This window comes from Prionailurus bengalensis, chromosome C1 (genome assembly GCF_016509475.1).
Source record: "Prionailurus bengalensis isolate Pbe53 chromosome C1, Fcat_Pben_1.1_paternal_pri, whole genome shotgun sequence".
Lineage (NCBI taxonomy): Eukaryota > Metazoa > Chordata > Mammalia > Carnivora > Felidae > Prionailurus > Prionailurus bengalensis.
In genome coordinates this window covers 214,387,777-214,637,956 of record NC_057345.1, presented here as the reverse complement: position 1 = coordinate 214,637,956, position 250,180 = coordinate 214,387,777, and the positions used below count along the sequence as shown (strand labels likewise).

Here is a 250,180-nt window from a genome sequence, read left to right as displayed (position 1 = left end):
CTAAAGTTGCTTATTTGAGTTGTCCCCGTGTCCTCAGGGTTATTATTCATTTGTAGTACACTTGGGGTCATTTGTTCCTGTTTATATTTCACTTCGTGTCATCTCCACCCCTCCTCTTCCCCAATTGCTTGTTGATTAAAAAATGTTTTCAATAGTAATGATTCTAAAAGTCAGAACCATACAGCCATGTCCCGAGAAGCGTCACTTTCCCGTGCCTTCCACCCATCCCACTCTCCCACCTTCACACCCTATGACCAGCCAGGTAACCAGCCTCAGTTAGTTTCTGCTCTATCCCTACAGTATTTCTTTTCACACGTTCCCCTTCTTTACATGACAGGAAGCCTACTATAGATCGCTTTTGCACTTGGCTTTTTATACTTAACAGTTTCTTGGAAATTGCTAAGAGACCTTGTGAGCTATTATGTTATGGTGCTGCTTACTCACCTACAGTTCCGTTTCATCAAGTTCACCAGCAGCTTTTGTGAAGTTGTTGAATAGTCTTGCCTCTTGTGCATGAAAAACAGCATGGACTATTTGGGGGAAGTGAAAGGTGGACATCTGGCCAATGCAAGGCTCTGAGGAGGGGAGGTGACGGGATTATGCTGATCAGTGTGGGCCTGGGCCACCTGCCCGAGCCCTAGGCCCAGGTGTGTCAGCACTTAGGCCAGTGGGTACCCTCAAAAATTATTAAGGACTAAGCAGAGAAGGGTTATGGGAGGCAACCACAGTAGTCGAAAACTCGAATTCTTCCTTTCATTTACTCATCTGTGCAGGGTATCATCTCTCTGTTGTGGGGTTGAAAGGAACAGAGAAGACAGGAGAGAATGGAGAGACAGGCAGAGGCCAGATGAGGGCGAGGGCCCTGGCTTGCTACACTTGGGAGCTGATACCCGCAGACCGGACTGGGCCAGGGCCAGGGTGAGAAGGCAGGGAGATCAGCAAGGGTGTGGGCAGGGCCTGAACAGAGGCAGTGCCAGAGGGGACTGTCGGGAGGGTGACATCTGGATATGGAGGGACACCAGAAAAAGTCAATGATGCCTCCCAGGCTTCTTGCTTGGTGACCAACGGAGAGAACGAAGGCAGAGGAGCTGGTTTGAGGGAAGCTGAGGGTCTGCAGTGGTAGGCCGTGGGCGTCCTCAGCAGGGAGTGGTGCTTTAAGCTGTGGCTGTGCCTGGAACACCAAAAAATAAGATTCAAAAGTGGGAGTGGCCTGATGGTAAGTGAAAGAAGCCGGGCCCCAAAGGCTACCTGCTGTAGGATTCCATTTCCATTACCTTCCTGAAAAGGCAAAACCATAGAGACAGCAAGTGGATCAGGGGTTGTGGGGGCTGGGACCGACTACGAGAGGGCGTGAGGGAAACTTAAGGGGGGCTGGCAGCATTCTTTCTCCATGATACCATGACTGTACATGTTTACTAAAACTCATTGAACTGTCACCCAAAAAGGTTGAGTTTTACTGTATGTAAATTACACCTTAGTAGGTGACTTCTTAAAAAATGGAAGGAGGGTAACCTGGGTGGCTCAGTCAGTTAAGGGTCCGGCTCTTGATATCAGCTCAGGTCATGATCTCACAGCTCAGGGCGGAGCCTGCTTAAGATTCTCTCCCTCTCTGTCCCTCCGTCCCTCTCCTGTTTGTACGTGTCCTCTCTCAAACAATAAAAAAAAATTTAAAAAAAAATTAAAAATAGAAGGAAGCCCAGGGGACACTGATGGCTGTGAAGCAGTGAGGAGAGAGCCCAGAGGAGAATGAGGGGAGTCCTGAGACTGCATAGAATAGAGACCTTGAGTGTCAGATACCAAAGGGGTCAAGTTAAGATAAGACCCAGGTTTCCAGCAGATGTAACAACCAGGAGGCCACTGATGACCTCACTGGAGAGATTTATTTTTCCCCCAATGTAGGGTCCCTGTCTTTCCCCTGTAGGGTCCCCGTTCTCCCCATGTAGGATCGCCATCCTTCCCCTGTAGGGTCCCCATTCTCCCCATGTACGGTCTCCATCTTCCCCCTTAACAATTGTTAAGATTTCAAGATAGCGACAGTGAAGCACTAAACCAGTCCCAGGCCGCTCCAAAGTATGTATCACACACCCGTGAAGCTGGCCCTGCTGCCACCTGAAAGTCAGGACCCCCAAGAAGTCGCAGCTGCTTCAGGATCTGTCTGGAGAAGCCAGCAGGGTCTGTATGGAGAACAGGCTCACAGGCTTGGCGGGAACCAGAAATTGCCTTGGCGCTGCCACCTGCTGGCCATGTCATGCCACTGCACATCCCTTCCGAGAACAGGACCTTGGATAGAGTGAGAAACTCAGCTCCGTAGGACCAAGTGACCAAGGCTGCCCTTCCTTCACTGAAGAGAAACAGTCCCCTGGGGCATTCTGCTGATGTCACACCAGCCACAGCACCCCAATGATGATGGCAGCACCTCACTGTCACGTTTAAACTTCTCTGTTCTTACAACCCCACAAAAGAGAGATGATACCCTGCACAGATGAGTAAATGAAAGGAAGAATTCGAGTTTTTGACTACTGTGTTTGCCTCCCATAACCCTTCTCTGTTGTCTTAGTCCCTAATAATGTTTGAGGGTACCCACTGGCCTAAGTGCTGACTCACTTGGGCCTGGGGCTCGGGCAGGTGGCCCAGGCCCACACTGACCAGCATAATCCCATTACTGGGCCACAGGGTGGGCCTCTAACCCAAGGCCAGTGGAGAAGACTTTTTTTTAGCTGGGGCTGCTGGAAAAAATGTTTTTTAGCTCCCTCTAGACTCTAGGATGTATACACATGAGGTTCTTTTTTTGACCGCAGCAAAAGACACTGACACCATGATGAAAGCTAGTCTAAGCATGAAGCTGACACAGAACAGTGGGGAAAGAAAGATGAAAAAAAACTGGTACAGGACGACACCTTTGAGCTGCCGGATCAAGCCAGCCCTGAAGTGCTATGAGACGGGGCACCCAGAACCTTGTGGTGCTGAGAGCCAATGAACCCCTTGGGTATTTAAACAGTTTGAGCAGCTGCTTACAATGAAAGGTATCTAATCTTTAATCTGCATCTCTAGCCCCATCTGCTCTAGCTTTTCTTCCCGTCCTCTTGATCGTGAGTCTTCAAGCCCCTCAGTCTCCCTTGAGTCCTCAGCATGGCACCAGCCCTCTCTCTCCAGGCTTTTGCACATTCCGTTGTGCCTGCCCAGGGCACTCTCCCCTTGCCCACCAGGCTGACAGATCCCACAGACCCTTATGGTCTCAGCCTAGATGACATCTCCTCAACGAGGCTCTTCCTCACTGCAGTTCCCTCCAGAAACATTTGCTGAGCTCCTGCTCTGCCAGACAGCAGGCTAGGGCCCCACACCCCATGGGGGCTCTGGAGATGCCGGTGATCTCAGGGGAGGCAACCTGAGTCAAAGACTCACACTTATGTCCTCAGACAGCAGAATGTGGCTGGGTGAATCTGGAGATTTCAGAGAAAACCGGCAGGGCTGGAAAGCAGAGTCAGGGAGCTGGGAATAGATCTTACTCTCATGGGAGTGCCGACATGGTGAGGAGGGTTAGGATTCTAGATCTATTGTGAAGGTGGTCAGCTGGCCTTCCATGTCTGCCAAGCTACCTTCCGACTTAGCTTCCGTTGTCAGTTTATGAATAATATAGTCCTGGTCCAGTGAGGGCTGTATTTCTCCTTGAAGGTTCATATACATACATTTTTAATTTAAAAAAAATTTTTTTTAACGTTTATTCATTTTTGAGACAGGGAGAGGCAGAGCATGAATGGGGGAGGGTCAGAGAGAGAGGGAGACACAGAATCTGAAACAGGCTCCAGGCTCTGAGCTGTCAGCACAGAGCCCGACGTGGGGCTCGAACTCACGGACCGTGAGATCATGACCTGAGCCGGAGTCGGACGCGTAACCGACTGAGCCACCCAGGTGCCCCTAATTTTTTAACATTTATTTATTTTTGAGAGACAGAGAGAGACAGAGTGCGAGCAGGGGAGGGGCAGAGGGAGAAGGAGACACAGAATCCCCAAACGGGCTCCAGCCTCTGAGCTGTCGGCACAGAGCCCAATGCGGGGCTCCAACCCATGAACTGTGAGAACCTGACCTGAGCTGAAGTTGGGCACTCAACCAACTGAGCCACCCAAAGGCGCCCCGAAGGAATTTTTTTATCATGATATAATTCACATACCCTAATATTCCCCCTTTTATAGTATACAATTCACTGTTTGTTTTTTGTATATTCACAGCACAGCTATCCAATTGTAGGACATTTTCATGACCTCAAAAAGAGACTCCATACTCCGTTACTCCCCATTTCCTCCTTCCCCTAGTCCTTGGAAACCACTAATCCCCTTTCTGTCTCTAAAGATTTGCTGATTTGGGATATTTCATATAAATGGAATCATGAAATATGTGGTGTTTTGCATCAGGGTTCTTTGACTTACCATAATGTTTTCAAAGGTCACCCATATTGTAGCATAGTACTTTTTTTTTTTTTCCAGTAATCTCTATTTCCAACATGGAGCTTGAACTCATGACCCAGAGATCAAGAGTCACATGCTCTTCTGACTGAGCCAGCCAGGCGCCCCACTTCATTTCTTTTTATCACTGAAAAATATTCTGTGATATGGATATTTTGTGTATCCATTCATTAGTTGTTAGACATTTAGGTTATTTTACTTTTTGTCTGTGATAAATAATGCTACTATGAATGTTCATGTACAAGTTTTTGCATGGACGTAGTTTTCATTTCTCTTGGCCATATATACCTAGAAGTGGATTTGCTGTGTTATATGGTAACTCTATGTTTAGCCACTAGAGGAGCCGCCAGACTATTTTCCAAAGCAACTGCACTATTTTCCATTCCCCTCGGCAGTGTTTGAGGGCTCCAGTTTCTCCGTATCCTCATCAACACTTGTTAGGATCTGACTTTTTTTTAATTTTTTTTTTAATGTTTATTCAGTATTGAGAGATAGAGACAGAACATGAGCAGGGGAGGGGCAGAGAGAGGGGGAGACACAGAATCCGAAGCAGGCTCCAGGCTCTGAGCTGTCAGCACAGAGCCCGACGTGGGGCTCAAACTCACAAACCGTGAGATCATGACCTGAGCCAAAGTCAGACACCCAACCGACTGAGCCACCCAGGCGTCGTAGGATCTGACTTTTTGATTGTAGCTGTCCTAGTGGGTATGAAGATGTATCTCTTTGTGGTTTTAATTTGTGTTTCCCTGGTGGTTAATGATGTTGAGCATCTTTTCATGTGCTCACTCACTATTTGTGTATCTTTGGAGAAATGTCTATTCAAATCCTTTGCCTTCTGCACCCCTCCCCATCCTTTGCCATTTTTTTAAAGATTTTATTTCATTTTTTTAATTTTTAAAAAATGTTTATTTATTTTTGAGAGAGGCAGAGACAGAGTGCAAGTGAGGGAGGGACAGAGAGAAAGAGAGAGAGAGAGAGAGAGAGAGAGAGAGAGAGAGAGAGAGAGAATCCCAAGCAGACTCCATCCTGTCAGCGTAGAACTCACAGAACCTGACTTGGGGCTTGATCTCACGAACCATGAGATCATGACCTGAGCCGAAATCAAGAGTCAGACGCTTAACTGCCTGAGTCACCCAAGCACTCTGCCTTTGCCACTTTTGTGGTTATCATTAAATTGCAGGAATTCTTTATATATTCTGGATGTTAACCCTGATCAGATATATGATTAGCAAATATTTTCTCCCATTGTGTGGATTGTCTTCAACTTTCTTGATCATGTCCTTTGCAACACAAAAGTTGTGTAGCAGTGGTTTGTATTCTTTTTTTTTTTTCTTCCCCTGAAGTCCAGTGTATCCACTTCTTCTTTCGTTGCTTATCCTTTTGGTGTTCTATCTAGGAAACCATCGCTTCCTCTAAGATCAGGAAGACACACACCTATGTTTTCTTCTAAAAGTTTGGCATTTTAGCTCATTTAGGTCATTGATCCATTCTGAGTTAATTTTTATAAACGGTGTGAGACAGGGGTCCAGTCTCACTCTTTTGCATGTGGTTATCCAGCTGTCCCTGCACCATTTGTCGAAGAGACTATTTCTCCGCTGAGTTGTCTTGGCACCTTTGTCAAGATCAATTGACCATAAATGTATGGGTTTATTTCTGGACTTTCCAATCTATTCCATTGATCTATATGTCTATCTTTAAAAATGTTTTTTAATGTTTATTTATTTTTGAGAGAGAGAGAGAGACAGAGAGACAGAGAGAGAGACAGAGAATGAGTGGGGGAGGAGCAGAGAGAGAGAGGAAGACCCAGAATCCGAAGCAGGCTCCAGGCTCTGAGCTGCCAGCACAGAGCCCGACACGGGGCTCAAACTCAACAGACCACAAGATCATGACCTGAGCAAAAGTCAGACACTCAACCAACTGAGCCACCCAGGTGCCCCTGATCTATATGTCTATCTTGATGTCAGTACCACATAGCCTTGGTTACCACAGCTTTGGGGTAAGTTTTGAGGTCAAAGAGTGTGTCCTCCAACTTTGTTCTTTTCCAAAACTTTTGTGGCTATTCTGGGTCTCTTGCATGTTCACATGTGTTTTGGGATCAGCTTATCAATTTCTGCAAAAATTGTTGGAATTTTTACTGGGATTGTATTGAATCTGTATATCAATTTGGGAAGTATTGCCATCTTAATGAAATTAAGTCTTCTAATCCATGAACCTAGGATTTCCTTTAATGGTGCTTTGTGGTTTTCAGTGTACAATCTTTTGTTAAACTTACTCCTAAGTGTTTGATTTTGATTCCAGCGTAAACAGAATTGATTTCTTTTTTTTCTTTTTTTTTTTTTTTTTTTAATTTTTTTTTTCAACGTTTATTTATTTTGGGGACAGAGAGAGACAGAGCATGAACGGGGGAGGGGCAGAGAGAGAGGGAGACACAGAATCGGAAACAGGCTCCAGGCTCTGAGCCATCAGCCCAGAGCCCGACGCGGGGCTCGAACTCACGGACCGCGAGATCGTGACCTGGCTGAAGTCGGACGCCTAACCGACTGCTCCACCCAGGCGCCCCTGATTTCTTAATCCCATTTTTTAAAACGTTTTTTTCAATGTTTATTTATTTTTGAGACAGAGAGAGAGAGACAGAGACAGAGACAGAGCACAAGCGGGGGAGGGGCATAGAGAAAGGGAGACACAGAATCCGAAGCAGGCTCCAGGCTCTGAGCCGTCAGCACAGAGCCCGACGCGGGTCTTGAACCCACGAACTGTGAGACTGTGACCTGAGCCGAAGTCAGACACTTAACCCACTGAGCCACCCAGGCGCCCCTAATCCCATTTTTGATTGTTTATTGCTATTTTATAGAAATAAAATTGATTTTTGCCCGCTGATCTTATACAGTCTTGCTGAACTTTTCATTATCTCTAACAGGTTTTTTTTTTTGGGGGGGGGGGGGAATCCTGGTGGATTTCCTACATATAAGATAATCTCATGTGCAAGTAGAGATAGTTTTACTTCTTCCTTTTCAAACCAGATGCCTTCCCCACCCCATTACCCTGGATAGAACCTCCAATCCAATGTTGAACAGAAGTGGCAAGAGTAGACATCTTTGTCTCGTTTCTGATCTTAAGGGGAAAAGCTGTCAGTCGTTCACCATCGAGTGTGTTGTTAGCTATTTTGTCGATGCCCTTTAGCAGATTGGGGAAGGACCCTTCTATTTCTGAGTGCTTTTATCACGAAAGAGTGTTGGATTTTGTAAAATGCATTTTCTGCATCTGTTGAGATGCGTGTGTGGTTCTTGTTCTTTATGGTTGACACTTTTTAAAAAGCAGTTGCCTGTGCAGGGTAGAGGAATAGGAACAAGGAAAATGGGAGACGGGAGGGCGAGAGACACTCTCTACTGTCTATCCTTTTATATTGTCTGGTTTCTTGAATGTATTTCTTATCAAAAACTTAAATTATCTTTTTAAAAATCATGGTAAAATAAACATAAAATAGAATTTACCATTTTAACATTAAGTTACAGTTCAGGGGCGCCTGGGGGCTCAGTCCATTGAGCGTCCGACTTCCACTCAGGCCGTGATCTCCTGGTCTGTGAGTCTGAGCCCCACATCGGGCTCTGTGCCTTCGGCAGCTGAGCCCGCTTGGATCCTCTGTCTTTCTCTCTCTGCCCCTCCTCTGCTTGCACCCTCTCTCTCTTTCTCTCTCTCAAAAATGAATAAACCCTTAAAAAAAAAAAAGCAACGTCTTAAAAAAAAGTTCAGCTACGTTAAGTATATTCACATTGTTGTACAACCAAGCTCCAGAACTTTTTCTTTTTTTTCTGTTTTTTTCCAAAGATTTTATTTTATGTTATTTTTTATTTATTTTTATTTTTTTCTGATGGTTATTTATTTTTGGGAGAGAGACAGAGCATGAGCAGGTGAGGGGCGGAGAGAGAGAGAGGGAGACAGAATCCGAAGCAGGCTCCAGGCTCTGAGCTGTTAGCACAGAGCCCGACGCAGGGCTCGAGCTCACGAGCCGTGAGATGATGACCTGAGCCGAAGCTGAGTGCTCAACCAACCGAGCCACCCAGGCGCCCCATCAGAGATTTTATTTTTAAGTAATCTCTCCACCCAACATGGGGCTTGGACTTACAACCCTGAGATTGAGAGTCCCATGCTCCACTGACCGAGCCAGCCAGGCCCCCCTGGAACTCTTTTTATCTTGCAAAACTGAAACTCCGCACTCATTAATCAATAACCCTTCATTCCCTCTGCCCCCCAGCCTCTGGAAACTACCATCCTGTTTTCTGTTTCTGTGATTTTACTCTGGCTGGCTCGTGTAAGTGAAAGCATACTCTCTTTGTGACTCTTGTATTTCACTTACCATAACGTCTCCGCGGCTCATCATGGTGTAGCACGCGTCAGAATTTCCATTCTTCTTCAAGCCTCAGTAATTTTCCATTGTGTGAATGGGTATGTCCGCGTATACAAAATGTGGCGCATGTATATATTTCTTTGTCTTTTGTTTGTTTACCCACATTTTATTTATTTATCTATTCACTTACTGATGCACATTTGTGACCTTTCGGCTGTTGTGAATAATAGCCAGACGTGGCTATTGAAGATGAGTGTGCAAATGTCTCCGAGGCCCTGCTTTCACTTCTTTTGGATATATACACAGAAGTGGGATCGCCGGCTCAAATGGCAATTCCGTCTTCAAGTTTTTGAGGAATCTCACGCTGGTGTCCATAGCAGCTGCACCATTTTACATTTCCACCCACGGTGTACAAGGGCTCCACTTTCGCCACATCCTTACTAGCACTTTTTGTTTCTTAAGTGTGAGGGATAAATTATCTTTTTCAAGTTCAGGTTTCTGAACCTACAAAGCTAAGGTCCAGACCCTCGTCTATTTTCAACCTCACCTTCTTTCAGTCCTTTGCACAGGGCACAGTGCCCTAGACCTGGGAGGACAACCGGAGGACTGGGTGGGAACAGAGGCTGAGGCCAGGTGGGGGCTGGAGATTCGGGAAAGACAGTGCCTGTCTGGGAAGGGTGCCCCAGGTCCGATGAGGTGGCCGTGGGCTGGGGTTAGGCTGTGGGACCTGGAGGCAGCTGCCTTATTCTCTGGAGTTCCTGGGATCTCCACAGTCTCCTGGAATACCTGTTGGAATTCTGGGGATCTTCATCAATAATCCTGAAGTTCCTCCGGTGGCTCTAAGGCACGTGGGCATCGTCCATGGAATCAGCAGTTATTGAGCACCAATAACAGGATGAATCCTTTTAGGATGAATTCTACATAGCCTCAAAAACTCATTGCTGAGTGGAGGGACAGAAATGCAAGCATACTCACCCATATGTGTTGTGACAGCTGGTGTTTTGGGGGCAAAGAGGAGCCCTCAGCTCAGTCTGGGGGTAACAGGAGGACTCCTGGAAGAAATGGTCGAATCCTGAGAGCTGACCAGGAGGCTGGACATGGGACAGGTCATTTCAGGTGGGAGAGGGGCACAGGAGAAGGTGCCAATGGGACAGAGACCAGAGGGCCCACTAAGAAAAGGATAGTAGTCCAGTTGGCTGAATCCTGGAGGCCATAGCAAGGCACAGGACCAGGACTAGGTTGAAACAAGTGAGGGAGTTGGGTGCAAAATTTAAGCCTGAAACCTCAGTAATCAATATGATATTTTTATTTTTTATTTTAAAGAGAGAGAGAATGTGAGCAGGGGAGGGGTCAGAGGGAGAGAGAGAGAATCTTAAGCAGGCTCCATGCTCAGTGAAGAGCCGGATGCGGTGCTCGATCCCACAACCCTGGGAACATGATGTGAGCCGAAATCAAGAGTTGGATGCTTAAAAACAAAAAAAAGAGTTGGACGCTTAACTGACTGAGCCACCCAGGCACCTCCAGTATGATATTGTAATGCAAGACTTAAAAACCAAAATTAGGGGCACCCGGGTGTCTCAGTCGGTTAAGCATCCCACTTCGGTTCAGGTCATGATCTCATAGTCCATGGGTTTCAGCCCCGAGTTGGGCTCTGTGCTGACAGCTCAGAGCCTGGAGCCTGTTTTAGATTCTGTGTCTCCCTCACTCTGTCCCTCTCCCGCTCATGCAGTGTCTCATTTTCTCTCAAAAATAAATAAACATTTAAAAAACTAATAATAAAATAAAAATAAATAAAATAAAAACCAAAATTAGGGGTGCTTGGGTGGTCAGTCAGTTCAGCATCCGACTTTGGCTCAGGTCATGATCTCACAGTTGGTGAGTTTGAGCCCCCGCATTGGGCTCGCTGCTGTCACCCTGTCAGCGGCACAGCCCGCTTCAGATCCGCTGTCCCCTTCCCTGCCCCTCCCCCACTCGCGCGCGCGCTCTCTCTCTCTCTCCAAAAAAACCCTAAATAAAACATTTAAAAGTTTTATATAAATAAATAAATAAATAAGAACCAAAATTAGGGGCGCCTGGGTGGCTCAGTCAGTTGAGAGTCCCACTCTTGATTTTGGCTCAGGTCATGTCTCACCGGGTCATGTGTTGGAGCCCTGTGTCCAGCTCTGTGCTAACAGTGCAGAGCCTGCTTGTGGTCCTCTGTCTCCCTCTCTCGCTGCCCTCCCCTGCTTGCGCTCTCTCTTTCTCAAAAATAAATAAATAAACATTTTTTAAAAAATAAAAATGAAAACCAAAATTAATGCAAGAAAATACATGATGAACAAAACGTTAAATTTTAAGTAAAGACAGGATCAGTAACAGTGTTACACCAGTCACAGTGGAGCCTAAGGCAAAAGTAACCCCAGTATTATTGATCCTGTGTTTTCAGTCGTGGGCTAAGGCACTCGATTTTATCCTGCCCACTCGCTATGAGAAGTCATTGGAATCTTTTTTTTTTTAAGCTTATTTATTTATTATTTGAGGGGGGAGGTCAGAGAGGGAGAGGGAAAGAGAGAATCCCAGGCAGGCTCTGTGCTGTCAGTGCAAGCCTGACTCTGGGCTCAATCTCAGGAACCATGAGATCATGACCTGAGCTGAAATCAAGAGTCAGATGCTTAACCAACTGAGCCACCCAGGTGCCCCAGAAGTCATTGTTTGTATCTGTTGATTTAAAAACCGAGGTGCGGGGCTCCTGGGTGGCTCAGTAAGTTAAGCGTCCAACTCTTGATTTCAGCTGAGGTCATAATCTCACGGTTTGTGAGATCGAGCCTCACTTGGGCTCTGCACTGTCAGCGTGGAGCCTGCTTAGGCTTCTCTCTCACTCTCTCTCTGCCCCTTCTCAGCTTGCATGTGCATGTTCTCTGTCTCTCAAAAATAAATAAACGTTAGAAAAAATTTTTTAAATTTTTTTTAACGTTTATTTATTTTTGAGAGACAGAGCACAAGCAGGGGAGGGGCAGAGAGTGAGAGGAGACACAGAATGTGAAGCAGGCTCCAGGCTCTGAGCTGTCAGCACAGAGCCTGATGCGGGGCTCGAATTCATAAACCGTGAGATCATGACCTGAGCTGAAGTTGGATGCTTAACCGACTGAGCCACCCAGGTGCCCCGAAAAACATTTTTTTAAAACCAAGGTGGCTACTGTATGGGTAGATCAAGATACAGGGCAAGACTGGTGTCGGGGAGGTGTTAATCCAGGCAGGAAATGATGAAGACTTGAAGAGAGAGAGGCTGTGGGAAGGGTATGGACGATTCCTAAGTCACTGGAAGGCCAGGCTTTGGGAAGCCTTGGCTGCTGGAGCTGAGGGAGAGAGTAGGATTTACCACACATCTGGCTCTTGGCTGGGAGGGTTAGGAGGGCTGCTGGCTGTGTTTCATTTACTGAGGTTTGAAAGATGGCAGTCCAGCATGGAGGAAGAAGCTGAGTTCAGTTTGTGGTGCTCTGCTTTTTGAGATTTATAGGACACCAAAGGGAGATGTCTGGCAGGCAAAGGGTTAATGAGCCTGGAGCCCAGGAGGAAGTTGCTTCTGAAGAGCACCCTCCCCCATTTGCACACCGTTGGGTGACAGTCCTCCACCGGGATTCGGGCGGCTGCCACCAGAGAAGGTGCCCCAAGCAGAGGGGCCGGAGGTGAGGGCTATACACATGTGGACATGGAGGTGATCTCGGGAGAGAATGGAATGGAGGCAGGAGGCCAGAGGAACTTGTGGGCAAGAGAAAGAAGCCACAGAAAGGTTCAGAAAGTTAAGGTCTAAAGTGTCCTTTGGGCTAGCAAGCAAGAGGGTGTGTGGGGTCCCCCCAGAGCACGGGGCTGGAGGCCCCTGCGGAGTCTGAAAGGGCCTGGCAGCATCTTTTCTCAATGATTCCAGAGGCTTTCTCCAGTGAAGGACAGCAGGGCAGAGGAGAGGAGGTGTTGAAATGGAAGGTGTGGCTGAGGAGATCACCACAGTGGCCCCCAGGAGGAAGGCGGGGAGGGACTTGGGAGAAAGGATGTTGTTTTAGAAAAGATTCCGGTCCCTGGAGCCTTGGAGGGGAGCTAAGGACTTGGCTGGATGTAAATCAAGCTGTGGGAGTGCCCTGGGGAGGTCTGTTTTTCTCTGTGAAGTGGAGGGTAGGGTAACAGTCCAGAGTGAGAGGAGGGAGGTGGGGGGCCCGGGAGAGACGAGGCATGGGTAGGTGCTAGGGAGGTGGGAATGAGAGCCCATGAGCCCTGGGAGCTCCAGGAAGACTTTCTGGGCCCTGCTGGGAACAAGATGGTTGTCATACAGGATCCCTCCTGGGGGCGGGCTGGCCACCGGTGAGGTGGGAGCTGAGGCCTGGCTCCGGGCTGTGAGAGAAGACAAAGGCTAGGTGGCTTCCTTGCACAGGTCGCCTCACACATGGGGACACTGGCCTAAACACCATGCAAGGCCTAGCGAGGAAGGAAGAGTTCTGGACAGCATCTGAAGGCCCCACGAAACAGAAAAAGGCAGAAGCAGGGTTTGGGTTGCTAAAGGGAAGTTGGCTCTGCTCGTCTTCCGCTCTTCACAGCAAGCTTGGAGCCCTGGAGTTGAGGCTGCGAATTCCTCTCAAGGCCAGTAGGGCGCCCTCTGCTGCCTTGCACCCTTCCCTCCCCTCCCCCTACTCAGAGCGCTGACCCTCTGGTTTGGGCATCTGCCCTGATCACTCCACCGTGGCCTTCCCTTCAGTGGCCTAGCCGTCCACGGGCCCCTGGGCTGAGGGTGGCAGCAGTTTCCTGCTTGTGCCTCACACCCCCATTTGCCTTCTCGGCAATTCAGTCAACCAGTTCCCTGCTTTAAACTCTGTTTTAAAACACACCACACCACACAGGCACACACACACACCTCCCTCTGTTTTAAATATCTGAGGCAATTTTTCTTTGCTGGTTGGAGCCTGACTGAGGCATTGGGTTCCTGGAGGCCGCATCTGGGAATTGGAGTTCATCCTTCTGAAGATGCATAGACTTCCTCCGCTGCGCTGTGGGACCCCTGTGCTGATGTGAGGCTCACTGTGGCCGACTGGGCCTCGGGGTGCAGAAGTGCCCGTGGATGCTCAGAGTGGGCACCTCAGTGCAGACAGGTGCAGTGGGAGTGGGGGTTGGTAACGGGGCTGTGCCAGGCAGTGGGTAGAAGAGGTGGCCACTGGCTGTTCAAGGCAGTACCCCAGGCCCTAGGCTGTTGTCAGAAGTTGGTCAGACGCCTAGTATTAAAATTCAAGGAGGGGTGCCTGGGTGTCTCAGTTAAGCGTTCCAACTTCTGCTTAGGTCACGATCTCAAAGTTTGTGCGTTCGAGCCCCGCATCCAGCTCTCTGTTGGAGAGAGCTCTCACCGCGGAGCCAGCTTCGGATCCTCTATCCCACTCCCCCTCAATAATAAATAAACATTAAAAAAAAGAAAATATTTAAAAAAAGAAAATTCAAGGTAAAGAATTAGAGTGATACCCCAGTGGAAGTGGTGACCTCACACCTCTCTCCCATCTCATCCCTCCTCTGCAAAAATGTACAGTGCTGTCTCAGCCCTGGAGCTCCGGGGGCAGCAGATAACCCCAGCCAGCCAGACAGGGGGGATCACCCCTGGCTGGAGCTGCCTCCAAGAACTCCAACCAAAGGCCACACTTGGGAGAGCACCTACCAAAATGTGAAAGGCTGTCCTCTTTGACCCCACTGTTCTACATTTAATTATTCTACAGATACAACTGTATATGTGCAAAATAAAGTACGTAAAAAGTTTATTTACTGTGGCGGCCTTGTTGTGGAAACATACAGCAAACAACCCCAAATGTCCAGCAATAAGGACAAATGGTTAAATAAAGGATCCTCCCACAGGAGGCACACCCTGTAGCTCTTGAAAAGAATGAGGCCGCTCTGCGTGCACCGATGCGAGTTACAAGAGAGGGCTAGTTAATAAAAAAGAAGGCCAAGTTCAGATGAGTGTATAGTATGCACATAGCGTTTGTGTGAAATATAATAAATACGTGTCTATTTGTAAATGCATTGGTCGAATCTGGAAGGATATGCAAGAGGCTACTGCTGGCACTTGTGTTGGAACAGGGTGGCCGGGGGACAGGGAGGGAGGAGACCATTTACTGTGTATCTTTTTGAACTTTATACCATGTGTGTGCTTTGCAATACAACAAATAAAGAAGTCATTTTTAGAAAACTAAAAAAAAAAAAAAAAAAAAGGCAGCACTTGGAAACAAAACCCCTGTGCTGCTGTTACTCTACTCTGGGTAGGTCCTGTGGTTCCAGTTACAGGTTAGGGATAGATGGAGAGGTTAGGGAGCATTGGGATTCCAGCAGCAAGAGAATAAAACTGGAGTTAGCCTTACTTAAGTTTCTGGGTATTTGGGTAGCTAAGGTTTCCTTTCCAGAATTTCAGATTTAGAATCCCCAAGGACATGGATCTGAGCTGCCTTTGCTTTACTTTTAATAATTAGCCATATTGGGGTGCCTGGGTGACTCAGTCGGTTAAGCGTCCGACTTAGGCTCAGGTCACCATTTCGTGGTTTGTGAGTTCGAGCCCCACATCGGGCTCTGTGCTAATAGCTCAGAACCTGGAGCCTGCTTCAGATTCTGTGACTTCCTCTCTGCCGCACCCCCGCTCATGCTCGCACGTGCTCTCTCGCTCTCAAAAATAAATAAACATTAAAAACATACTTAGCCGTATCCTTGGAAAAGGGAAAAATAATCCCTGCCTTCGTTTAATAGATGAAAAACACAGAGGCAGAAGATCAGAGTGAAGAGGCAATATTTCATATTTCATATCTGCCACCAGGTTCAGGTTGCAGGTTCCGACTACAGTTTCCCCTCATCCAAGGTCCAGTGTATTTGGGCCTTGCTAGGGAGGTCCACCCTGAAGGGCATCATCCTGTGTTCAAAGCAATGGTCTGCTCTGCCTCGTGCTGGCTATAAGCAATTTATTTCACGTGGCGTTTACTCACCTTTTATTTTTTAATTTATTTTCAGATGCTCTGTGTTTCTTTTTAATTTCAGTGTTGACATTTAAAATTGTAAGATATTTAAAGTGTATGCATTGTGGTGATTCCATGTACATAGACATCGTGAAAGGATTCCCCCAATTGGTTAATTGATGACATGCGTCATCTCACATACTTGTCTTTCCTGTTTTGGTGAGACCATGAAAGTTCTGTTCTTAGCAAATTTCAGTTATACAATACAATATTATCAATACAGTATTACCAACTATAGTCACTATGTTTTACATTAGATCCTCAGACCTTCATCTTCTAGCTGAAAGCATACACCCCTTTACCAACCTCTCCCTATTTCCTCAAACCCCCACCCCCTGGCAACCACTTTTCTACTCTGTTTCTAGGAGGGTTTTTTTGTTTTTGTTTTTGTTTGTTTGTTTTTTGTAGATTCCACATACAAATGATAACATGCATTATTTGTTTTTGTCTGGTTTACTTTACTTAGCATAATGACCTCAGGGTCCATCCATGTTGTCCTAAATGGCAGGATTTCCTTGTTTCCTATGGCTGAATAATATTCCATTGTATATAAATATATATGTATGTATATATATGTATATGTATGTATATGTATGTATACATATATGTGTATATGTATGTATGTATATACATATATATGTATATGTATGTATGTATATACATACATACATATATATATATATCGCATCTTCTTTATCCATTCATCCATTGACAGACACTTAGGTTGTTTCCGTATCTTGGCTATTGTGAATAATGCTGCAATGAACATGGGTGTGCAGACATTTCTTTGAGATCCTGTTTTCATTTCCTTTGGAAATATACCCAGAAATGGGATTGCTAGATCATATGATAGTTCTATTTTTTTTTAATGTTTATTTATTTATTTATTTATTTATTTATTTATTTATTTATTTATTTTGAGAGGGGGCGTGGAGACAGAATCCCAGGCAGGCTCCACACTGTCAGCGTAGAGCCCACGCAGGGCTTGATCTCACAAACTGTGAGATCACAACCTGAGTGAAAATCAAGAGTCGGACGTTTAACTGAGCCACCCGGGCACCCCAGTAGTTCTACTTTTTAATTTTTTGAGAAGCCTCTATATTGTTTTCCATAGTGGCTGCGCCAATTTACATTCCCTTGCATATCTTTTGTTTTTAAAGATTTTATTTTGGGGGCACCTGGGTGGCTCCTTTTCTGCTACTACTCTCTGCTCTATAAACTCCCATCCCACCCCCTCCCTCTCCTTTAGAAGACAACAGACACGAGCTACCATGATTCTCACATCCACACTCCATTCATTGAGTGGATATTTACCAAGCACCTTTTTTTTAAGAAAATTTATTTTTGTTAGCATTTGTTTGTTTTTGAGAAAGAGAGAGACAGAGTGCGTGCAGGGGAGGGACAGAGAGAAAGAGAGACACAGAATCGGAAGCAGGCTCCAGGCTCTGAGCTGTCAGCACAGAGCCCGACAGGGGGCCCAAACTCACAAACTGCAAGATTATGACCTGAGCCGGAAGGTGGATGCTTAACCGACTGAGCCACCCAGATGCCCTTTTACTAAGCATCTTTTATGCACCAGGCACTGTCTGGGCACTCAGGAGGCACTCACTGCACCAGACGGACAGTTAAGCCTTGCTGCCCCCGCCCCTCAGCCTACATTTTGGTTTACACTTACTGGGTAGCTACATAGGTGCTCTTACCTTTACTCTCAAACTGGTCTATATCAAGGGGTGACCAGCCCCTTTATTCAAGAATTCTTCCTCACCGAATCTTGTCCTCTCATTTCCTTTCTGACCTATCATCTCTCCCTCTACCGGCTCTTCCCCACAGGCTGTACAGATACGTTCATTTCCCTCTTCCAGCAGCATCAGTAGAGGGAACACTTCTCTCCCCCGGGAGTGTTTCCTACACAGGCACCCTGCACTTAGCGCTGCCAGTTCTCTGTCCAGGGCGGTGTGGCTTCTCCCCCAGCACACTGAAACAAGTCTTGCCAAGATCTCCATCATTTCTCAGTCCCAAATCCAGCAGACTCCTTCAGACCTCACCTCATTTGACCCTTTTATGGCACTGGGCACTGTTCTTTCTTTCTTCTTGAAACCCGCTGATCCCTTGGCTTCTAAAACTCCCCTCTTAGCTCTGCTTCTGCCTCTGGGGCTTCTCCCACTCCGAGATGTCTCTCATCACCGGGCCTGGGCTGCCCAGCCTTCCCCTCTCCTTGTTCTAGCTGCTATTCCGGGCATGTTCCTCATACCACCTGTGTCTGTGGCTACGTGACCATTCCTGCAGAGCCAGCTGTCTGAAACAACGGGGATCCCTCATGCACGCAACATGTCCCACACTGAACTCATTAGCTTCCTCCAAAACCTATGGCCCTGTTTGTATCACTCCACTTACACACACACACACTCAACAGATAATGGGTAAATTATCCTCCCTTCCTCTATTTGGGTCACCAAATCTGTCCATAATAACAATAGCTAATATTAGTTGAGGGCTGAGGGCTTAGTATGTGCTCTCGAAAAGTACAAGCAGCATCTCACTTAATACACATTATGACCCAAGAGGCTGGTACTATTATTATCCCCATTTCATAGGTAAAGCACCTGGGATGACAGAGTAGGGTCCCAGCTGCTCTACTTACTAGCTGTGTGACCCTGGACAAGTTAATTTACCTCTCTATGCCCTAGTTCTGTAAAACAGAGACACCTTTCTTGTAAAAGTAAATGAATCAATATGCAAAGAACTGGAATAGTGTTTGGAGCTCGGGGAACACTATATAAATACTAAGCATTACTATTTTTCTATCCCAGACTGATTCCAAAGCAAGGCACTTGAACACTAAACAACACTGAATCGTCCCATTACTTCTTTTACCCGAATCATTCACTCATTCACTTAGCAAATAATTTTCACCTCTACTGTGTCTGGCAATGCTTTAGGTGCCAGGAATACAGCAGACAACAAAGTCTATGTTCTCATGGCCAGGGAGGGAGCAAACAGACAATTAACGGCCAAGAAAAATGCCAGTAATAAGTACTTGCAGATGACTCAATTAGGGGGATGTGATAGGGAGTCCCCAAGTGATACCTTTCATTGGAGGGTCAAGGATGATCACCTCTTAAGAGGTGATATAAACTGAGATCTGAATGACAAGAAGCCAGCCACACCAATAGTTGTAGAATATTGTCACTTGATCATGCCCACCTCTCATCTCTCATCTCTCCAGGCTCTTCCTCTGAGTCCCCTAATCTTGCTCTGTGCCAAACTGCTTGAAAACACCAGAGTCTTCTTATTCCACCATGTCTGGGCCCATGCTGTTCTTTTTGTCCCCCATAACCCAGTAAGTGTCCCCTTGGTCCCCATCCCAGAGTTCAAAATATGAACTTCCTCAGGGGGTCTCCATAGGTCAGAAAAGCAGGGTGCTGACCCCAGAACTGGCCCCAACCTCCTCCCTAATCAGAGCCCCAGTGGCTAGCTGTGGGTTTCCTACACACTCAGTCCCAGGAGTATGCTAGTTAAGCATTGCAAAATAACTTGATTGCTCCCTAAGAATCCCCATGGGCCCTTGTTAAAATACAAAATCCTGGTCCCCAATTCAAACCTCTTTAATTAGGATCTCCAGAGGCAACTCTGGACATCAGTTCAATTGTGGAAATATCATCATAGCTGAAGGTATCCTGGTTTTGCAGAAACGTTTATTTTTATTAAAAAAATTTTTTTTAGTGTTTATTTATTTGAGGGGGGAAGGGTGGAGAGAGAGAGAGAGACGGAGAGACAGAATCTGAAGCAGGATCCAGGCTCGGAGGTGTCAGCACAGAACCCGATGCGGGGCTAGAACCCATGAACCGTGAGATCATGACCTGAGCCTGAGCAGAAGTTGGAAGCTTAACCGAATGAGCCACCCAGGCAACCCTGCAGAGACATTTAGATACCAGACGCCCAGGATATATCCTAGGCAGGCTCTATACTGAAGGAAGTGCTCTGGGTCAAGTTTGGCACCAACTAAATTTGCCCGCAGTGACCCATCAGAACTGGCAAAAGCACCACCCAAAGAACCTCCTGTGCCTCTGCCATTGAGGAAACCTTTCCTTGCCTCTTTTGACTAACTCCTGGACCATTTGGTGAGACTGACTTCTAAGTCACATTTTAATTTATGTTTTAGTCCCAAATAACAAAAAGGGGAACTTGTGAGTGGTCAAAGGGTTGGCCTGTGGTTGGCCTCACCAAGTTCCTCTCCCCACCCCAGTTATAATGCCCGGTGACCACCAGAAAGTTATCTCTCCGGTCTTGTTTCTCGTTGGGAGAAATACCCAGCTCATGAGGCTACTTGACACTAAATGTAATGTTTGTGCACTGTTCACAGACATAGGCGACTGTCTTTATTAACAGCTCTTAGGAGGCAGCTTCAGGCACGTGGCCTGGGAGAGAATCACCTGCAGACGGGGATTTTCTGGCTCGGGTTCATTGGCGGGCCAGGCTGAAGTGCGCCTCCTACGCGGGCGCTGTGAACCTGGCGGTCCCTTTATTTCGGGAGGTCTCGGGCTCATCAGCAGGGAAATGGGGACGAACTACTCTCTCCACGGCCGCCGGGCGGCTCAGCGTGGAGAGCGGGCTGCAGCCGCTCGTGGGGTCGCCCAAGATCTCCACGGACCCCTCCCCCGAGGAGACAGGACACCGACACGGTCAAGTACCTGAGACTACCCATATGCAGCCGCCCGCGTCTCGGGAACTAGCGGCGCCAAAAGCGTCAGTCCCACGGCGCAAGCGCCGCGAGCGCGGGCAGCGAAGAGGCTCTTCAGGAACCGCGCGCCTACCACCCAATCAGAGCCGGCCTTGCACAAAGCGAATCCCGCCCCCAGGGCGCCGCCACCGAATCCCCTCCCCCTCCCGTGCCCGCCTCGGCCCGCCCACTCCTGCCTGCGCCCCGCCTCGCGCCGTTCTTGGGTAGAGGCTCGCGATTGGTCCATAGGATGGACGCAACCTCTGGTTGGCCGAGACGGAGTCACGAGGACGCCGTCGTCGCCTTTCCAGAGGCGATTACTGGGCAGGCTCAGTCTTTCGCCTCAGTCTCGAGCTCTAGCTGGCAGCCAAGCATACGTGCTCCGGGATATTCTGTACCAGCGGCCGCCATCGCCGTCGCTTGGGTTCCTCTGGACTCGTCTGCGCCACTCGCCCGCCACACACTCCGCCGGTCTACGCCGCCATCATGGTGAAGCTCGCAAAAGTAAGAAGCCTGCTTGCGCAAGCATGGACGTCGAGGCCTGCTTTCTGAGGAGGGCGCGCGCGGCGCCGCGAGGAGGAGGGCCTGCGCGCCGTCCCGGGCGCGTTCGAGGGCGCCATGCTGCGGGAAATCTCGCGCGGTTAGCGGGGAGGTCTCGCGTTTTTTGGCTAATCGGTGGCGAGGTGAAGGGCTTCGGCAGGTTCCGCGGGTGGTTGTGGTGGGGCGGAAAGACTTCGAGACTGAGTGGGGAGGGGGCGCCGGGCCTTGGGGTGGAGGGATGATGCCAAACTCCTGCGACGGGCCGAAGCGGGGCCCCGCCTCCTGACGCACGTGCCCCAGCGCGCGGCCCGCCACGTGGGCCGCGCCGCGTGTGTCCCGGCGTCTGCGGAGGGGACCTGGCCGTGAGTTGGGGAGAGGCGGGACTGCTTTAAACGGAGGGCCTGCGGCCTACAGGATGTCGGCTCCGGCCAGACGGGCGGGTACGAGGTGGGCTCCAGGAGGATGCCCTGCCTCGTGCTTTTTATGCTGTGCTGCGCGCACATGGTGACCTGCGCGGTATCTTCACGTGGCTCCGCCGGGTCTGGAAGGGGCGGGGTTTCCACGGGAAAGAACTTCGGAAGAGCGAAGGTTGTAAGGGCGAGCGTGGTTTTTTGAAAACTTGTCTTAAAGACCCTCACCACCCCGACTTTGGATTCAGGCGAGAGTGTAGGTTGTGGTGCCAGAATTAACCAAAGGCTTTTTTAAGGTAGTTCCCCCCACGCGGTAAAGAGCTGTGGGTTGTTGGCCGTTAAAATGGGCCAGTTGTCTGTACTGTTAAAACCATTCGTGATGTTTGTAAATCACAGGGAAAATGGGGGAGCGGGGCTCAAGAGTCTTACCGCTTTAACGTTGACCTCAGTACTAGTTTACCTAGTAGTTCACGTGTCAGTATTTTTATCCAGCAGTCTGAAAAGCGGATTTAAAAAAAGGAGGTGGCTTACTACGCTTAAGAATGATGGGAAAATATGGTCTGAGATGTTGGAGGTGTGATGTGCTAATTGTTTGTTTTAGGCTGGTAAAAATCAAAGTGACCCCAAGAAAATGGCTCCTCCCCCTAAGGAGGTAGAAGAAGACAGTGAAGATGAGGAAATGTCAGAAGATGAAGATGATGATAGCAGTGGAGAAGAGGTAATTATATATAGCTTCATGCCGAGTTGTGTTAAACTACGAAATGGAGAGTTAAAACAGGTGGTATCAAATGTCTGAAAATACTGGCAAAAATAAGATTATATTCATTCATCCATGGTCTGCGGAGATTGTTTCCCAAGCTCTTCATTGGCATGTTGAGATACAGGGTAAGTATTTGAATGAATTTGACAGAAAAGATTTAGAGTCTCCTTTTCCTGTGCTCTATGTAGGGCTTGGTGCCATATGTTGTATTAAATCGTGACATTTTTCTAGTTTTAGTATGTTAGGCCAACACACTGGATGAATAAACAGCCTGGACTGTTAAGTGTCTAGTAAGTGGCATTGCTGAGCATTGTTTTCAGGTCTCGGTTAGCCTTACCAGATCCTTTCCTAGCCTCCAAGCAGGATTGATTATGAGCTGTGTGATACTAGTTACTGTTAACGTCTTGGTGTGGGTTGAGGGTGGCCACCTCTCTGTGTTAACCTGGTAACATGCCTGGCTACTGTTTGCTCACTGTAAAGACCACTAATCCCTATATTTTTGCCTAGATTTGTTGAGGATTTGATAAAGGTTTTACTGTTAATTCATTACCTGATGAAACTAGCAGCAAAAAGTGGCTTTGAGTGTAAAATTAAGGTAGACGAATGGAAGTTTTTATCAAGCTTAAGATGCTCACTCTTTATTAATTTTGCAAGGGTTGACTGTCCAGTCTATTTGTTACTCATTTTATTTTCTAGTTCTAAGAATGAGCTTTTTATACCAGCACCCACTGTAAGAATCCTAAATGATTAAGTAGTACTTAACAAGTAGCGCTTTCTGCGTGCAAGACTCCTAATAGATATGCCAACTCATAATCTCTCTAACAGTATGAGAGGTTGATGTTATTATCCTTTACAGACGAGGAAAAAAAAGTTGAGGCTTAAAAGTTATTTTAAGCTTTTCCTAAGGCTGTTAAAGTGGCAGGTAGGATCCAAACTGACTGTTGTCAGAGTCCATATTAAGCTGTGCCACTTTAAATGCAGTTAGAATGTATGAAGTACAGGAATTCAGAGGTATTTTAACTGTTAAGAGCAGTTTCTTATGCTTCAGTATTGTATTTTATCTGAAGAAGAAGGCTGTGACTTCGGGCACATGGGAGGACCCAATGTCATGGCCCTGTAGTTTAACACACTAACATACATCTAATGCGTGTGGTCTTGAGCCAGAACCAGTGTGAGAATTTAGTACTTGCTCATGGGACCAAGGCACTCTTCGGGATTGGAAACAGATTTATGTTTGGTTTTATTTATTCTTCAGGTTATCATTCCTCAGAAAAAAGGCAAGAAGGCTGCCGCAACTCCAGCAAAGAAGGTGATGGTTTCCCCAACAAAAAAGGTTGCAGTCGCCACACCAGCCAAGAAAGCAGTTGTCACCCCTGGCAAAAAGGCAGCAGCCACACCAGCCAAAAAAACCGTTGCACCAGCCAAAGCAGTAGCAACACCTGGCAAGAAGGGAGCCACCCCGGGCAAGGCATTGGTAGCAACTCCTGGTAAGAAAGGAGCAGCCACCCCAGCCAAGGGAGCAAAGAATGGGAAGAATGCCAAGAAGGAAGACAGTGATGAGGAAGATGACGAGGACAGTGACGAGGAGGATGAGGAAGAGGAGGAAGAAGAGGAGGATGAATTCGAGCCGGCAGTGATGAAAGCCGCCGCTGCTGCCCCTGCCTCAGATGATGAGGACGACGACGACGAGGAGGAAGATGATGAGGATGAGGAAGAGGATGAGGATGAGGATGACGATGGTAAGGAGTTCTTTTGTTTCCGGACTAGTTTTTAGAAGGTGCATTAGAGGTGAGGTTTTGGCAGTAATGCTACACATTCCAGGACGGTCTAGGAGTTAAATGAAAATCCTCCCAGGGATTTTCTGGGTTGTCTGTGGTACAGAAGTCTTAAGTCACCCAAAATGATTGCCTGCCCCTGAGAAAATGTTTAAAATGGCCTATTTTGTGAGTATTTTTCATAAGGTGGGATTTGCTTCCAACAGATCTGTTTACTCCTTTCTGTAACTGCTAAGCACGGTGGCGTTGATAGGATTGCATTTCTTTTCCTTTAGATTTTCCAAGAACTAAAGTTGGTTTGGGGAGAATTCTCTTGAGTTTTTGAGTAAGTTGCATCTCTTTCAGACTCTGAAGAAGAAGCTATGGAGACCACACCAGCCAAAGGAAAGAAAATCCCTGCAAAAGCCGTTCCTGTGAAGGCCAAGAGTGCAGCTGAAGATGAAGATGAGGAGGAGGATGATGAGGATGAAGATGAGGAGGATGATGAGGAAGAGGAGGATGATGATGAGGAAGAAGAGGAGGAGGAGGAGGAGGAAGAAGAAGAAGAAGAAGGTAATCAAGTTAGATTCTGAAGTACAGTGATAAAACTTACAGAGGTTACTTGGGGGAAAGAAAAGGCACTTCAGTGTGTGTGACTACTCACTGGTAACAGAGTGTTGAAAATCTTGTGTACAGAGCCTGTTAAAGAAGCACCTGGAAAGCGAAAGAAGGAAATGGCCAAACAGAAAGCGGCTCCTGAAGCCAAGAAACAGAAAGTAGAAGGTAACTTGCAGAATGGGGGGTAGGGGAAGGGTGTGGCACCTCATTGCACAAGTGATGAACAGCAGAGGGACTTAATACTGAAGCCTGATGTGATATTGTGATGTCTGATGTGCTCTGTGTAGAAATTTCACACTGGAAATTTAAGTTCATGCCATACTTTATAAATAGACTAATTTGAATTCCTGCTTTGTACAGGTACAGAACCAACTACATCATTCAATCTTTTTGTTGGAAACCTGAATTTCAGCAAATCTGCTCCTGAATTAAAAACAGGCATTAGTGATATTTTTGCTAAAAATGATCTTGCTGTTGTGGATGTCAGAATTGGTGTGTCTAGGTGAGTATGGAGGAATTCTGCACATTACTCCTGGATTTGTAAGTTCTCAAATATTAGACATTAATGAGTTAAGTTACTAAATTATCAAAACATACAATCCCAAATTGAAGTTTCTAAAATCTCCCTTACATTTTGTTACAGCGTTAATTTTTAGTAAGTTACAAGATTTGAATCTTAGGTTTCTAGAAAGATCTGAAACTACTGGATTTGAAGAGATATAATGGTTCTAACTTCCATTTATTTTGAGAGAGAGCACAAGTGGGGGAGGGGCAGCAAGAGAGGGAGAGAGAGAATCCCAAGCAGGCTCCGAGCTGCCAGCACAGAGCCCAGTGTGGGGTTCGAGCACAGGAAGCTGTGAGATCATGGCCTGAGCCGAAACCAAGGGTCAGACGCTTAACCAACTGAGCCACCCAGGAGCCCCTAAACCAGGTTCTTTTGATTGCTGTTAGTATCAATTGTTAGGAGCAGTATGGCTAATACAGACCTCAAAGGTGAACTTGCATCAGTTCCCTGATACCTTGCTCTATAGCAGCAGTTTAATAGAGCCTTGACTTCTGTTAAGACCATAGGTTTTTCTTTGCTTAATTCTTGTTTGCATCATCACATCGTCACATTTTGCTTGCCCGGAAGGGATTGTGTAGTCATGTTTTCATGGGGTTTTTTTCCCCTCATTCGTAATTTTGCATTTTTCATCTTACTGTCTTAAAGGAAGTTTGGCTATGTGGATTTTGAATCTGCTGAAGATCTGGAAAAAGCTTTGGAACTCACTGGTTTAAAAGTCTTTGGCAATGAAATTAAACTAGAAAAACCAAAGGGAAAAGACAGTAAGAAAGGTATGTAAGACTGGGTAATTGTGATAACTGACCTCTAACTTCTTAATGGTTATATATCTAGTCGGGAGCTAGTTGGCCAGGGTAAATAGTTTAACTTTTATTGGTTTCCTTATAATGTGAGGGTTTAAATGAGTTCAAGTGATAAATGTACTGCTTGCCGGTTTTCTAAATTCCCGAGCAAGAATACACTTCTTTAAAAAAGAATTGGTTAATAGAGGTCTTTCCTCAATAGAACTAGATTAGATCCTAACTATTCTTTTTGTGTTCTTTATCTTTTCTCTCTTTGTCATGTTTCAAAATGTATGTTCGTAATCTTAATTCAAAAAGTATTTAGCACCTGTTTTAGTTTGAGCACTGCTGTGAGTATCCAACACGCAATTTGATTTCACTGGTGACAGCAGCTTGTGTTTTTGCCATTTGCTGCATCTCTATACTTCCGTGCCGTGTATAAGTGGGTGTACGTATATGTACATGCCTTGTATATTGTAGGATCTCAAATTATTTGTTGAACAGAACTTTTCCATTAGTTCTTCGGGGAGGGGAGAGTATGTCTTTCAAGCAATACACTTCATTTGTTTGGTTTTTTTTTTTTAACCTAGATCGAGACGCAAGAACACTTTTGGCTAAAAATCTGCCTTACAAAGTTACTCAGGATGAATTAAAAGAAGTATTTGAAGATGCTGTGGAAATCAGATTAGTCAGCAAGGATGGAAAGAGTAAAGGGTATGTTTTGTGTGTAAGGAATGTCGACTTCCATTAAAATTAATGTACTTCTGATTTTATAAAAGAAATTTTGATCTCACTTTCCTGGGTGTGTGATTGGTGCAAACTAGTCTTTAACCAGTGCCTTAACTTCCTACCTGGGCAGTGGGAAAACATACTTTAGGGTCATTGTAAAAGACTCCAAATATATACAAAGTATTGTGAAATGTACCTAGCTCTGTAAGTAATAGCAGTTGTGCAGTGAGATGGGGTTACCATGAACAAGTTTTCTAGGTGTGCTTGGCAACCTGTAGTGGAAGGAAAATTTTAATGGACAAGTGAAACATGGCAGGAAACCAGAACGAACATTTCAGTTCTTTAAGAACATTTTTACTGTACTCATTTGAAACAAGGTTCTGTTGGTGAGATTAGAACATTTGTGTTAACATGGTTTTTTTTTTTTTAATCCGTGTTTTTTAAAGTTCTTAATGTCTTTTTTTTCTACTGTTGCAGGATTGCTTATATTGAATTTAAGACAGAAGCTGATGCAGAAAAAACCTTGGAAGAAAAGCAGGGAACAGAGATAGATGGGCGATCTATTTCCCTGTACTATACTGGAGAGAAGGGTCAAAATCAAGACTATAGAGGTGGAAAGAATAGCACTTGGAGTGGTAAGAATTTACAGAATTCCAGGATTGATGGAGGGACATCTTTGCATTTTTACTTTTTTTTTTTTAAGTTCACTAGTAAATCAGATGTAGCTCTAGATCGGTCAAGTTCTGTATCTCTATGGTAGTAATTCAGTGTCTTGAGTGAGGTGTATGAAGTCGTTTTGCATTGGAACATAGACAATCTCCCTGTGTGTTTGACCCTTTAAAGGACTTCGATGATATGCGCCTTTAAATTAGAATATTTGTTCTAGGAACATATAAACAAATAGCTTTTACATATTTAGGTAATGGGAATATAATAGTGCATGGTAAGTACTCAGTATGAGTAACAAGTGGAAGTCCACCTGCATGTCCATTGACATGTTAATTCTTCCCAGTCGTAGAAGTTCTCGAATAAGGTATAGCTGTGACTGAACTTAGGAACCATTGTTTCAGAGTCTTCATTTGGCTTTTTTTTTTCTTTGTAGGTGAATCAAAAACTCTGGTTTTAAGCAATCTCTCCTACAATGCAACAGAAGAAACTCTTCAAGAAGTATTTGAGAAGGCGACTTTTATTAAAGTGCCCCAGAACCAAAATGGCAAATCTAAAGGGTAAAATAATTAGTATGGTTAGGATATTAATTATGGGCTTTAAGAGGCTGAATCATTTTAGCTCACAAATTGGGTATAAAGAGCATCATTTAAGTATCTCTTTGGTGGCATTAGATGTCTGCAGCCCAGCAACTTATGTGCTTGGTAACTAACTCTAAGTATTGATGATTATTCTCAGGTATGCATTTATAGAATTTGCTTCATTTGAAGATGCTAAAGAAGCTTTAAATTCCTGTAATAAAAGGGAAATTGAGGGCAGAGCAATCAGGCTGGAGTTGCAAGGACCCAGGGGATCACCTAATGCAAGAAGCCGTAAGTTACGTTTAACATGGTGTTATGTTGAGGGTCGGCACTCCTCGGTGCTATGCTGCGTCATTGTCTAGTTTAGAGGTGAACGTTTGTGTTTCCTGTTGCTGCTGAGTGAAGGATACTGGATATGATGATTGATTATCTGAGAACATAACTGATGAAATCCCAAGAAAATTCCTCTAGATAGTCAAGTTCTGATCCAGTGAGGTCTTCCAGCAGCACATTCGCCCACAGTTACTGCCCTATGTGGTGATTGTAACAGCTGCCAGCTTGTTTAGGGATTGCTGTCTTTGCATTGCTTTTCCTTCTTTCCATAAAGGATCTGAGACAGGACCTCAGCCGCTCTGGTGATATAAACTTGAGATGATTGATCTATGCCTTTTGCTTTAATTGAGCACTAGTTTGCTAAGTTGCTTTTATGTGCCTTTTTTCCAGAGATTTTTAAGTGAAAGGCTAGCTTCTGCTAAGCCGAGCATTCTCGGCCAGTAGTCCCATACTGGACGTTATTAAAAGCTACCATCTGGTTATTGTGGCTTTAGGTAAAATGTGCAATTTTTCTTCCGTAGAGCCGTCCAAAACTTTGTTTGTCAAAGGTCTGTCTGAGGATACCACAGAAGAAACATTAAAGGAATCGTTCGACGGCTCTGTTCGGGCAAGGATAGTCACTGACCGGGAGACTGGGTCCTCCAAAGGGTAAGATGAAAGGAAATACTTGTCCACGCAGCGGAGACCTCCTTTCTAGTATACCTTCTCACTGAGCTCCTTTCTGTCGATCGGTGGCAGTTTATGGATTCGCACGAGAAGAAGAGACAATTCACAGTTAGCGTTATTTTGCCCTCTGTCTTCACAGAGGTATATTCTGCTGATCTGTGAGACATTTCTGGGGGTCGATAAAATGAGTTTCAGCCTTCCACAGGAAGTCTTTCACTCTGTCACTTGGGTCTTTCCTCCACTGAGCAAATCTACTTCCTGTGGAATCAGTGTCCCAACATGTGAGGTTAATCTTGGCACTTGAGGTATGTGTTCTTTCTATAACGAGTAATCTCATTTGGCATTTCAGGTTTGGTTTTGTAGACTTCAACAGTGAGGAAGATGCCAAAGCTGCCAAGGAGGCCATGGAAGATGGTGAAATTGATGGAAACAAAGTTACTTTGGACTGGGCCAAACCGAAGGGTGAAGGTGGCTTTGGAGGTCGCGGTGGAGGCAGAGGTGGCTTTGGAGGCCGAGGTGGTGGCAGAGGAGGCCGAGGTGGATTTGGTGGCAGAGGCCGGGGAGGCTTTGGAGGTAAGGAGGCTGGGGCTTCCTCTGTGTGTGCACTGGACACTGGCACGTGTCCTTCACAATGTGTCCAGAGCCCAGGGCAGGGTTCCTGCATCAACCTCCAGGTTGTCACTGATCACTGTGGGGAGGGGAGGGCTCCTGGCTGCTTTGTACTCATTCTTCAATGTCTTGGCTTCCTTTAGGGCGAGGAGGCTTCCGAGGAGGCAGAGGAGGAGGGGGAGACCACAAGCCACAAGGAAAGAAGACGAAGTTTGAATAGTTTCTTCCATCCCTCTGTCTTTACCCTCTTCTGTTTGAAAGAAAAGGACTCTGGGGTTTTTACTCTGTTACCTGATCAATGACAGAGCCTTCTGAGGACATTCCGAGACAGTATACAGTCCTGTGGTCTACTTGGAAGTTCGTATAGATAACATTTCAAGGGAGATACCCTGTTGGTTTTGACTGGATATTCATATAAACTTTTTAAAGAGATGAGTGATAGAGCTAATCCTTATCTGTAAGTTTTGAATTTATATTGTTTCTTCCCATGTACAAAACCATTTTTTTCCTACGAATAGTTTTGTTTTTGTTTTTTTGCGTTGGGGGGGTGTAAAGGAAAGCAGAATGTTTTATCATGATTTTTGCTTCAGCAACTTTGGGACAAATTAAAAGTCCTAAACTCTGGTGCCAGACTTGTACTTCCTAGAGTGTCTCCTGGAATACCACTGCAGGTGGAGCGTGGCAGAGCCAGCTCTGTGGCTCCAGATCACCCCACCCCACCCCACCCCACCCCCTGCCATGGAAATGCTTGTTACATTGGGTTCAAGTATCCTGGCTACAAGTTTTGGTGAGATGGTTGGTAAAGTGACTTGAAAGGCTTATTGGAAATCTGCTGTGGCTTATCCTGTTTGTTGCAGGCCTGAGGATCAGGTGTTCTGAAGAAGTACTCTGGAGAGGGGCTAGGAGCACATTGGTCAGGCCTCCTGAAACCTGCAGCTGAGAGCATGGATTCTGGAATTGACGATAATTCAATAGAATTTGTGCTAGATGAATGCACCAGTGGGGGCTTGGGGATTATGGTGAGCCTGGGGAAGAAAACCAAGTCCAGTAGGTGGACCCTTGTGTTTTGTAAATCTTCCAACAACCTCTGGTTCAACCAACCAAGTAAGGGCTCTGATATTACACGATATTCAGTATTCACTAATTTACTCCTTATTCCCTCTAGCACTACTAGTAATCAAGGGCCCCAAGGTCTATGCCAGCAGATTAACAGGATTACTGAATGATGCCCCCTAGATGCTGTGGAGCAGAGATGTTAAAACAGCCATCCAAAAAGCCCATGGACTCTAACCACCTGTTTTAGACTAGTCAAAGTGCCAAATCAAAATGTAGGTGGGTGTCTGGCTGGTAGAACATGTGACTTTTTAGTTTCAACACTTATTTTGAGAGTGCAAGAACCCCAAGCAGGCTCTGAGCTGTCAGCGCAGAGCCTGACCTGGGACTTGATCCCACAAACTGTGAGATCATGACCTGAACTGAAATTGAGTGGGATGCTCAACTGAGAGAGCCACCCAGGTGCCCCGTTAAAAACCATTAAAAAAAAAAATCTTGATTTGGCTCAGGTCATGGTCTCCGGGGTTTGTGGGATTGCCTGCTTGGGGTTCTCGGTCCTCTCTGTCTCTCCCCTGCTTGTGCTTGCTCTCAAATATTTAAAAAACCAACTCTTTTGCATTTTAGCAAAATAAAATATTTTTGAGAGCAGGGGAGGGGCAGAGAGAGGAGGACAGGATGGAAGTGGCCTCTGCGGACCGCTTGTGACACGTAACCAATGGAGTCACCCAGGTGTCTCTTATAATACATTTTTAATGTTGAGCGTACAAAGAAAAGGGGCTCCAGGGTGGTTCAGTTAAGTATTCGACTTCTGCTCCGGTCATGATTGCAGGGTTCATGAGTTCAAGCCCCACGTCAGGCTCTGCTGACAGCTCAGAGCCTGGAGCTCTCTTTCTGCCCCTCCCCTGCTCATGTTCTCTCTTAAAAATAAACATCAAAAAAGTGTTTTTGTAAGTAAATGTCCGTTTTAGGCCTGGTTGAGTTTCACTGTGGGTGAAGGAAATCTCAACTGTATGCATATTTTTTGCAGCTTAAGCTAGTCTTGTGGATATGGGGGATAGCTATGATGGCCTGCTTTGAGGGTGAGCGCACCAGTGGAAGCTTGTTGCTGCTATGAAGGTCAAGCCAGCAAGCAGATATTCTTGGATAAACTTAAAAAAAAGCTTGGCAGCCTGTGTTTCTCTGGATTCAAAAGTTGCTGTTCACTCAGTGGAGTTCAGACTGCCTAATGTCAAAATTTGCATCCGGGCAAAACAGTGTCCCAAAACTGGGCTAGCAAGGGCTGTGAGGTTGGTGTTTGCATCTCCTGAGACCTAGTAAAGGAGGATTCTAGGGTTGTCGTGACCCTACAGCCTTCTCTCGTGTAGGTGCTTGCCCTGGTTGGCTACTCTACCTGGCAGGCCTAGAGGTTTAAATAAACCTGAAAAGTTATTTGGCCATTAGGAACAGAGACCAGGGTTGCTATGAGTCCAGGCCCAGCACAGCCAGTGCCTAAGTACCTGTTACTAAATAGGACTTTACAGCCTTAGAGGTGTGGGGTGTCTGTGGGTTCCCTTGCTGAAGGAAGAGAAACGTATTCCACCATTAGAATTGCTCTTGGGGTGTCTGGCTGGTGCAGTCAAACATCTGACTTGGGCTCAGGTCATGATATGGTTTGTGAGTTCAAGCCCCAAATCGGGCTCTGCTGTCGGTCCTGAGCCCACTTGGGATCTTCTGTTCCCCTGTCTGCTCTTCCTTTCCTGTCTCAAACATAAAAATCTAGAATCACTGTACACATGTACTTTAATAAGCGAATGCTGCTGATGGTGTGCCTTCCCTCAGGCACTTCCCTCAGCCCCACCATACGCCTGATGTGGGTGGAAAAGTAAGGTTCGTTCTCCCTTTCTGCTGTTCAGTTCCTCACCATTAAATTGGGGACAGTCCAGTCCTGTTATTACTGGTTGTTCCAGGGGTGGTGTGCTGACTTGTGTGGAATGGAGAGGAGGTTGGAGGGTAGTCCGTCACCCTGGAAGGCCAAGGAGGAGCATTAACGCTTACCTTTAACTAGAGGTACCTAGACTAGAACCCTGCAAACGTCTTAATTCTTGCCTCCCGGACACCGGTCTGGTCTCCTGGTTGGTGGGCCGGGTGAAGGTTTTGCAGCCATTTTAGAAAAGCAGCTCCCGTTGGCAAATGGTTGTCACCACTTCTGTCATTCTTCCAGCAGGTGGCAGCACATCCACAAGGATGTGGAAACCTAAGGCTGCGTTTCAGGGCAATGTGTTTTTTTTTCTTTTATTTATTTTTTTAATTGTTTCATTTTATATTAGAGACTCTGAAGCACGCTCCAGGCTCCGAGCTGTCAATGCAGAGCCTGAAGTGGGGCTCGAACTCACCAGCAGTGAGATCATGACCTGAGCCAAAGTCGACGGAGCCTCCCAGGTGCCCCGTGGTGTTTTTTTGTTTTGTTTTTTTAATGTTTATTTAACACATTAAAGAGAGCGCACAAGCGAGTGAAGGGCAGAGAGAAAAAAATCCCAAGCAGGCTCTGTGCTGTGCTGTCTCTGCCCACGAACTGGAAGATCATGACCTGAGCTGAGATCAAGAGTTGGACACTTAACTGAGCCACCCAGGTGCTCCTAGGCCAATGTGTCTTTAACTTCAAATTTACACTTGGATTACGTGATGGGGCTTGGGAGTCTGCAGGAAGTCCACTCAGCACACTAAGAGATGCTGTGGAATGCACAGAGAACTCAATTTCATGGAATGGTTGGCCTGTGCCCTTTCCCAGAGGTATCCCATTTTTGTATGCTTGGTTCACTGTCTCTTTGTATCTCAATCTGTTTCCCCTCAGCCTAAAAAAGTGCCAAAAGTTTTCTCGTCAAAAGAATTGTCCCCTGACCCGACCTCCCCACCCAGCTGTTGCCACTTGCCTTCATTGCCAAACTTTGAGAAGGACCACACTCCTGAGTCCCACTCCTTGTCCCTAGCATTGTGACTTATGTCCCTTTGCTTCCTTGCAGCATTTGACAGATGAGCCCTCCTTCCTGCCTGAAACTTCCTTCCCCGCCCTTAGAAAACCTGGGCAGACAGTAGAGCGGTGTGCGCTGTGACCCTCAGCTGAGGTGGAGAGGGGAAGAGCAAGCAGCCCTTGGCTTAGAGCCTTTCAACAGGCTCATTCTCTCCAATTTCTAGATAGGAGCCAGTGGCTATCCCCCGCAGATCAGGTAACCCAGCGGCGCCGGGAAAAGGCCTGGAGAGTTCCTCTACTGCTGGGCCCTCCACGTGGAAACCTGAAAAGCACACATGTATCCCTGCTAACCTCTGAGTAGAGGGGCTTGATGTCATTGTTCTGTCCCGTGGGCCTAGGACAGTGCCTGACATGCAGTAGGTACTCAGTAAGTGATGAACAAAGGAACCCTGGAGAAAGTCCTTCCCCCAAATGCAGGGAAAGCTGTGATAGCAGCAGGAGAGAATCTAGGCCAGGAGTTCTTAACATTTGCACGTAGGGGGTCCTGGTAAAGACTTTGAACCTCTCAGAATAACGTTCTCAAGATTATTTGCTTTAAAAGAAAGGATTACAAAGGAAACCAATTATATTGAAGTAAATTTATTAAAGTATTTATGCACAACTTTTGTGATAGAATTATGTGTTCACTAATGCATTAGATAAGATGTATTTGCATTTAAAATACAGTTAGGGAGTTTGGTTCTGGTAATGATGGAGTGTCTGAAAACAGACCGTTCTGTTAACAATTATAAACTGTACAAAATATAAATCAGCTTTTAAAGTTGGACAGATAATACCAGATAGAAACTGAAACAGAAGTCTATCACCCTTAAAAAAGAAGATAAGGGTACTGGGTGAGATCCATGTTTAACCACTTTTCTCCTGTTGGGTACCCATGAGTTAGCATGGATCCCCAGACACAGAGTTTAATCAGAAAGGGGGCCTGTCTTATTGCGCTGAGGAGTCTGTTTGGAGTTTAAGTCTGGAAATTTTCCTGAAAATAAAAGAGACACTGAGCCATAAGATCTGCACACTTAACTGCCTTCAAATTCTCAGCCAAGTCCTACATTGTGTATGCACAGGGCAAGATTCTAACGAGCCCGGGGGAAAACAACTGGAAAGTTAACAGAGCTGGCTATAGATGCCAGCAGCTGCCGAGTGCTGGGGAGGCAGAGTTTGGAGTTCAAATTCTGCCCAGTTAGAGGCTTTTAATAAGCACTTCAAGCTTTTCTCTGAGACTTAGAAAGGCCATATTTCAGAAGTAACAGCCACATCCCACACCTAAGGACTGAGCCTAGGACGCGGGGCAAAATGCAAAACCAAAATAGGCTCACCCTAACAAAGCCTCAAGCCTGAAACTGAGCCCCCGCCTCATGCTCAAGATGACGTGTTGGGAATTTAATTGCCTACAAAACTCAACAGTGTTCAGAGAAGGATAATAGAAATCAGACTCTCTACAGTGCATCATCCACAATGTCCAGTAAGCAAAAAATTGCTAGGGGCACCTGGCTGGCTCAGTCTGTAGGGCATGTGACTCTTCATCTTGGAGTCATGAGGTTGAGCCCCACCTTGGGCATAGAGCTGACTTTTTAAAAAAAATTACTACAGGGGCGCCTGGGTGGCTCGGTCAGTTAAGCATCCGACTTTGGCCCGGGTCATGATCTCAGCTCATGAGTTTGAGCCCCGCGTTGGGCTCTGTGCTGATGGCTCTGAGTCTGGAGCCTGCTTCGGATTCTGTGTCTCCCTCTCTCTCTCTGCCCCTCGCCCACTCTCTGTCTCTCTCTCTCTCAAACATTAAAAAAAAAATAAAAAATTACTAGACATGCAATGAAGTATGAAAATGTAGTCTGCAATCATAAAGTCGATAAACACATAACTCACATATTGAAATATGAAGGCAAAGACTTCAATCATAAACATGTTAAATAATTTTCAGAAGAGGAGTATGTATAATACAGAAATGGAGGTGTTTCTGGAGAGCTATGAAAACTCTAAGAAGGGAACCAAATGGAAAGCCTAGAACCGAAAAACAAAATATCTCAAAAAATTCACTAGAAGGGCTTAACAGCAGAAGAAAGGATCAGTTAACCAGAGGACAGTTCAATAGAAATTATTGACAGAGTTTGGGACACGCTACCCCGAAATACAGCAGCAGCTTGGCATATTGAGTATTTCAAGCGGAAGGAATGTGAGAGCAGATTCCGGAAGGACTCTGTGACCTTCCCTGAGGCGGGTCATAGGCCCTTCGGTGAAAGGAGCACCCTTATCTCTGAAGACAGAGACACCCAGAGGAGAGGAAGGAATGGGATTTGCCCCCGTTGCATGAACTCAGGTCATACCTTCTCTTTCTTTGGTCCTGTCACGTGTTCCCACAACCCTCCACTCTTTCTTTTTTTTTATTTTTTGAGAGAGAATGAGCAGGGGAGGGGCAGACAGAGAGGGACAGAGAGAATTCCAAGCAGGCTCTGCCCTGTCAGCACAGAGCCCGATGTGGGGCTCGAACCCACGAACCGTGAGATCATGACCCCAGCAGAAAGCAAGAGTCGGATACCAGGCGTGCCCACAGCTCTCCACTCTTTGTCAAACTTAACGACAGTTAGGCTTCACTGCTTAGGTCTTCATTTCCTTGGGAAGGCTCCCGTGGCACGTAAAACTTACATTAAAGAAAGTTGTGTGATTTTTCTCTTCTTAACTTATCTGTTGTTACAGGGGCTCCAAGCCCAGAACTTCCCCTACACTATCCAAACTGAAGCTCAAAGAGAAAAAAGATTGGGGAAAAAACTGAAGAGAGCCTCAGTGACCATATCAAATTGCCTCATGTACGTGTAATTGAGTCCACGGAGGACGGGAGAGAATGAACGGAGCTGAAAAATATCTCTTTGAAAAATAACGATTGGAATTTTCTAAATTTGATGAGAAACAACCCCCAGAGCCAAGAAGAAAGCCACACCTCTGCACATCATAACTGAATTGTTCAAAAGCAAAGACTAAAACAGCCACTCAATAAAGACCTATTACCTGCAAAGGAACATGGGTAAGAATAATGGCTACATTCTTATCAGAAAAATATGAGACAGTGGATGATATCTTTAAAAACTTTTAAGTTTATTTATTTTGAGAGAGAGAGAGAGTGCACAAACATGGGAGGGACAGAGAGAAGGAGAGAGAGAATCCCAAGCAGGCTCTGCACCATCAGCACAGAGCCGGATGCGGGGCTTGAACTCACGAACGGTGAGATCATGACCTGAGCTGAAGTTGGACACTTAACCAACTAAGCCACCCAGGCACCCCTGTGCAATTTTCACTTTTAACACTGAGCATCAGCTTTCCAGGGACACAAAATACAAATTTTAAATAAACAGTCCACAATGGAGCAGGTCAATTCCAGATAAAATCCTACAGGTTCTGCTGATTGTCTCACCAAGAGGCAGGGCTCAAGTCATTATTAGGAGAAAATTTTATTTCTAAAGTGTCATTTTACATGCAGAGATATCTATTAAACATCACGATCATACCAGGGAGGAGGTGGGGGGAGGGAGATGGGTTAAATAAGTGATGGGGATTAAAAAGTGCACTTGTGATGGCCACTGGCTGTTGTACGTGCATTTTGAATCACTAAATTCTACACCTGAAACTAATTTGATACTGTATGTGAACGAACAAATTTAAAGTCAAAACCCGTAAAAGTAAAACACATCACAAGTAAACGTGCCAAAGGAGAAGCCAAATGTCAAAATGCCTCCTTAATCCACCCAAACATCTCAAATCCACCCTTTGCTGACCTTTCATAACCCCATTTTTTAAAGTTTGAAAAAAACTTTCATGTTTATTTTATTTATTTTGAGGGGGCGGGAGGGGCACAGAGGGAGAGAGAGAATCCCAAGAGGGCTCTGTGCTGTCGGTGCAGGGCCCAATGCGGGGCTCAATCTCACGAGCTGTGAGATCATGACCTGAGCTGAAATCGAGTCAGACGCTCTTAACCAACCGAGCCACCAGGGTGCCCCTAAAAAAAAATTTTCTTACACAAGAGAAGGTGGACTGATACACGTTGGTAAATGCCAACCGTCTATACGCACATGGAGACGCAGTGTAATCTCTTAGCCCACAGACGGAGATAGGAGGGGAAAAGCTAGACTTCTATGCCCTGCTACACAGGGGCCTAGCGCCCTCCAGCGGCCAGCGAATTAAGGGAGCAGAAGGTGGTTTGGTTTTGTTCCCCGCTCCCCGGTGGTGTTGATTCCATAAAGTTTTTGTTGAGACAGGAAGGGATGAAAACGAATTTGGAACAGAAAGGAGTAGAGATTTTTCCCCCCAATGTATTCTGCTCAAGGTTTTTTCCTCCCCAGATAGTTGAGAGCCTTTGCTGGTGTAAAAGAGAGAATCGGGACCTCAAAAAACAGGGCGACAGAGCACAAGAGGAGAGGGGGGGAAAAAAGGCTGCAAGTTGCTCCCAGGAACTGGGGACGATTTAGGAAGGCTGGAATCCATCCCTGTTCCATGAGTCGGCTTCTCTCTCCTCGTCCTTCCCCTTCCTCCTGCTCAACATCATCTTCATCCTCACTTTGTCAATATCTTCCATTCCTCCTCCTCCATCATCATCTTCTCCTTCCTCTTCTTCATCCATGTCGGGAGCCAAGGAGTGCTGCCATGGATTTGCCACCTGTCATCTCTGATCGCCCCGCCCCACTCACCCGCACCCGCGCAGACTGGTCAGTAAACCAGAGGAGGACACCCTCTGGCTCCCACGCTCTCTCCTCCTGCTGGCTTGATTCTGAGTCTGACTTGAACGTTTTGCCAAATCCTTTCCAGATTTCCACTTGACTTCCGTGAGCCCTGGGGGTGGATCAACACTCCGAGGAACTTCTTTGGAAAGCACTTTGTTTTCGAAGTGAGGTTTTTCACCAAGATAAAAATCTATTCTGTCACCTGATTTAATACCTTGAAGTTCTGTCGCTTCCACTCTTGGCGAACAATGCTCACATCTTCATCCCCCTCCCCAAGCGGTGCAGATAACTTGAGGATGGCTGACAAATGTTCCCCCCAGATGTGGAATTTGGGCCACCAGCTCCGACCCCTCCTGAAAAAATGGTTGGCGGGGTTTGTTATGTTTCTGTTGTCTTTGCAAAGTCTCCTTACTGGCTTGGCCATTAAGTCTGACCATTGCATTTTGTACTTCATCCATATGTTCAGTTGCTTCTTGCTGTTCTTTTTCTGAGGACTCGTGCGCCCCCTTGTGGTTAGTGTCGGGCACCCTTTCATGGATTTTGGCCCAAGGTGCTGCTCGGGGTCTCGCGTGCGGACCGGAAGAGAAGGGCAGGCAGAGCGGGGCCCACTCGGCTCTCCAGTCCCCGCACCACCCCGCTCTCGGGCGCCGCCCTGGCGGCAGCTACTCGCCGCTCCCTCCCTCGCCGCACGCACGGCTGCTGTCCCTGCGGGAGCCTCCTCCCAGGCATCTTCCTCACCACCAAAATAACTGCAGCAAAAGATGAGAAGACATTGCGAGAACTGAAATAACTAGGGAACTGGAGAGATATACTCCGTTTGTGGATGAGAAGACACACTATTGTTAAGACGTCATCCTCTCCAAATTTATTTATAGATTCAATCCAATCATCATAGTCTCGGCAACCTTTTTAGTGGAGGTTGACAAGATGACTTAAAAACTTATATGGAAATGCAAAGGACTAGAATAGCTAAAATGGCCTTCAAAAATAAAAGAAAAAAGAAAAAAAAAAAAAAGAAAGCTGTAGGACTCACACTAAATGATTTCAAGATTTATTAGAAAGCTGCAGAAACCAAGGCAGTGCCTTATTGTTGTGAGGATAAATATATCAATGAAATAGAGAAGGTATTCTGGAAGTAATTCCTCATATATTGATTTGATTGATTTTTTAAAATGGCATGGCATTCAATGGGGGAAAAGACAGTCTTCTCAACAAATAGTGTTTAGAAAACTAGATTATTTATATTTTAAAAAAATGAACCTCAACTTTTACTCCACCCTATATATAAAAATTAATGCACGGTGGTCACAGACCTGAATACAAAACATAGAACTATAAAACTTCTAGAAGAAAACAAAGGAGAATATCTTTATGGCTTAGGGTAGGAAAAGATTTCTTAGGATACAAAAGGCATTAACTATAAATGGGGAAAAATGTTAAATGGGACTTCATCAAAATTAAAATGTCTGCTCATCGGAAGATACTTTTTGTTTGTTTTGTGTTTTATTTATTTTTAAGATTTTATTTTTTAAAGCAATCTCTACACCCATCGTGGGATTCTAACTCACAACCCAGAGATCAAGAGTCGCACGCTCCACTGACTGAGTCAGCCAGGTGCCCCTCCTCAGGAGACACTGTTAAGAAAAATGAAAGGACAACCATAAGTTGGGAGAAAATATTCACAAATGAATTCCCGATAAAGGATTTGTACCCATGAACTATAAAGGATGACAAGTCCTCAAGAAAAAGATAGCCCAATAAAAAGACTAGTCTTAAGCAGACACTTTATAAAAGAAGACATCTGAATTTGCAAAAAAAAAAAGCACATGAAAAAGTGCTCAACATCATTAGCCGTCAGAGAAATACAAATCAAAACCACAAAGAGATACCACTGTCTACCCCCCAGCATGGCTAAAGTTAAAACTGACAGGGCAAACGTTGTCGAGGCTATAGAGCCAAATCTCTTACTCATTGCCAGTAAAATGTCAAATGGTACAGCCATTTTGGAAAGTGGCCGTTTATTATAAAATTCAACATACAGCTACACCGACAGTTTATAATACTGTAAAGTTAAACATATACCTACGCTATGACTCCAGTTCTGTTTCTAAGTATTTACTCAGGAGAAATTAAAACGTGTCCACACACAAAAAAATTGTATGAAAATGTTTGTAACAGCTTTCTTTTTTTCTGGTATAAGTCCAGAAAATCTTGATTTGCATAGATCTATATCTAAGCGTCCAGGGCTTGCTTTACTAGGTGAAGACAGGGTTTTCTCAAAGAATAGTAACATTCTGGGGTGCCTGGGTGGCTCAGTCGGTTAAGCCCCCGACTTCAGCTCAGGTCCTGATCTCATATAGTTCATGGGTTTGAGCCCTACATTGGGCTCTGTGCCGACAGCTCAGAGCCTGAAGCCTGCTTGGGATTCTGTTCTCTCTCTCTCTGCCCCTCCCCTGCTCACTCTGTCTCTGTCTCTGTCTCTGTCTCTCTCAAAAATAAATATTTAAAAACATTAAAAAATAAAAAAGAACTTGTCCTTTAAAAGCCAGTGAGAAGCCCTCTATAAACTGTTTTCCCATTTCCTTGCAAACTTTTTCAAATGCAGTGATGGAGGGACCTGCTTCCGACAGAGTTGACGACTTTGATGAATGTTGACAAGACATCTTGCAGAGATATTGGGCAAGTCTCTACTGCCTGTGCCGGTCTGCGTAAAAAGCATCGAGCGATGACGACGTGCAGAGCTCTCTTTATCACTCGAGTTGGCAAAATAAGCTTTGCGGGAGGTCCATCTGGCCAGAGAATGAAGCGTTTCTTTCCAGGCTCAACCGACTTGGCAAAAAACGTGTTTAGCGCTTCCAAAACGTCGACAGCCTTTGTAGTTTGCACGGGCGACTCACAAAGTAAGAAAGCGGCAGCGCGTCCCTCTGACCAAAAGCAAGGAGATGCCCCCCCCCCCCCTCCGTTGAGAGGGGTCTGCGGGGTCTGCGGTTTCGTCCATTTGCCTGCTGGAGGGGAAAGCGAGGCTGTTTCCTCAACGACCTGCTTTCACTGGTAAAAGAAAGGTCTATTCTAGAACATATCACACCGCTGGACAAGGAACTGCTTCCACTGTTGTCCTCTGATCCAACCCATAAAGTAGCTCGTTAATTTCCTCGCGCATGCCCTTGCCTTCCACACGTCTCTCGAACAGTGTGGGAGATTTGTCTTTGAGCAGTTTCAGAGCCCGCGGCAGTAAAAGCTTATTGTGAGATAGCCCATCCAGTGTCGGGAGTGTTCCAACTTTTCCCGAGTTGAGCTCTCCTTAAACAAACCCCCCTGCATCTTTCAATGCATTTTTTTGGAGGGCCAGACGTGCCATGCCCTTTCAGTGTCGCCGCTTTTATTCTCCCATTCATTCGCGAGATTTTTCCAGCACAAAAACACTGGCTGTTGTGTTCTGTCATGTTCATTATTAAACGTGAAGCGGGATAATACGTAGCTTTTATCATACTCCTCTGTCTTCAGTATTGCAGCTACAGCGTGGTTTCGTCCAGTGACTGTGATGGTCTTTTGATGTCTCAACCTGGCTAGGCCACAGCCCCCAGTTCTGGAGTCAGAACTAGCCTAGGTGTTGCCAGGAAGGTGTTTTGTGAGGTGATGAAAGTTTATAGGCAATTGATGTTAAGAGAGATGATCCTACATAATCTAAGGGGACCTAATTCAAACAGTTGAAAGGCTTTAAAGAGCAGGGTGGAAGATTCCCGAAAGAAGAAATTCTGCCTGTGTAGTTCAACTCTTGTGGGCATGGAGTTCTAGCCAGCCCTTCCTGACGGGTTGCCCTTGTGGATTCTGGGCTTGCCAGCCCCCTCTGTCAGCCCCCACAGTCGTGAAAGGCAGTTCCTTGTAATGCATTTCAGTACATACAGCTGACCTTCATTATTCTTAGATTTAATATTTGCAAGTTCAACTACTGATTACAATTTAGTATATCCATGGGGCGCCTGGGTGGCTCAGTCGGTTAAAGCATCCGACTTTGGCTCCGGTCATGATCTCATGGTTCGTGGGTTCGGGTCCCGGGTTGGGCTCTGTGCTGACAGCTCAGAGCCTGGAGCCTGCTTCAGATTCTGTGTCTCCCTCTCTCTCTACCCCTCCCCACTTGTCCTCTTTCTCTAAGATTAATAAAAAATAAAAAAAGATATAAAATTTAGTATATCCATACAATGAAATACCACTCAACAATGAAAAGGAGCTGTTGAGGGGCGCCTGGCTGGCTCAGTCCATACAGCATGCGACTCTTGATATCGTGGTTGTGAGTTCAAGGCCCACATTCAATGTAGAGCTTACTTAGAAAAGAAAAAAAACAAGACTGAAAAGGAGCTATTGATACGCACAACAGGGTGGGTGGATTTGTAAATAATTATGCTAGGTAAAAGCAATTCGATGAAAAAGAGTAGGTGCTATATAGATGATTGCACATCTATAAAATTCCAGAAAATGCAAACTGATCCATGATGGTAGGAAGCAGATCAGTGGTTGCCTGAAGACCAGGGAAGGGAGAGGGGGAGGCAAAGAAGGAAAGAAGGGAGAGAGTGCCTAGGGGCACAAGTGATCGGTGGCCCGCTCTCTTGACTGTGGTCACGGTTTGACATGAGTATGCATGTCAGACTTATTACGTTATCCACTTTCAATACGTGAAATTATTGTATGTCCGTATATTTCAATAACGGCATAAAAGACTCCCCACATTTTGGTTAGAATTGTATTAAAACACTAACATTAATTTGGAAAGACCGACATTCTTACAACCGTCAGTTTTCCACCCTGGAACAGGTGACTTATATCACTAAGAAAAAAATTTACCTTTCTTCACACATCTCTTACATTTATTAGTAAGGCTACTCCAAATAATGTTTTTTTTTTATATCCTAATAATTTTTTAAAGAAGAATTGCATGTTTCTCCTCTTATTTTATTAACAAACATTTTTTTAAGTTTTAAGATTTCTTTTGAGAGAGAGAGATAGCGGGGGAGGACCAAAGAGAGAGGGAGAGAGAAAAAATCCCAGGCAGGTTCTGCACTGTCAGCACAGAGCTCAACTCGGGGCTCGAACTCAAACCACGAGATCATGACCTGAGCCGAAATCAATAGACACTTAACCAACTGAGCCACCCAGGCGCCCCCTAGTAATTTTTTTCCTGGTTATTTTGATAGAGTCTTTCCCACCATTATGTAATCTAATTGAATGTTATTAACATATAAGAAAACATGTCTTAGGGCACCTGGGTGGCTCAGTGGTTAAGTGTCTGACTCTTGGTTTCCCCTCAGGTCATGGTCTTGAAGTTGGTGGGTTCGAGCCCCGCGCTGGGCTCTGTGCTGACAGCTGAGAGCCTGGAGCCTGCTTCGGATTCTGTGTCTCCCTCTCCCTTTGTCCCTCCCCGCTTGTGCTCTCTCAAAAATAAATAAACATTAAAAAAGAACAAAAAAAAACCCCACATGTCTATTCTTCTCGCATTTAGTCTCTTTGCTACATTGTCATAAGTGTGACGTATTTCACTTGATTTGGTTTTTCTGTAGTAGTCAACTGTGTCATCTGCAAATCACATAACTTCCTTTTCACTAGTCCTATTTCTCATGTCCGTTTTCTTTTTTTTTTAAATGTTTTTTTTCAACGTTTATTTATTTTTGGGACAGAGAGAGACAGAGCCTGAACGGGGGAGGGGCAGAGAGAGAGGGAGACACAGAATCGGAAACAGGCTCCAGGCTCTGAGCCATCAGCCCAGAGCCTGACGCGGGGCTCGAACTCACGGACCGCGAGATCGTGACCTGGCTGAAGTCAGACGCTCAACCGACTGTGCCACCCAGGCGCCCCTCTCATGTCCGTTTTCTTGTTTCACATCTTTTTGCTTTGTGACTTCCAGACCTAGTTAGCTCATGATTGTGGCCTCGAGGGAACACGTTTGATCATGCTGAGAACCACCCAAGTGTTTTACCATTACATAGGATGCCAACTTTTATGTTCAAATTGATGTTTTAAAAAAATCTTTTGGGGCGCCTGGGTGGCTCAGTCAGTTAAGTGTGCGAATCTTGATTTTGCTCAGGTCATGATCTCACCGTCATGAGATCCAGCCCTGAGTTGGGCCATAAGCCAGGCATGGAGTCTGCTTGAGATTCTCTCTCTCAATCTCTCTCTCTCTCTCCTGCCTCTCCCCTGCTTGCTTACCTGCATGATCTCTCTCAAAAAATTCAAAAAATAAAAATAAAAATAAATTTATTAGAGACATTGTCAAGCACATATTAAAGTAGAAAGACCAGAAAAAAGAACCTGCTACCCGACGGCCCCCAGCTTTGTCCAAATTTGTTTCATTTGTCCCTCATCCTTCCCACAACCCTCAGAAATTTTTGAAATATATTTTCAATATTATATAATTTCATCCGTATTTCCAATTTTCCCAATATTTTGTCCACATATTTCCAACATTATATTAATTTGTTTAAGATATTTCAATATGTATCTTTAAAGGTTAATGATTCTTTTAATAAAACAATTTCATTATCACATCTTACAAGTTAAACATTAATTCCTTGCTGTCATCAAATATTCAGTGTTCAGATTTCCTTGATTAGCTCATCATTTTGTATTTTTTTTTCACTTCCCTTATCAAACCTGCATTCAAAGGAGGCGCACATGGCTTTGGAGTCTCTTTCTTTCTTTCTTTCTTTCTTTCTTTCTTTCTTTCTTTCTTTGAGTTTATTTATTTTGAGAGAGAGAGAGAGAGAACGGAGGAGGGGCAGAGAGAGAATCCCAAGCAGACTCTGTGTTGTCGGCTCAGAGCCCATCTTGGGGCTCGATCCCATGAACTGTGAGACCATGATCTGAGCTGAAATCAAGAATCAGACGCTCAACTGACTGAGCCCCCCAGGAGCCCCTGGAGTCTCTTTCAGTCTGTGAATTTTCCTTCCCTCTTTTCATTTTTCTTGCTGTTTGTTCATCGATGACATCAAGTAATTTGCCCTGCAGAATGGGCCTCCTCTTGGGTTTGCTGATTACGTCCCTGTGGGTGGTGTTTACCATGTTCTCTGCCCCCTCGTATTTCTAGACAATAGATCAGATTGAGGTTCAGTTTTTTGGAGCAAGTATAGGTGGTGTCACTGGGCAGGTCTCCGGGACCCAGACTCTGAGAGGGAAATTTGCAAAAGGAGGTTTACTGGGCAGGGCTCTCAGGCTCAGCGCCTGGGGGTGGGGGGAGGAGGGGTGGGAGGAGGAGGGGAGAGGGGGGACGAGGGGGGAGAGAGGAAGATGGGGGACAGGAACAGCTGGGCTGGGATGCAGCCGAAATGGAGGTCTCAGTTCCCATGGGAGCTCTGGAGCTGGGACTATCCCTCAGATTGTTCCGGATGGAGGCAGGGGTAGGGCTTTTGTACCCTCTCATTGGCCTGTCTCTGGGGCGGTGGGAGTACAACCTGTGGCCAGCCTCCAGGAAGGGACCCAGCACTGGGCTCTGTGCTGACAGTTCAGAGCCTGGAGCCTGCTTGGGATTCTGTCTCCCTCTCTCTCTGCCCCTCCCTGGCTCACGCTCTGTCTCTGTCCCTCAAAAATAAACATAAAAAAAAATTTTTTTTTAATTATCTATCATCTATCTACTATTGTGGTAAAATATACATTACACAAAATTTGTCATTTTAATCTTTTTAAAATGTACAGTTCAGTGGCATTAAATACATTTACAGAGCCGTGCAACCATCGCCAGCATCAACTTCAGAACTTTTTCATCATCCGCAACATAAATTCTGTGCCCTTTAAACACTCCCTCCCTCCTCTCCTCACTTCCCTTGGTAACCTCGACTCCACTCTCTGTCTCTATGAATTTGGCTACTCTAGGTACCTCATGTAAGTGGAATCATACGGTATTTGTCTTTTTGTGTCTGTTCTATTTCAGTTAGCGTGATGTTTTCATCCGTGTTGCAGCGTGTATGTACCATGTTGTGGCAATTTCATTCAGTTATTCCACTGTATGGATAGACCATGTTTTCTTTATCAATTCGTCTACTGATGGACTTTGATGCCTGCTTCCACCTTTTGGTTATTGTGAATAATGCTGCATGAGCACCGATGTACAAGTATCTGTTCGAGTCCCTGCTTTCAGTTCTTTTGGGTATATACCTGGAATTAAAATTGCTGCATCAAGTGGTTTCTGAGGAACCACCACACTGTTTTCCGTGGTGGCTACATCGTTTTACATTCCCACCAATCAACGCACGAGGGTTCCAAGTGCTCCGTATCCTTGCCGACACTTGTTATTCCCTCCCCCTCCCCTTTTTTCCCCACAGATGGGCTCCATGACCAATGCGGGGCTTGAACTCATGACCCTGAGATCAAGAGTCACATGTTCTACCAACTGAGCCAGCCAGGCCCACCCCCCTTTCTTTTTTTATTAACCATCCTCATGGATAAGAGCCATCCTAATGAGATACCTAAGTGATACCTCATGGTGGGTTTGATTTGCTTCCCTAATGACTAGTGATGTTAAATATCTTTTCGTGTGCTTATTGGCTGTTTATCCTCTTTGAGAAATATCTATTCAGATCCTTTGCCCTATTGAAATTTTAATATGCTACTAACTGTATTGTATAATCTTTCATTTAGAACTTTTGTGTTTGGTGAATCCACTTAATTTGCTCCCAAGTTCCAGAGATGTTTTTTGTTGTTTTGGGTTGTTAAAGTTTGGTATAATTTGTTAGGTACCAATAGCTCACTACCCAGGTTCAGTTCTGGAAAGCAGGCCCCCTTCTTGTGCAAAGAGAATGGAAATTCCTGTTCTTTCTGCTCTGGGTTCCTCTTTCCTTCACTCAGAATCTGATGTCCAAGCTGCAATTCCAGATTTGCATAGACCTGAAAGCCCCATGGGGAGATCCATGAACCTGTTTAAATTGGAGGTCAGTCACAAATGAACAATCCTGATGGGGTTCGGTGGGCAGAGAATGGAAGCCAGATTGTAAGAAGGATCAGTGGTGCCCAAGAGAGGGACACCTGGCTGGCTCAGTCTGTGGAGCGCGCGACTGTTGATCTCGGGGTCATGAGTTCAAGCCCCACCTTGGGCACAGAGATTACTTTAAAAAAAAAAAAAAGTGCCCAAGAGGAAAACAATCTCTTGAGAAAAGGGTTTGGTGGAGGGTCCAGGCTCATCTGGGGGCCAAGGGTGTGAAGCATCAGATCCTGAGCAGAGTGTGAGGGTCAACTGTAATCTGTCCCAGCCTGGGGCGCTGCAGGCTGAGTTTGTCATTTTTGTTTCCTCTTAACCCCTTCCTTGGGGAATCCATCCTTCCTTGACAGCCCCCTTTCATTGTAATCCTGCTTGGGCCCTGTGGATTGGATGGGCCTAACCCTGTCCCGGGCCTTAGTGATATCCTGGTTAGTGGACTCTGTTCTCCTCGCCATAAACACTGGTCTGGCTTGGATATATGATACACGCCGGCCTAATGAGAATCTCTCCTTGAGTTTTTGCCAGAAATATCGGAAAGATACTCATTTCAGAACTGAATGAATGTGAGTTTGCTCCTTGGTGAGGTACAGATAGAGATTACATCGGGCAGAGCTGTTACACAGAAAGGAAAATTTATTTGCAGCGAATAAGGAGATGAGGGGGGAATAAATTCCAAAGCCATGTGACTCCCTGAGCAGGGGTGAGGGGGTTTCTTTTCTTTAGGCTTAGGATGAACATTCAGAAAGGAGATCTTTGTCATCGTACGTAGAGACGGGCATAAGGTCATGCCTGTGTCTTAAGGAAACATTCCTACACATTGTATGTTATGTTAATGAGGTTTGTGCTCCTTCTTGGGTAGAGGTTTTAAATTATAAAGAGGCAGAGATAACTGGACAAGGAGAAGGGTCATGGGGATGCTCCAAGAGCCTAGAGCTGGAATAAACTGGATGCGGTCTCGGGATCCTTATCCTGGGTAAGGAATGCAGGGCCTTGCTTACCTTTGAAACAGCACTGGGAGTTTGACCACCGATTTATTGTCTCTGTTATGGTTAGACTATTTCCTGGCCTGGTAGAGACTATTCATCTTTGCATTCCCTTTAAATCCTTAAGTATCGAGGTCTTTGCATTTTTCCCCCGTTCTGACACCTCGTAGAAAGTTCTGCAAGAAGTGTGCATGGGCAAATAGGGCATAAATCACAGTAGGGCATAAATAGCTGGAGGTCTAAAATGACTTCTCTGGTATCACAAAAGCTGTATCTCCTTTTTTTTTTTTCTTCTAACTCTGCTTACTTTTTTTTTTCTTTTGGGAGTGTGATCTGTAAAGACCACCTAAGTCTGAAGCTGCCTGCTAGAGAATCAAGTCAACTCAGAGAAAAAAAGAGCTAACAGATGAAAGGCAATCATTTAGGCACCTGGATCCAGCCATACCCGAAGCCCTAGAGATTTGTTACATCCACTTAAAAGTTCTTTTTTTTCTTGACCAAGTTTGGAGTTGGGTTTCTGTCAGTTACCAGTGACTGCAACCAGAATAGGGGAAAGCTTTGTGGCAAAACTGAAAGAACCATATTTCCCCCAGGGACTTGAGCCATTTTACTGTGGGACCCACATCCCTTGTAAGAGAACAAGGCATGAGAAGGGGAGATGTGTCTCAGGGAGGTGCAGATGCAGAGGTGCTGGTGAGACAGCTGTGGGGTGGATACAGAGGTGGGGGGTGGGGAGGGCATCGGCAATGTCCAGGAGGGGAGGATGGTCACTGTCTAGTCTGCTGTCTCTAGCAGAGACCTAACAGAGGCAGCCTTGGCATGCAATAGGCCCCCAAGGGGGCTTTCTGCTCTGCAGCTGGTCAGCAATGCCCATGGGTTGCTAGAGGGTCAGAGGCACTCAGCGGCAGTGTGGGCACAGGGTGTTGGGTGAGTAGGTTAACCGGGTCTAAGTCACTAAGTGTGATGAGGAAGGCAGCGAGCAAAACCCAGCTTTGGTGAGAATGATCCAGCACGCAAGCCCCTTGGGGGGATTAAAGTGAAGGCTGGGTCTGCCCTGGAAAAAGGGGACTATTGATCAAAAGGATTTAGGGACAAATGGGAGGGCAAGAACCCGGGAGCTCAAGACCAGGAAATGGAAGGGGGTTCTGGATGTGTGTCAGGAGTCTGGCATCGTGCAGCTGGGCTCGCTCTGCTGGGTTTCGCATCCGGGTTGTACTGACTTCATACAAGGGGTTGGACAGTTTGTCCTTTTCCACATCAGCAGTGGCTTACATAGGCTGGAGTGAGTTGTTTCTTTGGAATCTGAAAGAACTTACTGACCAAATGATCTACAGGGACTCTGGGAAGGTGATTTTTTTTTAAGCTTATTTATTTATCTCGTGAGAGAGAGAGAGAGAGAGAGGGAGGGAGCTCAACACAGAGCTTGATCCCACAAACGATGGGATCATGACCTGAGCCAAAATCAAGAGCTGGCTGCTCAACCAACTAAGCCACAAAGGCGCCCCTGGGAAGATGATCCTCTGATAATGCTTTGAGCTTCTTCCTCACTTAGGGGAACATAAGGATTTTCTTTTCTTTGTGAGTCTGTTTCTTGTATTAATTTGAACCATACTTTCCAATAAGATTTAAAAACCTATTCACATGTTCATGTGGGAATTGTCATTCTTATAATTTTACATTATAAACTGTGTTAATTACATCAACTTGCTAATTGCATTTGTCTTTTCTCTCCTTTTATTCAATTTGGCAGAAACTGTAACTATTGAAGTGCTTAATTTTTTGTTTAAGAATCTACTTTTGGGGGCGCCTGGCTGGCTCAGTCGGTGGAGCATGCGACTTGATCTCAGAACTGTGGGTTCAAGCTCCATGTTGAGTGTAGAGATTACATAAAAATAAAATCTTAAGGAGTACCTGACTGGCTCAGTCAGTTGAGCGTCCGACTTTGGCTCAGGTCATCATCTCATGGCTCATGAGTTCGAGCCCCACGTCGGGCTCTGTGCTGACAGCTCAGAGCCTGGAGCCTGCTTCAGATTCTGTCTCAGTCTCTCTGTCTGCCCCTCCCCTGCTCGTGCACTGTCTCTCTCTTTCTCAAATGGAAACAAACAAAAAAATTTTTTTTAAGATATTAAAAAAATAAAATCTTAAAAAAAATCGACTTTTGAATTTCTTTATCAATTCTACTGCTTTCACATTTATTAAAGTTAACTTTCCTCTTTCTTATTTCTTATTTCTTTTTCCTGGCTTTGTTTTAAAGTTCTTTCCCTGAAATTTTGAGTTGAAATATTAGGTCAGTTATTTATAGTAATTTTTCTTACAAAAAATGAATGCATTTAAAGTTGGTAAATTTTACAATGTTCAAATAGTCACGACCTTAGGGCTAAGGCCTGACATATAACACCTTTGAAGTCATAATGACGTAAATTGGCATTATCTCATAATTATGTGGTATTCCTAATTCAAAACAATCAACCATTATAGTTTCTATTTTCTCTTTGACTCGACAGTTACTTAAGAAGGAGGCTAGGATTGTTGTTTGCTTTACTTTTGTGATTAATCTCTGGTTTATTGTATCCTGGACATAGTGTTTGGCCTGTCAGATTTCTGCTTTGGAGGATACTTGATGTTTTCTTTCTTCTTAATACACACATGTGGTAAACGTTTCATGTGCAAAAGGAAGTATACGCTGTGTGTGGTACAGAGTTTGACATGGATTTTTTTTTTATAATTTAATGTGTTTTGAATTTTATTTTTAAGAGAGAGACAGCATGAGCAGGGGAGGGTCAGAGAGAGAGGGAGACACAGAATCCAAAACAGCTCCAGGCTCTGATCTGTCAACACAGAGCCCGATGCAGGGCTCAAACTCATGAACCGCGAGGTCATGACCTGAGCTGAAGTGGACACCAACTGAGCCACCTAATGCAGGGCTCGAACTCACAAACTGTGGGATCATGACCTGAGCCGAAAGCAAGAATCAGACACTTAACTGACACTTAACTGGCCACCCAAGAGCCCCAAGGAACTTTCTATTTAAAAAACTTAACATTTATTCATTTTTGAGAGACAGAGGCAGAGCTTGAGCAGGGGAGGGGCAGAGAGAGAGGGAGACAGATTCCGAAGCAGGCTCCAGGCTCGGAGCTGTCAGCACAGAGCCCAATGCGGGGCTCGAACTCACAAACTGTGAGATCATGACCTGATCTCACGTGCATGGCTTCAGCGTGGTGGGTAATTTTCAGCTTCCGCGCCCCAGCTGCCTGAGCACAGATCTCCATCGCTTAGGGCAGCCTGCTTCAGCAGGTGGGACCACTGACCTATGTGTCTCTCCTGGATGATTAGTGGACTCAGACCAATCATGCTGCAGGTGGCCCTTGGTCTTTTACTTGAGCTGAGTTTTATGTCACTTGCAACCAAACATATCCTAACCAATGTTGGCTATATTCAATGTTAGCTTTATATAAAAATTAGAGTGTTGCATCATGTGTCTGAGAGCTCAGACACTAAACAAGTACGGTGATAGCAAACTATTCCCTGATATCTAAGGCCTTCATTCTAACGTCAGAAGGCCTGGGAGGGTGGGCGGGCTAGTGGCTGGTGCTTTCTCCCGGCAGGCTGGAGAGAGAGGGCAAGTTGGCTAGAGGGGCTGATCGAGAGAGAGAGAGAGAGAGAGAGGATTCCAAGCAAGCTCCATGCTCAAAGCGGAGCCCTACTCGGGTCTCCATCCCAGAGACCATCTGAGCCAGATAGATGCTCAACCTACTGAGCCACCCAGGTGCCCCTTTTCATCTTATTTTTTTATTAAAATTTTTTTAATGTTTATTTATTTTTGAGAGAGAGAGAGTGAGCAGGGGAGGAACAGAGAGAGAGGAGACACAGAATCCGAAGCGGTCTCCGGGCTCTGAGCTGTCAGCACAGAGCCGGACGTGGGGCTGGAACTCACGAACTGAGAGATCATGACCTGAGCTGAAGTCAGATGCTTAACCCACCGAGCCACCCAGGAGCCCCTACTTTATTTTTTAAAGTAGGCTCTAGGCCCAACGTGGGGCTGAAACTCACAACCCAGAGGTCAAGAGTCGCCTGCTACCACGGAGCCAGCCAGGCGCCCTGGCCTGTGATTTCTGTCAACTGTAAGGGGCTGCAATTCATCTCCTTGGTGGGTAAAATAATAAGTCCTCCTTCCCCTGAAATAGCGACCCTAAGGTGGCCCAGAAGACCTCACAGCCATCTCACTCCCTCCAAAGCCACCACGTCCGTCCGGATGCTGGCACGTTTCTACCTCCTAAACTTTACCTCTCAACTCAGTGCTACGTGCTAGAAAGCCTCACACAGAGAAGCCAAAGGAAAAGGATGAAACCTCGAAACAATTCCTGTTACACAGTTTGGTGTGGGGCTTTCCAGCGTTTGCGGGGCACACATGCCCTCAGGTAACGCCGGGGATTTGGGGTACAAATAACGCAAATTACAGATTTCACAAAACCGGCGCAAATCGTCCCTCCCGTCCCTTGCTCACGATACCCTACGTGGGCAGTTGGGGGCGCTCCCCGCCCTCTCCTGGGATTGCCCGGGAGCCGAGGACTCCGCCGGCCTCCCGCCGCACCGCGCCCTCGGTCCTCGCGGGGCCCCGCGCCCGGTCCGCCGCTGCCGAGCCGGCTCCGGGGGTAAGTGCGCCGCCCCCACCGCGGAGCCGCGGGCCGGCAGGTGCGTCCCGCCCGGACACGCCTCTCTGGGGGAGCGGAGCGCCGCGCTCTCCGTCCCCTGCCCGCACCCCCGGGATTCTGCGGCTTCCACCACCATTCACCGCCCTCCTCTCCGCCCCCAGCCCGATGGCAAAGCGCGATTGTCCCCACTAAAGCCCGGGGCGGTTCTGGGATGGCCTCTGGGTCGCCGGCTGGCCTGACCGCCCTGGGACGCCCGCGCCCTCCAGCACCGCTTTTCTGCACCGAGATTACAAGCCCCGGGGCGGGGGGGGGGGGGGGGGGGGACGGCTGCCCAGCCTAGGGGCGGGGGCAAGAATTCTGGGCATTCCTGGTAGATTCGGCCGCACCGGATTAAAATAAATTCCTAACAGGTCACCTGCTGCACTGCAGGGTCAGTAAATGCTCGTCCGGCCACTAGTTCCCCCTGGGGTGCTTGTCCGAGTGACCTGGGCGGCTGTTTAAAACACCTAGACTCTCGTCCACTCTCGAGGTTCGCAAGGAACCGCTCGGGTTGGGGTCTGGACGCCAGCATTTTTCAAAGCTCCCTGGGGAGCTTCTCAGACAAGCCTGGGGGCTTGAGTCCTGTCGAAAAGGATTGAGCTGTGTGCCTGGGTTCACCTGGGAGGTGTAAAATTTGTTCCAAGATGTAAATTTTGTACTAGAAGTACATGCAAAAATTGCATTCCGCTCCATAATATGTGTCGTTTTATTTTTTTATTAACAAAATCGTTTTTCAGTGTTTGTTTTTGAGAGACAGTGAGCGGGAGAGGGGCAGAGAGTGAGGGCGAGGGCGAGAGCGAGAGCGAGAGAGAGAGAGAGAGAGAGAGAGAGAGAGAGGGAGTCACAGAATCTGAAGCAGGCTCCAGGCTCTGAACTGTCAGCACAGGGCTGGCCACCGCCTCCAACTCATGAACCAAGAGATGGTGACCTGAGCCACCCAGGGGCCCCGAGTTTGTGTTCGTTTTAATATAAAAACTTAAGAGAATTTTCTGAGAAAGATAAATTTATAATTTGTACAGATATAAAAATGACCCCCGAGGTAAAGTTTTATTTTATTCACATGAGAACAATCAGATGATACAGCTGGCACACAGGAGACATTGACGAGCACAAATTTATATGGAGTGACAGAATTGAATTGCAAACGGAGGCAAAACTGGTTTTTCCACAGGGGGGATAGAAGTCAATGGAAGCTCTTCCGGACAAGTGTTTCCATAGCCATCAGTACCTGCAATTTTTAAAAGGGTGCAAGATAGCTCAAGGACAATGAACTGGGCTAGAAGGAGATAGCTTGGGGTTGTGCTTTAAAGCATATATATATTTTTAAGTTTATTTATTTATCTTGAGAAAGAGAGAGAGGGAGGGTGAGAGCAGGGGAAGGGCCGATGGAGAGGGAGAGAGAGAATCCCCAGCAGGCTCTTACAGTGCACCGACTCGGGGCTCGAACCCACGCCCCGTGAGATCATGACCTGAGCCAAAAATCAAGAGTTGAAGGCTTACCCGACTGAACCACCCAGGTGCCCCAAGCATAATGTATTTTTGAAACAAGATTTTCTTCACAGTATTTTAAGTAACTATCTGGATTTTTTTTTCTTATAGTGCTAATACTCCTGGCCTCCTCCACACATCAAAATATCAGATTTCAAACTACTCATTGGCTATAACATTTTTCTACTCTCTGGGCTTTGGGGCAAAAATCCACAAATACACCTGGAAGTTACCACTAAGGGAAAAAGGAAGGGTTGAATGAAGGTCTTGGGAGACAGCAGGTTGAGGGCTTTAGGGGCACAGACCTAAATTCAAGTTGTGTCCTGTCACACAGTAGCTCTGGGGCCCTTCTCCTGGGAGTGGTTTCTTCACTTGACTGTGGTGTGTAATGGGGCTCCAGAAGCTTCCCTCCCCACTCCTTCTCAGTCTAAGTGGACAGCGTAAGTCTTGTGGGAACAGGCTTTCTTTGTTAAGGCTGGGGTTCTTTCAGTGATCTCCTATAGTTCTGTAAACATGGCTGAGTGGCCGTGGGGACCCCTTTTCAAGCGGCCTTGAAGCTGACAGCATGGGAGGGAAGGAAGCAGGTTGTATTCAAGTCCAGGGCCTTTGGGGAGGAAAGAATTTGAGACCCATCCCCCTGTCAGCCTGCTCCAGGATCAGGTTGAGGACTAAAATCTATTGTCAGGAGAGGCCTGGAAATTTCCTTGCCAGGGACAGAGAGCCTGAGAGCAGATTGTGTAAGGGACTGAGAGCCACAGGACTCAGTACCCCTAACTTGCTACTGCTCTTTGGGGAAGGAGGGCTGCACTAGGGAGGATGATTAAGAGAAGGGTCACTTTGGGGCACCTGGGTGGCTCAGTCGATTAAGCGTCCGACTTTGGCTCAGGTCATGATCTCGTGGTTTGTGAGTTCGAGCCCCGGCGTCGGGCTCTGTGCTGATAGGCCTGGAGCCTGCCTCAGAATCTGTGTTTCCCTCTCTCTCTGCCCCTCCCCCTGCTTGTACTCTGTCTGTCTCTCTCAAAAGTACATAAAATTTTTTTAAAAAAAGAGAGGAGAATCACTTTGTGTGAAGCATGGGCCTTGCTACAGCTTGTGCCCCGGGGCAGGCTGCGCCCCACGGCACGACCGACCGTGTGGAGGGGCAGGCAACAGACTTTCCAAAGTCTTTGGACTTTCCACTGAGGAAGACTTTGGAGTTCTGTACAATTTGGGAGTAAGTGGGCTCCGAGAGGGAGAAAAAATAATTTTTCTTTTTTTTTTAAATGTTTAATGTTTATTTATTTATTTTTGAGAGAGAGAGAGCGAGAGAGCGAGCGAGAGTAGGGGAGGGGCAGAGAGAGAGGGAGACACAGGATCCGAAGCAGGCTCCAGGCTCCGAGCTGTCAGCACAGAGCCCCACATGGGGCTCGAACTCACAAACTGTGGGATCATGACCTGAGCCGAAGTCAGAGGCCTAACCAACTGAGCCACCCAGGCGCCCCCCAAAATAATTTTTCTTAGACTTCCGGTAATAAAGGACAGATAAACAGAAGTTGAGCACCATGGGTGCCTCCTGTATGCATGGGAGATAACCCAGGAAAACTGAGTTAAAACTCTACGAAATGGCCGAAGCCGCCACTCTAAATACCATCTTCAGCCCAAGATTAGAGAAAGATGTCGGGACAGGTGGGGGTGGGCGGGAGGGGGAGGGAGAGTGGGGAGTTGTGAGAAGTTGCCTGGAAAAGCACAGCAAACAAGGGGCAGGTTGTCAGGCAGATTTAAGCCCCCGCCCTCTGCCCTGGTAATGCTAGCCCTTTCCAGCCACCTTCCTCTCCCTGGTACAGAGAGGGAGACCGAAGTGCCGATTTCTTTCACAAGATGAAACGTCCCCTTACAAAAGAGTAACGTCCACTCATTCTTCAGAGCTGCTCCTGTGTCGCTGTTTCTGAAGAATAACCGGCTCCAGATAATTCTTACGCCAAAGGGGCGTATTTTGGAATGTCCTCCTCTGCTTCAGTTTTCTGCCAGTGGGGGCACAGGAGGAGCTGGCGCTCCATCCCTCAACGAGAAACGCTGAAGTGTTTCCGTATCTGTACCCTGAGTTAAGGTCATACGCATTATACCTGTGAAATGCCAGGCATATTGACTAAGCCCCATAAAATGGCAGTTGTCGTCACTGTTACCTGCAAAGCTTCCCCGAGTGGCCTTTGTGCCTGTTTCCCCAAGTGATCAGCATCAGACCAAGGTCACACTCCCAGGCAGACCGAGGAAACCAGGGCCGGCTGAGTGGAAGGGGCAGAGCCAGGCCAGGAGCTGGCTGAGGGCTGGTCAGCTGGGGTGCCCTCTGGGCTGGAGCCGTGCTTCTGGGCAGCCGGCGTAGGGTGGGCATGGTCTCAGCAATGTCCCCAGTCACCAACGCCTTCTTTCCTGGAGTCCTGTTCCTGCTGAGGGGACAGAGGAGCCAGGGACAGTGGTGGGGCGGCCTTGGGGCCGTGTCAGCCTGATGTTCTTGGGACCTGGGACTGGCTGCCTCTCCATGCCCCAGACGGGACCGGGGTCATGGACCTGTTTCGAGGGTTCCACCCGATCTTGTTTGTTCCCGGCTCTGGAAGGTGCCTGCGGAACCTCCATGCCTGCGGAAAACACCCTCACCCCCAGCAGATGCGCCTTTCTCACCAGGACACTGCCACCCCCGTCTCTCCCATCTCCAGCCCTGTCCGCCAGGCCGCTGGCCGCTGTCCCTGATGCCCTGCATGTTCCCAGCCAGGACTGACTTCCTTCCCCTTCTTGTGCAGGAATGCCACCCCTCCTTCAGGACGCAGAGGCACTGGCACCCCCAGGGCTGAAGGCTGCTCCCCATCCTGTGTCGGGCGGGGTCCTGACATACTGGCCCCCTTCGGTGGGCAACCTGACCTTCCTCCCTTCCTCCTGCCATGCAGCACAGAAGCCCCACTCCTTTGCCAGTTCTGCCAGCTCAGGCCTGGGCCCTTGAAGTCTGAAATGGGGTCAGCAGCAAGGCTGCCCTGGGGGCCCACGGCTGAGCGAATTCCCATGCTGGGAAGTGCAGTCTCCGCTTAAAGCCTCAGGTCCACGGGGCCCACAGGAAGGGGGTGCACACCCAGGGCCCCTGCACCTTGTCCCTTTGCTCTCAAGATCAAGTCTGAACATCTTCCTGCAATGCAGGCCTGAGACTAGGCCCTACCTCCCTCGCAGGCTCCTGTCCGTTTTTCTTTTCTTTCTTTTTTAAAGTTTATTTATTTTGAGAGAAAGTGTGAGTGGGGGAGGGGCAGAAAGATAAGGAGAGAAAGAATCCCAAGCAGGTTCTGCGCTGTCAGGGCGAAGCGTGACTTGGGGCTCCAACCCACGAACTGTGAGATCATGACCTGAGCCAAAACCAAGAGTCTGGACACTTAAAACAGACTGAGCCAGCCAGGCGCCCCTCCTGTCCCTTCTCACACCCCACCCTAGCACCCCCGGAGAGGAGCTCTTTTCTGCTTCAGGTACAACGGCCTCCTCTAGCTCTAAACTTCATTCTTCAGTCCTAGCTGAACACAGTGCTGTCCCTGGAACCCCGCCCAGGGCTAGTCGCTTCCACCTTCCATCTCCCAGTCTCCTGGGTGTCCCTCCCTGATGCCCCTGTCCTCTGTGGACTGAGCTCGGGTTAGACAGAGGACCTACTGCCCCCCTCTACTTTCTGGAGCCCCTGGCTTCACAGGGTGTGAGGGACACAGGGCGCTGACAACTTGGGGGTGTGACCTGTGCTCAGCAGGCTGTGTGCTTGGTTTAACCCTCTGTTGTGGCAAACTGGAAATTCTTAACTTTTAAAACCAGGGGCCCTGCATTTTCATTTTGCACTGGGCCCTTCAAATTATGCAGCTGGTCGTCTGAGACATGGGAAAATCTGGGCTGAGGAGGAAGAGCTGCCGTGTCCCTTCTCCCTCTGGGGCTTGGACCCAGGCAGCCGGGGCCGCGAGGGACAGCCGTTTAGTCCCGTGCCCCCTTCTGCACTCCTAGATGTTGTGTTACGTTAGGACCCAGCCATTCCTTCCACTTCCCTGGAGGAGAGGCCCAGTGTAGACAGCCGGGGGCATCTGACCTACTCCGTGATGCCTGGAGCTGGGCCCAGGCAGGGAGCGGCTGGTTTGCTCACTAGGGCCCCAGCGACTCTTCTGGGGACAGCTGCTCTCCCCAACCTAGAGGTAAGCAACTTAGGCCAAGGTTCCCCATACCCTGCAGTCCCCTGTACCACCAACCCCGGACCCCACGGAGCCACTGTTTCAGTGCTTCTCGTCAACCGTATCAATGCTTCCAGGTTGACCCAAGGCACATCAGGGAGCCCGCGAGCTCGTGCACACCCCCACCCGACCCCGCTCACGGGCGCATCAGCCTCCACGGGAATGCACCATTCTCCCCTCCGGCGCCCCGTCCAGGGGGCGTCTCTCTGTGGTCCCTGCTTTAATCCTGGCACCCACATCCCTCTAAAGCCCTTCAAGCGGTCCTGTGTACCCACCAGCAAGAGGGAGGAACAAGCCGTGTCTTCAGAAATCTCTGGCAACCTGGGCCCCGGACGCTCTCTGATGGAAATGGTGACAGGAAGTTTCACACCAGAAAACAACCACCTCCTTTTATTGAGAAAACAGAGTTGATCCCGCAGTCGCTTCCCAGGTGACTCCACCCTGAGAAATGAGGTGGCATCCTTCTGCACCCATCCACAAGGACCCCCGGCCCCGGGCGAGGTGGAACACAAGGGTCCCTCCATCCCCTCCCAGAGGCACACGCTGGTCTGCTCAGGCCCTGGAGACGTAGGCGTGCAGGGAGGGCAGGGTTTTGGGTGGGGGTGGGGGGTCGCTGTGACGGGCATGGGGGTGCTCTGGGGGGAGGCGCGTGGCCGAGGGAGGTGGACTCTTGCTGGAATGAGGGAAGGGGAGGGAAGACTACCACCATCTCCTGAGGCCTGGCACTCTCTCCTTCCAGATTCTTCATAAATAAAACTTCACAGTAATAGAGGAACGTCCATCTCCAGGGCCAAACCAGCTGGTTTCCGGCCGGGGAGCCAGGCCTCAGTGGGACTGCACGAGGGCCCTGGGCCGGTGGGGCAGCACCGTGACCGCGGGGGGCTGGAGCACTGCTCTCTGGCCCTGTGTCAGGGGTGGGGTTGGGGGGGCTGCGGCCCGCCCGGAGGTTCTGAGGATCGCTGAGGTAGTCGGAGCGGCCAGCCGCGCGTCCAGACAGGGGCGGATGGAGCATCACAGGCCACGGCCAGGAGTCAGGCCACCTGGGAGCAGACACTGAGCAGCAACTCCAGGCGGGTCTGGGGGGCGGGGGCGGCGCTGAGGGCCTTCTGAGGTTCTGTCTCCTGGAGACCCAGGGGCGGGGACTGTGGGGGAAGGGGGGGGCCTGTGAGCCTGCACAGGGCTGAGCTTCTCCTGAAAGGGCTGCTTGGGCCCAGCGGGGGGGAGACTGAGGCATTTCATGGGAGAACGAGAATCTTCTCTGTGAAGAAGAGAGGGCCGCCACAGACCCGTCCGGGGTCAGGCCTAACCCGGGTACCTGAGCACCGGCTTCCTTCAGAGACCGCCAGGGCCTCCACCAGGTCACGGGGAGCCAAGCAGGGCACCCAGGTTAGGAGGGCGACCAGTGGCCGGTGGCCTGGTTCCCAAGATGATCCTCCCGCGGTCCGGGCAGTTCCCAACGGTCCTGGGCCTCAGCTCCACTTTCTGGGGAGTGTCCGCGCAGGGAGGCCTCCTTCCGGCTAACTGCACCCCATCACACCCAGGGGCGCACACGGCCCAAACCCTCCAGCTCCCTGCAGGGGACCACAGACCGCGTCCTGGCTTTGCGGCCCCGGCCCCATGATTTCTGGGGCTCAGGAACACCTGCCCTCGCCCGGCCCGGTGGTCGGGCCGGGGTCAGAGCACCTGCAGCTTGCGGGAGCAGGTGAGGTTGCCGTGCACCAGCCCCCACATAGCCAGCAGCTCGGCGGGCAGCAACTTGTGCACCACAAGCATGGAGCGGAAAAAGCAGGGTTCCTTGTTCATGCGGCTGTTGTGGTTCCGAGAGATGCCGAAAGTCTTGAAGCCCTCGTGGGCCGTGGGCTGCACGCCCAGCACCTCCAGACACATGCCCAGGAAGACGTCGTCGATGGGGTACAGCTCCAGGGTGTCGCAGGCGTGATGCAGGCGCCGGGCCAGGCTGCCGGCCATGAGGAAGCCCCCTCCGCCCGCGTACGGCGGGTAGCTGGCCTTGCTGTACAGAACCCCCGGGATGTAGTATTTGTTGTCCTTCTTGCGGATCGGCCTGGCGTGCTGCAGGACGTCGCCCACAAACAGGTCTTCCTGTGGCTGCCGGTCCGCCAGAAATTCGAGCAGGTTGGGGGGATTGACGAAGACATCGTCGTCGCCCTTGAAGATGAAGTGAACTTTGGGGCAGTAGATGTCAAACCACTTGAGGAAGTGGATCTCCTTGAGGGTCAGGTTGAAGAAGCTGTCGAGGAAGTCCCACTGCAGGATGTCGCCGTAGAGGCGGTCTTCGTAGGCCAGCAGCTGCTGGTAGTGGGCCCGCTCCTCCTGCTTGGAGGCCGTTCCCAGCAGGAAGAGGGTGCGCACGGCGCCGCGGCCCCTGCCCACCGTCTCCTGCTCACGGCCCCAGGTCTGGCGGATGGCCTCGCGGCGGTCGTGCTGCGTGATGACCGACTTGACCACCACCAGCAGGTAGACGTCACCGTGGCACTTCTCCGGGTGGTTCAGCAGCATGGGGAAGTATCGGCAGTGGCGATAGGACAGAAACTGCCGGAAGTGTGGCTCCAGGCCCTGGAACCAGGGCTGGTGGGTCAAGTTGACATTGACCGAGCAGTTAGTGATGTTGATGTCCCAAGCCTGGGGCCCTCGTGAGGCCATGGGCGTGGGGGCTACCGCATCCTTCGGGTTCTTCCAGAAACTGTTGGGGTTCACCAGGTGTCCGCTTGGCTTCTGAGCCTTCTGTGGCTCTAGAGTGGGGGGCGGGGGTGCCTGCAGAAACTGGTTGGGAGTCAGACTGCGCTGGAATACCGTTACGGCCACCAGCAGGGCCAGGGACAGGCACACACTCTTGTAGACGGTTTTCTTCCTAGGGGTGAGGGGATGGAGGGTGGCTCAGAGGAGAGAGGAAGGGGTGAGTCCCCTGTGACTCTCCAGCAGCCTTGTTCGGAGCTGCAGTCCCAGATGGGCATGTGGAGCCTGGACACAGACTCAGGCCCTGCGGCCCGAGTGGTCAGAGGAGGGTCCTGCCTTCTCCCCCACCCTGACTTCCCTGTTCCAGGACCAGGGCGACCTCGCTGCACGAAGTTTAAGTACAAGCACTGTGGAGTCAGGCTGCAGGGGTTTAAATCTTGGCTCTGCCCCTTACAAGCTTAGCGACTCTGAGTGGGTCCCCTTAACCTCTCCAAACTGTCATTTCTTTTTCCCCGGCATGAGGATAACAACAAGGAAGTGGAGTGCTCTCTAATGTGCCTGGCACACAGTGGGTATGCAGTCCGGGGATGCTGTGCGTCTACAAGGACGACCTCTGGTGGAGACTTCTGCCTATTCCCCGACCCCGGCAAGGCACCCGGTTTGCTTTCATTTCTCTGTGCAAACCTCATGACCCATTGGGGTGAACCATCCTGGGGGGCAGAGACAGCACCCGCTCTACAGCTTGGGAGCTCAGGAACCTCTGGGGGGACATCAGGGAGAGTCTCTAACGTGGGACCTGAAGAAGCCTGTCCCTTCCCCTTCCACCCCATCCATCTGATCCAACGCACAATAGCTGCCCTCATGGCTGAGCGAGGCCCGAGAATGGGACAGGGGTCTCCTGCCCTCTTACTGGCTCTGCTCAGCTTGGGCCCCACTCTCCCGCTAGGAGAGATGGCGTTCCCCCAGCTCTGCCTCCCCGGGGAAGGGAACACATTCAGACCTCCACTCTCCAGGGACCCTCTTTGTCCACAGAGCTCCTACCACACCCATTTCGGAAGCAGAAATTATAAAGCTTTTTGCTAGAGGTGCTGGCAGGCCCAAGGCAGGGGGCCTGAGCCCTGGGGCCCCAGGACCCTCTCTCCTCAGCTCACACTCTGGAGGTGGCTAGGCCTCCTGGCCTGGTCTCTCTCGTGGAGACACAGGGGCTGGGGGCTTTGGGGACACAGGCAGTCCAGAAGTGTGGCGTCGCAGGGCCAGTCCAAGAGGGAGGCAGCCCCAACCTCCAGAGGGGGAGCCGCAGGGCAAATGGAAGAAATAGACTGCAATGTGGCATTACAGGGACGCTGGAGAAGTTGGGGGTGGCCCTCATGCCTGGCTAGTTGAAGGTTCAGGCACGCAGGGCTGGTAAATGCTGAGCCCCCTGGAGCGATGTTTTCCCATGGAGTCCCAAGGGTTCCCGTTTACGGGGTAGGAGGAAGACTGGGTCACCCCAGGTGCTGGAGTGGGGGGTGTGACCCAAGACTCGACCCTCCCACGGGGGACAGCAGAATGTTCTGGGTCAGGGTCTCTTGCCCCAGGCGTTTCAGAGAAACACCCCTTCTCCTGAGTGGGGGAGGTCGGGACTGGAGGAAGTCCGGCGGGGGTCACCCCAGGGGAAGGGGATGCGGCGAGGCCCCTCTGCCCAGGCCTATCCACCTGCACCGCCCCACTCCATTTGTAGGACTAAAGTCCCTCAGGGGAGTAAAGAGAAGGGGACAGGGGGAGTGGGGCTGGAGGCCCGAGCTCCCCGGAGGAAGGAAAGCCCCTCGGGGCGGGGGAAGCGGGGAGAGGACGGCGGTCGCCCAGGACGCAGGAGGCCCTCAGAACGGGAGACGCGACCGGGTTGCCGGAGAGCCCTTGAGTCCCCAAAGCCCGGGGTCCCGAGGTGGGCTCAGGGTGCCGCGGGGCCCGGGCCGGGCAGAGCCGAGGGGCCGCCGGCGACGGCAGCGCGCACGGGCTCCGCGGGGCCCGGCCGCGTCCGGCTGGTGCGGGCGCCGCGCGCCCCCGGGCATCCCGGCCGCCGCCGCCGCCGCCGAGCCCGTCCGTCCCGGGAAACTGAGGCCAGCCCCGGGGCACCCGGCGCGGCATCCTCCCATCCCCGAGAGCCGCCCGGCTCCCCCCCACCCCCGTGCATCCCGGACCTCGGGGGAGGGAGCCCAGGGTCCCCGCGCCCCCCGGCCCGGCCCCCCGCCCGACGGCCCGGCCGGGTCCCCCACTCACCACAGAGACATGGCGGCCCGGGCCGGGGCGGCGGCGGAGCGGGGCGCGCGGGTCGCAGCTCTGGGCGCCGCGGCTCGGGGACGGCGGGCGGGGACGAGGACGGGGCGGGCGGGAGCGAAGGCCGGGCCGCGCCCCCGCCGCGACTTTCCACTTCCCCGCGGCCGGAGGAGGGACCGGGAGGGGCGGTGGCGGCCCAGGTGCGTTAACCCCTTCGGCGCCCCCGGCCCTCCAGCCCCTCGGCCGCCGGGCCAGCCCTCCGCACTGCGGCGAGCGCCCGTGGCCCATTTCCCAGAGGCGGAACCGGGAGTGGGGACCTCGGAGCCCACGAGGATCGCTCCCGTCACCTCTGTCCCCGGGTACTCGGTTTCCCCCGCGGAGCTTCCATGGGGTCGTCGGCCCTTCTGGAAGACTGTGAACCAGGACACCACCCACCTGCAACCTTCCTGGCGCCCCGCGGTCCCCACCGGCTCCCTCTGGCCCTATTAGGACTTTTTTTTCCGTGGTAGGGGAGGCAGAGGAAGACAAAGCTTCCTTTTCCCCCTCCGATTCCCTCTGCCTTCTCCCCATTCCCCCTTCCCAGGCAGGCCTCCCTGCACCCTGCTGTTGGGGCCCCTGGGCCAGCCGCCTAGGGCTTGTCTGCAGGGGAGAGGGGCTGCAGGGGGCGGGGGGGGGGGGGGGCAATGTCTGTGAGATAAGACGCCCCAGGAGGCTAGGCCGCCCGTGTCAGGGGCCACCGCTCCGGAAACCTTTTTCTGTGCCCCAGAGTGGAGGCCCTCTCCCCCTCTGGGGTCCCTCCTGCCTCAGAGGGCTCCCCTCACTACCAAGGGAAGGCCTGCTTGCCTGGCCCCAACCATCTCTCTTTTCATCCATCAACAAATATTTCACTCGAACCCCTTTTTTGTCCCCAGCCTTTATTAATCTGCTTGTGTGTGTGCCAGACCCAGCGATTCCTAGGGAGTGGGCTCAAGTGACAGAAGACACAGAAGGGAATTCTTGGCTCAGCAGGGTCTGGGGAGATGGGTGTTTCCATCCGGGTGACTTCCAGAATCGTCTAGCAGGTAAAAACCTCTGCTGGTTTGGCCGTTGCATACCGGTCTGTTCTAGTCTTGCTCCATGATGAGGTTCCATGGCTGAGCTGACAGCAGGACCTCAGAAAAGGCCCATAGAATTGAAATGGAAGCATTTAACAGTGCAATAAATAGTAGCTAACATTCATCAAGCAGTTACAATATGCCAAGCATGATTCTAGGCTCACACATGAATCATTTAATCCTAGAGGCATGTACTATTTTATTCCCAGTTACAAAGGAGGAAATAGAGGTGCCCAGAGGGGGAAAAACCCAGTGGGTCAGGTCTCATAGTAAACAAAGCCAGAAGGCTTGGCTGGCTTGAGAAGCAGGCCCCTGAGCCCTTCTCCAGGGGACAGCAGTGGCAGGGAGTTATTTTCGTGCCAAGGGGTTCCCTAGGGAGGCCGGGAAGTCCCTGAGTATAGAGGCTGGAGGTAGGAACTCTGATAAGGCCGTGCCTGCCAAGCTGGGCCCTAAACCTAGGACCCTGAGCCTGGGGTGAGGAGCCTCTTTATTTATTTTTTAAGATTTTATTTTTAAGTAATCGCTACACTCAACATGGGGCTCAAACTCACAACCCTGAGATCCAGAATCACATGCTCTACTGACAGAACCAGCCAGGAGCCCCCAGCTCTTTCTTTAAGGCTCCAGAGGCCCTTGGAGGAGGAGGAAAAACCCAAGATTTGATAGAATTTGCCGGCATGTTGCAAGTTCCAATCAGGGAATGTGAAGGGCCTTCCAGGCAAAATTCCAGTCAAGAACCCTGGGGCCAGTGCTGTTTCTCATGGCCCCTCCCAAGTAGGGAAGGAGCAGAGGAGGGTCTGACCTGCAGCCCGGAGCCCCTCCTTGGCTTGGCTGCCTGCCCCTGCCCCACTGGCCACCTGTCCCACAGGTCACCCGGCGCTGCACTCCACTGCCCAGGCTTCTGGGTTCTGCCCCTTCACCTTGCAAGTGTGGCCTGGAGGGAGGGCCAGGGAAGCCTGGCCAAGGACATTCCATCCAGGGTCAGCACTGACCTCTCACCCAGAAGCTATGGGGTTTCCTCAGGTGCCTGGGAGGGGCAGACACAGCCGCCCCTGGGAAGGGGCTTGGAGCCCAGGTTCTGAGACTGGAGGGGTAGGGGTGGGGGTGGGGTCAGGGCTCTACACTTCCGGGCTGTCAGTAGGGGCAGGTGGCTTATCCCCGTGAGACCTCAATTTCCTGCCAGCACAGGGTTACGCGAGATGACGCATGCGAAGTGCGTAGATTAGTGTCTCCTACACGGTGGCATTATGACAGGTTGGCTGCTGTCGATCGTGTTGTTAATATTTGGCCTGACCCAAAGGCCCCAGAACCCACCGGGGCTCAAGGGGGTGGTGATGGCTGGAGACGCAAAAGGCCAACTGAGTGTTTGCCAGTGGAATTTGGTTCATTGAGAGGAACAGTTTGTCATCGTGGATTCATTTGATCTGTGCGTACCTACGTGGAACTAGGATGGGGGGAAACGGATGAAAGTTAAATAGTCCCTGACTGCCCGGGGTGGGGTGGGGGGATGGGGATGCGGGAGCCAGGCCCGCCCCTGGTCAGTTCTCACCCTGCAGGCTGCTTGGGCCTGTCCCTATCAGGAAGCGCTCGGAGGCTCACCCAGCCTGGCTCAGACCACCTGTCCCAGCCCCTGTGGGCAGAACCCCAGCGGATTCCTGCTGATTATCTCAAACCACAGTTGAGGTGGTTGAGCAAGGCCCTGAGGAGGGGGAGGTCAGTCTGCAGATGGAATCTTCTCCGGGGCCCACAGCCCTGGCCAAAGGCTATGGAAGCTGCAGAACCCAGGTCCCAGGAGGTGGGGGGGGGCTGGGCATGGGGAGGTGGTCTGTCTGTAGCCTGGAGGGATGGTGGGGGAATGGGAAAGGTAGTTGGGTAGGCAGAGGGGGTCCCATGCAGCAGCGGTGGGTTAGATGTCCCGGTCACCGTCCCCTCTTTCAGGCTGAGGCGCTGCCCTGGAAGAGGGAGCTCAGAGAGCCCCTGATGTGGGAGAAGCTCCCCTTCCCTCAGTCCCTCTTCCTTCCCCACACCTCCTGTGTACCTTCCCTCTCCTTTCCTCCCCATCCCTGCTCCTTTTTCCTCTGCCATTTCCCTTTCTCCATCCCTATTCCCACTTTCTGTTGTATCTGCTCCACCAACACTCTAGAATTGGTGGGAATCCAGATCCTGCTGGTTTGACGCAAGAGCATTGTGGCCGTTGACGGGGGAAGGGGTGGGGGGGGGGTGGAGGGGAGGCTAAGGGCCTGCAGACATTCTGGTGTGGGGAGACATCTGAAAGGCCAGAGGTTGTCCTGGGTCCGCCTTTGACTGGACAAAGTGGGGCTGACTTGGGCCCCAGAGAACCTGAATGCCGGGTGTAGGGAGCCCTGGGCTCCTTACGTAGACTGCCGTGAACAGAGGCTGCGTTGCCCTGGCTTTAATCACATCAGTGCGGCAGTGGGATGTGTGTGAGTGTGTGATGGAATTCATTTTCGTGGTCAAAGACTCTGAGGAGCTACCCTCCACTGGCAGCCATGGCCAGTGCTTCGAGTGTGGCCGTCTACACTTGCAGAGGGCCTGCTGATTAGCAGTGGTGTATCAGAATTAGAAGTCATCCCTCTGTAGTGAAAAGAATGTCCCTGAAGATGTGTGCTCGGCAAGAAATACAGCACAGACCCCTCTCCCCATGACTGAACGAGTCCAGCAACCCAGCAGAGCAGTGCCCTGGGTCCAGAACTTTCTCTAATTGGTCCTGGGTGCCCCACACAATGATCTCACTGGAGTGTTAGCCAACCTTCGGCCATCATGTCCTTGGATCTACCCAGAGAGAAGCTTTCCTGCACAGGATGGAGAGTGGGGCTCCCCCAGGCTCCCAGGCAAAGATGGGGTGGCACTGATTTCATTGTAACTTACCGTCCTGTGAGGAGGTGTGGGGTGAGGCCTACCACCTTCACCTGCCTCTGTCCCTGGTGGCCACCCACATCTACTGTAGAGGATGACCACCCTGCAGGGCATCCTGGGAAGAACTGCCCAGTCAGGAGGACATAGCACAGAGGAGGAAGAGAAAGACCGAGAAGAAGCTGGCAGAGAGGTGGGGAGGTGGAGGAAGGGAGGAAGAGTTCAGGGGGGCAGGGAGGACAAGGTTTTCCAAGCAGGGGGGATCTGGTCTGGAGTCTGGGAAGTCCCCGCACCCAAAGGAAGATCGGGCCAGAGAGAAGCTCAGATCACAAGGCCTTCAGAGAAGATGGGCGGGGGAGTTAAAAGGGGCTCCATCTGAGCAACACAGTGAACAGCATCCTGTTCCTGGGGACCCCCGGATGTCCTTCGATGGCCAAATGCTGCTCAAGCCAAGACTGAATGAACAACCAAGAAGGTAACATGGCCATGACCAGTGAAGATGTTTTTAAATTATAATTTCAGGGCCTGCCTGCAGAGAATCTGGTGGAACCTGGGAAATTGTATTTTTTTTTTTTTCAGTTTCCCAGATGATTCTGAGGTACAGGCAGGTTTGGGATCCACTGGGATTGAGCCCTCCACTTCCAGCTCTCTTAGGTGTGAGCAGGGGCAGAGGAGGGACACTGTCTCCTGTGACCCTGAATAGAAGGAGGCCAGGATGGGGAGGCAGCTGTTGAGGAAAGTGGGGGTAGAGGTGGGGAGAGCTGAGGAATTCACTTTTCCCAGCCCAGCAGGTGGCAGTTAAGGAAGCTCGGGTTGTTTTGTGAGCTGGAGGAGAGTGGGAAGGGGTGGCCGCGGCCTCTGTGTGGGGTCTGACGGAGCCAGGGAGAGACAGCAAGGAGTGTTCATGCCAGGCAAGGGTGTTACTGTTCACCAGGATACCCAGGCCCATGGCTGAGACATAGATCGTTTAGGGCTCCTCTGGGTGTGAGAGACAGAAGCCCAACTCAAACTAGCTCAAGCAAAAGGAATGTATTTACTCCTGTGGGGGGAAACCACTCTCTCTTGCTCTCTCTTGTTGTGTCCTCACAACCCACACCCCTGGATAGTCCGCCCATCTCCTGGCTCTTCTACATCCTCAGGCTCCTTCCATGAGGAGTAGGAGAGAGGTAGGTGTGCAGATGGCCTCAGGCCTTTATCGCTCTATCTTGATGATCCCAGAGGAAAGAGGTGTTTTTTTTGTTTTTTGTTTTTTGTTTTTTTCCCCTCCCAACCTCCATGTATAACATTCCAGGGAAGGACTCTCGTTGGTTTGGCCTCAGTCACACGCCCAAACCTGGGTCAGCGATCGTGTCTGGGGGCCTGGATACTGTCACCGGCTAGACCTGGCTCATGTGTCCCCTGTGGTGGTTGGGGCAGGGGCTTGGGACCAGCAGCCCCACAGGAACAACCTGGAGGGGCAGGTCCCTCAAAGGAAGCTGCCGTTATCAAGAAAGCAGGGGCAGGGGTGCCGGCCCGTCTTCTCACTCGTGCCGAATCCCCTTGGACTCTCAGATCGCCCTCCCAAACACACCTGTAAGACTGGGGGGCCCAGGAGGAAGAAGAGAGGGGTGGGCGGCTGTGTGGGCAATGTTCCCACGTGGTTTCCTGCCAAATCCTTCTCTCCTGGGAGGGAGGAGCTCCCAGGCTGGCCGGTGGAGGGTGGACGCAGCTCCTTGGAGGGCTGGCCGCTCTCTGGCCCTTTTCCCTTGCCTGCGCCCCCACTGGCTGGTCTGGGGGTCAGCCAAGGCCACCCGGGGCTCGGGGTGGGGGGTGGGTGGGAGCCAGTCAGTTGAGGGCGGGGCTGGGCAGCTGCAAGAGAAGCCAGGGTTCACAAGGGCTCGGAACCGGGATCTGGGCAGGCTTGGGAGAAGTGGGGTGGAGCGGCTGCACAGGAACGGAGGAAGCGCTCCTACACGCGGCCAGACAGACGCACGGACACGTTCACACACAAGCACGCGCATTCGGAGAGACGCACGCATAACGCTCATATTCGTACACACAGGAGACGCGTGTGCACCTAGTGAGAAAGGCACATACACCCCCTACAGGGGGATGCACATTTCTGGAGAGATGCGCACACACACACACACACACCTGGACATAACCGCAGACACACATACACAGATACTCATCACACAGGGACACGCCTAGAGAGACACGTACCTTCACACACGTACACTCACACGCCCGAGGTTTTTCCCGGGAGGGAGGGGCCTCCCCTCACCACCTCACCTGCTACCGGTGAAACCCCACCTGGCAGGCCCACGGGCACCACCTCAGGATGAGGCAGGTCCCTACTGTATCCACGAGTAATGGTCTCTTTTGATCCGCCCCCAGGTCCTCGAGTCTGTGCCCGTCCCTGCCTCCAGGAACCTCTGGGCACTGCCCACAGGCCCTTAATACCACCCACATCTACCCCCAGCCCCTCTTCCAGCCACCCTGGCCTTGTCCCATTTACCAAGATCCCAGCTTTCTTCTGCTCAAATGCATTCCCCACTTCTGAATCGAGTGAATTCCTGTTCATCTTTCAAACCCCAGCTCAAATGTCCCCTCCCTTGGGGTGGATGCTTGCTCCCTTGGCCGGCATCACGTCTGTCTGTCCTTCCTCCATCGATCGCACCAAACCGGACACAGGGGAGTACCGGGGAGCGGAGGGGAGGCACGGACGCCTATCGGTTGAATAGCCAGGGAATGGGTTGCCAGCACCGGCCACCCGGAGGACACCCTGGCAGGGAGAAGCGCCGTCTTGCCTTGGGCACATTCAGGGGATGACGGGGTGTGCCTAGCCCGGGGAGGCTTGGGCGGCCCAGACAGTTTTGCAGAACCCAGTCCCACCCCCCAGCACACACGTTCAAATTCACACTGACGCGCATTCACACGCGGGTGGGCATTGTGCCCCCTCGTCCTGGGCAGCTGGGCTGCCCCTCCCCCCAGGCCACCAATGACTCACATCCCCACCCGCCACGGTCTGCTTGGGCACACACAGCCTCCTTTCAGCCCCTCAGCCTCAAACACTAGCTTACTCTTCCCTCCCCGGCGCCTCTCCTTCCCCAGAGCCGGCCTGCCCTCCCAGCCTGGCAGCTGAGCCCCACGGGGAGGCCATGCAGAGGCCTCCTTCCTCTCCGGAGCACAGGGCTCCCTGTCTCTCGTCACCCGGCTCCTGTCCAAGCCAGCCTTGAATGGCTGCCTTTTCATGGCTCAGAGCCTGGCCAGGTGCATTCTGGGCAGCCCTGCTCCCGCCAGTGTCTGCCAGGAAGCTGTCGGCCCTGGTGCTGCTACCACTGAGGCGCGAGAGCCAGAGGGGCCGGTGAGACTCAGCTTCGGAGATCCCTCCCAGGCTCTGGTCAAAGGCCTCCTCACGCCTACAGACGCTTCACACACACCTTCCCGTCTGTCTCCTCACCAGGCCTAAATAGTCTGGCCAGGCATAGATTATTATTATCATTCCCGTTTTCTAAGGGAACAACTGAGGCCCAGAGAAAGGTCAACCTGCTGGTGAGTGGTGGAGCTGGGACCCAGTCCTGGTACAGAAGGGTTAATAACACAATGCACGTCGCGGGATTGCGCTGAACGCGATGAGGTGGCCAGGCCAGGCACCCTGAGGGTTCCTCAAATTGCCACCGCATTATGATGGTCAGGGAAGCAGTTGTAGGTTTTATATTTAGCACCCTTCCTTTTTTTGTTAACAGACCTCCCCCTCTGGTTTGCGGCTGGGCTCTCAACCAGGGCGGGCCAGTCACAGTCCCTTACACCTTCTCTTGCCTCAAGAGTGTTCTCAGTCCAGGGGAGAGGCCTGTGACCTGCACTGGGCCAGTTAGGGCTCTGCCCTCGGGAGTTTCAAAGTAAACTAGGAGAGGGACACCCCTTTTCTCTCTGATCATGGGGGTTTTGAGGGTGTGACTCAACATATTGGGAGAGAAAGTGTGTCACATGCACCCCACGCCCCCTTCACTCAGCAGTGGGAGAGAACAGAACAACACAGAGCAAAACAGAAGCAGAGTCTGCATGGGGCCAGCATCGCGGTTCTAGAGGCCTTGTGGTCAGCAAAACAGAGTCCCTCGCTCAAAGATATCTATGCCCTAGTCCCCAGAACCCGTGCCTATGTTGGGTTATAGGCAAAAAGGATGCAAATGTAACTAAGGTTACAGACCTTGAAATAGGGTGGCTAGTCTGTGTTACCCAGGGGGGCCCAATCTAATCACAGGAGCCCGTGGAAGTAGAGAACCTTCCCTGTCCCAAAGCCGAGGAAATGCAGCAGAAAGGAAAATCAGGAAGATTCCAGGAGTGAGGGGGATTTGGTGTGCCTTTACTGGTTCTGAAATATAGGGAGCCGCCTGCAGCCCCGAGACCGGAGAGAGGTCTCTGTGAGCCCCAGCTGGCAGCCAGCAAGGATACGAGGACATCCGTCCTGCAACCACAAGGAACTGCGTTCTGCCCACGGTCTGAATGAGCTTGGAAGCAGATTGCCCCAGAGCCTCCGAATAAGAGCCCAGCTGGCCAACACCTTGATTTTGACCTTGTAAGATGCTGAGCAGAGAAACTAGCTGAGCCAATCCACACTTCTGATCTACAGTGTGTGAGAGAATAAATTCGAATTGTTTTAAGTCACTAAGTTTGTGGTACTTTGTTACAGCAGCATTAGGAAGATAATATACACCCTAAGTGTGTATTGTATTATATTATATTATATTATATTATATTATATTATATTATATTATTAGTAGTATGTTATATATAATACGCTGCCTTCCCTGATTTGGTTACAGGTGCCAATAATTTTTTGTTGCTGTTTTTTTGTCACCCCCAACTAAAGACTTTTAACTCATGCCATTCATTATTGTTATCTCCTTCAAAGCTTCCCCCCACGGCCTGCTGTCACAGGCATGTAGGAGACAGGACACCTAGAACTTGAGACGAACGCACAAGCTTGAGGAGAGCCAAGAGTGTGGGAGGGACAGGTCCTCTCAGATCTCACAGTCTTTACAGGCTTGAGGCGGTTCTTCCAGAAGGCGCAGGTGGCCTGGCTCTGCCCCTTCCTCACCAAGCTGGATCCTTCCCTTCCCCACAGCAAGGCTGAGGTCAATGGGGAGAAAGCCAGTGCGTGCGAGCCAGGGAGGAATGACTTGTGAAAACTTTCTATGGTGGCCTGGTCAAAGCTTGTAAAGGCTGGCAGGGTCAAAAGACATAGAGGTTCTGGTCCAAGATGGCAGCGAAGGCACTCCTGAACTCACCTTCTCCCACGGACACCCTGACTCTACAGCTACACACGAGCAACTGCCTCTGAAGGAAGTTCAGAAACTAGCTGGGCAACAACTACACATCAGGAGAACGACAAAATATCTACATTGAAAAGTCTGAGATACACTCTCATTACGTACATCACTCCTGGCACAGTGACACGCAATTGCGAAGGATTCACAACTCCACCTTCTCCCCAAGGAGCCAAGTGTTGATCCAACATCCAGCACCCCGACTTTTAAGACTTCCACCTAAAGGATGGGCCCCCCAGACACCTAGCTCTGAAAGCCTACACAGGGCTTGTGTCCCTGAGACCGACCAGACTAGAGCAAACAAAGAAAGAGTTCTTAACTGGCTACCCATCCCCCCCACCCCAAGGGCTCTACTATCAAAATTCCAGTGGCATTTTTCAAAGAAATAGGAAAAACCAACACCAAAATTTGTATGGAACTATAAAAGACCCTGAAATGTCAAAGTAATCTCGAGAAAGAACAAAGATGGAGGCATCACCCTTCCTGATCTCAAACTATACTACAAAGTGATAGTAGTCAAAACAGTGTGGTATTGGCATAAAGACCGACACCTACATCAATGGAACAGAACAGAGAGCCCAGAAATAAACCCACATATGTATGGTGAATTAACTTACAATAAAAGAACCAAGAATATACAATGGGGAAAGGATAATCTTGTCAATAAATGGCGCTGGGGAAACTGAATATCCACATGCAAAAGAATGAAACTTGACCCTCATCTTACACTACACCCAAAGTCAACCCAAAATGGATTAAAGGCTTGAATGAAGTGTAACCTGAAACCATAAAACTTCTAGAAGAAAACATCAGAAGTAAGTTCCTCAATGTTAGTCTTGGCAATTTTTTGGAATTTTTTTGAATTTAACACCAAAGGAAAGGCAACAACAAAAAATTAAAGTTGGGCTACATCAAACCAAAAAGCTTCTGCAGAGCAAAGGAAACCATCAAAAATTGAAAAGGCAACCTACAGAATTGGAGAAAATACTTGCAAATCATGCATCTGATGAGAGGTTAACACCCAAAATATATAAAGAACTCATACAACTCAATAGCAAAAAATCTGATTAGAAAGCAGGCAAAGGAACTGAATAGACATATTCTCAAAGAAGACATCCAAATGGCCAACAGGTATGTGAAAGGGTGGTCAACATTACTAATCATCAGGGAAGGGAAAAGCAAAGCCACAAAAGACAAGAGATAACAAGTATTGGTGAAGATTTGGAGAGAAGGGAACCTTTCCTTGTGCATGTTTGGCAGGAATGTCAATTGGAGTAGCTGCTATAAAAATAATACGGGGCACCTGGCTGGCTCAGTTGGTAGAGGATGCGACTCTTGATCTAGGGGCTGTGAGTTGAGCCCCACATAGGGCACAGAGGTTACAAAGAAAGAAAGAAAGAAAGAAAGAAAGAAAGAAAAAAGAAAATGGAGGTTTAAAAAAAAAAGTGAAACTACCATATGATTTAGCATTCCCACTTCTGGTTATACATTCAGAGGAAATGAAAACAGGATACCAAAGAGATAGATGCACGCCCATGTTCTTTGCAGCATTGTTCACAATAGCCAAGTTATGGAAACAACCTAAGTGTCCATCAATGGATAGGTGGACAAGAAATATGTTCTATATATACATATATACACACACGTATATGTGTATACACACTCACACACACACACAGGAATATTATTCAGACATGAGAAAGAAATTGTGCCATTGTGACAGCATGGATGGAACTTGAGGGCACGACACTAAGTGAAATAAGCCAGACAGAGAAAGACAAATACTACATGGTATCGCTTATATGTGGATTCTTTTAAAAAAATTTTAAAAATGTTTGTTTTTGAGGAAGAGAGAGAGAGAGAAAGCATGAGTGGGGGAGGGACAGAGAGAGAGGGAGACACAGAATCCGAAGCAGGCTCCAGGCTCTGAGCTGTCAGCACAGAGCCCGACGTGGGGCTCAAACCCACGAACCGTGAGATCATGACCTGAGCCAACGTCAAACGCTTAACTGACTGAGCCACCCAGGCACCCCACTTACATGTGGATTCTTAAAGAAAGAAAAAGTCCAACTCAGAAACAGATAGAAAACAGAGCCAGGGGCTCCATGGAGCAGAGGAAGTAGGGAGGGGTTGGTGAAAGGGTACAAACTTGCAGCTATAAGATGAATAAGTTCTGAGGATCTAATGGCGAGGATAGTAGAAAACACTGTATTGTATAATTGAAATTTACCAAGACAGTAGAACTTAAATTTTCTCACCAAAAAAAAAAAAAAAGACAAATATGTGAGGTGATGGATATGCTAATTAACTAGATGGAGGGCAGCCTTTCACAATGTCTACTATATGAAATCGCCGTGATGTACACTTTAAATATCTTACAATTTTATATTGTCAATTATACCTTAATAAAGCTGAAAAAAAAAAACCATGGGAAATCATGATTCAGAGGAAGATTTGTAGCAACAGGACAGGAAAGGCTGGTGTTTTACTATATGCAGGGATCACCCAGATAGAAAAAACAGGAAGGCCCAAGGAAAGAAATGACACAAAGGGAATGAGGAAGCCATTCTCAAAGGAGATATAAAGCTAACTCATAGACAGATGGGAAAGAAATAAAGAGGAGGTAGAAGGAAAGAAAGGAGGAAGGAGGAAAAGAAGAAAAGAAGGAGGGAAGGAGGGAAGGAAGGATGGAAGGAAGGAAGGAAGGGAGGAAGGGAGGAAGGAAGGAAGGAGAGAAGAAAGGAGAGAAGGAGGGAAGGAGGGAAGGTGGGAAGGAAGGAAAGAGGGAGGGAAAGAGGGAAGGAAGTAAGGAAGGAGGGAGGGAGGAAAGAAGGAGAGAAGAAAGGAGAGAAGAGAGGAGGGAAGGTGGGAAGGAAGGAAAGAGGGAGGGAAAGAGAGAAGGAAGAAAGGAAGGAGGGAGGAAAGAAGGAAGGAAGGAAGGAAGGAAGGAAGGGAGAGAAATGCCATTTTCTCTTGAAAATGCCTGGAGATAATGGCATCTGATCTCCTAAGTTGCCCACCTCGCCCTCCTGCAGCTGTAACCTGGTCCCCCCTCAGTTTCTTCTGGAAAATCTCAAGGCACCATCAGCATTTTTTGTTGTTCCCAGTGGGTCTTTAATCAGCTCTCTGGAGCCATGTTTTCCAGAACCTACATCTAGGGCCAAAGTTCCTCAACGTGCTGTTCACCTTGCCCTGACCTGCCCCCCCCCCCCCCCCCCGATGCTCACAAACATTGATTGAGCAATGAGGGCACACAGGCTGCCAGGTGCTGGAACAGGAATGAACATTTCTTAGATACAACACCAAAAGCATGATTCATAAAAGAAAAAAAATTGATAAACCATACTTCATCAACCTAATTTTTGCTCTTTGAAAGACATTTGGAAAAGAATCAGCAGACAAGACAGAGACTCGGAGAAATTATTTGCAAAGCAAGTTTCTGATAAAGAACTTGCGTGGTGAGTACAGAAAGTACTCTCAAATGGAAAGTTAGAAAACAAACAACTCTATGAAAAAAAAAATGAAAGATTTGAATGGACTTCTCACCAGAGGAGATCTACAGATGGCAAGGAATCACATGAAAGACGTTCAACACCATTAGTCATTAGGGGAGTGTGAATTAAGATCACAATGAGAGACAGATCTATCAGAATGTGTTAGTTAGCAAGACTGACCATGTCAAGTGTTGATGAGGACACGGAGCACCTAGAACTCTCGTGCGATCATGGTGGGAATGTACATTGGTGTGTCAACTTTGGACAACAGTTGGACAGTTTCTTAATCAGTTAAACATACCTACCCATAACCCGGCCATTCCACTCCTAAGTATTTACCAAAGAGAAACATGTCCATACCAAGACTTGTACATGAATGCTCACAGCAGCTTTATTTTTAGTAGCTAAATATACCAAAGGTGGTATATCTGGACAATGCAATTCTCCATAATAAAAAGAACTGAATTACCAGCACATACCATAGCAGGGATAATTTCAAACTAATTATGCCAACTGAAAGAAGCCAGACAAAAAAGAATACATACTGTATGATTATAAGTAAAAAATTCTAGAAAATACAAACAAATCTACAGTGACAGAAAAATAAGTTGCCTAATGATGGGGGAGAGGTTGGGGGGAGAGATTACAAGAGAGCACGAGGAAATTGTTGAAGGTGATGGTTTCTCACTCTCTTGCTCATGGTGATGGTTTCATGGATGCTCCCATCTATCAGAGTTTATCACCGTGTACGCTTTAGACACATACAGTTGATTGTACGTCAGTGATACCTCAGTAAAGCTGCTATTTATTTCTTTAATTAAAAAATTATTTTATTTTATTTTAGAGAGAGAGTGCCAGCAGGGGAGAGGCAGAGAGTGTGCATGAAAGAGAGTGAGAGAGAGAGAGTGAGGGAGAGAGAGAATGAGAGTGGGGGAGGGGCAGAGAGAGAGGGAGGGAGAGAGAGAGAGAGAATGAGAGTGGGGGAGGGGCAGAGAGAGGGAGAGAGAGAATGAGAGTGGGGGAGGGGCAGAGAGAGGGAGAGAGAGAATGAGAGTGGGGGAGGGGCAGAGAGAGAGGGAGAGAGAGAGAGAATGAGAGTGGGGGAGGGGCAGAGAGAGGGAGAGAGAGAATGAGAGTGGGGGAGGGGCAGAGAGAGAGGGAGAGAATTCCAAGTAGGCTTTGTGCAGCACCAAGCCTGAGGAGGGGCTCGAACTCAACAGCAGAACCGAAATCAAGAGTTGGACCCTCAACCGACTGAGCCACCCAGGCACCCCTGTTTATTTATTTTTAAGTAGGCTCCATGCCCAATGTGGGACTTGAACTCATGACCCGGAGATGAAGAGTCGCATGCTCTACCGACTGAACCAGCCAGGAGCCCTGAGCGATTCCTCAGTAGAACTGTTAAAAGGAACCAGAGACCAGCTACGCACAGGCTCTCCCTGAGGGAACCTGTAGTTTGAGGGGAAGGCAGGCAGTGGACACCCAGGGGCGGCCACAGCCGGGAGTAACCTCAGAGTGTGGGGAGCTCAGGACGGGGCCCTGAATTGAGACCTACAGCCCTGGTACCCAGGAGACTCCCGCAATTCAGGTTTGACCCCCACCTGGCCCAGACAGGACACTGCGGGGAGCAGCCCGGGCCCTCCCTACCCCCGCGGAGTTCACGGGCAGGGACCCCACAGTGTGCCTGTAGATGACGGGGCGTCAAAGGATCTTGGGAAGCAGGGACAGAGAGGGGTCAGGAAAGTCCTCCTGGGGCCTAGGCAGGTAAGGGAGGCGGAGGCTGGAGCAGAAAGGTCAGGCAGAAACCTGACCCCGTGTCCCCTGGGGGTGACCTTCTCCCCAGGGGCCTGCAGAGTCTTCCTTCCTTGAAGGCGCGGGCCCTCCCCCATCTCAGCCTGGGGTCTGCGCAGCCTGCGCGGCCCCCACCCCCTCCAGTGCCCGGCTGCGGGTCTCACTTCACCCCGCCCCCCTCAGGGCGGGGTCTCAGAACCCAGGGCTCTGCCCGGAAAGTGGTAACGCAGAGGAGGTGGGATGCACATCTCGAGGGCTGTGCCCCTGCCTCACCAGAGGCCCCAGGCCGCTCTGGTCACTGTGGAAGGCCATCCCTCAGCCAGGGACAAGGGACTGGTATGATCCTGTCCGCGGCCGGGAGGTGAGAAGTGTGGACGGTTGAACGGCACCAGGTGACAGGCAGTGAGGAAAGAGTGGGCCAGACGGACCCTGGGGGGCCTCTCCACCGCGCCGGCGTCGCCAAGAGAGCTGGGTGCAGACACAGGAGTGCCACACGCCAGAAAGGTGTCTGGGCTCTGGGCAACTGCCTCCCTGTGGGGCCCCTTGGCCGTCTTCGGGGCGCAAGCTTCGGACATTGGAAGGGACGAGGCCGTAAGGGCAGCCTCTGTGGAACAGGCCACCAAGAGTGTGGTGCTGACTTCCCCGGACCCCTCTGAGGTAAGCCCGCTTGGGAAGGTGACACCCCACATCCACACCTGCTTGACCCAGGGCGCTTTCAGCAGGGTAGGGAGGGCTTTTCACCCCATCCTCACGGGTGGACCTCCCTCTGAACAGCCTTGGGTTCCCTGCAGGAGACTGAGCTGGTCTACTCCAGGGCCCAGGGAGGCCACATCTTCAGGGGTCCTCCTACCCCCTCCTGCCCTCCCCATCAAAACGAGGAAAGGATACCCTGATGGAATCATTTTTCCTTTGACCGGAAGCTTCTCTCTGGATCTGTGGCTCAAGCCGCTTTTGCCCAATCGTGGACTCTAGTTCTGAATCTCAGCTTGGTCTCAGGCTGGGTTTAGACACAGGATGCCATCTGTCTGCCAAGACTTCATGGAGCCAGAGACACCCGGGGAGAAGGAAGAGTACAGGCCAGGAGGCGCCCGCCCCTCCCCTCTACTTGGATCCTCCCGTCTCGGTGTGGAGTCCCCGGTGCCCTCCTTTCCCGAACTGTCACCAGACTGGAGCGGAGCCCTGGGTGATGAGAGGAAGGCCCAGAGGACCCATGGTCCTGGGGACCATGATCCTGGAGGCTGGGACCCGGGATCTTTAACATGGGACCGCCATGTCAGGTGTGAGGAGTCACTGGTTCTGACGTCAGAGAACCAACAACGGAGAAAAGAAAACCCAGTCGTGGGTTCGATGCTGCAGAAGTCGACCAAATGGAGCTTGAGTGAGGGCAGAGTGAGCCCCGAGCCACCTGCTCCAGGGCACAGAGGGGAGAGGCCAGAGTTGTCCCAGGCGGGGCATATTTCAGTGCCTGCCTGTCCCCACCCTAGCCAGCAGTCACAGAACCTCACATCCTGCCGGTAAACTTTTTTATCAGCCACACCATCGTGCAGGAAAAAGAAGGAGGTATGTTTCATGCCCGGGCCAATGTCTGAGGAGTTGCATTTAACGGTTAACTATGACCTTGAACTTTTTGGTCCGGTTTGGTCTGCAGGTACTCCTGCCTTATGGTGACCTCAGAATCCTGGCGGGAACCCTGACCCTCATGGCAGAGGCTGTGGGGTGAGTCTAGTCCCCCAGCAGAGCCCAGGGCTGATCTGACCACCAGTTTGGCACTGTGACGTCGCCGTCTGTCCCGCCTTTACTCCCATTGCTGATTTCCCCTCCACCTGGCCTCAAGGTCACCTCACTTGTCCCTTCCGAGGCTTGTAGTTACACATATCACAGAGGGGACTCTCACCACGTTGAAGTAACAATGAAGGTGGAAACTTGTTCTCACAAGAGTGACGGATGGAAGGGTCTGGAGCTTTGCTGCTAAAGAATCAGAAGGGACCCAGCTACATGACGTTTCCCTAGAAGGACCAGAGGCAGAGCCGCTGGCGTTGAGACACTTCCCGCCGGCAGCCAGGGTAAGCAGCATGTGTGCGTGTGTGTGGGGGGGTGACTGCACCACACACGCTTTCAGAGTTGCTCAGCCACTAACCGAAGGTGGGTTTGGAAGGAATACTGGGGACCGTGTGGCAGAGCAGCCAAAGTGGAAGCGACGAGGGCCACTGTTTCACTCTCAAATCTTTTGGTTGCTAGTGACACCCTCAACCTTGAGAGTCATTAGGGGGAAAAGGCAGGATTTATTGGGCCAGATAAGCGGAAAAGGTCAAGGTGTGGCTGGAGACAACTGCTACCAGGGAGCCCGCCTGGCCAGCGTCACCTCCGCCCCTTCCTGTGGTGCCTCCTTCTCTCGTCCTGCAGATGGGGACATGGCCACTGGCATCAGCTTTGCGGCCTCACCAGATAGGGGTTCGGGGCTCCGAGTGGCGCGTCAGTCCATCTCCCACCCTGTAAGAACCTGGAGAGGCGGGTCCGGGCAGTGAATGGGAGTTGCCCTTCGGACCATGTGGCGGGGGGACCCGCCTCCCGCTGGGAGGGAGTCATCCCAGGCCGCCCAGGGCAGCACCCCAGGGATGGCCTGGAATCAGAGGCCCCCACAGATGGGGCCTGCAGGGTGCCGCGGTGCCTTCAAGCCCATCTCCGGGTGTGGGTGTCGGGTGTCCCGCCATGCAGCCCCCAGAGCCCCTGGGTCGCGCCCTCGGACCAGCTGCGGCCCTGCACATTCTTAGTAGTTGATTTTCCCCGAAGCCTCGTGATGAAAATGCCACTCCCGCCATTTCTTCTGGGGGGGTGGGTAGGGGGGGTCAGGGGGTGCTCTCCACAGCCACCTGAACATCATCCATTTGCCTGGGTGCTGCCTCACTCTGCCGCTCAGAGGAGGGGCTGGCCCAGCCCGGCTCAGCCCCCTTTCCCTCGCTGTTTCCATGTGCTCCTTTGGGGATCCCACAAAATCTCAGAAATCTCCTCCTCTTTTGCCTGGTTTTTGTGTTTTTCCGCCTGCCGGCCGCTCCACACCTTTAGTAGAAGGGGGTTTCTGGCCACTGATGCCTTCCTTGTCCAGGGTTTGCTCCCCACTGTCCCCTGGCCCCACTGCCTTGGGCCCCCTGGCGTCCTGTCTGTGATGCTCTGGGCACAGAAACAGGCGTCCCCCAAAGTGGCCCAGCAGGAGACTCTCAATGGCGGCTCCAGCTGGGTCCCCACACCAGGTCATTAATGGACCCTCAAGCCGCAGGGCCAGGGGGCTCCCCTGAGGCCCTGCAAGCCCTCTGATCACGCGGCTCCCCGGGTGGGCCGTTGAAGACTGGCCTTGGGAATGGTGCTAGCGTTCCTCACCTCACACCCCAGCCTGAATCTAGGCTCTATGCCCTGCCTTCTGCCCGTAAGCCCAGTGTCCCCAGGAAACCCTGGGTGCGGCCCCTCCGGACCTATAAAGTCCCTGAGGCCCTCTGCCTGGCTTCTCCCTAGAAGATGCTGCTGCCCGAGTTCAAGCCTGGCCTGGGCAGCATCCAGGGACCTGCCAGTGTGACGAGGGCCCCTTATCTCTTCTCAGACCTGTCGGTGCCCCGCCCTGACCACAACACCAAGTCCTAGGAGTCCGACTGTGTATCTAGTGAGTTCTCACTCCCGGGGAGTGGTGACTGCTACCCGTCACTGGCAGGCAGAGCAGCGCCCTGTCGTTAAACAGGTGGGGCAGGTGCGTCTCTGGGCAGCGTAGGTATTGGAAGTGTGAGCGGCAGGAGCGTGCCAAGCGGCAAGGTCCAGGCAAGGCACACCCAGGGTAACCCGGTGTCGTCCCTCACTTAGCGCGTAATCCACCAGGAGCAAAGGCTCCGGGCTGGCTCCCGTAAGGCGAAGGCCTGGGTGCGAGGCGATGTTAGCACTTTGGGCCGACGCCAGAGACCTGAGGTGGTGTAGACATGGGTGTGGACGGAGGCTTTCGGAGCGGCTGCTGCTCGCCCAGCACGCATGCCGCCATTCGGGCTTGTCTTTGTCGGGGGCACCCGCCCTGCACCTGACACTCTGCCTCTGACTGCCCTTCTTTGCACACCCCTGCCGGCCGTCTTTCACAAGCAGGGGGGCGGGGTGGGGGAGGGGAGAAGCCCCGGTCTGTAGGGTTTCCCAGCTTCTGCGGTGTGTTTGTTCCCAACACGGCCAATTCCAGGCTGTGGAAATGATATCCGTGAACAGTCAGGGAGAGACGCATAGCGGCTGTCATGTCCTATTTCCCCCAAACGGATACAACAGATGTAAGTAACCGCCAGGACATAGACGATGGTAAATACAGTAAAACAATTAGGAAGGGATGAGTTTTGAGTATTTGTTACTTTATTTAATTTGAGAGAGAGAAAGCAAGCATCAGCCAGGGAGAGGGGCAGAGAAAGAGAGAGAGAGGGAGGAGGAGGGAGGGGGAGACAGAGAGAGAGAGAGAGAGAGAGAGAGAGAGAGAATCTCAAGCAGTCTCCATGTTCAATGCGGAGCCCAACTTAGGGCTGGATCCCAGGACTCTGGGATCATGACCTGAGCTAAAATTAAGAGTTGGGCGCTTAACCGACCGAGCCACCCAGGTGCCCCTTACCGTTTATCAAATCGAATTTATTGAATTGTAAGTTTAGATAATTTAAAATTTTCTGTTAGCCGTTATGTTTGACAGCAGCTCATAGAACCCATGAAAATTTAGGGAGCGGCCCCTGTGAGCTGACACAGGCTGCCGCGGGCCCGGGTGCCAGAGGAGGGCCTGGTGGACCCCTTGCCCCCCCCCCCCCCCCGCTGGCGCCCCTCAAGATCACTGCCCCGAGGCCTTCGCTCCGTCTCCCCTCTCTGAGCTCATGCTGTGCCCTGCCCCCTCTTCCCTCTCCAGGACGTCTCCCGCTGACCTCAGTGCCTTCGGCAGCCTTTCTTGGTGCCAGGCCGACCTCCTCCGGCCCATCGCTCTGGGGCTCCTGTTCCCCGGAAGGTGGTCTCGGCAGCCCTGTCCTGCCAGTGACAACTGCCCAGCGTGCCCTGCTTTCCTCCGGGGTCCCTGTCCTCCTCCCCTGAGGGCGTCTCCTGCACCAGCCCCTCTTCTTTCTCTCAACCCCCCTTCTGCCCTCAGTTTCTTATTTCTCTAGTCCCCTCCTCTGAAAGCCCGTCCGCTCCGGGTCCTCAACTGTCCCCTTAGACCGGGGACTCTGTGTAGGTCGCTCGAGGGGGCACTTTCAGCCCCACAACCTCCTCCAGAAAGTCTGCCCCTCACTTCCCTGCGGCGCTGGTGCTCCGCCCTGGACTGTGGCAAAGGTTGGGAATTCTCCGTAGAAGATGGGTAGCGACTCGGGGGGCAGGGGAGCCGGGTCTCCACAGTGTTGCCCCCGCGGTATCCATGCGGCCTGCGGGGCCTGGGGCTGACACTAGGCCTTCCTCGAGTGCACACCTGAGGTCATAGCCGGCAGAGGCAGAAGTAAGACAGGACCTCCCCGCGGCCCCTGGTGACTGTCTCCCCTGCCTCTCAGCTCCTTCCCCCATGTGCCCCTTAGACAAGACCCCGGCAGCGCTTACTAGAACCCCTGCTCCTCTTGTTTGGATTGACCAGCCGGGCCTTAATCCAGGAACCCTAGAGACACTCCGCCCGCCCAACCGTAGGAAAGGCACACGTCCCGGGCTTGCTCTCTCGTTCGGCTGGCACCCCACCACGACCTCCCTGCCTGACCTCCCCAGGGTCAGGACCTGTAACAACTTCTCTATTTCACTTTCTCTTGCTGTTGCCCCATTTAACAGTTTTTTAAAAACTTAAAAATTTTATTTTAGAGAAAGGGAGAGAGTGTGAGCGGGGGGGGGGGGGGGGGAAGGGACAGAGGGAGAGAGAGAGAGACAGAGAGAGAATCTTCAGCAGGCTCTATGCTCAGTGCAGAGCCCAAGTGGGGCTTGATCCCACAACCCTGGGATCATGACCTGAGCCGAAATCAAGAGTCAGACGCCAGGCTGAGCCACCCAGGCGCCCCAACAAATGTTAACAAAATCACCACATTCCACGTCCGGCCACAGAGTAGCGCCCCAGGATGTTTGTTGCGCTGAATCTAAATGTTACTCCCCAGCGGAAAAACAACCTTGAAAGATTTGGCCCTGAGGAGGGAGGTAAGTTCCGAACGCCTTCAGTGTGGCTGATTGTTCGGCCCATGCCCTGGGTCTGTTCACTTTCCCCGTATCCCCATCTGTCCACGTGACCTTCTGGCCATGGCTGTGCGGCCTGCTTTGGCCAACGGGTGAAGAGTAAGCACGAGGCAGGTAGAAACCTGGGCAGCACGTGGGCCTCATCTTACGGCAGTTCGAGCCCTGAGACCGCCCGTGAACGAGCCCAGGGCTAGCTTGCTGCGGGAGGACAGGCCTCATGGAGGAGAACTCAGGACCCAGCCAACGGCCAGCTGTCGGACACGAGCGAGGCCCTTGACTGCCCTCTGGCCACAGACACACACACCTGGGTCCAGCCAAGTGCAACAGAACTGCCCAGTTGCGGCCCAGCCCCCGTCAATGAGCCACAGAATTGTAAAGTTGACAAACTGTTGGTTTTAAGTCACTCCGGGGTGGGTGGGTGGGGGGGTAGTTTGTTATGCGCAAAGGGAACCACTCCTTAGCACAAGGTACCACAAACAGCGTCTGGAGAGATGAAGACAGGCAGGCAGGCAGGAAGGCCGGCCGGCCGGCTATGAAGCTGTGCTACTGGCACACTGGGAGGGCCCAGGAGGATCCCCCAGATCTCGGGCCAGGATAAGGGGGAGGCAGTGAGGCATTCGCTTCACACACAAAATGTAAGGCGGTAGCCCAAGACTTAGTAATCAAGATAAATAATATTTTTAATGCAGTATTTAAAAAAATCAAATCAGCAAACTCTGGCTCATGGGCTGGCTGCCCTTTTCGCTAAAAAAAGCTTTATTGGAATTGGGGCCAGGGTCAGATCTTGTTTTTATTACAAAGTTTGGCTTTTTTGGTCATGGAATTTTTGCATTAGTCTTATTTGTGTATTTGTTTTTTATTTAGTTCTTTAGATTTGGGCTAAATCCTTCCCAACCTACTGACTGCTGGTATCTGACTGGATTTCAAACTTCTACCTATTATATTCCCACCCAAGGTCAAAATTTAAGCTGTTGTCAGATAGTTGCACCTTACTGTGAATGAAACAAAATGAGATCAAGTTCTGCTCAGGAGATGGGGCGCCTGGGGGGCTCAGTCGGTTGAGCGTCCGACTTCGGCTCAGGTCGTGATCTCGCGGTCCGTGGGTTCGAGCCCCGCGTCGGGCTCTGTGCTGACGGCGCAGAGCCTGGAGCCTGCTTTGGATTCTGGGTCTCCCTCTCTCTCTGCCCCAACCCATTCATATTTGTTTCTCTCAAAAATAAATCAACATTAGGGGCGCCTGGGTGGCGCAGTCGGTGAAGCGTCCGACTTCAGCCAGGTCACGATCTCGCGGTCCGGGAGTTCGAGCCCCGCGTCAGGCTCTGGGCTGATGGCTCGGAGCCTGGAGCCTGTTTCCGATTCTGTGTCTCCCTCTCTCTCTGCCCCTCCCCCGTTCATGCTCTGTCTCTCTCTGTCCCAAAAATAAATAAATGTTGAAAAAAAAAATTAAAAAAAAAATAAATCAACATTAAAAAAAATTTTAATTTCTGCTCAGGAGAAATTAGGAGGCCAGGTAACTGGAGAGGTGGGGTCAGCTTCCAGGGGAAGAAGTGATCTTTCTGCAGGCCTACCATTCTCGAAATTTCCACAGGCTCTCCACCATGGCTCCCTGGGTAGGTGTCATGGGCCAATCCTAGTGGCTCTATGACTAAATGTCCAGATGACCTTTGAAACCATTTGGGTTCATTCATCTACTCGGTTCTTTCCCCCATAGGTCGGTCGCGTTCACGTGTGACCCCGGCAAACTCAGTGAGGCTAGCGGATAGCTGGGATATTTGGGAAGAGGTTGCTGGTATTTTACCAAGCCTCTTGCTAGCCATCAGCCGTGGCATGTGGACATGTGTTGCAGAGAGAGGAGTCTCCCAGGGCATGGTGCAGAGGCTGGACAGTATTTACTTTCCCCAAAGAACCACCCCAACCACACCTGATGACTTCAGTGCAGTTTGATCCAGAACTGGATACTCCCTGAATCGCTAAAAGATTGTCTTTTTTTTCCCCTTAAAGTCACCAGACGTTTACAAACCAGACTCGAGCTCATCTGCAGGTTTGAGGGAAAAACAGCAGTTGCCTTTTCACTGTGGAGAAGGGGGGGAAACTGAGGACTCTTCCATTCCCTCTGGATTTCTGGAGACGGGGCTGTTCCCACACGAAGGCAGGGGAAAGGCCGCGCCAGTCAGCGGCATCCGAGGAATCTGAAGGGAGTGGATTTACTGGGGAGAACAGGAGAGACTTTTCCATTACGTTCCTCCGCAACCACTTTTCAAAGTGTCACCGTGGAGTGATCCCATTTCAGGGACCCGGTCTCTGTCCACATCGATAGTACCTGTGATACGTGTGGGTGTTTTCTCTTCATACCTCCACGTCAGGAGTCGCCGAGCGCCTGGAGTGCCTTCCCAAGAAGAAGGTAGGGCCTTGTTCTCCACAGCTTTCTTGCCCAGGAACAAAGAGGGGCTCACACGTTTCCAGAGAATCCAGATGCGGCTTCCGGGCCAGTCACGTGACCACAGAGTTCTAACGTGCCCGGCCTTGTGCCACTGCCAAAAACAAGATTAACCCGGGATCCTGGCCCGTGACAAGTTTACGGATGTCGTGGGGACAACCTGGTGACTGGCCTGCTCTACCACTCTTCTGCTTCCCTCCTCTGCTCGCTCTCTTGAGGAGCTAGGAGGCCGTCGAAAAATGAAACCTTCTCTATTTACATCCAGTGGGACCACAGGGAGGTCTTCTCTAAAGGGCACAGCCATGGCAGGTGGAGGGCTCAGGGTAGAGTACATAACTTCACACACACGCACGCACACGCACACACACGCCCTACCACACGCAAGGACCGTCTAAATATTCAGTTTAGTTCAGTATTTATACTTGAGGAGAGGTCAGATTCTGCTACTGGTTTGGGGGACCTCGCTGGCTCGGCGGGCAAAGTTCTTTCCTTTATCCTAAGGCGTGGGCTCTGACGTCACCCACTGCAAGGGGCGAGCCTCCCCCGTTCATTTTGCCAGGGGAGTTGTTTGTGTTTACGGTCTTAAAGGAGGCAGGGGAGGGGGAAATGGCGTCAACCCTACGAGGCCTTTAAAACACGCGTGCAGAAGATCGGAAACAGCGATATAGTCCAAGCTACGTACGGGAATATATCCTATTCGTCCCAGATTTTAAAAAGGGAAGAGTATCAAATCTGCTGCTCAGGAATATGGCTTCAGGATGCGTCTCCCTTATTCTATAATTTTTTTTTTTCAACGTTTATTTATTTTTGGGACAGAGAGAGACAGAGCATGAACGGGGGAGGGGCAGAGAGAGAGGGAGACACAGGATCGGAAACAGGCTCCAGGCTCTGAGCCATCAGCCCAGAGCCTGACGCGGGGCTCGAACTCCCGGACCGCGAGATCGTGACCTGGCTGAAGTCGGACGCTCAACCGACTGCGCCACCCAGGCGCCCCAATGTCTCCCTTATTCTAAATCCCTTCAGTCTCCTTCTGGCTGGACCGAGAGGAGCGACGGTTTCCATTGAGGCCAAGGCCCCGTCTCGGGCCGAGTCTCCAGTCCCTGCTCCCCCCCACAGGCTCCTGACGTGAGCAGCTCGCACCGTCTACCCAGGTCTGTTCCTGTGTGTGAGGGGGCGGCCGAGGACGGGCAGGGACAGGACCCGGTGTCCCGGGGGCTGTGGGGGGCCTGCTCCTGGGCTGCCCGGAGAGCTAGCCTCGCCTGGCCGCTGGCAGACAACCGTCTCCTCCACATCTGTCACCTGCAGCTGCTGGCCGGCCGAGGAAGGGAAGCTGGCTGGTCCTCGGGCAACGGGACGGTGACACCGGCGAAGAGACCATCCTCACTTCCTGTAAGATTGGCCGCCTGGAGAAGAAAGGCGAGAGCAAGCTGCCAGCACCAAGGCGGTAACTGCACAGAGTCCCCTCTGTCCCATACAAGTCTTCTTTCAACCGGCTCTGTGCAAACCGAATACTGAAACCTTCCCTTCCCCCAGGTCACCTGCTCCGCGGCCGGGGCGTGACTCACGTGGCCACGCTCTTTCCTCTCAGGAAGGAGGCTGCTTGGCGTGGGGCTCCCAGTGAATTTTGCTGGCAATAGTTTTGCTGTTTGTCGAGGCCACAGGACATAAATCTGCTGCTAGCTGAGCAATCTACGTGCAGGCAGGGCCCTGTGGAGCCTGTCGGGTACTGGCCGTGGCTGCCTCGATTATGACCCACGGGGGCTCCGGCCCGGTGCTGCCCGGTGTGGCCTGGAGCCCGGCAGGGGTCAAACGGGTCTGTCTGCTTCTCTCGGGCCAGTGTTCCTGGTATTTGCCGGTGCTTCCTTTGGGCCCGTGTGAGGAAACAGCTTGGCCTGCACCGCTGGTGGGGACACGGGGCTGGGGCTTCACCGTGTGTTTCCCAGCAGATGGGCACTGGCGAAGAGGGAGGGCGGCCCTGCTTTCCAGCCACGGCCCATTAGCCACACGGCCAGCCCAGCGGGTCCCCGTTGGCCGGGGCGCCCGGGGCTCTGGCAGGAAGCGATTGGGGCAGCAGGGGACAGCACAGCTGCAAAATGCATATATCCTGAGTGTGACAGACCTTCTGCTGATTGACATTCTTTTGTCTGGCTTCTCTTTTGTTTTCCTTTATTTTTATTTAATTTATTTATGTACTTAAAAAATTATTATTTTATTTTATTTTTTTTTATTTCGAAGCGACCTCTACAACCAACATGGGCTCAAAGCTACAGCCCTGAGATCGAGAGTCACACACTCCAGCCAGGCGACCTTCCCTTATCTTTAGATTCTTTGGAAAGGCCCAGGCTCTGGTGTGGTCAACCAGCTGAGGCTAGGAGGGGAGGGGAGAGAGGAAGTGGTCTTCACAGTGGGCAACAGGGCAGGAAGGAGGCCCCTTGGGCCCACCGCACCCTCAGTCCCTCTGGTGGCCCTCCCGCCAAGGCACCTGCTTCTGTTGGATTTTGAGGCTGCCTGCTTCCCACCAGGAAGCAGGTCCAGGTTTTCAGGGCCGATCACACAAGTCCCACAGACGGGGGTGGGGGTGGGAGGATGTTAACTCCGAGAGGCACTGCCTGGACAGTCTCAGTTTACCAGCTTGTGTATGAGGCACCAGGGCCAATGGCAATTTCATAAATAGAAAGGCTAGTGAAGAACGGATCTGTCCCTAGGGCACAAGAAGCCACTGCCTGGGGTCCTGGTCCTGTGCCTGCTGGGCACAGAGGAGCTCAGTGCCCTTCCCTCCAGTCTGACTTACTCTGTGGTCCTCTCGTGGAAGAGGTCATGGAGCTGGGGCGGCTGGCCTGCTGGGGGCCACACGAGGAGAACTGAGGGGCCAGAGTGGATGCCTTGGCCTTGGGTGGGTTCAGGTCCAGGATCTCAGGGGTCCGGGGGGTCCGGGGCTTGCAGGTGAAGGCCGATGTAAATTCCCTGGAACAAAATGTGTAGTCTAGAGTCACAGCCACTGCATGGCTGGGAGTCACAGGAGGAAGGAAGGACTTGCCATTGTGAGCACAAAGATGCCAGGCAGGCACTGTCCTGGGCATGGGGTAGGGGTGGGGTAGAGCCGGGCACCCGGAGGCATACATCCCTGCCCCCATGGAGCTCATATTCTAGGGGAGGAGGGAGATAATAAGAAAAAGGAATAAATGCTGGGGCGCCTGGGTGGCTCAGTCGGTTGGTCATCCGTCTTCAGCTCAGGTCACGATCTCACGATCCGTGAGTTCGATCCCCGCGTCGGGCTCTGTGCTGACGGATCAGAGCCTGGAGCCTGCTTCCGATTCTGTGTCTCCCTCTCTTTCTGCCCCTCCCCCCCTCACACTTTGTCTCTCTCTCACTCTCAAAAATAAATAAACGTTAAAAAAATTAAAAAAAAAAAGGAATAAATGCTAAGGAGGGGATGAAGCAGAGAAGGGGGACAGAGAGCTTGAGAGTGTTGAAGTGAGAGGGTGGCCAGGGAAGGTGTGGCCAGCAGGGTAATGGCCCCCCATTCTGTCCACGTCCTCCTCCCTGGAGCCTTTCCTGACAAAGGGGAATTAAGGCTGCAGTGGAATCGAGGTTGCTAATCTGCTGACTTTAAACTAGGGAGATTATCCTAGATTATCAGGGCGAGCCCCGGGAAACCGCAGCGTCCTTAAAAGTGGGAGAGGGAGGCAGAAGAACACAGAGAAATAGGTATGACCACGGAAGAAAGACAGAGATGCAAGGCTGCCGGCTTTGAAGATGGTGTAAGGGGCCGCCAGCCAAGGAGGGCAGGAGGGCTCTAGAAGCCAGAAAAGGCAGAAAAGAGATTCTCCCATAGAACTCGGGGAAACAGTGTATCCTGTGTATGTCTCGATTCCAGCCCAGTGAGAGCCCTGTCGGACTTCTAACCCACTGAACTGTAAGGTGGTACATTTGTGGTGTTCAGGTCACTAACTCTGTGGTCACCTGTTACAGCAGCAATAGGAAACTAATTTTAGACGTGGTGGCCAGGGAAGGCCGTGCTGGGAAGGTGACATTGAGCCCCCAAATGATCCTGTGGGGCAGGCAGTACTGCCCTGGTTTTCAGACGTAGAAACTGAGGCCCAAGTTTGTGAACTTTCCAAGGTCACACACATAACAAGCAGGTTGTGAGGCCAAGACTTGAGCCCAGTGGGATCTTACAGCCAGCTGTTCTCCAGATGCTATCTGCCTCCCAGCCCCAGGGAGCAGCCTCACAGAGACGGTGGACCTGACTTGGAACCAGGGCCTTCCTTTCCTCCAGCACCTGCAGCCACTGAAACTCGGTGCTGTTGGACGAGAAATCCTGGGAGTGAGATCGTGGCTCTGTGACCTCCCAGTCACCCAGCTGGAGTTGGGGACTCCCCCGCCCAGTGCTTTGCTGTCTGGCTGTCACTGAGCTGGATCCACGCTGCTCCCTCCTTGACTTCTGGGGCCCTTGCTGCCTATGTGCCCATTTTCCTGACTATAACTCTGAAGACCGGAGTCCCAGGCTGTCACCCAGGGTTGTCAGAGCCACCGAATGAGCTAATGTGAGCATCAGCCCAGCTGCCAGCCTGGCGCATGCTCCGTAAATGGCAGGTCCGTGTTCCTTCCCTAAGTGGGTGCCTTAGTCTACAGGCTTCACAGAGTTGGTGCACAGTTTGCTGTGCATTGCCATGTAAGCAAGTTTGCTGACATCTGGGGAGCCTCAGTTTCCCCACCTGTAACATGGAGGGCAGCTGTGATGATTCTGCAAGGGAGGTTGTGTCCTGAGCCCCATCGTGGGCCCCATAACTTGGGGTTCTGGCTCTTGGGGAGTGAGCCTTGGGAGGAAACTGGAATTTTTAGATTCACTTCTATATTTCTATATGCCCCTCTTTTTTTTCTTTCTTTTTTCTTTCCTTTTTTTTTTTTTTTCTACATTGAGACTATTTTACTCTAATCATTAGAAAAATAAAACTTATACATCTGGAAAATTTCCAAATTCAAATTTAGGACAGGTCTGGCATAAAAACTGCCCATACTTTGGGGAATACATCTCTGATACCAGATTGGAAAGGATAGGGAGGTTTAGCCCTACAGTATTTTATTAAAGTTTAAAATGATTTTTTCTTTGTTTAAAAAAATGTATGTATATGTATGTGTGTACATACGTCTGTGAAGTAAGCTCCGTGCCCCAGCACGGGGCTGGAACTCCCGACCCTGAGACGAAGAGTGTTCTACTGACTGAGCCAGCCATGTGCCCCCATGACTTTTTTTTCTTTAAGAAGAAATTATATTTTTATATCACTTATAATAGTATTTCCCTGAATATTTTCCACGTTGTACCTTTTACACGCATGTGCATTTTCACATACTTGTAGTCATACTTACTTGCTGCTCTATGTTCTTCTAATTTTTTTTTTATGTTTATTCATTTTTGAGACAGAGACAGAGCATGAACGGGGGAGGGGCAGAGAGAGAGGGAGACACAGAATCCGAAGTAGGCTCCAGGCTCTGAGCCGTCAGCCCAGAGCCCGACGCGGGGCTCGAACTCACGGACCGTGAGATCGTGACCTGGCTGAAGTCGGACGCTTAACTGACTGAGCCACCCAGGCGCCCCTATTTTTCTAATTTTTAAAAATGTTTATTTTTATTTATTTTGAGGGAGAGAACATGCATGAGTGGGGGAGGGGCAGAGAGAGGGAGGGAGAGAATCCCAAGCAGGCTCCAGGCTCTGAGCTGTCGGCACGGAGCCCGATGTGAAGCTCCATCTCACAAACTGCGAGATCATGACCTGAGCTGAAATTAAGAGTTGGAAGTTTACCGACACCCAGGGCCCCGATACTTCCCTGTTCTTATGACCCTCATTCCACCTGCTCTCTAGACTTCTGAGTAGCCTCCACTATTATTTATAATGGAGGATTTTTATATAAATATTTTATGTTTATAATATACATATATATTTCATCCGATGGATCTACTGGAATATATCATGCCTTTCCCTAACATTTTGCTTTTCTTTCATTCATTGATAATGCACACGTATGCAAAAAACTGTTCCAGGCCCTGGAGATCAAAGATCAACGAGACCAAATTTCTGCTCTTAGGAAGTTCACAGAGAAGTGAGCACAAAGATAAAATAATGAAATGAGTCACACTGATGATGCTTTTCTCGCACATATAAAGACGATTTTTATGTGGTTTAGTGAGGTGGTTTACTTTTTTTTTTTTTTTAAGTGAGCTCTATGCCCACCGTGGGGCTTGAACCCATGACTCCGAGATCACGAGTCGCGCGCTCTACTGACTAAGCTACCCTGGTACCCTGAGGTGTGTGTTTGTTGTTTTTTGAAAATATTATTTGGTTCAAATGATTTTTTTCCTATTTTGCTATTCTAATTTTGATATCTTCGGTACTGTTATAGCAGTTAATTATTTTTAAATTGTGATAACATATACATAACATAAAAAGGACCATCTTGACCATTTAAAACTGTAGCCCTACTACATTTTAAGAAGGAGCGACTAAGAGAAACTAGTAAAAATGACTCGGCGAACACTGGCAGCTCTTCCTGGCACAGGGTTAGCTGTGGGTTACCTGGGGATGTCCATCACGTGGTCATGGGACAGGGAGGCCAGATTTGAAGGAGCGAGCTGTGGAAGCCCAGGAGGGCTGGCCAGCTTCACTGCATGGGGCCTCAGAGCCAATGGGCGGCAAGGTCAGGTGGCAGGGATGGGGGGACGCTGAGATGAGTTGGCAAGAAGTGAAGGGAGAGAAAGGTGTGCGTAACAGGGCTAGAGGTCTATATATAACCTCCCAACCCCAGAGCAACCAGAAAAGGGTCCTGTCCCTTTGGAGAACAATTTGGCGATGTGTATGAAAAAACTCTTATGTATAGGTTGACTGTATGTGCCAACTTTGCTGGGCCATGGTGCCTAAATATTTGGCCAAACATTATTCTGGATATTTCTGTGCGGGTGTTTTTTTTTGGGTGAGATTAACACTTAAATAGGCAGACTTTGAGCAGATTGCTCTCCCTAGTGGGGAGTGGGCCTCATCCAATCAGTTGAAGGCACAAATAGACAAAGTCTGAGCTCCCCTGAGCGGGAAGGAACTGTGCCGGCAGACTGCCTTTGCACTCCAACTGCAACTCTTCCCTGGGTCTCCAGCCTGCTGGCCTACCCTGTGGATTTTGGATTTGCCAAGCCTCTGCAATCATGCGAGCCAACTCCTTAAAATAACTGACCCCCCACCCCACACACACATCCTGTTGGTTCTCTTTCTCTGGAAAACCCTGACTAATACACCGTCAAAGCCAGCCCTCCTGTCTGCCCTAGGACACAACCTTTGTTTGGCCACGGTAGTGTTGTTGTTTGGGAAAAGAGCACCCGCAGACAAGGGGCTCCTTCTGGCTCCTTCTCCAGCATTGGAGAAGGTGGCCCCCAGCAGAGCCCAAACCACGGTGCGGGCTGCTGCAGGGGGTGGTGGTGTTGACTGAGGATGCTGGCCACCGTCCCCGACCTCGGCACGGGGGATGGCATCAAGGCCCTCTGGGAAGGACACCGAGGGAGGCAGAGGTAGAGGTCAGCTTGGCCTCCAGGCGCCCAGCACCCCTGAACGGTGACCTGAGCACTCTGAGCAGTGAGGAGCCAGAGCTGGGAAATGGTGATGGTTTGGTAGGAGATGAGGCCAGATTAGGGTAGAGCAGGAAAAGCACGCGGAAAGGAAATTCAGGACGGCAGTCACCTATGACTTAGGAAAAGTAAGTTGCTGCAGGGATAATGGTGCTGGGTAGTAGAGGGAAAAGGAAAACCTCACTACATAAGTAAATTGGCAGGTGTCCCGCAAGACAGGCAATTACTCAAGAGGCCATTAAGGCACAAACGACGGTGCTTGGGGGTCCCCTTAGCGGACCCTGCCCATCAGGATTCAGGATATTTCATCTGTGCGCTAACAGAACCCAGAGAGGGGTGCGGGGTGGGTGACGGGGGGAGGACACAGCAGATGAAGGCAGGTCCAGAAGGTCGCCCACCATGTCTGCACATGGACACGCGGGGCTCCTGTCCCCATTCCCCTGACTTCCTGGTTCCTAGTTTCTAGTTTCTTTTAGCTGGATGCATCGTAGTGCTGTCATGAGCTACCCCATATGCCACATCTGGGGACACACGTGAGGGGGATAAAGCATGTATGTAAACATATGCAGAATTTCTTTCTTCTTTCTTTTCTAAAAGCCATAATACTTGCAGAAGAGTCGTTTCCTGTCTGTGGCGGGACGGGAACTTTGACACTGTTGTCTTTGGATCTTGGCCTGGGCGGGGGGTAGCGGGCATCTGTGCAGGAGCGAGCGCTCTGACCTGAGGAGCCTGTTCCCTCCGCCCATCATTGGGCCACAGGGAGGCACCGTCCAGGCAAATGCCTCCCGATCGGTCCAGCTGGGCTCCTCTCTGCATGGACCATATGCCGGCTTGGTTAACAGTATCTTCCCCAACTACTCAATACTAGGGATTCTATGGAGCAGACAGAAAACAGAACAGGAACCCCTTGGCACGGGGGAGGGGGAGGGAGACGGATCACAAGGTCTGAACCGTTGACTCCCTGGCTTCCAGGAAGCCAGTTTCATGGTCAGACTAGTGGCTGGAAGCCACTAGAATGGAACTGGAGCCTCAATGATCTTTAAACCGCCTCCAATCTGGGGCTAAGCCATGAGAGTATGGTTTAATCTACCGTTTGCCCCAAACCGCAGCTCCGGAGCCTTCCAGGGATACCAGCAGCCAAGCGGGGCCCACCCCGCGGCCTGTCTTCTGGGCAAGGGGCTGTCCTCACTCTAAGGAGTAAGAGAGAGGGGCTGGGGGAAGCAGAGGGACAAATGTCCCCCATCAAGCCATGCAGAGAGCCACTCGCTCTCCCTTTTAGCTGATTCATCCAACAAATATTGTGAGAGCCTGCTCCGGGCCAGGTGCAAACACAGGGGCAGACCCCCTAGAGCCATGGACCAAGTGACCGCAGTGCTCTGTGCCCCTGTACGAGGGAACACGGCTGCGTGACTGGACTTTGGGGTCAGGAAGGAGGATGGGGTGCTTAGCTGAGACCTGGGGCAGCCGGTGAAGTGGAGGCCAGGGGTGGGGGAGAATGTTGCTGGCAGGGGTCACATAGCCAGTGGAGAGGGAGGTGGGTGGCCCAACTGTATCCTTCTCCCTCTTTCCTTCCTCCTCTTCCTCAGACAGAATACTCCCTTTCCCCGGGCTTAAAGTAAGAGCAGGATTCACACGGCTGACGTTAAGGCGGGAGCACCCATGGATTTAACCCCAACGGGGCATCTGTGCCCAAGAGGAGCTTGCAGGGCCAACTGGGTCAGCCCACTTAGTGTAACCAGGGGGAAGGTTTCTTAGGAGAGCCTGTGGGGTCCCCTGCCAACGATGAAAACACTTTTTCTGGGCGTGCCTGGGTGGCTCAGTCGGTTAAGCGTCAGACTCTTGATTTCAGCTCAGGTCCTGATCTCAGGGTGCATGGGTTCGAGCCCCATGTTGGGCTCTGCGCTGACAGCATGGAGCCTGCTTGGGATTCTCTCTCTCCCCCTCCCCCCACTTGTGCGTGCGCGCTCTCTCTCAAAATAAATAAATAAACATTAAAAAGAAAAAAAGAAAACACTTATTCTGGAGAGAGAGGATTATCCCCACTGGTAAGTCTCAGCAATGAATTCTGCCTTCACAGGAAGGGAGGAGAAACGGCTCTAGCCCCAGGAGAGCAGGTTTGGTCTGGCCGAGATGTGGGATCTGGTCCGGGCCTGAGAGCAGGGGGCTGGCACGGCAGGGGGCCCCGCCAGCCTCTGGCTTACCCCTCTGAGCTTTCTCATTCGGGGGCCCCCACCTCGCGGAGGTGCCAAGAGCCAGAGAATCCCTGAGCTGTGGACCAGCCTGCGGGAGCACGCCTTCAGCCACTCTGAGAGAGGGGAGGAGCCCCAGATCGGGGAGGTGGGTCCCTGGGTCCCCGGCTGGTCATGGGCTGAGCTGGAGGAGACCAGATGCTTGGCCCCCAAGGCCCCCCGCCGCCCCCAGCCTCTGCCATCTTTTGCAGCCTTTGACAGGACTGGCCCCCACCCCAGTACAGGCCCCAAACTCCTCTGGCTCCACCCCATGCAGCCCTGCTGCCTCTGGAAAGCCTGACTTCCTTCTACCCCGTGCCTGGCCGCAATCTCTGCCGCAGTGGTGGGAAAGGAAGGTGCCGGGGTGCCGCCTACCCAGAAAGGGGGATGGGCCGCAGCACCCTCTCGCTGCCCGCCTTCTCAGACCGTGTGCGTGGTTCTGCTAGGCCGTCTGCCTGCTCTGGGGGCAGAGGCCGCTCCAGGTGTCCCTGCAGCCTCGAGAGCTCAGCGGGGACTCCTGTGTGTGTGTGACTTCCATCTGCGGGAGCCTGCAGGAAGGGCAGCGGGGGCCTGGGTATGGGGAGGGCAGCCAGCAGGCTGGTTCCTCTGACCCTCTACACTGCCAGGGGGAAGCGTCTGCAGGGCGTGGGGGAGGCTTCGCGCCTCAGGGGTCTGGAGTCTGTGGCTCCGCAAGGCTCTGCGGCTTAAGGAACTCCAGACCGGGCCAAGGTCAGCCGTGACCACAGCTGGGGTGCAGGCCTGCCCGCTGCTGACGCAGTCGTGGAAATACTTCCCAATTCTATAGAAAGGTGGGGGCACAGAAGGCCTGACCGGTCACCATGGCAAAGTTCCTCTAAATCAGAGACTCCAAGGGTGTAGTCATGTTAAACACGGTTCTAGGCCAGTGTTTTAGTGCAGAAGGCTGGCTTCTCCATCCTGAAATTACACAGGCTGCAGGGCACCGCATGGCCGGGCGGACGCGGTGGGGGCAGCCGGGGTGCCGGGCGGATAGGCTGAGACCAGGGCTAGGCCCCTCTCCCTGAGCAAGCTCCCTGAGATCTGAAAGAAGGGGCCTAGAGCCCCAGACTTTCTCCATTCTAAAGAACCCCAAGTGACGCATCAAAGGCCAGTCTGTACTCATTTGGTGCAGAGGAAGAGAAAACACCTTTGTATTCTGTGTGGGATCCTGTGTCTATTTTAGGAAGGTCCGGAGGGCACCTGGGAGGCTCAGTCGGTTAAGCGTCCGACTTTGGCTCAGGTCATGATCTCACGGTTCGTGGGTTCGAGCCCCGCGTCAGGCTCTGTGCTGACAGCTCGGAGCCTGAAGCCTGCTTCGGATTCTGTGTCTCCCTCTCTCTCTGCCCCTCCCCTGCTCGTGCCCTCTCTCTCTGTCTCTCAAAAATAAACATTAAAAAAAAAACTTTATAGGAAGGCGACATCTGAGCGAAACCATTTCACTAACCTCGTTCTCCATCTTTCTCCCATCCATCCTATCTTCTCCAAAAGCAAACCGCTAAGATAGGACACTGTTCACAAGTTACCCCAAATCACACATCCACACAAACACGTTCAGCTTGCAGTTCTTACAACCAGTCCCTTGGGTAGGTTAATGAGTTTCCTTTCCTTCCGATCTGACAACCGATAATTCTCAGGTGGCAGGTCCCTCCCCGTGGGCTCTGAGGTTAACAGGTGTGGTGGCCACAGCCCCTGGGTATCTCCGTAGGGTGCTTCGGGCCCCAGTGAAACGCTCCTGTGCTGTCAGAGTCAGAGCCTGGACCACAGAGGAGCCCTCCCAGGACACCTCCCCGTCCCTACCTGGTGGTGTCTCCACCGCCTAGGGTCTGGCTGGGGTCCCCCGCCGAGGGCAGACGAACCTCTCCCTGATGTCCCGCTGGCAACCATTCTCCCGGTTTGATGTCCACCGTGGAGGCTGGGGAGGAGAGAGAGTTCAGTGGACTCTTTGAGGATGCTCCTTACTGGGCTGGGCCCCAAAGCCAAGAACAGCACATGCCCACGCGAGCCCCTGACAGCTCCCTGGAGCCCACCGGGGAGGACTTGTTCGCTTGTGTGCAGCCCGAGAAGTCTCCAGGCGGCCGCTCGGCGCGCTGACAACCTGGGGGCGCAGCGCGAGCCCTCTGGCTGGATACACACGCAGCACAGGGAACCACAGACCTTGGGCCCCGTTGCTTCTCCTGGCCCCCCCTCTGCCTCTCAGGGAAAAGCCGACAAACGTGGAACTGTCTCCCTCGGTCGCTGCTTGGTGCCAATGCAGAGGAGCATGGAGGCACGGTAAAAAACTATTTGTTGTTTGTCTGAAATTCCGATTCAGCTGGGTGTCCTGTGTTTTTATTTGCCGGATTCGGCAACCCCAGAGGTGGGGCCCTCTTCCCCCTGAGCTACCCCAGGACCCTTCAGGCCCGAATCCCCCAGTCCACCCACAGGGGCAGGCACTGCCCTAATTCCCAGCCAGCAGTGTTCGTGCTGACATCATGGACCAGGAGCAGGCTACCCGGGTCACCCTGGAGACCTTCACAGGGAAATGACCGAGAAGTCCCAGACGACACTGCCAGGGAGCTCTCCTGAGGGCCCGGGGAGGGACCTACTCTGTGTTTCAAATGATATGAACCCCTTCTTCTCCGGCCCCACTTTTCTTCTTGTTCTACAGCCAAAGGGCTTCACGCCACCGTCAAAGCAATTCTGTGACAGAGTCCAGATTTTCTATGTCCTTAGTCCAAGCTCCTTCCGGCCCTTTCATTTAAAGTTTTATCCATTTTGAGAGAGACACAGAGAGAGCGAGCGAAAGTGAGCACACACAAGTGGGGGAGGGGCAGAGAGAAGGAAAAACAGAATCCCAAGCAGCCTCTGCACCATCAGCACGGAGCCCCAGGTGGAGGCCGAACTCACGAACTGTGAGATCATGACCTGAGCCGAGATCAAGAGCTGGATGCTTAACCGACTGAGCCACCCAGGAGCCCCATAGCCCTTTCGTTTAAAAATGTCCCTGGTACCTTTGCAACGTGGCCTCTACTTTATCTTCAATATAAACAATCTTCTTTTTGCAGGTTTCCTCAAACGCATAGCAAGGGACACAGCTTTGACTTTCAGGTCACTATCTTTTGACCCAAACAGGGAATCTGTTTCTGGTGTGGAGCCCAATGCGTGGCATTATTTACAGCCCACCAGGACAGTCTCCACTTAAAGCTGGGACTGGACCTGGAAATTCAGCCTTCTCTGATCTGTTCTCCGGTGGACAACTGGCCTGTCTGTGCTCTCTGCTCTACAAGCTTGTAATATAGCCCGGGACACAGACTTTAGGTGTATGAAGAAATAACTGAGTGGAACCGCATACAGCTGTGTGCTGGGCTACACGGAAAATCCCATCCCAGTTAATGGTGCCACCAAGATGGCGCCCAAGGGTGGGTGGGTAGTCCTCCAGGATCAGGAGCTTTCCCAGGTGGGAGTGGGTGGAGGGACAGGTTGGGGGGTGGGTGGGAAAGCCCCCTGGCAGGAGGGAGGAGGAACTAAGCTGAGCTGTCCTGAGACCCTCTGAGGTCTTTTGGGTCCTGTCACCAAATAGTAGGCATCCCCTACACCCCTTCCCGCTCCCTCCACTGAATGTCACCACGTAGGCGTTCAGAGCTCCCACCACAGAAGGACAGATCCACTGCAAGCTGGGGACGGGGGGGACACCGGCAGCTGTGTGCGCGCACCAGAGGCTTCCTGGGATGAAGTACTGTTTTCCCGCCTGTGGATCCATTTCAGACCAGGCTGGGCATTCTCACTTGAGGCCACTGACGAGGTATGTGACTTTGATATCTGAGATAGCCTTGGTTGAGGGGGAATGAGAATAAATTCCCCCCGGGCCAATGTCATAACAAAATTCTAAGTCACATTCTTGGCTTTTTCCTTTGGGAACTATTTCCTGTTGGCTCTGTGGAGCCAGTCCCTTTGCCTAAAAAGAATGTACTTTCTGGCCCTGCGGTCAGCTGATCAAGCGGTTGGAGGATTCCACAGGTTCCCCATCATGAGTTTTCACCTTTAGCATCGACTGAATGCAGAGGTGTGAAGGGGCTTCCTGGGCTAACGCGCTCGAGGCCACCGTGGCGGGTTCCCGCTGGGTCTGAGGTGTGGCATGAATTCCCAGTATGAGTGAAGGCCAGGAGGCCAGGCTTAGCAGCAAGTCATGTGCGAGGGGCCTCTGAGGAGTAGCTGGGCGAGGCCAGATCGGGCTGGGGGCGTCGGTGGGGGGGGGGGTGGTGGTGGACAAAGTGAGCCAGAGCACGGAAGCAGGAGAAAGGGCCGGAGAAGCAGGACTATATGGACGGAGGGGTCCAGAGGAAGTCAAATCAGGCTTCTGACAGGAAAGGAGTTACACAGAAGACAACGAGGGCCAGGGTGGCCACCCAGCCCACCAGTGTTGTCTCCCTCTCCAGCCCTCTGATCCGCTGGCCCAGATGCAGCCTCAGAACCAGTCTCAACACTGCTTATGTGCGTTCTTGCTTTTGGCTTTTGTTTTTGTTTTCACTTAAGCAGGCTTCATGCTCAGTGTGGAGCCCAACATGGGGCTTGAACTCACAACCCTGAGATCAAGACCTGCACTGAGATCAGAGTCAGATGCTTATCTGACTGAGTCACCCAGGGGCCCCTGGTTATGTGCATTCTAAGCACATAAACCCAAGGCTGCTTGCCAGTCGTCCTCACACAGAGGCTGGGTGAGAAGAGGGAGGGACGGTGGCGACAAGACCAACCGAGGGAGCGGACCAGTGGTCCCGGGACATCGGTCCTGGGGTGGCTGCAGCTGGGCAAGCCCGGAAGACGGCAGAAGGAAGAACAGAATCTACACCACAAATGCTCCCTCAAGGCTCCCTAAATGACCCAGGGAGAGCCACTAACCCGGCGGAGGCTTGGCTTCCCACGGGAGACCCTCGGTCAAGGAAAAGGATTGTAAGAGAGATTTAGGGGTGCTGCCCTGAGGCTGACAGCAGGCCGTGCAGGGCAGGGGAGAATGGTTCCTGTGGCCGGTTTCTGGCCCATGGAGTGAGGGTGCTCAGTTCTGGAGCCCACTGAGGCGGGAGGGGAGTTGATGAGCAGGGTGGGGGTCCTGGGTCCCAGCCAGGCCTAAGCAGAGAGGAGCAGGTAGGAGAAAGGGGCACGTGGAACATGGGGGACATGGTCTCAGCGATCAGAGCTAACTCCGGCCAAGCGGCTGTCCTGGCTCCAGGTGGCCCATGTGGAGGGGCTGCCGCCTCCCCAGGGGGAGGCACTGGGGGCCGTGCTGATGAGCCAGGCTGGGTCCCCTGGTGGCTGCCCACTGTTTTCATGTGAGGAACCGGGATTTGCCAGGGCCTCGACTTCGTCAGGGCTAAAAGCAATTGTGTTTGAAAATCACAATGACATCAACATCTCCAGCAGTATCACCAGCGGCCACGCAGCTACTCCATCCACGGCGGCCTCAAACGCCTCCATCCTACACGGAACAACACATGCTGAATCCTTCCAAAATCCAGGACCATACTGATAATCAGTGCAAGACAGAGGGCCACCCTGGTGGTCACTTCGGCAAAACAAGGACGTACCTGATAAATAAACGGCCCTAAATGCAACTTTTCAGAAGTCCAGGCTGAACTTGAAATCGTTTTTAACTCAAAGGGCATGAGGTGAAATTGGCAAAAGTGGTTAGACCACCTAAAACCTCCACCCTGGCACAGAAATCTCTGGACAAATGGTGGAGCTAATCAGCTTTCAGCGAGGGCATATTAACGTTTACAGCTCTAACAAAACATGTAAAATAACACATGATCTAAGGTGGCAAAACCTCTAAAACTGTCCCTAACCAGGAGACCCTGCCCCAGACTCTCCAACCACCTGGCTCTCCTCCGGCTCTGTGACCAGCCTACCGCTCTGAACCGGGGCTTAGCAGCGTTCGAATCCAATTGTGAGCAGATTATAAAAGTTCTCAGATGTTTCTCATACTGGAATCTGACCTGCTCCTCTGTTGTTTTTCCCGTTTGAATGGAGATTACAGTCTTATCTGGCCTGCTCATATCCTTTTAATTTCCTCTTGAAAATTAAAAAAACAAAACAAAACCAAACCTTTCGTACATATCCGATTATTCAAAGCATATATATTTTTTCTGGCATCGAAAAAAAAAATACTTTTTATCCACGCGTGTGCCCCTGCTCACACATTTCTGTCTCAGGCCAGCCTTCGAACGCGCGGCCGCGCGCCTCGTCCAAAGTCTGAGGTGCCAAAGCCTCGGTCATAAATCGACATCGCCTTCTGAGACGTGACTACTCGGAAAGCTCGCATCAAACGCAGCTTTCCCCAGCACAAGTGCGCTCCTCGCTTGCAGACGTGGGCAGTGCTCACTATGCTGCGATAGAAGGGGGTCTGGAGGAACAGGCCACGGGCAGGTGTGGCCGCGTGGCTGCGGGTCAGCGGGCCTCGGGAACGAGGGGCAGTGGCCGAGACCAGGCTGTGAGCACGAGGCCTCTCCGGGTGTGTGGCTGCTGCTGCCCGGTCCCCACGCCACCGGCGTTCCGTTCTTACGTGAAGGCCCCGAAGCACCAGCCTCACCCCCCTGGTGCACTGGACGGGGGGCGCTTGTCAGGGACGGGAGGCCGCCGTTTCCCGCGTGTTGGGCCATCTGGGGAGGGACGGGATGGTCTTCCGGCCTGGAGGGAAGAATGAAACACAGCAGTAAATACAGGTAGCCAGGAGGAATTTGCTGCCTACCGTGAGACGCCAGAAACAAAGACAGGGAGCGGGAGCCCCCGAAGTTCCTTTGTTAAATGGATGTCTAATACATATGGTAGCTATCAGATATGATATGCGTAACACATAGTTAAGCAGATGTGAGGTTTTTTTTAAGGTATTGGCAGAAACTAGGATGTACCCTCTTAGCTCCTATAAATGCACGGTGATAAATAGTATCTGTCTGACACACAGTTGCATCTTTTGGCTTTGGGGGACGTGGGAGCACGGCATTTCCACCAAACCGTTGAAGGCACCCGGCTTCTGGTTTTTCCTCAGAGGATGAAGCAGATTAGCAAACGGACGGATGCCGTCAGAAGAGACATGATGTGTCACGTCAGCCATGACAAGAGCTGGACAGGCCCGGGACCGGGGAGAGCTCGCTCTATGTCAACACCTAAGTGTGCCTACATCGCCTGACGGCACCCGGGGCGGTGGAGCCGGCCCAGGCAGACGCATTCACCCGGCAGACACCTGTCGGGTGCCTCATCGTGCGGGACCCCCAGCCAGGCGTGGGAGCCAGGGATCCCCCCGCCAGAGAGGTGGTGGGAAGTAGGCCGGCTCTCCGTTCAGACTTGACAACAGATCCCAGGGGAGGCTCTCCAGGTGGGCACGGCCCTCAACAAGGAACCGCTAGCCACCTGCCCAGCAAGGGCTTGGTGGGAGGCACACCATGGCAAGTACAAGGCGTTTTTCCTAGGGGTGGGCCTTGTGAGATGGCTGTTCTCGAATGTCAGTTCCAGTAGCAAAGACAAGTAGACGTTAAGCCGCCCGGAGGGGCAGGAAAGGCTGTGTGTGTGTGTGTGTGTGTGTGTGTGTGTGGCATTCAGCCAGTCCCGAACTCTGAGTCAGGACTGCCTGGGGCCAAAGGGGGGAAATTTTTCCACCGGGGAAGTAACACCAGGAGGCAGATGGAGAGGCAAAAAAAAAAAAGTATATATTTATGCTGCATTGTTACAGAAATATTTAAGGCACCACCAAAGTGAAAAAAAATGCAGGCTGGAGGGGACAGGGTGTCCTGGGGAAGAGCTTCAAGGCCCAGGGTCAAGGTGGGGGGTCAACCGAGAAGGACCCTGTCAGCCAGGGTTTGATTAGATTTGATCCCTAAGGGACACAGGAGTCACAGAAATGACATCCCATGATGACGTGCTAGAAACCTCATTCTGGGGTGACGGACGGTGGACCCTGGCAGGGAGAACCACTGGGGGGGAAGAGATGGCTCAGGAGGGCAGAGGGGAAGGGCCAGGGCTGGGAGAGGGAAGGCTGGCTCAGGTGTTTGGGGGTGTTAACGCCATTCCCTGAAGCAGGGGGCTGAGGGGACGGTGGTGTTCCCCTAGGAAGCGCAGACTCAGGGTGCTGCGGGGACATACCTAGCAGCTGGGGCAAGTCTACAATGGAATGGGATTTTGTGTCTGCAGTATGTAATGGAGACCCCAGCACAAGCAGGATGGGTGGGGACCGGAAACGGGGCATTTTAGGAGGAAGAGGGGTGATTTGGGGACCAAGCCGACAAGGCAGTGGGATGTGGGGGTGGGTGAGTGACCAGGAATGTGGTCAGCAGGCCCGTGGCAGCAGTAACCTGAAGTCACTGGCAGACCCTGTGGTCTATGAAAGGAGGGGTGGGGGTGGGGAGGCAGCCAGAGAGGACCTGGGGGAGGGCACTTGGGGACCAGAAAGGCCTGGGGGAAGGAAAGCAGCAGGAAGGGAGGTTGAAGGTGGAGCAAAGGAGGTGTTAAATGGTGACGCTGAGTCTGGACAGTGACAGGAGGAGAGGGATCCATAATCCATGGAGGGGTGAGGCTGGGGGGGGCGGGGGTGCTGAGGGAGGGCTGGGGGGCACACATCTGATGCTGGGGTGACAGAGGGTCTTGAATTGTGCAGGGTGACTGTCTTTTTGTTTTCAGTCTTTCTTTTCTTGATTAAAAAACCAGCTAATCATGGTTTGCCCTCCCAGTACCTAGACACAACCACTATTAACATTTGATATCTTAAATTCAAAGATAGGGGCACCTGGGTGGCTCAGTCGGGGCCAACTCTTGATTTTGGCTCAGGTCATGATCTCACGGTTCGTGAGATTGAGCTCTGTGTCGCTTGGGATTTTTTCTCTCTCTCCGCCTCAGCCCCACTTGTGCGTGTGTGTGTGTGTGTGTGCGCGCACACACACACGCGCACACACACTCTCTCTCAAAATGAATAAAAACAAACAAATTGCAAATATATACTTTAAAAAATACAACCTGTGATCACTGTAAGTGGCTGGTGGGCTGGATCCACCCAGTTTTAGGATTTGCTTTTTCACTTAGCAATATATTGTGAGGCTCTCCCCATGTATTAAATATTCTGCTAAAACATTATTTTCAATACCATTTTGTGTGGATATATAATTTATGTAAACAGCCTCCCGCTTTGGGCATTTAGATTTTTCCTCATGAATAACACTGCAATGGATACCTGGTACACAGAGCTGTGAATAGCTGATTACTCCTCAGCATAAAATCCTAGCAGTGCGATTGCTGACTCCAGAGGGAGTTGTATCCCCAGTGTGTGCAGTACATATTGTCAGGGGTCCCCAAGATCATTGAGATTCTCGACACACGCTCTTTGCCATACTAGGTTATCAGAGCCGACTGGCTGGACGGAGTCACGTAATCTTTGACTAAAGATCCTGAGAGTTTACCGGAGGGAGCACCCTGCATCTGCCACCACCGACGGACCCAGTACATCGGGATTATGTACATTGGGACCCCGGGCTCACGACCTTGAGCTGAAATCAAGAGTCGGATGCTCAACCGACGGAGCCACCCAGGTGCCCCAAAGATAATCTTAAAAATTTTAAAGATGATCATTTGGTGTCCTCTCTCCCACGTTAAAAGCACGATGAAATTTCCTTAGTTCCCACCACCACTTCCGTTCAAAAATATATTATAAGCCAGATTTACTGGTAGCTGACCCTTGGCTACATTCCAGATCCCAAAAGCAAACACCAAAGCTCTTAGATATCAATGACATTCTTGGGACAATCAGGGAATACTGATACACTACACGATATCATGCGAATGTGGGCTTTCTTAGGTGTGATAGATAATGTGGTTAAGCACAGGGATGCTCTTATTCTTAGGGGACGTGTTGCAAGTCTGCAGCCTTCTTTCAAACAGTTCAGCCAAGCGAGTATGCGTGTGTAAGTTACATTACTATGCACATGGAAGGTATGCACACGAGAGAAGATGTCAAGGTGGCGATACGTTAATAGTTGGAAGCTGAGTTGAAAAATACTGATAGTTAAGTTTAAGAGAAAGAAAGCATGGTGCTAGTAACTTAAAATAACCCTGAAATGTGAAGCGCATGGCGGCTAGTTTTGAGATCAAATCACACGGATCACCGATCCACAGGGTGGGCCTGGAAATTCTAGGCTGAGTCCCGCACGAGCGGGGTCTGGCTGCGGGGCTCCGGCATGCCAGCATCCACCCACGGAGCTCCGAGAGGGCAGGCCTTTCCGCATTGTGCGTGTGGCTGCATCCCCAGGGCTTGGTGGTTAGTTACAAATTACTACAGAGTAAAACTGGAAACAGCCAAACTGCCCAGCTACAGGGAATAACTAAGTAAAATGTGTCATGTTCCCTTGAACTATTTTATGGCCGGTGTTTGTTTGTTTGTTTTAATTTTTTTTAACGTTTTTATTTATTTTTGGGACAGAGAGAGACAGAGCATGAACGGGGGAGGGGCAGAGAGAAAGGGAGACACAGAATCAGAAACAGTCTCCAGGCTCCGAGCCATCAGCCCAGAGCCTGACGCGGGGCTCGAACTCACGGACCGCGAGATCGTGACCTGGCTGAAGTCGGACGCTCAACCGACTGCGCCACCCAGGCGCCCCTTTTTTTTTTTTTTTTTAATTTTTTTTAACGTTTTTAGGCCGGTGTTTGTTGAAGGAATCAAGAAATGCCAGTTTTCTGCCTGCTCTCTGTAACCCCCTGGTTTGTACCTGTTTCTCTGCACCTGTTTCTCTAGACAGCTGGACTGCTTGGGCTGCGGTTCCCCCAGAGCCCACAGGGCTCCCAGGGAGATCAGAGGCTCTTGGGTAACCACACTGTAGTTTTGTTGACATAAACGGGGTAGGAGCAAGGCTCTGAAGAATGAAGAAAGCTGGGCCGCTAAACACACATAGGGTTGCTTTAAAAAGTGAGCGTGTTTATTTAAGCCAAGCTGATTTGGTGTCTGAACCTGTGATGCTCCACCCGAACAAAAGAACAAAAGGCCTGGGGTGGCGGCTGAGAAAAGGACTAGAGTCGCGTCTGGGTGGACCCACTGCTCCTTCTGGTCCTTTCCTTTGAAATTACATTTGGCCAACACTTGGCTTCTTCAGGGCAAAGTGCCTGGAGGTCCTGCAATCCTACCACTTCATTTTCTGGAAGAAGAAACCTCAAGTGAAGGAGACAACATCTTTCCCCTCAAAAATTCCCAAGAGATAAATAACGAAGAGGTAAGTGCTTTCCAACGTGAACGTTTTATTTCGGATTTTTCAATACACGCATCTGACACTGCAGGTAAAACAAAGCTTAAGAAATCCCCGCCTCCTTTAGCCCGGACTTACACTGGGTACCCCGTCCTGTGGCCGCCAGGGGTGACGGGCCGGCACAGGGGCTCGTCGGCGCTGCGCTGCACACCGGCCAGGCCCTTCCGCCTCATCTTCCCCGTGTTGGTCATGATCTGGTGGAAGGAAAGGGGAGATGGGCTGGAGAAATCACCTACTTGAAAGCTGACCTAGAGGTAGCAGATACTACACGCAATAAAGTAACCTATAGGAGTAAGAGGCTTTGCAAATAAGTGAAGAAGGATCACACAGTATTCAGATACACAGAAATTGGGGGAAAAATTCCTTTAGGTTTGCGTATTATGCCATTTAGCAGTATAAATTAAAAAAAAAAAAACCAGACCATGGAAAAGAGAAGAAAACAGTTGAATACAGTAACAATTACATCTCTGGGAAGACTGAGTTTTGAAAGTGAGAAGAAAAAAAAGATGGGCAGATTTGGTTTCATCAAAAGGTAAACTTTCCAGTGGTGCCTGGGTGGCTCAGTCCATTAAATGTCCAATTCTTGATCCTGGCTCAGGTCATAATCTCATGGTTCGTGTTGGGCTTTGCGCTCATAGTGTGGAGCCGGCTTGGGACTCTGTCTCCCCCTCTCTCTCTGCCCCTCCCCTGCTCACACTCTCTCTCTCAAGAAATGAAAAAGCTTTAAAACAATTAAATTTTTTTTTTAATGTTTTATTTTTGAGAGAGAGAGCAATAGAGAGATAGAGCACACAAGTGGGGGAGGGGTAGTGAGAGAGGGGGACACAGAATCCAAAGCAGGTTCCAGGCTCTGAGCTGTCAGCACAGGGCCTGATGTGGGGTTCGAACCCACAAACCGTGAGATCCTGACCGGAGCCGAAGTTGGACGCTTAACTGACTGAGCCACCCAGGTGCCCTTAAAAATTTTTTTTTTAATTAAAAAAAAGCCACCTTTCCACCTATATATTAGAGATAAGCCAAATGAATGGGTAAACAACACACTGGGAAGAAATATTTGCACATATTTAACAGATGAAAGGTTAAGACTTTCATTAGGTCAGTAGCTCGTACAAATCGGTAGGTGAAACAGTCCATTAGCGATCAAAGAATTCAAATAGTCAAGTCACAAAATAGAATAGATCGCCAGTAAAGGAAGGAAAAAAATGATCAACTTTACAAGTAATTAGAAATACAATTTCACACAAAAAAGTATCATTTTTCATCTATTAAATGAGTGACAATTAAAGAAAGGATCCCACCCGCTGCTGGCAGGAATCAAAAGCCTTAGTGGCAGGGAAAGCTGAGTAATGTTCAATTACTTTGGGAAGTAATTTGGTGTTTTAAGTAGTCGTAACGATGTTCACATCTTTGGGTGTAAACCCTAGTGGAAGAACCCCAAATACGGGAAACATCAAATAAACAAAGTTGTTTGCTACAAAACTGTCATAGAGTAAAACTGGAATAATCTAGGTGTCCAGTAATAGGGGAAGAATTAAGTGAAATACAACATATTCATCCGAAATAGTAAGTGGCCTTTTACAATGATAAAGACTAGGTTATGAAAAATATGCTTATTTAAAACATTTACTAAAAGATTATAAAGCTGTCCATAAATGATGCCTTCAATTATGCTAAAATTACACAAAAGGCTGGAAGGAAATATACACGAAAATGAATACAGTGATAGGATAGTAGAACCAAGAGGAATTTTTCTCTTTATTTTCCAAGTGTTCTCTAATATGATTATATTAACACTTCAGAAAATTTGTTTAAAAGAGAAATTACTGTAAAGCTAGTGAAATCTGAATAAAGTCTGTGGATTGTGCCAGTGTGGATTGCCCGTATGATATGGTGCTACAGTCCTATAAGATGGGATCCCTGGGAAAACTGGGGGGAAGGGCACACGGGACCTCTCTACACTTTTTCAAATTCCTGCGAACCTAGAATTATTTGAAAATAAAAAGTAAAAACAACAACAACAAAGCAGACACTTTTTTAAAAATTGGAATTACATCTTTGATTTCTTGATTTTTGCTGAGAAGTTATTAAGGTCTATCTCGTGTTTGAGGTAGGGAGAAAAAAAGGGCCTCACTGTGCTGTGGGGCCAGCACCAGCGAGGGAGGGTGGGCAGGGTGGGCCGCACCTGGGCTGGTGAAGATAGGGGCGGACAGGTGGGAGTGTGAAGGGGAGCAGGACAAGAGGAAAGAGAAAGTGTGAGCTTCTGGGGAGGAAATGGAACATAATTAGTTTTTTTTTAATGTTTATTTTTGAGAGACAGAGAGAGAGAGAGAGAGAGTGAGCAAGTATAAGTGGGGGAGGAGCAGAGAGAGGGAGACACAGAATCGGAAGCAGGCTCCAGGCTCCGAGCTGTCCGCACAGAGCCTGATGTGGGGCTCGAACTCACAGACCGCGAGATCATGACCTGAGCCACCAGGCACCCCGGAAACGGAACATAATTAAGCTTTCCCAGTAAGAACTAGCAGGCGGTACCCTTTGTATCTCCTGTGTGATCTGCAAAGAGAGGCTATTTTAACCGCAGTCACTTCACTCCGCCGGCTGCTTTTACTGGGACTTCCCTTCGGCTCACGGTCGTGCTGCCCCATCTAGTAGGCGGGGCAACTTTACAGGCTGCACGACCCATCAGGGAAGCAGGCCCCTCAGGTCCGATTCTCAAAGGCACCCCAGGAACACTCGCGTTTCTCTTTCCCTCTCCATACTTCCCGACAGAACGCCTGGGTCTTTCCAAAGAAGGCTCAGAAGGTGAAGTCCTTAGCTACTGGAAAAGGGGAGACGGTGAATCGGTGCCTTCCAGCCCCACCCTCCCCCTGCCCCTCCACTCCACGGTCCTTCTGGGCTCACCCTCCCAACTCCTTCCTAGAGGAGCGGGAACGTATCACGTACATTGGAGAGTGTTTCAGCCTTTGGAAAACCGTCGGCCATACCATCTCCCCCCACCCTTTTTTTTAAAGATTTTATTTTCAAGTACTCTCTACACCCAACAGGGGGCCTCAAACTCACAACCCTGAGATCAAGAGGCGCTCGCTCTACGGACTGCGCCAGCCAGGCTCCCCAGCCATACCATCTCTTCAAAGGCACACAGGCCTAAGAAATAACTTGAGGTGGATGGTATCTGTCTTGGTTTCCAGGGGATGAAGAAACGGAGTCTGGCCTGTGGGCCAGAACTGTCTGGGCTGTTCCTCAAACGCCTGAGGAAAGGCCCTTGGGCAAGAGGGTTAAGTGCGCAGGACCCAGCGTGTCAGGGCAGCTGCCTTGCAGAAGGGTCCGTTTCCTTCTCACTCGACAACGTGCTGTGCTTGTAGCGTGAGCCACCCGGTAGCCCACAGGTCCCCAGGCCCCTCTCTGGGCCCCTCACTTTCAGTGCGGCCCTTTTAGGCCGGGAAGATCTGAAACGATCCCTAGTCCAACAACCTGTGGACGATACCGAGTTCTGCAGAAATGCTCCGGCGGCTGTTGGGAGAGAGAATGGAACGAACGGGTCCCTGGCAGCCACCTTATTCGTCCAGAGGACTCAGCCTTCATCTGTGTGACAGATGGAGATTTCACTTGAAAGAAGGTTCTGCTCCTAAAAAAATGCAGCTTATTGAACCACAATAAAAAAATGCCGCATATGATTTAGCCAAATGTAATTTATTTAATAGCAAAAGATGGTCAACACATGTCAATCGAGGTAAAAAATGTTATTTGCCATTGACTAATTTTCGAGAATCGGCGAATCACGTAAGTTGTGACATGTTAATAAAGCAGTACGAATTTTTGTAAGGAAACACAAGTTCTCTCTCTCTCTCTCTATCCACCCATCAATCCACCCACCGCGCAGAAGATGACATGGAGGCTGAAGCAGACACTCTTTGCGGTCCACCCAATATTCATTCTCTCCTGACCAACGGTACTCTGATTCTACTGGCACGCAAATGCTTCTACTTAAAAATACTCCCCCCTGGGGCGCCTGGGTGGCTCAGTCGGTCGAGTGCCCGACTCCGGCTCAGGTCACGATCTCCCGGTTTGTGAGTCGGAGCCCCATGTCAAGCTCCGTGCTGACAGCTCAGAGCCTGGAGCCTGCTTCCGATTCTGTCTCCCCCTCTCTCTCTGACTCTCCCCTCGTTCACACTCTTTCTCTCAAAAATAAATGAACATCAAAAAAAATTTTTTTTTAAATAAAAACATACTCCCTTTTGCAGACTCCCTTGCAGCTAGGGGTCACGTGACCCAGTTCTGACCAGTAAGAATCCAGTGGAGGTCGCCAGCTGGAACCCTGGGAAGGAGCACCATAGAAGGGGTAGATTTGGCTGGTCTGCCCGTTGGGCCTTCTTCCTGACTTTATCATGGGTTTGTGCCGGGAGCTCCCTCTGCCATCTCGTGACCAAGAGGCCACAAGCGTGTGAATGAGGGGCTCCCTCACTGAGGCAGAACTACCATGGAGTGGATGAAACTGAAGCTTCAAGACCCAGAAGAAGCCCTAGCGATGTGTTCACATGGCCCAGTGTTTTTGTAACATTTGCAAAAGTATTTTAACTGCAAGCACTTAATACTGCTGTTTCTTTCTCCTCTGACTTCCCTTCTGCTGTTTCTTCCTCCTCTGACTTCCCTTGCCATACTTCCCTTCATGTTGGTGGCGTGGTGTTGGGATTTAGCTAAGGGGGGACAATCTGGGACTTGGCTAAGGGCGCGCTGAGTCTCGATGACACTTAATTCAGGTTTCGAATAGATTCATATGATTCCCAATCATGGTGCACAGTCAAACCTTCGCTAGCTGTCCGGGGGTAGGAATGGCTTCTAGAAATTCCCTGCGTTGTCAGGCTATTTATGACTAATCAGTGTGCAAGAAAACTTGAAATATCCCCAAATCTTACAGCTTATTTGTGGAAGACATTTGAGGAGGGAGTTCTCAAATTTAGCGACAATCCTAAAGATGTATACAACAGCATTACCAAAAACTAAATGTGAGGCCAAAAGATTTTTCCAGTCTATCAATAATGAGAAACAAAATTTGATCAAATATGTTACAGGAAGGACAAATTTCCTTTTCTCTCCGTGGAAAACATTACAGACTCATTATTATATGGGTAGAGGCAATTAAAAGGCATAAAACAAAAACCAACAAACAAAAACCCCTATAAGGTATGCAAGGCAGCTAATTAATAAAAACATCACTTTTCTGTCAATTCTTAAAATTTGAATTTTACTGTGATTTATTTTCTCATTCCCATTCGGATTAAGTATCCACTTCATAACTAACTCTGTATTCCTTTATTGAAAGAAGCCTTCCCAAGCCCTGTAAACCAGAGGTCCCACAAAACCTGGGTCTTCCCTTCATACTGACAGGCAGAGTGTAGAAAGACATGCAAAGAGCCTGGAGTCCACATCCTTCAGTATTTATCAGCGGGATGGATAGATTCTCCGCGTTTTGCAGCTGGGCCAGTCCTAACTAATAAAGGAAAGAGAAGGTGCAGAGAGAAATGGAAGAATAACAGAAGGAACAGTGGTATTGCCTCTGGGTGGGTGGAGTTTTATTATGGTTGTTTAGACTGTTTATTTGGACTTTCCCATAATAAGCATGTATTTCTTTCTTTTTTATTGTTTTATTTTATTTATTTTTTTTATTTTGGAAAAGGCTTTAGAGGGACTTTTTTTTTTTAATATGAAATTTATTGTCAAATTGGTTTCCATATAACGCCCAGTGCTCATCCCAACAGGTGCCCTTCTCAATGCCCATCACCCATCCTCCCCTCCCTCCCACCCCTCATCTTTTTTTTTTTAATGTTTTAAATTTATTCTTTTTAACGTGTTATTTATTTTTGAGAGAGTACAAGCAGGGAAGGGGAACAGAGAGGGACAAAGGATCCGAAGCAGGCTGTGTGCCGACAGCAGCGAGCCCGATGTGGGGCTTGAACTCACGAACCGCGAGATCGTGACCTGAGCTGAAGTCGGAGCCTCAACTGAGCCATCCAGGTGCCCCTATTTCTTTTATAATTAGAAGGAAGCATACACAGGGCACCTGGCTGGCTCAGTAGCAGGAGCATGCGACTCTTAATCTTGGGGTTGTGAGTTCAGGCCCCACATTTGGTATAGGGATTAGTTAAAAACAAACAAACAAACTTAAAAAAAAAATACAAGAAACAAACTGAAAAAGAAATGGATTTGGAATATTTGCGGCTTGGGATTTTCTCGCCTGCTTGTTTGGTTGTGTTTTCACACACAAGAATGTGGACTTTTGGTTGCACCTCATCTCCCAATATGTAGAGAGCACTGAGACTTCAACTATCAGTCAGGGCAGGAATAACTGGAAAGTGATCAGAATAAGCTCCAAAGTGGAGACACATTTGAAAAAAGAAACCTAAAAGCAAAAACTGCAAACCGAGGCCCTTCCGTGTGCTTCCACGGCGGGCAGTGGGATGGCAGGGGCCCGGGGCCCTGCCCTGTCTCCGACGGGCTCGGCCCTGCACCCTGGCCAGCTGTGCCCGCCGCCCAAGTGGCAAAGTTTCCGTGGCCCAGACTCGGGCTTCAGGACCACTGGGGCGGGGTGGGGGGTGGTGGCAGTAATAAAGATGTGGATTCCCAGGCCCGCCTCCATACACACATTCTTCGGAGGCAGGGCTAACCCGTCCTTCAGGCAATCTCTGGAAAACTAAACGAATTTGGGTCTCCATTTGACAGAGGGAGGAAACGGTGGGAAGGGAGTGATCAGCTTTTACAGCAGGCATCCCCCGCAAAATGAGTTTATGCAGGAAACTTAGACCAGACAGAAAACTGTGACTAGGCCACAGCTGGAGTTCTCTGAATTTTCAGACGCAGCAGGCAATTCACTGGAAAGTCGACAGCTCTTCCAGAAGGTGGCACAGCTTAGTGGCAACGGGCAAGGGCAAGCAGCTTCAAATCAACCTGAGAGTGTCCCTTACCCTTTCTCAGCCTCAGCTCTCCTGTCTAGAAAATGCGACACTAGCAGGATTTCCCCCGTAGTTTGTGGACCAAATTAAATGGAGTCAGATGTACGAAGTGGTCTGCACAGGGCTTGGCTCATGACGTGTGCTGAACTGACTTAAGATGTGCCCATTACTGTGGTTAAAGGTAATTCATAATAGGTTTAAACTGTGAAATAAAAACAAAAAGCTGAGATTCTGTGATACGTATCCACACCCCTTTTAACCGAGGCGACACAGCTATTTAGATCAGGGCATTCTTTTCAGGAAGGATTAAATGATTGTTCAGCATAGTATGGATGATACAAAAAAAAAAAAAAAAAAATTCAGAAATAAGCAAGGAGAAGTTGGCAAATCATCAGTCTTGACCTGCTGACAGTCACGGCCTAAAGAAGAAACAAGGCGTGCTGCTTTCTACCAGAATTACGAGTAAGCAGCACATTTCTCGTGACCATGGCCACGCTCAGGCAAGCTTAGGAAGTGACTTGTTCTCTCGTCCCAGCTTTCTGAGTTCTCAGTGGTTGGCGGCACTGTTTGTGGCCTGGGCTCTGCTGTGCACAGGAGCTGTTTGCTTGCACTCGGGAGGGTCAGGATGGCAGCGGGGCCCTTCTGGGAAGGACGTGGCTCCAAATGCCTAGCAGGGGGTGAGCCACTGGGTCCAGGAATCCTGGGAATGGTTTCCTTCCATCCCCCAATACCGATGGGCTGCCCCTGCCATACCTCCACCCTCACCCCCAAGCCAGTAGTTTCTAAATCATTGGTGTGTCCCATACCCGGTTCCTGGGATTATGGAAAGGAGGCCTGAGGAGGGTCCTAGGCTCTATCGTTAAGCCACGTTGAGGGTCTGGGGCTTTGAGAGAGCCTGGGCTAGTTCTGTCCTGCACGACAGTATCTGCTGCCCCACTTGCCACCCCTTGCTGTTACCTGCATCCCTACCAAGAGCACAGTTTCGTCTGCTCTGTGTCTTTCATAAACTTCTCAAAGGTGACAGCTAGGTCTTAAACTTTTTGGCATTCTGCTATGTGTTAGGCAAATGGCATGAATTCGGTGAAAACTTTTTGAATAGAATATTCTGATACAATGTTTCAAAAAGTCAGTATCTTTCAAGTGATCTTGAAAAATCTACAGTCTACCTCGTACATCAGAAGAGGAGGCGTGAATGCTTTTGGGCACACAGTCCCTGGTGAAATGTCTTCTGTTTTTAGCGGGTTCCCTCGTTGGGCACGAGCAGTTGTGGAGATACGAACTCAAAGCCTTGTGGGTACCGGAGCCAAAGGCACGGCTCTTTGAAATCAATGAGCCCCACACAGAGGCTGGCAGGCTGTCGATTTCAAATCAAGATCGGGGGACTGAGGGCAGCTTAGCAAGACTGATGGGCAGAGACGGCAAAACTGGGAGTGTCCAGTAACCCAGTGGCTGCCCCACATGGTTTTCTAACTTTAAAACTGCCTCCATGACGAGATCCTACGGTGACCTGGTGTGGAGGGTTGAAAGGTGGCCCCAAGTAGACACGCTCATGTTCTAACCCCACGAACCTGTGAATGTGGTGAATGTGACATTTGGCAAAAAGCAGTCTCTGCAGATGTAATTAAGTTAGTGATCTCGAGATGAAGCCATCATCCTAGATTATCCTAGATTCACGACAAGCGTCCCTATGAGACACAAAAGAGAGAAGGGGAGAAGGCCCTGTGGAGATAGAGGCAGAGTCTGGAGGGGCGCAGCCACCAGCCAGGGAACCCCCGGAGCCACCGGAAGCTGGAGGAGCATGGGGGCCTCTCCCCCAAGGCCTTCAGAGGGGGCGTGGCTGTGTGGGCCTCTTGATTTTGGACTTCTGGCCTCCAGAACTGTGAGAGGATAAACTTCCGGTGTTTTATACTAATTTGTCCTTCCGGCACCAGGAAGCTAAGACACTGGGTCTTCACGTTTATATAATGAATTCTTTCTGTACTTTGTACTCGTGTTACTCATGTCTCCACCAAAAAGTAACTGACAAACGTGCAGGGAACTTTTCTGCTGGATTCAAAGATGTCCTCCTGGTAAAAGGATAGTGAAGATACGTGAGGGAGATTTAGAACTGCACGCTAGGGTAGGATGACGCCATTTCCAGATGCCATTGCCCTGGGTTACCGGGTTACTGGTTGGTCTGAGAGCTCTGCCCTTTGTGCCCCACCAAGCGGCACGGTTAAGCTGGGAGTCCCAGACGTTCTGTGCCTTGGTTTTTGTTGCTGTTTAAAAACCTTCACCATCCTCAACCTAAGATCGCATAAGCATTTACTTCACCTGGGAGAGGGGCTGTAAATCGCTCTGCATTCACACTTGGTTTCGGTTCGCCAAGTTCTGTGAATGTCCTTGCTGACCATCGCATGCCTGCGTGGTTGTGTCTGTGGGAAAGTCCCAACACTGCAGGGCTGGGTTCCTGGCCGTGGCTTCCACCTCTGAAGATGCCCCACCCACTTGCCTGTTCCATTCTCATCTCCTGCCTATGTAGCAAAAGAGTCTTGCATTCATTCATTCAATATTTTATTTATTTTTGAGAGAGAGAGAGAGAGAGAGAGAAAGAGAGAGAGAGAGAGAGACAGGGCAAGTGCGTGAGCAGGGGAGGGGCAGAAAGAGGAGACACAGAATTCAAAGTAGGTTCCAAGCTCCGAGCTGTCAGCACAGAGCCTGATGTGGGGCTCGAATCCAGGAACCATGAGATCATGACCTGAGCCAAAGTCAGACCCTTAACCGACTGAGCCACCCAGGTGCCCCAGGAGAGCCTTGCTTTCAAAAACGCACATCTTATCAAATGGAGTCCAGTCCCTCCCTGCCAAAGTCAGTGCTCTTCCGAAGGGAAACAAAGCCTAGTTAGGGCTTCAGACTTCCATCAACAACTTGGAACCCAACTGCCTCATTTCCAACGTTTCTGGAGCACCTCCCCACTTGACTGAAAGTAAACAGAGCCTCCACAGTCAGTTAGATTCCTTTGATCCTTGAGACATTCAAAGGGCTGTGATGGGCTATAGGCCTTGACCATGACCAGAGGCAAGGTGGTGGGTAGTGGTGGTACGGGGGGTGAGGGTGGAACCCCGGCCGAGCCTCCTCGGGTCATCTCCCTTCACTCCTGCCCCCTATAGTCCATTTTCCATCATGCAACCAGAATGAAAATACAACTTCATACATTATGGCACAAAAACAGACACATAGACCAATGGAATAGAATAGAAACCCCAGAACTAGACCCACAAACGTATGGCCAACTCATCTTTGACAAAGCAGGAAAGAACATCCAATGGAAGAAAGACAGCCTCTTTAACAAATGGTGCTGGGAGAACTGGACAGCAACATGCAGAAGGTTGAAACTAGACCACTTTCTCACACCATTCACAAAAATAAACTCAAAATGGATAAAGGACCTAAATGTGAGACAGGAAACCATCAAAACCTTAGAGGAGAAAGCAGGAAAAGACCTCTCTGACCTCTGCCGTAGCAATCTCTTACTCGACACATCCCCAAAGGCAAGGCAATTAAAAGCAAAAGTGAATTACTGGGACCTTATGAAGATAAAAAGCTTTTGCACAGCAAAGGAAACAACCAACAAAACTAAAAGGCAACCAACGGAATGGGGAAAAGATATTCGCAAATGACATATCGGACAAAGGGCTAGTATCCAAAATCTACAAAGAGCTCACCAAATTCCACACCCAAAAAACAAATAACCCAGTGAAGAAATGGGCAGAAAACATGAATAGACACTTCTCTAAAGAAGACATCTGGATGGCCAACAGGCACATGAAAAGATGTTCAACGTCGCTCCTTATCAGGGAAATACAAATCAAAACCACACTCAGGTATCACCTCACGCCAGTCAGAGTGGCCAAAATGAACAAATCAGGAGACTATAGATGCTGGAGAGGATGTGGAGAAACGGGAACCCTCTTGCCCTGTTGGTGGGAATGCAAATTGGTGCGGCCGCTCTGGAAAGCAGTGTGGAGGTTCCTCAGAAAATTAAAAATAGACCTACCCTATGACCCAGCAATAGCACTGCTAGGAATTTATCCAAGGGATACAGGAGTACTGATGCATAGGGCCACTTGTACCCCAATGTTCATAGCAGCACTCTCAACAATAGCCAAATTATGGAAAGAGCCTAAATGTCCATCAACTGATGAATGGATAAAGAAATTGTGGTTTATATACACAATGGAGTACTACGTGGCCACGAGAAAGAATGAAATATGGCCCTTTGTAGCAACGTGGATGGAACTGGAGAGTGTGATGCTAAGTGAAATAAGCCATACAGAGAAAGACAGATACCATATGGTTTCACTCTTATATGGATCCTGAGAAACTTAACAGGAACCCATGGGGGAGGGGAAGGAAAAAAAAAAAAAAAGAGGTTAGAATGGGAGGGAGCCAAAGCATAAGAGACTGTTAAAAACTGAGAACAAACTGAGGGTTGATGGGGGGTGGGAGGGAGGAGAGGGTGGGTGATGGGTATTGAGGAGGGCACCTTTTGGGATGAGCACTGGGTGTTGTATGGAAACCAATTTGTCAATAAATTTCATAAAAAAAAAACAAAAAACAAAAAAAAAAAACCAACCAACCAACCAAAAAAACCCAAGTTAATACATTAAAACAAGTCAAACTGAGTCACTCCCCTGCTCCCGTACTCTCCCAGCTCAGGCTGGGAGAAAATCCAAAACCCTTGCCTACAAAGCTCCTACAGATGGGCTTCTGGCTGTCCTCTAACGTCAAGTTCCACCAGCAGATTCTGTACCCCAGCCTGGGGCCCCGGAAATTCCTTGACAGGTGAGGAAAACTGGGGCAGGTGTCCAGGGAGAACAGTACCCAGGGTGAGATGAGGAGGGCCAGGATGGGGGCAGTGATGGGAAGGCACTTTCTGCTTCTGTCTACTCCTACAAGGCTCATGCCACCTGCACCCACATTCTTTTCCTTCTCAAGTCACTGTCCTTGACTTGTTTGTTGAGCAAGTTGTTCAAAGATTGTTGAAAGACTGGCTCCTGGCCTTCTGCTCCAGCAGTTACTTGACTAATACGAGATGTCAGAGCCCACGGGACTGACCCAGTCAAACACCAGCTTCAAAATTCCAGGAGCTCCTTTTAATGCCAATGGCCTTCATTCCTGTGTGCTCTCCTGTCTGTCCCAGGAGAGCGGACAGGCCCCCATCTCTTGTTCCTCCCTTCAGAAACCTCACACTCCAACATTCCACCTGTTCATTGATGTGCTTTCTGATCAAGGTTTCGTGAGACACCTGCGGGCGGGCCCCCGACACTGCCATCCTCTCCTGGCCAATCGGCAGCTCCCTCCTCACGCCCTCCCCTGTTTAGCTGGTGGGTGGTAACCAGGGGCTCCTAGAGCTGGATGGGCATCAGAGTCAGTGGGGAGCTCTCTGAGCTCAGATGATGGCCCCATCTCAGATGTGTGACTCCACAGGCCTCTTGGATGCCTGGACTGGCCACCTAATCCATCCTGAAATACTCCTCCGTTCCGATTCCCATGGCGCTACATTATCCTGGTTCTCCTCAAGCCTCTCTGGTCACTTTCTGTCCTTCTCAGAGGCCCCGCTTCTTGCTCCCACTCCTGACATGCTGGTCTGCCCCTCTGTCCTCAGCCCCTCACTCTCTCTCTCTCTCTCTTTCCACCCTTTGCTTCGTTAGGCATCTCTTCGCCTGCTCTGATGGCTTCAGCCATCACCGGTGTGCCGATGACTTGCAAACCCGCCAGTCTTCCCTCCTACTAGATAAGGCACACGAAAATTAAGAAGCTGGACAGGTGGGTGATTACTACTGAGGCGGGCACACCTTTGGACGTTAGGAAGGCTCCTGACATGTGCCCTCGTGTTATATCCTGATCTCTTTTCTGTTCACCGACAGCTCTATCTGTGACAGGTAGCTAGGGCCACAGTGCTCTTCAGGACCGCTGGAAGCAGACTGGCCAACACTCTCATAAACATAGTATCGTAGTATCGTAGTATCGTAGTATCGACCAAACCACGCAGTCATGTGTCATTGCAAAGGCTAAGTGCATCAGTGGCCCATCTCTCCTTTCTACTTCTCCCCCACCCCCTCATGTGGTACTTACTCCCAAGTACTCCGTGGTCAGAAGCTTCTCGCCTGAGAGCTCTCCAAGCTGGGGCTGGATCAGCTCGTCTTTGTCCAGATCAGCTTCCATAGTGTCATGGTCCTCCTGTTTCAAAGGACACACGGGGGTCAGTGCTCTGGATCCCCCTGCTGCACATTCCCAGACAGCTGGGTCCCCAAGTGGGCATCTGCCAACGGAACGAGAAGGCGTCTGCCCAACCACAGCAACTGGTGGGTTTGCATTTCAAACGGCTTCAGGGGCAGTCTGTCCTCTGCTCATAGCCTGAACCATGAAGCCAAAAGGGAAAATACCAGCCCACCTCTTTCGGAAGCTGGGCACCTATGGACACCTCCACGGCCACAGGTGTGAAGGGGTTCAATGAGACACTTGACAGTCTCCCTCAGTCACAGCTCTCAGAATTTCTCTGGGAGGTCAAGGGACCATATGAATAGCCAGGCCAGTCCACCAAGAACTATGAAGCACCTTCACAGGCACAGGCCTTCAGCAACTGTACGTTATAGGCTTGTTGTGCTCAAGCAGTTTACAGTCAATAAGTAAGAAGACTCATCAAAAAGAGAAGAGCTGTTTTGCTTTTGGGAAGATGGAGTGGATATACTTTTCCCTATTCCTCCTACCAAATACGGCCTCAAAACACTGGACGTTAAACATAAAATAAACACAAGACACCCTGAAAGACAGAGAGAAGGAGGCAGACTGGCTGGGTCCCCAAAGACACAAGGAGTGAAAGGTGCTGAGTTCCCTGGGGTTCCTTGGTTCCTTACAGATTCCACACTCGGGAGCTGAAGAAGCCAGCAGCCCAGCAACGTTTGAGTGGCGGAGACAAAAAAGTCTCCCCAGAGCCTGCTCCTCTAGCTGAAGGACCGGGAAAGGGAGGGCCTAGCAATGACAGAAGTTTTAGAAAATAACCAAACACCACAGAAAATATTGTGGCCCTGTCCCAACCACACCTGCCAGGGCCTTCGGGAGTCCAGGCTTCTGCCCTCACTGGGCTGTCATCAGGCACCCCCACATCCTCAGCTGGGGTGACACGAGTAAGGAGGGGGAATTTCATCCCTCCTGGGCAGTAATGAGGTTCTCCCATCCCCAGGAGAGAGTGGAGACCACGTGGAGAGCCCAGCCTCCCAGCCGACAGTGACGAGCTACCCCCTCTCCATGCTCTGATGCCGTCGGAGGAGGCCTGGTGGAGATTCATGCTTTTACCACTGCCCACATGTTTCTGTGGTGCCAGGGGAGGCTCTGTGGGCAGCACTAATGAGGCACTCCTTCCTGTTCTAGTTAGAGAGATACTAGTCGAGGCTGCGTAGGGATCTGGAACTCCCACCCCTGTCTTGCAGTAACAAGGAGTCTCCTCCCATCCCCTACCACCCCTGGGTGTCAACAGAGGCTGAGTGTAAATCCTGGTCTTCTATTCACACCTGGCGGCAATGAGGAGGAGACTCACCGCCACCTCCCACCCCCCAACCCCGCCGCCAGAGCAGTATCAGAAGCAGCCAGCTAAAACAGAAGGTTTCAATTAGATCAAAAGTCTTATAATCCTCAAAATATCTGGGCTTAAATAAAAAATCACTCATCATACCGGGAACCAGGAAGCTCTCTCAAACTGAACAAAAAGAGACGATCAATAGATGCCAACATCAAGGTAACGGAGATGCTACTAGAATGATCTGACATAGATTTTAAAGCAGTTATCACAAAAATGCTTCAGTGAGCAATTACATTCTTGAGGCAAATGAAAAATTAGGAAGTCCCAAGAACATAGAAAAAGAATAAAATAAACCCAAAGCAAGCACAAGCAAGAAAATAATATAAAGAACAGATATCAATGAAGAGGAAGAGAGAATAACAAGGGAGAAAATGAGTCAAAGAAAAAAGCTGGTTCTTGGAAAAGATTAATAAAATTATCCTGACCAATGTCAGGAACGAAACAGAAGATATTACTACAGATCCGGGAGATATCAAAAGGAAGAGGGATCACTATGAGTAATTCTGCACACATGGGGTCGACAACACAGATAAAAGCACAAACTATCACAAGCCTCTCAATATGAAATTTTGATATAATTTTAAGATAACTTGAAAAGTCCTCTTACTACTAAGGAAATTCCTTCATAGTTTAAAAATTCCCCTGAAAGAAATCTCTAGGCCTACATGGTCTCACTGGAGAATTCTATCAAACTTTTAAAAAAATACCACCAATTCTATATGTTTCCAAGAAAACAAAACAGGAAGGAATACTTCTTATTTCATTTCATGAAGGTTTTGTGTTACCAAAGCCAGAGAAAGACAGTACCATAAAAAGAAAAATATAAACCAAAGTCCTTCGTGAATAAAAATGCAAAAATCCTTAACAACCAAGCTAAGAGAAAGGTAAAAAAAATCCTCAGCAAAATCTTAACAAATAGAATGGAGCAACCGATCAGTTATGTTAAAAGAATTAGACGCCATGACCAAGTGCAGTTTGTTCCAGCAGTGCGAGTCCGGTTCAATATTTAAAATTTAAACATCGTAATCCATAATATTGAGGGGTTTGTGAAGAAAAAAAAATCATATGATCATAGTAATGGATGGAAAAAAGGCATGAAAAAACTCAACATGACAAAAATTCTCAGAAAAATAGGAAAAGAGGAGTACTCGATAAATAACGTATAGCTGACATTACACTTAATGATCAAAGACTGGAGGCTTTCCCCCTTAAGACTGGGGACAAGGCAAGGATTCCTGCTTCTATTCATTCTTATTCATTCTTAGTGCTAGAAGTTCTAGCCAGAGTAATAAGGCAAGAAAAAAAAAAAAGGGGGAAATAAAAAGCATATAGATCAGAGAGGAAGAAACAGAACTGCCTCTATTTGCCCCTCCCCTGCTCACTCACTCTCTCTCAAAATAAATAAATGAACATTAAAAAAAAATAACTGTCTCTATTTGGAGATGCCATGATTGTCTATGTAGAAAATCCCAAGGAATCAACCCCTCAAAAATCCTAGAACTAATAAGTGAGTTCAGCAAGGTCACAGGATACAAGATAAATATATGAAAATCAATTTCTATATACTAGTGATGAACTTAAAACACTGAAATTAAAGATACAGTATCATTTATAATTCACACAAAATAAAAATTCTTAGGTGTAAATCCAGCAAAACATGTATAGGACTTGTAGGCTGAGAATTATAAAGTGCTAATGAAAGAAACCGAAGATCTAAATAAATGGAAAGACCTACCTTGTTCACGAACTGAAAGACTCAACATAGTTGTTAGTTCTGCCCAAATTGGTACATAAATTTAATGTAATTTCTATCAAAATCCCAGAAGGATTTTTCTGCAGATATATACAACATTATTCTAAAATTTATATGGAAAGGGCAAAGGGACTAGAACAGCTAAGAAAATGTTGAAAAATAAGAATAAGGTGGGAAGAATCAGTATACCCCGTGTCAAGACTTCTATAGGTACAGGTTTCAAGACTATGCGGTAGAGGGACAGACACAGAGATCAACAGAGCAGAATAGAGAACCTCAAAACAGCTGTACACAAACATGTCCAACTGATTTTTTGAAAATATTTATTTATTTTTGAGAGAGAGAGCGCGAACAGGAGAGGGGCAGGGAGAGAAGGAGACCGAGAATCTCAAGCAGGCTCTGCAGAGCCGGACGCAGGGCTCAAACTCACGAACCATGAGATCACAGCCTGAGCCAAAATCAAGAGTCAGGCGCTTAACTGACTGAGCCACCCGGGCACCCCTGCCCAACCGATTTTTGACAAAGGCGTAAAAGCAGTTCAATGGGGGAAGGACTGCCTTTCCAATAAATAGCGCTGGAACAACTAGACATGCATAGGAAAAAAAATGGACCTCAATCGAACTCTCGTGACTTATCTAAAAATTATTTTAAAATGGATCATGGACTTAAATGTAATACTATCCAATTGTTAGAAAAAAATAGAAGGAAGTCTTAAAGATCCATGAGGCAAAGAGTTCTGGTACCTGACACCAAAAGCACATTCCATAAAAGGAAACATTTGATCAACTGGGTTTAATTGAAAATTAAAAAATCTTTTGCTGCAAGACCCTCCGAAGAGAATAAAAAGCTACAGACTGGGAGAAGAGATTTGGAAACCACATATCTGATAAAGGACTAGTATCTGATTATAGAACATACCAGAAACTCCCAACACTCAATAGGAAAAACCCAAACAATCCAATTAGAAAATGGGCAAAAGACATGAAGAGACCAAAGAGGATCTATGGGTGGCAGATAAGCACCTACAAATATTCCACATCATTAGGCATCAGGAAAATGTAAATTAAAACCTCAATGAGATGGCACTCTTCATCTGTCAGAATGGCTAACATGAGAAATGCTGGTGAGGGGGGCGCCCGGGCGGCTCAGTCGGTTAAGCTTCTGACTCTTAATTTCGGCTCAGGTCATGATCTCATGGTTTATGGGTTGGATCTCCACTTCTGGCTCTGCACTAAGAGCGTGGAGCCTGCTTGGGATTCTCTCTCCCTCTCTCCGCCCCTCCCCTGCTCTCTTTCTCTCTCGAAATAAATAAACGTATTAAAAAAAAAATACTGGAGAGGATGCAGAGAAACTGGATCCCTCATACACTGCTGGTGGGAACACAAACTTGTCCAGCCACTCTGGGAAGATTTGGCAGTCTCTTTAAAAGCTAAACACACAACTACATACGACCAAGCAATTGCACTCTCGGGCATTTATCCCAGAGAAAGGGAAACTCATGGTCATACAATACTCTACACGAATGCGTGTAACAGCTTTCTTGTAATAACTCAAAACAGAGAATGACAGATGTCCCCATAGGAGGACGATGAGACAAACCGCAGCACACCCACACCAGGAATTACTGACACACACAAACCTGGATGACTCTCCAGTGAGCTACGTCGTGTGAAACAAACCAGTCCTCGTGGTTATAAACTATATGATTCCGTCTACGTGACATTCTTGAAATGACAAAACTGTGGGACTGGAGAACAGATTACTGGTTGCCAGGGGCCATGGAGGACAGGGGGTGGGAGGGAAGTAGGGTGGCTGTAAAAGGGACCTTGGTGGTCATGGAGATCCTCGGGGTCTTGAGTGTCTCAGTGGTAAAATCCTGGCTGTGGTGATATACTACGGTTTTGCCAGATGTTACCACTGGATGGAACTGGGTAGTGGGGGGACCAGCAATGAGATCAACCCAAAACAGACCAGACCTTCACCTGGCAGGGACTAAGGAAGGAATGTGTCTATGAAGGGGGCTGGGTGGCGATGGAAGTGAGAAAAGGGAGGATGGGACCCTGAGGAAGCTGGCAGTCGAGTGCTGGTCCAGCCTTGGGGTGTAGGGATGCCCCAGGCCTGGTGACAACGGTCCCTGAGATCATCTCTAATCAATCCTTCCCCCGATTCCTTGCCCACTCAACAACCTGTAATTTGGCTCCTCTGAACTTGCCAACAAGAAGAAAGAGCTCCATTCTGCAAACGTGTGTGGCCGGTCCTTATTTTCAAACCAATATCTGGTCATTCTGCGTGCCCTGGTCTCTTGTGAATTTGATTTATCTGAGTCAGGTTTCAAGGGACCTGAGGGCTCACCTTCCCGTGAGGGCAGCCTCCAGGCAGGGCTGTTGCTGGGGGGACAGGCCATCTCTCTCAGTTCTCTTTAGCACACAGATGGACAGGGCCATCTGCCATCACTAGATAACGTCACCTAGGGCAGGCTGTCTTAAGAAAAGGGGGTTTGACTTATTCTAGGTGGTCCCTAAAGGCACCGAGCCTTCTCTAACAATCAGCATTGTCTTACTTGTGGCCTGGGCAGCTGAGCGGACACTCCGCCGCCAGCTTACATACGACAGCATCCCTGTGATGCCCTCGTGCCGCAGCACCATTGAAGAACCCACCTTGCATTTATTTCCCTGGCACTTCACATCTGAAGCTCTCGCAGTGCCTCCGTCTGGATTACTTGTACTACACCTACTGTGTCTAGTGTGGACCCTGGGCCTGAGAGAAGTGACCAGTCCGCAGTGACAGGCTGGCCTGGAGGCCAGGAGTCTCGACTTTAAGCTGGGGGCAGCCCCTTTCTGCCCAGATCTTTGGGACTCCGCCCCCTGGGGCCCTGCAGAGAAGCCTGTTTCTGAGGAAGCTGAGGCTGGATTGCCCGGGTCTTCTGAGGCCCGAGGGTCCCCACGCCTGGCTGAAAGGGAGCTCAACGGGGCAGAGAGCGAAGGGCAGGGCGCAGCGGCATTCCGGAGCCCTCGGTCCCATCCTTCGCCTTCCTGTCCCGTCTAATCCCAGACAGAAAGTGCACTCCTGCCCTCCCTAGAACCACCACCTTCAAGAGCAACCTCACCCCCAGTCCTGACTCCTCTCCACGGGGCAACTGCCTTCTCCTCCCGCTGCCTCGCCTGAGTCGGCACCTCGGCCCAGCGTTAGTACACCCACTATCCTGAAATTTCACTCGGCGTCCTTAAAGGAAATGCTATCTGTGAGGCCCTGCCTGAGGTCAGCTCTGGGACAGCGAGGTGAGAGTTACAGTGCCGCCGTGGCTTAGAGTTTGGTTTACTAAAATGCCAACATCTTAGCGATCGAACAGTGTGTACATTACAGGATTATTTCAGGAAAATGGCCCTGTGGTCAGGGTCGAGTGGCGGGGAGCTCCGGGCAGTGGAGTAGTATTTCATCCCGTTTCCAGGGACCGAAGCCTTGCAGGCACTGGCTGGAAGAGGTCATATGAATCACAGTTTCACGGAGGTACGGGTGATACACCACTCCCCTGCCAGGGCGGAATATGAAACGTTAGGAAACAACACAAACGTCCACATTCCATTTCGATGAAAAATCAGTGGTCGATGGCTAACCTCAGCCCGTGCAAGCAAGGGTGTTTCTTTCCCCTGGACAAGTACCTATGTAAGACACTCCCTTGCAAATCAACCTGCGCGCGCGCGCGCGCGCACACACACATACACACACACACACACACACACACAAAGCACACACACTCTCAGCACAAGTTAAACTTGCTAGTAAGAGAGTCACTGAAGGGCGCCTGGGTGGCTCAGTCGGTTGAGTGTCCGACTTCGGCCCAGGTCATGATCTCACAGTTCATGAGTTCGAGCCCTGTGTCAGGCTCTGTGCTGACAGCATGGAGCCTGGAGCCCGGAGCCTGCTTCAGACTCTGTGTCTCCCCCTCTCTCTGCCCCTCCTCAGCTCATGCTCGCACACTGTCTCTGTCAAAAATAAATTAAAAAAACTTAAAAAAAAAAAGAGAGTCATTGAAATATGTATTCAATTTTCTTTTTTTTAGTTAAAACAAGTTGAAGCCGGGGTATTTTTTTTTTTTAATCACAACTACTTTATAGTTAAATTCATTGACAACTGATAGGCCCTCCCCAGTCTCTAGAAACACAGGGCAATTTCTGCATTTGGTCTCTAATATATAAAACCGTTCAATGGAAGTTAACTCGAACCACAGTGTGATACGTGAGCGCGGGGCCAGAGAGAGAACCTGGGCTCCAGAGTCGGCCTGGAGAATTTGCTTCCTCTGGTGCATGTGGTAGGGAAGCACCAAGAATATTAGGTTAGTGTAAAATGCACAAAGGCAGGAAAACGGACATGGCAATCATGACTAAATTGATAGTTCTTGGTTAAGAAAGCGTACTGAGGCTGTGAATTCGTAAAGACATGATTCTTGGGGCGCCTGGGTGGCGCAGTCGGTTAAGCGTCCGACTTCAGCCAGGTCACGATCTCGAGGTCCGGGAGTTCGAGCCCCGCATCGGGCTCTGGGCTGATGGCTCAGAGCCTGGAGCCTGTTTCCGATTCTGTGTCTCCCTCTCTCTCTGCCCCTCCCCCGTTCATGCTCTGTCTCTCTCTGTCCCAAAAATAAATAAAACGTTGAAAAAAAAAAAAAAGACATGATTCTTGTCGGCGTGTCTCAGTTTCTCCATTCGTCAGATGAGATCATCTGGCTGCCTCCCTGAAAATCACGACTTACAGACTGAGGACATTTCTTAAGTTCTCCGGTTTTGAAAAGCCATGTACTGTACAGATAGAGACAAGTAACAGCCCTGGTTTTCCTAAGAAACACTACCATCAGTGAAAAGGAAGCAGAGGCACGTTAGGACTTCTGAAATGTAAAGAGCGCACGTAAGATGAGCTGTACCAGTTGGGTTGGAAAATGCAAGTTAACAAAGAGAAGCAAGAGCTTAATTCAGTGCTATTCAATCCGTTTGTGGCAGCACTTGGGAAACTATGTGCAGAGGGAGATTTGGGGAGGCAGAGGGAAGCACTGGATGCGGTGGGAAATGTAAGCAGAGAGCCTACCAGAAACGATGCCTGCTGATAGCGGGGCCCTTGCTCTACTTTCTCAGTGGGTGCCAAGCAGATTGAAACCACTGAGGATGTCTAAGCACTTTCTGCAACGGACAAACCCGGGAGACGTTCCGTGATAATTAGAGTGTATGCGGTCTACCGGGGAGGGAAGCAACTCCTTTCCATTAGCTTCCCCCAGTTTAGATGGGAAGAATTTTATTCTCCGCGATCCGGCGCGAGGGGCTGAGCGTGGCGGCGCCCCGGGGCCGGAAGGCACCCCGTGAAAACAGCGCCAGCCACGCTGCTAACTTTTCCCAGCTGCTTGTGAATTCCAAATTAAACATATTTTGAAATCTACTTTGCGAAGCAAGGAGCTGATGGATAAGGAAATGCTTCAAGAATAGATGCCTCATTAGGATGGGTTTTAAATACCATTGTTGGGAGGAATTTTACTAAAATGACTGGTCTTTATGTACTTGAGCGGAATGCATCAGGTTACTAAAGGTGCAGATCAGGGATAACTGATTACTTCCAGAAATGAAGAATGCCTCATAAAAAAGGCACTTGAGCTGAGATGAATTTAGATGTTCTAATACGAAGCTTCCCCGTAGCAGCTTGGTGATCTTATGACACTACCAGATTCTTAACTGGAGGCTTTAGATACATAATACTCCAGACAAACCAGATTCTGAGCAACTGGCCTGAAAACAAAACTAAGGTGGACCACTAAATGCATTTGAAAACTCAGATTCTTCCAGATATAATGCGGAGAGCAGAATGCATTCAAGTGGTTTTACGTATGACAAGTGAAAGTATCAAGTGTGTTTTCCACTTGAAATAATTACAAGACTTCTACCAGCAGTTTAAATTTGAGACACCTTCTCAGAACACTGAATTGCAAATCTCATTCTTTGTGAAAATAAGGGAAAATCACTCCACGTGGGAGAGAAAGGGTGGATCGAGGTGAGCTGGCGGGCAGTATAATGAACATATTTTCCCCAACGCCATGGATCCTTCCCATTTCTGCAGCTCTGAGTATGTGCCCGGGACTGCGGATGCAGGTGGGCCCTGGATCCTGGAGGACTCATCGTGATGTTGAGAAGTTGTTCCAGAAGCAACTTCCTCATTCACAGAATGAACGCATCCCGGGGTGCTGACAGCTGGTCTAACCACCAGCTCAGTTCACAAGTGACCACATGATAGAAACCAGAGAAAACCCAACACCCTTTACTTCCCTGATTCATATATATACATATATATATATATATATTTTTTTTTTGAAGTTTATTTATTTTGAGAGAGGGAGGGGGGGGGAACAGACAGAAAGAATCCCAAGCAGGCTCTGCATTGTTAGCACAGAGCCCAATGTGGAGCTTGATCTCCCAAGCGAGATCATGACCTGAGCCGAAACCAAGAATCGGATGCTCAACCCACTGAGTCACCAGGTGCCCCTCCCTGATTCTTTTAATCCATTGCTTTAGCTGCTCAATGCTAAGTTTGCATTAGCATTAGCTAAGCTTTGCTTTGCATTAGCTAAGCTGCTAAATGCTAGTTTGCTTGCTTAAACTTTCTCTGAAGTCTAAGTGAAAATAGCAAGATATACAGAGAATGGGGCATAGCTGCTCTGTGAAAAGGGAGCTTATTACAATACGTAGCACACAGCATGGTCCAGAGACCATGCCTTATACAGACAAGTGGACTCGGGCAACCCGAATCGTAGTTCCTTCTGAACAGGGGTTCCATGAGTATGCTCAGGAGGTGGGAGGCTCAGGGGAGCAACAGACCCTGGGACAAAGCCTGGGTGTGCCCCTGAATGGGAGTGAGCAGGGGTAGGGCTCAGCAACAAGAAACCCCCACCCCAGAAGTGAAAACCACGCCCCTGACATAATGAAGATATTTTCTCACGTGTCAGCAAGAATGTCGTAAGGAAAAACTATTATTCAAGAAACCACACATGTTCTGAACATTTAGATGAACCTCAAAGTCCCTCGTAGAATCTAGACGAAGGAGATTTGAAAAGTAAGACTCCGTCAGTGTTTCTCAAGTGCCCAGGGTGGGGTGGGGACAGAGGGCAAGGTAGGAATCTGAACTCATTATGTTTTTCAAGAAAAACCTCCCAGGCCCGCTGTTACTGGAAGTCTGCACTGGCAACAGGCTCCTTCCCCTGTCTACCCACCGAGGGGGCCCAACTTCTCTCCTCCTTGCTCTCCACCCCCAGCTCCACCCGGGGCTACCCATTCAGTGGCCTCAGTTCTAGCTCTGGCCGGGCTACACGTGAGGAGCCCCTGCCCTGGAAGATTCTGGACCGCTCCAATCCAGCCTGCCTCTGGATTACGATGTTAATGTTAAAACCAGCTAACACGCATCGAGTCTGTGCTAGCGTCTTGCTGGGATTATGTCATTGGATCCTTGCAACCACCTGATGAAGTGGGTATTTATATTCCTACTTTATAGATAAGGACAATGAGCTGTGAGATAAGCTGAGAGAGAGATCATAACCCGACTGAGCCGCCCAGGTGCCCCAAGCCAAGAGAGGTTAACCAACTTGCCCAAGGCCACACAGCTGGTAAGTGGTGGGGCAGGACTCAAACCCAGGCAGTCTGATTCTTGAACCACTTCCTTCTTATTCAGATTTAGCCAGTCACTGTCCCATAGTCAGTAAGCATCTGTCATTTCCTAGGGTGTCTGGGGGAGTACGGAGAGGCTTCTGTGCCTGGCCCCGCCAGTTCCCTCTCACCTTGGACTTGCAATGAGGATATGGGTAGCACAATGACATGGGACAAGAATCTGACCCAAGACCCCAGTGAGCTGCAACAATAAAGTGATCTGCCAAAGAGCTATCTATCAGGGAGCAAGATGGTATCCTCGCCTTGGCTTTAACAACCCCCCCACCTTCCGCCCCCTGGCTTTTCTGGATTAGATTGACTCTGCATAGCTCCAGAAGGAGGAGCACAAGGATTCTGTCTGGACAGAAAAGAAGAAAAGGACACTATCAGTTTCGTGTGTGTCCATTATGTGCCACGGATTAACTCATTAATCTCACAACAGTTCCGTAATGACGATTTATCCTTATTTTTATAGATGAAGAAATAAACCTGGTAGTGAAAGAAAAGATAAAGGTAGACTGGGGTCTCATTGAGTAGGGCTTTGAATGCACTGTTAGCATTTTATTAGGTAATGGGGAACATAGAAATGGTTTTTTTTAAAAGATTTTATTAATTTTTTTAAAGTTTATTTATTGAGAGAGAGAGGGAGAGAGAGAGAGAGAGAGAGAGAGAGAGAGAGAGAGACAGCACAGTGTGCATGTGTGGGAGAGGCACAGAGAGAGGGGGAGACAGAGAATCTCAAGCAGGTTCCACGCTGACAGCAGGGCTTGAACCCACGAACCATGAGCTCGTGACCTGAGCCAATATTAAGAGTCAGACATTTAACCAACTGGGCCACCCAGGTGCCCCAAGATTTTATTTTTTTTAAGATCATCTTTATACTCAACATGGGGCTCAAACTTACAACCCAGAGGTCAAGAGTCACATGCTCCACTGACCAAGCCGGCCAGGCGCCCCCAGAAGTATTTTTTAAAAGGGAGCATGTAAACGTGTAAATGGGTTCAGCCATTCTGGAGAGCAGTGTGGTGGGGTCTGGTGAAGGTGAGACTCTTACACCCTGTGACGCAGCAAGCCGAGGCCCAGGTGCGTGCTGCAGAGAAGCACTGGCATGTGTGAAGAAGCTCCTCGCTGCACTGTGGAAAACACAGGAACAACGTGCTGTCTCTCAGAAAAGAATGGATAAAAGCATCCAATGGAATGCCACGCAGCAGTTAAATCGATGAACCAGGGCAGCACGCATTGGGACGGATAAATCTCTTGACACATAACATTACGTGGAAAAAGCAAGTTGGTAAATGATTCATTTAATGAGTACCAAGCCATTTACGTGAAATTAAAACCCGTGAAACAACGGCGTATTTGTTTACGGAAACAGAACAATATTATAAAAGCACAGAATCCTCCGTGGAATTGTATACGCCAACTTCAGGCCAGTGGTTGACTCTTGGGAGAAAGGGAGGGCGGGGTGGGGGTGGGGCCGGATGAAGGGATAGAGCCACAGCTGTCTGTTATATTATTTTCTGTACTTTCTGGAAAGATTAAAATGTTCCCCGATTTGAAATCAAGTGCTCGTGTCCCTGCATGCCCCAAGCCCTGCTGTAGGAAGATGGTCTGGCGGCCACATGCAGGCTGGGAAGGAAAGAGACGGGGCTGAGCAATCAGCAGGGCACAGGGATGAGATTTAAGCAAGGATGTGGAGAAGAGGAAATGAACAGGAAGATGAAAGTGACTTTCAGAACGATGAGCTACAGTTTCTGGAAGATGATGACAGAGTATGAGTGAAAAGGAGCAACCACAGGTCACCTCGCAGTTCGAAGAGTCTGGGTGCCTGGACAAGCAGGCGGTTTGCTACCCTCACGGTTTGTCAGCGCTCACATACGACGTAGACCGTCTTACCGACTATGTGTCACACGGGTTAGACCCTGGCTTGAGCGCGGCTCTTGTTTAGGACAGCCGGCAACTGGCCCACTTAGAGAAACCGACTCTCGTACGTGGCCGAGTCAGGACCCAACAAGGGTCCCCGGTTCCAAGACGGGTGATGATTTTTTAAGCCAGAATGCCTCCTCGGCCCAGAACTCAGTGCCTCAAAGCTGAATCCAAGTGCACGAAAGTCAAGCCCCATCAATGACTTACTGAATTCACTCGGCAGTTTTATTTCTCACTTTGAAGCAGTAAATGGGCACTCTTTGCACTTAAGGCAAGAGGAGTGATAATGGGACTTCTCACAAAATATCTTCTAACAGCTTCCTTCCTCTCAGAATACATTAAGCCTATGTCCTTCTCAAAGCCCGTGGTGATCGGACCACTGCTATCCTCTCTGCCCCAAAGCCTATTCCCTCTCCGTTTCTCCTGGTTCCTAGAACACCCAAGTACGCTTCTATCTCAGGACCTTGACCTCTGCGGTCCCTACGGTCATGGGGCTTGCTCCCTGGTGCCCTTCCACTTGACTGTTCTTCAAGGCACTGTCATGTGACATGTTATAGTTCTGGCTGCTCATCTGTTGAAGGTCTGCTTTCTCCCGACGGAATATCTATTTTGCTCACTGCTGTATCCCCAGGGCCCACAGTAGTGCCTGACGGCATCTGGTAATAGGAGTGAGTAGGCCAGGCAACTCCCCTCTACAGAAACCAAGTGCAAAATGTGACAAATTTATTAAAAGCCCTCATTTCAGAACTCTGGAAGATGACCAGTGGCAGACAGCAACCCGAGAAGTGTTTGCTCCCTGGGGAGGCACTCCTGCAGCCCGGCGAGAAAGGCACATCTACGGTCCACTGGCCTGGGGAGTTCCCATCTATTTCAGGCAGTGAAAACCCACAGCTTTACCAGCTGAAGGTGTGGACTCGGTAACAAGTAACAGAGCAGCCAAGAAGCTAAGGGGGGATATCTCGAAGCAAGGAAGCTGCAGAAAGACTGAGATGATAAAATCTCCATGCATCTCTGACTCACTGCTAAACTACAAATACAGGCAGAAAGCCCCAGGGGCAGGGAGGCAGTGAAAATTAAAAGCTTGGGTGAACTTACAAATTTTCTGCGCTTTTAAATGTGTTCCTCAACCTATACATAGTTCAGTGGCAGCAGGTGGAAATCCTCCTGACTTCAGGCACATAAACATCATCTCTGACTGGCCGACAGACTACGCAGGGAGCCCTCCAGAGTGGGGACGTAATACACAGAGAGGCCACTGGTTGCAGACCACCGGGCAGAGAGATTGCACAGCCAGAGACCAGGCAGGTTAACTGTTTACTAAAACAAGCAAGACAACAATACTCAGGAGAACAAAACATAATCTGCAATCACCAGCACATATTATCTAGAATGTCTCGTTTTCAGCCAAGGTCATTACTAGACATGGTGAAGAGAGAGGAAAGTGTGGCCAGTTCTCAGGACAAATAAAGTAGCCAACAGAACTAACTTTGAGTAGGCTCAGATGTTGGACTTTGCGGACAAGGACTCTAAAGCAGCTATCATGAAAACGTTTGAAGAATTAAAGAAAAACATGCCCAAGAGTAAAAAGGCAAATATACTGAAAATGAGTGAAAAACCCCAGAAAATCTTGACTGGGGAACGGACCAAATAGAATTCTAGAACTGAAAATACGGTAACTGAAATGAAAAACGCAGTGGATGGGCTCAGCATCAGATAGGAGATGGCAGAAAAATCCCTTAACTGGAAGATGGACCAATAGAACTATCTGGCTCAAAGAACAGAGAGAAAAGACACTGAAGAAAAATGAAGAAAGCCTCAGGGATCTGTCAGATAATATCACATATTCCACTGTATGTGTAATCGGATTTCTAGAAGGAGAGGAGAGAAAGGGGCAGAAAAAACACTTCAATAAATAATGGCCGAACACTCCCCAAATTTGGCGGAAGGCGATGGTTTATGGACCCAAGAAGCTCAGTGGACCCGAACAAGGATACGTGCAAGGAAAAACACACCTAGACACATCACAATCAAATTGCTGGGAGCCAAAATTGAAAACAAAATCTCAAGGAACAGGGGGAAAAAAGAACTCATCAGGTGGAGGGAAACGATGAAAAGCGACAAGATGAAAAAACAGCCGGCTTTTCCTCAGCGACACTGGAAGGCGGAAGACAAAGCACGGGCATATTCCAAGGGACAGAGAAAAGCCTGTTGGCCAAGAGATCTATATCCAGGGAAATGGGCCTTCAAAGATGAAGGTGACATAAAGACAATTCCAGATATTAAAAAACAGAGAATTTGTCGTCCACAGGCCTGAATTACCGGAAACGCTTAAAGGCAGTGCTTCCGGCGAAAGGGAATTAACATGAGATGGTAACTTCACACAGGAGAAAATGAAGAGCTCTGGAAATGGTAAACATGTGGGTGGAGACACAGATACATTCTTTCCCCGTATTTCTTTCAAAGATGCATGACTATTTAAAGCGAAGAGTTACAACACAGGGTCAATAATAAATATAGATGTAGTATATATGGCAACAGAGCACAAAAGAGGAACAGAAATGGAGCCATACTAGTGCGAAATTCTCCTCTTTTACCAGAAACAGATCAGTATTGACCAGAAGTCAACTGTGGTAAGTAACATATGCACACTGCAATTCCTAGAACCAACTTAAAAGGAAAAAGGCAAATACAGCCGAAAAGCCAAGAGAGTCATTAAAATGGTATACTAAGAAATACCTGTTTAAAAAAATTTTTTTTAATGTTTATTTATTTTTGAGAGTGAGAGAGACAGAGCATGACCAGGAGAGGGGCAGAGAGAGGGGAGACCCGGAATCCGAAGCAGGCTCCAGGCTCCGAGCTGTCAGCACAGAGTCTGACGCGGGGCTGGAACCCACGAACCATGAGATCATGACCTGAGCCGAAGTCAGACGCTCAACCGAGCCACCCAGGTGCCCCCCAAATATTTGTTTAGTACAAAAGGCAATGCAGGGGCGCCTGGGTGGCTCAGTTGGTTAAGCGTCCGACTTCGGCTCAGGTCATGATCTCATAGTCTGTGAATTCAAGCCCCGCATCAGGCTCTGTGCTGATGGCTCAGAGCCTGGAGCCTGCTTCAGATTCTGTGTCTCCCTCTCTCTCTGCCCTTCCCCGCTCATGCTCTGTCTCTCTCTGTCTCAAAAATAAATAAAAACATTTAAAAAAATTTAAAAAAAAAGGCAATGCATGTAAAGAGAGAACAGAGGAATAAAAGGATGACATAAATAGAAAACTGCAGAGAGCAGGATTAAACCCAATTAGATAATTACATGACATATGAATGAACACTAAACAAATTTATTTAAAAGTTTTTTTTGAAAATGAACAAAGTTGGAGGACTGATATTTCAAAACCTACTATAAAGCCCCAGCAACTAAAATCACGTGGTACCAGCAACAGAGACAGACCTATACATTAAGCCAACAGAAACAGGAGTCCAGAAATAAATGCTTACATTTATGCCAATCAACTCTTTTTTTACAGAGGTATAATTTTGACAAAGTAATTCAATGGGTCAAAGCATAGTCTTTTCAACAAATGGTACTGGGCCAACTGAGTACTCATGGGCAAAAAGAGAAATTTAGATCTTTACCTCACACCAAACATAACAATGAACCAAGAACGGTCCTGGGTCTAAATGTACGAGCTAAAGTTACAAAACTCTTAGAGGGAAACACAGGAGAAAATCTTTGCAGTGTTGGTTTAGGCCAATGGTTTTCACCTAGGTGTGATCTTGTTCCCTCCCAGGGGACATTTAGCAATGTCTGGAAACATTCTTGGTTGTCATAACTCTGGAGTGGGGCAGAAAATACTGGCATCCAAGGGGTAGAGGCCAGGGATGCTGTGAAATGTCTCATATAACACAGGACGGTCTCCACAACAAAGCTACCTCTCCCTATGTCAATAGTACCAAGGTTGATAAACTCTGGGTGGGGCAGAGGCCCTAGATGCAACCATAAAAGCACAGACCATAAAAAAAAAAAAAAAAAAAAAAAAGATAAATTCAACTTTATTAAGATAAAAAGAAAAGACAGGACACCAGTCTTAACAGAACACTGTATGTTAACAATACTGGAATTAAAATAAAAAACTTAATAAAATAAAATGAAAAGACAAGCCACGTGTTGGGAGAAAATATTTGTAAATCATGTATCAGAAAAAGGACTTGTATCTAGAATATATAAAGAATTCTCACAGCTCAATAATAAGACAAACGACCCAGTTTTTAAAAATGGGCAAAATATTTGAATAGATACTTCACTTATGATAACATACAAATGTCTACTATTATGGGTTGAATTGTGTATCCCCAAAAGATATGTGGAAGTCCTAACCGCCACTACCTCAGTGTGATGAGAAAAACGTTTGTTTTAGTGAGCTGTTGCCTGAACATCTTATAGTATAATAACCTTACTCACACCCAGAGTCTGGACATTTAGTTAAGGACTCAAGTTTAGGATTCTTGCCATAAATTCCTGCTTCGCTTTTACTAGGTACTTTAAAATTTTTTTTTAAATGTTTATTTATATTTGAGAGAGAGAGAGAGAGAGAGAGAGAGAGAGAGAGAGAGAGAGAGAGAGAGAAAGTGCGTGAGTGGGGAAGGGGCAGAGAGAGAGGGAGACAGAATCTGAAGCAGATTGAGCTGTCAGCACAGAGCCTGACACGGGGCTCGGGTCCATGAGCTGTGAGATCATGACCTGAGCCTAAGTCAGACACTTAACCTACTGAACCACCCAGGCACCCCTCCCAGGCACCTTTTAAAATTACCACTCAAACACTTAGAGTGAAGTCTGAGGAAAGTTAGTGACCTCTGCTCCAACCACCTTGCAAGTAGCAGGTGCTGACCAGCCTGCTCTCTATCCCGTCTGCTTGCAACCTGGGAAGGGGAGTGTTCCCCTGGCTCACTGTCCAACACCCTCAATTTCTGGGATCTGTAAGGAATAAATCTTGTCACTCTACTTCCTTGGTGTGGGTGTATTAAAACTGTGCCTTCAAGCAAAACAACCCTGTGGTCTCACCTCCCCAAAGTGGGAGCTCGGATGCTGAGGGAGCTGCCTGTGCGTGGCTCGTGTCCCCTCATTCAGAAGACCAGTCTGTAGATCCTTCATTCAGTACACCAGTTCTGGCTTCTCAAGACACTCGGAAGGTGATCTTAATTCGAAATAGGGTGGCTGCAGATGTAGTTAGTCAAGATGACGTCATACTGGAGTAGGGTGGGCCCTTAATCCTATATGATGATGCAGAGACACAGTAGATACTAAGAGACACAGTAGATACGAAGGCCACACGACAAGGGGAGCAGTGATTGGAGGTGCGCAGCTTGAAGCCGAGGACCGCCCAGGACTTCCAGAAGCACCAGGAGCCGAGACAAAGGCACGGAACAGAATCTCCCCTAGAGCCCTGAGGGAGCACAGCCCTGCTGACACCTTAGCTCGGGACTCCCAGGCTCCAGAACTATGAGACAATACATATCACCTAGTTAGTGGTACTTTGTTACAGTAGCCCTAGCCAACTAATGTAGCTGGCAAGGACATGCAAAGATGCTCAACGTCATTCGTTGTTAGGAAAACACACATTAAAAACACACTGTAATATCAGTTCACAGCCACTAGGATGGCCATGACTAAAAGAACAGACAATGCTATCGGGCAGGATGCGGAGAGACTGGAACCCTGAACACCGCTGGGGGGCGGGGGGTGGGGGGAACGTAACAGTGGGTACAGCCACTTTGGAAAGCCGGTCTGTCCATTGCCTCAAAGGGTGAACATAAATTTGCCATATGACCCAGGGATTCCACTCCTGAGTGGTTACCCACGAGAAGTGAAAACATCAGCCCACACGAAGACTGGTACACGAATGTCCGTTGCGACGTTACTTACCAGAGCTAAAAAAGTGGAGACAATGCAAATGTCTATCAACCAGTGAATGGACAAACGACAAAGGTGGTGTCTCCATCTGATGGAATTCTAGTCAGCCACAGAAAGGAGTGAGGTGCTGCTGTGCTCTATACCAGGGTTAAACCTCAAAAGCATTCTCCATGAAGGCCACCAGATGCAAAAGACGACCTGCTATTGAAATGTCCAGAAAAGGCAAATCTAGGGGTGTCTGGGGGCTCAGTTGGTTGAGTGTCCAACTCTTGACTTTGGGTCAGGTCATGATACCAGGGTCATGGGATTGAGCCCCATGTCAGGCTCTATGCTGGGCATGAAGCCTGCTTAAGATTCTCTTCTTCTCTCCTTCTGCCCCTCCCCAGTTTGCGCTCTCTCTCTCTCTCTCTCAAAAAAAAAAAGAAAGGAAAAGAAAAGGCAAATCTACACAGACAGAAAGCAGATCAGTAATTACTTGGGGCTTGGGGGGAAGGGGAAGGTGGACAGGAATTCCTTTGGGGGTGATGGAAACATTCTAGAATTGAATTGTGGGGACAGTAGTACAACTCTGTAAATTTACTAAAAATCATTCAGTTGTACACTTAGAAGAGATGGATTTTTTAAAGTTTATTTATTTTGAGAGAGACAGACAGAGACGGCGGGGGGTGGGGGGAGCACGTGCATGCATGAGCAGGGGAGGGGCAGAGAGAGAAGGAGAGAGAGAATCCTAAGCAGGCACTGTGCTGTCAGTGCAGAGCCTGATGTGGGGCTCAAACTCAGAAAACGTGAGATCATGACCTGATCTCTTGACAAAATCAAGAGTCAACTGACTGAGCTCAACTGACTGTGCCACCCAGGCGCCCCAAGATGAATTTTATGGTACGTAAATTATACCTCAATAAAACTGTTTTAAGTGTTCATGGATGCACTAAATAAACAATCCAATCCAAAGCAGATTGTCAGACTGGATAAAGAAGCAGAATCCAGCTACATCCTGTCTACAGGGAAGCACTTTATTATTAAAGAAAAACATTTTTAGTAAACGTTTTTTAAAGTTTAAGGGCACCTGGGTGGCTCGGCTGGTTAAGCATCTGACTTTGGCTCAGGTCCTTCCCGATCTCACAGTTTGTGAGTTTGGGCCCCACGTCAGGCTCTTTGCTGACAAGCTTAGAGCCTGGAGCCTGCTTCAGATTCTGTGCCTCCCTCCCTCTCTGCCCCTCCCTCCCTCATGCTCTTAAATAAACATTAAAACAATTTTTTTTTTAAGTTTATTCATCCATGCTGAGAGGGGGGGAGGGGCAGAGAGGAGAGAGAGAGAGAATCCAAGCAGGCTCTATACTGTCAGTGTGGAGCCCAAGGTGGAACTCAAACCCACAAACCATGAGCTCATGACCTGAGCCAAAACCAAGAGTTGGATGCTTAACTGACTGAGCCACCCAGGCGCCCCTAAACATTTTTTTTAAACATATATTTAAGTAATCCCTACACTCAATGTGGGGCTTGAACTCACGACCCTGAGATCAAGAGCCACATGCTCTAGGCTCCCCTAAAGATTTTTAATTGACGTATTAATATTAAATTCGTTTTAGGTGTGCAGCACAGTAACTCAACAATTATGCACATTATGAAATGCCCGCCATGATAACTGCATTACAGTATTATGGACAATATCCCTATGCTGTACTTTTCATTCCTATGACTTATGAGAAGTGCTTTAAATTCAAAGACACAGCTGGAGGCCGAAGAATGGAAAAAGCTAGACACCATGCAAGCAGTGAGCAGGAGAGAACTGGTGTGGCTATATTAACATCAGACAGACAAGACAGTCTAGGGACATTCAGAGAGACAAAGAAGATATTTCACAACGGTAAAGGGGTGAACCCTGTGGGATGACACAATAATCACAAACATATATGCCTAAAACATAAGAACTCTAAAACAGATGACACAAAATGATGGAATTGGAAGGACACATAGGCAAATCTAGAATTATCATCCGAGATTTCTATATTCCTCTCTCTCTGTTAGGACGGAGAGAAAAATCAGTAAGGATCTAGAATAGGCCCAGGCACACAAAAGGCACTCGACAAACATGTGTTCAGCGGATGAATTCTCGCTAAGTCTGTTTCTGTGCGGTTCCCAGAGCGTGATCAACTTGGACGACGCAGAAGGAAACAGAGGGCTACCGCTGACGATATGGGCCAAGCACGCTGCTCAGACACACAGGTACCCATTTAGTCCTTGCAACACTGCTCTCTGGTTGTTAGGAAAAACTTCAGTTTCTGAAATTAAAAACTCAGAGTAGGAGATTCAGATTGCAACGGGCCGTTGGATTTTCCCATGTTGGGTAAGGTTTAGATGGTAATACATGTGAATTTAGGGGGCTAAAACTCTTAACTTCAATCGGACAGAACTCCTTGGTTTATTGTGTCTTTTTTCCTTTCGTTACAGAAGGTTATTTTGCTTAGTATACAGAGGCTACTGGTGTCTTCTGAGGTGACTCTCACCGAGGTGGACTGTTGAGCACACAGCACCCCCCAACTCCAGCAAGCTCCCCTTTGCAACAGTGCCTTGCGAGCCCTCTGTGGCGGAGGTGGGTGTGCATCCCCAACCCCCCCAGGTGGGGCTGGCTGTGACTCTAACCAGAAGGGTGTGGCCAAAGTGAGGCCCAGACAGTTCCAAGGCCTCGTGAGGCCTGGCGGCTTTGCCTTCAGCCTCTTGGAAGTTGGCGACACTGTGCTGTGAACGTGCCCAGCGAGCTCATGGGAGGGGAGGCCATGCGGAGGACACGCCCTTCTGCCAGTACCGACTGCCAGACTGTGAGACCACCGAGGACCTTCCCGCCCAGCTGACCTCCGGCCAGAAACAGCCATGGGGAGTGAGCCCAGTGAAAGCAGCCCAGGACCTGCCCAGCTGACACAGGATCGGGAGCGAAAGGCTGTTGCTTTCTTAAGCCACTAAGATTTGGGGTGCTTTGTATCAGTCAGCAAAGCCTAAGTTCTGCACCCACAAACATAACATTGAGTAAATGGGCCAGACTCAGAGTATATCATACTGTGTGATTCCATTGAGATATATTTCAAAACCAGAGTCAGAAGCAGAGGGAAGGGAGGGCTGCTAAGATGTGGGTTCTAATGAGCTGGGTGGTTCTAAAAGGCATATGCACTTTGTGAAAATTCTCCAAGGCCTGAAGCAGAAGCCTCTGCCTGCCCTGGAGGACCTCCCTGCAGAGAGAAAACCACCAGCATTCGTGCACAACTGTCTGCTGTGAGCACTTACTCCCCCGGTGGATCCCTGTCCACCAACCTGTGTGGGCCATGTGTCGTGCTAGGTGGTGGGGGTGCCCTGGAGAACAAAGCTAAGCTAACACTGTCCCTGCCCTGGTGGCACTTACAGTTAATTCATTACCGGGAGATAAAAGGCAGTGCGAATAAACAGCAGCTAAAAAGAGACGAATCAAAAGAAAAAAAAAAAAAAGGGCACCTGGGTGGCTCAGTTGGTTAAGGGTCTGACTCTCGGTCTCAGCTCAGGTCATGATCTCATGGTTTGTGAGTTCCAGCCCTGCGCTGGGATCTGTGCTGACAGTGCAGAGGCTGCTTGGGATTCTCTCCCTCTTTGCTCCTCCCTGGCTTGTGTGCTTGTCTCTCTCGCGCTCTCTGTCTCAAAATAAATAAACTTAAAAAAAAAAAAAAGATGAATCAATCATGAAAGATAGCATCAAAATAAATGCCACAAAGTAGAACACTGGGGTGCCTGGCTGGCCAGTCAGTGGAGCCTGTGACTCTTGATCTCAGGTGAGTTCGAGCCCCACACTGGGTGTAGAGATTACCTAAAAATAAAGTCTTTAAAAAAAAAAAAAAGCTGCTAAGTGAATTGCATAACTAATGCTCTGTAGCGTGGCTCCCACAGAACAATGATGACTTTCACTATTTTTCGCTTTTTTCTATTTCCAGTAAGCTTGCTCAGCTTTTCCCGCTAGAGATTTGACTGTCCTTGCTCCACGCCCAGCAAGTGCTTCATGACCATCAGTTCCATGGTTCTCGCCATTTTACAAAATTGAGTGTGGTGCCTTGGCTCAGTTTGCTCACCAGAACAGAAAACTGCTTCTGTTTCTATGTTTTACAGAGCAGATGTATTCACTACTTTTTTTGATTCCAAGTTTTTATTTAAGTTCTAGTTAGTCGAAGTTCGGTACTTTATATACCATAGGTGGTAGATAGAATTTAGATACAAATGGGCTCAAACTGGAGTCAAATAGACCCTGGGCCCTTACAGCCAAGCCACAGTGATGCACGTGAGGGGGGCTCAGTCACCACCTGAATTGAATTCTGAAGCTGGAAGCAATGGCAGGTCATGTAACAATTTTTCTCCAGTCATATTCCCAGACCTAAGACACTAAGCGTTTGGTTTTTTTTTTTTTTTTTTTTTTTGGTCTTTTTTAAAGTAGGCTCCACACCCAACGTGGGGCTTGAACTCACAACCCTGAGTTCAAGAGTCACATGTTCTACCAACTGAACCAGCCAGGCATCCCTAAGGCACTATTTCTAGGGGCCTTCGATTTCCACTCAGGTCATGATCTCATGAACTGTGAGACTGAGCCCTGCATTAGGCTCTGTGCTGATAGTGCGGAGCCTGCTTGCTATTCTGTCTCTCTCTCTCTCTCTCTCTCTCTCTCTCTCTCTGCCCCTCCCTACCTTGATGTCTCTATCTCTCTCAAGATAAATAAAAATAAAAACCTCTGTGATAATGCGAAAAAGACATGCACTGTTTCATTATTTGTAAAAAAACAAAACTAGATAAGAGAAAGAGAAGCTTATTGTAGAGCACTGGTTGACCTTTTCTACATCTGTTTCCATGGAAACAGATGTCGGACAAATAGGGTTTGCAAAAGCCTCAGAATCATGAGGTGTCTCAGAGCCCTCACCTTGTTTTGAGCCTTCTGATGTCTATTTCCATAGAAACCAGAGTGGAAATGAGGGCAGCAGCCGTGAGTCAGCCTGACGGGTGGTTCATCCCAGCCAAGGTCTGGGAGCACAGGGGCCGTTATAGAAATAAACGGATTTAGAACCAGAAAAAAGCGAAAGCCTTAATTGGGAAACACTGGTTTCTTTATTGACTTGGTTAAATAATGGAAAGGTCCTGCAAGTAATAGAGACACAGACAGACATTTCTTTGCTAATTAGGTAACAGGGCATCACAAGCCTATCTGCACCATGCCAACCATGCTGACCACAGCGGGCGACCCATCAGAGATGATTCGTGGAGAGCAGCTTGCCGTTGGCTCTTTGGACATGTACAGCTTCAGGTGGGTCGGCCGTCTTACAGGTTATATACGAGGGTGGCAGAAGAAAAGGAGGTCATGGCCCAAGCACTCCACAGTATGTCTTTGTCTGTGGAATGCAAGGTCATGAGGGAAGCCTGGGTAGAAACTGACTGGTTCTACGCCCCTCTGCTTTCTGTTCTAGCTAGATCATGGTAGGCACTTCCCCATTTATCTATTAAAAAAATGTTTATTTATTTTTAGAGAGAGAGAGAGAGAGAGAGCACGCGCACAAGCAGGGGAGGGGCAGGGGAGAGAGAGAGAGAGAGAGAGAGAGAGAGAGAGAGAGAGAGAGAATCCCAACCAGGCTCCACGCTCGGCATAGGGCCTGACACGGGGCTCGATCTCATGACCACAAGATCACAACCTGAGCAGATACCAAGTTGGACATTTAACGGACTGAGGCACCCAGGCGCCCCTGGACCTCCCCGTCTAAAATCCAGCTTTACCCTGCACGTGATATGCACCTCCCGCCTGTGGGCCCCACTTTTGTTCAAGGCACCATCATCCTCCCAAGGTCACCCCAGCCTTCGGTTCCTAATGGCACACCCCGGTAGCCGGCACTCCTGAGGGTTCTGTCCACGGGGACTCCCTGCGCAACGTCTCCCTGCCGTCGGCCAGCTTAGCGTCACTCCCCGCCCAAGCTCAAAGTGCACAGCCGCGGGGAGGTGGGGCGCGGGGCGGTCCGTGGGCTTGGGTTCAAACCTCGCTTCAGCTAGTTACTGCCCGTGTAACTGCGAGCACGTTCCTGAATCTCTCTAAACTTCAGTTTTCTCGTCCAGTACATAGTGCTGGTAACAGAACCTTCTTGACAGCGGGCATACGAAGAATCAACGGAAAACAGCTTGTAGAGCTCTTGGCCCAGTCCCACACGTAGTAACTGCTCAGAAAATACTGCCCGTCAGGTAATTCTACGCGTTATGGATCTCCAGTTAACGTGAACGCTCGTGCCAGAGTAATCTTCCCAGGACCCAGCTCTGTTCACACCCCTCCCGGGCACACAACAGTTCAGTGGCTCTCCGTTCTCTGCAGTCTGGCTTCGGCACTGCTGCAGCTGTGTCCCGCCTCCCGCTTTGCACAGCCCATGCCCAGGCCACAGTGAAGCATCCCTGGCTGGGTCGGGCCTGTGCTCTGGGCTCATGCCGTTCCTCGGCCTGAGGCCCACCTCTCTGCGACGCAGCTCTGGACCCGAACGGCTCTAGCAGCTCTCTCATTTGCTAAGTTTCTTCCTCTGGTTTTTAAACAAAAGCTCCTTTCAAAAGGCTCTGGCCTTTATCCGTTCGTCAATACCAAGGGGGTCCGTGTGAATCTTACAACCGGGCAGGATGATGGCGGTAATTATCCCGGCCCTGGAGTGCGGGTGGCAGCAATGGTGGGCTGAAGGAAGTGGTTAACTTGGAGGCAAGGTTCGAGACCACGTAAGGTCCCTGGAGCTCCTTCACACTTGGGAGAGTCCGTTTCTTCTCGAGGGAGATGAGGCTAGAAGCCAGTTCCCAGAGACGGTGGAAAACTCAGTCGGGAGCGCACCTTTCAAGGGCAAGCCAACCAATCCAGGGCCGGCACCCCAACTACCTCCTGTTATCAGGCTCTCACACTCTTGGCCATTATCCACCTGCCCTAATGACCCCAGGGCCACGTGCGAGACAACCAGGGGCAGCCCCTCAGGCCAGAGCCCACTGAAACTATTCAAACTAGCGGATCCTGAACCTGCTTACCCTGCCTCCCTCACTCCTTCCTGCACAAACCACAATCGAAGCTCTTGGCTACATGTCCCTTCTCTCCCTCTGCCTCGTGACTGACCCTGGGGCTTCCCGGCATCGCCCTCGCCCACCCACCCCCCACCCCCCCCAGGATGCAGCATGCCCCTGACTTTTGGGAACTGTAACAAACTATCTTTTCAAAGGCACTTGTCTTCTGATCTCTTAGCCTTACTGAACCTCAAATTTTCTATAAATACACTGTATTTTAAAACACCTGAGGCCACATTCTTATCGAGGGCTCCTCTGTGGCACCCACGCTGCCACCAGAGCCGGCGACGGAATGCCAAGTGCGGAAACACCAGCATACGTGGTTCTCCATAGCCGGGCGCGGTGGGCCTGGAGCTGACGCCGGAGGGGATATTGAGGATCATGACAATCATCATCGTCACGCCAATAGTAATGAGAGCTAACATTCAGCAAGGGCTGACAATGTCCCGGAAACTGCAAAAAGTGATTTGATGCTAGTTATCCCTTAGCGATGCCAGAACCCACAGGGATGTTATAAAAGCTACCGATGCGGCTCTACTACCTGCCGCCTTTCTACGCAGGGCCTTGTTTTGGTGAAATACATCTAAGAAAGTATCATGCTGAGTTGTATGTTGAAAATGACACGAATTTGTATTTTAAAGGAATAAGGCCCGGTTTTCTGCTTTCTGCACTGATGCTGTAGGGAATAATATTAAAAAAAAAAAAAAATCTAGCCCTTCTGTGTCACAGTCAACCACAGGAAATGGTCACTGGGTCTGAGTTCATTGCAGCCACCTGGGGAGGTCAGCCGCAGACCCACCCACCGGCCATCTTCCTACTTGTACCTGACCAGATTCATTTCCTCAGGAGAGACCGTGCAGGTATCACTGGGCCAGGTGGATGGGGTGGGGGCAGAAGAACTGAGAGGGCAAAATAAAGCAAAACAAAACTAATTCCAGTCCTTAGGAAAAGATGAAGAAACCCTATTATCCACTTTACAAAGTCAGTGTAAACTGTAATTTTTTTTTTTTAATGTTTATTTATTTTTGAGAGAGACAGACAGACAGACAGAGTGTCAGCAGGGGAGGGGCAGAGAGAGGGAGACACAGAATTGGAAGGCTCCAGGCTCCAAGCTGTCAGCACAGAGCCTGACATGGGACTCGAACCCATGAACCGTGAAATCATGACCTGAGCCAAAGTCGGACTCTTAACTGACTGAGCCACTCAGACGCCCCTTTTCATTAAATTGTAATACTCAAACTCATAAAGATTGTACAAAACAAAACGGTAAACCAGTGGTTCTCAAAGTGTGGTCTGGGGAAACTCTGGAGACCTTAAGATCTCGGGGGGTCCATGAAGTCTAAACTATGTTCACAGCTACAATACACTTCTATACTATAATTTATAAAATATAAAATAATATATAATTATTTTAATAGTAATAATACTTGCCTTTTTTACTTTTATTCTCTTATGATACACTGAAGTTTTCTAGAGCTACATGACATGTGATGATATCACTCTGATAGCTAACAGAATGTATGTTTGAGTATTCTTGTACTTTCTACAAGCTTCTGAGGTTCGGGATATAAACATGTGCTCAGTTCTTCCCTTGTGTCTTCACTAGCTATCTTGGTCACATCTACTATAACTGATATAACTTCATTATCATTCAATATGTCATTATTTCAAAATCAAATATTTCCTTGCTCTTATGTGGAAACAGACTATAAGTAGACCTATTGTTTTCTTTTGGAATAGTATTTTTATAATTTTTTCAAGAAATTTTTTAATTTGTAAGATTTTCACTAAAACTGTTATTTTAAAATTTAAGAATCATTTATTCTAAAATAAAAGAAAACTTACTTATACAGTATTTTTTCTTATATTTTCTTATATTTATTTTTATTTAAAAAAAAATTTTTTTTCAACGTTTATTTATTTTTGGGACAGAGAGAGACAGAGCATGAACGGGGGAGGGGCAGAGAGAGAGGGAGACACAGAATCGGAAACAGGCTCCAGGCTCTGAGCCATCAGCCCAGAGCCCGACGCGGGGCTCGAACTCCCGGACCGCGAGATCGTGACCTGGCTGAAGTCGGACGCTTAACCGACTGCGCCACCCAGGCGGCCCTATTTTCTTATATTTAAGGATGGATCATTGGCTTAAAAAGGGAGACCGGAGGCCCCACTTTCTCAACCCACAGCTGCACCATTTATATGAAAAGATGCCGAGAAAAATACTTATCAGGAAGTTCTCTGACTCATGGAAGGGAAGGATGTATTCCAAAGAAGCTGGACAGACTTCAAATAAAAAACGGAATTACACGGAAGCTATCTTTCCCTCAATTTTGTAGATGTCAACAGATGCCTTATTGTGTCTTATGTAACAAAACATATTTGGATAATATTATAATGACAGATAAGTATAATTGAGGTATCATTTTGAGACAAATCATTGAGAGTTTAAAGAAAATGGATTTGAATATTTTAAACATAGATGTGATGACTTCTTTAAAAGTCAATAATTGAAAATTTGTTTTCATTTTTTTTCAAACTAGAAATTAAAAAGCCACCGAAGCTGTGTGATGGGTATATGGGCACTCTGTATTGTTTTTTTCTTTGCATCTAAAACCACCCCCCACCCCCAATTATTTTCAAAAAGAAACAACAAAACCACTGAAGAACAATGAAGGGTAATTATTGTCTTTGTTGAAGAAACATACCCAATAGCCTTGTAGAGCTTACACTGCTGAATGGGCAGTTAACAAAAGAAATTACATTATGCTACTTTCCAATGAAACAGTAGCTCGTCGAATCAAAGATTAAGCTGCAAACATGAACGCTGTGTTAATTTATATCTCAGCTGCAGAAGTATGCCTGGACTTGCTATTTCGCTTATACTCATCCAGTATCAACAGTAACTAGCCACCCAAGACTTTTGCATACAGATCTTTTTTGTTGCTTGACAACAAACACAAGTGTTGCCAGAAGAAATATTTAATGTATTGACTTGCATGGTTTATCCCTGGACAACCGTGCTGACATTTGCGCTGATGGAACAGACGCAACAGAGGGTAAAACCACCGGTGCCTTCATCAGGAGGGGCCACCAAACTCGAGTAGCCGTCGCCACTGCCACCACAGGTTAATAGACAGATGGATAGACGGACAGATAGATGGATGAGCACGTGGACAGACAGAAAAATTATAGATCAGTGACAGAAAGCTGTTAGAGTTTCACTGAAGAATGTCCTTGATGAAGCAGCAGGAATTTGACAAAGTCTCGACTCCAGTGGACCGTCTTTCTAACATTCTGTGTAACAAAATGGGATGTACGTGATGGTTATCTTGAAAAACATTTGTGAGATTATCTGAGCTGTGAGCCTAACTAGGCAGTTTTTTGTGTTTTTTTTTTGTTTTGTTTTTTGTTTTGTTTTTTAAGGAACACCGTTTTTACTTGAAAGAATGATAGACAAACTATGTTGTTTCAGAGTTAGGTGTCGGGCAGACATTTTCTCAGAGATTAATGAGGTGAGCCCCTCACATCAAGGAAAACAATGGGTAGGATCTATTATCAATGATGAAATTTGAACTCTCCAGAGAAAACAAACATTTGAAAACACTTGCTCCTGCCACTGCAAGCTTAATAGCTTCCCAATACCTAAGGACCTTTCTTTTCTTTAATTTTTTGTTTTTTACATTTATTTATTTTTCAGAGAGAGACAGAGCACAAGCACGGGAGGGGCAGAGAGAAAGGGAGACACAGAATCTGAAGCAGGATCCATGCTCTGAGCTATCAGCACAGAGCCCGACGCGGGGCTCAAACTCACAAACCGTGAGATCATGACCTGAGCCGAAGTCAGACACTTAACCGACTGAGCCACCCAGGCGCCCCTCTAAAGACTTTTCTGATGAGATCAGAGGCAATATTAACTAATGCAGTTTCTGGATGTTTTGTAATGAAGTATGGCCACATTTGGAAAAACTGCAAAAATGAGAAAGCGTTATTTCCCAAATGATCAATGCATGAAAATACAAAATCATGCATGGGTATAAACTAGGCAGGATGCCAGCAGGAATTGTGATGTAAGAACTTCCAAAAATCCACTCCTCCACAAAAGCAAGGAAAACACTGGCAAAAACTGTCCAAACCAAAATTTTCAGAACTCTGGAAATTAACCAATGGCTTATGACCATCTGAGGAGTGCTTATTCAAGAAAAAAAAAAAAAGGGCTAATTGTCAGTAAGAATAGCAAATGTTGTGGCATTCCTCTCTCTCCCCAGCTCCTTGAAAACCCCCAGCCCTGCAATCAAAGTGAAAACCAGCAACCAAGCGGTCACTGGAAAGGAGCAGGTGGGCTTTGAGCTTCCCCAAAGCCCCGTTCCAAGAGAACCATCATTAATTGACCTGTCAGGCAAGTCCTTGGGAACACCTCCCAGGGCTTATCTTTATTTGATCTGAGAGCCTGTTCAGTGTCAACAGCCTTGTCTCCAGGGCTCTTGAAAACACACTCACAAATGGCCAATGGGCCAAAGAAGAAATCACAAGGAAAAGTAGAAAATATTTCGGGGTAAGTGGAAATGGAAACAGAACTTTCCAAAACTTATGGGATATAGCAAAATCAGTACTCTGAGGGAAATTTATAGTGGGAATATATATATATATATATATACACACACACACATATATATACACACACATATATATACATATATATGTACATACATATGTACACTTATATATATACATATATACATATATACACACATATATACATATATACACATACATATATATACATATACACACACACACACACACACACATAAATGTGTATACATATACACTTTACATTGGTTGAGGGTGTGACAGACATCCCATGCTAGGTGAGCTGGGTATGTACCTCTGTCAGATGTCTCTCTCTCTCTCTCGGTTTTAATTTAAATTCTAGTTAGTGAACATACAGTGTAATATTAGCTTCAGGTGTACAATATAGTGATTCAACACTTCCATACATCACCTGGTGCTCATCACAAGTGCCCTCCTAAATTCCCATCAGCTATTTCACCCATCCCCCATCTTCCCTTCTAGTACCGTTAGTTTGTTCTCTATACCTGAGTCTGGTTTTTTTTTTTTTAGTTTTTTAAGATTTTACTTTATTTTTTTAAAAAGATTTTACTTGTAAGTAATCTCTACACCCAACATGGGGCTTAAACTCACAACCCTAAGATCAAGAGTCACATGCTCTTCCAACTGAGCCAGCCAGGCGACCCAAGTCTGTTTCTTGGTTTGCCTCTCTCTCTTCTTTCCCCCTTTGCTTGTTTGTTTCTTGAATTCTCTGACTTATTTCGCTTAGCATAATACTCTCGAGCTTCATCCATGTCATTGCAAATGGCAAGATATCACTTTTTTTTATAAGTTTTTTTAAGTTTATTTATTTTTGAGAGACAGAGAAAGTGAGAGGGGGAGGGGCAAAGAGAGAATCTCAAGCAGGCTCCGCACTATCAGCATGGAACCCAACATGGGGCTCGAACCCACAAACCGTGAGATCAGGACCTGAGCCAAAACCAAGAGTCAGATGCTTAACCAACGGGGCCACCCAGACACCCCAAGATTTCACTCTTTTTATGGCTGAATAATATTCCTGTGTGTGTGTGTGTGTGTGTGTGTGTGTGTGTGTGTGTTCCACATCTTCTTTATCCATTAATCCATTGATGGACATTTGGGCTGCTTCCATCGTTTGGCTATAGTAAATAATGCTGCAATAAACATAAACAGGGGTATATGTATTCCTCTGAATGAGTGTTTTTGTATTCTTTGGGTAAATACCCAGTACTGTGATTGCTGGATTGTAGGGTAGTTCTATTTTTCATTTTTTGAGGGAACTCCATACTATTTTCCACCAACAGGGCAAATCCACCATATCCTTGCAAACTATAGTGATATATATTTAATGTATGCATTTAATGCCTACATTAGAAAAAAGAAGGCTTTCAAATCAGTAACCTAAGTTTACACCTTCAAGAAACAGAAAAAGAAAAGCAGAAGGAAGGGAATAATAAAGATTAGAGTAGAGACAAGTGAAATAGAGAACAGAAAAACAATAGAGAAAATCAATAAAATGAAAAGTTGGTTTTTGGAAAGATCTACAGAATTGATGAATCTTTAGCTAGATTGACTGTCTTAGTCAGCTCGGGCTGCTACAGTAAAATACCACAGACCGGGGGGCTTAACCAACAGAAATGTATTTCTCACAGTTCTGGAGGCTGGGAAGTCCAAGGCCAAGACGTGTGGGCTGTTTCACTTCCTGATGAGAGCTCTCTGGATGCAGAGAGCCACCTTCTCTGTGCCCTCCCCCATGGTGGTGAGAGTATCTTGTAGTGTCTCTTTTCTTAAGGGTACTAATCCCACCAGATTAGGGCCCCACCCCTATGACTTCCTTTAATCTTAATTACTTCCTTAGAGGCCCTGTCTCCAAATACACGCACACAGGGGTCAGGGCTTCAACATATGAATGTGAGAGGGCACAATTCAGTCCATAGCACTGTCCAAGAAAAAGAGATAAGACTCAAGTTACTAAAATCAGGAATGAAAGCTGGGACACTACTGACCTTATAGAAGGAAAGATCACAAGGCAATACTACAAAAAACTGCACACAAATCAACAAATTAGATGTCTTGGATAGAATGGACAAATTCTCAGAAAGACACAAATTATAGAAACTGGCTCGAGAAGAAATCAAAACTCTGAACAGATAGACCTATAACAAGTAAAGAGATCAAACCAGAAATTAAAAAATAAAAAATAAAAACTTCCTGCAAAGAAAAACGCAGGTCCAGAAGGCTGCACTGGCGAAGGCCCACAAACATTTACAGAAGAATTAACAACATCAACTCTTCACAAACTCTCCCAAAAACAGAAGGGGGAACATATTCCAGCTCACCCTGGTACAAAACTAGAAAAAGAGGTGTATATAATTGTTGATCACTATGTTATACACCTGAAACTAATATAATCTTGTATGTCAACCAGACTTGAAGTGAAAATTTTTGAAAAACTAGAAAAAGACATCATAAGAGAAGTCAAACTACACTGTGATATCTATTATAAATATACATACAAAAATCCTCAACAAAATACCAGCAAACCAAATCCAGTAACATATAAAAGGGATTACAAATCCCTTTTATATGTTATTGGGTGGTTATTGGGTGGTTTAACATACATCAATCAATGTAATACACTATGAACAGAATGAAGGGAAAAAATTTCACATGATCATCTTCATTAATGTGGGAAAAGCATTCAGCAAACTCCAATACTTAACAACCGCTGAAAAGAAGGGAAGTTCAACCTGATAATGAGCCTTTATAAGGAACCCACAGCCAACATCACAACGGACAGTAAAAGACAGAAATCTTTCCCCCTAAGATCAGGAAAATGACAAACATGTCCAGCTAGCCACTTCTATTCAATGTTGTACTGGAAGTTGTAGCCAGGGCAATTTAGGCAAGAAAAGAATATAAAAGACATCTAAACTAGAGAGGAAAAATTATCTATATTTACAGAGGATATGGCATTGTGTACAGAAAATCATAAGGAACCCATCACAAAACAAAACAAAGAAACAAAAACTCTTACAGCTAATAAACGAGTTCAGTAAGGTTTCAGGATACAAGATCAATACACTAAAAACAATTGTATTTCTATACACTAGCAATGAACAATCAGAAAGTAAGATTAACAGAATGCAAAAGAGACTAGCAGATTTTAACAGAATAAAAAAGATTTGTTGGTATGGTGTTTGAATTTATGTTGCAACTAACCTTTTTTTGTTTTGCTTTTAATGTTTTGTTTTGTTTATTTAAGGAGAGAACATGAGTGGGGGGTTGGGGGGGAGAGAGAGAGAGAGAGAGAGAGAGAGAGAGAGGGAGAGAATCTTAAGCAGGCTCCACACTCAGCGTGGAACCCAATGCAGGCCTCAATGCCACAACCTTGGGGTCATGACCTGAGCCAAAATCAAGAGTTGGACGCTTGGGGCACCTGGGTGGTTCAGTTGGTTAAGCATCTGAGTCTTGATTTTGGCTCAGGTCAGCCCTGCTTCTGGCTCTGTGCTCATGGCACAGAACCTGCTTGGGATTCATTTTCTCTCTCTCTCTCTCTCTCTCTCTCTCTCTCTCTCTCTCCCCCTCTCTCCCTCTCTCCCTCTCTCCCTCTCTCCCTCCCCCATTCTCTCTTTCTCAAAAGAAATAAACTTAAAAAGAATAAAAATAAAAGGTAATAAGCACATTCTATCAGTTTTAAATTCTTCCTAATTTAGCAAATATTGATAGGCAAAATACACATAAACAAAAGCTCTTTGGAATCTTCAATAATTTTTAGGAGTGAAAAAATGTCCTGAAACCAAAAATCTGAGAAGTTACTTCAAACCTTACATAAATATGATATGTATTTTTCTATGTATATGTAAGAATTGGGGCACCTGGCTGGCTCAGTCAGAGGAACATGCCATTCTTGATCTCAGGGTCAAGAGCTCGAGCCCCACGTTGGAGGTCGAGTTAGTTTACTTAAAAAGCTAAACAAGGGCACCTGAGTGGCTCAGTCAGTTAAGCGCCTACCCGACTCTTGATTTCAGCTCAGGTCATGATCTTGTGGTTTGTGAGATTGAGCCTTATGCTCTGTGTGGAGATTTCTTGGGATATTCTCTCTCCCCTTCTCTCTGCCCCTCCCCCATGGGTGCACATGCTCTCTTGCTCACTCTTAAAAAATATATATTTAATAATTAAAATTTAAATGAAAAAAATAAAGTCTGAAGAGAAAATCTAGGAGACTAATGTAAAATTTATGGTTCAGGGGACCTTAACTGGGACAGAAACACAGAAGCTGTAAAAGAAAAGTCAATATATGTATCTTCTTAAAAATTTTAAAAGAGTTGTGGCAAATTTATAAAAATAAGTCAATGAATAAAAGATGTATCTTCGAATGTTGTGCATTGAAGGTGAAAAAGGGGCAATATCTGTAACATACTGAGAATCCAAAGGGAGTGACACGGAAAGACAAACAATGTTAAAAATGAGAAAAGGACACGAATAGGAAATTACAGCACGGCAAACCCAAATATCCAATAAAATAAACATAAAAGACGCTCACACTATACAATGGGGATGCAAATTAAGATAACAAGATAGCACTTTATCAATATGAGATTGGCAAAAATAATGATTGCACCTAACGCTGGTGGAGATGGAGGGAAGTCTCCTCTCCTGCTCTGCCAGTGAAATCCGAATTGCCACCGCCTTTTTGAAAAACAATCTGGAGAAGTCTATCACAATTAAAAACACACATACACTTCAACCCAGCAACAAAAGCCCACGTAAGTAAAAGTACCAGTAAATAAGCATATATTTACAAAGCATATATTTACGGCGGCATTGTTTGACAAAGCAAAGATCCGGAAAACTGTACATCTATGGCACTAAACAGAATCAATTTGCCCTGCTGGCTGACCTAGAGGGACTGCCAGGAAATATTAACAAGAGCATGGGGCGCCTGGGTGGCGCAGTCGGTTAAGCGTCCGACTTCAGCCAGGTCACGATCTCGCGGTCCATGAGTTCGAGCCCCACGTCAGGCTCTGGGCTGATGGCTCAGAGCCTGGAGCCTGTTTCCGATTCTGTGTCTCCCTCTCTCTCTGCCCCTCCCCCGTTCATGCTCTGTCTCTCTCTGTCCCCCCCAAAAAAATAAAAATAAATAAATAAATAAATAAACATTGAAAAAAAAATTAAAAAAAAAAAAAACAAAAAAAAAACAAGAGCAAAGACAACACAGCGTATGTGTGTGCTTGGATCTATAATCTATGCCATCTCATTTTGTAAAACCAGTACTGATGAAAACATACATGGATATGTGCATGTCTATGTATAATACCGTATGTGTGTATCTCACAAGAACAATGTGAAAGCACAAACCCATACTGATGTGGGTCACAGGGGCAGCAAGGGATGAGCTTACGCTGTCTCCCGTGGAAGATGCCTCTCCTGCTTTCCTGACCACATTTTTCTTGTCCTCAATCCATTCCTCTTATCTGTCAACCTAGGCTAGGGAAAAGTCCTGTCGGGACGGCCATGTTCCAGTACTTTTGCAGCCTTTGGAATTTCTACAGCACTTCTTGTTTCTATCACATTCGTGAACCTATAATTATATATTTATTTTCTATTACTTTTTGTCTACACGTGTTCACACGTCTCACAAGAGACAAAATCGTGTAGTGGCTAACGGCTTGGACTTGCGAGTCAGACCCCCTGGGTTTGATTCCAAGCTCCGTCACTGCGGTTATGTGAACTCGGTAAGTGCCGTATTTTCTGTTTTCTCACCTGTGGAACGGGCACAACGATGGCACCCGCCGCAGGGTCGTTGCGAGGAGATGAGCGAATGCACGCACGGTGCCTACACAGCGCCCGGCACCTGGTGATGCCACAGCCGTGAGTGGCGATGATCAGCATCATTATTCTCTCACTTATCCAAATCTTACTTGGAGGTATTTTAAGCCCAGATACTCTTTCAGATTTGTTTTGTATCCCTTCCTCATTATTTCCTAGAATGATGTTATGTCAAGGCGCTCAAATATTTGTTGAATAAATAAATGACTCTTAGCCTCGAGAAATCTCTAGAGAAGGAGATTGCTGAGCATAGGACTGTCACTTCCACGGCAACCAGCGAGTCGACGTCCATGCTGACCTCACCTGGCACTTAAGCCTGTTTTGTTAAGAGGGGAGAATATTTGTCTTAAAATCAGTCTTCTCAAATAGCACAAGAAGGCTTTTCTTCTCCACTTATGAGCTAGACACCTCACCTTACACTGTAATCAGGAAATGAGCCATTTGTGGTGGGAACACTGGAATCAGGGTTCCCGAGCCCTGTGATTTGCCATCAGCTTTCTGGGAACATAAGACAAATGTTTAACATAAAACTAAATTGTACTAGGGGCAACTGGGTGGCTCGGTCGGTTAAGCGTCCGACTTCGGCTCAGGGCATGATCTCGCGGTCCGTGAGTTCGAGCCCCGCGTCGGGCTCTGCACTGACAGCTCAGAGCCTGGAACCTGCTTTGGATTCTGTGTCTCCCTCTCTCTCTCTCTGCCCCTCCTCTGCTCACGCTCTGTCTCTCAAAAATGAATAAATGTTAGAAACAAGACTAAATTGTATTAGATGACACATTTCTTTGAACCACCTGGTGAGATGCGTTCGCGCCCTTACAAACTGTAGCCGTTGCCTGCCTGTTCCTGTGTGTGTGCTGGCCAAGCCCATCTAATGAAGGTTTTATTTCTCTGGAGGTTTAAATGGGTCTGGGGGCTTGTGGGCCAAGAGAGCATCAGAAGCAATTTAGAAAATGATGAAAACACCTGTCCTTCCGAGGCCATCCTTCCTCTCTCCTCCTGCCCTGAATGCTCCACCTCTCCCTCTCAGCCGGATGCTTCCCAGCAGCATTTTAATAAGCTTCGGTGTCTCCCAAATTAGAACCGAACACAACCGCCCTGCTTGCGGGCTCTCGCACTTGCTCTCTCGCTCCCAGCCAGATTCGTGGGAAGAGCCGCATATCTTACCGGCTCCATTCTCTTACTGCCCACCTGCTCCCCAACTCGGTTTGACTTTTTGCCCCATTAGTCTTCAAGGTGCTCAGCACCCGCCCTCCACCCTCCGCCCTCCGCCCACTGAATCTGGCGCACCCTCTCTCTCACTTCTCACTACACCGGTGACCCTGCGGCCCTCCCCGCTGACCAGGACCTCGCTGCCTCCCCCCATTTCCTCCTCCTGGTCTCCAGGTAGTTTCCTGTGTCAACAAAGAGGGCGTAACTTGCCACGCCTTTCTGCTGCGCGTACACAGAAGTACATACATCATTCATCAGGCTGTGTATTTATGTTTGTTTTCTTTCTGAAATTGAATCCTAGTGTTCACATCGCTTTGTGATTTCCTTCTCCTATTTGACGTTATACACTAGACAGCCTGTAAGTCAGAAAAAAACATCCCTAACGCTACCTTTCCATCTCTTTATTTTGGCATATAAATGTGTGTATATCAGACACAACTTTCAGCACACCAGGACAAGTCATTACATTCTTAGAAATTAGATCAGATTGTGCACCTGGGGGGTCTCTTGAGCTTCCTGGGCAGCAGGACCAGTGGCCACAGTTGCAAGTGCACAGATTTTAACTGGATGTAAGGTAAACGGAGCCTAATTCCCCTTGGCTTCCAGCCCCACCCCGATAGAGCCATGTTATCTTTAGAAGCATTGAGTAGCTCCGTGAAAACACTGGCTCCATTATCTGTGTTTTGGGTTTCAATAGGAAATTAAAAATTTTTTTTTACAATGCTAAGCAAGATGACATTTGACTCAAAGGTCCTGAAAACACTTGTGCTGTCTCCTTCAAAGCTGTCACCTTGGGAGGTAGTAGCCATGTTCCAATGACAGTGTCACGTGCTCAAATGCTCTGTGGAAATTTTCCTTGAGTCTAAGCACCTTTCACTTTCCTTTTTCTTTCGAATTTAAAAAGTAACACCCGCTCTCGGTTTACCAGCTGAGTAAAACACAGATAGCTGGGGCCCTCCCCGGGTCGCCCTTGCTAACACTCTGCGGTGTGCTGTAGGGGTGAAGAGAGAGGCAAAGTCCAGGATCTGTTGACTGGAGTGCATCGCAGAGCCATGTTCCGGCCCCAAAGGCCAGATCCTTTCCTTACAATTTCCCAACTAAACACCTTCTAGGAGTCTTCTGAAAATTCTAGTTATCACAACAAATATTTTCAAACCCTACCCTCTTAAAATAAAAATCAGGGTAGCCAAAAGTCCAGAAAATTAAAAGATCTCTATAGGGGCGCCTGGCTGGCTCAGTCGGTGGAGCATGTGACTCTTGATCTCGGGTTGTGGATGAGCTCCACATTGGGTATAGAGATTACTTAAAAATAAAATCTTAAAAAAATAAAATAAAAGATCTGTATATTCCTTAATTTTTAGTAGACTATAATTGCTTCCATAGGGATATTTTCCAAAGTTGAATTCCCATCATTAACAGAACAGTTGAGCCAAATGAATTTTCCCTTGCAATTCAAAGACAAAGGGGTTGAGAGCAACAAAACAAAACAAAAAATTCAAAGCAAACAAAAAAATTCCAAAGAGATAACTCAGGGAGAGGACAAATAGTTCCTGAGGAGAACTTCTGGATATAATGACAAAAACTCAATGGAATTAATTACTTAAGATATTAACTCAAAATATAATTTAAAACAATACTGATGGGACAGGGAACAAAGATGGTCTCTTATCACAGTCCTGAGAAGACTGGGTCAGGGAGCTGGGCTCTCTCCTGTGGCTGGTCAACAATAGCCTACAGGACAAGATGCCTGCTTTTGAAAGGCCAGCAAGCTGAGAATGATTTTACATCTTTAAATATTTGAAAAAAAAAAAAAAAAGTTTAGTGACCCACAAAAATCAAATGAAATCCAAATTTTAGTGTCCATAAATACAATTTTATGGGAACAGAGCCGCATTCATCCTTTTATGTATTGCTGATAGCTACTTTGCCTCACAACGGCAGATTTGAGTAGTTGAAACAGAGACCACATTGCCTCCAAAGCCTAAAATATTTACTTTCCTCTTTACAGAAAAAGCCTGCCAATCCCTGTTCTAAACCAGATTTTACTGCCATCGACTTTGTGTGACCTTAGGCTGGTCTCCTCCCCTCTCTGGATCCACCTTTGCAAAGGAAGGGGCCAGGATCCCCAGCCGAGGTCCAGAACTGCGCTTGTCGGACAAGGCCGAGCGGTCTTCACCCTCTAGCGCCACCTACAGCTCAGGAAGAAAACGGCAGGCGGGAGGCGGCCTATGGGAAGGACAATCACTGGGCGACCTCAGCGCAGCCTTCTTCGCCGGAAGGCTCTTAAATGAACTCGCTGGAAGATCTCCCCCAGCTGGTGCCATCAGTGGACAAAACCCTGACTTTACAGACCTTTCAACCCGAGAGACCACAAGTCCAAGGGGAAACCTCTCCTCCAGCATTCACTTCAGGAGTACTTGCTCCCCACAAAATAGAAGGAATGCAAACCAGGAATTAGTACCGAGAAGAAGTGGAGAGAGTAACGTGTATGGGTTTTGTAGGCCTGGAGGAAGAACGAGGAGAAAGCTCGTCTCTGAAAAACCCATCTCCCGCCCACGAGTCGCCATTCTCTATCCGCGCTTCATGAGACTCACCGACGTTAGTTCTGAACCTTCTGGTTTTAAAAAACCAGGTCAGCAGATTTTGCAGAGCCGAGGAAACCCATATTGAAACAGCGCAAATAAAACAGCAAGGTGGTTGGTTCTGCCCGCTCTGAACCAAGCCTCTCAGCCTAGAGAGCCTCACGGGGAGCCTCCGGGCCCGACGCTCCCAAACATGAGGAAGACCAGGGCAGGCTCGGGCCCCTTCAAAGCAAAAGACTCAGGTCGCAGAAGTGCTGCCTTTCAACCTCCCATAAGCCCCGAGTGCTGTGGAGCGTGACACCTGCGTGCTGTGGCTGAGGAAAACCCACCCCAGGGGCGGCACGTGTCCTTCAGACATGGCCACCCCCAATCCTCCCGCCTCGAACCCTCCCGTCGGTGGAGTCTAACCTCCGTCCCCCAGTCTGGGCCACTCTTGTGATGTGCCCCGAGCAGAACACAGCAGAAGGGATGTTCTGAGACCGCTGAGCCCGGAAGAGGACTGGAAGCTTTCACTTCCTCCCTCTTGGAGCCCAGCCACCGACCGGTGAGGAACCGTAAGCCTGACCGCTGGGCGATCGGAGGCCACGCGGAGGGGCCGGGGAGGGTGGGAGGCCAGCTTGGACGCGGAAAGCAGCCACACGACACCTCAACTGAGACGGGCAAGACCCCCCGCAGCTGAGCTTAGCCAAGCTCCAGCACTGTGAGGAATAATGCTGCAGGGATCAAGACCTCCATTTCTGGACTAACTCTTCGAGGCAAGGAAGAGACTCAATAATATGGCACGAGTTTTCTAGGCGGTGTCAAGGGCCACCAACTTACTTCATCATCTTCCTCTTCATCGTCATCAGATTCAAGAACACCATCCTGTAGCTCCTCTATAAAGAAAAAAATAAATGAACAACTACAAACACAGTTGGGAGTCTTGGCCAACAAAATCCTTCGGCTGCTGCAGAGGCGCGTAAACGCGCTAATGAGAATCGGGTCACCTCGGAACAATTTGGTTTCTGGGGCCATTGCGGCCACGGGTTGCGATCATTCTCAGCAAATTAAATCTCTCCCCCAGTTTGACCAGAACGCATTGGTAGTGGCGCGAGCAAAGTTAAAAGCCAGCATACAATTTGAGAGGAATTTAGAAAAAAAGAAATTAAACTAGTGTTGCTAGGCATCGAGCTAGATGCTGTACGCGTGTTATTTCCTCCGTACAAAGATTTGGTTGACTCTTCTCCCCACTTTATAGCAAACAGCAAAAGGAGGCATACAGAGGATAAGAGATTTGTTTACGGTCACACTCCCGTAAGTGACCGAGCTGAGATTCAACTCAAGCCTGTTTTTTAAATCCCATGATTTTCCCACAGAGGCTGGGGTAGCAGCCGTGGCAGGTAGGGTTCCTGAAGGCTCCCGTGGTTCACTGCTAGATCTTAAGAGTTTATATATAAAGGAGGGATAATAGCAAAATGGAATCTGAGAAAGGACGAGCCTCTGTGTTTTCATCTGTGAAATGGGGATCAGACCACTTACTTCCTAGGGTTGTTGGGTGGGTGGGAGGGTGGGTGGGGGGAACTTCACAGTATACCAAACTAAGCCACCTGGCCCAGGGCCAGGTACACAGTGGCTGTTAGAGAAGTTTGGTTACTTTCTCCTCCACGAAGCCTTCCCTGACCCCTCACTGGGCAGTCACCCCTCTGTCTGCTGAACACTCAGCATTTTCTGTAGACAGCATTGTCCTGGAGAGTAGTACCAGACAGTACCATACTGGACAGCAGTCTGATAGTACTTGCCACTTCGGGATGATCAGTTTACTCATGCACGAATGGCTATGGACTTGTCTGGGCATCTTCCTCACCCATTGTACTGAATTGTGAGTCCCTGAGAACAGAGCACCGGGCTTACTCATCCCTCTATCCCTAATGCCTCTTCCTTAACGATCATTTGTTTCTTGAACAGATGACATGAAAGTAAAGAGAGCCTGAGAGAAGAGAGGAAGTCAAATAGGAAGTAGGAGGCAAGGAGCCAAAGGCTATTCTTGAAGAGACTGCTCAGCATACTTAGAAAGGGGGCAGATTAAACTTAAACCCCAAAACCATTTCATAGAAGGAATATGTAGAAGCCCCGGGACACCCGCTGTCCTTGACACAACCCTCATTCTAAAGGGAAGGACTCTCACGGACTTGGCTAGACCAAGGCCTGCAGGACACCAACTTCTGTCCCCACCTCAGGGGGCTTGCACACCTCCACGCCCATCACGGCCCCACCCCTGTCACGGAAGGCTGTTCAAGTCAAGAAAACTACCTTGCAGATGGGGAAATTATGCCATTCTGCACTTGAGCTGAAGCTCCCTCACCTAACTTCTGTGCCCTCCCAGCACACGTAGAGCTCTGCTCCGTGCCACCTGCAGGTAAATGCCTATCAAGCAGGTGGCTTTCGAAACGGGGGTGCTGCTGTATTCATCAGCTGTGGACATTTCTTTTTCCAATATGCAAATGCCCCCTCCCACTTTTTAAAAAAGAATCTTAGACGTTTCGTGAAGCCACAGGCTGGTCCAGCCACAACCCCTCCCCTGAGCCTGTTGGCTCAGACTCATCCTATTCCCCAGAACAATCCAGTCCTGTGAACTTAATTAAGTACCTTATAAATGTCAGTTCCTCCTCTTGGGGGTGACGGGGACATCAGCCCTGCTTCCCGCACTGTCTCCTGGGTTGTGGCACGGCCAGCTGCCCTCACTCCAGTAACTAACAGTGAGTGGTGCTCGGAGCCATCAGTGTCCTTCCTTTCCTGCGGCCCAGCTGGCGATGCTGGCTCTGCCCTGCTCCCGTCCTCTCCTCAGGGACTGGCCAGTACCTGCCAGGCCCCCCCCTTGAGGGCTGGAGTCATCGATGAACCTCCCTGCTGCTGCTGGTGGCGGTCACCTCTGTCTGCCACGTCCCTTAAGCCTCCCCAGGGCAGTCCTTCCCTACCTGTGGGGTTAGGTTCCTAAAATACTCTGGAATTTCTGTACTTGGAAACCTTAAAACTTTATAGGAAAAACAGTACTAGAGAACTGAGATGGGCCCGGATGTATGAAAACCCATACGCACGTGTCACATGTTTACTAAAATAGACTAAAGCCAATACGCTAAATAGAGATTGTGGCAATGCCATCCGACTTATCTTAAACTAGTAAGCTACTACTAATTCATACTCTACTGTTAATGTCTACTTGAGGATGAAGCCCGAACGGGGTGGAAACTCCAGCTCTCCCCTCTGTGGCTTTCACAGTGATGCTGGTACACCCATTCATTCTGACTCCATGCTCACGACACATATCCCAAGGCAGCTGTGTGTGTGTGCCTCGTCCTCCATTCAAACGTTCAATGACTTCCTCATTTTGTTTCAAAGGATCAGACTCCTAAGTAATAGGGTCTCTGGGGACCTGCCACTGTCCCATGGATACAGAATAACTGAAGTGCTTGCTAAAAAAAAGAAATACTTTTGACACTCATTATTGAAACTGGCACTTACCGAGCAAAGCAGGTGTATGTCAAGCCCCTTCTGAATATACCAGAACTCCACCCACGATAACTTCCTGACAAAGCACATCCCTCACGGAAATGTCTAACTGACCCTCCCTCTTCACATTCTTCAGCATGTTAGCTTAAGGGCCAGTTTTACAGACGACAAAGAGACGGTTTGGGGCCAGAGCGCAAGGGGGACCGCCCCTGTGGCTTGGCTGCCAGGAAGGAGGGGAGACCGACAAGAAAATGGAGGCGCATGGGCCTTGATAGATTGAAACACAAAGCCAGCCTTGAAGAAGATTCCGGGCCCAAACGTGACCCCGAAGCCACAGAGGACCCCCACTCGCTAGGGACGGAGTTCTCAGCTGTTCCCTGCATCTCCCTCCTTCCCCAGCAGTGGCCTCTCTTCTACCCACAGCCGGTGAGGGAGCGAGCAGAGTCCCGACTGCTGTCATGGAACAGCCGCATTTTATTTCGCTGTGTTTTGTCGATCCATCTGCCCAGCAGAGTGGGGGCTCCAACTCAGAAATGCAGCTGTTGCAGAAAGCAAAATTCTATTCCTTGCTCACCTGAATCTGGGATGAGTAGCCACGGGGAGGATGTTCAGATGGAAACGTGCCCAGGTCTGAGGGAGTGAAGGTTTCACTGGCTGCTCTCCCTGCTGCTTCCTGTTGATCAGGAGCCTCTAACGTCCTCTTTCAGCCTCTCCATTTCTGTGCTCGTCCGAGGCAGGGACCCACCACCCCGGCTGCATGTGGGGATCACCTGGGAGCTTCAAACACTACCCCCCCCTCCCCAACCTGTGCTCTGTCTCTCAAAAAGAAATAAATGTAAACACTATTCACACCTGGGGCCCCCCTGGAGCTTCTGACTTCACTACCATGGGGTGCTGCTTTGGGGACTTTAAATCTCCTCAGGTGACTGCCGTGTGCGGCTCAGGCCGCGAGCCATGAGCCACCTATGGGCTTCCTCCAGTGAATGGCTTCGGGCAACTGTTTCTTGGCCTTGGTCAAGCTGCTGACTCAGGAGCAGAGATCAGGAGATTGATTTTTTCACCTTTGCTCACGTGCTAAGTAGGATCTGTGCACTTGGACTTTGAGTGATGTGGGCTGCTGGGTGCCTCTGGCACGGGTACGAGTCAGGACCAAGATGTCAGGAGTCCACAGAAAGAGCTAGAGCTTCCCCTCCATCCTGGTCCCATCCAAGGCTTCCTGCACCTTCCTGTCCTGCTTACTATGGGATGTCGATTGTCACGGTAACGGAGAAAGCCCGAGAGAACGAGGGTCATCTCCTCCATGGCACCAGCGGGCAACATAAGTTTGTTTTGAAAGCGTGAATGCACGCGGGAGAGTGACATTTTCTGTGGTGGTGCCACGGAGGTCGGCACTGTTTTCCCTATCTGGCCCTGGGACCCCCAGAGAAGCCCTGTGAAGGGGGGAGAGAACGAGGAGGGGGAGGTCCACGTAAAGAGAACGTAAGGGTAGAGCAGGGTTTCTGCGGTTGCTTTTGAATTCTTTTTGTTGACTCTAAGCCTAAAGTGTGGTGAAAGATCGTTGATCCTGGGACAATCTGGACCGCCTTGTTAGTGGGTTCAGTTGGGTCTCCCCACCTCCCTTAAAGCCCCTGAATGGATTCCAAGATATGACAAGCCTTCCTAAGAAAGCCCGTGTATCCTTCCAGCACACATGAGAGATGCACAGACAGATTATAGCTTCCTGCTTTGAACGGACCTGAATTAAGCTGCTTGATGATGAATTCGATCTGGCGAACCATTTCAGCATTGCCTTCTTTGATGAAGCAGCGGAGGACGTACTCCATTCCCTGGGGCAGTAGACAGAGTAAGAGTTAGCATTTTAGTTGTTTTGTGGGGGAGAACAGCTCTACCCAATTAAAAAAAAAAAAACCTTTGGCAGGAGAGTAGGGATATACACAATAAAGATACCTCTGCTCAGTACTAAACATTCTTCTTGTTATTTTTCACAACTCACAGTGAAACTGCTTTCTTCTTGGTTGGCTATCTGACCTAATTATAAAACGTTTGGCAGACAACAACAAAAACCTATTGTACAGAGAACTGGGGGTTGCCAGAGGGAGATGGGGTGATAGGTGAAATAGGTGAAGGGGATTAAGAGACACAAACTTCCTGTTATAAAGTCAATAAGTCGTCACAGAGATAAAAAGTACATCAGGACTACAGTCAATAATGCTGTAATAATGTATGGTGACAGATGGTGACTGTGCTTGTCTTGATGAGCAATGGATGTACATCTGAAACTAAAAGAACACTGTATATCAACTATACTCTCATAAAAAGTGAAAAATTTTAACTGCATAAGTATTCCCTTTAGTTTGGGCAATATGTTGTTTTGGGAGGTAATTTCTGTCCTGTGATTTCTTTACGTTTATACACTTCCTTCTGGATTTTAGAAACAAAATGAAGAGTAAAGCCATATGTTTAGAGAAATAAATGAACAAACAGAACCTCTTTTTAAACAGCTATTGTTCTTCTTCTATCAAAAGAATTATAAAGGCACCATATTGTGTAATATTTACTTTGTTTCAAAACACTGACATCGGGACTCTCAATACTAGCTAACAGAATTGCAGAGAAATGTAAGATACCGACTTAACCACAGGTATCTGTTTCCCCGCCTTCCTCTTTCCTTGAGGGATCTGAATGAGCACGTGTGGCTGGAGCTGATGAGACCTTCTTGCCACAAGAGGAAACTGTATCTAATAATGACCCCAAAATAGAGGAAGCAGACTCCAGAGGTCCCGGGAGAGAAATGGATCCAGTAACACATGAACCCTCATCAAGGTCTGCCTGATGGTTACGCCTGGACTTTTCAGTTAAATGAGCCAATATTTCCCTCTTTTAATGCAGGCCTGTTTGGAGTTAATGGCTGTAAGTGAATCAAAGAAATGTCAAGTGCAGTTTTGAACATGGTGAATTCCCATCGTGTAGAGAAGAGCATTACCTTCCAGAAGGCTAAGTCTGGATTAGAATCTGAGTTCCCTCATGAATTAACAGTGTGACCTTGATCAAATTACTTAGTTCCTCCCAACCTGTGTCCTCAACTATAAAATAAGGATGGCAACGCTGGTTAACATGAAATCTTTAAAAGGTAAAGAATGTAATTGGGTGTTGGTTAGGTAGATACATATGTCTGTCCATTGCACTGAACTATATAAATTATACCTAAAAAAACAGCATCCAGTCCAAGTGCTGGTACATAATAGATGCTCAGTAAATGGTTAAGGGGAGTCGGGGTGGCTCAGTTGGTTAAGGGTCCAACTCTTGATCTCAGCTCAGGTCTTGATCTCAGGGTTGTGAGTTCAAGCCCTGAGTGGGGTTCCATGCTGGGCGTAAAGCCTACTGAAATGGTTAAGATCGTTCCTGCTGTGTTTGGAAGGGATTTGCGGCTCAGAAGAGAGATCTGGTAGCCGAGGCCAAGGGAATAAACAAGGTTCCGGGTGACAGCAGAGTGAGAGGCTTAGGACAGCACCTTTGAGAAAGGAAACATTTAACAGAGAGGCAGGCAGAGACAGGCAAGCGCACAGAGGAGAGCATGAAGGAGTGGTCTGGAAGGGAGGAACAACTCTGGATAGTCTGAGTCAAGGGAAGAGGGTATCAAGCGGGCAGGAGTCTGCTCCAGCCCAGGCCAGACTGTCTGGCTGGGATTTCAATCCCGGGGAAGAGCTTCATGGCCGACAACTGCACCAGCGCCGGGGGCGGGAGGCTTTGGAGCAGGCATCGGCGCAGCCCTATTGATCTGAACCGCTCTCCCGTCCCAGACCTTGGCAGTCTCTTAAAGTTCAAATGGCCTCAGTGCACTCCTTTATCTTCTTCTCTGTTTGGGGGGTGGGGGGCATTATTTTAAGACCACCAACCATCATAGCATTTGGTACCGATATAATTTCTATGTTTTCTTTGTCGTTTTCCACAAGCATACGAATGTTTTACCTGGTTGCAAAAACAGAGTTCTTATGATGTCATATTCTCCTCTCCTTTTGGGAGTCCAGTTACACATGTGTGAGACCTCTGGGTATTGTCCCCCAGGTCTCTGAGACACTGTCCCTTTCCTCCACACTTTTTCTCTCTGGCCTGGCTGATCTCTAAGGGTCACGCTCTAATGTCCTATAACACGAATCTCTCCTCCCCACTTGGTCTCTGTCCCTTTACTTCTGTTTTGTCCTGCCTTCCCTGCCCCTTGCCCTGGATGTCCTTCCTCCAAGCTGCCTTTCCTGCTGTCTGATCCATATCACCTCCCTTCTTTTTTCCTTAGCCTACGTGTTTTCTTCCTTGGTCTCTCCTTTGGTTGAGAATTCCTCTCACCAGAAGGACCATAATGCAGAATTTAACCAAGTTCATTTTCCCTTGTTCCGTACTGAAATGATTCCCCTTTCCCCCAAAGCGATAGGCAATTAAGTTCCATTGTTCAGTGTGACCACACAGAATAGTTCCTAATTGAGTTTTTATCTCTGGCATAACTGTTGATGTAATTTTAGATGACTAATTAGAGGAGATTTAGCAATTCTTCTAAGTAAGCAAAATCAAGTGGAAGAACATGTTTCACTGGTCTCAAACTGAATTTGGCCTGTCTTTTGACTGTGGAAATATATTTAATCCCTTCATCATAGCATTTAATATGCACACAGTTGAGCTGGTTCCGCATGTTATGAGAAAAGGGACAAAACTCCAGTGGTTTTGCTGATTAGATCCAGAAACACTTGTCATCGCGTACGATGCTAATCACCTGAAGCTTGTTTTATGCTTAATCCAACAGAAGCACTAATGTAAACACATCAAGTATTGAATTCACTATTTACCAACCACACCAGGAACCAGACAGCTTTATCGTCTTTACCAGAGTGTCTGTCCCACTTGGTTGCTGTGAGGACGTCTGCAGCCTCCGAGTGTTTGGACCACACCACTGCTCACTCCTGCCGCAAGTCCCCTAGGACTCCTGCAGGTGAATTTCAGTGATACTTTCTCCATTTCACTGTTTTCCTGCTAAGCTTCTACTATGAAATCCATAGGCATTCCCAACGCCCCAAATTAAAACGAACCATTTAAAAAAAAGTCTACTAACTTTCCAAAAATAAGCCTGTTGGGAACTTTCTAACATGGTAGTTCTTAGGAGTTAGGGATCCCTCGAGAATATGATAAAAGCTCCAGATTCTCTCTCCAGAAAACTGCAAATACATATCTGGCATACAATTCCAGGGAGTTCATAAGCTACGCGCAAGCCACGGGTCCCAGTCTCAGATCTCCTTGCTCTAACAGCTTCTGAACCGTGGCACTGATTGAAGCTTATGAATTTCTCAAGCATATTTGCTTTCTTTCTTTCTTTCTTTTTTTTTTTTTTTTTTGTAAATGTTTATTTATTTTTGAGAGAGACAGAGACAGCACGAGCAGGGGAGGGACAGAGAGAGAGTGGGGCAGAGAATCCTAAGCAGGCTCCGTGCTATCAGCGCAGAGCCCGATGTGGGGCTCAAACTCACAAACCTATGAGATCATGACCCGGGTCGTAGTCAAGAGTCAGATGCTTCACCAACTGAGCCACCCAGGTGTCCCTCAAGCACATTGTCTTACCATTGCCCTTGCTTCCTCACGAATGGACGGAATAGAAAGGATGCTGTACAGAGCTCCGTTCACATACGGCTGTATCTTTAAGGGGAGAAAAAACAGCCAATTACAAGTTGTCACATACCGTACAACTCAGTGATCAAACACCCCGCTTGTGAACAGTGTGGCTCACGAGGAGAGAGAGCACTACCACCTTCTTCAGCTCCAGGACACATGTTTCCAAAGGACAGATATCTCCATGTCCAAATATGGAGATATCTCCATATTTGCATGTCCCAGTGACAGCTACAATGAAGAGTTCAAACCCAAGTTCATTACTGGCTCCCAAAGCTCACTCCTGCCATATGCCACTGCTTAACTGTCGGCCTGCTCATTCAGGCTAGAACCGCTGGAGTCATCATCGAATGCTCTCGCTTCTGCTCTCCAGTGTTGAGTCTCCAAGCTGCCTTTGATAGGAACCCTTCTTTTCCACACACACTACCACGGTCCTTGTTCGGACATCCTCCATGACCTAGGCGACATCGATCCTCCCAAAAGGTCTCTGCCTTTGATGTTCACACGTCAGCCCAATAATCCCATCATTGCCAAAATTCTACAACGTGGGCCAAATCGTCCCTCTTCCTACCTCGTAAACCTTCCCTAGAGCCTACCTGGAAAGTCCTCACTCCTCAGAACGGCACACAGGAGCCTTCGAGGTGTGGCCTCAATATCGTGTCCCCCTGCCCCTCCCTTCCTGCACACATCCCACGTTACTTACGGGCCCCTCCCCCCCCCCACAGCTGTTTCCTGCACATCCCCCCACTACCATACTGGGTTCATATTTATACTTCTGTCTCCCCTATTGTGAGCTCTTCGAAGGCAAGACTCATGTTTTACTCACACAGGTAACCCCAACATCAAGCCACACAGGACATGGTACACGGCAGGTGCTTGATAAATGGCAGCTCCCTTCTGAGCAGATTTTGTGCTACACCCTCCACAGCAGTGAAGGGCTCATGTCCCACCCGTCTTTTCTGGCGCTGGACTTTATTGTCCCTTAATCTTTGCCAATCTAATGGGTAAAAAAAATAATAAAAGGCGTCCTATGGCTGTTCTTTCATTTTCCTGACCACTGGCCAAACTGGTCATCAAGATTTCCTGTTCTGTAACTTGCCCCCGTGTGTACTTTATCTTCTTCTTCTGACTTGTATTTATCAATTTATAGGAGATCTTCATATATAAGGGAACTTGTGTCCTATGTGAGGCCAATTTTTCCTCAGCGTATCCTCTGTCCTTTGACTCTTATCATGGCATCTTTTTCCATATCCAAAAAGTCTACTATTTACAAAGTCAAATATGCGTACGTTTTTCTTCATGGCTTTTGGGTTTCGTCTTCCAAGACTATGACTGCCTCACACAGGACCCATGCACGGAGCATTTATTTGTGTGGCAAACACATTTCTAGGCTCTAACGTGTACAGGGAGACTTTCCAGTTCATCTTCAAGGCAAATGCATTTGTGACAATTACAAGATTTACATCTGTCGGTCTATTCTGTTCTCAGAGGTAGCAAGCATACTGGTGCCAACACCTGAAACCAACATTTACTATCAGAGACAAATTTCCCACAGGCTTCAACTGCCATAGTTGAATAAAATGGAGAACAGAGTCTAGAAGGAGTTGAGGGCTCCTGATCTGAAAATATAAAAAGCACGGCAAACACTGTCACCACCACGGAACCCTCGCTAGCTGAGGCAGCGGGGTCGCTCAGCTGGTGGGCCAGGGGACCTAGGGTATGAGAGAAATAAACAGAGGGGAGCTGTCTGCAACGGGAATGGAGACAGGGAAACCAAGTGCCTCACTCTGACCCAGCGGTACTCTGTCCTGTCCTGCTAAGACACCCCTGTACTTGATCTGGCTAAAGAGGCCAGGTTTTTGCTTGGCCTCAGGAGCAGAGTGATGTCGTGGTTTCTGCACAGGCATCTGTAGAAAGCAGGAGAGAGAATCCTCATACTGTTTTTAAGTTTCTGTTAATTAGTTTATCGAGACCTCCACTTTATTTAAAAAGGGCTTGTAGCACACAGGTTGGACGACAGAAAATCACCCCGGTGTTGGGGAGGCCACGGGGCAGAGCAGGAGCTGGTAAGGCCATTCTGCGGGACAGCGTGGCGGGACTCTGACCCGAGACTGCCATGTGGGGCAAGGCGAGCCAGCAGTGACGAAGTGTCTGCACCCCAGGGGCCTCGGGGGGGTGAGTGTGGCGATGGCACTGAGGACCCTGTGGCGGCTGAGAACTGGAGGTAATGGAGGCCGACAAGCCCGGGGGACTGGATGGGGGCGCTGCAAACAGGGGCTGTTTTGCAGCAGCGGGAGTTAAGGAATGAGATGTATACAAATCAACACAGTAAAGTCCTCAAAACACAGTGAAAAAGTCTGAAAAGAGTGAGATCTAGAGCACAATACGATTTACACGATGACGCACGCAACACATAACATTAACTACATTTTCAGTCCACGTACGTGTCCACAGACGTACGTTAAACAAACACACCCCGGGGAGAATCAGCGTGGGGTGGAATGAAGCGGGGCGGGTGACGAGGAGGAGATTAAGTCCCGAGGGGGACCTGGCAAGGACCAGTGATGGCAGGGCGACAGGAAATGAGGAGTGGGGGATCGATTTCCAGCTTCCCGGTTGCAGAATGTGGGGGGGCAGAGCTCACGCACTAACCCGGCCAGCCCTCCCCCAAGCCCAGGCTAGCGGCGCCGCCCCGTACCTCGTGGTTCTCATGGCCGAGCAGATCCGAAAGAACTTTCAGCACCAGGCCTGCCACCTTGGCACACATGTTCTTCCCTTCAGAAAAGACAACGGAACAAAACATGACGTGTCTAAACTCAGAAGTACAGTTTCAAGTCAGGCAAACTTGAGCACAAATCTTGGGCCCTCTGCTAATGAACTGTGTGACCCTGGGTGAGTCACTTAAGCAATCCGGGCCTCGGTTTCTTCCTCCTGGGGTTCCCTAGCGATTATTAACATCTACCGAAGGGTGATGCAGAATGAAGGAACTCGGTATAGGCCGTGCACTCCGAGTGCTCAGGAGACGATGGCACAGAGCTAGTCGTGTCAGTGAACACACGATACATTACGGGGCAATGTTCTACCTCCCGAGTGCACACACCAGCGTCACAAAACTCACACAGGTGCTTTAGCAAGTCCAAATAGCACTGTAACAATCACTGCAAATAAACTGATGATAGTAAGAGAAGCTGATTAGAATCTGACGAATGCTGGGGCGCCTGGGTGGCTCAGTCGGTTAAGCGTCTGGCTTTGGCTCAGGTCATGATCTCACAGCTCATGAGTTCGAGCCCTGCGTCGGGCTCTGTACTGACAGCTCAGAGCCTGGAGCCTGCTTCGGGTTCTGTGTCTCCCTCTCTCTCTCTGCCCCACCCTGGCTCACACTCTCTCTCTCAAAAATAAATAAACAGTAAAAAAAAAAAATGTTTAAAAAAAAAAAAGAAAGAAAGAAAAAAAAAAAGAATCTGACGAATGCTTTAAAGCTGGGATATCTGCATACGTTGTTTTTTAAGAGAAGACTGAAGTAACAGTCATTTAGTCAGTCAACAAGACACAGGCCGTGCAGATTACAAAGCATCCGAGGGCAAAGAAGCTTCTAACGAATACCCCGGAGCTATTTAGCCACGCAACTTCTTCTCCACAAACTGGGGCTGCTCAGACTGAGGGCAGCCACAGGTCGGACTTGGCACTTCTTCTAAAGAAGCTTCTTCTATCCCCATAACGGATCATTTCATGGATGGAACCTGCAGAAAAGCTGCGATCACTGCCTTTACTGATCAGATGAGCTGAGATGTGCGCGTGAAAATCCCCTCTCCGGGGGGGCGGTGTGTCAAGTGGGGAGACTGCTGTGGTGAGGAGCAGGGAGCCTGGTCGGGCGTCCTTGCTCTGCCACCGACTTAACCCTGTAGAATCCTGGAAACAGAGTTCTCTGTCTTGGGACAGAATGGATCAGAATTCTTAACTTCCTGCCTTTGAATAGGGCAATGAAGATGAAGAAAAATATAAAGTATTTTAATTTCCTCTTACTGCAGGTGCTGTAAACACATAAAATGGTATTTCCAAGGGCAGCAAGGTATTTGGCTTCAGGGATGCACCAACTGTATAACTAGCTGGAAATGTTTTACACCCGACTTCTGTTTCAGTTCTCTATGAGGGAGACTAAAGGCAAACCACAGCAGGCTGGGTGGTGGTCCGGGTTCACACCCGAGCCAGAGGGCTGGGGGATAGGGGGGATGGGGGACAGGGTGGGGGGGAGCCAGAGGGCTGGGGGACAGGGGGGATGGGAGACAGGTTGTGGGGGGAGCCAGAGGGCTGGGGGATGGTGTAGGGGGGGTAGTTAGGGGCTGGGAGGTGGCGGGGTGGGGGGGAGATGGAGGACAGGTTGTTGGGGGAGCCAGAGGGCTAAGGGACAGGGTGGGGGAGGGGTGCTATCGGACCTGCGCTCCGGAGGCAGAGGTTCATGAGCAAAGCCACCGAGTACTCCAGCGTATAGTCAGACAGGCAGTCGGGGTCCTTCAGAATATCAATCAGCCAGAAGATGAGGCCGTCTCGAATCATCGCTGTCTGCAGCGGGCGCCTAGGATGCAAAAGCCTACAGGTCAACTAAAGCTGTCGAGAAACCTTCCCTGCAAGAATACAGGGTGATGTGCACACCTGTCAGAATAGGCAAACTGTGCAGGAGATACAGACTATGAAAGATATTTTGTTGTTAGACCTGCACAGCTGAAACAACAGATGCCTTTACCTTTCGAGGGTACTACTAAGGGTTCGGACAGAGAGAAGGCAGTCAGGAGAACTCCTACTTTGAAAGTTTCTTTTCAACATTTACAATTAGCAGAATATTACTTCCAATATTTCATAAATATTTATTGATAGCTTTTGGTCTACTTGATCCGGGAGATAGCCATAGGAATAGTTCAACACCAATAAATGGGTTTTTAGTAAACTCTAGTCCAGCTAGGCACTTGAGCTGTGTGAAAAACAAGAAAAGCAAACAACCAGCCCAATCCCATTTTGAGTCAGGTCTCTAGAAACTAAGGATAGTTGAATGATGTGGGTTATATAATTGATACAGAATTGTTTTCCACCCAGAGTCTAGGTATAAAACCTTACAAAATCCAACACCTCATCAAAATGCGCTATGGTGAATGTCTTCATGCCGGCCTTAAGAACTGATGAGATCAGGCATAATGGTATCATTATGAAGTCACGTAAATTCTTTGAAAATCAAAACACCACGGAGGAACGACCACTGCACATCTCCCGATGAACAGGTTATGGTAAAACTCCTACCTGGACAGTATCTACTTGCGCTATTCTTCAAGGTTTAATTTTTAAGTAAACTCTACACCCAAGGTAAGGCTCGAACTCGCAACCTCAAGAACAAGATTCACACGCTCTACCGACTGAGCCAGCCGGGTGCCCATCTGTGCTAGTCTTACACACCACACTCACCACCTCGGTGAAATTTACCGGAATACAATGAAGGCTACACTCTTTTGGTAATCCTAACTCTCTACATTCACTGTACAGACTCCAGAAAACTGCAAAAACATGAAGCATATTTCCAGAACAGAGAAGCTTAAATTACTGTTTGCAGGGCAAGAAAAAACTGGCAATAAATATCTGTACTCCCAGAAAGAAGTATTTCTTCCTTGTATCTTATCTCTGTTACTTAACTATAGTCACTGAATTTCTAAAAATTTTCCAAATGCAGTCGACGACACTAGGCTAAATTTATAAACAAACAGAGACAAAGTGTTCATATGATCTGAGGAATATAATAACCGGATATTACCACTTACAGATCTTCTCAATTCACATAGTTAGAACAAGAAGCATTGGCAGGGACCTGGCAAATAGTGGGAGCTAACTACCTACCGCTTTCCCTCATGAAACATACACACTTAGAATGAGTCAGCTTGGGGGAAAAAAAGAAAAAAAAAAGAATAAGTCACTTTGCAGGCTTTGGGCTACTAGCGAGAGCGTATCAATCAGATGTTAACCACATTTCTCTCTCTCTCTCCCTCCGCCCCTCCCCCCCCCACTCTTTCTAATAAAAATAAAAAAAAAAAGTTAACCACATTTGACAGGAAGAAAGTATGTCCAGAAGGGGGCTGATGGTCAGAAAGAGCTGAGATTTCTTACTAAGGCCGAGAGAAAGTGAGGTGGTCAGGAGGGAACGCCATGCTGCAAGAATTCTGAACGACTCAGCGATTCCACTCTTAGACACCGAGTCAGGAGACAGGAAGACATGTGTCCACACAAAGACTTGTATGCAGATGTTCCTAAGAGGCTTATGCATAATAGACAAATAGTAGAAACAATCCAGGTATCTGTCAACTGCTGAATAGATAAGCAAAATGTGTTGTGTCCATAAAATGGCACGTTACTCAGCATGACGAAGGAACCAAGTCCTGACATGTTACACCACTGATGAACTTAAAACCATGATGCTGAGTGAATGAAGCCGGTCACGACAGAACACACATTATAGGATTCCATTTATCTAAAATGTCCAGCATGGGTAACTCTACAGAAAGCAAATTAGTGGTTACCGGGGGCCGGGGGTAAGAATGAGGCTTGGAGGTGGGCATGAGGTTTCTTTGCGTGGTGATGGAAGTGTTCTAAAATTAGCTTGTGGTGGTGGCTGTACAACTCTGTAAATCTACTAAGACTCACTGAATGGTGCATTTAAAAGGGGTGAATTTTGGGGCGCCCGGGTGGCGCAGTCGGTTAAGCGTCCGACTTCAGCTCAGGTCACGATCTCGCGGTCCATGGGTTCGAGCCCCGCGTCGAGCTCTGGGCTGATGGCTCAGAGCCTGGAGTCTGCTTCCAATTCTGTGTCTCCCTCTCTCTCTGCCCCTCCCCCGTTCATGCTCTGTCTCTCTCTGTCTCAAAAATAAATAAACGTTGGGGCGCCTGGGTGGCGCAGTCGGTTAAGCGTCCGACTTCAGCCAGGTCACGATCTCACGGTCCGTGAGTTCGAGCCCCGCGTCAGGCTCTGGGCTGATGGCTCAGAGCCTGGAGCCTGTTTCCGATTCTGTGTCTCCCTCTCTCTCTGCCCCTCCCCCGTTCATGCTCTGGCTCTCTCTGTCCCAAAAATAAATAAACGTTGAAAATAAATAAATAAATAAATAAATAAATAAATAAATAAACGTTAAAAAAAAAAAATTTAAAAGGGGTGAATTTTGTGCTATGAAAGTATACCTTAATAAAGCTGTCAACGAAAAACAAACAAAAGCTCTAGGTGGCTACGCGATCCAAATCATAACAGGGTCCAGATGGAGACATCAGGGTGGGCCGCTGGGACATAGGGACTGGGGAGCGGGAGGCTCCGCCCACCTTCCACGGAAATCCCACCACACCCCCTGTGACTCCTCATCCACGCGCACATCTCCCACAGAGGCTTCGAGCGACTTGCTGAGCTGAGCTCCATCAGGTTTTACTCACGTGTGCATCTCTACCCCCGGCACGTGGCCTGAGACACAATCCAGCCCCTGGCCGGCCCCAGCCGTGGTGCTCGTGAGGACACCACAACGGCACTTCCTGAGCTGGATGGTTTCGAGGATTAGAGATAGGCTTGCCAGCCCTATCTTGGAAAGTCGCCCAACCTCTCCTAAATGTTAACTGAAAATATCACATGCCCCTTGGGCTGCTATTGGGACTAAACAGTGGCTAAACCTTACTGTCAGGAGCTACCATGACCTACTACGCGGTCAGCACCTGAGGCTGAACTTCTGCAAGGCCCCGAGAATGTTCTCCCGGGTGACGACGTCCTCGTCTTCCTCCTTCAGCCTTTCCTCCAGCATCCGCAGCACCCTTGTGGTCTGGGCCAGGTAGAGACGACCTAATAATATAACCAGAGACACACAAGCAGAAGAATTTATCTTGTGCTAAGTTCATGCTCCAAAACCACTTTCGATGAACACTTTGCACGTAACGTTATGTAGAGTTTGGGTAATTTTAGGTTCTAAAAAACTTAAAACATATTTTTTCTGCAAAGTTGGTTTTATCCAATCAACTAATGAAGAAAAAACGACTCCTTTTGTAATCTAAACATAATTAATTCATCACTATGTTTTTGTGGGGAGCTCTTTTATTTACCTGAAATCTTGAACCCAAAAGTCAGATCTACAAGGAGAAAGAGGGTAAGGAATCTATATATTATGGGGCCCCTAGTCTTTATAATAGGGGCAACCAAGCAGTAATGATTTCTGGCACATTCCTTGCTCCTTTGAGACACACCCGTGGCCTGGGGAAGGAGATGGGAACCATACCTGGCACCCTACAATAAGCCTTGAGCTACCACTAGCCTGTTGTAGACTTGTGTCTTGATACAGATGACATTAATGCATGTACCCTCCCTTGTAAGAACAGACGGAAAAACAAGCGAATGAATGACTGACCCAGCTTTTGGAGCATCATCTAGTCATCATTTGAAAACTCCCTTTATTCACATTTTAAAAAGCTGAAACAAAGTAGAACTTAATGGAAGATAATGGCACCCTGTAAAATCATCTTGAATTCAGCTTTGGTATGTATTATCTTTGGACTTTTCAAATCCTCTTGGTTTAAGAGATTATAGGCTTTAAAAAAAAAAAGAGTTTATTTTTAAGTCATCTCTACACCCAACATAGGGCTCAGACTCACAACCCCAAGATCAAGAGTTACACGCTCCACCAACTGAGCCAGCCGGGAGCCCCTAGAGGCTACACTCCTTTGAAGGAAATGGTGCAGTGCTTATTGGAATCAGCTTTGATTATTTCACTAACCTTATTTTGCAGAAAACTATAGAAAATGCATTACCTGTTATATACTTGAAAGCCAGTGAAATACTATGGTTACGAAACCAGAAAGCTCACAAAATAAAACCAGAAGGCTTATAAAGTAAACTCTAAATCCATGAAAATTTGCTCTGACATAAACTAAGCAAAAGGACAACAGCCAATTTGCACAAAACACCTGAGATGCACTAAACAGGAACAAATGGAGGGGACGTACAGCATCTTTAAGAAACGTGAAGAAGAACGTCGATTTTCAAAGGAATAAAAAGCATTAATAAGACCTAGCTGCTCTCTGGGAGGAAAAGTTGACGCTCTACCTTCCGCCAGGGACGCGAAGGCATTGATGAGCCGGGCCATGTACTGTCGCACCACCTCGCTCTTGGAGTGCAGCAGCTGAAGCACACTCCTCTGCGGGGGAAACACAGCAAAAGAGGAAAATGATGAGGTGAAGGAAAAGTGACAGGTAAACACACGTCCCTTCTCTGGGTCTGCTCTTCTCTTCCTCCGTGTCAATTTATTAGAGGTGAAATAAAGGGACTGAAGCCAACGCTTCATCTGGAAATCTCCATTTCCAACTGATTTTTTATGAGAGTTGACAAAAAATAAGTTATTCAGCCTTCTAAGTTAAAAGAACAAATTATACGGGCGCCTGGGTGGCTCAATCGCTTAACCGTCCACTTCAGCTCAGATCACGATCTCGCAGTTCGTGGGTTCGAGCCCCGTGTTGGGCTCTGTGCTGACAGCTCAGGGCCTGGAGCCTGCTTCGGATTGTGTCTCCTTCTCTCTCTGCCCCTCTCCCCACCCTTCTCAAAAATAAATAAACATTAAAAAAAAAAAAAGAACCAATTATACAGAGCACTTAGACAGTGACTGGCACAAGGGAGGCAATACTGTTGGCTATTGCTGTTGCTAATGTTTTTCCAGGTTAATGATAGCTCCAACGCACACATCTAATTTTGCTCCCTGCAAACCACAGTAAAACTACAGTGAACAGATTTTTTTTTTTTTTAAAAAAGACATAAATTCTGAAGGACAGAGAGACAGCACAAGAAATGTAACACAATTTCGGAATCAGGAATGCAGGGCAGTAACAGACTTAGCAGACCCAAGAATGTCAAGTCTCAAAGGCAGCAATGGACAATGAGGAGTTACCCAATTTACAGCACTTAACCCTCAAAAGGGAAAAAAATAAAGAAGAAAGAATGAAAGCTGTTAAAGCAGGAGCTAGATCCCACTTTGTTGCTCCCACACTACTGTCCTACCGCATACTTCCCCCCATTGGTCTCTTGCAAGGGTAACACAAAGGGTCTCGGCGGGGGGGGGCACCTGGCCCAGGTAAGCAGGACTTCTACACCAGACGGGGGTAAGGGGCAGTGCCTAAATGCAGAAAGAATGCTGAATAGGGAGCACCCTGTCCTCTTCTCCTACTGAGTCTCGGAACACTGCACCCAGATCCTCACCCTCTAGGTAGGAGAACAGAAGACTCTTCCTAGAAGAAAATGACCAGCCCAAGAGAAAAGAACCAGAGATCCTAAAATCAGAGGTTCCTAATAGAGAGCCCACCTGGCTCACCCTCCAGTGGAGCACTGCGTCTACAGGTCCTACCCTCGCATTCACAACTTCCAATCGGCTTTCACTCCCCCCACTCAAAACATTACGAGTTAAACAAGGTCTATCAGAAACTCAAGATAAGTTTCCAATATGGGCGATAGATAAGGTCAAAACAGACGGGGGAACAACCTGAAGGAAACGAGACGGTGAAGGGAGAAGAAAACTAGAAATAAGCACGAATGTGTCACTAATGCCCTCAGAGATACAAGAAGTTGTATTATGTCCATGAAAAAACAGAATGTCACAAAAAGGGAGAATGAGAAACTCAACTAAAAGGTTAGAAAATAAAGATGAGGAGATCTCCCGGAAAGTAAAGCAAAAAGAAAAATATGGAAAACATGAGAGACAAGGTAAAATTAGAGAAGCAGTTCAAGAGGTGCCACATTCAGAAAAAGAACAGAGAAAACAGAGAGAGGAAAACCTAAGGCATCTTTCATTAGAGGATACATTATTTTTTTTATATGTACAACCGAGAAAGAAAAGCAGCCAATTAAACTACGACAGGCCATCAAGTATTAGATACATTCCAATTTCCCAGATGCTAACATGGGGGGAAAATGCATCTCAGATTCAATGAAATAAGATAGTTTCAGAAAGATCCAACTGAATTTACTCTTTGCATTTGAGTTTATAAAGTCACAACAATGTATTTTTCGACTGCTTCATGTCTGATAAGTTGGTTGCAATGCCATTATAAATATAAGCAGAAGTAAAAAGGGGCACGTGGGTGGCTCAATCAGTTAAGCGTCCAGTGTCGGACTTGAGCGCAGGTCATGATCTCGCGGTTTGTGAGTTCGAGCCCCGCTCTGGGCTCTGCAGTGGCAGCTCGGAGCCTGGAGCCTGCTTTGGATTCTGCGTCTCCCTCTCTCTCTGCCCCTCCCCCACTGGCACGCGCGCTCTCTCTCTCAAAAGGGAGTAAATAAACATTAAAAAAATTTTTTTTTTTTAAATTTTTTTTTTTCAACGTTTATTTATTTTTGGGACAGAGAGAGACAGAGCATGAACGGGGGAGGGGCAGAGAGAGAGGGAGACACAGGATCGGAAACAGGCTCCAGGCTCTGAGCCATCAGCCCAGAGCCTGACGCGGGGCTCGAACTCACGGACCGCGAGATCGTGACCTGGCTGAAGTCGGACGCTTAACCGACTGCGCCACCCAGGCGCCCCAAAAAAAATTTTTTTAAAGAAATAAAAATAAAAGAAAATAAGTCACGAATCTGAGAGACTATTTTTAAACTTAACATAACTCTTTCATGGGAGCAGTAAGAAAACTACATTCAAAGAATAAACTGGCAACTCAGAATTCTCAAACGCTACTGCCTGTGTGCACAACAGGCACAACTAACATGATTAGTTTCTGCAGGGTGCCGTCTCATCGGCGAGCCTAAGGGGTATCGATATTCCACTCAGCGCACACGCTGTGAGCTTAACAATAGGAAGATAAAGTATTTACGTCATTTTGGATAAACATTCAGTGGGACAATGAAATGCGGCGTCTTTATATATGCCATGTTCAAGAGCTCGTTCCTCCTCCTGTCCGGCGAAGCCGGGTGCTGGCAACAGGTAAGGGGGTGAGGAGTGGGGAGGGGAACCGCCATGCCTTGGCTACTTTGTGCTGGGCACCGGATCAAGTACTTCCCACACGTGACCAAACGCAATCATCCTCCCAACCTCACAAGGCAGGTGAGGCTCCTTCTCAGAGGTGGTTAAGAGTAATGTACTTAAGCTAATCTGGCTCCGAGGCAGCAGGGCAGAAGTTTGAAACCAGTTAATCTCATTCTGAATCCCATACTTTCCCCACTGCATCGTCAGACCTATCTGGTCCGAAGCTATATACAAACATAGTGTTAACACATTTCGAGTCGGGCCCAGATGAAAACAACCGGCTTGGCTTACCCGCCTTGCCGGCCGTAAGTCATGCTAGGCTTGCGGGACTCACAGTTAAGCGGCAGGGTCACGAAAAGAGCTGGGACTTGGGGAAAAGGAAAAACGACAGGCAAGAGCTCCAGAGTTGAATCAGGCAGTTCAACCTGTTTAGGACTCTACCAGAGGTGAAAAGTGGGCCAGTGTGTGGGGTGAACAGCAGATCTCACCAGCTAACAGGAGCTCAAGGCTGACATACAGTCACTAGACTGAAAATCTCATAAAAAGTAAAGCCTCCTCCTTTTGCTAAGATCATCCCCTCGAAATAAAGGCCCTGGCTGGGCTCTGGCCCTCCTCTTAGAGACCTGGCCGTGGCTGTGACAGTCCAGGAGGTCGTTGCCAATGTAGGCTTCCAGAACGGTCTCCCTCTGCTCTCCAGGATGGGATGTGGTCAAGCGCTAGAATAAAGAAAAAGAAAAGTAACAGATCTAAGTCTTAATATGGAGAAAAATGTTCCCATAGCGCGCATCTTTTAAATGGCAGTACCGGTAACCACACATTTAACCGAAGTAAATAATATCCGGGTGGGGAGGGTTAGTTACCCAGCCAACCAGTCAACTAACGAGTTACAATGTCGTATTTCCTCATGGGTGACGTAGGCATCAACCTGCACACGTGGAATCTCCAGAGAAGTGAAGTGGTAAAATGCCCGGACTGTAAGTGTACAGATAAGGGAGAGCTCACCAATATCTAGAGAGGGTTTTGCCAGGAAGGGCCTCAAGAGCTGGCCCATAAAGGATGAGCAGACCATTAGCCACCACACGGGAATGTGAGCATGGCGGATGGGGGAGGAAGTGTGGTAAAGGTCAGGGAGGCGTGAAAATGCAGGGTGCAGGTGAGTGGAGCTCAGTGATGGGGGGGGTGGACAAAGGGCGAGTGGAAGAGGGCTTGGAGCAAATGTGTTGCCAACAAATTAGACTTTCTACTATACAGACCACTGCAGCGATATTGTGTGCGTGTGCGTGTGTGTAGGGTGTAGATGTGTAGAATTTTGTATATCTTGAGAGCCATAAGTCTCGGGTTAAGGAGGAATTTACTTCATGTCCATAGGGCTAGAAAAAAAATGTTGTGGGGCACCTGGGTGGCTCAGTCAGTTAAGCCTCTGACTTCGACTCGGGTCATGATTTTGCGGTTTGTGAGTTCGAGCCCCCGCGTCGGGCTCTGGGCTGACAGCTCAGAGCCTGGAGCCTGCTTCGGATTCTGTGTCTCCCTCTCTCTCTGCCCCTCCCCTGCTCACACTGCATCTCTCTCTCTCTCTCTCTCAAAAATAAATAAACATTAAAGAGAAAGAAAGAAAGAAGGAAAGAAAATGTCATGTGTGCAATGTGTGTGCGTGTGCACATATGGGTGTGTACAGGTATGAATTACAACACGAGAACATCACATAACTAAAGTGAGCAAATGTCCTTGCTTTTCCAGGAAAATCCTCCTAACAATCCCTGAGACTGCAGGCCTTACTTCTGGCCGAGGAGGCACTGGGTGTGTAAAGGACCACATGGTGAGAAGACACGAGCGGCAGACCCCCCCAGAACCGAAAGGTGGAGGCCTCCGGAGGCAGGTGTCGCTGACAGGCTGGACCCACTGTGGCCAAGCAGGAGGCCCTGAGGGGAGAGGGCACTCTGTTAAAGGAGGGTGTGCCAAGAGTGTCACATGCGGGGCTGCTGGGCTGGAGTGGGACACAGACAAAATCATAAAACACAGGTTTACTTTTCCTGACTATTCTGTGACAATGTCATTCATTCGGCCGAGGACTACCCTGTCTCACCAAGAGCCCAGCAGCACGAACTGTGAGAACGTGCCGGGCAGACAATCTAGCAGCCAAGGAAAGGGCTTGCTGACTTGAGCAGAGAGAGGCGACATCTGGGGCACGGATGGCCCCCCGAGATTACTCCCGCTGCCCACCTCGTCAGCTGAGGCAGGCATCACCACTGATCGCAGGACTCTTCCCGCTGAGGCTAGAGTCATCCTCAGAGCACGCCTCGAGACCACATTCCAGGAAGCACCACCAACCATCAGAAGAGCAAGTGAGGCGGCCTTTTTCCACCCAGAGACCGGGAAATTGCTCAAAGGCATTTTGATGGCAACATAACCTGAGATTCAGGGATCCATGAGGAGTCCGACATGATTACAGGATAAGTTAGAACGGATCATTTAAAGAGCCAACCAGCACTGGCCTAGACCTGTAGTTCTCAAAGTGTCATCTTGGGAACCCTACGGGTCCTCAAAGCCCTTTCAGGGAGCTTACAAGGTCATGATTGTTTTCATAATACTAACATACGGTTTATCTTTTTCATAGTAAATGTCTCAGAGGCTGTATGAAGGGTGACACTGTGACAAATCGAATGGGGGAGCAGATGTAAGAATCCAGCTGTCCTCCATCAGACCAGACATTAAAGAAATTTGCAAAAATGTATAAGGATGCTGCTTTTCCTATTAATTTTTTTGCTCGGAAAATAGTTTTTTATAAAAAAAAGTATCATTTATGTTATGTTCTGGGTTCATTGTTCATCTTAAATGGATTAATATTTAACATTTTCAGTTTTCATTTCTAATATTATAAATGTTTGTAGATAAAGTTCACATAAACTGAAGGCTTTTAGGTCCTCAGTAATTTCTGAGAGCGTAAAGGGGTCTGAGACCAAAAAGCCCGAACCACTGGCTTAACTGGGACCAGTGTGAAGACTGGGCTTTGCTTCCCTTAAAGACTGGTTCATCAGCGTCCACCCTTGCTGTCTGCCCCAATGGCCACGCGGCAACGCCTGAATGCAGAAGTCTTGGTGAAGCTGTCACGTCAGAATGACTCTGGGCGCTCACAGGCCGACCGCGCTGGCCAGGAGTGTGGCTCGAGACCAGGCGGCAGGGGCAGTCTTGAAACTGCATATTTTGGGGGCTCTCTCTCTCTCTCTCAAAATAAATAAATAAACATTAAAAAGAAAGAGAAAGAAAGAAAGAAAGGAAGGAAGGAAGGAAGGAAGGAAGGAAGAAAAAGAAAGAAAGGAAGGAAGGGAGGAAAAGAAAGAAAAGAAAGAAAGAAAGAAAGAAAGAAAGAAAGAAAGAAAGAAAGAAAGAAAGAAAGAAAGAAAGAAAGAAAGAAGCTTCCTATGTCAAATGACCGAGGGAAGGCAATGGCAACTGTGATGCCAACACGGGGGTTTTACAAACAGGCAAGGCGATCCTGAGAGGTTGCTGGTGGCAGCAGGCAGCGTGAAGACAGATTTTTAGTAGATGGGTTACAAGATACACCTGAGCTAGCCAGCCAAGAAAACCAGCATGGCCTTTCTCCCCCTTAAGGTACGTACCCAGCGCAGAGCCTGCAACAAGAAGGCTTTCAAGCGGTCACTCCCCCCAATCAAATCCTTCTTCAGTTTCTCATAATCCAAGGAGGGCAGCAATGGGACATCCTTCAGCTTCCTACGGGGCAACACAAGTTCAAAGAGAAAGAAAAGGGCAAAAGGGCATGTTCATTATACCTCCTGTGTATCGGGACCCCCGTCTCGAGCTGCACAGGCTAGCGGCGGCCCGGCTGTTTTCTGTGCTCCCGGAACTAGGTCCAGGCTTCCACAGAGAGGGAAGGCTGGCTAGGGGCTTCCTAGGGGCTGTCTAGGCTCCGACCCCTCCGGCGTCAACGAGCCCGGCTCTGTCTCTCCTGTGGTACGTACTGGGGTTTCGTTTAACATCTTCCCCAAAACGAGGAGTCCCTGCCTAACCAGGTTTAGAAACCACTGCATTCCCGTTAGGCCTGGGCTCCAACCGACAGGGATGAAATCTCCTCGGAGGCCCCAGCCCTTGCTGCAGTGCTCAACGTCCTCCTTAGAATCTGGAGCAAAGCCCAAAAACTATTAGCGTCAGCAGGGCCGAGCGTTCTTCCTAAAAACCCAAGGTCACTGTGCCTCTCGAACCCGAGGAACCTAACCGGGGGAAGGACGGACCGGGGTTCAGAAACACCTGTGAAGAGTCACGGTTGACCCCTGAGCAGGTGCAGGGGTGTGCCAGGAGGTAGCGCGGGTTCCCGCCTGTGAGACGGGCAGCAAGCAGGACAGTTGGCAGACCCTGGCCGAGAGGACTCCAGGCAAGCCCCGGGGGGAAGCCAGGTTTCCCAGGGTCTTGACAGTCTGCCTGGCTGAACAGGAGGGGACTAGACAGAAGGGAGGACGAGTGACAAGGGAGCGAGGCCTGTGGTCTGGTTTACAGGACTGGAGCAACATTCACCTCCTCGCTTTCATGTCACACTCGTCATAGAGGCCACCACTGGGGGCCTGGGGATTCAACTCCCTGGGGAGTTATAATTGGTTCATCATAAAACAAGTAAAAACCAAAAGCAAAACAAAAATACGCTTCTCCCGATCCTGTGCACGGAACATTAATACTATTATCAACACTAACTGCACAACACTGACTGGGGGCTCAGGAGGACTTGGGTGAAAAGACGCAAAAATGAAGAGTTCTTTTTGCTTTTCGCTGAAGTATAACGGGGACACGTTGTATTAGTTGCAGGCAAACAGCATGATGACTCGCGCACAGTGCGAAATGGTCACCGCACTGAGTCTCTCTGCCCTCTGTCACCATACCAAGTTCCCACGCCTTTTCTTGTGACGAGAACTTTGAAGTTACTTTCTTAGCAACTTGTAAATTGGCCATACAATATTATGGACTATAGTTCCTGTGCCGTCCATTACATCCCAGGACTTTTTATTTTGTAAGTGGAAGTTTGTACCTCTCGGTCTCCTTCACCTATTTCACTCGTTTCCTTAGTTTGGAAGGGTGGGATAGAAACTGAGGGAATACCTCTGGGAGGCAGTGTTCAGGATCCTGTCAGTTTTCTTCATGCTCTACCGACTGAGCCAGTCGGGCACCCCTACCTGCTAGTTTAAAAAAAAAATTTTTTTTTTAATGTCTATTTATTTTTGAGAGACAGAGCATGAGCAGGGGAGGGGCAGAGAGAGGAGGAGACACAGAATCCAAAGCGGGCTCCAGGCTCCGAGCTGTCAGCACAGACCCTGATGCGGGGTTCGAACTCACAAACCGCGAGATGATGACCTGAGCCGAAGTCGGACACTTAACCGACTGAGCCACCCAGGTGCCCCCGTGCAAGTTTTTTTTTTAATGTAAAATTTTAAAAGCCAAAATGGAATCCTCTTCAAGGGCCCAGGGAAAAAGGCCAGAAAACAGGGCCACAAATGAGATCTCAGTAAACACTCCTGGGAGGAGTGTGTCCTACTTTGTACATCAAACAGTTGAGCCACGCACATGTGCACACTATTTTGACACTTATTTTCCTGAGACAGATACTACTGTGTTTAAAAATGAACACAGACTACTTTAAAAATTTCGATGACAAATGACTGGCCAGTATTCTTCAAAAGTGTCAAGGCCATGAAAAACAGAGACTAAGGAATGACTTCCAGTAAAGGAATCAGACACGACAACCACATCAACATGTGATCCTGGACTGAATGCTGGGCCAGACAGAGGACATAACGGAACAACTGGTAAAACGTGAGTGAAGCCTGTAGATTAGATGGTATGGTACCAGCGTTAATTCTCTGATTTTGATAACTGCCCTGGGCTTGTGTCAAATATTAACATGGGGAATCTGGGTGAAGGGTATAGGAGAATTCTTTGTACAATATCTGTAGCTCTTGAAATTATTTCAAAATGAAAAAAAAAAGATTTTTTAATTTGAAATTTAAACCAGAACTTGTCCTAGACAAAAAAGTGCCATCTGTAAAGCCAAGTCTGAAATTGTCCTATAGCTGGGGTACTTCCTATGGCTGGAAATAGCACTTCCCTGTCACATGCGGGCCACAGTTACTCGCCCATCACGGCAATATTACCGGCTGAATTTATTGCCAACTAAGTTGCTGAGAAACCCCACATTTCTGCAGTCCAGCCACTCTCCCACTGTCCAAGAAAACTGTGTCCTACCTTCTCCTTTGTCCTCTTAAGCCCCTCCACCAACCACCCCCCTTTACTCTCTGCAGGTGACCTTGCTTCTTATACCGTTGGGAATAACATTAACAAACACCCAAGGAGTTTATTAAATCCCCAGCACTGTACTAAGTGCTTTATACATATTAACTCATTTTTATCCTCACAATAATCCTATAAGAAAGTTATTATTAGTGTCATTTTACAAATGAGGAGACTGAGGCACGGGGAAGTTACATAAGTGGTCCAAGGTCACAGAGCCAGTGGCAGAGGTGGGATTTTAGCCCCGGCAGTCTGTGCTCATAAGCATCACATTATACAGCCACCACCTGAAGGGAACAAAGTGCAGGGTCAGTGTCAGACTCAGGCAGGACTGAGGGAGGAGGCAGGCTGTGTCTCTCTCAGGTGTTTGAGTCATCTGAGAGTATCCCCCGAACTCCCATAACGAGGGGGGCTCAGGGGGCCAACAGAAGCCACTCTACTCCTCGCGCCTTTGCTAAAGGTTCTCAACTTCCTCGTTACTGCAACATACATGCCCGGTGAAGCTCCCTTGCATCCGACCCCCACACGGGTGACAACCTAACTGATGTGGGTAGGAATGCTCAGGCCTAGACAAAGCTATCCTGTGGCCCTGGTCATAGTGTGAGCCAGCAGAGATCATGAAATTCAGACACTGCACCACTCTGCTGACTGCCCTATGACAGAAGATTCTATACAATATCATGGGAACAATTCAATGAATTTTTCCATTTGATGCTACCTCTCCAAAATAAGTAGAATTAGTACTAAAAAACACCTCTAGTTTAATAATCTTGCTTATAATTACCGGCACTTCCTTTAATATCCAGCTAGACTGGAGGTCTAGCTAATCAAAGGCACTCCTCTAAGCTAGGCTGTTAAGATGAATGTTTACTAAAGTTACTTTGAATTCTAGTTTTACCCAGGGCTGTTCTCCATAATAACAGCTCCTAAGGGCAATGACTTACCCTGGTGCCAAGGAGGCTCTTAACATGGTTGAAGCCTGGGGGGGGGCGGTGTGGAAACAAAAGAAGAGAGGCTGTGTTAAACAGGGAGAGCAATGCATTAACCCTAAATCACTTTACTCACATAAAATCAACAGATTTGCAAAGTTTTTGATCCCTGAGGATTCTCCGGCCATAATCACACATGATTTAAAAATTAGCCCAAACTGAAGTTAAGCAACACACTACTGATGTATTTCCCAAGCCGCCTACAACACTTGGTTCATTGTGGCTCTGCTCCAAGGAATACTCCATAAAAACATGAGTGGGTCCCCCCCGGACCAAATTCAAGAGGCACTTAAAGCTGCCTAGTCGGGTATCATAGAGAACAAAAGCAATGAAAGTCATTTTATTATCCTGATTTTTTCTTTACTAAGGTTTTCTCTTTGAGTATAAAAATAACATGCACTTTGTACCAAGTCAAACACTATAGAGGTGTTTATAGAAAAATCCCCCTCCCACTCCATTCCCCTTTCGTCTTATTTATAGGCCAGATCACTGCCTACTTTATGGACATTCAACATTGTTCCATTCATGGCTTGTTTTGTTTTGTTTTTGCCACTACAAACAATGCTGTATTGAACATGTACTGAAACAGACTTGAGAAACAAAAAACCAAATGCTGTGTGTGGCGTTTACTTGGACCAACTCAAACCAACTGTAAAAACACATTTTGAGCAAATAAGGGCAATATGAATATGGACTCACTGGTACTGTGTGATACTGAAGAATTAGTGCCAATTGTATTTGGCATCATAATTATGTTTGGTTTTTGTTTTGTGAAGCCCTTAGCCGTTGGATATATACATTGAATTATTTGCAGGTAAAGTGACATAACGTTTGGACTAGGTTTGTTTTGTTTTGTTTTTTTAGTGTTTATTTTTGAGAGAGAGAGAGAGAGAGAGAGAGAGAGTCAGAGTGTGAGCCGGGGAGTGGCCGAAAGACAAAGAGACACAAAATCCAAAGCAGGCTCAGAGCACAGAGCCCAATGAGGGGCTTGAACCTATGAACCGTGAGATCATGACCTGAACCAAAGTCGGATGCTCAACCAACTGAGCCACCCAGGCACCCCTGGACTAGGTTTTAAGGAACTCCAGGAAAAAAAGTTAAGTAGAGGAGAAAACAAGAAATCTCAGCCCTCCATAGAGCCATTCTTGAAGGGGCAGGTGGTAGCACTCAGTCCTCTCTGTGTCACAACAGCTCTCAAATGGTCATTATCCACACTTAGCACACTGAACTGTGACAATTTTACAATTATTTCTGTGCCTTTCTCCTTCAGTAGACATGGAGTTCTGTAACCCTCAATATATGTACCCAGCACCTGCTACAGTGCCTGGACATACAGAGGCACGTGATCAAATGTGTTGAATGAATGAATGAATGAATGAATGAAGACTGATATCCCCAAATGGGCTCTCCAGAATCCTTGACTAATTTAATAAATTTAATAAACTGCCCCTGGCTGAGAGCTCCGGTCTCTACTGTTTCTACTGTGTAGTATTTACAGGCCACACAGATCCCCATCTTGGAGACAGCAAACCTCATTTTTAAATGGCTCATGACCATGTTTTATATTTTTTAACCCTTGACTTTTTTTGGTAATTAACGGAAATGCCTATTTCTGTTATTGGCTTAAATAGCAAGTAGCTCAGAAGATAAGTTTGAAATGTCATCTAAATTACTCATCTAACACATTAAGAAGACTAAGAAGCCAAAACAGTGAGTCAAATAAGGGCATAACCATGTTAAAATATCAGGCTAATGTATACACAAAATAAAGATATTTTTAAATTAGTGTTGTCGACTAATCATATATCCACAAATAAAATTCATCAACACCACCCCTTTCTTCGGTTAAGAAAATGTTTTCTATCATTTATTTTAAAAAGATTTTAAGTAATCTCTACACCCAACATGGGACTCAAACAAACAACCCCGAGATCAAGCGTCACATGCTTTTCTGACTGAGCCAGCTAGGCACCACCCCCTTTCTAGCTTTTAAAACAGCGCTTCTCTTTTGCTAAACTCTGTAGCATTCTATTTGCCCCGTGAAGAAATTACTTGAAAAACACTAATAACTACAAAGGCAGTGTGTTAAACATTACTGAGATTTTATTATCCAATCAAGTAAAAACAAAAAACAAAAAAACCCCAAAAAGATGAGCTGGGGGAAGAAAGGCCCTGCGTGCTCTTAATGAGAGAGGACTTTGTGCTATTTCATTCATTCAGTGAGTCCTTACTGATTCCCTCCCACCTGCTGGGCTCGGTGAGGCACAGAGATACCCCAGTGAAAAGAGCAAAGCCCCCTCCTCAGAGAGCTCACAATCCAATGGGGAGAGTCAATGATCAATAATTCTCAGTGCCTTATTGGCAAGTGGTGGCAGTCACGGCCCCATTGGATGTGGACCCCCAGGAGAGCACACAGAAAGAGCACCGCTCCCCCTTCCTTTCTGCCTATCCATGCAGACCCCCCCCCCCCCCCGGCCACACACACACACAGGGCTGGCAGAGCTGGGAAGTACTGAGCTCTGTTTTAAGTTATGAAGTTGGTATTGACCTTAACAGTGATACCTGAGGATAAACTTGCCCAGGGAATGGAGAACTCACAATAGGATATATCTATCTCTATATAGATATATATATCTACCTATATAGATCTATCTATATATAGCTGCTGCTTCCTACCCGCTGTACGGAGGCATTAATAGTAACACTCAAGCACCAAAGGGGCTGTGCTCCAATCTTCTGACCAAACTTTACTTTGGACTAGATTTCTAAAAGTCATTGCCACCAACCATGGGTGCCGCTCTGTGTGTAGCCAGTGTGGACGGCAAAGAATAACTCAGGAGGAGAAAGACGGGAGAAGCTCCAGGGTCATCAGTCACAGTCGGAATAATAATAATTTCCCTCATGAGCTAACAATGGATTGTGGACATCGATGGACAAGTGCCAGAATGGATCCCCTTGCCAAGGAGTTGCCAAAGAGGCCCTGATGCAGCCCCATTGGGCACTGTGTGCTTTCCAGACCTTCTGGTGGGAGCTTCCGGAAAGGCCTCTGTGGGCGGGGGGCACCAGAGGGAAGCCATGTGCTCCATGGCAGACAGGTGAATGGACAGGGGGTGGTCTCCCATCTGAGGAAGCACAGTATGAACCCTTCAAAGTGCAGGTGTAAGCCCGCAGAACGAATATCCTGAGCCATCAATTCTTCACTGAGCACCTACATTGTGCCGGGCTCAGGGCAAGGCTCTCGGGACCCCCTGAATATGCGAGAAAGGAATTTCTGCCCACGCAGAGATAACACGGCAGCGTCATGCCTCCATCGCTGCTCTGCTGCAGGCGAGGCACCTGCACCCGGCCCTCTCAGCTGTGACTGCTCTCGAAGCCAGGGGTCACGTGGTGGGGGCGAGGACGTACAACAGCAGGATGAGGAGCTCTGCCAGGACACGTGACATCAGACAGTGTTTCGAGAACGCGGTATGAGGTGTAACGTGACGAAGCGTCCCTTGGTCAAAAGCGTCTGCAGACGTGCCGGCCGGACTCCTCAAGGGTCTTCAGCGTCTCAGAACACAGCACGTCTCAAACTTAATACATCAGTGGCTGGCTCTGGGGACGGGGAAAGGCTGTGGGATTAGTGCTTCTAGGCACTTGCTCTGGAAAAGGCTGTTCCACAGGCAGGCGCATGCAACCCCGGAGGGTGGGAGAGAAGGGGCCGTGGCTTGAAGCCCACAGCGGCCGCCGAGCCCTGACTTCGTGGAAGGCACCGTTTGGGGCTGGAAACCTAAGGCCAGGCCCACTTGCCCCCAGCCTCCCTCCCGGGCCCTGGGACAACAGCCGGACAGCTGGACAGCTGAACGGTGAAGGCAGGCCCCTCTGGCGAGCGGCCTCAGGGAGAGGTGACCTGGAAGAGGTCAAACAACCACAGTGGGAGGCATGAGGAAACACCTTAGCCACGGGACAGAAGAGGCCACAGGAGGCGGGAGGCCGCCACAACCAGCTGTGGAACAGGAAGGGGTGCTTGCACAACACGGGACTGCAGGGGGAAACGCAGGAGGGGAGGCTGAGCTGGAACACAGTGCCCATTTGGGAATGGCGCTAGGTATGTATGTGGAGTGGGAGTGCCCCAGTTCCTGAAAGTGCCAGTCACGTCCTCCAAAACTTCTCGGGCAGGAGCCTCTCCGGGCCACTGAGGGCCTCATCCTTGGCCCTGCCTCAGCACCCTGTAGCCTGTGGGCATCTGAGGTGGGGGGGGGGGGGGGTGGCTAGGCAAGGTGCACGGCAACATGTCCCCGTGGGGAGGTGCCGGGGACAGTGCTGGGGCCTCTTGGGCTTTCTGTGAGCAGAGCCGAGCATGGAGAGGGATGGGCCTTAGGTCACAGAAGGCTGTGCACCCCACGCTGAGCACTTGGGACCTGGGTCAATGACAGGTATTAAGCAAGACAGTAACATGATCGATGACTGGATGTACCTAAATCCTTCCCGAAACTTGAGGGCATAAATAAATAAAACACAACCAGAAAGGTCACCCCTGCACTTGTGTGGAGTATCAGCCAGGCGAGAGCTCAGAGACTGAGACCGGTTAGGAAACGTTGCTTTAGCCAGGACAGAAAGAGGAAGAGCCTCAACAAACCCAAATCAACGAAGAGGTGGGGCAGGAGGGAGGAAGCCACTCAGATCCCAAGGACAGCCTGACCATGGGGCAAAAGAGAGGGAAGAGGTTTCGATGATTCCCAGGTGTTCTCTGGAGTGTCATTCACCGAGACAGGAAGCACAGGAGGGGAGACCACCTGTTCGGAGGAAAGGACGAGCCTGCTTTTGGACACGGAAATGACGTGCTGGTCACACATTCACAGAGAAAAGGCTCGTGAGTCTGGGTCTGGAAGTCAGAAGAAAAATCTGAGCTAACGGTACATTCTCTGCCAATCGTGGTCCCAGCAAGTGGCTGAGATCAAAGGTGGTCCATCCTCACATCACCGGGGTCAGTTCAGGTACACGATGGGCACTGGGCACGAGGTGTGGCAGGGAGAGGTGAGCGAGGACGGCAACTCCTCCTCAAGACAGTGAGCACTAGAGCCAGAAAGCCTGCCTCGAGATGCAGTGGCGACGCCGACAAAGGGCAGGCACCTCGCCAAGACTTCAGAAAGCTACGGAATGGAGAACGTAAGGGCTGAAGGTGCCGAACTTCAAGCCAGAGCCACGGTCCACACGACAGGAAGCTGTAGGAAGCACCCTCCTCAGCAGAAGCATGCCACGGCAACGTTTCCTGAGCAACTGCACGAGGCCACCCCGAGAAAGGGTCACCGCCACGTCCCGGCACCTTGCAGGGTTTTAGTGCTAAGAAAGATGGCTGATTTTGAAGTAAATGCTTTCTAAGATTCACGTGTCTGGGGTCTTGAATGTATAGAATGCAATCACACCTGGTGGTATTTTAACTTAGTCTCCCAATGCGGTTTCCTTGGGAGTTTTGAAAAAAGGGTTAATTCCCAAGTGGGCCGTTTTTCCAAATAAGGACGCATTTGAAGGGAAACCTCCCCAGCCAATGAACCCCAAAACGCACAGGTACCACTAGGAGGGGCTTGGGATTCGCTCACGGGGCTATGCCCCGGACTCTGTATCATGGTCAGCTCAGCCCCAGCCCCACTCTTGCCCTGGGCTGGACGCTCCCTCTCCCGCATCAGCCCCGGTGCTCCTTTCCTGGGGTGTCTCTGCATTCGTGCCTGCCCAGCACACACAGAGGAGTAAGGAGAGAGACAGACCACGGCGCTTTCACAGGCTGTTCTGTGCCATACAAAGGTGTGTGCTGCCTCACTACTGGAAGCAGCGGAAAATGGAAAAGCCCCCTTGAGGTTTACCAGAGGAACGGTCACATGTATCGTGTTAAAACTCTAAAAGATAAGGAAAAGATGAGTAAACCCAGAAGGACGCAGAAAATTCTTTAAAACGTACCAAGTTCAAAGAGACAGTTGCAGAGTGAACTGTAAAATAAACACCTTAATTCTACAGAACTTTTAAAGGTCTGGAAGGAAGAAGAGGGAGCAGTCAACAGGGTTACCTATGGAGGGAGAGGAGATGGGGTGAGTGTGAGGGAGACGTGGGGTTTATGTTTACTTTACTATTAGATTGTTATGTATTTTCCAGTGAACACATTTGTGTATCGGTTGTGCAGTCTTAGAAAACAGGGGCACCTGGGTGGCTAAGTCGGTTAAGCGTCCGGCTCTTGATTTCAGCTCAGGTCATGATCTCGCGGTTTGAGTTCGAGCCCCGTGTTGGCTCTGTGCTAACAGTGCAGAGCCTGCTTGAGGTTCGCCCTCCCTCTCTCTCTCTCTCTCTGCCCCTCCCCTGCTCTCTTTCTCTCTCTCAAAAAATAAATACACTAAAAAAGAAAAAAAGAAAACAAAAAATCCCTACCACTTGTGCCCCGAGGGAGAAGCTTCTCTTCTTGCGATTATCAGATGGCTGAGAATATAGAATCAGATTTATCTTGTATCCCGGCGGATACTCAGCCCCACAGTTTGGAGCCTGAGTTGGTGAGGACTGAAGAATGATGCACCTGGGGTTGGGGTGGCGACAGGCAATCAAGCTAGAAGAGGTCACCTGGGAGAGTTCTCTTTCCAAAAAATCAATCCCGTCATTATTAGTCCTGGGAACATCTGGATTTGACTGCCAGCTCCGCTAATGTGAGTGGAGGTTCAGACACAGTTCTCTGGGCATGAACTAGGCCCCACTCTCGGCATCTCCTCTGCAGGGTCCTGCACCAGCATAATCCCCCTGCTGCAGGGCTGACTTCCTGGATTGGTGGGTTTGGGAGTGGACTGGGCATGCACCGCCCTGCTCCCTGCTTCCCCAGAGGGAATAAGCCCCCCCCACCCCCCCATCCCCCCAGGGAGCAGAGGTCAGTCCTGCAGGTCCCCACCGCCTGTGGTGCTGGTGGAGGAGAGGGGCTTGGCCAGAGCTGGACGTGACTGGGTAGTCACATTTCTTGAATTCCAGGATTGAAACGCAGGACGCCCATCTGTCTACAAATAAAATCCACATTCTCCCGTATAAGCTTCATCAGAGTTGAGGGCAATATTGTCAGCTCCTCTTTCCTTTGTTCTTTTGTCCTACTTTTCAAGTGGTTCAGAACTCAGGGGTCAGAAGAGTGTTATTTACTGGGTCCTGAACTTTCAACGGCGAGAGAGGTTGCAGAAGGCCAGATTCTTGACAGCCAGATTTAAAAACCAGTATCAAATGTACTAAACTTTATGGATACCAGCAGTGTTGCGATGGGCCCGGCCCAGCTCCTTTACAGAGGACAGTGAATTCAAACACTCAAGGTCGACCGACACTGAGGAGGAGCTGGTCAAGGATCACGCTAAAAAGGAAGCTGAGTCATGCCTACCTCTTTATCTTGAAACTGAAGGCATTCTGTTCGGACCTAGCATAGAACTTACGGGCCTGGCAAGTAAGGAAGCGACGCTTCTCTTCTCAATCCTACTGGTCGACCACGAGGCACCCCCCCCTCTAAACTGCACCCTCATCTCCTCCCCATCCCTTGTAAATCTGATATTATGTATGGACTGCAGACATCTTAGTCCACCACCGTTATACTTTTACAACAATGTTCTACTTTTGCAATGACTCATATCCACTCTTTATCGTCTAGAGAAATCTATGGGAATAATAAGAGACTGTTTGTAGCTTTTATTGTCTGTTCCTAAGTCAGTGACTCAGAGGGAAAAAATGGTTAGGAAGTAAGACAAGCAGAGCTCATGATCTCTCCTCTGGTTTCTAAGGCCTGGAATCTCTACCTTAATACAACTATAAGCAGGAAGGACGGTAGCAGTAGTCTGTTGACAAAAAATTAATGTCTCATGGGACAAAATATCAGATATGGTGTGCCTCCCTCCCTTTTTTAAACTGCTCCTTATTAACATGATATCCATTTTAAATAAGCCGGATGCATCACTCTGACAACAGAAAATGGAAATATAAGGATACCTGTATGTGTAGACAGGATGGGATTTTATAACACAGACCTGAAAAACACAAAGTATTTGCTGAACTAATAAGTGTAAGGCAGGGAGGAAAGGAATGGCTCTATTAGACACAGATCCTGCTATGCTAATTACTGCCAGAAAGCCATCATTTTTGGCAAGCTCTGCTCTTAGCTGACTTACAGCTAAGCATACAGGGTACACACAGGGTCAACTCAGCCAGTCCTCAGGGATGTGGCTTGAAGCTCCTCATCCTGGAGGGCCCTAAGGGAAGTAAAATTTTTTAAATGGTTATTTATTTTTGAGAGAGAGAGAGAGAGAGAGAGAGAGAGAGAGAGACTGTGTGTATGTGTGTGTGAGTGGGGGAGGGGTAGAGAGAGAGGGGGGACAGAGGATCCGAAGTGGGCTCTGTGCCGAGAGCAGACAGCCCTAGGCGGGGCTCGAACTCATGAACCGTGAGATCATGACCTGAGCCAAAGTTGGACCTTTAACCAGCGGAGCCACCCAGGTGCCCGGGGCAGTTAATTTTCTGAAACTCCGATGTCTCTGCGTGCTTTACTGACATTTAAAAATGGCGGATTCCCCACCGCCACACATGCACAAATGGCTGGTTCCCGAAGTTCTCTGCAGGCTACAATCCCCGGGGCCGCATCCTAAAGCACAGACTGTGCAGCTTCCATAACCACGTGCCCACGTGTGGTGCAGCCACCACAACAAACGGCTCTACGAGACTTCCGTGAGCAGCTGGGTGATGGGGTCAAGGACACTTGCTCTCCACCATGTTACTGTGTCCTTTCTGTGAAGATCCACAACAAAGCTGACAGTCTAAAGGGCACAGAGAGCGCATCAGTGGCACAGGAATGGTCTGTTTGGGGAACGTGACTCGCGGGGACTCACTTTGCTGCTGGGCTTCCTAGGTTGCGTGTGCAGGCCGTATGTTGTCTGAGATGCAGTGAAATACACGAATATGTGCAATAAACACTACATAAGCATCTCTCTTTCCTCCTAAGTATATCATGTAACTGCTCACGTGCCCCTGTTGCACGGGCCTCTAGGAAGCTCAGAGCTGGGTGTGTGCCTGCTTCTGCGGCCATACAGCAGCTTCTGTTTTGTACTAGCCATAGCCACGGCTTACTTGTGTTGTCCTACCCTCATTTTCTCTTAACCACCATTTCTGCCCCCCTCCCCGCCACCCCGACCCCAGCATTACTGAGATGTAGTTGACATATAATACTGTGTACTTTTAAGGTGTACAAAGTGAGGAATTGATACATGTATATATTGTGAAATGATTTCCACAACAAGGCTAGTTAACACATCCATCATCTCACATACTTTTTTGTGTGTGGTGAGAATGTTAAGATCTACTTTCTTAGTAACTTTCCAGTATATGGCACTGTTAACTACAGCCACCATGCTATCCATTACATCCCCAGAACTTATTCATCTCATAACCAAAAGTTACACCCTTTGACCAACATCTCCCACCTCCCCCACCTCCCAGCCCCTGGCAACCACTACTTTACTTTCTGTTTCCGTGAGTTCTGACCACAATTTATTTCTTTCCAATTTCTCATATTTGTGTTTTCTCAATAGGCTGTTTCAAACCGACTTAAGAATGAGGTAGCTTAGAAATTTTTTCTTAATAAGTAAAAAATGTCTCTGTTTATGAAGACCCTAATATTAATGTGCAGACCCTTCTTCCCCTTAATTAAAAGCTGTGGCTCTGACCCATGGCGGCGGGGGGGGGGGAGTGGGGGGGGATGGGGGGGGGCGGGGGGAGGCGGCTCGGGATCCCCTGGTGCTTTCTTCCCAATTGTACAGATCTGGCTCTACCATTCAGCCTGGGGCCCAGGCAACAGGCTGGGGTGAGCCCCAGGAACACGGGTTCGAGACCTTTGAAAACATCCTGAGGAGACATGGGTATACTCATGGTTTAGAACCCCAACTCAACACCATCTGCCTCCAGACGAGCTATATCTTAAGAAGGACACGATATCACCTATGTAATATTTTGCCTTGGGATGCAAACCCTGAATCGAATCGTGAGAAAATACGAAACACAAAAAGAGAAATGTCCTGTTTTTTTAAACAGGGGAACAACTGACAAAATTGGAAAATGCACAGATTAGGTAAGAGTATCATAAAATATTAAACTTACTGAAGTGGATCCTTGTACATGAGAATACTTCTAGTAAGAAATTAACTCTACACTGAAGTATTTAGGAGTAAAAGGCCATGGTATATGTAATTTGTTCTCAAATGGCTCAGAAAGCAGACTGTGTGTGTGTGTGTGTGTGTGTGTGTGTGTGTGTGTGTGTGTGTGTGTGAGTGTGCCTGTGTGTGTCCGTGTGTGTGTAGAGAAAGTAAACAAATGGGTAAAATGCCACCAGTCACCGAATCTGGGTAAAGGGTATACAAGCGTCCTTTGTGCTATTTTTGCAATTTTCTCTAAGTTTGTAGTTATTCCAAGGAAAAAGTTAAATGAGAAAAAGAAGAGAGTGCCTGCTTCGACTGTATAGCTTCCAATATGGCAGTAATTTCTTAAAAAAAGAAAGAAGTTTCCCTCCTTTCCTATTGATTTGATAACTGTTACCAGCCCTTGGCACCAAAGGGCTCCAAATGGAAGAGCAGACCGTGCCTCTCTCCCACCATGCCTAGGAGGCCAGCTCCCAGCTGCTCCCTCTTCAAACACAGCGTTCTTTTCCTTCTGGGAGTTTACGGACCCCTGAAGCTAGCTGAAATGCAGATTCCTGAATGTTATTTTCCCTCGCCCTTTCATTTTTTGTTGTTGTTTTTGTTAGGCTAAAGTCTATTAGATCATGATCTGAGCTGAAGTTGGATGCCCAACGACTGAGCCACCCAGGCGCGCCTAGGCTAGTTTTAAATTCGGGGCGCAGACCCGGGGCACAGAGCCTTACCGTCCCAGGCCGCGTGAAGTCCACGCTGTGGGCCAGGCTCTGTCGCATCTGGTTACTGAAGAGGCGGACGCATACGCTCTGCAGGTACTCCGGCGTGATCTGCAAAGAAGTCAGGAGGGCGGCTGGTGAGAGGCACAAACTCCCCCCTCCCCCAGGGACAGCAGGGGCCCCAGCAGTGATCAGAGCTGTCCCTTGCTGGGCTTTCTGGAAGGTACAGAGATGGAATTTTGCGTTAACCCAGGGGTTCTTGGGCACTAAAGCCCTGAGCCTGACAGAAAAAAACTGCTAACGTGCTACAGGTATGATCACGGCCTGTCATAATGTAAATTACCTAATTCCAGTAGATGTACTCCCACTGTCACGCAAAAGGAACGGACTTTAAACCGTTTGTGCGGGCGTGTATGAATTCAAGCAATCAAGTCAATCAGGGGGCCAACAGTGTGGTAGAAAGAATGCTAGCCTTCAAATCTAAAGATCTGGGCTCAAGTCCCGGACTTGGGAAAACCAGCAGCTCCGCCCCTTGCCTTGTGACCTGTCGAGTGAAATGAACTATGTCTGCCTCTGTGGGTCATGGTGACAGGGTGAACGAGATGACACGTATGCCTGACACATGCCAGGTGGCTGGGTACGTGCTTACTGAATGAATGACGGAGGCACTGGTATCGAGTGCCTGTGGGCGGGAGTCTGCTGCCGTCCCGTCAATGCCACTCTATTCTGGCCTTTCTGGCTGCTTCTCTCACCGGCTCATTAGCTACTGTGACTCAAGACTGGCTTACAGCCTCTCAGGTAGTAATCTCAGGATCTGTTCTTTTTCATTTTACATCTTTTCTTTTTATAAAAAGAATGCACCTTCCAAATGCGCAAGTGTCCCAACCTCTCCCCAGTCCCATCCTTCCCTACAAACCAATCCCTGGAGGTAACTATTAACCGCTTTGCTCTCTTCCAGGGTTTTTTCTATGCCTGACAGTGGGAGGGAAACCTCCCTTTCCTCAGCCTCCTGATGCCGAGTGGTGACCCCCCGACACGGTCACGTGACTGGCCGCTACCCCACCCTTACTCAGCTGTCCCCACGTGAGGCCCCCTCCACCCATTCATGGGTTAGAAAGCACCGGGAACGTGGACCGCAACCTCTCCTCTCCTTGGGGGACTCCGTCTACCCACTGGAAACTTCTGGTCTGCTTCAGACACATCAAAGGCCCTGTCCATCCATGGCAGATGTCTCTGCTCATCCCTTGGCACTCAGCTCTGTGCGAAGCGACTCAGACAAAGCAGCACCCCATCTCCAGGGGGCACATCCCCCATCAGCCCACGTCCGTTTCCTCTGAATGTCCACAAGTATCGAAAAGTAAAGGTTCCTTTTTCATCCTGTATTTTTAACCTTTCCTTTTCCTTTTCATTATCGACAACCTAAAAACACATCCCAATACATTTCATATTTAAAAAGTACCTTCCCCTTCCTCCACCCTAGGTCTCCACCTATCAACCACCCTCCCAGTATTCTTCCTGCACAGCCAAGGTGCTCGAGAGAACAGCCCACAGTTCCTGTCTCACTTCCCCTGGCCCTCCCAAAACGCTGCAATTAGGCTTCTAGACGCATCGTTCTGTGGAAACTTACGTGGCAAAGGCCATCACCACTGACCTTCTATGATGTCAAAATCATTGGGCACTTTTCAGTTGTAGTCTTCTAAAGTATTCGGTGGCTTCCGAGACTTTGCATAAACCCTTTACTCCCGAAACTGTTTTCTCTTTTGACTTCTGGAACTGCTACCAGAACCAATTCTTTAACAAGCACATTTGACTATGTCACTTTCTTGCTTAAAACAGGTGAATGAGGAAAGGACACAAATAGACAGCAGACTAAGTATAAAGGGCCAACAAATATATGAAAATATATTCAGCCTCATGCATAATTAAAGAAATGTAAATTGAAACATTCAGAACACCAAGTTTTACTTCCCAAACTGGGAAAGAGTTCAAAGTATAATCGTGTCTAGTGTTGGCAAGTGTGTGGAGAAATAAACACAGATACAGATAAACCCCCAGGGATTTGGGTAGACGTCGCTGAAGTCTCAGGAGAAATCATTTGGCAACATTTATCAAAATGTTAATGCCCATAACCTTTGACCTAACTATTCCACACTTAGGATCTTACCTTACCTGTTTTCAAAGGTATACAGTATATAGAAGAATGTTCATTGGCACATTTTTTTGTTATAGCAAACAAAATCTAAACGTTCACCATCAGAGAGCTGACGGATTATAATTCGCTCTTACAATGGCATAATGTACAAGCCTAGAAAGGAATGAGGGCTATGTGGCCATGTGGAAAGATCTCCAAGATATACCGAAAGTAAAATGCGAGTTTCAGAAGAATAATGGGTCATACGATCCCAAGTATACGTAGGCCGCATGCAGACATGCACACACACACGCCTATGCCTAGAAATGTTCTAAAATAAGACGCAAGCAAATGTTAATCTTGAATACCAATAAAGAAGTGACACTAAGAAACCGTGTGGGAGGGGGCTTTTGCTCCTTACTATAGACTACTCTGACTTGTTCCAATTTGTTACCACAAACGTGTATTTTTTTTTACATTAAAAACAAGCCAGTTATAGGGGGGCCTGGGTGGCTCAGTTGGTTATGCATCTGACTTCCACTCAGGTCATGATCTTGCGGTTCACGGGTTCGAGACCCGCGTCAGGCTCTGTGCTGACAGCTGGGAGCCTGGAGCCTGCTTCCTGCTTCCGATTCTGTGTCTCCCTCCCTCTCTGTCCCTCCCCTGCTCACGTTCTGTCTCTCTCTCTCTCTCTCTCTCAAAAATAAAGAAACATTGGGGCGCCTGGGTGGCGCAGTCGGTTAAGCGTCCGACTTCAGCCAGGTCACGATCTCGCGGTCCGTGAGTTCGAGCCCCGCGTCGGGCTCTGGGCTGATGGCTCGGAGCCTGGAGCCTGTTTCCGATTCTGTGTCTCCCTCTCTCTCTGCCCCTCCCCCGTTCATGCTCTGTCTCTCTCTGTCCCAAAAATAAATAAACGTTGAAAAAAAAAAAAATTAAAAAAAAAAAAAAAGAAACATTAAAAACAAACAAACAAACAAAAACAAGCCAGTTACAAGTCTAGTCCCCGCCCCTGCCGCCCCACCCCATCTCTCCCTGCCTGGTGGCCTGCGGGCCTCTCGCGCACTCCAGCAGGAGCTCACGTGCCCATCTCTGGTCAGCACGCCACCCCTGATGTCACATCGACTCTGGCTGTAAGAGGCACAGCAGGATTCTGGTAGCTATGTTTTAATAGGAGAGAAGGCAAAGGAAGGCAAATACTTTTCTTTTTATTTATTTCTGTATTGTTTGAACCTCCTAATCACGGGCATGTCTTTGTCAACAGAGGTTATAGAAGCCATGTTTGTTTTCTTTCTGATACTTTTCTGTATTAATGTCAACACATGCTATTATTAAAACTGAAAAAAAAAAACAGTTAATTTAAAAAGTCCATTTTTTAAGGTATATATTTCAAAAGCCCCTCACTAACTACAGGACAAATCAAGGGCTCCTAAGCATGATCTACAAACCTCCCCGTGATCTTTACTGGCCCATCCTCTCTGCATCCTCTTTCAGCATGTGGCCACCACCCCAGCTAATGGCTGTACCAGGCAACTTTCAGCAGTGTGCGGGCTACGATTTCACACGAACAGAGAGGTTTTCAGCGCAGGATACTAAAACATATTAAAAAGCTACTATAGTAAAAAACACAATGCATTAGTAGCTTAAGAATAGCCAGATCAATGGAAAAAATTAAAATCCCACTACATGATAAAGGTAGCCATTCAAATTAGTGAGGAAAGAAGTAAATAGTTCTGGCTCAAATGGTTATCTTTTTTTCTAGTGGGGGGGATAAATTTCTTTCTTTCTTTTTTTTTTTTTTTTCTTTTCAACGTTTTTTATTTATTTTTGGGACAGAGAGAGACAGAGCATGAACGGGGGAGGGGCAGAGAGAGAGGGAGACACAGAATCGGAAACAGGCTCCAGGCTCCGAGCCATCAGCCCAGAGCCCGACGCGGGGCTCGAACTCACGGACCGCGAGATCGTGACCTGGCTGAAGTCGGACGCTTAACCGACTGCACCACCCAGGCGCCCCGATAAATTTCTTTCTTAAATCATCTATCAAAATAAATTCCTTGTGGATTAAAGATTTAAAAGTAAAATTAAAACAAAACAAAACAAGACGACCAACAGAAAAAAATTAATGTGAATATTCCAGCTCCTTTAGTGGGAAAAGCTCCTTTATTAACACTTTGAAAAGGCAGGATGGACGACGGGAAAAACTGATAAAATGATTTGACGATATAAACGTGTCAATTTTACTAACTTAAGAAACACTAATTTAAAAACCAAAAAGCAAACTAAGGAAAACATTTACCAAAGATGAATTCTGAATGGCCTGTGTCTTAACAGGGATGCCCACATCTGTAGTCCTGATTTCCCCCAAACCTGCTCTACCCCAGGCCTTCCCCATCGCGGCCGGAGGCACCACTGCCCTCCCACAGCTTAGGCCAAAAAGCTGGAGTCATGCTTGACCCCCAAACCCCCGCCCAGGTCCAATCCAGCACAAAACACTATCGGCTCTATCTCATAACACACCCAGAGGGGCACCTCTCTGGCTCTGGCTGCCATCACCACCACCACCACCAGGTCTCCCCTCGTGACCGCAAGCGCCTCCTGCCGGTCTCCCTGGTTCCTCCAGGCCTCCGAGGACTGTTGTAAAACAAAGGCAGGTAATCCTTCCACAGCATGCCAGACCACGCCACCCCCCCTATTCCGCTCCCCAGTTTACTCATAGTAGAGCCACATCCTAACGATGGCCCTCGGGGCCCTGACCTGCTGGGTGCCGCTCCCTGTCCTTCACTGGGAGAGGCAGGCACACTTCTGCTTTTGGTCCTTTGCATCCTCTTCCTTTGGCCTAGAATTCTGGGGGAATTCCAGAGGGCTGCGAAACGAATTCCCTTACCTCTTCCAGTGAAGCTCCCCCTGCCTGCCTAGTTAAAATTGTCCCCTGTCCATAGACACACGTACTCTGATCCCCTCCACCCTGTTCCTTTCTTTCCTCACAACGCTTGTCATTTTCTAACACACGACGATGTCATTTATTATCTACTGCTTATATTTACTATTTATTATTCTCGCCCCTACTGGAACGTATGCTCCCTGAGGTCAGGGATCTTTGTTTTGTTGTCTGACGTATCCCACAGGCCTAGAACGGGGAAGGCCTGGCACATAGTAAGCTTGCAATAAATCTGCATTCAATGAATGAGAAGCATATAAAAAACGTTCACTGTCATGTGGAAACAATGTGAGGTACATTTCAATCCTGAGACACTACTTCTCAAGGATCAAATTTACCAATACAAATACAAATGTTGCAACAAATACAGGTGTCCTTTTCATACACAAAGACAGGACCGGCAAGGATATAAAGATAAGGACTCCCAGTGGAACCAGACCAGCAAAACCTTCCTGGAGCACCTTAGCACAGATTTCAACCTCGAAAATCAACTTTAAAAAAATATAACAGGGGCACCTGGCTGGCTCAGTCAGTGGAGCATACGACTCTTGATCCTGGAGTTGTGAGTTTCAGCCCATGTTGGGTGTAGAGATTACTTAAAATGAAATCTTAAAAATAAACAAAATTTAAAAATTTAAAACGTAACAGAGGCTCATCTCCTCCCACTATATTTATAATTTGTGAAAGTGAAAAGCTGGAGACAACCTCGATGTCCAACCTGGACATTAATACGAAGCGCAGCACTGCTTCACGATGCACTTGAGCCGCTAACGGTGAGGCTTGTCGAACACCTCATGTCTTCAAGAATGCACGATGCGGTATTAAGGAAAATAGAAAACTTTGCCTGAACCAGAGTCCGTCTAGTGCAGCCAAGCACCGCGACAAATGTGGAATGTTAACAAGTGTTGTTACTAAGTGACACGATTGCAGGTAATTTTAATCGTATTTTTGCACAGTTCTCTATTTTTAAAATTTTCTATAATACATATTATTTTATAGTCCTATTTCTAAGTCACTAAAAAATTTTTATTTTATTTTTTAAGTAATGTCTACACTGAACCTGGGGCTTGAACTCATGACCCTGAGATCAAGAGTCACATGCTCTACCAACTGAGCCAGCCAGGTGTCCTTTTAATACACGACCTTACACCGGCAATAAAATTATACAGAACCTAACATACACACAAGAGCACAAAACTGGAGCAATCAGAATAAGATCAATAGACTGGATCAATGTCAATGTTCCGGTTGTGGTACTGCAACCTAGTTATGCAAAATGCTACTCTTGGGGGAAACTGGGCAAAGCGTGCCAAGCCTCTCTGCATTATTTCTTAAAATTGCATGTGCCAATTATTCCACTTTTAAAGAAAATGTACATTTCTACAAAGGGATTTTATTATACTTCTAATTTTTTAGTAAGTGAAACACTAGAGTCATTCCTATTAAAGTCAGGAATAAGACAAGGAGGCCCACTATTCGATAATGTCCCGTAGTCAACAATGCCACTATGCGAAGGAAAAAAAGTCATTACAAATAATGAAAACATAATATAAAACAAAACAATCAGTATCTGAAGACGATATGACTGCCAGTCTAGAATACAGAGGTATCAATCAACAGAATCTAGCAGATTAATAGAGGTCAGAAAGGTGGCTAGATATAAAATCAACATGTGAAAACCCGTAACTTCCTTTTATAGCAGCAGTATATTTCCCCCTCGTTTTTATGCCACTCCATATTATTTTTTTCTGTTGCCAGACAATTTGCCGTTTGCCAACGTGAAGAGTAAGGTAGAGAAATAAAGACGTCAGGAAAGACGGACAAAATACTGTGGGCAGCACAATCATGGGCATGGAACGTTGGCGTGGTCTCCTTTGTACGTCTGGCTTTGTGAAGCACGGGGGCAGGTGTCACTGGCCGGGAGAGGCCAGGAATCCCATTAGCACAGCCCAGGCCCTCAACACTGCTTTAGCTGCAAACAGACACGCAAGCAGGTGCGGATCTTCCTTACCATCTTGCCACTGACCGTGGCCTCCAGGGAATCCACCAGCTCTGCCGTGACCCCGATGAGATTGTGGTAGTCTGCCTGGATCTTATTGTACCGCTTCAGGTACGTCATTGACCTACGCTCGGCTTCTATCAGCTGCTGGTGGAGCTGCTGCGACATTTCTAGGAAGACGATTTACATTAATGCAAAACAAAACAAAACAAAACAACAGTAAAAACAAAACAAAAAAACCCCCACAAAATAAAAAATATACTCTTCTCAAGGCAGTATTGTGCCTGCTTTCAGAACGTTCTGCAGTCACAACGAACTTGATATTATTCGTGTTTAACACTTTACTTCTGGGGCACTTGGGTGGCTCCATCAGTTGGGTATCTGGCTTCGACCCAGGTCATGATCTCACGGCTGTGAGTTCGAGCCCCACATCGGGCTCTGTGCTGGCAGCTCAGAGCCTGGAGCCTGCTTCGGATTCTGTGTCTCCCTCTCTCTCTGCCCCTCTCCTGCTCACTCTCTGTCTCTCTCTCCTTCAAAAATAAATAAATATTAAAAAACAAAACAAAACACTTCACTACTATTTCCTGACACATTTAATTACGAAGTGCTTTGTGACCACTGATTTTCAATTTCTGGTCTCTGGCAGTTCAACTGAATCGTCACTGGTTTTCCTCACACAATCTATTTCCTTGACTGAGCCCCATGCAATTTCTTGTAGTTGCTCTCTCTGTGTAAAAGACACAAACTCAGTATTTCTTCCAGCTCACACACTGGGTGAAGCAAACCTACAGCTTTTCCTCTGTGTTTGCCCCGTGAGGTTGTCTGGAGGTAATTCGTATCTGCAGGCCAGCTCTTCATTTTCGGTAAAGGTTAGGCTACTTGCCTAATGCTGAGGAAGCTAGAATCCAAAATTAGGCAAGATTCAAGGTGCTCGGTCTGCCAGCTTGATAAAGCACAAACCACCCCACTGGGCCCTAGAGCAGGCAGCCTTGGAAGGTTCCAGGGTTCTCTTCTGGGACTCTGCACCAGGGACAGCACTTGGTGGCCAAGCCACCCTGGACACAGCCGGAATAGCGAATCTTATCCAGTGTCAGCACTCCTTTGGCCCATCTTCCTTTTCCCCCTCCCAGAAGGCTAAGTTTGGATGGAAGGAAATGACGATGCCGCCAAACCCAAGTTAACTACTCTTGTCCTAACTGGGCACTGTCATCATTTTAGAACACATTTCATCCATGCACTGAGAGATCTGAAAACCCTAAAGACCTGGGCTCAAGCGGCTACTCCACCACTTTCTGCTGGATAATCTTGGGCAAGACGCCTAACTTCTCTGATCTCATTTCTTAACCTATAAAACGGGGATGATGATAATGACCCTGAAGAGTTATTGTGAGGATTGTACAGCATAGGGGAAACAATCAATAATACTGTAATAACATTGTATGGTGACAGATGGGGACTACACTTATCCTGACGAGCACTGAGTAATGTACAGAACTGTCGAATCACTATATTGTATACCTGAAACGAATACAACACTGTATTTCAACTATACTTCAACTTAAAAAAAAAAAAAGCACACATACAAAAAACAAGTTAGTATGAGAATTAAACGAACAGATATACTCAAAGTGCCTAGCACAATTCTGGCCCACAAGAGGCAATCAATAAGTAATAGCTATTATGGAAAGGGGTCAAAGATTTCCTAAATATATTTCCATACAAGTAGACAACTTGAAAAAACCAGGGGTTAAACCCTAAGGCCGCAGTACGCAAAATTTGAAACATGTCAGAATCATCCAAAAGTAAAGATAATCAAGCCTCACCTTCAGAGACTGATTTTATGGATACGGGGTGGGGACTGAGAAACTATATTGTCAACAAACTCTCCAAATGGCTCGGATGCATATCACAAGTTTGAGCCCCACTGTCCTAAATTAGCTATTCCTCTTAATTTGTGTTCTAAATAGCTATGAGGATCACGCGTGAACTGTATCTCAATTACAATTATGTGTAGAAGTCAAATATTTTAACTATTAAAACCTCAAATATCACATAATAATGAACTAATATTACTATTATTATTTAGCATCCTTCAAATCTCAGTATTAAAAGATAACTTTAAAAAGTTCTCAGGCCATGGGGTGCCTAGATGGCTCAGTTGGTTAAGCATCTGACTTTGGCTCAGGTCATGATCTCATGGTTCATGAGTTCAAGCCCCGCACTGGGTGAGCTCGAACCCCACTTCGGGGGGCACTCCGTGCTGACAGTACGGAGCCTCTGTGGGATTCTCTGTCTCCTTCTCACTCTGCCCCTTACTCAATCATGGCCCCCCCACCCCGTCTGCTCTCTCTCAAAAAAAAAAAAAAAAAAAAAAAAGAAAGTCATCTGGCATGAATTTACATCTAGCACTTGAAACTTTGGAAAACATCTATGGAAATCATTTGTCAAGTTTTTTCTTAAATATTATTAGGGAGAAGGAAGGAGTCACTACCATCTTCCTATGCTAAATAGTATTAAGGCTTTTTCATACGTACAAAATTCCAAATTACATAAACCGGAACATCCAACTATAAAAATTCTACAGGACAGTCATAATTCTACTTCATGGCAATGACTATTAGAGTACCTGTGCAATCTTTCTTAACATGTACCAAGTAGCAGATGATGAAGTACCAAAACCCATTAACCGGGGCAAATAACCTCACAAATCATCAATATAAAAGTCCCCAAATTGGGACACCTGGGTGGTGCAGTCAGCTGGGCATCCAACTCCTGATTTTGGCTTGGGTTGTGATCCCAGGGTCGTGGGATCGAGCCCCACGTCAGGCTCGGCACTAAGCACACGGAGCCTGCTTAAAATTCTGTCTCTCCCCCTTCTGCCTCCTCCCACTCCCCGCTGCTGTGCTCTCGAAAGAAAGGAAGAAAGAAAGAAAGAGAAAAAAGAAAGAAAGAGAAAGAAAGAAAAAAAGTGTCCAAAGTTGTCCCCTCGAAAGAGGACTGCACAAAGGAATTCTCCTCAGAAAGTCACTGTGCAATTAACTAAACGTAAGGGACTACTTGTGGCACTTTTGCCTTAGGAACGCAGAATTGGAATTTATGACAGTGTCAAAGTATGGCACACCTGAGGAAAAATACCTAACTGCCAGCAGCCACCGAAAGGAGAGAAGTGGGCAGTTGGGCTGAAATATCTGTGACCAGTTCAAATACACCATTGGACAGAACAGCCTGTGGTACAGAGATGTCACCCAGAGGACACCTTAACTGGCTCCAAACAGGACCTGGCCATTACTGTTAAGCGATTCGGCTCCAGCTCCAAGATCTCAACTTTATTTCTGAGAGTAAAAAGAACTTTCACTCTTTTTTCCTTCTCAAAAGTTTCATGAGACAAGGACCACTAAGCCAAGATCCCTTGCCGTGCAAGAGCTCAACTTTGAGTGGAGAGGTGTTACTAGAAATCCCAGCTTATATTAATGAAACTGAGTTATTTCATATTTCACAACTACTTACATAATTTGTACAAAAGTCCAAAGAAGTACTTCCCTAGTTTTAAACAAAGAGATATATACAATTAAAAGAATGTCAGTTAAGGTCACAGAAAGTTTTCCGGTAATTCCAGCATCCAATGAAACACCAACAAAAGTGATAGAGTTCTCCCTCCATGGCCAAGCCATCAAGTTGTCTCTCAACACTTCTACTTTAAATACGTTGCCTTTTTTTTTTTTAAAGACTGGATGAGATTTAACTTTAGAGACCCCTTTGTTGCTCGAGACAAAATGATATATTTTAAATACATGGAACTATTTTTCTGACATCTAAAAATCTGAAATCAATCACTCTAACTTTATAATATGACATACTCTTTCTTCTTTGTATTCAGATATAAATCAGCTTTGCTATTTTGCTAATCCACGAGTACCGAATAAAGAAAATTATGATGTAGATGTATGAATATAGATCATCATTTTAAAAATACCATTTAGGGCTCTAAACTCTAGAAAAACAGTCAGTTGCTCATTTTCTGAAGAGGTCGGATCAATGGATGGCAGAAATGCTAAAAGATACCATTTCTATACCTTTTTATTATTTTATTATTTATTTATTTATTTATTTATTTATTTATTTATTTATTGAGAGAGAGCACATACGAGCAGGGGACGGGCAGAGAGAGAGGGAAAGAGAATCCCAAGCAGGCTCTGTGCCATCAGCATAGAGCCCACCGAGGGACTCAAACCCATGGACCTGGTGATCACGACCTGAGCTGAAACCAGGAGTCAGATGCTGAACTGACTGAGCCACCCAGGCACCCCTCTGTACCTTTTTTGGACGGCTAGGTAGAATAGTAAGACAATATGCTGTATTTCCAACCTGAGTTTTTACTCTAAGTACCATTTTAAAATGTAATTCCTTTTGAGAGAATTTTCTACTCCAAGCACTCTTCTTGCCTTCTTCAAAAGCTTGTGGAAATCTTACTCATGAAACCTTCCTCTCAAGATACGCAGAATAATGATATTGCCCAAACATTCAATGTAAAAAACAACACCTAAGTCTAGAATTCAAATAAACGGGGAGCATGTCTGTGCCTTGTGGTCACTGCAGCAGTAACTGTGGGAGGAGGGGACAAACTGGTGACAAGGGGCTGTCACGACATGGGGCCTGGGCCTGAGCCCCTGGTACCAGTGCCCTGTGGAGCTCACCTCTGATCTCCATGGCAATACTGCATCATGGGGCTTATTCAGCCACGGACACACGCTGCGCCTGCCAGGCTCAATTCCACCGACATTCTGCTTGGCTAGCCTCAGAAAACTCAATTAAAATCAAACCTAAAGAGGGCTCACACACCCTGGTCTCCTTGCTGAAATCCGAAGGGAAGATCTGTAGAAAAACACCGGCTCTTCCCTTTACACTCCCCCTTCCTCCCAGGTTTATTTTATCCATAAAACTGGGCCACTTCTGAGAGACAGGACTGGTTCCTGGCAGACAGTTGTCCTCAAAAGCTGCGGGGTATGTTGGGGTGACAAGGGCTGGCTGAGACTCAGGAATGAGGGAGGTTTCCCACCACTTTCCCTCCGCCAGTGCCTAGGGGTCCAAAGACCGAGTCTGAACGAGGATTACTGGAGAACTTGGGCGATTTTCTGAAACTCAAAGGATGCCGGTGGGGTAGTGGTTTTAAAATATGATGGCCACATCTTTGACACTCCTTCCCATCAAGAGGTGGAACGTCATTCTCCTTCCTTTGAACGTGAGTTGGCTTTAGGAATTTGCTTCTGATGAAGAGACTGCAGCAGAAATGACACAGAGTTCCTCGAGAGGCTGACGCAGCTTCCACGGGCTCTCTCTGGGGACATTCATCCTGGGAACCCAGCCACCATGCCACAAGAAAGCCCAGGTCACAGAGGTGTTCCAGTCGGGCGCCTCAGCACTGGCCACCAGGTGCACACGGGTGAGGAAGCCTTGGGGATGGCTCCCCTGAACCCACGAGACAGCCAGGGAGAAATGCCTAAGTACACGGTTCCAGGCCAGGCAAGGTGATGCTGATAATAAGGGGACATTGTTGTTTTATGCCACTAAGCCTGAGATGGTTTGCTAGGTCACAACAGAAACAGAAATAGGGGGGGCGAGGGTGCATTTCCAGGAGTTGCAGGGCGGGACCCAATGCCCGGCACAATTTAAGAATTCCCACTGTTCTGGGGCACCTGCCTGAGTGGGTCAGTCAGTTGAGTGACTCTCGGTTTCAGCTCAGGTCATGACCTCACAGCTCATGGGATCGAGTCCAATGTCGGGCTCCATGTGGACCCTGCTTGGGATTCTCTCTCTCTCGGCCCTTCCCCTGCTCCCTCTCTCAAAATAAATAAACATTAAAAAAAAAAAAAAAAAAAAAGAATACCCACTGTTCTGAACATGAGAAAACTGGCCTGGGAACCATACTAACTCTTCAGGGAGCAGGCCTGAGGACCTGAAGAGAGCCGCTGGAACTCAGACTCGGGCACAACGTTACTGGGGACAGAGCAGCCTCAGCGAGCTCCAAGGCCACAGCCTGGTGACCCTTAGAGGATTCCATGTTGACCCCATGAGGCCACATCTGTGGCCCAGCTCTTCTGTGCTCAGGCACCGACTGATGCTTCCCAGTGAAGGATCGTGGGGCTTGTCCCTCTGAGCTACAGGGGGTGGGAGGAGTGGGGCAGCTGGCAGGACCATTCGCCTGAGCAGGACTGCTGGGTGGGGGAGATGCAAGGCTGTACAAGGCAAAAGGAAGCACTCAGACTTTCCTCATCTGAAGCTGAACCCGCCTTCCTTGTGTTGGAAAAAAAAGAGATAAATAATTTACTAACCCTACACCCCACCCCACCCCCAGCTTTTTTTGTTTTACAAAACTTTAAAAAAGACCGTGGAAAAACAAAGACAGGAAGTTCTGAGATCCTCTCTAACATTGCCCTGCTGTGAGAAGGGCAAATGTGCTGTTTCCTGTGGTAACACTCCACCTGCTGGGGACTGAGGACTATGCCACCAAAACTCACAAAGGCATGAAACACATCATCATCCACCCTTTCCAATGTTAATTTAAGCACTTTTTGTAACGTAGGATCAAAGACAAAACTTAGGCACAGCACCACAATTGTGGCCACTGACTTCATATTAACTGAATTTTTCTTGCCTTACTGAAAAATGGGATAGTTCTAGCAAAAAACAAACAAACAAACAAAAAAAGACTAATAATGGAAAACCATCTTTTTATGCTAAAACCTTAAGGCTGGAATTCCTAAACTGAATGCAAAAAAATGGAAATGCTTCTAAGATGGGTGTTCCATTGCTACGTAAATAAGACCCCACTAGACTAGTTCAAGGTAAAAGTGGAAGTTCCTAAAATGATACTTCTGGCACCCATGCTGCTCTGTGTCTCTGGCTGGGCTGCAGCCCCATTCCTTCGGGATATTGCTTGGGTTTTCTTCTCTTCATCTCTCTGGGTCTTAGTCACCTGATACACAAGACGTAGCTAAGGCCAGCCGTCCTGCAAAGTGGGCCTCAAGGAATCACAAACTTGATCACAAAATACTTCGTAGATATTTAGACTTTCATCTTTTAAATTAAAAAATAATGTAGACTTTTAAAGCCCATGTTTGCCAAATGCACAAATTCTCACCATCTCTGTCCCTAGCCTACTGCTCAAAACTTGAGTTGGCCAAGTTGTTCTTTAAAAAATGTTAATCTAGGGGCGCCTGGGTGGCTCAGTCGGTTGAGCGTCCGACTTCGGCTCAGGTCATGATCTTGCAGCCTGTGAGTTCGAGCCCTGTGTTGGGCTCTGTGCTGACAGCTCAGAGCCTGGAGCCTGCTTCGGATTCTGTGTCTCCCTCTCTCTGCCCCTGCCCAGCTCATGCTGTCTCTGCCTTTCTCTTAAAAATAAACATTAAAAATGTTAATATTAAAAAAATGTTAATCTACATGATTTACCTTTGTTACTCTGTCCATTCTCCTTCTGGGATGAGAAAGAAGTTGAGGAAAACAGGCAATGAAGATAAAGTACTCACGGTATTTCACGTAGCGTGGCCAAGCTGAGAAAGCCTTAGCAAGGTGAAAAGCAATTCTCAGGAGAGTAAAGGCCGTTTCCTAATGTTGCTATATATATAGCTGAGACAGGTACTAACTTCTCAGTACTTGGAGGCTCACTCTCAACTGAATCACCTTTTTCCAGCTCAATTACTGCTGCATGCATGCAAGTCTTACCCTATTCGGTAGCCCCCTAAGTGGCCTCCTGACCCCCTTCAAAAGACGTTCCCCACTGCTACTGAACATTCTACTAAAAAGGAAACTGAACTCGTACCCTTCAACTCTGCCCCTTCATTCTAAAGCTTTACCCTAAGGACACTGAGACTGGGAAGACAGCCACAGAGCATAGTAGCTGAGATCACAGATTCTGAAGCCAGACTGCCCGAGTTCAAATCTCAGCTCACACACACCCGGCCACGTGACTGAGGGCAAAGTATTTGTTTGGTTTGGGTTTTCTTAATTTTTTTGGTAACAGCTTCACTGACATAATCCATGTATAACTCACTCATTTCAAGTATATATTTCAATGGTTTTCAGTCTATTCATAGAGTTGTGCGACCATCACCGCAATCAATTCTAGAAAATTCTCATCACCCCCCAAAAGAAGCCCTGTACCCATTAGGAGTCATCCCCAGTTTACCTACCCTCCCTGGCCCCAGGCAACCACTCATCTGCTGTCTCTATTGCTTTGCCCTTTCTGGACCCTTCATACAGATAGAATCATATAACATGCAACCTGTCACGTGTGGCTTCTCTCATTCAGCAGAATGTTTTCGAGGTCTGCCCACGTTGCAGCGTGTCAGTACTTCATTCTGTTACAAGCCTGAATACTATCCATTCATCTTATTTATCCATTCCTCCCTTGATGGACACTTGGGTTGTCTTCACTTCTTGGCTGTTCTGAGCAACGCTGCTGTGAACATTAGTATACAAGGTGCCGTGTAGACATGTTTTCAGCTCCCCGGGGTACACAGCTAGGAGTGGAATTGCTGGGTCATATAGTAACTCTGTGTTTAAACTTTTGAGGAAACAACCTGTTTTCGAAGGATATTTAATGAAATGTGGAAATGCTCTCTTCGTTGGATAAAAACATTTAAGAATACACACGTGACAGGTATGTATGCTTAAACATTACGTACTTCTGGGTATATGTATGTATACAAATGCATTTCTGTGCTTTCCAAATTTTCTATAAAAATTATGGTCAATTTTATAATCAGGAATACAAGGATTGATTTTTTTTTTAATGTAAATATGAGCATGGTATCCTCCTGCTTAAAATGCTTCAAAGGCTCCTCATTACTTACAAGACCTCACGCAAATCTCTGTGCCGGCCCTGCCTAGTGTCTTTCTCTCTCCTGTTCCAGCAATACTGAATTCTGTGTCGTTTCCTAAATATACAATCAGTCCTTTTGCATGTGCTGTTCCCTCTACCTGGAATTCCCTTTATGTGCCTTGACACGCTCTCCCATTAATGCTTCACACAACTCATAAATATGAAAGCAACAGTATCAATTATCCCTATTCATGAGGCAACCTAAGCCAGTGCGCTACTCCAGGGCCCTGGGTGGGGGGTGGGGGGTGGGGGGGGTCTCCATCTGCTTCAAAAGGATACGTATAATGTTAAAAGCTTTGGCGTGTTATTGGCTTTAAAAATTAAAGCCAGAAACTTTTCCAACTTCAACTTTAATTCTGGAGTCCAAGAATCCTGAAGAAAAAAAAACACACACACACAAAGAAAAATAATAAAGTACTACATCATTAAATGCCAACAGCGTTGTCAAATTGTGTGTGGCCTTTGGTTTAAATAACCCCATCCAACACAGTTACTGAAATCAAAAGCAGATGCCTTGGCTGTTGTGTGATGCTGCGAAAAATAGGTTTTAGGACATCTGACCAATTCTTTATAAAAGATTCAAATGCCCACAGCAGGAAGAAAGAACAGAGTTCTTTCATAAACAAGGAAAAAAGAACCCTGTACATGATTTGAATATTTCATGTGATTTAAACACAGGCATGACAAATAACCTTATGAGGTTGAATGCCAAGAAGAATTCAGTAGAGTTTAAGTGTGTAAGGCGCTGGCAGGCACACCCAGTTATCACTAAGTTACTAAAAGTTTCCCAAAGAAAAAGACTCATTTCCATAAATTTCATCTAGATAAGAAAAAAAAAGGACAGAAGCTGTTATCTGCCTTAAATACCGCATCACGTCAAGAATTATGATATACTTTTAGTTTGACTTGTCCCTTAATTATTTGTCTCAAATAATGCTCACTGAGAAGGAAAGGACTTAAGTAGTAAAAGTGTGACAAGCAATTCTCTTTCTCAGGACAATTTTCCTTACAACCTTTATGCAAGAATATCTACCACACAAACCAAGAAGCTCCACAAAAAAAGAAGCAATATCTTTAAAACTTCGTATCTACTTACCTCTTAGGTCCTGCCCCACCCCCAGCTCATCGTCCTTGTCCGCACCTCCCACCCCACCCATTCTATCCGGGGCATCATCTGGCTTTTTGAAAAAATACTGTCTTATATTTTAAAAAGATTGTGTAGGGGCACCTGGGTGGCTCAGTAGGTTGAGCATCCGACTTCGGCTCAGGTCATAATCACAGTTCTTGAGTTCAAGCCTCGAATCAGGCTTTGTGCTGACAGCACGGAGCCTGGAGCCCACTTCGAGTTCTGTGTCTCCCTCTCTCTCTGTCCCTCCCCTGTTATGCTCTGTCTCTCTCTCTCTCAAAAACAAATAAACATTAAAAATAAATAAATAAAAATTAAAAATTAAGATTGTGTAAATCCCTGACATGGCACGATCTCTTTATTTATAATGTGTGTTATGGGTTGAATTGCATCCCCTTAAAAAGATACGCTGAAGTCCCAACCTCCTCAGAATGTGAGGTCACTGACAGGGCTGCTGTAGATGTAATTAGCTAAGATGAGTTGTACTGGACTAGGGTGGTCCTTCATCCAACATAACCAGTGTCCTTACAAGAAGGAAATTTAGACACAGAGAGAAGATGGGCCTGCAAAGACTGGGGACTGGAGTATGCTGCCATGAGCCAAGGGACACCTGAAACTACTAGAAGCTACTAGAAGCCAGAAGAGGCGAGGAAGGCGCCTCCCACCTAGAGGCTTCACAGGGAGCACGACCCTGTGATTTCAGACCTCTGGCCTCCTGACCTGTGACAGGAAGCTTCTGCCATGGAAGCCCCCACTCTGTGGCCCTCTGTCACGGCAGCCGCGGGAAGCTGACAGAGCGTGCCGCAGCTCGAGGCTTCTGTGTTCAACGCACAGGAGAGAATCGCGGGAAAGGACTGCTATGTTGGTCAACATAAATCAAGACATCTTAAAAAACAAAACAAAACAAAACAAAACCTTTGGGACATGCAGACTTGCAGCTAAATTGCTCTGTTGCTGACTACTATTTTGCATAACCAACAAATCTGTATTTCCAACTTAACTACTGACCTTATGATGCTCTGCTAATGACAGGGATAAATAACATTGCGATAGAACCTCTTTGGGCAATAAATCCCTTATTTTTTTTTTTTCTTGACTGCTCTTATTCTTCTGTTTGAGAACAAGGACGTTTCCCAAGTCCAATGGGCACCTGCCTCCCCAGCTCCCATGGGACGAGGGGAGCACGGGGCTGGTTCTGCTGTACCGCCTGCACAAAGCCACTCACCCTCTTCGTGTCATAGTTTCTTCACTTGTAGAATGTGGACTTTACACTAGAATGATTGTCTGACTTGTTTTTTCCCAACAGCAAAGCCCTCTGATCACTCAAAATCTTGCCCAGAACCCTAATAAATGAAATGAGTAAGAGTGGGGCTATTCCTGGGGGGCAGGGGGCAGAGCTCAATGCTGGACTCTCCCTGCTTACCCGCTTACCCGCTGCCTTCTCCCCCCTCGCAGGGCGCACAAGAATTCCTTCCATTTCTTTCGGTCTTCACTAATTAAGCTTAACTTGGCTCTTGCTATATGAGCGCCCAAAAGTTTTTCTGGAAGTAATCATTAGAGGAATACCCAAGTATTTCTGCACGGAGATGCTCACTGACAAACTGAGTTTGCTGAAAAGAGCTCACTACAATCGCTACAAAGGAATTTCCTTTTCTGGCAGCTCAGCAGAAATGATAACCTGAAAAAGCAATGAAAACAACTAAAAAAGTTGGATAAATAAGCCATCTTATAAAATGCATCCCTAAGTGGCATGAAAGGAAAGGCAGAGGCTAAAAATGAGTTTTCACTCTAAGGATAACCCCGAGTCTTGAAGACCTTAAACTTCAGTTCTAAGAGCTGTCACAAGACGGAAGACAATAGGATCCAGATGCTCATAGTAAACAATCTAAAAGAAGACCCTTGCATAAAATTGGGATCCCAGGGCACCTGGATGGCTCAGCTGGTTAAGCGTCCAACTTCAGTGCAGTTCATGATCTTACAGTTTGTGAGTTCAAGCCCCGCGTTGGGCTCTGTGCTGACAGCTCAGAGCCTGGAGCCTGCTTCGGATTCTGTGTGTGTGTCTCTCTTTCTCTGCTCCTCCCCCACTTGTGCTCTGTCTCTGTCTCTCAAAAATAAATAAATGTTAAAAAAATTTTTTTAATTGGGATCCCAAAGGGCTATGCCATCAGGAAAAATTCAAGGATGAATCAATCCACTGCCTAGAAGGGGACAGCAGGGAAGTCGACCTGTCTTGACCTTGACATTAGGTAGAAGGGAGGAAAAACTTCATGTGAAAGTTCATAACCCAAACCAGTCCCATTAAAAATTGCAGCCTAAACTGACACTGTCTGTGTGGTTCCCAAAGCCTTGAACAAAGAATTTGATTTAAAATGATTCTGGGTTGGTAATGCCCTAGATGACTGAGATGCAAACACAGATCTTCTCTGAAAGAATCAAACTGCACTCAGGCCTCAAAAAAAATCCCTACAAGTCCCACATAAAATAAAGTCATTATCAAAACTCAAAATAACTGATTTTTTTTTTTTTTTAAACAAGGATGGGCACCTGGGTGGTTTGGTCGGTTAAGCACCCGACTCTTGATTTTGGCTTGGGTCATGATCTCATGGTTCCTGAGATCAAGTCCTACATCGGGCTCCATGCTGACAGTGCAGGGCCTGCTTGGGATTCTCTCTCTCTGCCCCTCCCCTGCTCGTGCTCTCTTTCTCTCTGAGAATAAATAAACCTAAAAAAAAAATTTTTTTTTAAAGAAATAAGACCCATGAATGAGAACCAGAAGACACAAAACACAGCAGGATCAAATCTACAAAGGCTCCTGATATGAAAATTAACAGATAAAGAATATAAAACAAATGTTTAATATGGTAAAGAAATGAGAGAGACTTGAAAATATGAGCAAAGAATAAAAGACTCTAAAAATAATTGAAATTACAAATTCAATGAAGAGATTAAAGAACAGATTGGACACAGTTTGATGGGTAAATCTGGGAACGAGAAAATAGGTGTGAATAAATCACCCAGAATACAGCCCAGACAGAGATCACAAGATGGGACATATGAGATGTTAAGGAACAAGGAGGGCACAACATTGTGAACGTACTTGACACTTACTGAACTGTACACTTCACGATGGCAGAGATGACAAATTTTATGTGTATTCTGTCACAGTTTTTTTAATGAAGAAAAAATAGACACAGAAGACAGAATGCACAAGTCTAATGCAGATTTCATCAGATCTGTAGATTAAATGTAGATTAATCAGATACCCAGAAGAAGATTATAAAGAGAATGGGGAAGAGGCAATGTATGAAGAGAAAACGATTTTCCAGAGTTGTTGAAAGACACAAAACATCACATCCAGGAAGCCCAACAAAGCCCAAGTAAAAATAGAAATCTATCCCCAGACACATCATAGTGAAATTACACAATCTTAACGGCCAGAGAAGCGAGACAGATCGCCCACACAGGAGCAGCAAGTAGACTGATGGCCAACTTCCAACAGCAGCAATGGGGCGAGGAGAGGGGACAATCATACCTTCACTGTAATAAAGGAAACCAGTTGTAAACCTACCAGTCTGCACCCCATCTGAGAAAGCGACCAAGACATTTCAGACAAACGAGAACTGAAAGAGATCTTCAAGTACAGTTGATTCTAAAGGAATGTACATAAGGCAGATGAGAAAATGATTTCTGATGGAAGGTCCTTCATGCAAGACGGAACAAATGCTGGCAAATATAAGGGCAAATCTATACACACGCAGATGGAATAAAATATAATACCTGTAACTTGTGGGGTTAAAATATATAACTCAAATACTGGACAACAAGAGCAAGTAAACTGGGAAAGGGGTGAATGAGGCTAATGCATCCCAAGGTCCTTGCAGGAAGAGGACGCAGATATTAGCTTTAGATTTTATTACAGAAACATACTAAAGCATGTAGGATGGCCATTGAAAGAACACGTAGAGAGTAACAAAAGTAAAAACAATGGAATAAAATGACTCCCCGTGAATACTGAACTCTGCCTCAGAATGCCAGGCCAGAGCGGGCCAGGTGCCCACGGCAGCCTCAGCTGGACCCGTCCCTGACTGCCAGCTGCACCCCTGCCTGGACCTAAGCTGGGGCCACATTACCGCGCCATCATTTTCATAAACTGAAGTCTTCCCTCTGAGAAAATCTAACATTTCTTTTCAAGTTCCATCACCTTCCTAACCATTTTATATCTTCAACCTCCTGGGAGAGGAAGGGGGTAAAACTAAATTTGGACAGACAAAGAAACACAAACACAGAATTCAACTTCGGCTACTCTACAACGAGCCGGCTTTGATGGAATCAGTCAGCTACCTGGCCTTCTAAATTTAGCAGCCACTTTTTAGGAGTGATGGAAGTCGTGCGACTAAATTATAACAGGATAGGAAACGGAGATATGCTGGCTTTGGAAAGAGAAGTGTATCTGTTGTTCAGTGGCACAGAGGACTCTCCAAAGAGATTCTTGGAAACACTGTGAGATCTTTCTTTAGGAAAAGCAAACTGCATCACTATTGTTTCTGTCTCTTAAACACACTTTAATAAGCCTCTCAGGGGACATCTTAATTTTATTAGGTCAATAAAAATTACTACAATGGATAAACAAACACTGATAGTAAGTAGTATGCTGAAATGTCAACTAATGTGAAATATAACAACTAAAACAGCTACAGGCAAGTAGTCTGAAGGAAATAATAGTAACAGCCAGGTAATCGGACATAACCAAGCAAGTGAGACTCTGAATACAAATTAAAACATACATGGCAGGCAGTTATGTAAAATAACCTAGTTCTTTTCACGCTACTATTTTTCAATGTAATTGGAAGACTTGTCCTTTCGATACCAAAAAAAGGATGCACAGAATGATTTAGGAAGTGCGTACACTTAAGAATATTTATGTCAGGCTGGGTTAACAAGTCTCAGTACAACCAAAAATCACACTCTATGGCATAAGGAAAGTTTGTCAAAGAAATGATCTGAAAACAAGCAAGTTTTAGGGTGTTTTTACAGCATCATTCAGAAACCACTAGCATATACAAGATGAAACCACAATGTGGCCTGGGATCTGATTCAAGATTCAGAGGCTGTCACTCACCTGGAAGAGCTCTTTAAACGAGGGGTGTACCATGGGGTTGGGAACAAAAGGCAGAGCGTAGAAAGGGAGAAACTCTGTGGTCTGGCTCAACGCCGCCCCTTTGGTCTCCAGGTAGGTTTTGAAATAAGAAATCCTCTCACCCAGGTCCTCTTTGTCCTGCAAAGAAGGGAAGATGCTCGCCCGGGGTCTCCTGCTGGACGTCCAGTCCCCTGTCCATCCCACCCTTTCTCCGAGGCTCCTTCAGTTCCAGCCACGTTGGTGGCATCCTCCCCACGAGGCCCAGGAAGCGGGCTCTCTCCAGCCATTCTAACACCACCCCCAATCTCACTCCTTGATCAAACTTTGTCAGGGATTAAAGAGAACTAGGTATCTAGTTCAATATGCAGCCCTTTTACTTTATTATTGCTATTTTCTCATGTCCTTAAAATTCTAGACATCATTTCTACTGGCAGGACAAAACCTCACTTTGTGGGTCTATTACAACTTCCTTAACCAAGTCCCCCATTATTAGGTATCTGCACTGTTTTCCCTCGTCAGATTATCATAAACATTTGTCTGCATCCCCCAGGGTTCCCTCAGGTGAGACGTCTAACGGTGAACAGGTGGACCTTTACAGTTTTTTGAAACAGAAGCTTCCACAGCATTCCTCCTTTCCTTTTGAAGCTAAGGACTGATTCTGCGGGCTTCGCCGGTTCTGTGAGATCCAAGGCAACTCAGTCCCCCTCAGGCTTCGATTTCCTCCTGCGCCTCTTTGAGCCGCTCAGCCTGGAACTGGGTGCTCTCCTTCCCTGACCACCTGGCCGCCCCAGTTATGTGTGCCCTGTGTGTGTCTGTTTCCAATCAATGCATCTCATTCTGTGTACACTGTGAATCGCTTCTCGGCCTTTTGGCTAAGATCAAGTGTAGCAGCTCCACTGTGAAGCCCTCTTCTGGCCACCGGGCTTAAAATAAGATGCAACATTGATTGATTTTCTTTATAGAACAGGAATAGGTATAAAGAAAGTGAAAATCTCCCATGATCTCACCCCCCGTGAGCACTGTCCTGATGTACTCTGAAGCTACCACGATGTACTGTGGAGCCGCTCCCTCCACCACTCACCCCTCCTCTGGCCCTCCTGACATTTTAATGAGTGAACACAGGTGCTGGGGCAGTAGCTAATACAAGGAGAAGCCACTAAAGAAATGCACGCGGTCAAATGTCAGCATGGACCTGCTCCCTTGTGTCACACATTCTACACTCGGAGACACTTGGGCCCTGCCCTCCGCACACCTGCGCACAGCCTGAGACGGCCATCCAGCCAGTGCTCAAATGGACCTTCGCCAACTGGCGTCTTTCCGCGGCTTAAACTTAAACTTCTCTTATGACAGTCTAATATGTGGTCTCAGTAACTGTTTTCTTAGACATACACGTATATATTTCAAATTGCCAAATAAGGAAACTTTATTTTGCTGAGTTTTCAAAAATTTGAGGCATTGGGGAAAACCGTGCAGCTTGTAAGACAGAAATTATTAACTCTTCATGTACACTAGAAAATAAACTGCTGGGAATCAGATAGAAAATCATTCACAGGGGTGCCTGGGTGGCTCAGCCAGTTAACGGTCAGACTTTGGCTCAGGTCATGATCTCACAGTTTGTGAGTTTGAGCCCCGCGTCGGGCTCTGTGCTGACAGCTCAGAGCCTAGAACCTGCTTCGGATTCTGTGTCTCCCTCTCTCTTTGTCCCTCTCCCGCTCATACTCTGTCTCTCTCTCTCCTTCTCAAAAATAAATAAACATTAAAAAAAAGAAAGAAAGAAAGAAAGAAAGAAAATCATTCACAGGACACAAGACACCTACTCCTTGGAAGCGATACGATAAAATGGCTACAAAAACTAAATTAATGCTCAACTGCAAAACAAACAGTGCACATCCTCCTTGAATACAGCACTCAGACCCACGCAAGTCACAAGAGGAACCTACAGGTCTCCCCACGGAGTGTTTCAGAAGATAGATGGCAAAATGGATGTGAAGATAGAATTCCAACTTCTGGGCAAGGGGGTCACCATCACGGATGGAACTGGGAACGTGCTCCTCCCACAGATCGAAGAACACCTTCTGGTCTCCGCTGTCAAATGCAGCAATGAGGTCCTTCTGTGGAGAAGACAGGAGACCGAACCCCAGTCACAAGGGATGGCCATTCTCCCAACACCCCAGATTATCCCAACCCACCCAATACCCCGGATACTCCACACACTCTGGGGTTTCAACGTGATAAAACTCAGTCTCCTTTCCAAGATAAAGGACAGAAAGATAGAGAGCTAGAAGGCTTCAAGCATCTGAGGCTGAGATCTCTGCAAACCAACCCTGGTTGCGATATCAAGTCTGGGCTTTGAAAGGATCAGTTGGAACAGTGAAGTCCCTGAAGGGGGAGGAACCACTCCCAGGCCAAGGGCTTGAGGCCAGAAAACTCACAGGCGCACACATACCCTGTGGACTCGCTGACCCGCAGCGCGCAATCGATAAAAACCAGGCCAGACCCAGAGCCCAGTCAGGCCTCAGCGGAGCTCACCCCGCCCACAAAGCAGCTTGCCAACAGCACAGCTGTGAACCGGAGCTCATCTACGCTGACCCGTTCAATCCCAGGCCTGGGATGCTAACGCATGTCCCACTGAGATGGCACTCGGGAAGTGACTACAGATCCCAACACATCCATACGGTGTCCACAGAAGCAGAGAAGCACAGGCACAGCTAGAGGAAGGGGCTCAGGCCTGGTACCATTCCGACCTCGGGGCTGTGCGAGTCTGAATATGCAGGGCAGACGGTTTCTGCACTTACTGTGCAATAGCTGAGACAGAGAATTCTGGAGAAAGGAGGCGGCGATTATCACGCCGCCTGCCTCACAAGAAGAATGTTAAGTGTCCCATCGCAAATACCTGCTGCATAATTTTGTGGATTTAAGTATAAGGCAGAATGGAAAGAACTTCCTAACAGTCCAAAGCAATGTGATTCATATTATTTTCCTGATGATATCAAATGCCCAAGATACTCAGACCTACATTTTGTGCTCATTTACAAAAGTTTTTCTTGGAGTGGATTTTCTGTGGAACCTCCAGGTCCCCCCACCCAACACCATTATTCATCACTATTATTTGGTCATTGTATTTTTACACTTTGTTTTTTCTTTTACGCTTTTGAAAAATGGCTTTATAGTATTCCTCTATAACTGCCTCTTTGGTTAAGGTTGTTTATAAATGAGCTTGTGAATATCATAAAATGGAAATAGACTGAACAATGTTGCAGTGTCTGGTTATACTTGAAGATATTCATTAGTAAAGAATCTTCAACTACAATTAGTACAGAAATGTTCTCTATGTCATGTGATCAAGAGCATCTGAATATTGGGGCGCCTGGGTGGCTCAGTCGGTTTAGCGTCTGACTCTTGATTTTGGCTGAGATCATGATCTCACGGTTCGTGGGTTTCAGCCCCGCGTAGTAGCTCTGCGCTGACAGAGGGGGAAGCCTGCTTGGGATTCTGTGTCTCCCTCTCGCTCTCTGCCCCTCCCTTGCTCTCTCTCTCTCTCTCTCTCTCTGACTCTCTCTCTCTCAAAAATAAACTTAAAAAAAAAAAATCAGAGAAATGCTGTTTAAAAAAAAAAGAACATCTGAATATTACCTTACTCTGGAAGGTCTTGGCATATATTTGAATGCAACTCAGAATTTTTCAAAGTAAGTCCTATAAAGAAATGTCTGCCTGCTCAGAACCATCCTCTTGCTGTTACTCAGCCTTGGTAACAGCGAAGGACAGCCTGCCAGCAACCAGAGGAAGAGCGGTGCCCAACAAAATGTGAGCAGCCGAGCTCTGCCTCCTCTGAAAGAACGAGGAAGCCCATTACTGGCCGCCGCAGGGGTGGAGGGGATCTTCCCAAGTGGCAGTGCTGTTGGGGCCTGACCCCACGCCAGGCTCGCCTCTGTTGAGCTCTAAGCAAACCCTGCCATCCCTGCGAGCTGCTCTGGAGGAAGCATTCTCCCATGACAGGTCTAGTGACCGAGAGCTCTTCGTGTGAATGAGTTTACTGTAGATTTGGGAGTATTTTAAGGCTTTGAGTCAAGGTATTCTGTCAGGTGCCTTGGCAGAGTCCACATGTCAAATGGGCCATGTATAGTCTGTTCTAAATTCTACATTTGTAGGGGCGCCTGGGTGGGCCCGTTAGTTAAACATCCGACTTCGGCTCAGATCATGATCTCACAGTTAATGAGTTCGAGCCCCACGTCGGGCTCTGTGCTGACAGCTCAGAGCCTGCAGACTGCTTTGGATTCTGTGTCTCCCCTTCTCTCTCTGCCCCTCCCCTGCTCATACTCTATCTATCTCTCTCTCAAAAATAAACATTAAAAAAATTTTTTAATTCTACATTTGTAGACCTGTGACCAGATTTATAGATCTGTACCTGGAAACAGTCCCTGCATTTAAAATAATATCTACATACAAAGCAATCCAGTATTATAACTCATAGAGTCACAAATATTAATGACCTTCTCTTATATAAACCATGATCTCAGCCAGAACCACCAAGATCAGAATATTTACACGCCATCAATAGTAACTTATAAACACAACACACACACACACACACACACACACACACACACACACACTGCTTAAAGAACAGCGCTTAGGGAAATTCTCCATTTATTGAGTGTCACTGAAATTGTGCAATATCTTTGCTGTTTACTTTTGTTTGGGATAGCCATCATGGTGGGTATGGCTGTACATTGGAGGGGCAGAAAAGATATGCTTGTGGCAATCAGAAAGTTGGAAGGTTTTTCAAGTTACAGAAAAATGGACCTGAATGCATCTGAGAGATACAAACCAAAACCACAAGATATCACTTCACATCCATCAGGATGACTACTATCAAAAACAAAACAAAACAAAAAATAAAACAGGTGTTGGTGAGGATGTGGAGAAAGTATAACCCCTGTGTACTCTTGATGGGAATGTATGATGCAATTACAATGGAAAACTGTATGAAGGTTCCTCAAAAAATTAAAAACGAACTACCATGTGATCAGTAACCTACTGCGGGTATAAATCCAAAATAACTGAAAGCACACTTATGTTCGTAGCAGCGCTATTCACAACAGCCAAGAGGAGGAAGCAACTCAAGCGCCCGCTGATGTATGAATGGATAAACAAAATGTGGTACAGACACATAACATGACATCCTTCAGCTTTAAAAAGGAAGGAAATTGGGGTGCCTGGGTGGCTTGGTCAGTTAAGCGTCTGACTTCGGCTCAGGTCATGATCTCACAGTCCATGACTTCGAGCCCCGCGTCGGGCTCTGTGCTGATGGCTCAGAGCTTGGAGCCTGTTTCGGATTCTGTGTCTCCCTCTCTCTCTGCCCCTCCCCTGTTCATGCCCTGTCTCTCTCTGTCTCAAAAATAAATAAACGTTAAAAAAAAAAATTTTAAAAGGAAGGAAATACTGTCACATGCTACAACATGGGTGAACCTTGAGGACATTATGTTACGTGAAATAAGCCAGCCACAAAAAGAAAAATACAGTATGATTCTACTTATATGAGGTATCTTTAAGTAGTGAAAGTCATAGAAACAGAAGTAGAATGATGGTTATTAGGGGCTGGGGGGAGGGAATGTGGGTAGTATTGTTCAACGGACAGAGTTTCAGATTTGCAAGATGAAAAAGTTCTGGACATCTGTTTCAGCACAACATAAATATATTTAACACTACTGAACTGTATACTTAAAAATAGGTAAGACGGTAAATTTATGTCATGTGCTTTTTAAATCACAATTTTAAAAAAGGCCCCGGAAACACTGAAGTGTGTGCGGCTGGCGCTGCGTGTGATGTCAAACCGGTTGCAAAAAGTACACGGCAGCCATTTCTGGAGACACCAGCTACACAGAGAAGTTTCCAGACACAGAGCTTATCCTGCTTATGTGTGAGTTTCACAGAAGATTCTGAGCATTTTGCTAGTTAGCTATCAAGGATTTGTTAGATTCCTCTCAACGGTACCTTCAGTTAAGAGATGCGCACATAGTTTTCCAACTTGCGGGGTAACGGTGGGTGGCCCTCCTTCCTTCTGAAGGAACGTGGGGAAACTAGGTGCTGAGCGCCCAGGACTGAGGCTGAGATTCTGAGGAAGAAGCTCCACTCTGGTTAGGAACAGCCTCTGTGTCCAAGTCTAACAATGGCTCGATTCTGGTTTCATGTTCTGAAAAATGTGCTCTGGGGAAGGGAGGTGCCCCGCCAGGCCGCCCACGGTAGCAGCATCAACAGAAGAGTCTGTGTTTGACATGGCGGCAGCTCAGTGTCCAGGTGCCTGAGGTCTGGAGGGACACTGGGCAGAGGGCACAGCCCCAAGGGCCACTTCAACAGTGCCCCATCCAAGGGAGTTGGGGATCAGGAACAAAGGGAGCGTGGCTGCAGCCTTACTTCCAGCTCGTCGATAGGACTCAAATTAAGTGTCAATTTTTTCCTGGAAGTAGGCGTATCAGAACAAATAAAGTTATTAAAATAATAAAATCATGCAAAGCTGAAATACACCGTCTCAGGAAGCAGCATGCTCTCCTGACACTGAAGGATTCAAGGTGAACCAATCACTTACTTGGAATGTTACAAATGAGATGGAGGCATCGAATAACAGATCGAACGAGGACCTTTAAGGTCCCTTCTAATCCTGAGAGCTGAAGCCTGTATAACATCTGTCCTCCGCAGCCCCTGGCGTTCACTGAACTGCTTGGCCTTCCTTTCAGGACACTGCCTTTCAGTATGACTCTCGCTCCCTGCCCCCTCCAATCTCCCCAAGAGAGAATGAGAGCACCTGGAGGGCTGAGGTTTGTTTTGGTCTGGTTCACCACCGTGTCCCCAGAGCCTAAAATTCACAACCTATGCTGCTCAGGATGGAGATCACATTTGTTTCTGTTCCTAAGCATTGCATGGTTTCTTCTTTTTCTTCTTCCCAAGAAATGTACTTATGTGAAAGATATTACATCACAACTCACTTCCTAGAGAAGGTATACAGATTTAAAGATGACATTACTCATTCATATGAAAACACCTAAGCATCTAAAAGTCACTCTGGGGTCGCTTGGGGGCACCTGGCTGGCTCAGTCAGTAGAGCATGCAACTCTTTTTTTAAAACAAAGTTTATTTATTTCCCGGGGGGGGGGGGGGGGGGGAGAAAGAGAGAGAGAGAGAGAGAGAGAATATATCCCAAGCAGGCTTTGCACTATCAGCACAGAGTCCAACACAGGGCTCAATCCCATGATACATGAGATCATGATCCAAGCCAAAATCAAGAGTTGGACACTTAACCAACTGAACCACCCAGGCACCCCTAAAGCATGCAACTCTTGATCTCCAAGTTGTGAATTCAAGCCCCACGTTGGGCATAGAGCTTACTCCAAACAATCAATCAATCAATCAACAAATAAACAAACAAACTAAAAGTCACTCAGACCAAGTTCCCAGAACAATGCCAATATTCTCTAATAATGGCATGTTTTACAAGTAGGGAGCATCTTGATTATTGACAGAGATCAAAGAAAAGCAAAATGTTACCTGGATGACCAGTGATTTGGAATCCCTTAAAGAGCCACCTGCTGTCTTAGATAATGGCTTTCCTTTTATTTTGCATTCTTTTGAAAATGTTTTCAAGGTGTCTTCAAATTCAGCAAAATCTAAATACTATAAAAAAGAACATAAGTGTATATACATTTCTCTATTTTAACATCAACAAAGTAACTGCCTTTGAAGTAACTGTACCAGCTCCGTGTTATCACCAATTCATAACGGGGTTAATCTTTGGGAGAATTTGGGATCCAGCTTACAATTTACTTGGTTGACACACATGCCAAGAGCCTAGAAAGACAGTATCACAGAACATGCTTATTTACAGAAAATAAATTTGTTTTCAGGAAAAAAAGAGTGAGCTGCACGATTCATTACCATTATTAATAGAAACAAAATGACGTGTGCAGCAGCCTGAAAAAGGCAAAGGTGATCTTCAGAAGGTCTGATGGCTCTGGGTCTAGTAGGTCTCTGGGAATCTGCTACTTGAAACAGGCACTAGAAATGCCTGTCCTTAAGAACAGAAGATAAAAGATGGGCAATGTCGGCAGTGACCTTGGAGCACGGCACTAAAGCTCACTGCCTGTCTAGAGACGCCCCTCTCCTTTGCCTTCCCCACCATGTACTCTACCGTCGTTCTCCACACTCCTCTGCCCTCCTTCTCAGTTTGTGGCAGTCACCTCCTGCCACCTCCTCGGGGTAGGCTACTTCCCCAGGCCCTGTCCACAACCCATTGCTGTGATGGCTTTAAGAATTTATTCATGAGATGGGGCGTCTGGATGGCTCAGTCGGTTGAGCGTCTGACTTTGGCTCAGGTCATGATCTCACGATTCATGGGTTCGAGCCCCGCGTCGGGCTCTGTGCTGACAGCTCGGAGCCTGGAGCCTGCTTCGGATTCTGTGTCTCCCTCTCTCTCTGCCCCTCCCCCTGCTCATACTCGGTCTCTGTCTCACAAATAAATGTTAAAAATTTTTTTTTTAATAATAAAAAATTTTTTGAAAAAATAATTTATTTACGAGCACACCAAAAAATGACTAAGCTTCATTTCCGGGAGAGATGCCTTGCTCCGCTGCCGTGGCTCGCGGTGCCTACTGGACGGTTAATCACAGAATAAAACAGCAGCTGCGGTTTCTTTAGCACCATCGACATGCTAGCCCCGTGCTAAAAGCAATAGAGAATATATAAAAGCACACGGTGTGGGTCCTGTGCTTCAAAAGCTTTCATTGTAGGAAACCTAAATGTCCATTCACAGGTAACAAGTTAAGTAGACGCGGCCACTCAATTTGAAATATTCGACAGCATTAAAAAGTATGAGGCAGATCACAGGAAGGCAGTCACACTCCACTACTGTGGGGGGAGAAAAGCCAAGCTTCAGAACAACATGTACGACAGCGTATTCTATTTTGTAAAGCAAACTATAGACATGTACGTGTATTTTGCATATTCACTGAAAAAAAGTCTGGAAAAATATACTAACCCATTAACAGTGGTCGCTGCAGGAGTGGAACAGGGTAATGAACTTTTTATATTTCCACATTGTTTACATCTTTACCATGAGCACGTTACTATTATAATTTTCTTTAAAGAAATCTTTTCAAGTGACTTTAAGATTTCAATTTAGGGGCGCCTGGGTGGCGCAGTCGGTTAAGCGTCCGACTTCAGCCAGGTCACGATCTCGCGGTCCGGGAGTTCGAGCCCCGCGTCGGGCTCTGGGCTGATGGCTCGGAGCCTGGAGCCTGTTTCTGATTCTGTGTCTCCCTCTCTCTCTGCCCCTCCCCCGTTCATGCTCTGTCTCTCTCTGTCCCAAAAATAAATAAACGTTGAAGATTTCAATTTAGTTATGAAAACAAAAAATACATATATAATGGAAAACAGATAACTCTAATGTAAGGATAGAAAACACATTATAAGACACTATAAAATGTGTTGCATTATAAAACATGAGTTTTCAAGATCTTTTTTTCTGTGACCTATGTGTGGTAAAACATACCTCTTTCACTAGTGCAAGTAATTCTGATTCGTGAGCCAGAACATCTCCCATATTGAACGGTTACTGTTAATTCTCACGGCAGCAAAAATCTCTACAAGGCAAAAGCAGAAGATAAAAGCTTTCACTACAATCATCTGTGAAGTCATAAAAAGGTGGCTGTGGTGGGCAGAATAATGGCCCCCCATCCTAACCCCCGGAGCCCCTGACTATGTCGAGCTGCACATGGAATTAAGGTTGCTAATCAGCTGACCTTAAAATAAGGAGAGTATCTATGATTACCTGGCGGGCCCAGTGTAAGCACCATGATCCTTATAAGGAGACAAGAGGGTCAATGTCAGAGTGATGCACTGCTGGCCCTGAAGATGGAGAAGGGACCCCACACCAAGGAGTGAGTGCAGGCAGCCTCTAGAAGCTCGAAAAGGCAAGGAACAGACTCTCCTCCAGAGCCTTTAGAAATGAACAAGCCCTGGGCCGCCCGGTGGCTCAGTCAGTCGAGCGTCCGACTTGGGCTCCGGTCACGAACTCCCAGTTTGCAAGTTCAAGCCCCACATCGGGCTCTGTGCTGTTAGCACGGAACCCGCTTTAGATCCTCTGTCTCCCTCTCTCAAAAATAAACATTAAAAAAAAAAATGAACAAGCCCTGTGAACACCTGGATTCTAGCCCAGGGAGACCCATTTTGGGCTTCTGACCTCCAGGTCACTAATTTTATGGTAACTTATTACAGCAGCACTAGGAAATACAGAGGCTAAAGTCCGACGTAATTCCTTCTTCTATGACAACTACTTAAAATGAGTGTGAACATGGGCTAGAAGGTGGTGTAAATGAGGATCAAGGCTTGCTATTGAGATTGGGGACGATTATTTTTCTAATGTGCCACAGTGTGGTATATGTAATTCAAACGATCAAGACCACAAAGTACATTTTAGAACAAAACAAAATTTGATAAGATTCATTCACTTAAGAAGGACATGCATTAAAATTAATCTGATATAAATAAACACAGAGTCACCAATTCCTCACACAGCCTCCAAGTAAAAAACAGTAATCGGGGGCACCTGGGTGGCTCAGTTGGTTAGGTGTCCAATTCTTTTTTTTTTTTTAATTTTTTTTTAATGTTTTTATTTATTTTTGAGACAGAGAGAGACAGAGCGAGACAGAGCATGAGTAGGGGAGAGGCAGAGAAAGATAGGGAGACACAGAATCTGAAGCAGGCTCCAGGCTCCGAGCTGTCAGCACAGAGCCTGACGCGGGGCTCAAACTCATGGACTGTGAGATCATGACCTGAGCGGAAGTCGGACACTCAACCGACTGAGCCACCCAGGCGCCCCGAGGTGTCCAATTCTTGATTTCGGCTCAAGTCATGAGCTCGCGGTTGTGAGATCGATCGAGGCTTGCGTTGGGCTCCATGCTGGGTGTGAAGAAGCCTGCTCAAGATTCTCCCTCTCCTTTTCTCTCCCTCTCCCTCTGCCCCCCCACTGCACATGCACACCCATTCTCTTAGAAAGAAAGAAAGAAAGAAAGAAAGAAAGAAAGAAAGAAAGAAAGAAAGAAAGAAAGAAAGAAATCCGTAATGTTTCCGGAAGACCATAATCATTTAGCCTCACAGTAATGGAGGAGGAAGTGATACATATTTTCACAAGTGTTAAGGTTCACGCGCTAGAGAATTTATTAGGTCAGTTTGTTTTTGTTTCTTGTTTTCTTTTAGTTACATGTAAGGATGCACAACGCCTATGTACATGTCCAAATGTTTAAATAAACAAAACACTGCAAACGTTTTGAAGAAGTACTTTCTACTTTTTCTGTCCCCAGGTGTGCCCAAAGCAGCCACTCCCTGAGCCGCACCCCCAGGCTCTTCACCCACACTGGGTGCCCATAACCAGGGGAATGAAAAAGCCTGTGCACTAATACTAACTACCCACTCACTGGCATCTGATCTGGGGCAATCACCGAAACTCGGAGCCTCTTTCATCTGTGAAATAAAGTGGGGAATTGACCAGATCTCTTCTAATACTAAGAACACAAGATTCTGTAACATTACATCTGCCCGTTACAGTGCATTTGATTTGAATTATTTGAGCGTAAGTCGGGTAGATTAAATTTAGTAACTTGCCCCGTTTTCATTCTCTGTCTCACCATCATCTTGTGGCCCCATCTTTCCCAATGATCTTTCCTCTCCTGCTTAGGACCCTCCTGGGGTTCCACCACCCTCCGGACCAAGGCCACGCTCCTTACGCCCACCTCTCAAAGGCTACACAGCTTGGCCTCCCACACTCTCCTTTGCTCTGTGAACTTGAGGTACAAGGGCCACCGAGTGGCCGCACCCACCGGACGCCCACAGCTCACGCCTGCCTTCTCTCTGCACTTCCCGCAGACACCCTCCAGGCACCCCCATCTCATTCAGGTCTCTTCTAAATGTCACCTCCTCAGAGAGCTTGCCCTGACTACCCTTCCTAAGGGGTGAGCCCCATCACTTCTAAGTCTTCCGTCCTGCTTTATTTTTCTCAACAGCACTAACCACCATCTGACTCGAACACCCATCCGCTTAAGTACCGCTCGCTGTGGATTCAGGAGCTGCATCCCTCGGTGTGCCCAGGGCCCAGGCCAGTGCCTGGCACGCTGTAGTTGCTCAAAAACAACGAATGGAAGTGATTTCAGATATGAGGAAAAGACAGCAAGAAGGGGACAGAGCCTGGAGAAGAGGGGTGTGGGGCTCTTTTAGACGGTGTGGGCAGAGAAGGCCTCCCTGGGAACGTCTGGGTGGAGACGCGAGGGCCTGAGCACTCCCGGATCCGGGGAGAGGGGTCTGCGAGCGTGGAGGCCACAGAGCGCTGAGGACCGGGGTGGGGAGAAGCGAGGCAGACACAGGAGGCCTCGAGGCGCGGGCCAGGTCAGACAGGCCTTGTGTGGGCGAGCGGCCTGAGCGTGATGGGAAGCCCCGAGAGGGCCCTGAGGAGGGACTGCCAACCCCGATTTACGTTTCCCGACAGCAGTGTCTGCTGTGTGGGGAGAGGCTGAGCGGACCGTGGGCGGAAAGGGGGTCATGGCCGAGCCCGAGCTAGTGACGAGGGAAGTCTGGACGAGCCGAGGGGAACCTCGTGAAGTGTTCGGGTTCCAGCCGTGAAAGGGAGAGGTGCACAACCTGCTGATGGACTGGAGGTCGGGGGTGAGGGTAAGAAGGGAAGGAAGACACGCGGGCCTGAGCGGATGCCATCTGTTGAAGTGGGGAGGAAGGGGACAGGGGCCGTCTGACAGGTCGTCAAGAGTTCTGTTCCGGCCATAGTCTCGCAGGCCCACGAGGCATCCCGGCGGGGTGTGGAGAAGGTGGGTGCGTGGGAGCCCGAGTAAAGGGGAAGATGGGAGCTGGAGATCAGCATTTGGAAACTGTCAGCATAAAGATGGCATCTCAGGAGACAAGGGTCCTACGCGGATGGGACTCCTAGGGAGGAGGCGTAGCGGAGAAGAGCTCAGGCCCGTGCCTGAACCCTGGAGCACTCGGGTACGGGGGCTCAGGGAGACAGAAGCGGCCAAAGCAGTGACTTGTTGGTGGGACACAAGCGGGAGACTGTGGCACCTGGGAGCCAGGGAAGGTGTTCCCCACGTCAACTGCCACTCTGCACGGTCGAGGAACACGTGGGGGGAAGACTCAATCCTTGGATTTGACAACACGGGTTTGACAGTGACGTGGACAAGAACAGTGAGGACAGGCACCTGAAAGGAAAGGCTTAAAGAGAGAAGTCACAAAGGAGAGACAGGGAGATCTGTCACAGAAAGGAGGGAGGGAGTGGTGTCTCAAAGAGATGGGAGGTGTTTTAAGGTAAAGAAACTCATTGACGGCTGGAAGAGAAGGTGGGAACCAAGCAGACTACGGAAACGTGGCAGGATTTCCAGTGCTGAGAATCTGCTTAAGACACATGGACTCGAGGGGCGCCTGGTGGCTCAGTCAGTTAAGTGTCTGACTTTAGCTCAGGTCACGATCTCGAGGTTCATGGGTTCCAGCCCCACGTCAGGCTCTCTGCTGTCAGCACGGGGCCTGCTTCGGATCTTCTGTCCCCCTCTCTCTCTTCCCCTCCCCACTCACACTCTCACGCACAAGGGCTCTGTCTCTCAAAAATCAATATGAAAAAAAAAAAAAAAAGACACATGGACTTGAATCCGAAACCTGGAACCAGTCTGCACAATTCTGCAGTTTTTTCAGCCACTTTCAGCCGTCTGAGTTAGGTGAGCCAGGGTGAGGTTTTTTCTGGAAGAGAGGGAAAAGAGAAAGCCAGTGTAACAGTGATGGAGCACTGAGGCTGGAGGAGGGGGGAGGTGCACAGGGGATCGCAGAGCAGTGAGAACGTAACAGGGTCAAACACCTGCTTAAGAGGCCCGGGGCCTGGGGCACCTGGGTGGCTCAGTTGGTTAAGCGTCCGACTTCGGCTCAGGTCACGATCTCGCAGTCCGTGAGTTCGAGCCCCGCGTCGGGCTCTGGGCTGATGGCTCGGAGCCTGGAGCCTGTTTCCGATTCTGTGTCTCCCTCTCTCTGACCCTCCCCCGTTCATGCTCTGTCTCTCTCTGTCTCAAAAATAAATAAAATGTTAAAAAAAAAAAATTAAAAAAAAAAAAAAAAAAAAGAGGCCCGGGGCCTGAGATCAGCGGCAGAGACACACTCACGTGAGCTTGAAAGAGAAAAAGTGGGACCAGAATGGAACAGGTGCTTGATCTGGGAGGCGATGCCATATTAGGACATTCGTGGCCACAGCAGGGAGTGGAGAGAGGGAATGGAGGAAGAAGACACCTGAAAGATGAAGAAAGCAGAGGGGCACCTGGCTGGCTCAATCAGTTAAGCATTTGACTCTTGAATCCGGCTCAGGTCACGATCTCACTGTTTGTGAGATCGAGCCCGAGTCTGCACTGTCAGTGCAGAGCCTGCTTGGGAGTCTCTCTCTCTCTCTCTCTCTCTCTCTCTCTCTCTCAAAACAAATATACATTAAAAAGAAAAAAAAAAAAGATGGAGAAAGTGGAGTGAGTGGCCAGAATGGGGAAATCTCCAAAACAGAAGGAGAGGAGGTGGAGGGGCAGACAGTGAGCCAGGCGCTACAGCCTTTGAGGGGCAGCTGCGCCCCCAGTAGGTTGGTGGCAGGGAGGAAAGGCCGGGGCACGTGCTTCAAAGGAGCTGGGGGTTTTGACGAAGGGAGACAGTGACGTGGATGTAGCAGGGAGCGCACCTATCCTTCCTGGCACCTGCAGGCCTGCCAGGGACCTGAGGAAAGACTGCTACGGTTTGAGGACCACCACCTCCTCAGCCCTTCCCTGGACCCCCACCACCTCTGCCCCACAGCAGGCCCGCCAGCGGCAAACCTCGATATCCCCCCCACACCACATGCTCTTCCACAACTCCAAACCGTCTGTCTGATGCACTCGCCCCACCACAAACCTGACTCATCAGGGTAATTTAACCCAGAACTGACCTCTTTCAGGAGGTCTGCCATGAACCCCTCCCCTTCCTTCCCTATCAAGGAAATGCTCTCTCCTCTGAACTCTACATTTACCTCTACTGCTATACTTATCACCCTGTCTACAAAGGCAGGGAGGTGGATTTAAATTTGATGTCTCCAGAACCTAACAGAGCCTGGTAGGCATCACAGACACCCAAGATATTTACAAACAAATGATGTCCAAGCAGAGAGAACAGAATTTTGAAGACCAGAGAACAAGAGAACGTTGTTGTTTTTGAGAACGCAAGCTCTTCCTACCTCAGGGCCTTTGCACATCCTCTTCTCGCTGCTTACAACACTTTCCTCCTCTTTCTTCACCTGGCTAATCCCTGTGCTTATAAACATCACTTACTCAGAGAAGTTCTTCAAGACCACTATTTGAATGGGATTCTGCTGTGATGATCTCTCAGTGAATGTGAGCCACTGCTGGGTATTCTATTACTCTGACATCTTGGAAATGAGAATTTCATCTAAACCTTTATATCATAAAAAGTTCACTTTAGGGGCGCCTGGGTGGCTCAGTCGGTTGGGTGGCCGACTTCGGCTCAGGTCATGATCTCACAGATCTCTCAGAGCTCGTGAGTTCGAGCCCCGCGTCGGGCTCTGTGCTGACAGCTCAGAGCCTGGAGCCTGTTTCAGATTCTGTGTCTCCCTCTTTTTGACCCTCCCTCGTTCATGCTCTCTCTCTATCTCAAAAATAAATAAACGTTAAAAAATTTTTTTTAAAAAGTTCACTTTAAGGGTTTACTGTATGCCAGGCAACATGCAAGATGCTTCACATTTAATTGTCACAACAAAACTGAGAGATGAATATAATTTATATTATTTTACAGATGAGGTAACTGAGGCTCAAACAGGTTGAGATGCTCCCAATAATCCAGCCAGTAAGTGACAAAAGTACGAATTTAAGACCAGATATTAACCACTACACAAGTACTACCCAAAACGCTGGGACCGCCTCAATCAGGATCGCCTGGGATGCTTCTGCAAATGAAAATTCCTAGCGCCACCCTGATCTTACTGAACACCATGGCAGCACGATGCCCAGAAACTGATTTATACAAACTCCCCGGATGACTTTTATGCACACTCGAGTTTAAGAACCACTGCTCTACTTTATGCAGAAACTAGACAAAACTTCTTCAGCCATTCTTGAGGATTGCTTCTTAATTTCCGTAGAATAGGGCTCTAGGACCTACAAGCTGATCGAATAAGGGGAAGGCTATGGGATTTGTCTGGAAGACGAAACTGCAGTGATAGCATCCTAGTTTGGCTTAGACTGGATGAAGTCTGGAGAGGAGGTTAGCTGAGGCAGATAACCGAGCGGATGGATCTAAAAGCCCCAGGCTACCCGCTCGTGCCGCCACTACCCAGCTGGACGACTGGCGGCCCCTTCCAAGTTCGGTCCACTGCAGCACAGATCAGAGACTACTTGCGGGAAGCGGCTGGGCCCGTCCTCGGTTTGCCCAGGAGGCCGCCTCGGGCCCACGCCAGAGTAAGAGCCCAGGACGGCCGACCAGAAGTGGGGGCGTTCGGCAGCGGCTGCCAAGCTGGCTTTCCTCTGGGGCGAGGGCTCCGCAGAGCTTCGGCCCTCGGGCCCCACCACTGCTCCTTTCCGCCCGGGGATGGCAGCCTCCAGGGCGGCCCGGCCGCGTCGGAGGAGGCGCTTACCTGCTGCACGGCCGCGGCCGCCCGCGCCAAACCCGCTCCGCCGCCACTTCTCCAGCTGTCGCCCAGGCAACCGGCGCCGCCAGTTCGACGTCACGTGGGGGCGGTGCAGCCAATCACGGGACGCAGCCGGCGCGGAGCATCCTGGGAGGAAAGGCGGGCGATTCGGGAGCTGGGGCTCTGAGGCCTCCCGGCAGCGGAAGTGAAGCGGGATTTCGCGGCGCGGTGGCCGCTGCGTGAGGCTCGCTGTGGGGTGGCTTCCCCTGCCCTCCTCTCCACGACTTCGTTCGTTCATTTCCACACACGCGGTGCCTGGCGCTCTGCCCGGCTCTGGGGATGAGCCGACTGGGCTCAATACCTAACTTCAAGGAGGTCGTTGTATCCCGGGAAAAACAAAACCGGCCAGAGAATACAATACAGAGTGGTGTTCGTGGAAAAACAGGTGTTACTCCCGTTCGCAGGAGCGACTCAGAATTACCTTGGAACCAAAACTGTCGCCCCAGATCTGCCTGCGCTTCACCCTTCCACCCCGCTGCAGCACTTTCTGGGAATTTTAAGAAACTTCCCCCGCCCCGTGTGAAATTTTGGTTTTCAAAAATAGAACAGCGCAAATCCTCCCTCTCCTTGCACGTGGTGCTTCGGGGCTCAAGTTAAACAGCACTGAAAGAGCACCTGCCAGTCTCCAGCTCAGCTGGAGGGTGGGGAGGTGGCTGGAGACATGACCTTCCAGGCACTGAGGCTCTGTCGTGGGAGTCTTCGTGTTTCCACCTCATGCTTCCAAAAAGACGGTCAAGGCCAGAGTCAGGGAAGAGTCATGGAGAAGGTTAGGTGAGCTTTATTTTAAAGAAGCCCTAAGATGGTCTGTGGCTCTGGGATCTGCTCTTCTGGGATCTGAGATTGCCTTCAAAGAAAAGCTATATTTGGCAGGAAGAGAAATCCTGTCCATGTAGTATGTATTGAAAATAAATGTCAGGATGCCTGGGTGGTTCAGTGGGTTAAGCTTCTGACATCGGCTCAGGTCATGATCTCACGGCTTGTAAGTTCCAGCTGAGTTGGGCTGTGCTGACAGCTCAGAGCCTGGAGTTTGCTTCGGATTCTGTGTCTCCCTCTCTCTGTGCCTCTCCCTTGCTCATGCTCTGTCTCTGTCTCTCTCTCAATAAACATTAAAAAAAACATTTTTTTAATAAAAAAAAATAAATCTCCCGTTCACAATAAGTTAACACTTGTCAGTTCACTGTGTGCCAAAGGTCGTCAGACAAAATATAGAACACTTAAATTTTTTTAAACGTTTTTTATTTTTATTTTTGAGACAGAGACAGAGCATGAGCAGGGGAGGGGCAGAGAGAGAGGGAGACAGAATCTGAGGCAGGCTCCAGGCTCTGAGCTGTCAGCACAGAGCCCGACGCGGGGCTCGAACTCAGGAACTGTGAGATCACGACCTGAGCCAAAGTTGGACACTCAACCGACCGAGCCACCCAGGCGCCCCTAGAACACTTAAATTTTAAATTTGGATTTCAGATAAGTTTTTAATATAAGTATATCCCAACTATTGGTTTATTTTAATGTATATACAGGACATTATATTGGCCTGTATTTTTATTTGCTAAATATGACAACCCCATGTGTGCCCAGCATTGTGTTAAGTGAATTACATAAATTATTTAATTCACACCACATCCATGAGATGGATAATATTTTCAGAATTGTATAGATTAATGTTGTACTTTACCTGAGGTAATGCACATGCTGATGTCTGATCTGGGGTGCTTTCTATTGCAGTAAGCTAAATCATATCAGTCTCTTTGTCCAAGTTTTGTCTTTGACAAGATAAATAACAGGAGGTACAGAGAGGTTAAGAACTCAGAGTCCGCACAGCAGGGGACTGGTGGAACCGGACCAAATCTAGGTCCTTGTGCCTTTGAACCCTGGGCTCTTAGCTACAATAAATACCACTCCTGTTTTGCATTTGCCTTCTGGGTGCATTTGCCTGACTTCCAGGATTATGGTCATTGTGGTGGCTATTATCTTTGTCTGCCCATCACCTCTGTCCCTCCTGGTAAGACACCTGACCACGGGGTTGGTCACACAGCTGGGAATGGACTAATCTTACCCTGCATCTCTGACCATGGTGACTGGCCCAGGATGGGCGTGTGATTCAAGCTAAGCCAATGAGAGTCTTTCCGAGGCATTTTTCTGTTGAATTGTGTTCAGGTTATTGTAAAATGAGATTCCAGGGTAGCCTTATAACCATGTCCTTTGTCACATAAAAAAGCCTGAGAAAATGAAGCTGTCACCCGGAGAGATGCAAAGAGAAGATGCTGGGGTTGTCAAATCCCTGGGTCCAGACTCTGAGTTCATAGAGCTGTTCTCATTCCTGCAGCAGCTCCAGCAGCCCTCCAGCCAACCAAATAGTCTTCTATTCAGACGGATTCAAGTTGGGTTTCTGTCACTTGCAACCCAAAGAATCCTATTGTAGACATAATTTCTGTATATGGCATATCAACTCAAAGTGCCTTCAACAAGGGAATTTGTTATTAATTAAAAATGTCAGGTTAATTTTCTTACAATAAACCCAGAGGTAGCTTCTTACCGTTATCTCAAGTTGTCAAGGATCTAGGTTGGTTTCTGACTTGTACCTTTGTGATTGTGGGTGATACCGGAACAAGCAGATATGACTTGAAACAGTAGATAAATTGCTATCATTCTTTATACTTTAAGAATTCCTTCAATCCCTTGAACACTTGTGTGATGCAAGCACTAAATTGGAAAAAAAAATGTCAATGTGATATGTCCTGGTATGAGTACAAAGAATATCTTTGTCACAAAGGCAAACTGCTTCCATCCGAAGTGTCATCTGGGCAGTGCCCATGTTGACTCTGTATATCCATGAGTTCAGAGCAGCACGGTAAACCAATGCCTCCCCTTCCCAGTTCTTAGGCCTACCAATACATCCCACTGGTTTTTTCTTGACAACTCCAGTTTTCCCAAAGTGCCAATGCACCCACAATGACTTTCTGGTGCCTGGATGGCTCAGTTGACTAAGTGTCTGACTCTTGATCTTGGCTCCAGTTATGATCTCACAGTTTGTAGGACTGAGCCCTACGTTGGGCTCTGTGCTGACAGTGTGGAGCCTGCTTGGGATTCTCTCTCTCCCTATCTCTCTGCCTCTCCCCTGCTCACGCTCTCTTTCAAAATAAATGAAATGAAATGAATCTGTATAAACCCATCACTCCAATTCTAGGATTATCAAAATGTTGCTGCTGGGAAAAACTCAACCCCAAATTCAATTCTTGGAATATGCACAATACTTCAGGGGAGCTAACCAAGCTTTCCCTGAAAATAAAAGGGACTGGCTGAGTTCTGCATTCAAGGGACAAATCTGAGCCATCTGCAGCCCTTCTATGGACCTTAGCCCTTGAACACCTTGGGGGTGGGAGGCCATGCATCTCTGTGCCATGCTACACAGTTCTTTTTTTTTTTTCCAGTTTCAAACATTTTAATTTTTTATTGAATTATAATTGGCATACAATATTATATTAGTTTCAGTGTACAAGAGAGTGATTCGATATTTTTATACATTACAAAATGCTCATCACAATAGGTCTAGTTACCATCTGTCACTATACAAAGTTATCACAATACTAAAAAAAATTTTTTTAAGTACTCTCTATATCCAACATGGGGCTTGAACTCACGACGCTGAGATAAACAGTTGCATGCTCTACCAACTGAACCAGCCAAGAGCCCCCAAATTATTACAATATTATTGATTATATTCTCTATGATGTACATTGCATCCCTGTTATTTATTTTATAACTGGAAGTTTGCACCTCTTAATTCCCTTCATTTATTTGGCCCATCCCCCCACTTCCCTCCCCTCTGGAAACCACCAGTTTGTTCTCTGTATCTCTGAGTTTGTTTCTGTTTTGTTCTGTTTCTTCATTTGTTTTTGCTTTTTAGATTTCACATATAAGTGAAATCATGTGGCATTTGTCTTCCTTTGTCTGACTTATTTTATTTTGCATAATACCCTCCAGGTCCATCCATGTTGTCGCAAACGTCAAGATTTCATTCCTTTTTATAGCTGAGTAATATTCCATCGAATATATGTATATACCACATCTTATCCATTCATTTGTCTGTGAACACTTAGGTTGCTCCCATATCTTGGCAATTACGTACGGGTACATATATCTTTTTGAATTAGTGTTTTCATTTCTTCAGATAGATACCCAGAAGTAGAATTGCTGAATCACATGATAGTTCTGTTTCCAGTTTTGGGGGGAACCTCCAACATATGGTTTTCCATGATGGCTGCACGAATGTACATTCCCACCAACAGTGCACTTGGGTTCCCTTTTTTCCTTGCCAACACTTGTTATTTCTTATCTCTTTGATAATAACCATTCTGACAGGTGTGAGGTGGTATCTCATTGCGGTTTTGATTCGCATTTCCCTGATGTTTAGTGATGTGGAGCATCTTTTCCTGTGCCTGTTGACCCTCTTGTATGTCTTCTTTGGAAAAATGCCTCTTCAGGTCCTCTGCCCATTTCTTAATAGGGTTTGCCTTTTTGTTATTCCGTTGTCTGAGTCCTTTACATATCTTGGATATCCACCCCTTATCAAGTTTGTAAGTATCTTCTCCCATTCAGTAAGTTGCTTTTTGGTTTTATTAGTGTTTTCTTTTGCTGTGCAAAAGCTTTTTAGCTTGATGTAGTCCCATTTGTTTATTTTCTTTTTCTTTTGTTGCCGTTGCTGGAGAAAGCAGATCCAAAAGTGACACAGCTCTAAAATGAAGTCATCTTTGCAGCTGTCGCAGGCAAGTGCCTGGCCTCTCTCTCTACTGAAGGGCAAATAGCTGAAACCACACACAGAGGAACTGTGTCAAAACCCCCGAAGAGAATGAATTGGATGAGAGGGTGAAGCCACCTAAATTAAGCCCTTCAGGCTGACCCACTCAGACAAACCTGGCAATCAGCTGGATTGAGTTTATCTCGGAGCTCCAACAGGGGGAGTTCAGACCAAGAGCATGTTTCTGAGAAAGTACAGGGCCTGGATCTAATCAGCAGGTTGGAGGAGGAACGTACTGAAATACCGAGGGCAAATCAAAAGATGGACTACTGCCAACCCACTGCCTGGGCAAAAAAAAAAAAAAAAAAAAAAAAAAAGTCCTTCCAGGAAAGTTGGGTTTTGTCACTGTCCAAAACTCATGATGTATGGGGGATTCAGATACATCTGTCTTCCTAGCTCAGAGTCCATGCAGAGGTGGAGGAACTGGATTTTGGTCCGCAAGGGTTGCTTGATTTCGTGGAAAGAGAGCATACCCAAGTGGGAATACACATCCCCATCCCCTAAGGGAGTTATCAGTGAGCAGGAAAGCAGGGGAGTCCTGACGGTGGGAGAGGCCGGAGTCTTGGAGTCCATCTTGGCTTCGAGGGCCAGGTTTCCTTGCCCTATCCCAGAGGTGTGAGTTACATCATAGTCCCCAACTGTCGTGTGGACTTGATGGAGCTGGCAAAAAGACGCAGGCTATTTGGACTTCCAGAGGGGCATCTGGGTGGCTCAGTTGGTGAAGCGTCCCACTTTGGCTCAGGTCACGACGTCATGGTTCGTGGGTTCGAGCCCCGCATTGGGCTCTGTGCTGACGGCTTGGAGCCTGGGGCCTGCTTTGGATTCTATGTCTCCCTCTCTCTCTACCCCTTGTGCACTCACACTCTGTCTCTCTTTCTCAAAAATAAACATAAAAAAAAAATTTTTTTTTAATGGACTTGCAGAAGAGCAAATCTGGGACAAGATCTTTTTTTTTTTTTTTTGAGTAGGATCTATACCCAACACGGGTCTTGAACTCACAACCCCGAGATCAAGAGTCATATGCTCTACCAACTGAGCCAGTCAGGTGCCCCATGGAAGCAAGATCTTTTCAAAGCAAGTGTACATCTGCAAGAGACTGGTGGGACTCACAGCAGCTGGTGTTCATAGATACAGATGCTTAAGGTTCTTAGGAATATCGCCAGCTTCTAAGTAAGCTTAAAAGTGCACACTGCACGGCATGTGATGTGAGCACAGAGCAGTAAATGCTAAAGTGACCACATCTGGGTGGTTTCCCGGCTGTTGACGCATCTCGAGAACCAGCAAGACAAGGCACACACAGAATGTCTTTAGTCTTGTGGCTGTCCCTGGCGTTTGGATGGGATGCTGCAGAAGGAGTTCTTGTGAGCCACTAAGCACGCCCTGACCTCCTCTTGCCTTAGCCTAAACACCAATGCTTTCCCTTGTGACTGTTGCTCTCCTGGTGAGACCTCCATACAGACCAGAAAGGAGTGTGAGACGGCGATAACTGAGCTACAAGAAAAAATAGTTGATTCATCTTCATAAAAGGCATAATTCCTGATGATGGAAAGTGCACACAGTCACATTAAATCTCCCTTTTTACCCTTCTCCTCATCATTAGCGAATGATCCATGAGCTCAGCTGAACCTGAGGTCAAGGGCAGGAGGTAGAACTTCTGTGTGGCCCTGGGACCAAAAGCCTTTCGCTGCTAACAGACATCCGAAGCCAAAAGTGAAACAACGGGCGGTGAGGGGAGAACGTGTATGGACTGGCCACCGGCTTTCGAAGCGCGGTCCCCAGAGTGGCCTCAGCAGCGTCACCTGGGAACCTGTTGGACGTGCGCCTTCTCTGGCCCCGCCCACACCTGCTGACTGCGGAGCTGCGGGCGGTGGGCGCCGCGAAGGGGCTGGGACGGCGCTGGAGCGCAGGGGCAGCGGGGAGAGCGCGCGAGGCCAGCCCCGCGGACAGAGCGGGCTGGGGCGGGGGGGGGGTGCGGGAGCCGGGGCTGCGGGGGGTAGACCCCCAGCCGACGGTCAGCTCAGGGAAGGATGGGGTCAGCCGGGGCCCTGGGCTAGAGCACCAGGGCAGCGGCCGTCCCACCCCGACCTGGGCCTGGGCGGGGCGGAAATCTGGCTCCTGCCGGGCCCCAGGCGCAGCCCCTCCGCCCCACCCTCGGGCGGTCACTTCCAGGAACCCGGACTCCGGCTGTGCCAGCGCAGCGGTCGGGCGCGCAGAGGTTCCCAGAAATCCCGCGCGCTCTGGAGTGGGGACCGGGCCGCCCGGGCATCGTTGCTTTCCTCCCATCAGTCGCCCGGGCCGCCCTCCCGTCGCCGCCCCCTCCCCCGCCCCGGCCCCGGGCCCCCATGCGGGCTCCCCGCTCGCTGCAAGCTCTGCCCCTTTGGCGGGACGGCCTCGCTTTCCCTGCTGCCTCAACTCCTTCAAGTCCAGGGACAGGAACCCCTCTCAAAACAGCTTAAGCCAGCGGCGCCAGGCTGGCGCAGTCGGTAGAGCAATGCGACACTTCTTGGGGTCGTGAGTTTGAGCCCCATGTTGGGTGGCCTTACTTTAAAAAATAAGTTAAAATATATATATATATATATATATATATATATATATATGTATAAACCCAGCTTAAGCCAAAGGATCTTTGCTGGCTCCCGTCAGCGGGAAGTCAGAGGAGGAGCCCCCCTCGCTCAAAGCTGGAAGGAGGACTCCCGCCCCGCCTTCAGCTCTGCGCTTGACGCTCTTCTCTGAGCTCTGCCTTTGGCTCTCTGTGGGAGTGACTGGAAGTCAGTTCTGTCTATGGCTAGGCCCCAAATGGGTGGCCTGCACAGAGCCAAGCCCCAGGGCAGGGCTCTCCCTGGAGTCTGGGGGCCCTGAGTGTCTGATTCCAGTCCTTCCAGGGTGGCTACGCGCGGCCCTTGGCTTTCTAAAACATCTCTGTGTGTATCGGGTAAGGGCTCCTTTGCTGAGCGTGTTCACGCTGATCGCTTGACTTGCAAGAACGACTCTGGGCTCACACAGGCTCACACAGGCTGGGCAGTGGTGGCTACCCCCCCCCCCCCCCGGGGCCTTGGAACTCCCCATCAAGGAGGAGAGGTGGGGGTGGGGGGCACAGACACATGCCCCGGCCTCCAGCTCTGGGACCCCCTCCCCCCTCTTACTGTAAGTCAGGGCAGCGGCCTGGTTCTCTGACTCCAGGCTGGACCAGGTCCCAGGAGGGCCTGCCAAGATCCTGGGGGGAGGTGCCAAAGTCGGCAGAGATTTGGAGTAATGAGCTTGGTAGCAGCATCTTGTCTGGGCTCAGAGGTTTCTGCTAAATAGAGTTAAGTCACCCCTTGCTCTGAGTATTTGCAGCCTCTAGGGGCAAAAAAGCTGTCCAGGAAAAGTGATAGGAACCGTGTCCATCCCTTCGGGCTCAGGCAAATATGGCCCAACTGAGGGCCTGGGCAGAGCCAACAGGGGAAGCTCCAGGGACACTGGTGCAAACAGAGGGGCGTCGTCGTCAAATACTGCAACAGCCTGAGGCCTGGACGGCCGCTCTTTGGACCCCTCGGCGTCCCAGCAGTCGACACTAACACGTCAAGACTGTGCTCCCCGCTTGGTGACACTTGGCGGCTGCCTTCCAGTTCCACCAGCTGCAGGATACGGTGGGCCCCAGCTCCGACAGGTGCTGTTAAAGCAGAGTCCCAGAGCTCCCTGGGATTGCTGAACAGGGGCTCTGGAGTCAACAGGACCACATGAAAAACACACAGAGAGTGAAAGAAGTCCATGGTGGGGGGGGGGGACCTCCTGCTGCCAAGGGACCCTGCAATCCATTGCCTTTGAACACCCGGCTGGGCTGGGGAAGCCTGTGCCCCTTGGACGCAGCTGCTTCCTTCCCCTCGGCCTACTGGCTGGTGATGGGGCGGGGGGGGGGGGGGGGGGGGATGCTCTGAGTCTGGACGCTTCCCTTGCTGGGCCGTGAAGTGACTTCCGACCAACCACGGCCAGGCTGGAAAGATGACACAGCCTCGTTTGTATGGAGAGGCAGGAAATTTCTTTCTCCAGATATTCTGATAGGCTGCGCCCTGGACTTGTTTGGAAGAAATACTTGGCTAAGTCCTTCGGGCTGAGGCTGGGGTGAGGAGCAGACGGGAGTCCGGGGTCTTAGTGTTCCGCCTTCCCAGGAGTCTGGGTGCTGGCCCCAGGGCCTTTGCCTCTGAGCGCTGAGGTGGCTGTGGGCTGTGCCAGACGAGGGGGAGCTGGCACTGACCTGAAGTGCCCTGACAAAGAAGGGGATTGGAGCTGGGGGGGGGGGATGGGGGGAGGCAGAGCCGGTGGGGAGCCACTCTGGGAAACCACGGTGGGGCTAGATCCGTCAGCAGGGGGCTTGGGGGCCAGAAACGTCTAATGGAGGGAGTAGCATGAGCAATATTGTGCCCGATTACCCTTCTCCCCTTTCTCCACAGTAATAAAAGCAACCGTTTTTAACCGGCCACATGCTGCTGGGTGATTCAACTGTGGCCAAGGGGATGAAAGCAGAGACTGCATCCAACATCCGGGATGCGACCGTCAGGGGAAAGTTGTGTCTTCTTTGTTTTCTTCCTCCTTTCTCCTTCCTGACGCTGGAAACGCAGATGGGGTGTTTGAAGTGCAGGTACCACGTGGGACCTCAAGGTGACCTTGGGGAAGGAGTCCATACATGGTAGCCCTATTGGTTTGGTGGGGCCACCAGAACAAATGATCGCAAACTGGGCGGCTTAAAGCGACGGAAGCATATTCTTTCTCCCGGAAGCGTGTTCTCTCACAGTTCCGGAAGCCAGAAGTCTGAAATCCAGGTGCGGGCGGGGTCGGTTCCTTCTGGAAACTTTCTCCCAGCCTTTGGTGGTTGTGGGCCGTCCTCCGCTTGTAGATGCTTCCCTGGCTGCGTCTCATCACGTGGCCTTCCCTCCGCGTCCGTGTCTCTGTGTGTCCTCCTCTCTTCCCATAAGGACGCCGCTGGGTTGAAGGCCTCCCCCTATTCCTGTCTGACTTCCTCCTGGTTACCTGCAAGGATCGTATTTGCAAATAAGGTTACATTCTGAGGTTCTGGGTGGACGTGAACCCTGTGGGGACTCTTTTCTGCCCAGTACACAGCACCACGAGGTGGAGGGAGCTTGGGTCCCTGACACTGAGGCACACCAGGCCAGGCTGCTCTAAATGCCTACAGACGTGATGAACAGAGGGAAGCAAACCTCTACCTTATTTAAGCTACTATCACTTTGATTGTCCAGGGAGATCTGTGGTCACTTCTAACTCATGCGAATATAGCCCCTCAGAACACCTCATGCCATCTACACATTTCTCTTGGGGGCATTCATGAGTGGGGCGCTTGAAAGGAAGCTGAGTTCTCTTTAGAATTGGGCACAGGGTGAAAACCCGAGACAGCCTGAGGAGGAGAGGCAGCTGACATCTGCCCGGATGATGTGTCTACCAAGAAGCACTTCCTGCGCTGAGCACTCTGATTTGGGAGCACCGAGGAGGGAGACAAGCATCCAGGGGGTAGGTCCAGGGGGTGGCATCTGGGGAGGGGTTGTCCTGGGAGCTGGGAGCATCAGGAGGCTGTCACTGCTCAAGGACCCAGCTCTGTCTCCGCTGCCCACCCCAGTCCACACGGCCCCACGATGTTCCTTGACCTTCTCCATACGTGACCCTGGGGAGACATAGATTCAAGGCCCTGTCCTGAGAGCCAGTGGGCAGCTGGTGCTGCCCTGCCTGTCTGGTCGCGCAGACCAGCTTGCCTGGACGTGAGCGGGCCCACGCAGCCCATCCACTGCACTCTACCTCGAGCAGGTGCCAGAGCATTGTCCCGGGGCCAGCTCTGTACCTGAGCTGGAAGGATGGAACTCTGACCCTGCCTGTCTTGTCTGTCTTGACCCAAGGTCAAGGCATACCTAGAGGTGGTCCAGCAAAGACCCACAGATCCCTATATCTCTGGTGGCCACAGGACTAGGCTTAGGGCAGCATCTTTGGGGGAGCTTAGCAGGAGGTGGAGGGAAGGGTGGCCCGGCTGACTGATGGAATGGAGACTCACTTTGACATGATCTGGACTTGGGCTTCCACACACAGTAGGACTGGGCAGGGAGGCACAGAATGAGCTGCGATGAATCATCACCCTGTCCTGTGCCTCTGTCTCCCCCTTGAGCCTTCCCACGAGATCCCTTCCCGGAGGAACCTACCAAAAGGCTGGTAA

At 48.3% G+C, this 250,180-nt stretch overlaps 3 protein-coding genes, 3 non-coding genes and 1 pseudogene across 9 annotated transcripts; 4 read left to right on the top strand and 3 right to left on the bottom strand.

Moving 5' to 3' along the window:
• Positions 1–20,379: 20,379 nt before the first annotated feature.
• NCL (nucleolin) lies at positions 20,380–30,163 on the top strand. Of its 2 annotated transcripts, none has more exons than XM_043578148.1 (14): positions 20,380–21,033; positions 22,081–22,197; positions 23,495–23,978; positions 24,360–24,566; positions 24,690–24,776; positions 24,972–25,113; positions 25,822–25,946; positions 26,546–26,669; positions 27,162–27,319; positions 27,787–27,910; positions 28,089–28,222; positions 28,786–28,912; positions 29,280–29,503; positions 29,683–30,163. In XM_043578148.1, the coding sequence occupies exons 1-14, from the start codon at positions 21,016–21,018 to the stop codon at positions 29,757–29,759; spliced, it is 2,148 nt and encodes a 715-aa protein (XP_043434083.1). In that variant the 5' UTR covers positions 20,380–21,015; the 3' UTR covers positions 29,760–30,163. The 2 variants fall into 2 exon arrangements, with proteins under 2 accessions (XP_043434083.1, XP_043434084.1); XM_043578149.1 differs by lacking the exon at positions 20,380–21,033 and adding an exon at positions 21,312–21,431.
• LOC122482338 lies at positions 24,821–24,889 on the top strand. Its single transcript, XR_006297125.1, has one exon. It is a non-coding gene; the product is annotated as a small nucleolar RNA SNORD82 (small nucleolar RNA).
• Positions 28,342–28,422, top strand: LOC122482346. Its single transcript, XR_006297133.1, has one exon. It is a non-coding gene; the product is annotated as a small nucleolar RNA SNORD20 (small nucleolar RNA).
• LOC122482325 lies at positions 28,965–29,099 on the top strand. Its single transcript, XR_006297114.1, has one exon. It is a non-coding gene; the product is annotated as a small nucleolar RNA SNORA75 (small nucleolar RNA).
• A 7,883-nt stretch (positions 30,164–38,046) lies between the features above and the next one.
• On the bottom strand, positions 38,047–56,459 carry LOC122479534 (annotated as a pseudogene).
• Positions 56,460–58,999: 2,540 nt separating this feature from the next.
• On the bottom strand, positions 59,000–63,659 carry B3GNT7 (UDP-GlcNAc:betaGal beta-1,3-N-acetylglucosaminyltransferase 7). Its single transcript, XM_043578147.1, has 2 exons — positions 63,591–63,659; positions 59,000–61,506 (listed from the first exon to the last, which is right to left on the bottom strand). The coding sequence occupies exons 1-2, from the start codon at positions 63,599–63,601 to the stop codon at positions 60,312–60,314; spliced, it is 1,206 nt and encodes a 401-aa protein (XP_043434082.1). The 5' UTR covers positions 63,602–63,659; the 3' UTR covers positions 59,000–60,311.
• Positions 63,660–87,770: 24,111 nt separating this feature from the next.
• ARMC9 (armadillo repeat containing 9) lies at positions 87,771–239,229 on the bottom strand. Of its 3 annotated transcripts, XM_043578146.1 has the most exons (25): positions 239,139–239,228; positions 231,990–232,080; positions 229,991–230,116; positions 224,389–224,559; positions 222,431–222,586; positions 216,465–216,557; positions 214,754–214,778; positions 207,320–207,477; positions 200,255–200,353; positions 189,326–189,359; positions 185,710–185,825; positions 182,716–182,808; positions 179,197–179,287; positions 177,819–177,942; positions 174,530–174,669; positions 172,795–172,871; positions 170,049–170,123; positions 166,183–166,273; positions 161,781–161,836; positions 120,937–121,041; positions 107,954–108,069; positions 103,162–103,286; positions 98,427–98,541; positions 89,564–89,736; positions 87,771–88,175 (listed from the first exon to the last, which is right to left on the bottom strand). In XM_043578146.1, the coding sequence occupies exons 2-25, from the start codon at positions 232,038–232,040 to the stop codon at positions 88,153–88,155; spliced, it is 2,433 nt and encodes an 810-aa protein (XP_043434081.1). In that variant the 5' UTR covers positions 232,041–232,080; positions 239,139–239,228; the 3' UTR covers positions 87,771–88,152. The 3 variants fall into 3 exon arrangements, with proteins under 3 accessions (XP_043434081.1, XP_043434080.1, XP_043434079.1); XM_043578145.1 differs by having other exon boundaries at positions 87,771–89,736; positions 185,710–185,821; positions 189,325–189,359; positions 239,139–239,229; XM_043578144.1 differs by having other exon boundaries at positions 87,771–89,736.
• Positions 239,230–250,180: the final 10,951 nt, after the last annotated feature.

Excerpts from the sequence above, each read along its gene's own strand:
- NCL (XM_043578148.1), top strand. Across the intron at positions 22,198-23,494 it reads ATGATAGCAGTGGAGAAGAG|GTTATCATTCCTCAGAAAAA; the intron begins GTAATTATATAT and ends TTTATTCTTCAG. Across the intron at positions 25,114-25,821 it reads GTCAGAATTGGTGTGTCTAG|GAAGTTTGGCTATGTGGATT; the intron begins GTGAGTATGGAG and ends ACTGTCTTAAAG.
- ARMC9 (XM_043578144.1), bottom strand. The coding sequence starts at position 232,040 with ATGGGAGATGTTCTGGCTCACGAATCAGAATTACTTGCACTAGTGAAA. Across the intron at positions 179,288-182,715 it reads ACTGTCACAGCCACGGCCAG|AGGAGTGTGCTTCAGCTGCT; the intron begins GTCTCTAAGAGG and ends TTTCCCCCGCAG. Across the intron at positions 89,737-98,426 it reads GGCGGTGGAGACACCACCAG|GGAATTTACATCGGCCTTCA; the intron begins GTAGGGACGGGG and ends ATTTTGTTCCAG.